Genomic DNA, 280,142 nt, shown 5'->3' on the forward strand with positions numbered 1-280,142 from the left:
ATAGGTTAGGTAGGTGACTGCACTATAGGTTAGGTAGGTAAGTGACTGCAGTATAGGTTAGGTAGGTAAGTGACTGCTGTATAGGTTAGGTAGGTAAGTGATTACAGTATAGCTTATTAGGAAGGTGACTGCAGTATAGCTTAGATAGGTAGGTGCCAGTATAGGTTATATAGGTAGATGCCTGCAGTATAGATTAGGTAGGTAGGTGCTGCAGTATACATTAGGTAGGTAGGTGCTGCAGTATAGGTTAGGTAGGTAGGTGCTGCAGTATAGGTTAGGTAGGTAGGTGCTGCAGTATAGATTAGGTAGGTGCTGCAGTATAGATTAGGTAGGTAGGTGCCTGCAGTATAGATTATGTAGGTAGGTAGGTGCTGCAGTATAAGTTAGGTAGGTAGGTGCTGCAGTATAGGTTAGGTAGGTAGGTGCTGCAGTATAGAGTAGGTAGGTAGGTGCTGCAGTATAGGTTAGGTAGGTAGGTGCTGCAGTACAGGTTAGGTAGGTAGGTACTGCAGTATAGGTTAGGTAGGTAGGTGCTGCAGTATAGATTAGGTAGGTAGGTGCTGCAGTATGGATTAGGTAGGTAGGAAGGTGCTGCAGTATAGCTTAGATAGGTAGGTGCTGCAGTGGTGGTGGGAGTGGGCATAATAGTAATAACTCACCTTTCTTCAGCAGAATAGCCGATCTCATGCTGCTTCAATGTACTTCCTTTCCCGGCATCTGTCTCAGTAACAGCGCCCCCGGTGTTGACATGCGGAACATCATCACATGGGGCGCTGTTACTGAGACAGATGCCGGGAAAGGAAGTACATTGAAGCAGCGTGGGATCAGCTTCCACTACCTCTGCACCCAGCTCCTGCCACAACAATCCAGCGCCCCGGGCGATTGCACGTATCGCACGCCCATAGAAACGGGGCTGAACCAGAATTTCAGTATACAGTATGTTAACCTCCCTGGCGTTCTGGGTAAGGTGTACATAAGTACGCATTACCCTTTTTGTTAAATATTTTTTTTTCCGTTTGCTGTAGCTAGCGTATTGCTAGCTACAGCAGTACGCCACGCCGTCCGCATCCACACTCCCAATCCCCGCCATCATGGGGAGCTCCGATCCTTCCCATTGCGCAGCCTGGTGGTGATTCGGCAGGCTGCACTAGGCGTTTCGGGGGAAAACACAGCCCCTTTAGCGGCGCATCGCGGCGGATAGGCGGGTAGCGACGGCGTTCGGACAGAACATGTAGCTTGCAAAGTGTAGCTACATGTTCTGAAAAAAAAAAAAGTAAAAAGACCCTCCAGGGGCTGAGCAATCCTCCTTGGCGTACATGGACAAGCTGAGCTCGTCCATACCGCCAAGGAATTTAATATCGATATATTCATTGATATAGGGCGATAATTATTGCATTCTGTTTTTCATTTTCCCTCTTTAGGAATTACCGTGATTGCAGCTGTATTAGACTGTTGGGAAAAAGTCTCTGCCCCAGAGGTATAATTACCCATCTCACAGAAACCTTCTGTTTTATAAAATTCAGCCGAAAACCTATCCGGGCCCAGACTTTCCCATTTGCCAAACCTCTTACTGAATTTATGAATTCCTGTTCTGATATTGGGCTTTCCAAAAGAGTTTTAATCTCATTATCAATCACAGGTACCGATATTTTCTCCAGGAATCTCAGCATAAGATCATCATTATTCTACACTACTAAACTTTCCCCATTATACAACTTATTGTAATATATTTGAAATGTTTTTATAATTTCCTGTGTAGAAGGTCAAATCAAAAGGTTTTTCATAATCTCTTCTATAAACAGATTTGGTTTCAGTTTTTTCAATAAATCTGCTAATACTTTTTACCTGACCGGCTGCCGGAGAGTTGCGTAGAGGGCGCACTTCTTTTGCGCAGACTGGCCGCGACTGGCTGAAGTTACGGGACCCAGTACCAAAGAGGGAGAAGACTGAGGAAGGCAGCATCAGAGCGATCCGTGTGCATGGGGCTGGAGGAAGCCCCAGGTATGTATAAAAATTTTGTTTTAGCTCAGCTCTGGTACACTTTAAGTAGTGATCCATAACAGATAAGACAGCGATAAAGTCAATAGTACAAATAGAAGCACACATAGAAATATTAAACAACGTGTGGCACAGGATACTGAAACACAAAAAGCAGCAGCTTGAACGCATTATTTTACACAAGATACTGGTGCTTTAATCCACCATCTAGGGCAGGGGTCTCAAACTCAATTTACCTGGGGGCCGCAGGAGGCAAAGTCAGGATGAGGCTGGGCCGCATAAGGGATTTCACAAAAAAAGTCAATCAGCAGCTCCCGCCCCTGAACCGCCCCTGAACCGCCCCTGAATCCCTCCCCAAACCCCCCCCTCCCCCCCCCCCGCGCAAATGACCCGCGGGCCGTGAGTTTGAGACCCCTGATCTAGGGGAAGCAATTTCCCATTGCTACAGTTGGGATGGGGTGGGGGGGAGGGTAGAGCCCCTATAGAGAGTTCAGACCCTACCACTTTGGATTACAGACTTCTTTTCCAACATGACGACTTGGGCAGGATCTCCACCCAGCCAAGGGTTACCAACAGTGGTGCCCTGTCGCCGATCCTGTTTTCCCTCTACACCAACAACTGTAGATCCTCAGCAAACTATAACAGCAAATGTACCCTTGACTGTAAGATATTTACTACAGTGACAGGAGATTGGCCATTCAATTTTACAGTTTTTGGTTGTTGTTGTGGAAGCTTAGAATGTCATTTGTAGCATCAAACTACACTTCTGCTGACCTAAAGACAGATTCCTCTTACCTACAAATGACTGCATGTTTCTTCCCCGTTGGCTGTTTGAAGTTGCCCAAACTCCATAAAAAGGATTTACTGACACCCTGTTATATAATATTGAACCTTTTCATTGGCTAGTTTTTAACCTTTTTTTATATGCCAATAATGTTCTTACGGCCTCATTTCTATACAGTTAGATTTTTTTTTCTCCATTTTTAATAGCGAAAGTAATTTTTTTCAAATGTATTTCTATTTCAGTTTCAGTTTTTCTTTTTGGCCACAAAATAGTGCTGTTCACTATCTTGGGTTAACAGGAAGTGCTTGATAATTTTTTTACACTACTTTCCATTTTTATTAATGAACGGAGCTCCTGATTGAAGTCATTTTCATTCATTCCCATGCACTTGGCTTGGCTCGGGAAAACACGTTCTCCTTCAACAATTCGAGTGCACGTCTGCCCTCAGTGCTGATTGGCAGGATATACCGGTTTGTGTTAGTGAGGCTCAAACTGGATGTGTCGGTATGTCCAAATTGAGGTTAACAGGTTAATATTCACTTGCAAGACAGAGCATAAATGTTATAAGCAGCCTCCCTAGCTTCATTTCCAGGTTTTACATGTGATGTTTTTGCCCATTAACGCTTCATAAATTAAAGTTTGCAGTCCCATTCTACAGATTTTATTCTAGGTCTATCACCATTTTGCAACAAATACATATACTAATATGTATAAGATAGGGTATGAGGATCAAAGAAAACACTGAGATTGAACAACAATCCCTAATAATCAGCCCTTCTTAATTGGTATTATAATACCTAAAACATAACTTTTATTGTAAATACAAGGTCACTTCCTGACTCGTGTCAGGGAGGGTATTAAAAAAATGTGCGGGCAGCTCTCAGTTTGATAGACCATACTGCTAGTTACATCAGGTGTCTGTATTGTCAGATTGATGAGCGATTTTATATGGGGTCTAGCCCGCACCTACTTGGACTGCATGATTACTGTCTACTGAGCATATGGGTGTATCGCAGTTATAATCTTACATCTAGATCAGCTCTACACCTACCAAGGACCTTTGCATATATATTAAGTGCAGGGTGCTGGTAGTTTTGTGCTTGCCTGTTGTATGCAGTGAATTGCATGTGATTATGTGCTATACTTAGTGAAATGCATGAGGATTACCTCATACTGTATTGCTGGATGTACTTCAACTACACGCATATATCCAGACCAACTCAATTTTCTAAGCACTACTGCATATATTTGATTGCAAAGTGTGTGCAGTTCAATAATCAAATGTGATGAGTATGTGTGTTTCATCCCCTTTTTTGGTAGTGGTTTTGACTTGTATTTACAATAAAAGTTATGTTTCGGTATTATAATACTAATTAAGAAGGGCAAATTAGGGATTGTTGTTCAATCTAAGTGTTTTCTTTCTTCAATCACCATTTTGCCAAGGGTTAGCTGCCCAATGAGTTATGGGAGAACTGTACATTAGGATTAGCAATTGTGATGATTTGCTCAGCTGCCTGTGCAGGCAGGCAGCTTTTTGACCATTGTTTAGATTTGCATGCTGCAGGACTCAGGAAAGAAGAGCTTCTGTCAGTTTTGCAGCTTGTGCTTGCAGAGGAATTTGCATACGTTGTCATGCAAATTGCCTGGCCACATTCATTGGAGGCGTGTACTATAAGTACTATGTCTTTCCCACAATGCTTGGCTGGTCATAAGGATTTCGTCCTATGTAACAGTCCTGGTGGGGTGTCAGCCTTAAGGGGCATACAGACATGCGACTAAAGTCGTTGGTAACGAACGACTAACGATCGTTTATAACGACAATCGTTACAAAATAACCGCTAACGATCGTTAAGGGTAACGATCACCGACCGAAGTCGTTGCAAACTGGAAATCCGTCCTGGCGGATTTTTTGTAACGACGATCGTTAGGAAAAGTACGTGTGTATGCTGATCGTTACAAAAACGATCGTTCGTTACGTACCGTACATGCGCAGACAGAGAGAGAGAGACAGAGAGATGTATATAGATATATGTATATAGATATATATATATGTATATATAGATGTAGATAGATGTATAGAGATATATATGTATATATATATATATATATATATATATATATATATATATGTATCTATAGATGTACATAGATGTGTATATATATATATATATATATATATATATATATATATATAGATAGATAGATAGATAGATAGATAGATAGATAGATGTAGATAGATGTATGTTGACATAGATAGAGATATATCTATCTATATCTCTCTCTCTCTGTGTATGTATATATATATATATATATATATATATATATATATATATATATATATATATATGTACATATATACGCAACTTCCTCTTTTCTACTGGCCATTAACAATGACGTTCGTTCCGGGTTCATTAATTTGAATAACGTTTAGCATAATAGATGCGCTGCATCATACGTTCGTCACTTCCGCATCGTTCGTTCGGAAACGATCTGATCGTTTGCCACTTTCAACACCTCTTTACTAACGACCTTTTCATTTCTCTCCTTAATTGATCGTTCGTCGTTGCTTACGAACGATCGTTATCGCATGTCTGTACGTAGCCTTACTCTCTGTTTGAAGATCAGCTTAGAGTAATTCCTGAATCTGCGCTAGGCAGGTTTTCCCTAGTGCAGTTAGGATTGTTTATCTGTTTGCTTGTTCTGTTGCCATTGTCCTGTCCCAACGGTGGTCGACAGGAAATGGTTCTGATCTCAGTTCTTGGAGTATAGCTGGTGCAGCGGTTGCTACCAGCTATCTCTTCTGATCTGTCTCTTTGGATCGCGCTAGCCACTTTTCGCTAGCGCTGTGGATCCTTCTGTTCTGTCTCCTGGGATCGCGCTAGCCACTTTTCGCTAGCGCTGTGGATCCTTCTGTTCTGTCTCCTTGGATCGCGCTAGCCACTTTCTGCTAGTGCTGTGGATCCTTCTGTTCTGTCTCCTGGGATCGCGCTAGCCACTTTCCGCTAGTGCTGTGGATCCTATCTCTCGCTTGTCCCTGTTTTCGTGTGTCTGTCCTGTCTGCTACGCTTGCTGGAGGCTCGGTGAGGTAACCGTTAAGCAAGCGCTCGCGTCCTCTGTTTCATGTTTGTCTGTTATGGTTAGTTAGGCGTGCTTGTCTCTATTGTGCTTATCACGTGGAGACCGCGCATAACCGCGTGCACTGTTGCGAATGAGTGCGGTGTTCGCGGTTAGCTAGCGTTTGTTATTTTCCGTATCTCCTCATTGTATTATTTGCTGTGCCTTTGCTAACCTCGTATTCTGTTCTGATCTGCCTTGTGTCACGTCTGGCGATCGCACCTCTCGCGATCGCGTTCCTGTTTCATATCTGCTGTTGTGTGTGCACTGTCGCGGGGTGGCGACTAGGTTTGCGCACACACATACAACCTGTCCCTTTGCTCGTTCTCATTCGCAATCGCGTCTCTTGCGATTGCGTTCTGCGCTTCGTACAAATTCCTGTCTGGCATTTGTGGAGGTACAGAGGATTGGTTCCTCTGCACTCCCCAGCGCCATCTGCCGACAGGAATTTTCCCTCTACAGGTGCGTAGCACCTTTTGCTGGGTGCCTGCAAATATACGCTTGTGGAGTATTTCCGCCGTATCAGCGCACACGTTGTGTGCTGATCACGGAGAAAGTTCCACAATCGTTACAGCAATGTTCGGTGAAGGAGTGTGCACTAACATCAGTTAAAAAATACTAACACTGCTATGGATAAAAGCAAACAATATGTATCCAACAATCAGGTAACTTACACTCCTATTCCATCTCGCACTAATAATGTATCGACTAGTTTCCTGAATGAATGATATGATTTTAACAAATAGTTAAGCAATCAGTGCAAATATGACAGGGACAGAAGGGTATAAGCCAATGGGACACTTTGTAAAACACAGTGTATGAGTACGGATAGTCAGGTACATTTTTATTTTTCTGTAATTCTTCTGAAATGGGTGTGGTCTGAAGTAATACAACACATTCTAGCTGTAAAGGTTAAACATTGAAAAGATTGCTCCTGGCAATTTTCTGGATTTAGAATATAAGAAAATACTTTTGCCATCTCTCAGTCAATGCATTAGCATAACATGCAAATTAATGGCAATTTATGACATTCTTCATAAATATTTTGTCTCGTGATGTATGTGTTTTGACTCTTTGAGCATGTATTTCATTAAGATGCTCATAAACAACTCTGGACAAGGTTCAAGAGTCTACTAAACATTTACGTTTAGTTAAACTGGTTTTGTTTTTTTAAGCCGCTAATTGCTTCTGCATCAATCTTCCTTAAAGAGAAACTCCAACCAAGAATTGAACTTTATCCCAATCAGTAGCTGATACCCCCTTTTACATGAGAATTATATTGCTCTTCACAAACAGACCATCAGGGGGCGCTGTGTGACTGATTTTGTGCTGAAACCCCTCCCACAAGAAGCTCTGAGTACCGTGGTACTTTTGGTAGTTTGTTACAATGTAACAAGGCTCACAGACAGGAATTAGCTGTTTACAGCTGTCTCTAACAGCCAATACAGCTAGCAGCAGCTACATAACCTGCCCACAGTAAAAATGTCACCATGTAATAAATGTCAGAATGTAAATCGGGGAGAGGAAAGATTTTACAATGGCCAAACACTGACTAAATCATTTATACATAATTATTGTAAAAATGAAGCACTTTTTTATTACATTATTTTTACTGGAGTTCCTCTTTAACCGCTTTTGGAGGGCGGTACCTTAAATCTACGCCCTGTTTGGAGGCTGATATTCCTGCCAGAGCACAGATTTCACTCACCGCCACCGCACACTCCCGCCGATTGCGTCACTCTCACTCACCCTGTTGTCAGTATGACAGCACAGCACTGTGAGCCATTCAGGAGCTGATTTTATTGGCTCCTGACCCTGTCATCAATGTGAGACAATTTCATTGGCTCACATTGATCACAGGGTCAAGAGCCAATGAAATCAGCTCCTGGCTGGCTCACAGAGCTCTGCCATCATAGAGATGGCAGAGTGGGTAGCCTGAGGCGAAAGGTGTGTGGTGTGAATGGTGGTAGAGGCGATTTGTTGGTATGTGCTGGTTTTTGGTATCAGCAGTCTCTGGTGTATAAGGAGGCAGAGGCCGCTGGTACTGAAGGGGTTAATCCGAGTAAGAGATCACAAATGTGGAAGGCTTTTTGAATGTTTGGTGCTCTACAAATGAGAAATGACCTTCCATGTCTAGATAGTTGTAATTCATCTGGGGTACAACAGGGTGACTGCACCAGGTCTTAACATGGGGCCCACACACCCGGGAGGCCCGTAATTTGGCTCAATAGGTAATGCCACAATTGAAATGTGCAGTACTGTGGCTGCTTGATTCTCAGCCCTACCCCCAGGCAGCTCGCTCATACCAGCCTGAGTCTCCTGGTTGTTACTACCTGTTGTTGTGAGGGTAATTAGCAGAGCTCCTCCTCCTCAGTTGTAGCTCACTGCTGTTAAAGAGGAACTGTCAGCCATACTATCTCAGAAAAAAAACATATATAAATACATAAATACTTGCTCACTTACATATGTATAGCACTGTCCACATTTTGATTTTAGTGATTTCTCTACAATAAAAAAAAAAGAGAAAATCCTTCTTAGCATTTCCCATTTTAAGTGTGGCTATTTTGAAGCCATTCCTGTTTGGTCATGCGCACTGCCGTCACACCAACTGCTCTGCTAGCGCTCCTGCCCTTGGTTCTAATGCAGGGATTTTTGGTGGCCAGTCACAAGAGAGGGTGTCTTCTTGTAACGATCGGTGTAACACAGAGAGGATCTGATTATCGGTGATCTGCAGTATCACCGAAATTACAGATATATACCCGATTATTGATGATCTGCAGTATCACCAATAATCAGATATATCTCTAACCTTTGGACACCTGAGTAAGATGAGTGTTTGGTGCAACTGTAATATTTTGAGGAGAGCACCCGTATCGAGGGTGCAAGGCAGTAAGAGATACTACCCAAGAACAAGCTCCTTCCAATGGCCTGAGGCTCCCCAAGGGGAGGAGTCAGACTGAGAGTGGGAAGGACCAGAGTGTGAGTGACACCAATGGTGGAGTGTCACTGACAGATCTGTGAACTATCTCTAAACAGAGGGGACAGTTCTCGAGGTCGGACAAGCCAGGTCGGCAACAGACAGACAGATAAGATACAGAGTAAGAGACAATACAGAGTCCTAAGGCAAGCAAGGTTTGGCAACGGAGTATCAGATATAGCGAAGTACCAAATCAGAGATCAGAAGAGAGGTCAGGAAAGCAGAAGGTCATAACAAATAATCAACAATGTCTAGTCTATAGGTGTGAGCTCCTTGATCATCAACACCCTGGAACTAGTCTGAAGAATAACAGGATGGTAATGCTAATTCCTAGTCTTGGGTGTGAGCTCCGTAGTCATTAACACCCTGGAACTAGTCTGAAGTATAACACAGAATGGTAACACAGATTCCTAATCTTGGGTGTGAGGTCCTTGATCATCAACACCCTGGAACTAGTCTGAAGTATAACACAGATAACTCAGATTCTGACAATAAGGTCTGAGTGCTACCACATAGTGATCGCAACGGCAGACAACCAGAGAATGACCAGCACCCAGTATATATAGCAAAGCGCTACCCAGCGCCTCCCCTAAGTGCTGGACCAAAGGGAAGTGGTACTGCCGTCAGCTGACCGGCTTGGTCAGCTGATTCCCTTCTGGCTGTCATATAAGTTCTGCCTCTCAGCGCGCGCGCGTCCTTCTGAACCTGTGTGGACTATCAGTCCCAGCCACACCAGACATGTGATGTAAAGCACCCGCCGCGCTGGACGCGGAAACCGCCGCACCGCTATCAAGGCATGCGGCGGTTTCTCCGCGTTCGGCCATACTACTAGATGTAGGCCTACGCGTGCCAACCGCCGCGTTGGACGCGGAATCAGCCGCCTTGTTCTGAGTACACGCGGCGGCTTTTCCGTGTTTTCTCACAGTACCCCACCCTGAGGAGTGGACTCCGGACAGCTCCTACCCGGCTTCTCAGGATGTAGGGTGTGGAATTCCTTCTTTAATTCATCCGCATGCATGCGGCAATCAGGTACCCATGTTCTTTCCTCTATGCCATAACCCTTCCAGTGAACCAAATACTGTACCGAGTTCTGTACTATACGTGAGTCTAAAATCTTTTCCACTTCATACTCAGGTTGGTCATCCACCATCACAGGAGGAGGAGGAGGAGTGGAACCTACATGTACTGCTGGCTTAAGCAGGGATACATGGAGCGATCTTACCCCACGCATGCTGGCAGGGAGATCAATGGCATAAGTAACATTGTTGATTTTCCTGGTTACTGGGAAAGGGCCCACAAATCTGGGTCCTAACTTGGGCGAAGGCTGTTTTAAAGTCAAATGACAAGTGGACACCCAGACCAAGTCTCCTGGCCGGAACTTCCACTCTATGGAACGTTTCTTGTCAGCTTGACCTTTCTGACTCTGAAAGGCCTTCTCTAGATTTTCTTTCACGATTCCCCAAATGTTCTTAAATGACTCTTGCCAAGCCTCCAAAGCTGGAAACGGAGTGGAAGCTACTGGCAGTGGGGAGAATTTAGGCAACTTTCCAGTTACCACCTGAAATGGAGAGAATCCAGAGGAAGAGCTTTTCAAATTATTGTGTGCAAATTCTGCAAACGGCAAGAACTTGACCCAATCATTTGGTCTGTGGGTGGTAGCCCGACGAAAACGACAGTTCCATGCCCAATTGATGACAAAATGCCCTCCAAAATTTAGAAACAAATTGGACTCCCCAATCTGACACTATATTTTCCGGGATGCCATGTAGCCGGAAAATGTGCATGATGAAAAGATCGGCCAACTCCTGGGCCGAGGGGAGTCCTTTCAGGGGCACGAAATGGGCAATTTTACTGAATCTGTCGACTACCACCCAAATCACCGACATGCCTTCAGACCTCGGGAGCTCACCCACAAAATCCATGGACATGTGGGTCCATGGTTCACTCGGGGTGGGCAAAGGGTGCAATGTTCCCACAGGTGCCAGACGGGAGGGTTTGCTTTTTGCACACACTGCACATTCTCTCACATACTCCTTCTTGCAGTCAGTTGCCAATGAAGGCCACCAAGCACACCTAGCAAAAAAAAAAAAAATTGCCCCCCCCCACCACCGTGGAGCCAGGTATAGGTGCCCACAGTATAGGTTAGCTACGTAGGTGCCACCAGTATGTGTTAATTAGCTAGGTGCCTTCAGTATAGGTTTGATAGGTAGATGCCCCCAGTATAGGTTAGATAGGTAGGTGTCTGCTGCATAGGTAAGTGACTGCAGTATAGGTTAGATAGGTAGGTGACTGCAGTATAAGTTAGATAGGTAGGTAACTGCAGTATAATTTAGGTAGGTAAGTGACTGCAGTATAGGTTAGATAGGTAGGTAACTGCAGTACAGCTTAGATAGGTAGGTGCCAGTATAGGTTAGGTAGGTGACTGCACTATAGGTTAGGTAGGTAAGTGATTGCAGTATAGCTTAGATAAGTAGGTGCCTGCTGTATAGGTTAGGTAGGTAAGTGACTGCAGTATAGGTTAGGTAGGTAAGTGACTGCTGTATAGGTTAGGTAGGTAAGTGATTGCAGTATAGCTTATTAGGAAGGTGACTGCAGTATAGCTTAGATAGGTAGGTGCCTGCAGTATAGATTAGGTAGGTAGGTGCTGCAGTATACATTAGGTAGGTAGGTGCTGCAGTATAGGTTAGGTAGGTAGGTGCTGCAGTATAGGTTAGGTAGGTAGGTGCTGCAGTATAGATTAGGTAGGTAGGTGCTGCAGTATAGATTAGGTAGGTAGGTGCTGCAGTATTAGGTAGGTAGGTGCCTGCAGTATAGATTATGTAGGTAGGTAGGTGCTGCAGTATAAGTTAGGTAGGTAGGTGCTGCAGTATAGGTTAGGTAGGTAGGTGCTGCAGTATAGAGTAAATAGGTAGGTGCTGCAGTATAGATTAGGTAGGTAGGTGCTGCAGTATAGGTTAGGTAGGTAGGTGTCTGCAGTATAGATTATGTAGGTAGATAGGTGCTGCAGTATAGGTTAGGTAGGTAGGTGCTGCAGTATAGGTTAGGTAGGTAGGTGCTGCAGTATAGATTAGGTAGGTAGGTGCTGCAGTATAGATTAGGTAGGTAGGAAGGTGCTGCAGTATAGATTAGGTAGGTAGGTAGGTGCGGCAGTATAGCTTAGATAGGTAGGTGCTGCAGTGGTGGTGGGAGTGGGCATAATAGTAATAACTCACCTTTCTTCAGCAGAATAGCCGATCTCATGTTGCTTCAATGTACTTTCTTTCCCGGCATCTGTCTCAGTAACAGCGCCCCCGGTGTTGACATGCGGAACATCATCACAGGGGGCGCTGTTACTGAGACAGATGCCGGGAAAGGAAGTGCATTGAAGCAGCGTGGGATCAGCTCCCACTACCTCTGCACCCAGCTCCTGCCACAACAATCCAGCACCCCGGGCGATTGCACGTATCGCACGCTCATAGAAATGGGGCTGAACCAGAATTTCAGTATACAGTATGTTAACCTCCCTGGCGTTCTGGGTAAGGTGTACATAAGTACGCATTACCCTTTTTGTTAAATATTTTTTTTTCCGTTTGCTGTAGCTAGCGTATTGCTAGCTACAGCAGTACGCCACGCCGTCCGCATCCACCCTCCCAATCCCCGCCGGACATACTTACGCGTCCGAGATCCCGCGAGAAGCGTGACTTCCTATCGTCGCTTCTCCCATCGCCATGGTGGTGATTGGACATGATGTCATCGACGTCATGACATCATGGGGAGCTCCGATCCTTCCCATTGCGCAGCCTGGTGGTGATTCGGCAGGCTGCACTAGGCGTTTCGGGGGGAAACACAGCCCCTTTAGCGGCGCATCGCGGCGGATAGGCGGGTAGCGGCGGCGTTCGGACAGAACATGTAGCTTGCAAAGTGTAGCTACATGTTCTGAAAAAAAAAAGTTAAAAGACCCTCCAGGGGCTGAGCAATCCTCCTTGGCGTACATGGACAAGCTGAGCTCGTCCATACCGCCAAGGAATTTAATATCGATATATTCATTGATATAGGGCGATAATTATTGCATTCTGTTTTTCATTTTCCCTCTTTAGGAATTACCGTGATTGCAGCTGTATTAGACTGTTGGGAAAAAGTCTCTGCCCCGGAGGTATAATTACCCATCTCACAGAAACCTTCTGTTTTATAAAATTCGGCCGAAAACCTATCCGGGCCCAGACTTTCCCATTTGCCAAACCTTTTACTGAATTTATGAATTCCTGTTCTGATATTGGGCTTTCCAAAAGAGTTTTAATCTCATTATCAATCACAGGTACCGATATTTTCTCCAGGAATCTCAGCATAAGATCATCATTATTCTACACTACTAAACTTTCCCCATTATACAACTTATTGTAATATATTTGAAATGTTTTTATAATTTCCTGTGTAGAAGGTCAAATCAAAAGGTTTTTCATAATCTTTTCTATAAACAGATTTGATTTCAGTTTTTTCAATAAATCTGCTAATACTTTTTACCTGACCGGCTGCCGGAGAGTTGCGTAGAGGGCGCACTTCTTTTGCGCAGACTGGCCGCGACTGGCTGAAGTTACGGGACCCAGTACCAAAGAGGGAGAAGACTGAGGAAGGCAGCATCAGAGCGATCCGTGTGCATGGGGCTGGAGGAAGCCCCAGGTATGTATAAAAATTTTGTTTTAGCGCAGCTCTGGTACACTTTAAGTAGTGATCCATAACAGATAAGACAGCGATAAAGTCAATAGTACAAATAGAAGTACACATAGAAATATTAAACAACGTGTGGCACAGGAGACTGAAACACAAAAAGCAGCAGCTTGAACGCATTATATTACACAAGATACTGGTGCTTTAATCCACCATCTAGGGCAGGGGTCTCAAACTCAATTTACCTGGGGGCCGCAGGAGGCAAAGTCAGGATGAGGCTGGGCCGCATAAGAGATTTCACAAAAAAGTCAATCAGCAGCTCCCGCCCCTGAACCGCCCCTGAATCCCCCCCTCTCTGTGAAGGAAGAGTGAGAGGGGCGGGCAGAGGCGGCGATGCGCCGCGATTGACGTCAGGAGGGGGAGAGCTGAAGCTGAAAGCTCTGCCCCTTCCAGGAAATGCCGGCGGATTGCCCCTCGGGCGATTTGGGGCTCTGCAGCCCTTGTTTAGTGGCGGAGATGCGGCGGATTACTTGGGAGCACTGAAGTGAACTGTAAGGAAGCTTTTGCCTGCATGGGCCACAAAATATTGTATCGAGGGCCGCAAATGGCCCGCGGGCCTCGAGTTTGAGACCCCTGATCTAGGGAAAGCAATTTCCCATTGCTACAGTTGGGATGGGGTGGGGGGGAGGGTAGAGCAGCTATTGAGAGTTCAGACCCTACCACTTTGGATTACAGACTTCTTTTCCAACTTGACGACTTGGGCAGGATCTCCTCCCAGCCAAGGGTTACCAACAGTGGTGCCCTGTCGCCGATCCTGTTTTCCCTCTACACCAACAACTGTAGATCCTCAGCAAACTATAACAGCAAATGTACCCTTGACTGTAAGATATTTACTACAGTGACAGGAGAATGGCCATTCAATTTTACAGTTTTTGGTTGTTGTTGTGGAAGCTTAGAATGTCATTTGTAGCATCAAACTACACTTCTGCTGACCTAAAGACAGATTCCTCTTACCTACAAATGACTGCATGTTTCTTCCCCGTTGGCTGTTTGAAGTTGCCCAAACTCCATAAAAAGGATTTACTGACACCCTGTTATATAATATTGAACCTTTTCATTGGCTAGTTTTTAACCTTTTTTTATATGCCAATAATGTTCTTACGGCCTCATTTCTATACAGTTAGATTTTTTTTCTCCATTTTTAATAGCGAAAGTAATTTTTTTCAAATGTATTTCTATTTCAGTTTCAGTTTTTCTTTTTGGCCACAAAATAGTGCTGTTCACTATCTTGGGTTAACAGGAAGTGCTTGATAATTTTTTTACACTACTTTACATTTTTATTAATGAACGGAGCTCCTGATTGAAGTCATTTTCATTCATTCCCATGCACTTGGCTTGGCTCGGGAAAACACGTTCTCCTTCAACAATTCGAGTGCACGTCTGCCCTCAGTGCTGATTGACAGGATATACCGGTTTGTGTTAGTGAGGCTCAAACTGGATGTGTCGGTATGTCCAAATTGAGGTTAACAGGTTAATATTCACTTGCAAGACAGAGCATAAATGTTATAAGCAGCCTCCCTAGCTTCATTTCCAGGTTTTACATGTGATGTTTTTGCCCATTAACGCTTCATAAATTAAAGTTTGCAGTCCCATTCTACAGATTTTATTCTAGGTCTATCACCATTTTGCAACAAATACATATACTAATATGTATAAGATAGGGTATGAGGATCAAAGAAAACACTGAGATTGAACAACAATCTCTAATAATCAGCCCTTCTTAATTGGTATTGTCACGGAAACCCTGGTGGCTGACCGCAATTGGCCTTCTAAAGGGTGCCAGCGCACAGATCGTGCGAACTCTGGTCGCAGTCAATGCGCAGGAACCGTTAAGAATTAGCCGCAGACAAACCAGAAGGGAGCCTGTGAGATACGGGTAATTACAACTTCACACACTGGTTCAGGGTAAACTGCCACCACCGCGGTTACCATGGGACCGAGGAGCCCACTGACTGACTAGTCCTGCGAATAAAACGGTTAAACACACGATATTCTGTCTAGCCAACAACAAACAAACAGTAGCGTATCTTCAGAGACCTGGGATCAGTTCTGTGTGTGCTGATAAGCAGGGTAGCGGACAGTGAATGACTTGGATAAAGTCGTTTATTCACAGCAATATAAATAATTAATATATACAGACAATTATTAAAATCAACAATTATTAAACCAGTAATAGCCAGTATAAAAAATAAAAGAAGGGAGAAAAATACTTAGGGTTTGTGGAAATATGTCCTTTCATGGGAAAATCATCAAGTTCAAGCAAAACGGTTTCAAGTTCTTAAAGCTCTTGGTTTCAATCAAAGTTCAGCAGAATTCTTTGTTCCAGGTTAAAGAAGATGGCCAATCAAGATGGCCGCAAGCACATGTGTCCTTTGTTTCAGAGCTTCATTCAAAGTTCAGCAAAATGGCCACCAGCCCTATGTCCTCTGGCTGGCAGCAGGATGTTCTCATATGGATGGAATGGGAGGACTCAAGCCCGCCTGCTGGCTCTGTGCTTTTAATGAAGCTGGTTTGGGGGTGTGGCAATGCCGGCCCCCTCTGAGCTACCAACAAATGACAGTTCATTCCCTCTGAGAGATTTTAGAGCTAAACTTATGAATTGCTGTAACTCCTGAACCGTACACATTATATTTAGGGGGGTAAGAGATTCATACTTGTTGGAAAATACAAATTAATATGACATTAGACATGGCTAAGCCAGCAGGTCAGGCTCCTGAGAAGATTCATATCTCAATACCCGGATGTGCCATCACAATGAATTTCATATCAACCCGATGGCCAGATGTTACCGAACAAGACTATATGAATATCATAGCTGTGCGATATACGGTTTTCGTATACCGACAGGAAATCCTACCACCCATGCTTTCTTATGGCCCGTGCTCGGTGCCGTTGAGTCTGGAGTGGGAGCAGGTTTTGAATAGCCCCCTGCTGGGATTAGCTTCCTGGCTCTCCAAGTTATGAAAGGCCCTGTTGGCTCCTTTAATTAACATCTGAATGTGAGATCAGCTTAGACAAACTATGAGCCAGTCTTCCTGCCAGCTGCTAACAGGGGAAAAAAAAACTGTCTATTTAAAAAAAACAGCAATGTCAGTCTCTAAATTGCTGGCCTGACTACAATCAAGGGCAATCGGCGCAATAAACCGATTGCGTTCTCGTTTCTTACGGCTGTTCCGTGACAGGTATTATAATACCTAAAACATAACTTTTATTGTAAATACAAGGTCACTTCCTGACTCGCGTCAGGGAGGGTATTAAAAAAAAAACGTTTTGGAAAAGCACTTAGAAAAGCGCTTTTAACAAAAACACCCACCCAAGCACCGGGAAATGCACAAAAAAAAACGCGTCCAAAAACACCCTAACGTGAATGCTAACGTGAATGGAACGCAATGTGAACAAGGCCTTAGTGACATAGTAGCAGCCGGCTCTGACTTGGGCAGTTACTATGTCACTTATACATTGCACTTTTTAGCACTGCACCTCATTTATTTTATTTTCCTGATGAAGCCTTAATCATTTAATAGGTGAAACATGTTGATTTGTATGAGTGATTGTGTGTTAGTTTGAGAATGAAATCCTTTATGCAGCTCTAAGTTTGATAGACCATACTGCTAGTTACATCAGGTGTCTGTATTGTCAGATTGATGAGCGATTTTATATGGGGTCTAGCCCGCACCTACTTGGACTGCATGATTACTGTCTACTGAGCATATGGGTGTATACCAGTTATAATCTTACATCTAGATCAGCTCTACACCTACCAAGGACCTTTGCATATATATTAAGTGCAGGGTGCTGGTAGTTTTGTGCTTGCCTGTTGTATGCAGTGAATTGCATGTGATTATGTGCTATACTTAGTGAAATGCATGAGGATTACCTCATACTGTATTGCTGGATGTACTTCAACTACACGCATATATCCAGACCAACTCTATTTTCTAAGCACTACTGCATATATTTGATTGCAAAGTGTGTGCAGTTCAATAATCAAATGTGATGAGCAGGTGTGTTTCATCCCCTTTTTTTGGTGGTGGTTTTGACTTGTATTTACAATAAAAGTTATGTTTCGGTATTATAATACTAATTAAGAAGGGCAAATTAGGGATTGTTGTTCAATCTAAGTGTTTTCTTTCTTCAATCACCATTTTGCCAAGGATTAGCTGCCCAATGAGTTATGGGAGAACTATACATTAGGATTAGCAATGTTCGGTGAAGGAGTGTGCACTAACATCAGTTAAAAAATACTAACACTGCTATGGATAAAAGCAAACAAGATGTATCCAACAATCAGGTAACTTACACTCCTATTCCATCTCGCACTCATAATGTATCGACTTGTTTCCTGAATGAATGATATGATTTTAACAAATAGTTAAGCAATCAGTGCAAATATGACAGGGACAGAAGGGTATAAGCCAATGGGACACTTTGTAAAACACAGTGTATGAGTACGGATAGTCAGGTACATTTTTATTTTTCTGTAATTCTACTGAAATGGGTGTGGTCTGAAGTAATACAACACATTCTAGCTGTAAAGGTTAAACATTGAAAAGATTGCTCCTGGCAATTTTCTGGATTTAGAATATAAGAAAATACTTTTGCCATCTCTCAGTCAATGCATTAGCATAACATGCAAAATCATGGCAATTTATGACATTCTTCATAAATATTTTGTCTCACGATTTATGTGTTTTGACTCTTAGAGCATGTATTTCATTAAGATGCTCATAAACAACTCTGGACAAGGTTCAAGAGTCTACTAAACATTTACGTTTAGTTAAACTGGTTTTGTTTTAAGCCGCTAATTCCTTCTGCATCAATCTTCCTTAAGGGTCCGTTTCCACTAGCGCGAATTCGCATGCAGACAACGCGGTACCTTAAATCTACGCCCTGTTTGGAGGCTGATATTCCTGCCAGAGCACAGATTTCACTCACCGCCACCGCACACTCCCACCGATTGCGTCACTCACTCACCCTGTTGTCAGTATGACAGCACAGCACTGGGAGCCAATCAGGAGCTGATTTTATTGGCTCCTGACCCTGTCATCAATGTAAGCCAATCTCATTGGCTCACATTGATCACAGGGTCAAGAGCCAATGAAATCAGCTCCTGGCTGGCTCACAGAGCTCTGCCATCATAGAGATGGCAGAGTGGGTAGCCTGAGGCGAAAGGTGTGTGGTGTGAATGGTGGTAGAGGCGATTCGTTGGTATGTGCTGGTTTTTGGTATCAGCAGTCTCTGGTGTATAAGGGGGCAGAGGCCGCTGGTACTGAAGGGTTAATCCGAGTAAGAGATCACAAATGTGGAAGGCTTTTTGAATGTTTGGTGCTATACAAATGAGAAATGACCTTCCATGTCTAGATAGTTGTAATTCATCTGGGGTACAACAGGGTGACTGCACCAGGTCTTAACATGGGGCACACACACCCGGGAGGCTCGTAATTTGGCTCAATAGGTAATGCCACAATTTAAATGTGCAGTACTGTGGCTGCTTGATTCTCAGCCCTACCCCCAGGCAGCTCGCTCATACCAGCCTGAGTCTCCTGGTTGTTACTACCTGTTGTTGTGAGGGTAATTAGCAGAGCTCCTCCTCCTCAGTTGTAGCTCACTGCTGTTAAAGAGGAGCTGTCAGCCATACTATCTCAGAAAAAAAAATATATAAATACATAAATACTTGCTCACTTACATATGTATAGCACTGTCCACATTTTGATTTTAGTGATTTCTCTACAATAAAAAAAGAGAAAATCCTTCTTAACATTTCCCATTTTTAGTGTGGCTATTTTGAAGCCATTCCTGTTTGGTCATGCGCACTGCCGTCACACCAACTGCTCTGCCAGCGCTCCTGCCCTTGGTTCTAATCCAGGGATTTTTGGTGGCCAGTCACAAGAGAGGATGTCTTCTACATTGTGGTCTCACCTGCTACAGGTATCATTGATAAAGGCTTTATCATTGGCAAAATACTGTAGCCACAAAATGCAGGAGGCAGCTTTAGTTCTCAGCACCCTGTGCAAACAGGTCTCAGCTCTAATAGACACTTTAGGCTGCTTACACACTAAGACGTTACAGGCGCACGTTAGTGCGCCTGTAACGCTCCCCCAACGCACAGCAATGTAACACAAGTGGGCTGTTCACACAGCCCACGTTGCGTTACATGTAACGCTGCACGTTCTCCGGAAAGTGCAGCATGCTACGGCGTTGGAGCGGCTATAGCCGCGTTAGACTGTTTGCACATGCGCAGTGGGGGCGGAGAGGAGGCGGGGAGAGCCAGCTACAGTAGCCGCGCACATGGCTACTTAATATTCACTGCACTGGCGGCCGCTGATTGGCCGGCGGGACCACGTGATGCGGAGTGTCTCGCTCCGCATCACGTGGTCCTGCTGGCCAATCAGCGCCACTCTGGGACACATAATAGGAATCGAGCCGCCTGACGCGGCTCACTCTACCGTCCTCACTTGCAGCGCCATACGTTGTGTTAGGTGCACGTTATGCGACCTTAACGTAGCACCTAACGCAACGTCTTGGTGTGCAAGTAGCCTTAAAGGACAACTGTAGTGAGAGGTATTTGGAGGCTGCCATATTTATTTCCTTTTAAACAATTGTAGCCTGTGTGTGTCACTGCTCAGACACACACACACAGGCAATTGTGCCTGGCCAAAAGCTGCAGCCTGGAAAATGCTGCTGGCAAGAGAGAGTGGACAGCCAGGATCCAAAATGGTCACCAGCTGCAGAAGAGGTGGAACCAGAGCTGTGAGGGGAAGAGAACCCGCCCCCAGGGGGAGGGCACAGAGAGCCTGTGGATGACTTGGCTTGTTTTTGAGCATGCTCAGTGAAGAGTGGCAGTTAAGGAAACTGGTCTGAGGCGGCTAGAGCTGTGGTGTCACAGTTTTTTTGATGGCTGTGAAGATGCTGAAGCTGTGAGGTATGAGGCACTGTGTGAGAAGCTGAGAGAAGATGGAAGCAGTGGCAGCTGACAGGAAAAGAAAGAGATAATGAGGCAGAAAGAAAAGTAAAGCAGTAAGGAAAGGAGAGAGAATACTGGAGATCACACAGTGATAGAGCTGACAGGAGCCTGGAGAAAGAGACAGGGAGAGACAGATAGCAAAGCTGAAGAGATGATGGACTGTGTACAGCAATACAGCATATATGAGAATGGAGCATACAGCAAAATATAAACCTGTCACTGAAGGAAACAATAGCAGATTTACACAAGAAGGCCGGTGAAATATGTCTGACAAATTGTGTATGAACTGTTCCTAAGTCAAGCCAACGCCACTGAGAGTTTGTATGTCCCTCTGAGTACAGAAGCTGGATAAAATGTAAATATGTGTATATGAGGCCTACCTACACTCATTCTGCCGGAGCTGTAGACTGTAGTACACGTTGTCAACAATTGATTGAATCTATAAAGGGATCAGCCAGCACAGAAAGTTATAAAGAAATTCAAAGATCGTCTATCTGAAAAGTAAATACATTAAACGGCTGACATAAGGCCATGTGAATCTGTGAGAGAATTAATAGAGACGAATGTTTACATGGAGTTCTTTTGGTTTGATACTGTCTTGTTGTGGATTACAATTTTTGATCGACTACAGGAAAACAGAGACTTTATTCCAGAAAGGATGGAGTGATGGGAGTTGTCTTTTGAGTTAAAGTGAAGAAAAATGAATACATCTGCTTTGATCTTACCACTTCAAGATATATCTAAAATAGAGCACTGAGATGAACTTAAGCATAGACTGAGACTGTATAGTGCGGAGAAGTGCTCAGTAAGGTGTTACCAGCAACATTTAGTTAGATAGAGAGGAATTTGTCTTTACTGAAAAAAGAAGCTTATTCATGTGCTTAGTTACTGAACATTATTCTTACTATTTAATACACATATTTATCAAAAGAACTTGATTGGTGTCCATAAGAGTTCTTTACAGTTCAAGCATTACAGAGGTGTTACACAATACCAGTTGCCTGGCTGCCCTGCTGATCTATTTGGCTGCAGTAGTGTCTGAATAACACCAGAAAAAAAACAAGCTGCTAATCTTGTCAGATCTGACAATAGTGTCAGAAACACATGATCTTCTGCATGCTTGTTCAGGCTCTATGGCTATAAGGAAAAGGGAATAATTATGGCATCCTCCATATCACTCTCCTTACAGTTGTCCTTTAAGGAGTTATAGTTCACCACCACCCACAGCTGCAGCCTCTGGTGACCAAGTAGAATCAATGCAGTTGGGAGTCATGTGGACAGCACTTACCTTTGAAGAAAGGTTAAGGAGAAGGAGAACCTGGGTCTACATTGTGGAGCTGAAGGCCACTTCTTCAGTACCTGTCTATTTCGACCTGCAGATAAGGGACTTGTTACTAGAGTTTTAGAGCCTCAAATGGTGATGGATCCAAGTAAACATTTGCTTGTGCCTGTGTCATTCTAGCTACCAGGAAGAACTATTAACACCACAGCCACTGTGAGCTCAGGAGCAAGCAGTTGCAGGGGCGTAGCTTGGGGTGGGGAAGGGGGGGGGTCATGTGCCCCCGGGTGCTGAGTCCCTAGGGGCGCCCAGCCGTGACAGTGAGGTTTTTTTTTGTATATTTATTTGCCAGCGGTAGGGGCAAGCGCGGAGAAGGGGGAGCGGTAGGCACTGCAGCGGGGAAGGGGGGACATCTCGCCCCCCTTCCCTCACCTTAGGGCTCCCCCTCCCTCCCCCCCCCTCCAGATATGAGCGGCGGGCGGCAGGCCGGCAGAACACTTACTTTATTTCCGGCGGAGTAGAGAAATCTGTGGGCTGCTACTCTGGTCTAGTCTAGAGCAGAGTAATGGCGCACAGATCTCTCTACAGCGTCGGGAATAGAGTAAGTGTTCTGCCGGCTCGCCAATCGTATCTGGTTGGGGAGCGAGGGAGGGGGAACTGTAATGTGAGGGAAGGGGGGGAAATCATCCCTCCTTCCCCGCTGCAGTGCCTACCGCTCCCCCTTATCTGCGCTTGCCCCTCCTGCTGGGTGGGGGGGAGACACCTGGCTACATATAATGGGGACAGCTATACCCCTGACTACACATACTGGGCACATATACCCCTGGCTACATATATTGGGGACATCTATACACCTGGCTACATATACTGGGCACACATACCCATGGCTACATATATTGGGGACACCTATACCCTCGCTACATATACTGGGCACATATACCCCTGACTACATATACTGGGCACCTATACACCTGGCTACATATACTGGGCACATATACCCCTGACTACATATACTGGGCACATATACACCTGGCTACATATACTGGACACCTATACCCCTGGCTACATATACGGGGCACCTATATCCCTGGCTACATATACTGGGGGACACCTATACCCCTGGCTACATATACTGGGCACATATACCCCTGGCTACATATTCTGGGGACACCTATACCCCGGCTACATATACCCCTGGTTACATATATTGGGGACAGCTATACACTTGGCTACATATACTGGACACCTACAGTGGTGTGAAAAACTATTTGCCCCCTTCCTGATTTCTAATTCTTTTGCATGTTTGTCACACTTAAATGTTTCTGCTCATCAAAAACCGTTAACTATTAGTCAAAGATAACATAATTGAACACAAAATGCAGTTTTAAATGATGGTTTTTATTATTTAGTGAGAAAAAAAAACTCAAAATCTACATGGCCCTGTGTGAAAAAGTGATTGCCCCCCTTGTTAAAAAATAAGTTAACTGTGGTTTATCACACCTGAGTTCAATTTCTGTAGTCACCCCCAGGCCTGATTACTGCCACACCTGTTTCAATCAAGAAATCACTTAAATAGGAGCTGACACAGAGAAGTAGACCAAAAGCACCTCAAAAGCTAGACATCATGCCAAGATCCAAAGAAATTCAGGAACAAATGAGAACAAAAGTACTGTAATTGAGATGTATCAGTCTGGTAAAGGTTATAAAGCCATTTCTAAAGCTTTGGGACTTCAGCGAACCACAGTGAGAGCCATTTTCCACAGATGGCAAAAACATGGAACAGTGATGAACCTTCCCAGGAGTGGCCGGCCGACCAAAATTACCCCAAGAGCACAGAGAAAACTCATCCGAGAGGCCACAAAAGACCCCAGGACAACATCTAAAGAACTGCAGGCCTCACTTGCCTCAATTAAGGTCAGTGTTCACGACTCCACCATAAGAAAGAGACTGGGCAAAAATGGCCTGCATGGCAGATATCCAAGGCACAAACCACTTTTAAGCAAAAAGAACATTAGCTCGTCTTAATTTTGCTAAAAAAACATCTCAATGATTGCCAAGACTTTTGGGAAAATACCTTGTGGACCGACGAGACAAAAGTTTAACTTTTTGGAAGGTGCGTGTCCCGTTACATCTGGCGTAGAAGTAACACAGCATTTCAGCAAAAGAACATCATACCAACAGTAAAATTTGGTGGTGGTAGTGTGATGGTCTGGGGATGTTTTGCTGCTTCAGGACCTGGAAGGCTTGCTGTGATAAACGGAACCATGAATTCTACTGTCTACCAAAAAATCCTGAAGGAGAATGTCCGGCCATCTGTTCGTCAACTCAAGCTGAAGCGATCTTAGGTGCTGCAGCAGCACAATGACCCAAATCACACCAGCAAATCCACCTCTGAATGGCTGAAGAAAAACAAAATGAAGACTTTGGAGTGGCCTAGTCAAAGTCCTGACCTGAATCCTATTGAAATGTTGTGGCATGACCTTAAAAAGGCGGTTCATGCTAGAAAACCCTCAAATAAAGCTATATTACAACAATTCTGCAAAGATGAGTGGGCCAAAATTCCTCCAGAAAAAGACTAGTTGCAAGTTATCGCAAACGCTTGATTGCAGTTATTGCTGCTAAGGGTGGCCCAACCAGTTATTAGGTTCAGGGGGCAATTTCTTTTTCACACAGGGCCATGTAGGTTTTGTATATCCCTGGCTACATATACTAGGGACACCTCTACCCCTGGCTACATATACTGGGGACACCTATACCCCTGGCTACATATACTGGGGACACCTATACCCCTGGCTACATATACTGGGGACACCTATACCCCTGGCTACATATACTGGGGACACCTATACCCCTGGCTACATATACTGGGGATGCCTATACCCCTGGCTACATATACTGGGCACATATACCCCTGGCTACATATACCCCTGGTTACATATATTGGGGCAGCTATACACCTGGCTACATATACTGGACACCTATACCCCTGGCTACATATACTAGGGACACCTATACCCCTGCCTACATATACTGGGGACATTATACCCCTGGCTACATATACTAGGGACATCTATACCTCTGGCTACCTATACTGGGGACATCAGTACCCCTGGCTACCTATACTGGGGACATCTATACCCCTGGCTACCTATACTGGGGACATCTATACCCCTGGCTACCTATACTGGGGACATCTATACCCTGGCTACCTATACTGGGGACATCTATACCCTGGCTACATATACTGGGGACATCTATACCCTGGCTACCTATACTGGGGACATCTATACCCTGGCTACCTATACTGGGAACATCTTTACCCCTGGCTACCTATACTGGGGACACCTATACCTCTGGCTACATATACTGGGGACACCTATAGCCCTGGCTACCTATACTGGGGACACCTATAGCCCTGGCTACCTATACTGGGGACACCTATAGCCCTGGCTACCTATACTGGGGACATGTATACCCCCGGCTACATATATTGGGGACATCTATACCCCGGCTACATATACTGGGGACATCTATACCCCGGCTACATATACTGGGGACATCTATACCCCGGCTACATATACTGGGGACATCTATACCCCTGGCTACATAAACTGGGGACATCTATACCCCTGGCTACATATACTGGGGACATCTATACCCCTGGCTACATATACTGGGAACATCTATACCCCTGGCTACCTATACTGGGGACATCTATACCCCTGGCTACCTATACTGGGGACTACTATAGACCTGCCTACTTATTTTGTGGAGACCTATACCCCTGGCTACATATACTGGGGACATATACAACTGGCTACATATACTGGGGACACATATACACCTGACTACCTATTCTGGGGACACATATACACCTGACTACCTATTCTGGGGACACCTATACCCATGGTTACTTCCACTGCGGACACCTATAGGCATGGTGCCAGACTGCTGCCAGATTAACTGTATTTTTAGGGAACCGCTGCTGCCAGATTAAGTGTATTTTGGGAAACAGCTTCCAGATTATATGTATGCTGGGGGAACTACTGATGCCAGATTATGTCTATTTTGGGGGAACCATTGCCATATTATCTGTATTTTGGAGGAACCTCTGCCAAATTACATGTATTTTTGGTGAAATGCTGTCAGATTACAGCAAAGAGACCTTTTACGTCACTGCTAAGGTCATGTATATTTGGCCCCACCCATTACCACACCCACATTCTGTTGCTTGGCCATGGCCCTTTTTTGGCGTGGTGCACTAAGCGCTGCAGGTCCCTCCATGGAGAGCGCATTAATAGTCTTTGTCCCCGGGCGCTGAAAGCTCTAGCTCCACCTCTGTACAGTTGTTTCCTAGATACTACATTTGCTGCTTACCACCAATTCCCAATGCAACATCGAAAAAAAGCCTATGCTTATCTGTCTGGCAGATGGATCTTCCATCCGCTCTTCCATCCGCCCAATGAATTTACCAGACACACACACACTTGTTTACAATGAGGTAATGAACTTTGTCCTGACCCTTCACAGCTCCATCCTATTTATTTATTTGAGATGTACACTGGCTGTTTGTGTGTTATTTATCCAGCTGGATTACATCTCATCCTGTTTTCAGAAGAAGTTGTTACTCTGGGTTTCTGGTAAAAGAAAAAACTTCAAAACTTTGCGCCAAGCACATTGACATCTTTATCCCACCACAACTATTTTCCCTTCTACCTCAACAAGTACATAACACTTATGAATACAATTATGAGACAGAGAAGGAATTAAATCACCAGCTGTAGTGCGAAAATAGGGAGGTGGAACTCACAGTGCTTGTAAATACCACCTCAAAGCAAGTGCTGCCACTGATGACACAGCGACATACTGAATGACTGTGCTACATTTATTTGGGGTACCCACTTCCAGGAGATGTATACAACCACACAAAGCAGACTCACCAGTTCAGTGGGTAACATTATTATTATTATTATTATTATTTCTATTTATATAGTGCTGACATCGCCTGCAGCACTTTACAGAGTATATAGTCTTGTCACTAAGTGGGGTTCACAATCTAATCCCTACCATGGTCCATCAGAATCTAGGGTAAGTTAGGGGGAAGCCAGTTAACATATCTCTAGGTTTTTGGGATGTGGAAGGAAACTGGAGTGCCACAGGGAGAACATACAAAGTTTGTGCTGATAGTGACTTGGCAGGGATTCTAAGTGGGGACCCAGCACTTCAAGGTGACAGTGCTATCTACTACCCCAGCGTGCCACCCAACATTGTCCAGCTCTACCAGCACCAAGGTAGCAGAAAGCAGACAGCAAAGTGCTTCAGAGCAAAGAGGTACCACTTCCACCTCAACCACCCAATCACAACATCTACTGAAAAAGGTTCCAATAAACAACCCAGGATATTCCATACCTGCAACAACAATCCAGCAGTAGTTGCTACTTATGTTGATCTTAGGTTGGGCTTGTCTTCATCTGAAGCAAGAGAGGACAGCAACAGACCTTGGCTGGCATCACTAGGTCAGGAGCATAGCAGCAGTGATGATAATTTGCAGTTAAATCACAGCAAGCAGTGCGGCTCCAAACTAGGTCAAGGGAGAAAAAAACCCCAGGCTGTGAGAGGCCCATTACAAAGTACAAATGGTAGACTAAGAAAGTAGTCGACAAATTCAAGAAATTGCAGCAAGCATCAGTAGGATAAGACCAGTGTCATGCACCTACCCAGTATGGCTTTTAAAATTTTCTCTCTGTCATGTTGAGAATCAAAACAGGTCCTGTTGACCCAGTCATAGGTGGTATTAATGTGCTCTCTCAAGGCATGGAGTCTAAGTTGCAATGAGTGTTTGCCAAATCACACCACAAGGGATTATGGGCTGCTACCCGTAGTGGGCAATGGACAATTTGGCTGCCTGGTGGTCATGACCCATCAGATCACAACCCCGTGGATTGGCCCACTGGTAGCCAAGGAGAACAGGAGCTGTTGCAATGTGGAGTAGTTCAGGTAGACACTGAAGTGAAGTCTGGAATGAAGCTGAGGTTCAGGGATGGCAGATAACTGAAAAACAGGCTGTCTTGGTGTTAAGCCAGGGGATCAGTAGATGGCCAAGCAGGAATCATTTGGGAACTTGTGGTCTTAAATCCCAAATTAAACAGTACCATAGCTTGCAGTGGGAGCACTGTTAATTTGCAAGTGAACGTTAGGGATAAGAGGTAAAAATTTAAAATTCAATCTTGCAGTGAATCAGGCTAATTTTGCTTACTTGACTTTTATGCATATTTGTCAGCCTATTTCCACAAGGTTTCCAGCAGATTTCTGACAAATTTTAGCAATATTGCCTTTGAAGGATATCACCCCATATTTCATCTTTAAGGCCTCTTTCACACTTGGACGTTACGTTTTAGGGGACGTTAAGGTCGCATAACGTGCCCCTAATGCAACGCATGGTGGTGTTGAAGTTGGACGTCAGATTGAGCCGCGTTATGCGGCTCTTGGTGCGCTGTTTTCGTTCTATCTATACCGATAGAACACCTGCACCAGGATAGTGATGGAAAAGTCCAGATCTTTTCAAGGATTCGGGTGATTCGAATTGGATCATTGAAAAGATCTGGGTCTTTGAACCGAATCATTTGAATCATTTTACTAGGGAAGCAAACTGGGGGTGAAATGACTAGCAGGACACGACTTTCCCTGCACTGTACATTCTGTATGTTCTTGTTTCTTCCACACAGACATCCACTGTGAACCAAATCATTTATTGTGATGATCCGGATGATTCGACCCACATATAAGATCCGGATCAAATGAACGATTCATTCATGATCTGGACAACACTACGAGTCCAGGTTACTTCACCACAGTGCAGTGAATATTAATTAGCCATGTGGCTAGTCACTGAGCATGTGCAAGCAGTCTAACGCAGCTAAAGCCCAGTATAACGCACAGCATGCTGCACTTTCTTTCTACGTGTAGCGTTACAATGTAACGCAACGTGGGCACTGTGAACAGCACATTGATTTTTCATTACTGTGAGCTGGGTTGCGTTAGAGGCTGCTGTAACGTGGGACTTTAACGTCCCACTGTGAAAGCAGCCTTAAGGATACCCGAAGTGACATGTGACATGATGAGATAGACATGTGTATGTACAGTGCCTAGCACACAAATAACTATGCTGTGTTCCTTTTTTTTTTACCCTCACTGATGAGAAATTCCCCTTTTTAAACTCTTTCTTGCTCTTAGAAACCATTTTCTGCTAGGAAAGTGTTTTATAGTTGGAATTTCTTATCAGTGAGGGTCACACTGTAGTCACTTCCTGTCTGAGTCAGGACTGAGTCAGCCAGTTACATACCTGATATTTAACTCTTTCAGGCAGAGAAAGAAAAAAAAGGAACACAGCATAGTTATTAGTGTGCCTGGCATTGTACATATACATGTCTATCTCATTATGTCACACGTCACTTTGGGTATCCTTTAATAGCAAAGCTGCCTTACATGCTTTAACCACTTGCCGACCGCACGCTTATACCGTGCGTCGGCAAAGTGGCAGCTGCAGGACCAGCGACGCAGTACTGCGTCGCCAGCTGCAGGCTGATTAATCAGGAAGCAGCCGCTCGTGCGAGCGGCTGCTTCCTGTCAAATCACGGCGGGGGGCTCCGTGAATAGCCTGCGGGCCGCCGATGGCGGCTCGCAAGCTAAATGTAAACACAAGCGGAAATAATCCGCTTTGTTTACATTTGTACGGCGCTGCTGCGCAGCAGCGCCGTAAGGCAGATCGGCGATCCCCGGCCAATCAGCGGCCGGGGATCGCCGCCATGTGACAGAAGACAGCCTGTCACTGGCTGCACAGGACGGATAGCGTCCTGTGCAGCCCAGATCTCCCGGGGGAGCAGGTAGGAGAGGGAGGGGGGAGAATGTCGCCGCGGGGGGGGGCTTTGAGGTGCCCCCCCCGCAAAATGCCTGCAAGTAGGAGCGATCAGACCCCCCCTGCACATCATCCCCATAGGGGGGAAAAAAGGGGGGCGATCTGATCGCTCTGTGTGGCCGCGGATCTGTGCTGGGGGCTGCAGAGCCCACCCAGCACAGATCCAAACAAACAGCGCTGGTCCTTAAGGGGGGGTAAAGGGTGGGTCCTCAAGTGGTTAAAGGACAACTGTAACGAGTGTTAAGGAGGCTGCCATATTTATTTCATTTTGAAGTGAACCCAAGGTGAGAGTGATAAGGAGGCTGACATTTATTTCCTTTTAATACCAGTTGCCTGGCTGTCCTGCTGACCCTCTACCTCTAATACTTTTAGCCATAAACCCTGAATAAGCATGCAGCAGATTACCGTATTTTTCAAGATATAAGACGCTCCGGGCTATAAGACGCACCTAGGTTTAAAGGGTAAAAATCAGGGGAAAAAACAAAAAACTAAAACCTGGTGAATCCAAGGTCCAGGAGCGTCTTATGGACATTTTTCCCCCTAACTGTCTCAAAGCTACACTAAACTTCTCCCTGCTGCCCACAGTTACACTACACTCAGGGAACCATTGCCCCTCCCCTAGTTTAGGTAGCATTAGCACCAGTATAGCTAGTCTTTCCCCTAGTATAGGTAGCCTTTGCCTATCCCCCACTGTATCCATAGCCTTTACCCCTCCCCCGCTGTATAGGTAGCTTTTGCCTTTCTCCATTGTATAGGTAGCCTTTACCCACCACACCTATAGGTAGCCTTTGCCCCTCACCCCACTTGTAGGTAGCCTTTGCCTTCCCCCCTCTATAGTTAATACCCCTCCCTTCACCAGCCGCCGCTCATTTACCATTTGCCCCGGGCGCTCTTCTCCTGCATGAAATCTGCTTCATCCAGGCAGCGCTCATTTGCCATCTGCCCTAGCGATCCCCTCCGGCATGAAGTTCGCCTCTTCCGGGCAGCGCTCGTTTGCCATCTGTTCCCCTCCTGCATGAAGCCAGCCCCCTCCAGGAACCAGACCCGGCGATCCTCTTCTGCATAAAGTCGGCTCCCTCTCGCAGTACTTCTCAGCGGCACAGTTCAAAGTGACCCGCGGTGATATCGACCAATTGCAGTGGCCACGGTATACAGGAAGTAACCAGTGATGTCACTTCCTGTATACGGCGTCCTCTGCTATTGGGCAATTCTCGCTATCACCGCAGGTCACTTTGAAGTATGCCGCAGAGAAGCGCAGCAAGAGTGAGCTGACTTTATGCAGAAGAGGATCGCTGGGTCAACTTCATGGAGGGGGCTGGCTTCATGCAGTAGGGGATCGCCGCGGCAGTTGCTTGGAGGGGGCTGACTTTATACAGAGGGGCATCGCCGGGGCAGATGGCAAACGAGAGCTGCCTGGAGGAAGCGGACTTCATGGAGGAGGGGATCGCCGGGGCAGTTGCCTGGAGGGGGCCGAAATTATACAGAAGGGGATCGCCGGGGCAGATGCCAAACGAGCGTTGCCTGGAGGAAGCGGACTTCATGCAGGAGGGAATCGCCAGAGCAGATGGTGAACTAGCGGCGGTTGGATGAGTAACTGCTTCCCTGTGCACTCTGCATTACTTTTTACCGTACATTTGGAATGTAAGACGCACTCACTTTTTCCCCCCAGTTTTGGGGAAGAAAAAGTGCGTCTTATATTCCGAAAAATACGGTAGGTGTTTCTGACATTGTCAGATCTGACAAGATTAGTTGCATGCTTGTTTCTTGTGTTATTCAGACACTACTGCAGCCAAATAGATCAGCAGGTCTGCCAGGCAACTGGTATTGTTTAAAGGGAAAAAAATATGTCAGCACTATATTGTTTTCACTTTTCACTTCAGTTGTCCTTTAGGCTACTTACACAGTAGGACGTTGTGTTTGATGCAACGTTAAGATCGCACAAGCGGCCCTAACGCAACGCATATACAGTTTCACAGTGCGACGTTAAAGTCGCACGTTAGAAAATGTATTTACTATGGAACGAAAACGGCGCATGCGGAACATTTACAAAAAGGAAAAAAAATATTACTGAGCATGCGCAACACAGTAATGCAGCAGATTCATTGCTAAACGCACAGCATGCAGCACTTTTTAATAACGCTACACGTTACACACAACGCAACGTGTGCACTGTGAATGTCGCACAGACTTTGCATTGCTATGCGTTACTCTGCGTTAAAGTATTTTATAACGTGCAACTTTAAAGTCGCACTGTGAAACAGCCCTTAATTACCAAATGTGCTAGGTATGTCAAGGAAGATAGTAGGAAGAACTTAAGAGTCTTAAGACACAATTAAAATTGTTCAAAAATAACTTTTTGAAAATCTTACAGTTATTCTAGGAATACTGATTGCTACATGCATTTAAATGACAGATTTCTGAAGTACCAAACACACAAAGGGAAATACTCACTCCCAGTTAGGAGAGGGGCAGATGAGAGGGAATATCCTGCACGCTGGTGCCCCCTGCTGGTCATATACCCATTGTCTATATGCAACTGAAGCCCTCTCCAACGACTGGCTGAATTGCTCAGCCTCTGCTTAATTGATCACTGCAGACTAGGTGTAACGTGTGTGTGAACTTCTTATTGGCTTATAAGCAGCCTGCAGGCTTTATAAAGCAGCAGAAAACTGTTTGGGAGTGAGTGTTTCCCTTTGTGTGTTTGGTAAGTTTCAGAGCAGTTGGGGACAGGCTCTTGGGGGTGGCAGCTCCAGGGCTTAACTGCGCTCACATATGGTGTTACATGCTGGTTCTGGGGCCCCGGGCAGTGAGAGTTCCCGGGGCCCCAGGCTGGCTTGTGCACCATTGTTTTTAGATTTCTGAAGTATGCATAATATTAACATGTTTTTGCAAGTTTTTCCCGCCTCCAAAGTTTCTTGTCACAGATTTAAGCTGGTATAGCCAGAAATTAGAGCCCGGAGTGAGTGGGGTTGGGCACCCTGATATTTATGAATCAATAATAAATATGGGGAGGGAGGTCTGGAAGAGAGGGAAAGTAAAGTCTCCGCCGTCTATACCATGAACAGGGGGTTCATCCCCACCTCTGGTACCCAGGAGAGGTGGGGTAACTACCCCCACACCTGTGGGTAGTGTCCCGAGGGGGGTGGATTATGGTTAAATCTGGTGGGTGGCCTTTAAAAAAAATAAAAAAAAGGGCCACCAGATGTACACCACCCAGGTGAAATGGGTATAGAGGTACTGAAAACTTTTTGCATTTTTTTTTTCAAGAAATTTCAATGGCTGACAACTTAAGAGGTTAATTGCAAAGTCACCATACATGCTAGAATCTCAAAATTTGCAGTGTATGTTAACCACTTGCCGACCAGGGGATTTTTCACTGATCGGTGCTGCGTGGGCTCTACAGCCCACAGCACCGATCAGGAGTGGGGATGTCCTGCTGGGGGGGGGGGGGGGGTCTGATCGCCGCCGGCTGCAGTTGCTTAGCGGGGGGGGCTCTTCAAAGCCCCCCTCCGCAGCGTTCTCCGCCGTCTCTCCCGCTCCCTCCCTCTCCCTCCCCCTGTGAGCTGCGCAGGACGGATTTCCGTCCTGCGCATTGAAGGATAGGCTTCAGCCTATCATATGCCGGCGATCCCCGGCCTGGCGATCAGAGGCCGGGGATCGCCGATCTGCCTTACGGCGCCGCTGCGCAGCAGCGCCGTATGATGTAAACAGCGGGGATTTCTTACCCGCCTGTTTACATTTTGCCGGCGAGCCGCGATCGGCGGCTCTTCGGCTGTTCACGGAGACACCCTCCGTGAACTGACATGGAAAGCCATGGTAACCCGCAGACGACCAGTTTACGCCAATCGGCATTAGCTGGTCGTCAAGAGGTTAAGAAGAATAGTGGCAATAGTGGAAAATTGATTTTAAAGCTACGATAGGAAAAAAGCATATTTAACACTCATGCCGTCTACGGCAGTATATCTATGCCATGCAAGACTTCAGCTCCTGCCCAGGGGCATATATATATATGTGACATTCACAGAGTGCTGTTAGATTTGCATTGTCACGTGTAGCATTATGGAAGCGCACTGCTGCAATGCATTACCTCTAAACGCACATGTAACCAGGCACAGTAAAGCATACTTTTCATTGATTGTATGCTTTCCTGTACTTGCTTAATGCAACAGTAACGTAGCGTTAAATCTGCATTACCACTTTTTTGTTGTGTTGCGTTGTAATATTGCATATCAACTTTACAACACAATGTCCTACTGCAAACCTAACCTCAACCTCTTAATGCCCAAATCATAGCTACATTTGCCAGGGATCTTATAATAACTTTTCTTGAAAGCTACAGGCCTGGTGCACACATGGCAGAAACACTAACGTAGCGGGAAATGCTGCGTTTTTGCCGCTAATAAAAGTCTATGGGCCGCAGGAAAAACACATGTAAAAACCGCATAATGGTTTTACAGTATGCGTTTTGCAAAACACTGGTTCTGTTGCATAATATGCAGGATGGCTGCCAAAACGCACATAATGAAAGTCAATGGGAATGCAATGGTATGAGTTTTCCATGCGTTTTCAGTGTTTTTATATGCGAGATTGCTGAAAAGAGTTTAGTGAGGCATTTTAGTTTTGCATATGCGTTTTTAATTAGCAAACCGCAAGCGCGTAAAAATGCTGCAAATTGCATCAAAAATGTTGTTACAACAAAAACGCAACGCACATGCCAAAAAACGCAACCTTTCATGCTATGTCATATGTGAACCCAGCCACAAGGTCTTTTTTTTCTCTTGTTGCTGCTGTTTTCCATAAAGAGGAGCTGTCAGCCATACTATTTCAGGAAAAAAAACAAAGTAGATAAATACTTGCTCTACATACATAACATATGTATTGCACTGTCCACGTTATGATTCCTGTGAATGTTATAAAGGAAAAGTAGAGAATCCTTTTCTAGACAGTTTTCCATATTTACTGTGGCTATTTTGAAGCCAATCGTGATGTAATATCCGCCCTTAGTCTCCTTTGCCTGATTTGCCCGCCCTTCACTATAGAAAGTGCATTATTTCAGCCTGAGAAATTTTGGCCAATCAGAGAGGAACAGAGGTGAGGGAGGGGAAAACCAGTGCTGGGCCGAAATTACGCATCGTATATCAATGTAAATTTACGCGTAAGCGCTACGCGTAAATTACGGTCTTACGCGTAATTATTTACGTGTAAGCAGTAGAGTGGTATCGTAATTACACTGTCTACCGTAATTGCTAGGTATGCGTAATTTTACGAACACTTACGCGTAATTTTACGCGTAATTACTAACGTAAAAACTCCCCTTTTCTAAGAGTAGCCAATCAGTCAACATCCTAAGCAACCAATAGTATCTTCTCCCGCCCTTCAGTATAAGCGTACGTTTTGACGCATACGAATGATATGTACGCAATAACTGTCACATTGACGGCTATTGCGTACATATCGTCCGTATGCGTAAAAAAATACGCATTAATGGGTATTACAGCACTATGCGTAACATCGTAGTGTAAGCGCCTACATTACAGTATCCTTACGCGTAACTGCGTAAGTTTACGCGTAATTACAGTGATGTACCGTAGATAATTTCCTATGCCGTAACCGTAATTGCGTAATGCGTAATAGCGTAAAATTACGCGTAATGATCCTTAAGCGTAGATTTTTTCATTACGACCAGCACTGGGGAAAACAGGAGGGAAAGAGGCTTCAGCCAATCAGGCTGCATTAGTTAAGTCTGAGGGGAAGTTATATATATATATATATATATATATTTTTCTCATTTCTCTTCACCAACTTACGGCTCATACACACATCAGACTATAGTCTTTGGAAACTGAAAGATCACAGACCAATCTTACCACCCTTCATGTAGTATGAGAGCCATACTCTACACAGTCTTTTCTATGGAGTTGAACTCCACATCAGAAAAAAATCTTTGCAAGATGCTGCGCACAAAGATGCTGTACAGACACAAAAGATCAGTATCTGCAAAAGATCTGTTCCTGCCAAAAATCCGTTCCTGCAAATTGCAATGATAGTCTATGAGATCTGCAGATCATCATACACACATGATTTAACTGACATTCATCTGCAGATCAGATCCACCAGGATGGATTTTCAGATCTGCAGATGATTGCTTGATCTGCAGATGAATGTCAGTTAAATTGTGTGTATGATGATCTGCAGATCTCATAGACTATCATTACAATTTGCAGAAACGGATTTTTGGCAGGAACAGATCTTTTGCAGATACTGATCTTTTGTGTCTGTACAGCATCTGTGTGTGCAGCATCTTGCAAAGATTTCTGTCTGATGGGGAGTTCAGCTCCATAGAAAAGACTGTGAAGGTATGGCTCTCATACTACATGAAGGGTGGTAAGATTGGTCTTTGATCTTTCAGTTTCCAAAGATTATAGTCTGATGTGTGTATGCACCTTTAGACTTTTGTGCAGATCCATCACATAAAATAAGAAAAACATTAAAAGGACAGGTTGGAATGTAGGTACAAAGCCAAGGAGGGTGAATACTTTTTCCAGCTCTGAATACTGGCTGTCTAAGTTACCGCATAGAGTAAGTCAGTTAATTGGCTGCTAAGAGCTGGAGAAAAATACTGAACACTTTTGTTTGATTTAACAAATGCATAAATCTTTGTGAATTGCAATTTCTTGACATTTCCTGGGCCATTTACCGCACAAGTCGATAATTTACCTCACTAGTCGGTAATTCTCATTTTCTGTGCGGTAATAGGTTTAGTGAAATGGAATTTTTGAAGGTGTTCGGTAAAATCAGCTGTTTTCTCCATTACTGAATGTGGTAATGATTAGTGAATTGTGAATTGAGGCCATGGCATGATGTAAAGCAAGATATTTCAAGCCTTTATTCAGGCATGTGCCTACAGGCGCCTGATGATGGAAAGGCGGCTCACTCCCCTACCGTAGTGCCTCCTTACCTCCTTCCCTTTGCAGAGTCCCGAGCAGAGCATAAATGAGAGGTACTCACCCAGCTCTCGGCATCCCACTGATGAGATCTCCCTCCAGTCGGGGGCACCACTAGATTCTTAATACTGAGGTTTCCTTAGGCTACCTTATACTAAGGGGTGTCTGTAGCTACCTATGACTAGTAGGGAAAGTAAGGGAGAAGTGGAAGCTAGGCCAGCCAGCACATCTGTGGTGCAGTTCAGCAGGTGTTTGTAGGTTTAGGAGGGCGAAGTCTAGGGTGCCAGGACATCTGTGCCTATAGGCTCCTGTGAGTTAAATCCGGGCCTCCCTTTATTTGTGATAATTTTGATGGTCATGGCTTACAGCTTATGAGAACCCTAAATCTCAGACCATTTGAATATTGTGAAAATGTTCAATTTTCTAGGCTCATCTGCTAATTACACACAAAAGAAATGCTCATTCCCTAATAGCACTCTGCTACTTATATATAGTCTGCAGACTGCCCGTCAGCCAATAAGAAGTGCAAATACATTACACCTAGTCTGCAGTACTTAATTAAGCAGAGGCTGAGCAATAGAGTTGGGCCGAACGGTTCGCCTGCGAACGGTTCCATGCGAACTTCCGTGGTTCGCGTCCCGCAGGCGAACGTTTGCGGAAGTTCGGTTCGCCCCATAATGCACCATGGAGGGTCAACTTTGACCCTCTACATCACAGTCAGCAGGCCCAGTGTAGCCAATTAGGCTACACTAGCCCCTGGAGCCCCACCCCCCTTATATAAGGCAGGCAGCGGCGGCCATTACGGTCACTCGTGTGCCTGCATTAGTGAGAGTAGGGCGAGCTGCTGCAGACTGTCTCTCATAGGGAAAGATTAGTTAGGCTTAGCTTGTTCCTGGCTGCATACCTGTTCTGTGAACCCACCACTGCATACCTGTTCAGTGAACCCAACACTGCATACCTGTTCTGTGAACCCACCACTGCATACCTGTTCAGTGAACCCACCACTGCATACCTGTTCAGTGAACCCACCACTGCATACCTGTTCAGTGAACCCACCACTGCATACCTGTTCTGTGAACCCACCACTGCATACCTGTACTGTGAACCCACCACTGCATACCTGTTCAGTGAACCCACCACTGCATACCTGTTGAGTGAACCCACCACTGCATACCTGTTGAGTGAACCCAACACTGCATACCTGTTCAGTGAACCCAACACTGCATACCTGTTCTGTGAACCCACCACTGCATACCTGTTCTGTGAACCCGCCACTGCATACCTGTTCAGTGAACCCGCCACTGCATACCTGTTCTGTTCAGTGAACCCGCCACTGCATACCTGTTCTGTTCAGTGAACCCGCCACTGCATACCTGTTCTGTTCAGTGAACCTGCCACTGTATACCTGTACTGTTCAGTGAACCCGCCTTTCACTTTAGGCCTGTCATTTAGCATTCAATGTGATTTCTGCCCTTAAAACGCTGCTTTGCGTCAAATCCAGATTTTTCCCGGGGACTTTTGGCGTGTATCCCACTCCGCCATGCCCCCCACCAGGTGTTAGACCCCTTGAAACATCTTTTCCATCACTTTTGTGGCCAGCAGAATTTTTTTTTTCCCCAAAGTTCGCCTCCCCATTGAAGTCTATTGCGGTTCGCGAACTTTTCCGCGAACCGAACGTTTCGCGGAAGTTCGCGAACCCGGTTCGCGAACCTAAAATCGGAGGTTCGGCCCAACTCTACTGAGCAATTCAGCCAATTGTTGGAGAGGGCTTCAGTTGCATATAGACAAAGGCTATATGGCCAGCAGGGGGCACCAACGTGCAGGAAGCTCCCTTTCACCCCCCCCCCCCTTCCTCCTAACTGAACTGCATAAGGAGCTGCAAATGAAGTTCATCCACCCCCAACCCCCCCCCCCCCCCCTCTACCTCACCTCACCTCAGGCTCTCCTCTCAGCGCTGCCCACTGAAGTCTATGCAGGTTCAGCAAACTTTTATGGAAGTTGGCAGGGGAGCCTCTAGGCATAGGCAGTACAGGCCATTGCCTGGAATGCCATTGGTCCTGGGGGGCGCCATGTTGCTGGATTAAGCCATGCCCCCTGGATGAAGCCACGCCCCTGACTAATCCCCGCCCCCACAGGTGTTCTATCACTTGCTTCTAATGCATCTGCTTAGCGTAAGTTGCAGGCAGCTGCCACTGTGTCCCTCTGTGCCTTGTACATCCCCCCCCCCCTGTGCCTCCTTGTGCCTCCTTGTGCCTCCTTCTGTCTCCTTGTGCTTCCTTCAGTCCCCTTTGCCATGTCTGACCCCCTGTTTGTCCTTCTGTCTCCCTTTATGCCTCCTGTCTCCTTTTGTGCCTCCTTCAGTCCTCCTGTGCCACCTCTGCCTCCTTCTGTCCCCCTATGCCTCCTTATGTCCCCTTGTGCCTTTCTTTGTCCCCATGTGCTACCTCTGCCCCCCTATTCCTCCTTCAGTTCCACTCTGCCTCATTCTGTCTCCCTGTGTGCCTCATTCTGTCTCCATGTGCCTCTTCAGTCCCCATGTGGCACCTCTGTCCCCTGCACCTTCCTCTGTCCCCCTGTGCCTCTTTCTGTGCCCCTTTGTGCCGTATTCTGTCTCCCTGTGGCTCTGTCTGTCCCCCTCTGCCTCCTTCTGTCTCCCTGTGCCTCCTTACACCCCCTGCCTTCTTCTGTCATCCTTTTGTTGCTCCTTCTGTCCCCCTTTGTGCATCCTTCTGTTCCCCTTTGTGCCTCCTACTGTCTACCTGTGCCTCCTTCTGGCCCCTTTGTGCTTTTTTTCTACCCCTCATTGTGCCTCCTCCTGTCTCCTGTGTGCCTCCTTCAGTCCCCCTGTGCCTCCTTATTTCCTCCTGTGCCTCCTTTTGTCCAGGAATGGTCGTAGTCAGTCAACTTCGCTACGCTGGAACTACGCGTTTTTTTACACAATTACGCTTCACCAAACTACGTCTTCTAAATAAAATATTTGCTTCGTATGCATTTCGTAGACTACGCGTTAAAATACGCAATTACGCGTAGTGCGAAGCGTAGTGTATGAAGATGCGTATTCCCGCATGCAGAAAATTTTACTCATTAATTCCTCTTTAAATGCTTATACCGGGAACTCTTCTATTCGTACATTCCCCTTTACAACGCGTGCATTTCTAAGCATGCAATCGCACGTGAAAAATTAGACGCGAGTAACGCATTTCACTACGCAATACACATGATAACTATGCATAGTGGGCGTAAGCTACGGGTAGCGGTACTTCGCTATGCGTAAATTCATAAGCGTAGTTTTGAAACTTCACCTACTAACTACGATGCGTAGATGCGAACTACGATGCGTAAATTCGTACTGGCATAGTTTCTGCTCATCCCTGCTTTTGTCCCCCACTGTGCCTCCTTCTGCCCCCCTTTGTGCCTCCTCCTGAAACACTGGGGCATTATGATTATTTTCATGGAGGGGGGGTGCCACGGTAGGGGGAGAGGGGGTCGGAGGCGCCACAGGTTTTCTCACCTGGAGTGACAAAATGGCTAGAGGCGCCCCTGAAGTTGGCATCCGCGGTCCCTGGACCCAAAATCTGAGGTTTGAACCATCTCTAGCTAGTGTTAATGCACATAATGTAGGCCATTGGCCACATGAAAAAACACATTTGTTTGCTTTCTAAATTGTGCGTTTTTGAAATGCAGAACTTGCTGCATATTTTTCCAAAACACATCTAAAATGCACATAATGTATGTCAATGGTGGCACAGAGGTGTGGGGTTTTATTGTTTTTTTTTTTTTATGGGTTTGTTTAAAAACCAAGTTTGATCTATTTCTGCTTCCTGTTGACTTCCTAGTGATGAGCCAGAGAGGACATCCAAAATGTGTGCTTATATGGGCCACATTCCCAAAAAAATGTCAAAATGCATATCAGAAACACACACAAAACCGCACTTGCGAATCATACATGCAAAATGCAAACACAGTAAAAGGCAAGCAAAATGCATGTGCGAAACGCAAACACACTCAAAACACATTTCTTTAGGTGGGAAAAAAAAATGCACAAACGCAAAAGCAGCAAAACGCAACCTTTCACGCACAGCCTATTGTGTTTCCAGCCTAAAGCAAACTCTTTGAGGCTTGCAACACACACACACACACACACACACACACACACACACACACACACACACACACACACACACACACACACACACACACACACACACACACACACACACACACACACACACACACACACACACACACACACACACACACACACACACACACACACACACACACACACACACACACACACACACACACACACACACACACACACACACACACACACACACACACACACACACACACACACACACACACACACACACACACACACACACACACACACACACACACACACACACACACACACACACACGTTAATACAAAGCCTGCATGCTGCAAGTTAAAATAAAGCAATCCTTTGCAATGCAAAAATGTGAACAAGCCCATACACTTGTATTGGCAGTAAGTAGATATGCAGAATTACTCTGCAACACATTGGGCTCTATTCTCAAAGACTTCCCGCATGCGGTGAAGTGCATGTGGGAAGTTACCGACCAAAACACCGCCACATTGAAATTCTCAATGTTCCGCATGTTTTTTCCGCATGCGGAAAAAGTGTGGTAAAAGTGCGGGATTAAAAGTCGGTATTTTCCGCAATAAAAGATCAATTCTCAAAAATGTTCAGGCGCATCATTTCGCCGTTAACCAATTTTTTTTTTTTTCTTTTTTTTTAAATCACCTACAAGTAGTAGGTGATATATTCTGCATCCCATTGACTTTGACTGGAGGCGCTGTGCTTGCTGGACTTAACTTTTTTTTTTTTTTAAACACTTTTTCATGCGACCTTTTTACGGCATGATTCCCGCATGAATAATGGCTGTTTCCGCATCTTTTTTTCCGCATGCGGAAAATGTTAGAGAATGCTGAAAAAAATGCGGAGTTTACCGCTGGCGGAAATATAGCGGTAAAATTTTGCGGAAAAGTTTGGTCTTTGAGAATAGAGCCCATTGGGCTCAATTCACAATTTTCCGCATGCGGTAAACTACTTGTGAGAAATTTGCAACCAGAATAAGACCATGTTGTCATTCACAAAATTTTAGATGGAACAACACAAAAAGGGGGCCAGCACCAGTATAAGAGTAATTAAGCTCATCAAGTCCTGTAATTAAACAGGTGTGTGCAGAAGAAGGATCCCCAGACACCTAGGCAATATCCAACAAAAGCAAGATCCCCATTATGGGCTGGTGCACACCGAGCGGCTTTTTGGGCGTTTTCAGATCCGCTTGCGGCTGCGGATCTGCTTGGTCAATGTATCTCAATGGGGTGGTGCACACCAGAGCGGCAGGCGTTTTGCAGAAACGAAAAATGCCTGGGTGAGGCATTTTTTTGGATTTCGGATGCGTTTCTGCCTCAATGTTAAGTATAGGAAAAACGCAAACCGCTCTGAAAAACGGCACTTCAGAGCGGTTTTGCAGGCGTTTTTGTTACAGAAGCTGTTCAGTAACAGCTTTACTGTAACAATATATGAAATCTACTATACTGAAAACCGCAGCAGCAATCCGCAAAACGCTAGCAAAACGCCTCATAAAAATAAAAAAAAGCGTTTAAAAATCTGCTAGCATTTTGCGGATCTGCTAGCGGGTTTTGGTGTGCACCAGCCCAAAGACTGCAACACACAAGGTATTACCAGAAAATATACAAATGAGCTTTATTGTCATAATCAGTTACACAAAAGTATAAAAATTTAATGCCAGTTTACAACTGTTACCACACTTTTTTTCCGCAATATACCCGCATCCGAAAAACATGCGAAAATGTTAGTGAATGTGGAAAAAATGCGGAGATTTCCGCTGGCGGTAATTTAGCGGTAATAAATCCTTGGTACTTATCCGTTAGCCGGGCGCATCCGGCAGGTGGCGACAAAACTCCACCAGAGTTACATATTTCCCTACTATCCATGTCGGCCTGGAGGGGAATAGCAATTAGCGCCACCTGCCGGATGCGCCCGGCTAACGGATAAGTACCAAATTCTTTAGGGTACCGTTTCCACTATAGCGTTGCGGAATCGCCGACGAATCACCGCAGGCAAATCGCGTGCGGGTGCGATTCCGCATGCGTTTTTGCCGCGATTTCGCATAGGTTAGGTTGATGCGATTTTAACCATGTCACTGCCTGTGTGAATTAACATGGGTACCTATGCGAAATCGCATGCGAATTCGCGGCAAAAAAACGCATGGGGAAACGCGATTTCCCTATTAAATACATTGCGTGCGATTCGCCTGCATTCCACACGCAGGCGAATTCTGAGGGCTGTGCCATGCAGAAAAATCCTGCACAGAAAAGCGCACAGCAAAACTGACAAGTGGAAACAGGCCCATCCACTTGTATTGGCTGTGCGAATCTGCATGCGGGCAACGCATGCGGATTCGCGATAGTGGAAACGGGCCCTTACCGCATGCCTGATTGTGAATAGAGCCCAATGATGCAGTGTGAAAGGACCTAATGGGCTCTATTCACAAAACCATGTGCGGTAACTTTTTTTAGGTGAAAATGTATCAACTCAGGCAGCACCGCTAGTTTAGTACGGGAATTCCCCGATCTTTTATCGCAAGTGTAAACTTTTTATGAATTAGCACACAAAAGTCTAAAATACCGATGCAGTGTTTTCCATCCAAGATTTTTTTTTTTTTTTTTTTTTTTTTTTTTTTTTTTCCCGCAAATGTTTTATGAATAGAGCCCAATTATCACACTTTTACAGCATGAGGCAATTTAGGGAGGAAAAAAATTGTGAATTTCAAAATTGAGATATTTTGGTCGGTCTTTATCACTACGTAAATTACCTCATGCAGTAACTCATTGTGAATAGAGCCCAATGTTTTACAGAAACACATTTGTGCCTCAGAAACAGCACAAGCATTACATAACAAGTATGGGGTTTCAACAACCCTATACGGCAATCAGGCGTACACACAGTAATTATATTAAAAACCAGAATTGCTGCTTTACCCTACCCTTTTTGTTTGTTGTTCTGTTGCACTCAAATGTGATTGGTTGTTGCAGGAAAACAAGGACTTGATGACAGGGTTCCCAGTTTTATCAATCATTGACAGAGGCTGGGAGTGACCATTCTACTGCTGCCTTGTATTTAAGCTGTGAAAGTATTTGGCATCTTCTCTACAAAAGACACTTCGTGTGGAAACTACACTATCAAAATGGGAACTGCAGGAAAAGTAAGATTATTTAAATCAATTGTTTTAAAATAATTGTGCATATTTACGCTGTCCTTAAAACAATGACTTTGCAGACAGCAGACTGTAGGGATAGAAGAGAGAAAGCATTATAACATAATTATTTACAACACAATAATTTGCAAAAGTCTGTTAGTTGAAAGCTGATGCCTAGTGAAGAATTATGAAAGCTTTTATTGATTTTAGAGAAAATATTTGATTGTTTATATCTCTCTCTGCTTTTAATACTACTGGCTGAGAACATGTAAACCAGTTCTGATAATGTCAATATAGTAAACGAGCTTGTGATATGTGCTTGTTGCAGCCATGTGACAGAGAAAAGCCTAATATCATACACCTCAGAAATCACAACTGTGTTCCTTCATTTTACTTCAGTAAGGCCTAGTGCACACCAGAGCGGTTCGGCAGCGTTTTCAGATCTGATGTGGAAACGCTAGGGTAATGTATTTCAATGGGGTGGTGCACACCAGAGCGGGAGGCGTTTTGCAGAAACGCATACTCCTGGGCTGCTGTAGATTTTGGATTGCGGAGGCGTTTCTGCCTCATTGTAAAGTATAGGAAAAACGCAAACCGCTCTGAAAAATGCTACATCAGAGCGGTTTGCCAGGCGTTTTTGTTACAGAAGCTGTTCAGCAACAGCTTTACTGTAACAATCTGTAATCTGCTGTACCAAAAACCGCAGCACAAAACCGTAAAACGATTCAAAATAAGAAAAACGCAGCTAAAAACGCTAGCGTTTTGCAGATCTGCTTGCGGTTTTTGGTGTGCACCAGGCCATAGTGACTATATTCAACACACACTGAAACAAATAATTTTAATAAAGTTAAATTGCAAAAAAAAACAACTCACAATTGATGGCAACTTTTAAGTCTAAGCTTTAAATCACACACTTAATTTTTAATAAATCTGCTTTATTTTTAGTGTTGACACTGTTTAGCTCAGGGGATCATTCAGAAACAGTGTTATCAGTCTACCGACAGACTGTATACACGCTCTACTATCGCTGGAACGCCCGCCCAGTGGGAGGGTCTGACGGACCCGTTGTTTCTTATAGTAGTGCGTGTGTACGCACCTTAAGGCCTCTTTTCCATGGATGTGTGCTCAGCAAGCAGTTTGAGAGGCTTTTCACTGCCTATCCACTGTTCTTGGAAAAGGGGCCTTAAAGAGGAACTCTGGCGAAAATGTAATAAATTAAAAAAAAAAAAAACAACCTTCATTTTTAGAAGAATTATGTATAAATGACAGTCAGTGTTTGCCTATTGTAAAATCTTTCCTTTCCCTGATTTACATTCTGACATTTATCACATGGTGACATTTTTACTGCTGGCAGGTGATGTCAGTGGAAGGAGCTGCTGCTTGCTTTTTGGCTGTTGGAAACAGCTGTAAACCGCTATTTCCCACAATACAAGGTTCACAGACAGGAAACTGCCAGGACCATGGTCCTGACATCACACTGTGGGAGAGGTTTCACAGCAATGTCAGCCATACAGAGCCCCGATGATCAGTTTGTGAAAAGGAATAGATTTCTCATGTAAAAGAGACCATCAGCTACTGATTGGGATGAAGTTCAGTTCTTGGTTACGGTTTCTCTTTAACCACTTACCGACCGCCCACAGCAATGCGCCCATCGGCGGCGGCGGGCGTGGTTATACGGCGATCGCGCCATTTGTGACGCGATCAGCCGCCGGCGACAGGCTTCCCCCCCCCCTGCGCAGTAACCCGCCGGCCGTTCGGAAGCGCCGGCGGGTTACTAGATGCCTGATCGCCGCTACAAAGTGTATAATACGCTTTGTACTGTATACAAAGCGTATTATACAGGCTGCCTCCTGCCCTGGTGGTCCCAGTGATCGAGGGACCACCAGGGCAGGCTGCAGTCACGCAGGTAAGCACCCAAGCACACTGATCTGCCCCCCCCCCCCCTCTGATCGCCCACAGCACCCCTCAGACCCCCCCCTGCCCACCCCTCAGACCCCTGTTTACACCCAATCACCCCCCTAATCACCCATCAATCACTCCCTGTCACTATCTGTCAGCGCTATTTTTTAAATTAGTCCCTAAACTGCTCCCTGGGGGCTCCTGATACCCCCCCCCCTCCACACCCTCGGATCCTCCCCAGACCCCCCCCCCCCCCCCCCCGTGTACTGTATACATCTATCCTCCCCTGTAATCACCTGTCAATCACCACCTGTCACTGCCACCTATCAGATCAGACCCTAACCTGCCTCTTACGGACATCTGATCACCCTCCCACACCATCAGATCGCCCGCAGACCTTCCCTCAGATCACCTCCAAAGTGCATTGTTTACATCTGTTCTGCCATCTAATCACCCACTGATCGCCCATCAATCACCACCTGTCACTGCAACCCATCAGATCAGAAAAAAATCTTTGCAAGATGCTGCACACACAGATGCTGTACAGACCCAAAAGATCAGTATCTGCAAAAGATCTGTTCCTGCCAAAAATCCATTCCTGCAAATTGCAATGATAGTCTATGAGATCTGCAGATCCTCATACACACATGATTTAACGGACATTCATCTGCAGATCAAATCCACCAGGATGGATTTTCAGATCTGCAGATGATTGCTTGATCTGCAGATGAATGTCCGTTAAATCATGTGTGTATGATGATCTGCAGATCTCATAGACTATCATTGCAATTTGCAGGAATGGATTTTTGGCAGGAACAGATCTTTTGCAGATACTGATCTTTTGGGTCTGTACAGCATCTGTGTGTGCAGCATCTTGCAAAGATTTTTTTCTGATGTGGAGTTCAGCTCCACAGAAAAGACTGTGTAGAGTATGGCTCTCATACTACATGAAGGGTGGTTGAATGGTCTGTGATCTTTCATTTTCCAAAGACTATAGTCTGATGTGTGTATGCACTCTTAAAGAGGAACTCCAGTGAAAATAATGTAATAAAAAAAAAGTGCTTCATTTTTACAATAATTATGTATAAATGATTTAGTCAGTGTTTGCTCATTGTAAAATCTTTCCTCTCCCCGATTTACATTCTGACATTTATTACATGGTGACATTTTTACTGTGGGCAGGTTATGTAGCTGCTTCTAGCTGTTTTGTCTGTTAGACAGCTGTAAACAGCTAATTCCTGTCTGTGAACATTGTTACATTGTGGCAGTTTGCCCAGAGTACCGCGGTACCAGAGTTTCTTGTGGGAGGGGTTTCATCACAAAATCAGTCATACAGCGCCCCCTGATGGTCTGTTTGTGAAATGCAATAGATTTGTCATGTAAAAGGGGGTATCAGCTACTGATTGGGATAAAGTTCAATTCTTGGTCGGAGTTTCTCTTTAAGGCTCATACACACATCAGACTATAGTCTTTGGAAAATGAAAGATCACAGACCAATCTTACCACCCTTCATGTAGTATGAGAGCCATACTCTACACAGTCTTTTCTATGGAGCTGAACTTCCCATTAGAAAAAAATCTTTGCAAGATGCTGCACACACAGACGCTGTTCAGACACAAGATCAGTATCTGCAAAAGATCTGTTCCTGCCAAAAATCCATTCCTGCAAATTGCAATGATAGTCTATGAGATCTGCAGATCATCATACACACATGATTTAACTGACATTCATCTGCAGATCAAGCAATCATCCGCAGATCTGAAAATCCATCCTGGTGGATCTGATCTGCAGATGAATGTCAGTTAAATCATGTGTGTATGATGATCTGCAGATCTCATAGACTATCATTGCAATTTGCAGGAATGGATTTTTGGTAGGAACAGATCTTTTGCAGATACTGATCTTTTGTGTCTGTACAGCACCTGTGTGTGCAGCGTCTTGCAAAGATTTTTTTTTATGATGTGGAGTTCAGCTCCATAGAAAAGACTGTGTAGAGGATGGCTCTCATACTACATGAAGGGTGTAAGATTGGTCTGTGATCTTTCATTTTCCAAAGACTATAGTCTGATGTGTGTATGCACCTTAAGTTTGGACAATTCAGTGGAATATGCCACATAGTGTCACATAGCGCAAGCGATACCCATATGATGCAGGGATATATGCAACTGCGAAAGATGGCAGCGCTATACAAATACTAAATAATAATAATTTGCCTCACCAGGATTGCACTTTTATTTAGCTTTTTTCTGACAAGAAGACACAGACACCCAGCACTAGGGGAAGAGGGAAACAAAGGTGAATGAGGGAGGGCTGGTGCACACCAAGAGGGCTTCTGAGCGCTTTTCAAATCGACAGTGATTTGAAAAGCGCTGGGCTAATGTTACCCTATGAGGGTGTTCCCACAGCAGCGTTGTGATTTTTTTTCAAAATCACAAGTATACTGCATGTAGCATTTTTTTTTTTTGAGCGATTCATTCAGAAATCACTCTGAAAATCGCACTCACTAATTACTAGCAATTGCTATTGTGATTTTTGACGTGCAGCACTAGCCCAGAGAGAGGAGTGGAGAGAAAATGAGAATAGCCTGAGGTGGAGTAGAGAGCTTATCTGTATCGCAGTCCCACATCACACAGAGGCTACTTGCCTGTAATAGGACTCATGTCCCGCTGGTCTCTCACACAAGTCAGAAAGCAGCCCTCCTTTAGTCTAGGGACCGCTAACTTGTGACAAACAAAAATTCTATGAACTCACCATACTCCTAACAGAATACCTTGGGGTACCTTCTTTCTAAAATGGGGTCACTTGTGGTGTTCCTATACTCCCCTGGCATTTTAAGGGCCCTAAACCGTGAGGAGTAGTCTTGAACCCAAATGTCTCAAAATGACCTGTGAAATCCTAAAGGTACTCATTGGACTTTGGGCCCCTTAGCGCAGTTAGGGTGCAAAAAAAGTGCCACACGTGGTATCGCTGTGCTCAGGAGAAGTAGTATATTGTGTTTTGGGGTGTATTTTTACACATACCCATGCTGGGTGGGAGAAATCTCTTAATGGACAATTGTGTGAAGAAAAAAAAATAAAAATCAAAACATTGTCATTTACAGAGATATTTCTCCCACCTAGCATGGGTAAGTGTAAAAACACACTCCAAAACACATTATACTACTTCTCCTGAGTGCGGCAATACCACATGTGTTGAACTTTTTTGCAGCCTAACTGTGCTAAGGGGCCCAAAGTCCAATGAGCACCTTTAGGCTTTACAGGGGTGCTTACAATTTAGCACCCCCAAAATGCCAGGACAGTAAACACACCCCACAAATGACCCTTCAAGATATTCAGAAAGGGGCATGGTAAGTCTGTGGCAGATTTCCTTTTTTTTTTTTTTTTTTTTTTTTTGTCACACGTTAGCAGATGGAAACTTTTTTTTTTTTTTGGTTTCCGTGTCATTTTCCGCTAACTTGTGACAAAAAATAAAATCTATGAACTCGCCATGCCTCTCAGTGAATACTTTGGGATGTCTTCTTTCCAAAATGGGGTCATTTGGGGGGTATTTATACTATCCTGGAATTTTAGCACCTCATGAAACCTGACAGGTTCTCAGAAAAGTCAGACATGCTTCAAAATGGGAAAATTCACTTTTGGCACCATAGTTTGTAAACGCTATGGGCTCGTTTCCACTATTGCGGTGCGGAATCGCCTGGATTCCACCGCTGATGAAATCGCATGCGGATGCGATTCCCCATGCGTTTTTTTTGCCGCGAATTCGCATAGGTGAGGGTATATGTGATTTTAACCATTTCACTGCCTGTGTGAATTTACATTGGTACCTACGCGAATTTGCATGCGAATTCGCGGCAAAAAAACGCATAGGGAAACCGCATGCGATTTCCCTATTAAATACATTGCATGAAATTCGCATGCATTCCACTCGCAGGCGAATTCTGCGGCTCTTTTGTGCGTTTTTTCACCGCTGAAAAAAATGCACCTCAACAACGCTACAGTGGAAACAGGCCCATCCACTTGCATTACATGTGCGAATCCGCATGTGTTGGACACAAGTGGATAGTGGAAACGAGCCCTATAACTTTTACCCAAACCAATAAATATACACTGAATGGGTTTTTTTTTTTTTTTTTTTTAATCAAAAACATGTAGCACAATAAATTTGGACAAAAATGTATACAGACATTTTTTACTTTTATTTGACAAATTTTATCACAGAAAGTAAACAAAATCATTTTTTTGACAAAATTCATGTCTTTTTTTTGAGGAATATAATAAAAACTAAAACTTGCAGCAACAATCCAATAGCACCAAAAGAAAGCTGTATTAGTGACAAGAAAAGGAGGTAAAATTCATTTAGATAGTAGGTTGTATGACCGAGCAATAAACCGTTAAATCTGCAGTGGTCTGAATGGGAAAAAAAGGCTCTGGTCCTTAAAGAAGAACTCCAGTGAAAATAATGTAGTAAAAAAAAGTGCTTCATTTTTTTACCATAATTATGTATAAATGATTTAGTCAGTGTTTGCTCATTGTTAAATCTTTCCTCTCCCTGATTTGCATTCTGACATTTATTACATGGTGACCTTTTTACTGTGGGTAGGTTATGTAGCTGCTGTTAGCTGTTTTGGCTGTTAGAGACAGCTGTAAGCAGCTATTCCCTGTCTGTGAACATTGTTACATTGTGGCAGTTTGCCCAGAGTACCGCGGTACTCAGAGCTTCTTGTGGGAGGGGTTTCAGCACAAAATCAGTCACACAGCACCCCCTGATGGTCTGTTTGTGAAAATCATTATATTTCTCATGTAAAAGGGGGTATCAGCTACTGATTGGGATAAAGTTCAATTCTAGGTTGGAGTTTCTCTTTAAAGGGAAGGTTCAGGGACAATAAAAAAAAAAAAATCCAAATCCACTTACCTGGGGCTTCCTCCAGCCCGTGACAGGCAGGAGGTGCCCTCGGCGCCACTCCGCAGGCTCCCAGTGGTCTCCGGTGGCCGACCTGGCCAGGCCGGCGGCCAGGTCAGGCTTCTTCTGCGCTCCATTATGTGTTTCACGCCAGCGCGCTGACGTCATCGGACTTCCTCCGGGCTGTACTGCGCAGGCTCAGAACTACTGAGCCTGCGCAGTACAGCCCGGAAGACGTCCGACGTCAGCGCGCCGGCGTGAAACGCAGAAGAAGCCCGACCTGGCCGGCGGCCAGGTCGGCCACCGGAGACCACCGGGAGCCTGCGGAGCGGCGCCGAGGGCACCTCCTGCCTGCCACGGGCTGGAGGAAGCGGGTCTACATGAAAAGGGCGCCTGGTGGAGCCCATATATATATACCAACTTCGGCTACAAAAAAGACGCTTGGTGTAGCCCATATAAAAACTTCGGCTACAAAAAAAAACAAGGCGCCTGGTGTAGCCCATATAAAAACTTCGGCTACAAAAAAACTCCGGGATGTGTTAATTACTATTTCCCCTCCAGGCCGCCATGGATAGTGGGGGAATGAAATAATTCGGCTTACAGTGCTTGTAGCCCATATAAAAACTTCGGCTACAAAAAAAAGTCAATAATATGGGCTACAGAGGGGCACCTTACTGTAGCCGAAAAAAATATGGGCTACAAAGGGGAGCCCACTTGTAGCCTATATCAAAACTCGGGCGCCCTTTTCTACACCTTGTAGCCCATATTTCCAGAAATAACATTGATGTCTATGGCGGCGCCCTTTTCATACAGGCAGCTCGGGCGCCCTTTTCAACCGATCCCGGAGGAAGCCCCAGGTAAGTGGATTTGGATTTTTATTTTTATTTTTTTTATTGTCCCTGAACCGTCCCTTTAAGGGGCGAAAAGACTGTGGTGTCACGGAACAGCCGTGAGAAACGTGGGCGAATTGGAAGGATCCGTGCAGTCCAATTTCTGATCGCTTTCTGGCTAAATTTGTGCAGCCATTACAGGAATCAGAACTGGGTTTTTTTTTTTTTTTTTCTCTTTCCCTCCTTCCACCAAAAGGGCACTAGCCTGCTCCGGAGTGTCCCTGGCTTCAAGCTGTGCTGATGGCCCATCCATCAGGTATAGTTGATAAGCAGGATGGCAGAAGCAATCTAGTTGGGGGGAAAAGTCAGACCCTCTGGCTCCCTCCCAGCAGGGGAGCTGACACGTAGCTGGCTGCCCCCAAACTTCAAAGAGCCTTTGCCTGGGAATGACCTGATATAAATCCCAGAGGTATCTCCTATTCCATAAACTGCTATATGTGTCATATTTTCTGTGTTGCCAGGCTGGCAGACCCTCCAAACAGAGCATGCTTGGCCCTATCTGGCGCTGGTTCTGAAGAAGTTTCAGAACATTCTGAGGTAAAGACTGCCAGTTAGGCAGTTTGAAAGTGCCCTGATGATACCACAGGGGTCCCACCCCTCATGTTTGGTATCAGGCTGCTGGGTAAATCGAGACAGACCTGAAAATGTTAGTAAATCTGCCCTGACCTGTACGGTTCTGTGAGATAGAGCCCATATATGGTTAGATATGATTTCTGGTCCCCAGGACAAGGGGAGGACTCATCTCATATTCTAAGGGGGTGTGTGGCTCCCGCCCTCACTCCCTTCTACTGGATCAGGGGCATAAGAATGGCAGAGGGACAAACTCAGTGTCCTCCACCCTGAAACCTCATCCTGATTTCATATGTGCCAGCTTGAGGATATGCTGGCATCCACCTGGTCTGAAATCTGAACTTTGATTGAAACCAAGAACTTTACAAGTTTTCCCACAAAAGGACATCTTTCCCGGAACTAAGTATTTTTTTTCTCCCCTTTATTTCCATACTGTTATCTCATGTCTCAATTGTTGATTTTAATAATTTTCTGTATATATTAATTATTTATATTGCCGTGAATAAAGACTTTACCCAAAGTCATTCACTGTCCCGCTACCCTATTATTCAGCATACACAGGAACTGAACTCAGACTTCTGAAGAGACGCTACTATTGTTGTTATTAGCCGGACAGAATAGTGTGTGTTAACCGTTTTTTATTTGCAGGTCGAGAAATAACCAGTTAGTGAGTTCCTCTGTCTCAGAAAACAGAGGTGGTGGCAGTTATACCCTGAAATAGTGTGTAAAGTTGTAATAACTGTACCTCACAGGCTCCCTTCTGGTCGGCTGCTGCCCAAATTTCTGTCTGTTTCTGCGCAAACATCGCGACCAAAGCTTGCATGGTCTGTGTGCTGAAACCGATTGGAAGGCAATTTGCGGTCTGACCACTAGGGCTCCTGTGACACGTGGTCCTTAAGTGGTTAAGCTAAGTACACACTTTCGATAATTGCCGCCTGTCTGAGATCCGGAAACGGTCCCTCAGGGGGCGATTCAGGGGACCAATGCTTCAGGCTAGCAATGCATTCTGTTGCTGTGTTGTGGATTCCTGTGGGTGGCAGTGGCAAAAATAAAATTGCACTCTGTCCTGGATCTTAATGACCCCTGATGCCCAAGCAGGATCGATCGACAGCCTCTGTACACACACTCGATTATCGGCTGTGATAAGGTAGCGATGATTTATCCTAACCCTAGCCATCTAATGAAACAAATAAGTTCATACCAATTCCTAACTAAAGTATAATTGTCTATTTCTTTATTTTCCTTATCTTTAAGGGAAACCCCACAGCTGAAATGGTCATTATTGCCCATCAAGTATTTCTGTCTCCATGTGTCCAATGCCTGTATAACATATTTCACTGTTCCACTGCCTCTCTGTTGGTATCATCTTGGCACTATCTTCAATTAGATGCTCATACTACACGTACTGACAAGTCCTAACCATATAAGTGTGTTCTGCTCCTTGCTAAATACAACTGTAATCATGCTCTTAAAGCAAACAAACTGAAAAAGTCAAAATAAACACACACACACACACACACACCATACTTACCTCCCATGTAGTCCACTCATCGATTACTTTTCCCAGAACGTCTCAGGACAGCAACCCTGAGACTTGTCTCCCTCCAGGACCCACTGGACAGGAAGCTAGATAAGAATTTGCATAAAAGATTAGATAGGGATTAGTCAGGTATATATCACACAGTTTCCGCTTACCCGATCAGTTGTTATCCTGTCCAGCAGGATGCTAGGTGTGGGATATGGCTGGCCACCCATGCGAGTTGCAGGAGCCACGGCTGGTGTGATCCCCATGGTCTGCGCAGGCTAGTTGTCCTAGTGCGGGATCACTCTGCACGCTGTAGCCTTCCCCAAAGATGCGTGAGCGGAAGATCGGCGGAGTCCGGAAGTCCCGTCCGCGGATCACGTGATCAGCACCCACGTGACCAGAAGCCGGAAGCAGGAAGTTTCCTGGCCCGGCATGTGCTCCAGAGAGGCGTTCAGCACGGATTTCGCTGTGCAGCTGAGGTGGAAGCTGGCGTGACCACCAGGATAACAGGAGGAGCACAAAACTGGTAGGCTGTTTTCTGGTAGAGCCAATAATTATACTGTGGGCGGGCCAGTAAAAAACTGTGGAAACTATTTAAACTTTACTTAGTCACTCAGCGGTGTTTGTGACTATGGAGGCTGCCGCTGGATCTTCCTCCCAGGGCTCTGTGGAGTCAAGCTCCGTACCATCTCTGGTATGCATCAGTTGTGGTTCTGTGATTCATATTGGCTTATGTTAGAGGGTTATCAGGCTGATTGGGATTTTTGTCTTTGTGTTTATTTTTTAGCCTAAAACTCGAAAGATGGATGGAAAAGCAGAGTCTAAGGCTGATAAGACAGATCTTCCTAGCAAAACTGATAAGACTGACAGTGATAAATCTAGAGGCTCTGAAGTTAAATCAACTCACAAGCCTTCTAAAAAATGTGCAGTTTGCAAGGGTCATTTGTCATCTTCTTAGTCTAAACTGTTATGTCAGTCTTGTACAGATAAAGTTGTCAGAGAAGAATCTCCCTCAATGTTTAAAGATTTGAAAGGTTATATTAGAGCCGAAATCTCCTCAGCAGTTGAAACTATGAAAAGCTCAGCTACTTCTCCGGTGAGGTCAGATATGGCAGTTATACCCGGTCCCTCGGGCTCCATTGCTATTAACCTCCTTGGCGGTAACCCCGTGTGTGACACTGGGTAAGCCGCCGGAGGGTGTCGCTCAGGCCCTGCTGGGCTGATTTACATAATTTTTTTTTTTTTCAAACACACAGCTAGCACTTTGCTAGCTGCGTGTTTGGTCTGATCGCCGCGGCCGATGCGCCACTACCCGCCGCGGAAACAGGCCCCCCCCGCATACCCCTTGCGCAGCCTGGCCAATCGTGGCCAGGCTGCTCTATGGGGTGGATCGGGATTCCCTGTGACGTCACTCCGTTCGTTGCCATGGCGACGGGGGAAGCCCTCAAGGAAATCCCGTTCAGAACGGGATTTCCTTATGGGCAAGCGGCGCCGGCGGCTATCGGTAGGTACGGGGGGACGCCGCAGGGAGGGGGGGGGAAGCATGTAGCTAGCGCTAGGCTAGCTACATGCTAAAAAAATTTTTTTGAAAAAAACCCTCCCGCGGCCGCGCAGCCGCATTTATCATACCGCCAGGGAGGTTAAGCAGCCGGATCCGGCTCCTGAGGGTAGTCCTCCTAGTAAGAAGAGGAAATTACATGTTGTTGTCTCAGAAGAGTCAGAAAAATCTGAGGGAAAATTGGAAATTTCCTCTTTTGATGAAATACCTTCTGAAACGGATAAGGCAGAGTAAAAGTCATAAATTTGCCTTCTCCACTGACTTTATGAAGGAACTGTTAGAAGCCATGCACAAGGCAATGGGGATTACGACAGAAAAGTAAACATTAACACCCCTAGACCAAATGTATGAAACCTTATCTGAACCTCAGGTGTCATTTATTCCTGTAGTTCTGCGCCTGCGCAGTAGAGCCCGGAGGACGTCCGATGACGTCAGCGCGCCGGCGTGGGACGCAGAAGTTCCGGGCCTTGGAGCACAGAAGAGCCCGACCTGGCAGCCGGCCTGGCCAGGTCGGGTCGGCCACCGGAGACCACCGGGAGCCTGCGGAGCGGCGGCGAGGGCACCTCCTGCCTGCCACGGGCTGGAGGAAGCGCCAGGTAAGTGGAAATTGATTTTCATTTTTTACCCACCCTCCCTGAACCTTCCCTTTAAGGACATCATTAAGAGGGAATGGGACAATCCTGAGAAGAGAGCCTTCTGGCCGAAATCTTTGGCCAAAAGATACTCATATAGTTGAGAGGATCAGAAGTTTTAAGGAACCTCACCTAAACTGGACCCTTCTCTATCTAAGGTGTCCAGGAGGGCGGATCTGCAATTTGAGGATTTCGGTTGCTTGAAAGATCCAATTGACAAGAAAATGGATAACCTCTTGAGAAGGGCATGGAAGGCGGCTTTGTTAAACTTCAAGCCTTCTGGAACATCTACTGCTGTGGCTAGGTCCCTAAAGTTATGGCTAATGAAAGTACAATCACAGATAGCGTCGGGTACCTAGAGAAGAAATATTGAATGCCTTTCCCAAAATTCTACATGCTACTAATTATCTGGCCGATGCTGCAGATGACTCGGTACGTCTAACTGCTAGAACAGCTCTAGTAAATTCTGCTAGAAGAGGAGTATGGGTAAAGACCTGGCAGGGAGATACCTCTTCCAAATCTAAGCTATGTGGTATTCCATGTGAAGGCAGACTCTTATTTGGAACAAAGCTTGAAGAAACTTTGGATAGATCTGCAGATAGAAAGAGAAATTTTCCAGTTAAGCGGAGGAGTTTTCGTTTCAATCGTTCCTTTCGTCCGTCAGGAAAACAAGAAACAGAGAATAAGAATACCCAAAAGAGAAGGTGGGTATCAAAGCACAGCGACCAAGAGGAAATCCTTCTTACACTAATACAAACCCTCCATCAAAGCAATGACGCCAGGATCCCGGTGGGCAGCAGACTAGCTCACTTCTTCGAGAAATGGCAGGAGACATTCCAGAACAATTGGCTATTGAACATAATCCTACAGGGATACAAGATAGAGTTTATCAGGCGCCCACCGACACAGTTCTTTGTGAATCCCTCTCCAAGCACTCCAGATCAGGCACAGGCACTACTAAACGAAGTAAACTCTCTACTGGAAAAAAAGAGTCAGACAAGTCCCAAGATGCCAGGAAGGTCTAGGATTTTACTCTCCAGTTTTACTCATAAAAAAACCTCAAGGGAACTACAGGCTTATCCCGAATCTGAAAAGATTGAACAAAGCAGTCCGTTACAGGAAATTCCGAATGGACAACATTCGCTCAGTGTTAAATCTGCTACAAGAAGGCTGTGTGTTAACCTCGCTAGATCTCAAAGACGCATAATTGCATCTGCCGATTCACCTAGAATCACAGCAGTTCCTGAGGTTCGCAGATCTTCTACATGGAGAGGTAAGACATTTTCAGTTTAGTGCTCTCCCCTTTGGTTTATCTTCAGCCCCATGGCTGTTTACCAAAGTCATGGCAGAAGTTTTAGCGGTTCTGAGATTAGACTCTATCCAGATTATGGCCTACCTGGATGACTTACTTATTTGGGGTCCTTCTGTCCATTCAGTAAGACTCCAAACGGAGTTTACACTTAAGTTTCTGCAGTCCCTTGGGTGGGTGATTAATTGGGAGAAATCTTCCTTACAACCACAACAAAATATGGAGTTTCTTGGCTTTGAAATCTGTACTGCCAATAAAAGACTTGCTTTGCCTCCCAGAAAATCTACTGTTTTACTGAATTCTGTTTTTTTTCAGAGCATGAAGATCATTTCTCTAAGAAAGGCTATGGCATTGCTGGGATTATTGACTGTGTCGTTCCCTGCAGTGCAGTGGGGTCCACTTCATTCGAGAGTACTTCAAAGCTGGATTTTGTCCAAATGGGACAAACATCTGTCTTCCCTAGACAAGAAGTTTCAGATTCCCTGGAGTGTCAAACACTCTTCTCCAGGGCTGGCCCTAGACTTTTTGCCGCCTGAGGCAAATTTTTTAAAAAATTGCCACCGCCGCCCCTCCTCCCCCTCGGGGGGGCGCTCTGGGGGGCCGCCGAGCTGGAGGGGTAGCCGGCAGGACGGGAGTATTGGGCCAGCGGCGGGGAGGGGGGGGGGGGGGTCGGACCCCCCCTCCCTCGCCTGGGTCCCCCGTCCTCTGCTCCCCTCCAGCCTAAATAGAAGCAGCCGTATGTGTAAGAGGCACGGGCGGGGAGGACACTCACCTCTTCCCAGCATGCGCTCCACTGACATCACTTCCTGCAGCGTTGCAGGAAGTCATGTCAGTGGAGCGCACGCTGGAGCGAGGAGGAGGTGAGTGTCTCCCCGCCCATGCCTCTTACACATACGGCTGCGTCTATTTAGGCTGGAGGGGAGCGGAGGACGGGGGACCCAGGCAAGGGAGGGGGGGGGGTCCGACCCCCCTCCCCGCCGCTGGCCCAATACCCCCGTCCTGCCAGCTACCCCTCCAGATCGGCGGGCCGGCTCCCCGCACCCACGGGCGGGTGCCGCCCCTGGAAATTTGCCGCCTGAGGCAAAAGTTTCACCCCGCCTCATGAGCGGGCCGGCCCTGCTCTTCTCTGGTGGCTGGAGGCAAATCACCTCTCCAGAGGAAATCTGTGGGACTTTCCAACCCAGACTGTAATAACAGATGCAAGCTCCTGGGGTTGGGGAGCACATTTGAATACTCTTCTTGCACAAGGTCAGTGGTCTGCTCATCTTCACAGACGATCTTCAAACAGCAGGGAGTTGCAAACTGTATGGGAAGCTCTTCAGTCATTCCAGACTCAGGTTCACCAATCCCATGTGACTATTCGTACGGACAACAGTACAGTAGTGGCCTACCTGAACCGCCAGGGGGGCACCAGGAGCAGTGTTTTAAGGTCCCAGGCCCCAAAGATTCTTCATTGGGCAGAAAGGAATCTGCTTTCCCTAAAAGCGGTACATCTGAAAGGGACTCTGAACTATCTGGCAGATTATTTAAAGGGGAACTTCAGCCTAAACAAACATACTGTTATTAAGTTACATTAGTTATGTTAATTAGAATAGATAGGTAATATAATCTTTTACCCACCCTGTTTTAAAAGAACAGGAAAAGGTTTGTGATTCATGGGGGCTGCCATCTTTGTCATGGGGGCAGCCATCTTTTTGGTTGAAAGGAGGTGACAGGGAGCATGAGACACAGTTCCAACTGTCCTGTGTCCTGATAACCCCTCCCAGCTGCACATATTAGACTTCAAATGTCAAATTCAAAATTTAAAAAAAAAAAAAAAAATTGCACCAAAACAGCAGAATGAGAACAACATCAGAAATCCCATCATGCTTTGCACAGTATAAGGGGAAAACCGCCCGGGCAGTTTTCTTCTGTGCAGCTAAAAATGAGGCTTGTATAAGAGAAACAAAGTTCTGATGCTGTGAAACTGTTAGAGACTCTGTAACATTAAAAAACGCCCCTGGGGGGTACTCACCTCGGGTGGGGGAAGCCTCGGGATCCTAATGAGGCTTCCCACGCCGTCCTCTGTCCCACGGGGGTCTCGCTGCAGCCCTCCGAACAGCCGGCGACAGACCCGACTGTAATTTCAATATTTACCTTTGCAGGCTCCAGCGGGGGCGCTGTGGCTGCTGTCGGCTCCGAAGTAGACGGAAATACCCGATCTCCGTCGGGTCCGCTCTACTGCGCAGGCGCCGGAGACTTGCGCCTGCGCAGTAGAGCGGACCCGACGGCGATCGGGTATTTCCGCCTACTTCAGAGCCGACAGCCGTCAGAGCGCCTGCGCTGGAGCCGGGAAGGTAAATAATGACGTCACCGCTGTCCGGAGGGCTGCAGCGAGACCCCCGAGGGATGTAGGACGGCGTGGGAAACCTCATTAGGATCCTGAGGCTTCCCCCACCCGAGGTGAGTACCCCCCAGGGGACGTTTTCACGTTACAGTTCCTCTTTAAAGAAACACCAGGCCTTTTCAGTGCTGCTGAGTCGATTTTTAGTCTGGAGGTTCACTTTAAGCAGACAGAACCTCTCTCAGGACGAATGGAGTCTGAAGATCAAATATTTCAGAAAATATCGAATCTCTGGGGGGCCCCGCAGGTAGATCTATTTGTGAGACGAATCAATGCAAAGTTCCCTCTGTTTTGTTCCCTGTGCCCACAGGACAATCCATGGGAAGTGGATGCATTCTCAATCAGCTGGAGTCATCACAGGATGTATGCCTTTCCTCCCCTACATCTCATTGCAAAGGTGTTGAACAAGATATGTCGAGATCAAGCACAAATCATTCTGATTGTTCCTTTCTGGCCCAAGAGACCTTGGTTTGCTCTACTACAGCGTTTAGCTACAGACCATCTGATCCTTCCATCTCGTCAAGATCTACTGAGCCAGGGCCCAGCGTTTCATCCCATGCTGAGTCTTCTTCGGCTTTCTGCATGGAGCCTGAGTGGAAAATATTAAAGGGCAAAGGTTTCTCTAATAAATTATCAGACTCTAATTCAGAGCAGGAAAAAGGTTACACGCCAGATATATCATAAGGCATGGAAAACATATGCTGCCTGGTGTTTGAAGAATGATATGAATACAGCACACTCAAATTCTGTACTGGAATTTTTACAATGCGGTTTTCAGAAAGGTCTTAGCATCAGCACTTTAAAGGTACAGGTATCTGCTTTAAGTGTTTACCTAGAGAGATTAGCAGAAGAGTATGTGATCAGATTTTTTTTAGAGCAACAAAGTGACTTCGACCAATTGTCCAGTCAAAGATTCCATCATGGGACTTAAACACGGTTTTGCAAGCCCTATGTGAACCACCTTTTGAGCCTATTTCTAATATATCTGATAAGCTGTTGACACTAAAGACTGCCTTTTTGCTGGCAATAACTGCCAGAAGAATAGAACTTCAGGCTCTTTCAATAAATGAACCTTATTGTGTTATCAGTGACGACAGGATTACACTACGGCTAGACGTATCCTTTCTTCCGAAGGTATCCTCCAAGTTCCACAGGTCCCAGGAGATTTTTCTACCATCTTTCTGTAACAACCCATCCATTTAGAAAGAGGGTAAATTACATTGTTTAGATGTTAGAAGATGTGTGATCGAATATCTTCAGCGGTCCAAATCATGGAGAAAATCTAATGCTTTACTGGTACTGTTTGCGGGTAAATTCAGAGGCAAACAAGCTTCTAGGCCAACAATTGCCAGATGGATTAAACAGGCAATTACTTTATCCTACTTTCATCAGGGGAAGCAGCTTGTATCTACAATCAAGGCACACTCGACTAGAGCAGTCTCTACCTCATGGGCAGAGAGGGCAGGAGCTACTATTGAGCAAATATGTAAGGCAGCCACCTGGTCGAATCACAATACATTTGTCAAACATTATAAACTGGATGTATTGTCAAATTCTGATTTATGTTTTGGCAGGAAAGTGTTGCAAGCTGTAGTCCCCCCGCCCCCCCCCTCCCTAGTTTGTTCTTGTATATCATCTCAGGGTTGCTGTCCTGAGACGTTCTGGGAAAGACAAAAATTACTTACGGTAATGTATTTTCCAGAAGTCGAAAGGACAGCACCCTTACTACCCACCCGGATGTTTTCTTATTAAAATTTTGAAGCATCATTCTGTGTGGAGTCTTTTTTTTTTTTTTTTCTTTTATTTTGGAACTGGCCATTACCCCATAACAGCTTCCTGGTTAGCACATAGTCAAACTGTAATATCGCCCCCGTGAGCCATTGGGAAACATGGACATTTCCTTGAACAGCAGTTGTGCTTTCAGTTGTAACTGATATATCATTTCTAACAAAATCTCGTCAGAACTAGAAGGAATAGTAAGAAGAAACTGCTAAGCTTCAGAGAGGAACTGATGGTGAGGTAAGTATGTAATAGTCATTTGCAGGTACATCATGTGTTTAAATAATTTTACTCTGTTCAGGTTCACTTTAACTAATTAAAATATTACCTAGAGATGGCAGTTTGAAAGGTCAAACAATTTTGTGATGTGCCCATCCAGCCCGCCAATCCCGTATTTTTTTTTTTTTTCATGGTCCGATGATAGTGACATTGGTGCAGCTCTGAAAAGGTGATGGTGGGTCAGCTGAAACTCTCTAGGATGTGGGGAAGGGGTGGGGGGACAGTGTGGTTTGGTGGGTGAACCCTTATTGGTGTCCAGATTCTTGATCCCTCTGAGGAAGCGGGTAAAAGCCAGTGAAGCGGCTGTCAGACTTTCGATCACTACCCATTGATGCCTGTAATGTTCGTGATGGACCTGTTGGATTAAATCTAAAGCATTCAGCTTCTACTATTGCAAGGTGAATCTTCTTACTGTGAGCACCGAGGTAATCTTTAGAACCAGGGTACCGTGCATCAGCCCACTGAGTGCTGGCCTTCTTTGGGTCTTTCTCTCCTCTACATGTAAGTTTTGCATTGACACTTCCCCACCACCCCGACAAGCACTCTATACATAACAATTAGTGGTGCTCATCACAACCTCATGATCACAGCATAGCCATGATTCACAAGCATTTTTTCACTACCCGACATCATGATTGACATCAGTGATCGTTCTGCGATTATGGGTTTCAGTCACGGATTCGGCCATTGTTAAGCGGATTTCGCCGTGATCACGACGTCTAATCCATTACTGGGGGAAATGACATCACTGGGCCAATCAGAGGCCCCCAGCATACGCCCTAGCGAACCAAAGTGTTTAACTTTAAATTGATTTTCAAAAAAAAAAAATTTCTAATTTGAAAGTCCGTTTCAAATCCAGATCACGATCACGGCGTATCCGGATTTCGATAGTGCCGTGGCCGGATTTACTCGAATCCGTGATCAGGGGTATCCGAGAATCACTGATGGCTATGGCGCACCAAAACCTGACAAACAACCACAGCATCAGTGGTACAAGAAGGGGATGGGGAACAGTTTAATGCTTACTACTATTCAATGCATCTATAAAAGTACCAGCACAGGATGAATAAAAAGCTAACACTGCGGTTGAAGGAGGGCTACTTGGGGCCCCTCTAGCCCAAGTGCCCTGGTGCGGTTGCAACCTCTGCACCCCCTATTGATACGCCACTGCCAGGGGTGTAAATATGCATACGCTTTTGTTAACCTCATTGTTCCTGATTGCGGAACCGTTTGTTTCCCGCCATTCCGTGATTACTGAATGGGAACAGCTTTTTCCCAAACCTGATCACAGTGCCTGTGATGGATGAGAGCCTGCACCAGCGAGATGCAGGCTTTTTATCACAGAACCGAAAGTAATCAGTACTTCTGTGTATGGTTTACAGTACTCAAAAATTAAGTGTAGTGCCATCTTGTGGCCAAAAAGTAAAAATGCGCGTGCGCACACACACAAAGAAAAATGCATACCTACACATCCTTATTTCGCTTTCACCCCTACCCTATAGTTACCCCCCCCCCCCACCCCCCCAAAAAAGTAATTACTACTTCCGGGTCGCAATGTCCCACAATAGTACTCCTGCCCTGGCCCAGACATGTTCATTAGTATGCATGCCCTGGCTGGGTGGTGTGTGTCCTTGATTGCGCGCCTGTGGCCAGGCATGCTTTGGGATGTTACACTTTTATGCTCAAAGCGTGCTCAGCCACAGACACGCAATCAAGGACGCGCACCGCCGGACCAGGGCATGCTTACTAATGAAAGGCGTCTGGGCCAGGGAATGCGTACTACTGTGGAATATTGCGACCCGGAAGTAGTGCAGGGCCAGGCTACCCATAGCTATTCGTGGTGAGCATTTCGTCTATGCAGTTGAGCTACTCGCATACATCACTATTAAAAACTAAAAATCTGTGGAGTTGGAGCAGAATTTTGTAAATACAATATTGAATATACATACCTTGTATGCTGATATAAGATTATGAGCAAATGTCCCACAATGGTTAAAGGATTATATCAATCTCCAAATCCTAACTAGATAATCTGCCTCAGCATAGTAAAAAACCTGCATCCAGCATGTGGACTTATTCCAAAAATTATTGATAAAATGAAAAAAAAACATCACCTTGGACTAAAGTGTGACCGCTCCATCGTCAGGTCAGGTCTTCCCCCCACGCCCTGTGCTCATTCATGTGTTCTGCAACTCCCCGCTGCTCCAGAGGTATGTATTGACTGGGTGGTATACATTTAAATAGAGCCTGCAATCACTTTCTAATTAGGTCCCATGTGTGGCCACAACACTCACCTTTTCAAAAAATCGCTTGAGGTAATCTCACATGTTTAGCACTCTTTATAGCGATTTGCAGTAGTGATTCTGGGCATGTGCCTAGCCTAGCGCTTTTCTATGTATGCCTTTTGGGGTGTTTGGTTGTAGTGATTTTGTAGTTCTTGCAAACTTTGATCTGGAAGTGAACAGCTTTGGGCAAAAAACGCTTTGAAAAGAATCGCCCTGTTTAGCATTTTGTAGAGTCATTTTCCACTTTTCCAATACCTTACATTGAGGCATAATCTCCTCCAAAGTGCTGCAGGACCCGCATTTGCGTTTAGGAAAAAAATCACATTGCTTTGATGTGAACATGCCCATACAAACGCATTAGCCAATTGCTTTTCGAAAACTCTAGCAATTTTAAAAGCGCTCAGAAGCACTCTTGGGGCTCTATTCATAAAACATTTGCGGTAAAAAAAATCTTGGAGGGAAAACACTGCATCTGTATTTTACACTTTTGTGTGCTAATTCATATAAATGTTTACACTTGCGATAATAGGTCGGGGAATTCCGCACTAAACTGGCGGTGCTGCTGAGTTGTTACATTTGCTGGCTGAGTTGATACATTTTCTCCTGCAGAGACAGCGTTGGTATAAGGAGGCAGCCCCAGCATCCCTTTACATGTGCATTTTCTGCCTCTCCTCCTGAATCTGCACTGAATCTGTCTATTAGTCTTCCTAAACAATCTATTTAATTGCTGCAGCTTAGAAGAAGTTCCAGAAATGTTACACATGCAGGCTTTCTGATGTGAAATTTATCTGAAAACAGGTACCCAAGGGGTTAAAAAATCACAGCCTTGATATTCCGGAATGCCTTGTCTGCTCTCCTTTCACTGCAGCTGCCTGGGAGGTCTTTCTCATTCACTTGCTGTTATCTTGACTGTGTTACCAGTGGCTTATCGCCTTATCTAAACAGTCATTTGCCTGCTCTAATCTTTATGAATTAACCTTCAGTGACGTGTTGTGATAATCTCCGCACAAGGCGGTAATTTCCCGCACTGCTTGGGAATGTCAGATTTTCATGCGGAAACAGCCTTTATGAATGCCCACTTTGCTAAATGGTTGGAAAAGTCAGCTGTTTTGAGCTGAAAACTTGCGGTAAAGTTTTATGAATAGAGCCCAAGGTGTGCACCAACCCCTTACATACAAGAGGATGAGAGAAAACTCTACATTCTACTAGGAGAAGACAATTGCCGCACACTGTCTCAGCATGCCACAGGCTGAGAAAAGTTTTAAAAATGAACAGTAAACCTAAAACGGTCAACAAACTGCTAGCCCACTGTACCCCTCTTGTAGTGTGAATTAGCCCTAAGGGGGCAGCCATTGTGACCACAGGGTGGCCCAGAGCTGCGTAGATCTCCCAAAGTCTAACCATACCCCCCCCCCCCCCTCCCCTCTACCTATACCCGCGACCATAATACAGGACTATCCCTCCCTTGTAATGGGTATTAAAATGATGGCTACACAGGATATTTCATGGATTTTTTTTTCTTGCCTACCTACATGCTGGAAATATACCATGTGGTTGCTGCTGCATTTGACACTAACAATCATGTTCACATTTTACAGGTTATTAAATGCAAGGCTGCAGTGCTGTGGGAACCAAAAAATCCTATGACCATTGAAGAAATTGAAGTTGCTCCACCAAAGGCTCATGAAGTCCGCATAAAGGTTAGATACAGTCCCTAATCTAACATGAGCATATGCCTACGTTACCGTGCGACTGCTGCGGGGACCTGCATCAACGTGCGGCAGACCGGAAGTCATGGAAGCCTTTTGGCAAGCCTTATTTTTTTTTTTTTTTTATGACTGCAGAAAGTTTTAGGCGTCACACATACACGGAAGCGTATTTTAGCAATACACTTCTGCGCACGTCATCGATTCAGCCAAAGGAAATGAGCACTAGAGAGCCTCACGTCCTGCATGGCCTGCTGCTGGACAGGGATTACCGCGTATTAAATTGGTAATCCCCGAAAGCCTGTTTTTGGCAGTGCGGTTCCCAGACCGTACCGCTATCACCAATATGCAGTGTGAAACAGACCTTAGGGTTTTAAACAGCTAGTTAGCAAAGAAACAATTTATCAAATTTGGTGCATCTCTCGTAGATGTATATTCCTTATTCACCAGTAACATTTACATGATTACATGCACAGGCAGTGCATGTAAAGTTTACCAGGCTTTATGCAAACCATTTAGAGAACAGTCCTCCATTTCTTTACTCAAATGAAAACGTTTCTTCTTATTTGGAGAACTAAAGCTGTTTAGGCACTCCAGCCATAATTAACGAAAGCCAGCACTCTTCCTGCCAGCAAGTGCTTTAAAAATGTTGATAAAAGTAAAAGGAAACATGAAATGAACTTCCCCTTGTCTCATTTCTTCCATGTTCGGCATTGTTTTACTAATGCCAGCTCCACATGCTGGCCATAGCTCAGTCTGCATCATGGGGGATGCCATATTGCTTTTTTTGCAGATTCTTATTATTACATTCCCTGATTTTGACTCTCCATGTTCTGACTGGAGACAGTCTGCTTTTAGGCCCAGTGCACACCAAGCGGTTTTAGCAGCGATCCAACAACCGCATCCGCCTGTGAAAACGCTTGGCTAATGTATCTCAATGGGATGGAGCACACCAGCGGTTTGAGGTTTTTGCCCGGCTGCAAACGTGCCTCCTGCTGTACGTTTGCGGTTTGCAGAAGCGTTTCTGCCTCAATGTAAAGTATAGGAAAAACTCAAACCGCTCTGGAAAACGCTAGATCATTCAGAGCTGTTTTGCAGGAGTTTTTGTTACAGAAGCTGTTCAGTAACGGCTTTACTGTAACAATATATGAAATCTGCTACACAACAACTCTCCCAAAAACGCTAGGCATGTTTAGAAACCGTCTCTAAACATGCCTAGAATCGCTCTGAAATCTGCTTCAAAAACCGCTAGCGTTTTGAGGATCTGCTAGCGGTTTTGGTGTGCACTGGGCCTATAACAAGATCAGTTTTGGCGCAATTGTGTTTTGGGTTTTTTTAACATTGCAATGCAATCCCCTCCAAAACTGCTGCATGCATCATATTTGCGATTTCAGAAAATCGTTAACAATTTGCATTGCCATAGCGTAATTTACAGACAAACTGAAATTGCTAGTAAAACGCTCCAGTGTGAATGAGGCCTAACTGTGCAGTTAAACTGTCAACTGGCTGCAGTTTTAGTGCATAATTACATCCTTTGTTTAGACCAGCCTATTTTGGATTGTAATAAAAAAAATTAAAAAAAAAAATGAGCTGGCACTAAGGCCTCATTCGCCTTGCGTTCCCTTTGCTTTAATGTTCGTTTGGTGATTTTTGAGGGTTTTTTTTATCTCCTCCCGTCGCTTAGGTGGGCGCTGCGGTTTTTGTAAAGCACTTTTTCAGAGTGATTGCGTTTTTTTACTCCCTGATGCAAAGTGGGAAGTGGACTTTTTGATCCAGAAAATAATAAATACAATGTATTTATTCTTAAAATCTCTAATGCAATCACTGCACAAAGCAATTTTGTGAGCGGTTTTTCCTATACCTTTCATTGAGGTGGAATCGCCCCCAAAAATGGTCCGCACCGCGAACGACCCACGCTGATATGAACCTTCTTATAGACCTACATTGCACAAGCATTTGGGGGGCGATTTTAAAAATCGCATGTGGGTGAAAAAAGTCCGAAAACGCCTGCAGTGTGAATGAGCCCTAACTGCATACATCAAGTGCAGGTGTAGAAAGGAGACTACATACATCAGAATGATAAACAGATGATAGATATTATTGCAGGTGACATACAGGGGCATAGCATCAGCGGCCCAGGCCCCCATCAAAATGACTGTGGTGCCCCCAACTTTGGCAAACATTCTATTCTCCATAGTGGCCAGCTGTTCTCTCCCCCCCCCCCCCCCACCTTGTGCAGAGTAAGCGCAGGGAGCACTTATTTTATTTATCAAGTTCACACTGCATCTGGTGCCCTCTTCCTCCATGGAGCTGCATGCTCTATGCTGCCACCCTGAGGCTCCTGATGACTTGATGAAATGTATGATGAGCTTAAAGTGTAACTGAGATCTTGTAACTGGCTTTATTTATACTTACCTGGGGCTTCCTCCAGCCCCATGAGGACCATGGGCTCCCTCGTCGTCCTATCTGTTCTTGCGCTATGCCTCCCTGTAATCTGGCCAGCCGCTGCCAGTTGTGCGCTACTGGGCATGCATGGCTCGGCCATGTGCCCTCGCTGCGCTCCCGTGTTCGAGAGCATCCTGATCAGTCATATATGCTACTTTGGTGTTTGGGTAAAAAAAAAAAAAAAGCACCTTTTATTGTTGCTAGAAGTCTTTCCGTTCTGCTCTTAGGGTGCATACACACATCAGACCATAGTCTTTGGAAAATGAAAGATTACAGACCAATTTTACCCCATTCCATGTAGTATGAGAGCCATACTCTACACAGTCTGTTCTATTGAGCTGAACTCCCCATCAGATAGAAATCTTTGCAAGATGCTGCACACAAAGATTCTGTACACATTCAAAAGATCAGTATCTGCAAAAGAGCTGTTCCTGCAAAAGATCCATTCCTGCAAAATGCACTCATAGTCTATATCTGCAGATCCTCATACACACCTTGTTTAACAGACCTTCATCTGCAGATCAGATCCACCAGGATGGATTTTCAGATCTGCAGATGATTGTCTGATCTGCAGATGAATGTCTGTTAAACAAGGTGTGTATGAGGATCTGCAGATATCATAGACTATGAATGCATTTTGGAGGAACTGATCTTTTGCAGGAACAGATCTTTTGCAGATACCGATCTTTTGAATGTGTACAGAATCTTTGTGTGCAGCATCTTGCAAAGATTTCTATCTGATGGTGCGTTCAGCTCAATAGAATAGACTGTGTAGAGTATGGCTCTCATACTACATGGAAGAGGGTAAAATTGGTCTGTGATCTTTCATTTTCCAAAGACTATGGTCTGATGTGTGTATGCACCCTTAGGCCACATACACACATCAGACTATAGTCCTACCAAAAAAAACGAGATGAACTCACCTGGGGCTTCCCTCAGCCCCCTGCAGACGATCGGTGCCCTCGCAGCTCCGTTCCGATGCCTCTGCACCCGCCGGCGAACACTTCGGGTTTGGCCGTCACCTGCCGACAGGCATGGGAACGCAAGTGATTGTTCATGTTCCCAGCCTGTATATCGCCCCCTTTAGGTTCACTTTAGGCTTTAGGTTCACTTTTTTAAGTATTATTCTTCATCTTCTTATTCACTTTCTTTATCTTCTTCATCTTCTTCTGGTCTTTACCATTACATTGTCTGTTTTTTATTTCCTTGCACTGTTGGTTCAGATTATAAGCTTCCTTATCTCTGAGTGAAATTCTCTGGGACTCTGCATTCATTCTAGGCAAATTTTTTTTTTTTTTTTTTGGTTCTCTGTTGGCTTTTTCTATCTTTCGGAGGAAGATTACTAGACTTCTACGGACATCTGATGAATGTCCTGTTTGCAATGCAGCATCTGAGTGCCATCTTGAAGTTGGATTAACACTAGCCATATTGATATACCCACCATGTACATTTCTGTAAGTTATATGATGTAATTTTGCAGGACAGCGCTGCCTGAATGTTACTTATAATTCATATTTCCATTTATATAGATGGTTACTACAGGCATCTGTCGGTCTGATGATCATGTCATAGAAGGAACCTTCACAGGAATGAAAATGCCCATCATTCTAGGCCACGAAGGTGCCGGAATAGTTGAAAGTGTTGGTGAAGGAGTGACTTCAGTTAAACCAGGTAAGCTAAGCACAGCCGCTTTTAAAGGGCAGTATCACTTGCATCACAGGCCTAGGCAACAGGTCACACAGGAAAGAACAATGTTCAGTTTGCCTTGGCTTCCAGCAAAATGACTAATAGTTTGGCTGAAACCATTTTAGCAGCAACAGAAAAGCTGCATCTTCTTTAATGAGAGCTTGTGAACACCTAGTTGGCAACAGGTACAAAAGAAATTATAGTAGCTTTATCCACTATAATAAAATGGAGATTAGTGATTATTGGCTTACGGATTAGTATTGGTAATCATTACATGTAAATAATTTATTTTCTAAAACATCCACTGTTCTTTGGTGGTGGTTTTTTTTTTTTTTTTTTTTTTGTGTAATAAAAAAAAAACGCGGCCCATGTTTTTATATAAATGTTGATTGAAATATATCCTAATTTGCAATGCTCAAAAAATGTGTATTGCAGAAAAAAAAAATCTGTCTTATTGTTTTTATATATTTATTTTATTACACAAATTATGTGTTTAACTACTTGGTGTGAAAACGGCGGCATCCCCAGGACGGCTTCCATTTTGTTCAAGAAGCAGGGTTAATCGATTATTAGGTTAGGCTAAGTATTAATAAAAATGTGCTTTATTGCTCAATGATGAGTTTAGACTGTAAACTAAATATGTTGCTAAATAAATGTGAATGCCGGGTGTAGGGATAAGTAAAAGGTGGATTGTTAGTTTCCCTCACCAGTTTTCTCCCTTTCTGGCACCAATCACGTCTTTTTTTCCATCTTTCTTTCAGGCTGGAGGCATGGATTGAATGCAGGCAGGGTTTTTTTCATTATTGGGTTGGAAACCTGTGTAGTTAGTATTTTGGCTACAAGATGGCCACAGCGCGCACAGAGCCGAGGCTGAAACACGCAGAGTGGTTACTTTGTAACCACCATAGCGTGTTTGAAGGCCCGGATGACGTCGGCGGAAGAAAGGGCGTGACTGAGTGACGGCGGTGCGCCTAAATAGGCGGAGGACGCCGTCTCTCGCACACTAGAAGCCAACGACGCGCTCCACGCGGACGGACCCACGCGGCAACCATCACAGGGACCCAAGGCGTGCTATCTTGCCCCATCTGAGGCCCCCAGCATCTATGGGCGAAACTGCTGTTAGGGCAGCAAACCTGGAACATCCCTAAGCGCACCCACGCTTTCATTCACATCCATGCCTGCCACCAACATGTCTCCACTCACGCAAGTATAGCCTGCATTGCTTACCTGTCTTGCTCCTCGCATGCTTTCTGGCTTGGCTCTGAGCTTGCAAGCTTCATGATGTGCTGATGGACTGTTTTGCACGTTTGCTTTATGCATAGAAGTGCTGTTGTCTGGATGTTTGCAGCTATCAGATGTGTGCAGTAAAGGACAATAAATGGTGTCAGTTTTATCCTGTCAGGCCTGGTGCACACCAAAAACCGCTAGCAGATCCGCAAAATGCTAGCAGATTTTGAAACGCTTTTTTCTTCTTTTTCTGCAGCGTTTCAGCTAGCGTTTTGCGGTTTTGTGTAGCGTTTTTGGTGTAGTAGATTTCATGTATTGTTACAGTAAAGCTGTTACTGAACAGCTACTGTAACAAAAAACGCCTTGCAAACCGCTCTGAAGTGCCGTTTTTCAGAACGGTTTGCGGTTTTCCTATACTTAACATTGAGGCAGAAACGCCTCCGCAATCCAAAATCTGCAGCAGCCCGGGAGTATGCGTTTCTGCAAAACGCCTCCCGCTCTGGTGTGCACCAGCCCATTGAAATACATTACCCAAGCGTATCCGCACCCGCAAGCAGGGCCGGTTCTAGACAGGCACATATAAGGGGGCAGCCAGAAATTTGCAGGGGGCCTAAAAAACCCCTGCGCCGCGCTATGCGCGGCGCGCCAAAAAATGGGCGTGGTCATGCAGCAGACCGTGGGTGTGGTCATGGGTGGGGCCAAATATACATGACTTTAGCAGTGGTGTTAAAGGTCTGCTGGGATAGTTTGAGCTCTGCTGTAGTGCATCCCCCAAAAATATATGTGATCTGACAGCATTTCACCAAAAATACACTGCCAAGTTGCTGATGTATGGCACCCTTAAAGGAAACCAAAGATGATTGATACTGTTTTATACATACCCAGGTCTTCCTCCAGCCCCATGCACACAGATCGCTCCCACGCCGCCGTCCTCTGCTGCCTGCTGCTGCGGTATTGGGTCCCGTTAGTTCAGCCAGTCTGCGCAAGAGGAACTGCGCTCTTTACGTATCTCTCCAGCGACCACCGAAGAGATACGTAGAGGGCGCACTTCCCTTGGGTAGACTGGCAGAACTAACGGGACCCAATACCGCAGCAGCAGGCAGCAAAGGACGGCGTCGTGGGAGTGATCTGTGCGCATGGGGCTGGAGGAAGCCCCAGGTATGTATACAACACTGTCAATCATCTCTGGTACACTTTAAGACATTCTTAATAGGAGACCAGCAGCAGCTACAAATGATTAAATTAGGATACACAAAGCTTAAGAAGCTAGGACAGGCAGTGAAAGGGTTAAAAGAAAATGCAGGCTGAAGTGAGCAGAGCAGATAGAAGAGCAGAGGGCAGGTCAGTCAGTGAGACTGAATAGTGAAAAGAAGGGGGGTGAGCCATTACACAGAGTATATCTGACCTCTGTGCAGATTGTTCCTGCTCCCTGAGCTGCAGATAGGAATCAGTTATTAATAAGAGTATCCCCCTGCCCACCAATCATCACAGTGATGTGGGCACAGGGTCCTCAGGTCAGTGTGGGAGGTCAGGGGACTCGTACATTATACACAACATAGCGCCGTCCATCAGCAGCACACAGGCAGTCTGACAGGCTGTGTCCTGTGTATGCAGAGAGCTGGGCGGCTGGGACTGGAGACATAAATCACTTGCCTTTTCCTCTCATGTCTCCCCAGCGCGCCCATCCTTCTCATTCAGATACAGAGATACTTGTGGCTGGCTGGCCGAGATCACATGGGGCGGGCAGCCAGTGAGAGAGCAGAGTGTCTCACTCCTCTCTCACTGGCTGCCTGGCCCCATGTGATACCCGACCAGGCTACTGAGTGTCTCTATCTCCGCCCTCTACACACAGCACAGCGGAGATAGAGGAAATGTGTCTGCGTTCCATGGACCAGGAAGCAGCAGCATATTTGAGGGGGCAAGAAGTCTATTTGAGGGGGCTCTGCCCCCTCTTGCCCCCCCCTAAAGCCGGCCCTGCCCGCAAGCGGATCGCAAACCGCACCAGAACCGCTCTGGTGTGCACTAGGCCTCAGTGCCTGCCAGCCCTTTTTTTTTTGTGAAAAAAGTATTTTTGTTCTTATATATTTTGTTACACAAATTATGTGCTTAACTACTTGGTGTGAACACGGCGGCATCCCTAGGACGGCTTCCTATAGGGTTGTTGTTATTGTTATTATTATTTAGTATTTATATAGCACCGACATCTTACGCAGCGCTGTACAGAGAATATAGTCTTGTCACGAACTGTCCCTCAGAGGAGCTCACAATCTAATCCCTACCATAGTCCTATGTCGTGTAGTGTATGTAGCACAGTCTAGGGCCAGGAAGCACACACAGACACGGGGAGAACATACAAACTCCTTGCAGATGTTGACCTGGTCGGATTGGAACCGGGGACCCAGTGCTGCAAGGCGAGAGCGCTAACCACTACGCCACCGTGCTGCAGGAGATCGCGTATGCCGATGCAAACGCATCTCCGCTTGAAAGGTGGAGCTCCACTCTGCCTTCAGTTTCAGCTGTACAGCACTGTGATCTAAGGCAGCGCTGTACTGGGGATTCGAACTGGGGAATCAGCACTGAAAGGTGAGCGTGCTAACCACTGTGCCACCATGCTGCCCAAGCATACCTGAATTGGAACGAAACAATCTTTACTAACCTGGTGTTACTTCCAGTCTCCTGTAGCCTTGTAGGTTTCATATTTGTGTTCCACTTTGGTAGTGTTTTTAACCTTTCAGTAGCCACATAATGTAAAACGTTATGTGGCTGCAGGACCAATTTTTTATTTTTTTTCTGCCGCGGGTGTGCAGGCTGGGAAGGGACACTTGGGAATAGGAAGAAAAAGCGCATATGGCTAATGGACTGAAAGGGCACGCCATAGGCTCAAATGCAAAATATTGGCTATTGGAAGCTAAAGAAGAAATTAGGTCACCCGTTAAATAGCAGTTGCCGGGACTGTGTAATCAATTTTTCGTTTACAAAATAAGTGTTGTAACAAATATCGTTTAGAAATTCATTTTGACTATCGGTTTAACTTATTTAAAATTATTTTTTTTAGGAGTACAATACATAAATACATGTTTTGAAGCTTATTAGCTTACAAATATATTGCTTTTTGAATTAGCCTAGTTTTTTGAATTACAATGTGTAAACTAGTTTTCACGTTACAAAATTGTTTTTTACATTACCGTTGTTTTAAGATTTTCTTTTTTTGATGGGTACGTTATCGTAATGCTTTTTTATACTATTAGAAATATATATCTTTTTATATTCCTGTTATTTGCCGCAAAGTATGTAGATTTTTAGGGTTAAGCACCAGCAGGGAGGGGGGGGGGGGCTTAGGGTTAGGCACTAGCAGGGGGGACTTAGGGTTAGGCACCACCAGGGGGTCTTAGCCTTGGTCACCACTGGGGGAAGTCTTAGGGTTAGGCACCACTGGGGGGGGGGGGCTCAGGGTTAGGCACAAACAGGGGGCTCTTGGGGTTAGCCAACACCCCAAGGTGTCTAAGGGTTAGGAATAGGTACAGGGAGGCGTGCATGAAAAAGGGCACCAGGAAAAAAAGGCCTGGCTGGATAAACGAAATGGCGTCGGTGGATAACGAAATCTTAACTATAAACATTGTTGTAAAACTTGGTTTACAATAAAAGCAGTTTTAAAAACAGTCGGGAAATAATAACGAAGGGATATTAATGTTAAAAATAGTTATGTAATTTAACAATACAGCATAACCCAACCCTACTCTCACACAGAACCCTGCCCTGGTGGTGCCTAACCATAACCACCCCCCCCCCCCCACACTGGTGTTGCCTAAAACTAACCGCCGCAAGGGTGGTGCCTAACCCTAACCACCCCCTTGTTGGTACCTAACCCTAACCAACCCCCCCACTGGTGTTACCTGAAACTAACCGCCGCAAGGGTGGTGCCTAACGCTAACCACTCCCCTGGTGGTGCCTAACCCATACCACTCCCTCTCTGCAGAAACACCCTTTTACACATAGAAACGATAATCTTTAACCTAAAATATGTACATACAAGCGAAACAATATGACAAACACTATAATGTTGCAAGCTTCTAAATGATTACATACTACTTTAATGTTCTAATGTGGTTAACAATATTTATCGGGAGCCCTTTTTCTGTTTTTTTTTTTTTTTTCCGCCGTATTAACGATAATTGCATGAGTCTATGGTGGCGCCCTTTTCGTCCACTAACCGCCGGCGCCCTTTTTTTCCTTCCACTACAGGGAGGGTTCTGTGTGAGTACGGTTAGGTTTAGCTGTAGTAAAATGACAGTAATATTTACTATTTTTTTACTATAGCTATTATGAATGTGCTTTTTTTCCCATTGTTTTAAACAATATTTTCAGATTTTATTACATGAAGAAATGCTAAAGGTTATAGACAATATTATACAGTTATTACGATTATACATATAATATTGTTTTCAGTGTTATAAACAATAATACTTGTTTGACGTATGCGGCACACTTACCCAGCAGAGTGGCACAGGCAGGTGTTCTAGTTACCTGTTCTTGATACTGGACCAGCTTCCTCTCTTCCTCCACCCACAGCATTAACTCTTCCATTACCCCTCTTCCACCATCAGCTGGTGCTGCATCGCTGACACTATCTGAGCACCAATTGCATAAAATAACGTTATCAGAAGTCAGAAGAGGATGCTGCGAGTGCAGCGCTGTGCATGGATGAAAAGGGTAAGCTGGTCCAGTGTCCGAAACAGGCAACTATAAAAAAAATTCAGTGTGCGCCATGCTGCATAAACTCGTTGGGCAGAACGAGTTCTGCTGGCTGAGGTAAGTGCGCTTCTTCAAGCTAAATAATTTGTTTGAAGATGCTAACAGGTTAAATAACTGTCTGTGTTATGCATACATATATTTTACTAACAGACAGTGCAAAATAAACTTTTTAGTGGCAATAAATAACCGAAAATCTCATAGAACTCTTTAATGGTTCAATAAAACTATTTTTTTTTTTGATTTGAATATTGATTTAGTGAGGTAGAGCTTTAAATCACCGGTTTGCTGAACTGAATATTTGAGGTTTGTACAGTCCTGAGTATTCTTGTAGGTGATATGTTTTTCACCAGCAGAAAGCCAGAGAATAAAAACTAGTATTACTAACTAGTACTTTTCACATAATTTTCAGTACTTGTTCAGTTGCAAACTGCAAAAAAATGTTGTTTTATCGAGGAGATAAAAATGATCAACTAGGAGAAAGTGACTTGAGTTGGGGCCTTTGGGAGAGAACGGTCTTTCCCAAAGTAGCTGATCTTAGCTGCGCGGATCGTTTTGTCGCCCATGCAGCATCGCCGATTTGGGCGTCTTTAGGCTTCATCCTGCACCGAAGTTGCACTCGCCCATAAATAATGTACCTGTCTTTCTTACAGATGTAAACCAGTGTTTATTTTTTGTTTAATCTTTTCTGTATAGGTGACAAAGTTATACCTTTATTCAATCCTCAGTGTGGAGACTGCAGTAGCTGCAAAGATCCAAATTCCAACTTGTGCCTGAAGTCTGAGTAAGAGTTTTTTCTTTTTTCTTTTCTTTCTTTTTTTTAATATAGATTCATGTATAGATTGCAGACTGTACTTTGTGGCATCTCAACTCATAGGATATGTATGCAAAAAGAATAATGCTGTATTGCAGTGCATAAAATATTGTACCATCTTGCAAATCAATGATATACAGTAGCACCCTGACATTGAACTAGATGTACGAACGGTAGACTATACAATTTTATGAAGACTAGGAATATAAGAGCAGAAGCACTATAAAGTTGCTGCTGTGCGGGGGGGGGGGGGGGGAGCGGATGGCTCCTTTTATGCTTCTTACACAGTGACAAGGTAGTGCAACAATGTGAGCATTGTTAGAGTAACACATGATACACAAGTAGTGTAACTTGCGTTGTCCTAGCAACACTTGTTGATCCATGCCACTGTGATGGTAAACTTACTGTTTAGTCCCTGTGGAAAGCAACTTTACTGTACTTTTGCGCATATGCCTCATTGTAACAGGGCAGGGCAGTCAGTAAGACTGGGAAGGTGAGATAAGCAAGTTGCTGGTATGCAGTCACTGGAGATATTGTTGTTCTATAAGGAGAAAGGGAGCACAGTGGGACTGAGCAGCAGGTGATCTTCTTGAGAGTGAATCAGACCCTGCAGATGGGTATTCAGGGGTTGCTCCTGCCAGGACACATGTGACCACACTTGTGGCAGGTTACTCAACAAAGTGGGAGGTGGCAAGGTTGCCAAACCATGCCTTAAAATACTGCCAGATTTTGGTCTAGTCCATCTCCACATGGGTGATTCTCAGCATTTCTTTCTTCACAAATCCATTCTATGGAATGGATCTAAACAATGACGCAGGACAGTCTCCCTACTCTACATGTTTGTACACTATTTTGACAGTTATACTAAGCCACTGCCATTCAATAAGTGCTTTTTAAAATGAGAAATAACCTAAGAATCCGCTGTGAGGAGATGGACTAGTCCAAAACCTGTCAGATTTTTACAAACTACTGGAAGTGACAATAAATTATTGAAAAAATAATTTGTGATTTACTCTGGGACAAATGTACATTTTTATAAGTATGCATACACAATACAGGTTTTACTTTTTTTGTGATAGTGGTCCTTTTAACTTAATGAAGGGCTAGTACTGTACAATATTTCACTCTACATCACCAGTTGATTGTGGCCACATGTGCGTAACAAGTGGGCATATGGCTGTAGGCACAATGGAAAAGACCAACTGGACAACGAGGGACCTCAAAGATTATGGAAGGCTGGATGAAGTCCCAGGTAAATAAAAGTCTACTGTTTTTGCTGCAATTCAGGTGTGTTTTAAAGTGATGGTTGCTTCCATTCTTCTCCTTGCCAAAATTCCATTGTCAGATAATATTCTCTAATCAATACTTTTAACTGATTTGGTAAATCAAGCCCTCAGCAGAACATAAAATAAATACTATGACAGCTTGTCATCAGGGCTGCTACTGAGTAAAGTATCCCCTATTACACTTGGTATCGTCCATCTAACAAGGCTCCTAACAGCCAGAATATTTCAATATCTCACAGGGCAGCATTTGTGTGACAAAAAGTGTTTATGCTGGTTTTTGATATGTTCATACCAAATATTGAGCCTGAAGAAATTTGGCAAAATTTAATTGGATCACAAATGAATTATCTAAAACAACCCCATATTAGAAAGTTTGCAGAAATCTACTGATCTGTTTCAATAATATGTGTTTTTGTAGCAGTTTTCTTTCATGTTTACTACTTGTTTGAATTTTATAAGTTAGCAGCATTGTATTTTTTATTTAATGCAATAAATAATTGTAAAGCATTATATTTGCAGCATTGGAGGTAAAACTTGCTTGATGTCTGAGTAAAGTATCCCCTATTACACTTGGTATCGTCCATCTAACAAGGCTCCTAACAGCCAGAATATTTCAATATCTCACAGGGCAGCATTTGTGTGACAAAAAGTGTTTATGCTGGTTTTTGATATGTTCATACCAAATATTGAGCCTGAAGAAATTTGGCAAAATTTAATTGGATCACAAATGAATTATCTAAAACAACCCCATATTAGAAAGTTTGCAGAAATCTACTGATCTGTTTCAATAATATGTGTTTTTGTAGCAGTTTTCTTTCATGTTTACTACTTGTTTGAATTTTATAAGTTAGCAGCATTGTATTTTTTATTTAATGCAATAAATAATTGTAAAGCATTATATTTGCAGCATTGGAGGTAAAACTTGCTTGATGTCTGACAACACCAGCAGATTCTCCTGCAAGGGTCAAGTGATTTACCATTTTGCTTGCACAAGCACCTTCTCGGAATACACTGTGGTGGAAGACGCATGCGTGGTTAAGATAGATGATGATGCACCAATGGATAAAGTGTGTGTAATTGGTTGTGGATTCACCACAGGTTATGGCTCTGCTGTTCATGTGGCCAAAGTAAGTAATTACAGATAGTCCCCAGTTAACCAAGGAGATGGGGATTGTTGTAGGTTTGTTTTTAACCTGAATCTATTACTAAGTCGAAACATTGTACCTCTTCTATGCCTCCTGTGCCTCCAGTATACCCCTTGTGTCGCCTCTGTTCCCCTGTGCTTGCAGTGTCCCTCTCTGTGCCACAACTACCCACCCACTGTCACCTCTGTCCCTGTTTCCTCAGCAAAATGTAATTTTACCAAGCTTTTTTTTTTTTTTTTTTTTTTTTTTTTCAGAGTTCTTTAAAATTGTTTTTCAAACTACAAGGTCTTTTTGACAAAACCTTTTTTCACTTGTTCCCACAAAAACAAATTTAATATTTTTGGGCTGTTCGTATTGGTGGGTTCATTTTTTTAATTGAGGTGTTTATTTATAAGTCAGGGACTTTCACATTCTATCGCTTCTCATAGTACTAGTGCAGCAAATATTCCTTCTTCTCCCATGACTGGTGCCTTTTGAATGCAAAATTAACTGAAACAGTAGCAGGAAAAAAGGGCGCTGGCGGCTAGTGAACGAAAAGACTCTAATGCAATTATCATTAATACGGCAAAAAAAAAGGGCACCACAATAAATATTGTTTACATTAGATCATTAAAGTTTTTGAAGTATGTTATCATTTTAGAAGCTTGCAACATTATAGTTTTTATCATATTTTGTTTTGTATGTACAGATTTTATGCAGGGATGAGTAGAAACTACGCCAGTGCGAATTTACGCATTGCAGTTCGCATCTACGCATCGTAGTTTGTAGGTGAAGTTTCAAAACTACGCTTACGAATTTACGTGTGTACTAGGTGTAGTCAACGTGTATTGCGTAGTGAACTATGAATGCGTTACTCGCATCTAATTTTCCACGTGCGATTGTATGCTTACAAATGTACGCATTGTAAAGGGGAATGTACGCATAGACTTCCCTGTATAAGCATTTAAAAGGGAATTGATGCATAAAATTTTCTGCATGCGGGCATAAGCATGCACTACGCGTAATTGCGTATTTTAACGCGTAGTCTACGAAATGCATACAAGGCGAATATTAGATTTTGAAGCCGTAGTTTGGCGAAGCGTAATTGCGTAAAACTACGCGTATTTCCAGCGTAGCAAAGTTGGCTGACTACGACCATCCCTAATTTTCATGTTCTCAAAGATATTATCATTACTATGTGTAAAAGGGTGTTTCTGCAAAAGGAGTGGTTAGGGTTAGGCACCACCTGGGCAGCGGTTAGTTTTAGGCAACACTAGGGGGGCGGTTGGGGTTAGGCACCACCGGGGGGTGGTTGGGGTTAGGCGACACCAGGGGAGTGGTTAATTTTAGGCACCACCAGGGGTGGGCTCTGTGTGAGAGTAGGGTTAGGTTAAGCTGTATTGTTGAATCACATAATGATTTTTAACGTTAATGTATTTTCTTTATTATTCCCCATCTGTTTTTACAATGGTATTTATTGTTAACTAAGTTTGACAACTGTGTTTATCGTTATCAGATTTTGTTATCCACCAGCACCATTTCATTATCCAGCCCGGTCCTTTTTTCTCGGCGCCCTTTGTTCATGCACGCCCATGCAGGTTGTGCAGGGAAGCACTGGCAAAAGTTCTATATTTAGCTGTAGTTTGGTGCAGCAAGCCACTCCTCACATTTTTCTCTTCTTTTACTCAAATCCATACAGCCTTGTTCTAATGCTGGTGAAGTGTTCTTGTGATGTCAGGAGAAGGTTGTAAGGACACGGGGAGAGTGTGAGGTGGTAGTGAGGACACATTTATGTCTGCTTTGTCATTATGGTCTTGCGTATGCAATTCTATTTTAACTCTCAATTTTTGGTTACAGGTCACACCTGGATCCACATGTGCTGTGTTTGGCTTAGGTGGCATAGGCTTGTCTGTAATAATCGGATGCAGAGTTGCTGGTGCAGCACGAATTTTTGCAATTGATGTGAATACTGATAAATTTTCTAAAGCCAAAGAATTAGGTGCTACTGAGTGTATCAACCCAAAGGACTGTAAAGAGCCCATCCATGAAGTGATAGCAAAGATGACTGGTGGAGGAGTTAACTATTCTTTTGAATGCATTGGAAACACTGATGTCATGGTCAGTACCTCAGCAAATTAAAACTTGCATATTGACTTGGGTAAAGGGTACATACTGTATGTCTCCCTATACTCCTTCTTCTCATGGGAGAATAGCAGATATCGGGTGTGTTCACTAAGGCATACACTGAAAAAGGCATATGGTAATTTGCGCACCTGGCTAAGCCACTAACAGAATATCAGTATTACCAATATTTCGGTGTTCGGTGCTGGCTAATGCCAATAGTTAGAATATCAATGATTTTACAGATAATCTACTATCACTTTATCTAACCCTCCCTCTTCCAACTCCTAACGCTACCTTACTGACTACCTACTCCTAACACTAGAAGCAGAAATGAGTGGAAACCCCAGGAGCGCGACAGGGCGTGGGCGGCCTTGCCCAACTCCCAAAGTTACTTGGAGCCATAGTGGAAGATCCAGAAGGTGGAGGTAAACGTTGAGGGACCAATCAGGCCGAGGGGGCTGGAGGAAGCTCCAGGAATATATGAATTTTTACTTTTGATTAATGCCCGGTTTACCTTAAGTCCTGAATAACAAAAATACTCATTACGGGTGAATATACTGGATATACTAAGATGGTACTAGCAGAAGTGACAATTTGCTAGCCCCTTAGCAGCCCTTGCTAACTGTACCTGATATCAATCAAAATTTAGAAGATGGGTCATACCTGGGCTTCATTTAATGTCCCCATAAACTGTGGCCTTTCGGTTTTGCCGGCCTCCCCACTTTCTTGGAGATATACCTCCCTGTTGACTGCTGAAGGGGCATGCTCTGTCAATTCTGACTGCCTTCTTATGGGTGCTGCTCTTCGGCTGTGTGCAGGGGCCATGAACACCATCATCCTTGGCCTACATGGTTACGAATGTTTCTGCTCTTCAAATGCCCAGAATGCTCTTGGACCCAGCTGCCGTTCAAGCACTTTGATATGGTGATGGGATAGGGCGCATAGAATGGACAAAGCATGTGCCTCATGCTTTTACTGGGTGCAGTCAGAGCTTTAAACAGCAGGCATAGATGCAACACTGAAGAAAAGCCCCAGGTATGGCCACCACGTACATTTTTAACTGAGTTCTGGTACTGAGTTTTGGCACTTAAGAAAACTAAAAACCTTTTTTTTCAGGCCCCTTGTACACTTACCGCATTGCGCCATTTCCACCTAGTGCACTTCATCGCTCTGGCCATTAAATATAATGGAACATGACACACTTCCTGTGATGCGAAGGAAGTGTTCCAGCTGGTACAGAAACTGCAGTGCATTATGGAGCGCACGCCGTGGACCACTTAAAGCAATAAAAGACAATAGTAACGTGAACATGTCAAATTCTTGTCGTGTTTGCGGTGCGCATACGCAGGTGCAGATTTTCAGGTTGCCTCCAATTTTCCTGTCAATGCAGTCTGCCCCAAATACTAAAGTGTGTGTAATGGTGCAGTGCAATAGCCATTTTGCCAAACACAATTCACATCACACCAAGTGTAAAAGTATTCTCAATGATCTCCACCCTAGGAGAGTCTTATTAAATGAAAACCTCAGCTGTACTTGTGAACCTAAGACAATGGCATTTCTAGGCAGAATACAATGCAATAAGTATTTTACAGAATAAACCTTCAGCATACGTTTTCCAATATTTTCATTTAATCCCCACAGGTTTCAGCATTTGTGTCCTCCAATTTGGGCTCAGGCACTACAGTTATTATTGGGATAGCTCCTTCGGGTTCCAAAATCGCATTTGATCCGATGCTGCTTCTAACTGGACGCACCTTGAAAGGGGCTCTCTTTGGAGGTAGGCCAAGATTAAATTGTGTCCATAGTAAGAAACCCATGCAAAGATTTGTATTCATTTATTTATTTGTTCTCAAAGATAAAGAACTGTTCTCACAAAACATTACTTAAGAACCTTAGAAATTTGAGCTAGACCAAGGCCTCAACTCACTAGGGGCAGTTCAATAAAATAATTTAGGTCCGTAAAATGCCACATTCAGTATATTACATGGTTTTTTTTTCCAAATACACATATTTTCTGCATGCGGTAGAAGTTCAGTAATATGCCCAAAAAATCATGCTTGAATTCACTAAGCCCTGCTCAGTAAGTCTTACCAGCTGTGGAGCAGATCAGGCAGAAAGGTGATGCATGATCTTTGGGCAATACATTTGGTCAATCGCTAAGTCACTTACCTTATACGGTAGGAAGCCATATACCCTAACGCTACCTAAAAGGACTGTATGTATGGCCAGCAGGGCCATTTCTGATGTAGTTGGTGTCCCAGCCTCCAGGAACAAGAACCTGTGACACCCCACACACACACACCCCACACACACACACACCCACACACACACACACACACACACACACACACACACACCCCACACCCCACACACACCCACACCCACACCCACACACACACCCACACACACACACCCCACACACACACACCCCACACACACACACCCCACACACACCACACACACACACACCACACACACACACACACACACACACACACACACACACACACACACACACACACACACACACACACACACACACACACACACACACACACACACCCCACACACACACACACACACACACCACACACACACACACACCACACACACACACACCCCACACACACACACACACCACACACACACACTTTCTGGAGAGGGAAGAGAATACATGCGATAGCAGCAGCCATGGATGACAATGGAAAGCTGCAAGTCATAACAGAGGCATTGCCAAACCTGGAATATATTGTGCTGTGATTGCCATTAAACAGAAATAAATTCATGCAGAGGGTACAGTATTGCACACTGTACACCCTGTGACATCCAGCCCCATGATCCCGTCTAGCTTACACCAGTACCATCGGTATTAATTGTCTATAGGCAGCACTGAAGGCACACTGGCTCACCCACTAATCCTTGTGTTTCCTTCCCTTGTGTTTCCTCCCCACTACCCTCTAGATTGTAAGCCCGCAAGGGCAGGGACCTCCTCCTAGTGTTTCTCATACTGCTTTTATTTGAACATATGTACATGTACCAACTACATATCAACTATGTATGTATCTGTATTTATTCTATTCAATGTCATGACTGTATAGTGTCTTGTATTTCTTATGTATATTTGTTCCCCATTATTTTTGTGCTATGTACAGTGCTACGGAAGATGTTGGCACTATATAAATAAAAAATAATAATGATAATGGCTTGTAAGACTGTGAGCGAGCTGACGTTAAAAGACCGGTTTCTGGGTCGTCAGGTAATAATTCGACAACGTGTGCCAATCCTGTCTAATTTTGCACTATTACCATTTGGGAAATAGTCGCATCCGATGGTTTGAAATACGGTGAACAAACTGACGCAAAAGATTGGTCGCACCGACGACAATGTGACTTATGCGCTGTCACCCTCCAATTCTTGTTCCATTTGCCGCAGCTTATCATTCAGCCTCAGACCCAGAGGGAATCCTGAAGGCATTCAGTACTGCAAGCAAAGTACTTTTTGGATTGGTGGGTGAGTCCACACACAGTCCAATTTCAATTGTATATACAATTGATATAATCTGTGATCTCGTATAGAGACCAGGTCGCTGCCACCAATCCAGTCTAACTCTAGCTAAATCCTGTAGGAAAAATGGTTAATACACAACATTACTAGAGATAGCAAAAATAACAATATTAATATCAAAACGATTATGGTAACTTCACCCAGGAAATGTGAACCTTTTGCAGAGATTTTCCGAACAGCACTTAGACAAACAATTTTTAATCGTTTATTTAAAGAAATAATGCAGAACTAAATATAGAAATATATAAAAACAAATTGATACAGTAATAATAAGAATTCAATGTGAAAATAAATGCTTATAGTCTGAGCAGTTACCGTATGTCCCCTTCGATAATAACTCCAACCAAATATATATATATATATATATATATATATATATATATATATAATTTTTTATTTTTTTTATTTTTTTTTATATTATGTTGTATGGATGGCTGGGAGAGAGCCCAGCCATCCATACAACATCTAGGATTGGCTTTATCCATGGACTTTTAATTGGAATATATATTCCAATTAAAAGTCCATGGATAAAGCCAATCCTAGATGTTGTATGGATGGCTGGGCTCTCTCCCAGCTTGAGTGTCCAGCCAGTTTTTTTAACCCTTTCTCTGCTAGAGGGTGTGTATGATAACAAGAGATGTTTCCCCACCCTCAGCAATCTGACCTCAGGCTGAAGGCTGGCCCCTTATTATGTGAGGGACCAAATTGGGTAGTTGCTCCAATTCTGTCATAACTCGGTGGATATCTGACATATGATATAAAAACCCACATTTTCTATTCTGTCATCATGCTCTAAACCAATCGATATCAAACTCGCTTGAGGTGACACCTTCTCTGTCTAGGGAATCGATATCTCAGGCTGTGGAGCAGCTATTCGATCGATTAACATCTCAGGTGTGCTGCGCTTGTCATATTACACACAGTGAATAGTGGACGACTGCGCCCCAGCGGTTCCGCAATATCCATCGAATTATGGAATCATTTTGCATTATATATCAAAGTTTAACTAAGGGTCATTAATTGCTTCTAGCGTACAGGTCTGTCGAATGTCTCTCCTGACTTTTTTATAGATTTATGACCAAATGGTGTTTTGGCTTAGCTGATATCTGCTTTGAAGTAGGAACCAGTGACTCTGTCATCATGGTTTATACACCCCCTCGCTAGGACAGAATAAACACCACACCATTTCCTCTGTGTGGATGGCTTGGACATGCAGACCATTTTCTTATCCATATCTTATTAAAACCTTTTGTAGTAGGTTTTTGAGCCATGCGCATGGCTCTGGTTTAGCTGTTTGTAGTTCTACTAAGTGGGGACAAAGAATGTGGAGTGGATATGTCTTTTGTGGGTTTATGGCTTCTCTCAGGAAGCACAAACACATCCCCCAGGGCAGAGGTCTGGGCTGAAATGAGCACTGTTTTCTAAAAGCTCAGGCTAATGGATTAAAGAGGCTCTCAAGTTCATATATTGTGCATATTTTTGTATGATTGTGCAGATAGCACATTTCTGCCAGTGAACCAGATCGTCACACACCCCAGGTCTTTACCTGGACAGCCTGTTTAAGACCCTGACTGGCATGTGAGAGAGCAGGGCCTGGGCAGGTGAGATGGAAGTGAGCGGGGGGGGGGGGGGGGATTTGCCTCTGTGCAAATACCTCCAGTGAATTGATGGTGATCTATGGTGTTACATTTGGTGGCATGCAGTTGAGTTCTCCCTGAGAAGGCAGCTTCATCTTGGGGATGGTTTTAGTGGCTGCATTCCAATATGGTTTTAAGCCTCCGGATCTCTTACCCAATAATGTTATCTGTATTTGTTTTATATGGTTAAGATTATGTTGTAAGCTATTTTGATAAAGAATGGCTGCTTTGGCCTTAATATTTCCAAACTGGGCAGAAAGTACTTCACTGGGATTCCCATAGTTACACACATGCACATGATGCACCATGTCTTGAAGTCTATTTTAATAGCCCTGCTTTTGAGAATTTACTTGGATTTTATGGCATCATAGTTCTCTGTATCCCTGCCAAGGGTGAGTGCTTCGTCAAGATGGCTCATTTTATCTTACAGAAATCCAATGGCACTTTATGATAAGCTGCACCCAATTAAGCTCCACCCATTCAACCATATCTACTTTATAACTATGAAAAGTAGAGCATTTTCTTAAAGCAAACCTGAACTGAACATAAACTTATGAGATACTTGTATGTGTAGTAGTAAGGCTAAATCTATCTTTCTAGTCTCACATTCTTAGTTTGAATTTAAAAGCTGCAACAATAATGTGACGTGTGAGCAGCAACCATGTCAGTGTGGCCTAAAATCTGGTACATTCAGCTTCCACAGACAGAAATGACTTTTGAATTTTTCTGCACTATCCTGTGTGAGGAATTTTTTTTTTTTTTTAGCATGATACAATGTTTAGCTTATGTTTACTTTTCAGAAGGGCTGCTGCTACACTCAGTAGTTAGTCCCACTGTCACATACATATAGATAAATCACTGATCTAATAACCGTTGCAATGGAGGGAAAAAAAAAAGTAACACAGACAAGTTTTAAATGGGATCAGTCTTAAAAAATAACAATAAGGTTCCCATATTAATATCATCATGTTAAATTCTAGTTCAGTCATGCTTTAATAATACAATGAAATTTAAAGAGGCACCCAAAATTTAATAAAAGAAAAGAAAAGAAAATAGAGGTGGCTTACCTTTCAGACAACACAATCAAACATTGATCTCTTTTTTCATAACTTGTCATCTCCTATTTTTCCGAATATTTTTTTTTTAACTCTGTTTTATCCAATCTTGGGCACCTCTTCAAAGTTTGTTGTGCTTGCCCCACCTCCTCCTCTCTTCAGAAAGGGGAGGAAGGTATAGTCTGCCAGTGGGACTTCCCCACTGGTAGAACTTTTTTTTCCTTTTCTTCCAAGAGTTTGACCACCCTACATCTTATACCTGGAAGTATGCGAGTGGAGATGGGCTGATATTCTCCACCTGCTCTGAGGTTGGTTGCCCCCTCATGCAACCCACCTTTGTGAGTATATGTTCTGCAGAAAGCTTATTCTTCTATCAAATTTAGTGACATATTGCACTATTGGGCTCTCGCTGTCTCTGCGGTTTTTTTTTATTTTTTTTTTTGTTTTGTTTTTTTTCCCCAGGGTGTTTTCCACCCACTCCCATTTCTGTTTTAATACAACCTTGCTAAACTATTACAGAAGGTACGTTTTAGTCATGTATGCAGGCTATGTTCAACAGCATTGATACATGATAAAGGGCAAGGCAAATTTCTGTTATTTACTGTTTTTGGGCAATTAATTTACCCAGGTAATACTGCTGGTTTTAATTAAATGTAATGTAATTAAATGCTTTACCCAGGTAATATTGTTGTTTTTGACTTTAGGTTTTAAGAGCAAGGATAACATCCCTCACCTGGTTTCAGATTTAATGTCAGAAAAATTCAAAGTGGACGCATTATTGACTCACAGATTGTCTATTGAGCAAATAAATGAAGGATTTGATCTTCTGCACAAAGGTGAAAGGTATGCCTCCAACTTTGTTGTTAAAGATCCTAACGTGTAGAAGGAAGTTTACTGTATAAAGAGCACACCATGACATTTAGGCTGCTTACACACCAAGACGTTACAGGCGCACGTTAGTGCGCCTGTAACGCTCCCCCAACGCACAGCAATGTAACACAAGTGGGCTGTTCACACAGCCCACGTTGCGTTACATGTAACGCTGCACGTTCTGTGCAAAGTGCAGCATGCTACGGCGTTGGAGCGGCTATAGCCGCGTTAGACTGTTTGCACATGCGCAGTGGGGGGCGGAGGAGGCGGGGAGAGCCAGCTACAGTAGCCGCGCACATGGCTACTTAAAGAGAAACTCCGACCAAGAATTGAACTTTATCCCAATCAGTAGCTGATACCCACTTTTACATGAGAAATATAATGATTTTCACAAACAGACCATCAGGGGGCGATGTGTGACTAATTTTGTGCTGAAACCCCTCCCACAAGAGGCTCTGGTACCGTACGGTACTCTGGGCAAACTGCCACAATGTAACAATGTTCACAGACAGGAAATGGCTGTTTAGAGCTGTCTGTTAAAGCCAGAACAGCTAGAAACAGCTACATAATCTGCCCACAGTAACAATGTCACCATGTAATACATGTCAGAATGTGAATCTGGGAGAGGAAAGATTTTACAATGAGCAAACACTGACTAAATCATGTATACATAATTATTGTAAAAATGAAGCACTTTTTTTTATTACATTATTTTCACTGGAGTTCCTCTTTAATATTCACTGCACTGGCGGGCGCTGATTGGCCGGCGGGACCACGTGATGCGGAGTGTCTCGTTCCGCATCACGTGGTCCCGCTGGCCAATCAGCGCCACTCTGGGAGACATTATAGGACTCGAGCCGCCTAACGCGGCTCACTCTACCATCGGCTCTTGCAGCACCATACGTTGTGTTAGGTGCACGTTATGCGACCTTAACGTGCCACCTAATGCAACGTCTTGGTGTGCAAGAAGCCTAAAGCACAATTCCTTTACTCATCAATGCAGAAAGGACAGATGTGAACATTGAAATGTGTAGGAGTTGATGCACAGAAACTCTTATTTATTATATTTATAGTTGCAACAATTTAGAGCAGCATACAGAAATTGGTTGGTTACAAATTCAAGCAGGGCATTAGCTTTTGCAATGCAAGAAATCAGTTCTACAGTAGATGTGTACATGTATTGATACCTTTATTAACATAGGAAATTAACCTACCTAGTCTGAAAGCAGTACTTTTTTTTTTTTTTTTTTCCAAGAATTTTAGGCCTCTAATTCTAAAGTCATAACTCGCCAAAATATATCAGAATAAAAGCCTGGTAGACATTCTGCATATAAATAAAAGACAAACACAAATTTGAATTAAAATGTATGATTAAACTGAAAAAATTGTCAAACTGTACATATAAGTCAGGCAGAGAGTAGTCAAAATCCATGCAAAAATCGGTAACAGTAATGCAGAAGCACAAAGCCAGGCAGAGGCAGAGGCGAGAGAGGCTCCAGCCTCAGGGCGCAGTGTAGGAGGGGGCGCACAACTCTCAGCTATTGTGTTTGAAGTAGAGAGAATCAAGAAAAGAGGATACATGGCAGTGACTGCAAGCTGGATAACTAGAGATTAAGGTGTTGGGGGCCCTGGGGCACCTCTTAGTCTAATAGCAATCAGTGTGTGACGGCTGGGGTGGGAGGGATGGAGGGGCGCACTTTGGTGTCTCAGCCTTGGGTGCAGGAGGACCTCGTCCCGGCTCTGCAGAAGCACTTAGCTCAAAAGCAGTTAGGAACCAAATGGATATATTAACATCTTGTGCTATCAAATGAGCTTATCTGCCATGGTAGTCAGGTGACACAGTAGAGAGCTCAAATTACAACTGGTGATTAGAGACAAATGAGGAGGAATTAGACAGGCTAAACGCTCTCGATAGATAGATGGATTAGATGTTTTCATTTTGCCCGTTTCAAAAGTTTGGGTCCACTTAAATTATTTCCCTGCCCCCCGATTACGTCACGCCGCACCGACTGCTGCTCGAACGTCCTCATTGGCCGTAAAAAATGAAGGTAAGGGGATCCCAGCAGCCGTGGGGGGGAACCTGGAAAAAGGGAGTGCATGGTGGTTTTGGGCCAACCCGAACTGTGCTCTGGCTTACCGCTCCTAGCACAAATACCTCAGCCCGAGCTAATTTCGGGATTACCGCCGGAGGGTTAATATTAAACACAAATGAACAACACGCTAAGCAAATGGCAAACATGCACATTCTGCCATCAACTCACGTTTTCATTTTCACAAATGCATGTTGGAGCATGAACCCCGATAGAAACACATTTGCATATGCTTTCATTGGAGTGAACTCTATACCTATTGGCCATTCCATCGCAGCTCCCCTTAGCTGAAGGGTCTTGCTGGTTATTAAAGGACACCTAAAGTGAGAAATGTATGAAAGCTGCCATATTAATTTCCTTTTAAGCAATGCCAGTTGCCTGGCAGTCCTGCAGATCTATTTGGCTGCAGTACTGTCTGAATGACACCAGAAACAAGCATATAGTTAAATCTTGTGAGATCTGACAATGTCAGCAATGCCTTATCTGCTGCATGCTTGTCCAGGGTCTATGGCTAAATGTATTAGAGGCAGAGCATTCAGCAGGACAGCAAGGCAACTGGCAAGGCAAGGCAGCTTCCATATACCTCTCACTTCAGTTGTCCTTTAATGGAAAAAGTTTGCTGCTGACAAGAACCGATGTTCAATGCCTTCCAATAAATTGTGGCCATAGATCCACCATCCCTCCTCCCCTGCCCCCGTTACACAGAGATTTCCCATCATGTCTGATCACCAGTGATGCTCGGATACCCCCAATCATGGATTCGAGGAAATCCAAGCACAGCAGTATCAAAATCCGGATAGGCCGTGATTGTCGTCCAGATTTGAAATTGACTTACGAATTTGACTCGGATTTTATCCGTGATTGCCTGTCAACGGATTAGACGTTAATGTTTATAGCAAAGCCCCCATACATGCTACAATCACCAAAATTGCATGGGTTATAAAGGTGAGATGTGGCTAAAACTTAAAAGAAAAATCAAAAAGAACATTTAGTTTTTGAGAATATCGATTTTAAAATTTCAAACGGAATAATTATTTGTGATTAAAAACCCGCCGACTTTAGTGGTAAATAGCAAAGCCCCCTTTTTATATAGTATAAACACCAGGGGCCTGATTCACAAAGCGGTGCTAACAGTTAGCACGCTGGTGAAAAGCCCTTTATCACGCCTAAACTCAGTTTAGGCATGATAAGTTTAGGCATGATAAGTTTAGGTGTGATAAGTTTAGGCATGATAAGTTGAAGCACCAACTGCATTAGCACCGCAGTGCGCAGCTGATCAACAGTTTTGCGCTAGCAAAGTCTGGAGCACTTCGCATAGAGTTTAATGGCGCTGCTTTGCGTGCGGGACTTTGCACGCTGTCTACACTTATCAAAACTTAGCATGCCTAAACTTATCACACCTAAACTTATCACACCTAAACTTATCACGCCTAAACTGGCTTTTCACCAGCGTGGTGCAATGGTTATCACGCCTAAAGTCTCTAACTGGGTTAGCACCGCTTTGTGAATCGAGCCCTAGATATGCTAAGAATAATAGTGGGAACAGGATTTTTTTTTTTTTTTTTTCAAAAGACCTTATAGTTTTTGAGAAAATCGATTTTTAAAGTTTTTAAAAGGAAAAAAGTTGCATTTAAATGAGTTAATTAAGCAAAACTTGCCGTCTTTAGTAGTTAATAGCAAAGCCCCCTTACATGCTAGAAAGACCAAATTTGCAGGATATGTTCAAAAGAATAGTGGGAAAAAAATAATCTTTTCTTATTATTATTATTATTATTATTATTTTTTTTTATGTTCAGAAGGTAGGAAATTTAGAAACAAAAAAAAGATGTGGGGTCCCCCCTTCCCAGCATATTTAACCCCTTGTCCCCATGCAGGCTGGGATAGCCAGAATGTGGAGCCCCGGCTGACTGGGGCTTCACCTCACCCCCGGAGCCCTTCACCCACACACCGCCGCGACGCACGCTGCTCCCCGCGCACTGCTCTCAGCTATACTAAGTATAGCTGAGAGCAAAAGCATCTTTAAATTTCCCTCCAAGGCTCCCCATTGGTTCCTTAACAGACCAATGGGGATCAGGGACTCCTTTCCCCCACCTCCTCCTGGGACACCGGAGGTGGGGAAGAGCCCCTTGTCCATGGATTAGACAATGGCTCCGGGGGCGAGGGGAAGGCTTGGTCGCCCCTCTCCCCCCTCTCCCCCCCATACCATGGACCATGCGGGCTGGTATAGCTCAGGGTGTGAAGCCCCAGTCAGCCGGGACTCCACATTCTGGCTATCCCAGCCTGCATGGGGGACAAGGGGTTAAATTATGCTTCTGAACATAAAAAACAAAAACAAAAAAAAACAATTAAAAATAGAAAATTATTTTTTCCCACAATTTTTTTAACATATATCCTGCAAATTTGGTCTTTCTAGCATGTAAGGGGACTTTGCTATTAACTGCTAACCCCTACCCTGCGGTCTCTGGAATGCCAGATCTGTCCGCAACAAACTTACAGCAGCCCACGACCTCTTCCTCTCCAAATACCTCACCATCCTCGCACTCACTGAGACATGGCTCACCCCCTCTGACTCTGCCCCAGAGGCTGCCCTCTCCTACGGGGGGCTTCACCTCAGTCACACCCCAGACCAGACAACAGGACCGGGGGAGGGGTGGGTCTGCTCCTCTCCCCAGCCTGCACCTTCCGTATCCTCACCCCACCTACCTCTCTACAATTCACATCATTTGAGGCCCACACCATCCGCCTCTACCACCCCCTCCCTGCCATTGTTGCGGTCTTATACCGCCCTCCGGGCTCCACCCCACAATTTCTCGATGACCTTGCCTCCTGGCTACCTCACATCCTCTCCTCTGACCTCCCCACCATTATCCTTGGGGATTTCAATTGTGACCCGGCTACTCACCATTGCCATCTCACTTGGACTAGTACAACACGCCAACACCCCCACTCACACTGCAGGTCACACTCTCGACCTTATATTCACTAAATCCAACACCATTGCAGACCTTGACATCGCACCCTTTCCACCCTCAGACCATTACCTTCTCACCTTCAACCTCCTCTCGAAGGCACCTCCAAATTAGCCACCCACCCACCTGGTCGATGGCAGCGAGACCTACGCAAGCTCAACCCTAGCGTCCTTGCTGACCCCCTCCATGCCCTCTCCTCCATTCTCCCCACCCTAACCTGTCCAAATCTTGCTGCAGCTCAGTATCACCAAACTCTCTCATCAGCCCTAAAGAAAGCTGCTCCACCAATATTTCGCCGCAACCGACCCCCTAACCTCCAGCCCTGGCGCACTACCCATACTCGCATCCTCCAGAGGAAAACACGCGCCACTGAACAGAAATGGAGAAAAACTAGACTTAACCAGGATTTCCTACAGTACAAGACCAACCTGCTGCAGTTCCACACTGCCCTTGCTCATGCGAAGCAGGAATACTTTACCAAGCTCATCAGAGCACAAGCTTCTAACCCGCGGCGTCTTTTTGCCACCTTCAACTCCCTGCTTAAACCCACCCCCCCTCCCTCCGTTTCCTCCCTCTCTGCCACAGATTTAGCCACCCACTTCACCAACAAAATTGTTTCCATCCGCCAGGAAATATCCAATCTCCAATCTTTACCTCCCACCCCCTCCCAACCAGCTCCTCCTCCACCCTAACCTCCCCTCACATCCTTCACTCCTACTACCACCGAGGAAGTCAACCACCTACTGCAGACTTCCCATACCACTACTTCCCCCCCTTGACCCCATCCCTTCTGATTTACTCCAGCCTCACTTCACGGAATTGGCCCCAGTCCTCACTACCCTGTTCAACCTCTCCCTATCCACAGGCACCTTCCCCTCAGACTTCAAGCAGGCCTCTGTACTACCCCTGCTCAAGAAACCCTCACTCGACCCCTCGCTACCCTCCAACTACCGTCCTATCTCCCTCCTCCCCTTTGCCTCAAAACTCCTTGAGCGTCTGGTTCACAAACGCCTGACCCAGTACCTCAATGCCAACTCACTGCTAGACTCACTGCAATCTGGATTTCGGCCTGCCCACTCAACCGAAACTGCTCTCACCAAAGTGGTCAACGACCTTGCCTTAGCTAAAGCTGAAGGTAAATACTACATTCTCCTCCTCCTTGACCTGTCAGCAGCTTTTGACACAGTAGATCATCCCCTACTCCTCCAGTCCCTCCAGTCCTTGGGCATTCACGATCTTGCCCTGTCCTGGCTTTCATCCTACCTCTCCAACCGCTCCTTCACGACCGCCTTCAATGAGTCCTCGTCCACCCCCAACCACCTCTCGGTGGGAGTCCCCCAAGGTTCGGTCCTTGGCCCCCTACTGTTCACCCTATACACATCCTCCATTGGCAAGGTTATCTCCTCCATAGGTTTTAACTATCATCTGTATACAGATGACACCCAGATCTACCTCCACACCCCTGACATATCCACCACGACCATGGACAAGGTCTCCTCCTGCCTATCAGCCATCTCCTCCTGGATGTCCGCTAGGTTCCTGAAACTAAATCTAGACAAAACGGAATTTATGATCTTCCCACCCCGGCCATCCACGAACCTCCCAGATGTGCATGTCACTGTTAACCACACTACCATTCGCCCTACCTCTCAAGCCCGCTGTCTGGGTGTCACCCTGGACTCCGCACTCTCCTTCACTTCCCACATCCAAAACCTCACAAAGTCCTGCAACTTCCACCTTCGTAACATCTGCAAGATTCGCCCTTTCCTGACCTCTGCCACCACCAAACTCCTCATCCATGCCCTCATAATTTCCTGCCTTGACTACTGCAATGCCCTGCTGTCTGGTCTCCCTATGACCCGAACAGCACCACTGCAGTCCATCATGAATGCGGCAGCCAGAATTATCCACTGCTCCCATCGCTCCACCACGGCAGATCCCCTCCTAGAATTCCTCCACTGGCTTCCTATCCAGTCCAGAATCAGATTCAAGATACTGTGTCTGACCTACAAATCTGTCCACAAAACCTGTCCAACCTACATTTCCGATCTTACTCAGAGGTACACACCTAGCCGCTCACTCCGCTCATCCAGTGAACTTCGCCTAACCGCCCCCCGCATCACCCAGTCCCATGCACGCCTCCAGGACTTCTCAAGAGCTGCTCCAACACTATGGAACTCCCTACCTCCACCCATTAGGGCAGCCCCCTCCTTCAACATCTTCAAGAAAGCCCTCAAAACTCACCTTTTCACTCTGGCCTACTACCCCTCACAAGTGCTCTAAACCTACAGCTGAACTCTGTTCCCCTACCATTCGTGTCCTTACCTCTCCCTCTAGATTGTAAGCCTTTGGGCAGGGTCCCTCCTCCTTTTGTGTCCTACCTGATCTTGCACCTCCATTACTGTGAACCCATGCTATGCATCTGAGTGAACCTAACTTGCCTAATCTCCATGCTCCATCCAGTGACTGACTAAGCATTACCTGGTACTCATACTATGGTGTGTGATCTGGTTTTCTTGTATTCCTGTATTGTCATATTGCTGTATGTCACCCCAAAATATTGTCTGTAACCTAAATTAATGTTCAGCGCTGCGTAATATGTTGGCGCTTTATAAATAGAATAAATAAATAAATTAGGCGGGTTTTGCTTCATTAACTGTCATTTACCGTATTTAAATGTAACTTTTTTTCCTTTAAAATTTTAAAATCAATTTTCTCAAACTATAAGGTCTATTTCAAAAAAACATCCTCTTGTTCCCACTGATATTCTTAACACACATCTTGCAAATTTGGTGTTTATACCATATAAGGGAGCTTTGCTATTAAAGCGGTATCGTCACCATAAAAATCAAATTTCAACAGCAACTGGTCTGAGTGTATTAAGTGATAAAGATGCTAATCCTGCATTCAAAACTTTCAAAACTTTTTCTGCTGTTATGATTTTGAGTTATCACATACTTAAGGAGCACTGGCCCTTTAGTAGTCGGTGCCAAAGAATTGCATGCTGGGGGTTCTTTTTATCTATAATGTATTCCTCCTCTTTCCTTTATTTCCCTGCCAGCTGCTTATCTGAAACCTAATCCCCTACTCACTTGTGTTTACAAGCAAGGCTGAGGCGACTCAGCGATTGGAGAAGACAAGAAAAAAAGTAAAGGGCAGAAATGACATCATGAGTTGGCCTTAACTGTGGGCAAAATACGTGGTTCCCACCACTAACAGAATTCTCGTCATTTACTATATAACATTTACTGAAATCAAAACGTGGACAGTATAATACATGTTATGTAAGTAGATCAAGTAGTTATCTACTTATATATGTGTTTTTTTTCCCTGGCATAGTATGGCTGATCCTACTGCTTTAACAGCTAATGTCGGAAGGTTTTGGCAGTTTAATCACGTGCCCGGCTCTGATCACGGCTAAACCCGTGATCATGACCCGGATTCGGACCACGATCACAAGTGCATTCAGAACTGAATCCGTGATCGAGAGGCGATCACAGATTCGGATCACGATGTCGGATAGTGGAAAAATGCTCGTGAATCACGGCTATGCCGTGATCACGAGGTCGTGATGAGTGCCACTGTGCTGATCACACTGTTGATCAAAAAATTGTCCAAAGGTGTTCAAAACTGGATTGATCAGGTATGATGGTTTGATAAAGGTTCAGCAGATTTTTTTTTTTTCTTTGGCTTAACATGCCAGCTTTATTGAAGTCAAGATAACAGATGTAAAAAGATCATAGGTTGCAAGATAGTATAAAAAAATTGCAGGAATGATTCTTACAGTAGCAATAAACATGACAGTTAAAAAATCCAGAGAAATCTGCTACTTCAAGCAGTATTGGAATGAGTGGAGAAACCTGAGTAGTACTAGCTGAAAAGTAAAGAATATCAATAAGCGGCATGCCAACAATGTCACATACAGCAGGATATTAGTTGTTTCCAGACAGCCAGGGAGGGTACTGTGGGTTGCATCCATGTGCCATGTTTAGCAGATTTGATCAAATTGTCTGGGGGAAAAAAATACATTTATCACCTGTTTACCTCACACATTTATTGTATTGATGTTTGGCAATTTACACTTTTGTTCTGTTCTCTTACAGCGTGCGCTCGGTCATCCACTTCTGATTTGCTGTGGCTGCAAACTGAACCTCTTCTTCTGAAGCCCATGAGAATTTCAAGATCTTCTTTTATGATGTTTCAATTTCCAACCTGTTAAATTGAGGATCTACTCTTTTGAAAATGCTAGTTCTTTGCCTATCTTGCTTAAAGGATACCACAACTGAAATGTGACATAATGAGATAGACATGTTTATGTACAGTGCCTAGCACACAAATAACTATGCTGTGTTCCTTTTTTTCTTTCTCTGCCTGAAAGAGTTAAATATCAGGTATGTAAGTGGCTGACTCAGTCCTGACTCAGACAGGAAGTGACTACAGTGTGACCCTCACTGATAAGAAATTCCAACTATAAAACACTTTCCTACCAGAAAATGGCTTCTGAGAGCAAGAAAGAGGTAAAAAAGGGGAATTTCTTATCAGTGAGGGTCACACTGTAGTCACTTCCTGTCTGAGTCAGGACTGAGTCAGCCACTTACATACCTGATATTTAACTCTTTCAGGCAGAGAAAGAAAAAAAGGAACACAGCATAGTTATCTGTGTGCTAGGCACTGTACATACACATGTCTATCTCATTATGTCACATTTCAGTTGTGATATCCTTTAAAGAGACTCTAAAGCCTAATAAAAAAAAGGGTTTTTACTTTAACAACCTGTTTAACATAATTTTCCCACCTGAAACGCTGCATCCCCGCGGCTGAAAACTCCATTTATCACCCCAAACTCAGTGGGCAAAAATCCACGACTTTCCTGCTCGTGGATTTTGCTGCCCACAGTGCCCAGGGGAGGCAGAGCTTTGGGCTGTAACTCTGCCTCCATGTGTATCAATTCACACATATCTCCGCTTCTCCCCTGCCCCTCTCAGTGAAGGAAGACTGAGAGGGGCGGGCGGAGGCGACAATCAGCGCTGATTGACACTAGTAGAGGCAAAGCTACAGCCCAAAGCTCTGCCCCTACTAGGAAGCGATCCCTGCAATGTGCCCCAGGGAGTTTGGGGTGATTTATGGAGTTTTCAGCCACGGGGATGTGGCGTTTTAGGTGGGGCAATTAGGTTAACCAGCTTAGCGGTATGGACGAGCTCAGCTCTGGCCCTAGTGGGCTAATTTTCATTTTTTTTATAAAACATGCACTTTGCTAGCTGCGTGTTGGGGATGATCGCCGCCGATGCGCTGCTACCCGCCGCGTATCAGGCCCCCCCCCGAGACCCCGTGCGCAGCCTGGCCAATCAGTGCCAGGCAGCGCTGAGGGGTGGATCGGGACTCCCTCTGACGTCACAACAACAATGACATCATCACGATCGTTGCCATGGCGACAGGGGAAGCCAAACAGGAAATCCCGTTCTGAGCGGAATTTCCTGTTTGCTCTGAATGCCGGAGGCGATCGAAAGGGGTAGGGGGATGCTGCTGCTCAGCGGCTATCATGTAGCTAGCGCTAGGCTAGCTGCATGATTTAAAAAAAAAAATGTAAATAGTGCTGCACAGCCACCCTGGCGCAATCAGTAGAAAGCCAGGGTGGTTAAACAGGTTTTTTAAGTAAAACCCTGTTTTTTTTGTTAGGCTTCAGAGTCTCTTTAAGCCCTCACATTTATTTTCTCATGCGAATGACTTGCTACTGATACATGGAGAAATGCTGTGAAGAGGAATTATCTTTCCCTGTGCCCACTTTAAGTGTCCAATCAGATGCACAGAAACTAGAACACTGATTGTACTTCTAGTTAGTAGTGCTGCCCGTTTGCCGGTTCCTTAAAGTACAGTATCCGCGGATATTGACCTATGAAATTCATTTTTGCTTCGAAAATGTCATTTTTTGATTTTGAGAACGTTTTCTCGAAATTGGCTTGCATTTTTGCATTTTCGTGCTTTTTGCAATGATGAAAAAAATCAATATATTTTTTCCCCACAAAAACTCACGCAAAAGCATAAAGATGCAAAAAAATATATTTTTACCGCAAAAGAACCAAAACCAACAGAACTTATTTTTGATGGCATTTTCGCTCAAAAATTGAATTTTACATTATTTTTACAAAAATTGATCTGAAAAGAATATTGCCCTTTTCGCTCATCACTTACTAAAGGTTGACCTGGATGCAGTGGCTGTCTCCATTTCTCGCCCTCAGCATTATATGTTGCCACTTCTTTCTTTCACCAGACCACCTGCTTGTGGTGAGGAGAAAGGACCCAGGGGTGGTGTGGCAAGGAGTGGCATATCTATGTGGACAGGGGTGGAGGCAGCCACAACATAACAATATGGGAAATAGACCACAGAATACTTCTAAAATGCATGGAGAATCTAACTGTGCATACAAATGAAAAGCTGAAGGTGTTTAGTGTTCCTGGTAGAAGCTGGAAAATGGAGACTTTCCTGTAAAATTGACTATTTAAGCAACAACATTTTTAGACAGCTTAGATCTCATTATTATGCATGGCCTAACTTGAAGCATTATGTTGAATACACACTTTCAGTAATGGAACACCAGAATGACCATTCTTGATCACTTTTTGCAGCCTGTTAACCTACAGACAGATTGTTTTTGTTATCCCCTAAGCAGCGTATTCTGCTTCATGGAGAAAAGAGTTTAGTCACGGTTAGTCACAGCAAGCTGTTAGCAGCTGAGGCACAAAATAACAGCAGCGATTGGGCATATTCCTGCATGTCTGCTCATGAAACAAGTGTAGAAAGAGGTGGATGACAGTTTTATGAAACTTAAATTAAAAGTGTGTACAAGCCATTGCTCAGCTTAGTTACATTTTCTTGATAGTTCTGCATTTAGTTCTGACAAGCAAGTGTGTGTGTGTATATGTATATATACTGTATGTCAAACTTGCAGACAACTATGAAAGAACCATGCATTGCTGAATTATCTCATGACTGTTCCTGGCTTGTGTATCCTTATATTTTATGCGTTTACCAATAAAATGTAACACCCAAAGACTATAAAATAAAAATTATTTGCCATGCTCTATGGCTTACTGTACTTTCAGTATTAGTGTTGGCTCAAAATATTAAAGCAATGACTGTTTTACCCTGGGAGAACCGCAATTATGGACATGTCCCCTCAAACACATCCTACGTCACTTGCCTGCCTGAAATGTATTGATCAAATATTTCCACTGTACTCCAAACTCTCTGAAGAGTCCTGTGGCTTCTTTGACATGGAGTGGAAAGGCTTACTTGTATGTAGGGCTAATAAATAGTGATTCAAATATTTCCAAGTTCATGCAGGATTATGTAAATTTGTATGTAAATGTAGCCAGCTTGAAAATGGACCAATCAATTAAAACCTGGGTGGGACTTGATTTGTCCATTTTCAAGTTGCATAAAATTGCATACACATTTACATTTAGAGATGTCCCGAACGGTTCGCCGGCGAACGGTTCCCGGCGAACTTCGGTGGTTCGCATTCGCCTGCCAAAGGCGAACTTTCCCGTAAGTTCAATTCGCCTCATAATGCTCTATTGAGCAAAACTTTGACCCTCTACATCAGTCAGCAGGCACATTGTTTCCAATCAGACTGCACTCACTGCTGCAGCCCCCCCCCCCCCCCCCCCCAGCACTGTACCACCAACACTACATGCTGAAGCCAGCCTAGCATGTACCATTTATGCTCAATCCATTTATGCTCAAAAATACAATTCCGCGGAAAGCGGTGACCATCCCTACGAGAGAGAGAGATGGATGAGTCTACCTGGCTATCTGGGGTTCTCTTTGGACAACTGTTGAACACAAAAGGCAAGGCCATGCCTGGCTGCAAATCCTTAAGCAGTGGCTGGATGGTATAATGGTTAAGGGATCTGCCTCTGACACAGGAGACCAGGGTTTGAATCTCGGCTCTGTCTGTTCAGTAAGCCAGCACCTATTCAGTAGGAGACCTTAGGCAAATCTTCCTAACGCTGCTACTGCCTATAGAGCGTGCCCTAGTGGCTGCAGCTCTGGTGCGTTGAGTCTGCCAGGAGAAAAATGTGATATAAATGTTATTTGTCTTGTCTAATTTTTCTCTTGGATTGAGCATAGGTCCATTTTCAGTTTCAGCTAGTAGTGTTGGTGGTATAATGGATATGTTAGTTACCCACCATACACTGAGACCTGGGTTCAATTCCCAACCATGGTATGTAAGCTGGCTTTTGAAATACCATAATTCCCTGGCAGATGAGACCCTCCTCCCTCCGGTAGGAGGGAATAGGTAGAAGGGTGGAGGGAGGTCCTTCAGGTATTCAATCTCTTGAAATATGTTTTACATCATTTTTCCAGCCAGTAGAAATTTTTCTAAATTTTCAAGTTTGCCTCCCCATTGAAGTCTATTGCGGTTCGCAAACTTTTTTGCGAACCGAACTTTCCGCGGAGGTTCGCAAACCGAAAATCGGAGATTCGCAACATCACTATTTACATTATCCTGTATGAATTCAGAAATATTTGCATCTCATTGATCATCCCTACTTGTATGCTTCCTGTGCCTCAGCATACAGAGCCAGTAACACTCAAAAACATCTGACAAAGAATGAGCTATACACATGTTCTGAACATGTCATCCTAGAAGTATCTGATGCCACTGTGAGGCTTCACATATCCTCTCAGTTAACCATTTGCGGACCGAGGTGATAGAGATCTACGCCCTGTTTTGATGGGCTCCTGGCTGGCAGGGCGTAGATCTCTATCACCGGCGCCGCCGCTCCCCGCCGCGATCGTGCGCACCGAACCGGCTGCACTTAGCTGTCTTATGACAGCTAAGGCTTCCGGGTATTGGCAGGAGCCGTCACTGATTGGCTCCCTGCCGTGTGATCGCTGTGAGCCAATCACAGCGATCACCCTCCGAAAGGCAACATAGTTGCCGTTCCGCCTCTCTTTCCCTGTCACTGTGTGGATCTTGTGTGACAGGGAGAGATGCACAGCCTGCAGCCGTGACAGGCTGTGCGATTTTAGAATAAAAAAAAAAAACACTTTTTTATCCCGATCTTCCCCCCCCCCCCCCCCCCCCCATGTATCTCCTGATCCCCTCCCAACCACCTATATATAGATCTAAAATATATAGAGATATAAAATAGATATATAGATATAGAGATATATATCTATCTGGATTGTGATTTTAACCACTTGCCGACCGCCCCTACCTAGGGGCGGCGGCAAAGTGGAGCCCGCAACGACCGCAATACGCCGATCGGCGGCGGCTTGTTGCGGACTAGCTGGCCGGGGATCGCACGCTGGATGTGCCCACACGCGACGTCAACCCGCCAGCCAATTAGCAGCGCCGGCGGGTTGTTAACCCCCGATCTGCCGCATGTAAAGCGGATAATACGCTTTGTAATGTATACAAAGCGTATTATACAGGCTGCCTCCTGCCCTGGTGGTCCCAGTGATCATCAAAATTTGCAGATGCTTATACCCCTGAACAGTCATTTTGAGGCATTTGGTTTCCAGACTACTCCTCATGGTTTTGGGCCCCTAAAATGCCAGGGCAATATAGGAACCCCACAAGTGACCTCATTTTAGAAAGAAGACACCCCAAGGTATTCCGTTAGGTGTATGACGAGTTCATAGAATTTTATTTTTTGTCAAAAGTTAGCGGAAATTGATTTTTATTGGTTTTTTTTCACAAAGTGTCATTTTCCACTAACTTGTGACAAAAAATAAATTCTTCTATGAACTCACCATACACCTAATGGAATACCTTGGGGTGTCTTCTTTCTAAAATGGGGTCACTTGTGGGGTTTCTATACTGCCCTGGCATTTTAGGGGCCCTAAACCGTGAGGAGTAGTCTAGAAACCAAATGCCTCAAAATGACCTGTGAATAGGACGTTGCGCCCCTTAGCGCACCTAGGCTGCAAAAAAGTGTCACACATGTGATATCGCCGTACTCAGGAGAAGTAGTATGTGTTTTGGGGTGTATTTTTACACATACCCATGCTGGGTGGGAGAAATCTCTCTGTAAATGGACAATTGTGTGTAAAAAAAAAAATAAAAAAAAAAAAAATTGTAATTTACAGAGATATTTCTCCCACCCAGCATGGGTATGTGTAAAAATACACCCCAAAACACATTATACTACTTCTCCTGAGTACGGCGATACCACGTGTGACACTTTTTTGCAGCCTAGGTGTGCTAAGAGGCCCAACGTCCTAAGAGTACCTTTAGAATTTCACAGGTCATTTTGAGGCATTTGGTTTCTAGACTACTCCTCACGGTTTAGGGCCCCTAAAATGCCAGGGCATTATAGGAACCCCCCAAGTGACCCCATTTTAGAAAGAAGACACCCCAAGGTATTCAATTAGGTGTATGGGGAATTCATAGAAGATTTTATTTTTTGTCACAAGTTAGTGGAAAATGACACTTTGTGAAAAAAACAATAAAAATCAATTTCCGCTAACTTGTGACAAAAAATGAAATCTTCTATGAACTCCCCCATACTACTAACAGGATACCTTGGGGTGTCTTCTTTCTAAAATGGGGTCACTTGTAGGGTTCCTATACTGTCCTGGCATTTTAGGGGCCCTAAACCGTGAGGAGTAGTCTAAAAAATAAATGCCTCAAAATGACCTGTGAAATCCTAAAGGTACTCATAGGACTTTGGGCCCCTTAGCGCAGTTAGGGTGCAAAAAAGTGTCACACATGTGGTATCGCCGTACTCAGGAGAAGTAGTATAATGTGTTTTGGAGTGTATTTTTACACATACCCATGCTGGGTGGGAGAAATATCTCTGTAAATTACAATTTTTTTTTTTTTTTTTTTACACACAATTGTCCATTTACAGAGAGATTTCTCCCACCCAGCATGGGCATGTGTAAAAATACACCCCAAAACACATTATACTATTTCTCCTGAGTAAGGCGATACCACATGTGTGACACTTTTTTTTGCAGCCTAGGTGCGCTAAGGGGGCCAAAGTCCTATGAGCACCTTTAGGCTTTACAGGGGTGCTTACAATTTAGCACCCCCCAAAATGCCAGGACAGTAAACACACCCCACAAATGACCCCATTTTGATAACTAGACACTTCAAGGTATTCAGAGAGGGGCATGGTGAGTCCATGGCAGATTTCATTTTTTTTTTTTTTTTCTTTTTTTGGTCACAAAGTGTCATTTTCCGCTAACTTGTGACAAAAAATAAAATCTTCTATGAACTCACCATGCCTCTAAGTGAATACTTTGGGGTGTCTTCTTTCCAAAATGGAGTCATTTGGGGGGTATTTATACTATCCTGGAATTCTAGCACCTCAGGAAACCTGACAGGTGCTCAGAAATGAGAGATGCTTCAAAATGGGAAAATTCACTTTTTGCACCATAGTTTGTAAACGCTATAACTTTTACCCAAACCAATAAATATAAACTGAATGGTTTTTTGTTTTTTTTTATCAAAGACATGTAGCACAATAAATGTGGACAAAAATGTATACAGAAATGTTACTTTATTTGACAAATTTTATCACAGGAAGTTAAAAAAAATCATTTTTTGACAAAAGTCATGTCTTTTTTGATGAATATAATACAAACTAAAAATCACAGCAGCAATCAAATAGCACCAAAAGAAAGCTGTATTAGTGACAAGAAAAGGAGGTAAAATTCATTTAGATGGTAGCTTGTATGACTGAGCAATAAACCATTAAAGTTGCAGTGGTCTGAATGGAAAAAGGCTCTGGTCCTTAAGGGGTGAAAAGACTGCGGTCCTTAAGTGGTTAAGGTAAACATTGACTTTTTAATCATTTTTATGTGGCCTTCAGACTGCAGCAGTATTGGTACTCACAGCTCCTCACTGCTTTGAGTTGGATAGCCAATTCTGGTTATGTAGTATTGCATGTTGATAAATGCTGTGCTGCACAACCTGATGTTCTGTAGAAGAGACCAGGTATACGCAGAAGAATCTCTGCTGATGCTGCAGTAAAGACCTGAACTTCTTCATACATAGGTTTTATTTTTCAGCCACTTCTGTACACCAATGCTTTAGAAGCTTAGTAGAGATGAGTGAAATTGAAGAAATCCAGTTTTGGATTCCATTCTAGCTTTCTGAGCCTAATCCCAAATTTAATTTCAACTTTCAGATTTTTTGCTTCAAATGCAAAGAAGTCTAGGATGCTGACTGTGACCGATATTCACCTGAATACAGCACAAAATCTGCACCAGAAACCGAAAAAGTCCCCCTTAAAGGTGGTGAGGTTGTTTGTTTTTTTTAAAGACCAAGAGTTTATTTCAGAAACCACATTAGAGATCTCTTCCTGTGGAAGTGGGGTAAGCATTGTTTACAAAGGCTTGTTTGCTAGAGGTGCCATAAAACCAGAGAAACTCCCTCAACTCCAGATCCCCCTGGAAGTTAGCCAACCCTCTAATATCTCTGCAAACCTAAAAATGTCCACGAACTGCTAACCCACTGCACCCCTACCACAACCCCTTTCATCTCCCCCATTCCCCCCAGCTTTGGCAATGCCTGTATGAATCTTGGTCATGCCAATAAAGCTATCTTTGATTTGACATCAGAAAGAAACTAATAAGGCAGAGCAGTGCTTGGGTCGTAAATATCTCCCTCTGACAGCATGAATAGAAGGACGGTGTAACATCCGCAGTAATGGCGGCAGGGTGTCTCCGCAGCCGCCTTGCCTTCCTGTTCAGGGACTTCGCCCATGCCTCTGGCGTCTAGTACGCCGAGGACGGGTTTGTCTTTTGCACATAGGGTGCCGTATCGCGCGGGTGCGCACGGAGACAGGACCTTTTATGCAGGGAGGAGGCGCGTCAGCTGACCAGCCGGTCGGCTGACGTCAGAGGAGACTCCCGGCGCTCCGGATTGGTTGATTGTTGTGGGTGCGGCTGTGGGGTCTCCTCTGCTTCATAAGCCTTCAATGTTCACTCGCACCTTGTCTGCTGTTGCGAATACTTATGTGCTAGCGCTCAGACCTTAGATAGTATCCGGTGTGCTTTGATCTGGGAGGAAACCAGGGATTTCACACAAGACTAGGATTATTGTATTACTGTTTATTGATATTCTGTGTATGACTCTAGCTACCCTCTGACTCTGCTCTTGCTTATCGTTTCTGTACTTCTGCCCATCTGACTTTGTTGCTGAACCCTGCCTGATATCTTACTACTCTCTTGCCTACCGATTCTGTACTGTACCTGCCCGCTAGTTACTGATCCAAGCCTGTCTGACCTTTCTACTCACCAGTGAGCCCTTGTCACTGGTGAGGTGCTCTTCTGATAGTACCCACCAGCTCCGCTGGTGAGGTTAAGCCAAACTATCAGCTACTGTGTTCTAATAGTACCCACCAGCTCCTCTGGTGAGGTCTAGCTAAACTATTCTGTTACTGTTGCACCAAGCACTACATACTTTGTATTCTGCCAGCTATACTTGCATTATTGGTGATACTGCAGATCACCACATAATCAGGTATAACGTCTGTATTATTGGTGATTCTGCAGATCACACATAATCAGACATCTGTGTTGCTACACCAATCGTTACAGACGGATGTCAGTGGAGATATTTGCTGTTCGGTTACCAAAAGTGCAGGGTGAGATTGACTGCAGACTCGCAAAGAAATAATTAATGTAAATATTTTGTCATATTTCCATAAATGCCAGCATTATGCAAAGAAGGGGGATTGTTACCTAAAGGAATATGAAGGTATAAAAAGATGATTCAAGATTGTATCATAAACCAAACCATAGATATCAATCTCTCAGATATGAAGAATAGTTTATGAATTTAGATCATACTGGAACCAAAGCTGATCTCAGAATTTTTGTTTTCTGTGTTGCCACAGAGATATGATATTTTCATGTACTGTATTTCATATCCATTGCTTCCTATTATGAGGGGAGTGGATTTAGACCAGATTGCAGAGTCCACCCCAGTTCTCATAACAAACTCCTTCCCAACAGCGGATGGGATAAGTCCAAATTTTGGGATTCATTAATACTTTTTGCTCAAGGGCCTTTTAGGCCACCATGAAAATTATAACTTGGAATTTTAAAGGTCTTAATACACCTGAAAAGCGTACTTAGACATTTGGACAAAATGAAGGTTGACATAGCCATACTGCAAGAATATCCCCTCAGACAGAAAGATCTTGGTTTAATGCAGAAATTCTGGGTGGGCCAGGTAATAGGCGCACCTTCAGAGATTAGAAGAACTGGTATAATAGCTTTAATCAGTAGAAAATTTGTGGGTACAGTTTCTCTTTGTGATTTTGATGCTTTAGAAGGTAGATGGATAAAGTTGAAAGTTCAGATAGATAACACATCATACATGGTTTGGTTCTCCATTTTTTTTCAGAAGCTGGCACGTGATTTAGCTAAAGCCCCAGACTCTACCAGAATAATTGTGATAGGTGATTTTAATGCAGTCCCGAATTCACAAATCGATAGGCAAACTCCAGGTTCAATGTCCCACATCACTCGGCAGCAGGACCATCCCTTGCAAATTTTTATGGAGACCTCAGGATTGATCGATGTCTGGCGCCATCTCCACCCGTTTGATTGGGATTACTCTTACTACTTCCAGGTTCATGCCTCTAGCTCACACATTGATATTTTTTTGGTTTCTAAAAATGTACTCACCTCCTTTCATTCAATTAATATCAAGGCCCTAGTGATCTCAGATCATGCTCCTATTCTGGCCACTTGCTATAAAACTTACAAACCGAAAACTGGGGAATAGCATTTTCCAACTTTTTTGTACACAGATGAGCAGTTTGCAGCTGACATAATCTTGTGGTGGAGAGAATACTGCTCTAACAATAAACAACATTGGAAACAGCCAGTCCTATTTTGGGAAACTGCTAAAGCTGTTCTGAGGGGTCATATTATTTCATATGCTAGCTCTTATAGGAAAAAAAAACAATGGAGAACTATCAGAGAATATGTAATGGGGCCCGTCAGTCTTACACTGCTTATTTGACTGATCCTACATCTTCTCTCAGAGATAAATGGATCGCTACTAAGGAGGCTGACGCATGGCTAGAGCGTTATGACAAGACATTTGGATCTTATAGAGCAGCACATTTTTTCAAATTGGCAAATGAGGCAGGAAGGATGTTGGCTAATCTAACCAAACCTAGATGGACTAAGTCAGTGATCTCAAAGATCAGGAATAATCAGGGCAGGATCTGCACAAATCAAGAGGAGGTCCTTGATGTCTTCCATACTTATTACTCACAGTTGTATGAATTTAAGACCTCATCAGAAGTAGACCAGAAACAGTTTAATTCGGTGAAATTGCCAAAATTATTAGACCCAGATCTACAATATTTGAATTTTCCTATAACGCCACAAGAAGTTTTGCAGGTAATTAAAAAGTCAGGATTGGGGAAGGCTCCGGTGCCTGACTGCCTTTCTATTGAATTTTTTTCAACTTTTAAAAAACAATGCAGTAAATACAATGGCGGCTCTGTATAACCATATTCTTAAAGACAAACAATTTCTCCCCACAGCCAATGATGCTAGAATTAAATTTAATTGTAAAACCAGGTAAGGACCCTTTGGAGCCTTTCTCGTTCAGACCAATTTCTCTCTTGAACCTGGATTTCAAGATTGTGTCTAAGGTGATGGCTGATAGATTAGCTGAAGTCCTTTCTAGCCTTATACTAGATAAACAAATGGGCTTTGTGAGAGGCAGAAGTGCTCTGTGATAAATATAAGGAAGACATTGGCGACTATATTGGTATATGGCAGGTTGCATGGGGGATGGAGGGGATCGGTGGCCTTCTTGGCCTTAGATGCTGAGATGGCCTTTGATAGTATCGAATGGTCTTGGTTGTTTACAGTTCTCGAATCCTATGGATTTCAGGGGCACTTTCTTACCTATATTAGGCTAATATACACAAGCCCAAAGGTTAAGGTGGCTATTCCAGGAGCTCTGAGTCCCACTATTTCCCTGGGCAGAGCACGAGACAGGCCTGTCCATTATTTCCGTTGTTGTTTAATTTAGCTTTGGAGCCCCTATCTCGTGCCCTTGCTGTAATGATCTGCACTGCTGTCTGCACAGGCAGACAGCTGTTTGACCATTTTTTAGGTCTGAGTGCTGCAGGTCTCTGGAAAAGAGACCTGTCTTCACTCTGCAAGTTTCAGAGTTGCTGTTCTGGTGAGGAATTTGCATCCACTTGTCATGCAAATTGCTTAGCTGCTTCCTTTGATGGCTTGCAGTATAAATACCATTTCCTCCCAGAATTCCCTGCTGGTCAGGAAGGTTTGTTCCTGCTAACTTACCTGGAGTCTCAGCCCTCTGCTCATTGTAGGCTATTATTGCTAGCTTAGAGTAGTTATCATAGTTATCCTTTGGGAGTGCTCCTTGCATTCCTATTTAGTGCAGTCAGGTTTGTGTTATAATTTGTACTGCCTATTCTGTCTTGTCTTGTCCTTGCGATTGCACTGCCGTTAGCGGTAGTGAATCGTTCTGTCTGTTTGGATCGCACTTGCCCTAGCGTTAGAGGCAGTGGATCTCTCTGTATTCTGTCTTGGAGTTTAACCTAGGCTGCGGTTGCTGCTGGTTACTCCTTCTGTCTCTCTTGTACGGATCGCATTCGCTCTTGCAGAAGAGCAGTGGATTCTTGCAGTCCTGTTCCCGTGTATGGATCGCACTCGCTCTTGCGGAATAGCAGTGGATTCTTTCAGTCCTGTTCCTGTGTACAGATCACACTCGCTCTTGCGGAAGAGCAGTGGATCCTATCTGACTTGTTCCTGTTCTCTGTTTGTCCGGAGCAAACGCTTGCTGTTACCTGAGGTAAGGCAACCGATTAGCAAGCGTTTCTGTTATTTGTTTGTTTGTGTTTCTGGGTTTATTTGTTAGTTAGGGTTGGCGTGTTTTGTCGCTGTTCCGCTTCCCGTGCGGCGATCGCGTTTAGTGCGTTTGTTATTTTCTTTGGCGTTCTGATCATTATTGTTTGCTGTGTCTTTCTTACGACGTCTATGCTCTGTCTTTACTCGGTCTTGTGTCGCTGTTAGCAATCGCCATTTCTTGCGATTGCTTTCCCACTTGGTCTTCGCTGTTGTGTGTTCACCGTCGGCAGGTGGCGACTAGATTGGTGGACATACATACATTCTGTCTCTGTGCTCACTCTCTTTCACTAGGGGCTATCTTGCCCTGTATTGCTTCCCCTCGTACAATTCCTATCCTGGCATCTGTGGCAGTACAGAGGGTTTATTCCTCTGAACTCCACAGCTCCATCTGCCGGTGGGAATTTTCCCTCTACAGGTGCATTGCACCACAGCTGGGTTCTGTTATTCAAGCGTTTGTGGAGGATTTCCGCAGTGTCAGCGCACATCTTGTGCGCTGACCACGGAGATAATTCCACAATCGTAACACTTGCCCTATCAAGTGTTTTTCGAGGGAATCTGAGTGGGTCCACAGACCTTATATACGTCCTTGTTTGCAGATGACATATTACTCTATATGGCCAACCCTAATAGGGACCTGGTTAAGGTTATTAATTTTAATAATGCATTTGGTAAAGTCTCTGGTCTATCTATTAACTACCACAAGAGCAAACTCTTAGGCAGGGAACACACTTGTCTTTCAGTTTTCCGCGCGCGTTTTCCTGCATATTTTTTCTGCACACCAAGTGTGTCTCTATGCAGGAAAACGCGTGCGTTTTTTCATAGCAGCTGATGTAATTGATACAAAAAACTGACAAAATGTGCAGAGTCATGATGCAGAATGTCAGTTTTTTTTCTGCGCGTGAACAAAATACTAAGTGTGTACTACCCCATTGATTAACATGAGTTCTCAGTTTTTCTGTGCAGAAAATGCGTACGAAAACAGTCAAGTGTGTTCCCTGCCTTATTTCTTAATGGGAAAAACTCATTGGGCTTGATTTACTTAGAGGTGCTAACCTACTTAGCACGTCTAAAGTCTTTAGGCGTGCTAACCAGGGTGCTAAGTAGGTTTGCACCGGTTTTCTCAATCAGATCGTGCGCTAAGTACCGCGCGCAAAGTTTTGCGCACGCAAAGTCCTACGCGCGCTAAGTCCCATAGGCTTTAGTGGGCACTTCGCGCGGAGCGCCCTGCGCGTGGTACTTTGCGCGTGGTACTTTGCGCACGATCACTACTTTTCACATTTCAACTAAGTTTAGACGTGCTAAGGGCCAGTGCTAAAGTTAGCACCATTTTGTAAATCAAGCCCATTATGTCCTTTACTAAATGTCCAACTTAGACAAGCCACATCTTCTATAACATACCTAGGTATTAATATTCCAAGGGACACAGCCCAGCTCTATGGGTAAAATTTCTCTCCAGTCATTGCAAAAATTTTAAAAGAAGTACAAAGTTGGGAGCATCTGCCAATCTCTTTAGCAGGAAGAGTACAATTAATAAAAATGATGAGTTTTGCTAGGTTATTATACCCTATTCAAACCTTACCTGTACTTACAAAGCATAAAGATATTAAGCGTATAAATTGGGACTGGCGGGCCACATCTCCCCTTAGCTCCCCTTTGTTGATAATCCTGCATTTACACCAGGGCTGTTGCATCCTGTTTATACCCAATGGGCAAAACTGGGACTAACTCATCTTAAAGAGGAACTGTGTTGACAAAACGTCCCCTGGGGGGGTACTCACCTCGGGTGGGGGAAGCCTTCGGATCCTAATGAGGCTTCCCACGTTGTCCTCCATCCCTCAGGGGTCTCGCTGCAGCCCTCCGTGCAGCGGTGACGTCAATATTTACCTTCCCGGCTCCTGCGCAGGCGCTCTGACCGCTGTTGGCTCCGAAGTAGGCGGAAATACCCGATCGCCGTCGGGTCTGCTCTACTGCGCAGGCGCAAGTTTCCGGCGCCTGCGCAGTAGAGCGGACCCGACGGAGATCGGGTATTTCCGTCTATTTCCGTGCCGGAAGCAGCCACAGCGCCCCCGCTGGAGCCAGCAAAGGTAAATATTGAATCTACAGTCGGGTCTGTCGCTGGCTGTTCGGAGGGCTGCAGCGAGACCCCCGTGGGACAGAGGACGGCGTGGGAAGCCTCATTAGGATCCGGAGGCTTCCCCCACCCGAGGTGATTACCCCCCAGGGGAGGTTTTTGATGTTACAGAGTCTCTTTAAGGATATTTTACGGAAGGATCTATCACTCATCTCCTTTGAAGAGGTGGTTTCCAGGTTTCCCAAGTTAGCATCCCATTACATCACCCCAGTACTGCAAACTCTTTACTGGTTGCCAGTAAAATGGAGAATCAATTTTAAGATCTGCCTGCTGACATTCAAGGCTCTACACCACATGGGACCCAAATACATAGCAGGTCTATTGGAACTTTATGCCCCTCCACGCACCCTCCGCTCTGCCAACAAGATGAAGCTGATTATTCCCAGGATACACTTAACATTTGGTGCTCGGGCCTTTTCCTACGCAGCCCCTACTCTATGGAACTCACTTCCACAATCAGTACGAGAGGCTCCTTCTCTGGACAGCTTTAAAAAAAGGCTAAAAAAACTCACCTCTTTTCCCTAGCCTTCGAGACTGCATAATGCAGGGTCACAGCGCTTTGAGTCCCCAGGGAGAAAAGTGCTATATAAATATTATTGTTATTGTTATTATTTCTATTATAAACAGGTTGATAGCTTCTTTTCTAGTATAATAGGCAGACGAGGGAAATTGAAAACCCATAAAACATTTAAAGACATTCTGGCTACTCCAAAGGAGCAGAGGTCGCTCTCCTGGATTTATACACTTATTAGGGAGACTACCCCAGTTATTAGAAAACATACCTTACATTTACGAAAGTTGGCTGAACTATTATCAATTGAAATAGTGTAGTGCACTGAAATAATACAAACCAGTCGGATGGCAGTCAGGAAATAGGGATGTGGCAAACGGTTCGCCGGCAAACGGTTCCAGGTGAACTTCGGTGGTTCACGTTCGCCAAGAGCAGGCGAACTTTTTCGGAAGTTTGATTCGCCCCATAATGCTCTATTGAGCAGAACTTTGACCCTCTACATAACAGTCAGCAGGCACATTGTTGCCAATCAGACTACACTCACTCCTGGAGCCCCACCCCCCTTATAAAAGGCAAGGTCCTTGTGCCGTTTTACTCACTAGTCTGCCTACACTAATTAGTTAACCTCCTTGCCGGTCTAAAAAATCCGGCAAGGAGGCAGCGCCGCACTTTTTTTTTTTTTTTTTTTTTTAAATCATGTAGCGAGCCAAGGGCTCGCTACATGATAGCCGCTGAGCGGCGGCATCCCCCTACCTACTCCGATCGCCTTCGGCGATCAGAGTATGCAAGAAATCCCGTTGAGAATGGGATTTCTTGCAGGGCTTCCCCGGTCGCCATGGCGACCGGGCGGGATGACGTCACCGACGTCATGGACGTCGTGACGTCAGAGGGAACCCCGATCTGCCCCTTAGCGCTGCCTGGCACTGATTGGCCAGGCTGCGCAGGGGTCTGGGGCGGGGGGGGGCGGCTCGGCGCGGCGGGTAGCGGCGAATCGGCGGCAAGCGGCGGCGATCGCAAGTTACAAGCAGCTAGCAAAGTGCTAGCTGCTTGTAACAAAAAAAAATTTATGCAAATCGGCCCAGCGGGGCCTGAGAAATCCTCCTGCGCAGGTTACCCCGAACTGTGTTCGGGATAACCGGCAAGGAGGTTAAGGGACATCTGCTGACAGACTCTGCTAGGGAGAGTTTAATTAGGCTCTTATAGGCTTGTTCCTAGCTAATTGTAATTACTTTACTCCCTCACTCCCTCCGGGAGAAGGGAGAAGGGTCTCATCTTCTAGGGAATTGTAGAATTTCAAAAGCCAGCTTATATACCTTGGCCAGGAATTGAACCCAGGTCTGAGTGCTTGGTAGTCAGCTCTCTTAACCGCTATACCACCACCAGCACTACATGCTGAAGGCAGCCTAGCATGTACCATTATGATCTATCCTAGAGAAAAATGAGCTTGCTTAAGGATGTGTAGTATGTCAAAAGCCAACTCACATTGGCCAGGAGTAGAACACAGTTTCTGTGACACAATTGGTTAGCGTGTTTGGCTGTTAACTAAAAGGTTGGTGGTTCAACCCCACCCAGGCATGACCTTGCCTTTTGTGTTCAACAGTTGTCCGAAGAGAACCTCAGATAGCCATGTAGATTCATCTCTCTCTCTCTCTAGTAGGGATGGTCACCGCTTTCAGCGGAATTGTATTTTCCGCAATTTTGGGCGGAAATTGGTCATCCCATTCCGTTTGGTCGGAACGGAATTGCTTTTTCAATCCTGCAGAATTCCGAAATTGCCTGTGAAATTCTGCTGGTATCCGTTGATGCCATTGAAGTGAATTTTCAGCTTAAAACCATCAAGTCCTAGAGAGAGAGAAAGAGAGAGAGCTGATTTTTCTCTTGGGTATATCACAATGGTACATGCTAGGCTGGCTTCAGCATTTAGTGTTGGTGGTGGAACAGCGGTTAAGAGAGCTGACTACCAAGCACTCAGACCTGGGTTCAATTCCCGGCCAAGGTATGTAAGCTGGCTTTTTAAAGCCTACAAATCTTTAAGCAAGCTCATTTTTTTCTAGGATATATCATAATGGCACATGCTAGGCTGCCTTCAGCATGTAGTGTTGGTGGTGGACCAGCAGTTAAGAGAGGGCTGGTAGGTTCTGACAGCACAAATGACTGAATAGTTTAACTAGACCTTGCCAGAGGAGCTGACAAGATTCTACCAGTCACTGGAGCTATATAAGTAATTCTGAACCTCACCAGAGGGGCTGGTAGATTCTAACAATTAGAGCACCTCATCAGTGGCTAGGGCCCACTGTTGAGTAGAGTAGTTAGACAGGCAAGGTTCGATAACAGGCAGGCAGAGACAGTACAAAATCGGCAGGCAAGAGAGTAGTAAATATCAGGCAGAGGTTCAGCAACTAAAGTCAGAAAGGTAAAGGTACAGAATAGTTTAGCAATAGCAAGGTCAGAGAGTAGCCAGAATCATACACAGGTTATCAGAAAACAATGTAATAATTACTAACTATAGATAGATGTATATCGCAAACACTGCATATACATCTATCATCAACAGGAACCTCAATAGGTCTGAGCGCTTAACACGAGTGTATTCGCAACAGCAGACAAGTTGCCAATGATCTGTGAAGGCTTAAGAAGCCGAGGAGAGCCCAGCGCCACGCCCCCAAGCAATCAGCCAATCCAAGCGGCGCGAGTCACTCCTGACGTCAGCCGACCGGCAGGTCAGCTGACACACCTTCTTCCAGCATAAAGGTCCTGTCTCCGCGCGCACCCGCACGGTACAGAGACTCTATGAGCAAGAGACAATGCCGTTCCCAGCGTGCTGGACGCCGCCGGAACAGATAAGGCCTGTGAACAGGGAACAAAGGCGGCTGCGGTTATAGCCTGCGTATCCGCAGCCGCCATAGTTTCAGATGCTACAGTACCCCCCCTCTAGGCGTGGACTCCGAACACTATCCACCTGGCCTATCAGAATGCAATCTATGGAACTCCTCCCTGAGTTCTTCTGCATGCATGCAAGAAAGTGGTACCCAAGATCTCTCCTCTGCACCATACCCTCTCCAGTGAATTAGGTACTGTATGGAGTTACGAACCACCCGAGAATCCAAGATCTGCTCTATCTCGTACTCTGTTTCTCCATCAATCACCACAGGGGGGGAGGAGAGGAATCCACATGCACAGCAGGTTTCAAGAGGGATACATGAAACGTTCTACCACCCCTGAAGCTGGGTGGGAGCGAGACAACATAGGTAACATTGTTGACCCTTTTGGACACAGGGTATGGCCCTATGAATTTGGGACCTAATTTAGAAGAGAAAAAAATATATTAAAAAAAAATACATATATCCAGGCCAGGGCCAGAGTTAGGACACCTATGTTTACCTGGGTACTTCTGCGCAGTATAGGTGACTAAGCATAAGAATGCATTCTTCTGTGAACTAAAACCCCAGCTTTTAACTTAGCTGTAGGGATAACAGTTGTGCCTGGATGAGTGAATCTGTGAATGCATTTGTTTGAACATTTGCATGCGAGAGTGCGAAGGGTTAATAGATTTTTGCTAATTTAGAAGAGGGTTGCTTTAGGGCCAAGTGTTGAGTAGAAACCCACACTAAATCTCCTGGGAGAAAATTCCACTCCACAGAACGTTTCCTATCCGCCTGTTTCTTCTGGGTAGAAAAAGCCTTTTTCAAATTCTCTTTGACTTTTCCCCAGATCTCCTTTAATGTCCCTTGCCACTCCTCTAAGGCCAGGAAAGGTGATTACACCACTGGCAGAGGAGAGAACTTCGGTGATCTCCCCGTTACTACTTGAAAAGGGGAGAATCCCGAGGAAGCACATTTCAAATTATTATGGGCAAATTCTGCAAAAGGCAAGAATTTGACCCAATCCACCTGAGCATCAGCCACCTAACATCTAAGGAACTGCTCTAAAGATTGGTTGACCCTTTCGGTCTGCCCGTTAGTCTGTGGGTGGTAGCCGGAGGAAAACAATAAATTAATTCCCATATGATGACAGAAGGCCTTCCAAAACCTGGACACAAACTGGACTCCCCTATCTGACACCACATTTTCCGAAATTCCATGCAGTCTGAAAATGTGACGGATGAAGACCCCTGCCAACTCTTGTGCAGTGGGGAGTCCGTCCAAGGGACAGGGCCGGATTTGTATCTCTTAGTGCCCTAGGCCAACGGTCAATAACCGCCCCCCCCCCCCCCCTTAAACACAATTGTATATGCATGCAAAATATGAGCGGACAGTCAGTGACATGACTATGTACTCTGTAATGTGCTGCAGAAGATGTCACTGCTATATAAATACATAATAATAATATGGTAGGACATTAGACTATGACTATGGTAGGATTAGATTGTGTGCTCCTCCAAATACAGTCAGTGACATGGCTATGTACTCTGTACAGTGCTGCAGAAGATGTCAGTGCTATATAAATACATAATAATAATATGGTAGGACATTACACTATGACTATGGTAGGATTAGAGTGTGAGCTCCTCTGAGGACAGTCAGTGACATGTCTATGTACTCTGTAAAGTGCTACAGGAGATGTCAGTGCTATATAAATACATAATAATAATCATATGGTAGGACATTACACTATGACTGTGGTAGGATTAGAGTGTGAGCTCCTCTGAGGACAGTCAGTGACATGACTATGTACTCTGTAATGTGCTGCAGAAGATGTCACTGCTATATAAATACATAATAATAATATGGTAGGACATTAGACTATGACTATGGTAGGATAAGATTGTGAGCTCCTCTGAGGACAGTCAGTGACATGACTATGTACTCTGTAATGTGCTGCAGAAGCTGTCAGTGCTATATAAATACATAATAATAATAATCATATGGTAGGACATTACACTATGACTGTGGTAGGATTAGAGTGTGAGCTCCTCTGAGGACAGTCAGTGACATGACTATGTACTCTGTAATGTGCTGCAGAAGATGTCACTGCTATATAAATACATAATAATAATAATATGGTAGGACATTAGACTATGATTATGGTAGGATTAGATTGTGAGCTCCTCTGAGGACAGTCAGTGACATGACTATGTACTCTGTAATGTGCTGCAGAAGATGTCAGTGCTATATAAATACAAAATAATATTAATAATATGGTAGGACGTTACACTAGGACTACGGTAGGATTAGGTTGTGAGCTCCTCTGAGGACAATCAATACCATGACTCTGCAAAGGGCTACATAAGAGGTCAACACTATATTACAAGTCATCTGTACATACGAGAGAGAGAGAGAGAGAGAGAGAGAGAGAGAGAGAGAGAGAGAGAGAGAGAGAGAGAGAGAGAGAGAGAGAGAGAAGAAAAAGTGGGGGACAGGAGACTTTTCACATGGAGACAAAAAAAAGGCAATAAATCAGCCCTGCTGAGACAAAGCACTGCAGCTGCCAGGTCAGCTACGGACAGTATATTGCAGCTGTTTATTTACTTATTGTCCCAGCCTGGCCATCTAAAAGTGTGAAACCTCCATCCAGCTCTGTCCCTATAGCTCCCTAGACACTGATCCCTGGGTGGGCGTCCATGTCCTCCTAATCAATCTTGTTAAATGCTTACCAGCATTGATTGCTGACAAGCTGCTTCGTGCCTGAGACTGGCTGTCCGTGCACAGTATCCTCAGCCTCTGCTGCCGGTGCCGGGATCTTTCATTGTAAACCAAATCAGTCCTCCTTGCCGCCACAAGTGACTTCTGGCCAATTCAAATCATAGAGCTGACCAAGCCACTCCCCCCAAGCCGCGCTATTGGTCGCCTCTCATCATTGGAGCGCAGTGATTGGCTGCTGTGCTCCGATCCTTGCAATGCTGGAGGAGAGGGGAGATCAGACAGCTGCAAGTCTCGGAGGGACTCCGATTCATCTAGGCAGGACAGGTGCACGTGAGTCCAGCCTGTCCGCGGCCACCCACTACCAGCCAATACATGTTGCAAACTTTTTAATACAGGGCGGCCGCGGACAGAACAGACTCTGCTGCGAGGATGTGTTTGAGGAATGGGATAGTGACTCAGCGAGCACACAGAGGAGGAGGGGAGAGACACTGCAGGCTGAAACTGGCGGCCGGGAGAGCCGCCGGCTGGCATGAATGCGTAGCGATCCGTTGTTATCACTCTCTGCCTGCCTGCACTTACTTTTCTGACCCTCAGCCGCCCCAAGTAGAGCTTAATTTCTGGCGCCCTAGGCCAAGGCCTCTGTGGCCTTGCCAGAAATCCGGCCCTGCCAAGGGAATAAAGTGGGCCATCTTACTGAACCTATCGACTACCACCCATATTACTGTTTTACCTTCTGATCTAGGCAAATCGCCCACAAAGTCCATGGACACATGGGTCCAGGGCTGCTCAGGCACTGGAAGTGACTGTATGGTACCCACAGGAGCCCGTCTAGACGACTTACTCCTAGCACAAACAGAGCAATTACTGACAAATTCCTTACAATCTGACACTAGCGAAGGCCACCAGACGCAACGGTCTAACAACTCCTGTGTGCGAGCAATCCCTGGATGACCAGCATTTTTATGGGTATGGAATGCATGAAGAATTTTAAATCTGAACTGCAATGGAACAAATAGAACTCCATCTGGTTTCCCTTCAGGGATGTCCTGTTGGAATGGGCTTAACGTAGGTACCCAATCCACCCAGGAATCTGTCTCAGGGGGTTCAGAGGACGACTCAGAAGTCCCCTCCACTTGAATTTCAGTAGCGGCTAAGGTAACATTCTCCAGACAATGATGATGACAATAAGGAGACCAGCTTAACAACTGTCTGGAACTCCAGTCAATCTGAGGAGAATGTTTTTTAAGCCACGGCATACCCAGAATGACGGTGGAGGTGGACATTTTAAGTACCAGAAACTGTATTTGTTCCTTATGCAAGACTCCTAACTGACACAACAACACAGGAGTCTGGGTGACGGAGTGTTTAATTGGTAATGGGGAGTCATTCACTGCGGTAATCTGTACCTGACGTCCCACAGGAGTTAAAAGAAAACCAAATTTGATAGCAAAATCATAAGCCATGACATTCACAGCCGAACCCGAGTCTTTAAACGCCTGAGTGGAGTGAACCTGCTCCCTCCAGGTGATAGAACACGGGAGTAATAAACGTTTATTGCTTAGAGGTAAGACTGGATCGCCTAGGGTAGTACCTCCAGCTACTCCTAGGCGATAGAGTTTTCCGCCTTCTTGGGACAAGCAGCCACTATATGCCCTTTCTCAGCGCAATAAAGACATAATTTTTCATTGCGTCTCCTGTTTTTCTCGACCTCTGTGAGCTTGGTTTGCCCAATCTGCATTGGCTCATCACGAGGTGGAGAGGAAGACACTGAAGCAGAAAAGGTACCAGAAGCATACCTCCCTGGTACTTTACTTCGAGCTTGCCTCTGATAGCGAACTCGCCGATCAATTTTGACAGCCAGTGAGATGGCTTCGTCCAATGATTTTGGTTCGGGTGTCCCAACATCAAGTCGGCAACTGCATCAGATAACCCCGGCAAAAAACAATCTAAGAGTGCGTACTTCCCCCATCTGGCTGAGGCTGCCCATCTCCTAAATTCAGCTGCATAAGTTTCAACAGGATTATGCCCCTGCCTGAGTGTCTTCAATTTTCCTTTCTGAAGTTATGGCTAAATCGGGATCATCGTATATAACTGCCTTTGCCTTGAAAAAAGCATCAACTGAGGCCAGAGCCTCATTCTCCTGAGGGAGACTATAGGCCCAGGACTATGAATCACCAGATAATAACGTCTTAATGAATGTAATTCTCTGGCGGTCTGTACCTGACGATACTGGCCGTAGTTCGAAATAAGATAAACACCTGTGCTTAAAATTTCGAAAATCAGAGGGATGCCCCTAGAATTTTTCAGGAGGAGGCACCCTGGGTTCTATGACATGAGGGGAGGGCACTTGTGCATTAGGGTCTTTCAAACGGTTAACTGTTTGAATCAGTTGGTCGATCTGGGTCTGCTGCGTGTTAACCGTATTAATGAGTTCATTAACATTGGTAGTCAGCAGATCTACCCGATTGCACAGTGTCTCCATATTATTCCTGGTCTGCTGTTCTGTAACGATTGGGTGCTGCAACTCAGACGTCTGATTATTTGTGATCTGCAGAATCACCAATAATACAGACGCTATACCTGATTATGTGGTGATCTGCAGTATCACCAATAATACCAGTATAGCTATCAGAGAGTAAGTTGTGGTGTTTGGTGCAACAGTATAGACTTCTCCAGAGGAGCTGGAGGGTCTACCAACACAAATAGCAAAAGGTCTTTACCAGAGGAGCTGGCAAAGTACTTTAACAATGAGAGAATAAGAAGTTTGGCTAAACCTTACCAGAGGAGCTGGTAAGGTACTGACAGCACAAATGACTGAATAGTAACTAGACCTTGCCAGAGGAGCTGACAAGATACTATCAGTCACTGGAGCTATACACGGGGTGCAGAATTATTAGGCAAGTTGTATTTTTGAGGAATAATTTTATTATTGAACAACAACCATGTTCTCAATGAACCCAAAAAACTCATTAATATCAAAGCTGAATATTTTTGAAAGTAGTTTTTAATTTGTTTTTAGTTTTAGCTATTTTAGGGTGATATCTGTGTGTGTAGGTGACTATTACTGTGCATGATTATTAGGCAACTTAACAAAAAACAAATATATACCCATTTCAATTATTTATTTTTACCAGTGAAACCAATATAACATCTCAACATTCACAAATATACATTTCTGACATTCAAAAACAAAACAAAAACAAATCAGTGACCAATATAGCCACCTTTCTTTGCAAGGACACTCAAAAGCCTGCCATCCATGGATTCTGTCAGTGTTTTGATCTGTTCACCATCAACATTGCGTGCAGCAGCAACCACAGCCTCCCAGACACTGTTCAGAGAGGTGTACTGTTTTCCCTCCTTGTAAATCTCACATTTTATGATGGACCACAGGTTCTCAATGGGGTTCAGATCTGGTGAACAAGGAGGCCATGTCATTAGTTTTTTTTCTTTTATACCCTTTCTTGCCAGCCACGCTGTGGAGTACTTGGATGCGTGTGATGGAGCATTGTCCTGCATGAAAATCATGTTTTTCTTGAAGGATGCAGACTTCTTCCTGTACCACTGCATGAAGAAGGTGTCTTCCAGAAACTGGCAGTAGGACTGGGAGTTGAGCTTGACTCCATCCTCAACCCGAAAAGGCCCCACACGCTCATCTTTGATGATACCAGCCCAAACCAGTACTCCACCTCCACCTTGCTGGCGTCTGAGTCGGACTGGAGCTCTCTGCCCTTTACCAATCCAGCCATGGGCCCATCCATCTGGCCCATCAAAACTCACTCTCATTTCATCAGTCCATAAAACCTTAGAAAAATCAGTCTTGAGATATTTCTTGGCCCAGTCTTGATGTTTCAGCTTGTGTGTCTTGTTCAGTGGTGGTCATCTTTCAGCCTTTATTACCTTGGCCATGTCTCTGAGTATTGCACACCTTGTGCTTTTGGGCACTCCAGTGATGTTGCAGCTCTGAAATATGGCCAAACTGGTGGCAAGTGGCATCTTGGCAACTGCACGCTTCACTTTTCTCAGTTCATGGGCAGTTATTTTGCGCCTTGGTTTTTCCACGCGCTTCTTGCGACCCTGTTGACTTTGAATGAAACGCTTGATTGTTCGATGATCACGCTTCAGAAGCTTTGCAATTTTAAGAGTGCTGCATCCCTCTGCAAGATATCTCACTATTTTTGACTTTTGTGAGCCTGTCAAGTCCTTCTTTTGACCCATTTTGCCAAAGGAAAGGAAGTTGCCTAATAATTATGCACACCTGATATAGGGTGTTGATGTCATTAGACCGCACCCCTTCTCATTACAGAGATGCACATCACCTAATATGCTTAATTGGTAGTAGGCTTTCGAGCCTATACAGCTTGGAGTAAGACAACATGCATAAAGAGGATGATGTGGTCAAAATACTCATTTGCCTAATAATTCTGCACTCCCTGTATAAGTAATTCTGAACCTCACCAGAGGGGCTGGTAGGTTCTAACAATTAAAGCACCTTACCAGTGGCTAGGGCCCACTGGTGAGTAGAGTAGTCAGACAGGCAAGGTTCGATAACAGGCAGGCAGAGATAGTACAAAATCGGCAGGCAAGAGAGTAGTAAATAACAGGCAGAGGTTCAGCAACTAAAGTCAGAAAGGTAAAGGTACAGAATCGTTTAGCAATAGCAAGGTCAGAGAGTAGCCAGAATCATACACAGGTTATCAGAAAACAATGTAATAATTACTAACTATAGATAGATGTATTCGCAACAGCACACAAGTTGCCAATGATCTGTGAAGGCTTAAGAAGCCGAGGAGAGCCCAGCGCCACGCCCCCAAGCAATCAGCCAATCCGAGCGGCGCGAGTCACCGGCAGGTCAGCTGACGAACCTTCTTCCAGCATAAAGGTCCAGTCTCCACGCGCGCCCGCGCGATACAGAGACTCTATGAGCAAGAGACAATGCAGTTCCCAGCGTGCCGCCAGAACGGATAAGGCCTGTGGAAAGGGAACAAAGGCGGAAGCGGTTATAGCCTGCGTATCCACAGCCGCCATAGTTTCAGATGTTACAAAGACGCAATCTTCTCTAAGGAACCTACCCCCATCCCTTTTATTGCCTATAATAGTTGAAAGGTATTCTATGACAATACCCTAACTGGTGTTAGGTGCAGTAGAGATCAAAGTCTCATGGTCCCTACCCTGCTGAATTGTCAGCTAAAACCCCCTCCCCGGGAACCATTTCATCCCACCAATCTAGTATATGTTGGCTCAACCCACCCAATGCTAAATGAACAAGTGAAGAATCTTCCAAGAAAAAAAAAACAATCTTCTCTAAGGAACCTACCTCCCACCAGTTTTATTGCCTATAATAGTTGAAAGATCTACAATCACAATACCCTAACTAGTTGAATGGAGTACAAACACCAGGAAACCACACACTCTTGCCACGTTGTAATCCCCAATGGGCCTCTTGCCAAGTTAGTCCCTCGATGTGTCTCTTGCAGTGTTAATCCCCAGATGGGCCTCTTGCCAAGTTAGTCCCCCAATGGTTCTTTTGCCGTGTTTGTCCTCCGATAAGCCTCTTGCCGTTGTAGTCCCTCGATGGTCATTTTGCCGTTGCACTCCCCCAAAGGTCATCTTGCCGTTGTAGTCCCCCGATGGTCGTCTTGGCATTGTAGTCCCTCAGTGGGCTTCTTGCCGTTGTTGTCTTCCGATAAGCCTCTTACCGTTGTAGTCTCTCGATGGTCATCTTGCCGTTGTAGTCCACCGATGGTCATCTTGCCGTTGTAGTCCCCCGATGGTCATCTTTTTGTTGTAGTCCCCCGATGGTCATCTTGCCATTTTAGTCCCTCGATGGGCCTCTTGCTGTTGTAGTCCCCCCGATGGTCATCTTGCTGTTGTAGTCCCCCGGTGGTCATCTTGCCGTTGTAGTCCCCCGACGGGCCTCTTGCCGTTGTAGTCCCCCAGTGGTCATCGTGCCATTGTAGTCCCCCGACGGGCCTCTCACCGTTGTAGTCTCCCAATAAGCCTCTTGCCGTTGTAGTCCCTCGATGGTCATCTTGCTGTTGTAGTCCCCCGATGGTCATCTTGCTGTTGTAGTCCCCCGATGGTCATCTTGCCATGTAGTCCTCCGATGGTCATCTTGCCATTGTAGTCCCCTGAGGGGCCGCTTGACGTTGTAGTCCCACGATGTTCATCTTGACGTTGTAGTCCCGTAATGGTCATCTTGCTGTTGTAGTCCCCCGATGGTCATCTTGCCATTGTAGTCCCTCAATGGTCATCTTACCGTTGTAGTCCGCCCCTGCTGAATTGTCAGCTAAACCCTCCCCCCTTCCTGGGAACTAGTTCATCCCACCAACCTAGTATATGTTGGCACAACCCACCCCATGCTAACTGAACAAGAGATGAATCTTCCAATGTAAAACACAATCTTCTCTAAGGAACCTACCCCCACCCCTTTTATTGCCTATAATAGTTGAAAGGTCTTCTATGACAATACCCTAACTAGTTGAAAGGCATACAAACTGAAGGAAAAATCCACCCTCCTAAGGGAAACCTCCCACCCCACCAGTATGCTCTAGATGTTGTCTCAATTTCACTTCTGACTTGGACCCACACAACGCCTTCTACTTCCCCTGACAAACATACCAATTAGAGTATCACTTCTGGCTGCAGATATATTTTAATTGATTTGTGGGACAAGTACAGTAGAGATCAAAGTCTCTGCTTCTGTTAAGACCCCAGAAATAGCATAGATGCATGGTCCCTTCCCTGCTGAATTGTCAGCTAAACCCCCCCTTCCCCGGGAATCATTTCATCCCACCAATCTAGTATATGTTGGCACAACCCACCCTATGCTAACTGAACAAGTGAAGAATCTTCCAATAAAAAACCCAATCTTTAAGGAACCTACCCCCACCCGTTTTATTGCCTATAATAGTTGAAAGATCTACAATCACAATACCCTAACTAGTTGAATGGAGTACAAACACCAGGAAACCACACACTCTTGCCACGTTGTAATCCCCAATGGGCCTCTTGCCAAGTTAGTCCCTCGATGTGTCTCTTGCAGTGTTAATCCCCAGATGGGCCTCTTGCCAAGTTAGTCCCCCAATGGTTCTTTTGCCGTGTTTGTCCTCCGATAAGCCTCTTGCCGTTGTAGTCCCTCGATGGTCATTTTGCCGTTGCACTCCCCCAAAGGTCATCTTGCCGTTGTAGTCCCCCGATGGTCGTCTTGGCATTGTAGTCCCTCGGTGGGCTTCTTGCCGTTGTTGTCTTCCGATAAGCCTCTTACCGTTGTAGTCTCTCGATGGTCATCTTGCCGTTGTAGTCCACCGATGGTCATCTTGCCGTTGTAGTCCCCCGATGGTCATCTTTTTGTTGTAGTCCCCCGATGGTCATCTTGCCATTTTAGTCCCTCGATGGGCCTCTTGCTGTTGTAGTCCCCCCGATGGTCATCTTGCTGTTGTAGTCCCCCGGTGGTCATCTTGCCGTTGTAGTCCCCCGACAGGCCTCTTGCCGTTGTAGTCCCCCAGTGGTCATCGTGCCATTGTAGTCCCCCGACGGGCCTCTCACCGTTGTAGTCTCCCAATAAGCCTCTTGCCGTTGTAGTCCCTCGATGGTCATCTTGCTGTTGTAGTCCCCCGATGGTCATCTTGCTGTTGTAGTCCCCCGATGGTCATCTTGCCATGTAGTCCTCCGATGGTCATCTTGCCATTGTAGTCCCCTGAGGGGCCGCTTGACGTTGTAGTCCCACGATGTTCATCTTGACGTTGTAGTCCCCCAATGGTCATCTTGCTGTTGTAGTCCCCCGATGGTCATCTTGCCATTGTAGTCCCTCAATGGTCATCTTACCGTTGTAGTCCGCCCCTGCTGAATTGTCAGCTAAACCCTCCCCCCTTCCTGGGAACTAGTTCATCCCACCAACCTAGTATATGTTGGCACAACCCACCCCATGCTAACTGAACAAGAGATGAATCTTCCAATGTAAAACACAATCTTCTCTAAGGAACCTACCCCCACCCCTTTTATTGCCTATAATAGTTGAAAGGTCTTCTATGACAATACCCTAACTAGTTGAAAGGCATACAAACTGAAGGAAAAATCCACCCTCCTAAGGGAAACCTCCCACCCCACCAGTATGCTCTAGATGTTGTCTCAATTTCACTTCTGACTTGGACCCACACAACACCTTCTACTTCCCCTGACAAACATACCAATTAGAGTATCACTTCTGGCTGCAGATATATTTTAATTGATTTGTGGGACAAGTACAGTAGAGATCAAAGTCTCTGCTTCTGTTAAGACCCCAGAAATAGCATAGATGCATGGTCCCTTCCCTGCTGAATTGTCAGCTAAACCCCCCCTTCCCCGGGAATCATTTCATCCCACCAATCTAGTATATGTTGGCACAACCCACCCTATGCTAACTGAACAAGTGAAGAATCTTCCAATAAAAAACCCAATCTTTAAGGAACCTACCCCCACCCGTTTTATTGCCTATAATAGTTGAAAGATCTACAATCACAATACCCTAACTAGTTGAATAGAGTACAAACACCAGGAAACCACACACTCTTGCCATATTAGTCCCCAAATAGGCCTCTTACCATTGTAGTCCCTCCATGGGCCTCCTGCCATTGTAGTCCATCGATGGGCCTCTTGACGTTGTAGTCCCCCAATGGGCCTCTTGCCAAGTTAGTCCCTCGATGTGTCTCTTGCAGTGTTAATCCCCCGATGGGCCTCTTGCCAAGTTAGTCCCCCAATAGTTCTTTTGCTGTGTTTGTCCTCCAATGGGCCTCTTGCCGTTGTAGTCTCCCGATAAGCCTCTTGCCGTTGTAGTCCCTCGATGGTCATCTTGCCGCTGATGTCCCCCAAAGGTCATCTTGCTAGTGTAGTCCCCGGTGGTCATCTTGCCGTTGTAGCCCCTTGATGAGCCTCTTAACATTGTAGTCTTCTGATAAGCCTCTTGCCGTTGTAGTCCCTCGATGGTCCTCTTGCCGTTGTAGTCCCCCGATGGTCATCTTGCCGTTGTAGTCCCCCGATGGTCATCTTGGCATTGTAGTCCCTCGGTGGGGCTCTTGCCGTTGTAGTCCCTCGAAAATCATCTTGCAGTTGTAGTCCCCCCGATGGTCATCTTGCCGTTGTCATCCCCCGATGGTCATCTTACCGTTGTAGTCCGCTCTGCTGAATTGTCAGCTAAACCCTCCCCCCTACTGGGAACCACTTCATCCCACCAACCTAGTATATGTTGGCACAACCCACTCTATGCTAACTGAACAAGAAAAGAATCTTCCAATGTAAAACACAATCTTCTCTAAGGAACCTACCCCCACCCCTTTTATTGCCTATAATAGTTGAAAGGTCTTCAGTGACAATACCCTAACTAGTTGAAAGGCATACAAACTGAAGGAAAAATCCGCCCTCCTAAGGGAAACCTCCCACCCCACCAGTATGCTATAGATGTGATCTCAATTTCCCTTCTGACTTGGATCCACACAACGACTTCTACTTCCCCTGACAAACATACCAAGAAGAGTACCAATTCTGGATGCAGATATATTGTAATTGATTTGTGGGACAAATGACAGGTGCAGTAGAGATCAAAGTCTCTGCTTCTGTTAAGACCTCAGAAATAGCATAGATGCATGGTCCCTACCCTGCTGAATTGTCAGCTAAACCCCCCCTCCCCGGGAATAATTTCATCCCACCAATCTAGTATATGTTGGCACAACCCACCCCATGCTAATTGAACAAGTGAAGAATCTTCCAATAAAAAAAAACAATCTTCTCTAAGGAACCTACCCCCCACCCATTTTATTGCCTATAATAGTTGAAAGATCTACAATCACAATACTCTAACTAGTTGAATGGAGTACAAACACCAGGAAACCACACACTCTTGCCATGGTAGTCCTCAAATGGGCCTCTTACCATTGTAGTCCCACCTTGGGCCTCCTGCCATTGTAGTCCATCGATGGGCCTCTTGATGTTGTAGTTCCCCAATGGGCCTCTTGTCAAGTTAGTCCCTCGATGTGTCTCTTGCAGTGTTAATCCCCCGATGGGCCTCTTGCCAAGTTAGTTCCCCAATGGTTCTTTAGCCGTGTTTGTCCTCCGATGGGCCTCTAGCCGTTGTAGTCTCCCGATAAGCCTCTTGCCGTTGTAGTCCCTCGATAATCATCTTGCCATTGCAGTCCCCAAAGGTCATCTTGCCGTTGTAGTCCCCGGTGGTCATCTTGCCGTTGTAGTCCCTCAATGAGCCTCTTGCCGTTGTAGTCTCCCGATAAGCCTCTTGCCGTTGTAGTCCCTCGATGATCATCTTGCCGTTTCAGTCCCCCAAAGGTCATCTTGCTGTTGTAGTCCCCGGTGGTCATCTTGCCGTTGTAGTCCCTCGATGGGCCTCTTGCCATTGTAGACTTCCGATAAGCCTTTTGCCGTTGTAGTCCCTCGATGGTCATCTTGCCGTTGTAGTCCCCCGATGGTCATCTTGCCGTTGTAGTCCCCCGATGGTCATCTTGCCATTGTAGTCCCTCGATGGGCCTCTTGCTGTTGTAGTTCCTCGATGGTCATCTTGCCATTGTAGTCCCCCCGAGGGTCATCTTGCCGTTGTAGTCCCCCGGTGGTCATCTTGCCATTTTAGTCCACCGACGGGCCTCTCACCGTTGTAGTCTCCCAATAAGCCTTTTGCCGTTGTAGTCCCTCGATGGTCATCTTGCCGTTGCAGTCCCCCAAAGGTCATCTTGCCGTTGTAGTCCCCCGATGGTCATCTTGCCGTTGTAGTCCCCCGATGGTCATCTTGGCATTGTAGTCCCTCAGTGGGCTTCTTACCGTTGTAGTCTTCCGATAAGCCTCTTACCGTTGTAGTCCCTCGATAATCATCTTGCCGTTGTAGTCCCCCTTAGTTCTCTAAGGAACCTACCCCCCACCCGTTTTGTTGCCTATAATAGTTGAAAGATCTACAATCACAATACCCTAACTAGTTGAATGGAGTACAAACACCAGGAAACCACACACTCTTGCCATGTTAGTCCCCAAATGGGCCTCTTACCATTGTAGTCCCTCCATGGGCCTCCTGCCATTGTAGTCCATCGATGGGCCTCTTGACGTTGTAGTCCCCCAATGGGCCTCTTGCCAAGTTAGTCCCTCAATGTGTCTCTTGCAGTGTTAATCCCCCGGTGGGCCTCTTGCCAAGTTAGTTCCCCAATGGTTCTTTAGCCGTGTTTGTCCTCCGATGGGCCTCTTGCCGTTGTAGTCTCCCGATAAGCCTCTTGCCGTTGTAGTCCCTCGATAATCATCTTGCCGTTGCAGTCCCCCAAAGGTCATCTTGCCGTTGTAGTCCCCGGTGGTCATCTTGCCGTTGTAGTCCCTCAATGGGCCTCTTGCCGTTGTAGTCTCCGGATAAGCCTCTTGCCGTTGTAGTCCCTCGATGATCATATTGCTGTTGCAGTCCCCCAAAGTTCATCTTGCTGTTGTAGTCCCCGGTGGTCATCTTGCCGTTGTAGTCCCCCGATGGTCATCTTGGCATTGTAGTCCCTCGGTGGGGCTCTTGCCGTTGTAGTCCCTCGAAAATCATCTTGCAGTTGTAGTCCCCCCGATGGTCATCTTGCCGTTGTCATCCCCCGATGCTCATCTTACCGTTGTAGTCCACTCTGCAGAATTGTCAGCTAAACCCTCCCCCCTTACTGGGAACCACTTCATCCCACCAACCTAGTATATGTTGGCACAACCTACCCTATGCTAACTGAACAAGAAAAGAATCTTCCAATGTAAAACACAATCTTCTCTAAGGAACCTACCCCCACCCCTTTTATTGCCTATAATAGTTGAAAGGTCTTCAGTGACAATACCCTAACTAGTTGAAAGGCATACAAACTGAAGGAAAAATCCGCCCTCCTAAGGGAAACCTCCCACCCCACCAGTATGCTATAGATGTGATCTCAATTTCCCTTCTGACTTGGACCCACACAACGACTTCTACTTCCCCTGACAAACATACCAAGAAGAGTACCAATTCTGGATGCAGATATATTGTAATTGATTTGTGGGACAAATGACAGGTGCAGTAGAGATCAAAGTCTCTGCTTCTGTTAAGACCTCAGAAATAGCATAGATGCATGGTCCCTACCCTGCTGAATTGTCAGCTAAACCCCCCCCTCCCCGGGAATAATTTCATCCCACCAATCTAGTATATGTTGGCACAACCCACCCCATGCTCAATGAACAAGTGAAGAATCTTCCAATAAAAAAAAAACAATCTTCTCTAAGGAACCTACCCCCCACCCATGTTATTGCCTATAATAGTTGAAAGATCTACAATCACAATACCCTAACTAGTTGAATGGAGTACAAACACCAGGAAACCACACACTCTTGCCATGTTAGTCCCCAAATGGGCCTCTTACCATTGTAGCCCCTCCATGGGCCTCCTGCTATTGTAGTCCATCGATGGGCCTCTTGACGTTGTAGTCCCCAAATGGGCCTCTTGCCAAGTTAGTCTCTCGATGTGTCTCTTGCAGTGTTAATCCCCCGATGGGCCTCTTGCCAAGTTAGTCCCCTAATGGTTCTTTTGCCGTGTTTATCCTCCGATGGGCCTCTTGCCGTTGTAGTCTCCCGATAAGCCTCTTGCCGTTGTAGTCCCTCGATGGTCATCTTGCCACTGACGTCCCCATTTCATCCCACCAATCTAGTATATGTTGGCACAACCCACCCCATGCTAATTGAACAAGTGAAGAATCTTCCAATAAAAAAAACCAATCTTCTCTAAGGAACCTACCCCCCACCCGTTTTATTGCCTATAATAATTGAAAGATCTACAATCACAATACCCTAACTAGTTGAATGGAGTACAAACACCAGGAAACCACACACTCTTGCCATGTTAGTCCCCAAATGGGCCTCTTGCCATTGTAGCCCCTCCATGGGCCTCCTGCCATTGTAGTCCATTGATGGGCCTCTTGACGTTGTAGTCCCCAAATGGGCCTCTTGCCAAGTTAGTCCCTCGATGTGTCTCTTGCAGTGTTAATCCCCCGATGGGCCTCTTGCCAAGTTAGTCCCTCGATGTGTCTCTTGCAGTGTTAATCCCCCGATGGGCCTCTTCCCAAGTTAGTTCCCCAATGGTTCTTTAGCCGTGTTTGTCCTCCGATGGGCCTCTTGCCGTTGTAGTCTCCCGATAAGCCTCTTGCCGTTGTAGTCCCTTGATAATCATCTTGCCGTTGCAGTCCCCCAAAGGTCATCTTGCCGTTGTAGTCCCCGGTGGTCATCTTGCCGTTGTAGTCCCTAAATGGGCCTCTTGCCATTGTAGTCTCCCGATAAGCCTCTTGCCGTTGTAGTCCCTCGATGATCATCTTGCCGTTGCAGTCCCCCAAAGGTCATCTTGCTGTTGTAGTCCCCGGTGGTCATCTTGCCGTTGTAGTCCCTCGATGGGCCTCTTGCCATTGTAGACTTCCGATAAGCCTCTTGCCGTTGTAGTCCCTCGATGGTCATCTTGCCGTTGTAGTCCCCCGATGGTCATCTTGCCATTGTAGTCCCTCGATAGGCCTCTTGCTGTTGTAGTTCCTCGATGGTCATCTTGCCATTGTAGTCCCCCCGAGGGTCATCTTGCTGTTGTAATCCCCCGGTGGTCATCTTGCCATTGTAGTCCACCGACGGGCCTCTCACCGTTGTAGTCTCCCAATAAGCCTTTTGCCGTTGTAGTCCCTCGATGGTCATCTTGCCGTTGCAGTCCCCCAAAGGTCATCTTGCCGTTGTAGTCCCCGGTGGCCATCTTGCCATTGTAGTCCCTCGATGGGCCTCTTGCCATTGTAGACTTCCGATAAGCCTCTTGCCGTTGTAGTCCCTCGATGGTCATCTTGCCGCTGTAGTCCCCCGATGGTCATCTTGCCGTTGTAGTCCCCCGATGGTCATCTTGGCATTGTAGTCCCTCAGTGGACTTCTTGCCGTTGTAGTCTTCCGATAAGCCTCTTACCGTTGTAGTCCCTCGATAATCATCTTGCCGTTGTAGTCCCCCTTAGTTCTCTAAGGAACCTACCCCCCACCCGTTTTGTTGCCTATAATAGTTGAAAGATCTACAATCACAATACCCTAACTAGTTGAATGGAGTACAAACACCAGGAAACCACACACTCTTGCCATGTTAGTCCCCAAATGGGCCTCTTACCATTGTAGTCCCTCCATGGGCCTCCTGCCATTATAGTCCATCGATGGGCCTCTTGACGTTGTAGTCCCCCAATGGGCCTCTTGCCAAGTTAGTCCCTCAATGTGTCTCTTGCAGTGTTAATCCCCCGATGGGCCTCTTGCCAAGTTACTTCCCCAATGGTTCTTTAGCCGTGTTTGTCCTCCGATGGGCCTCTTGCCATTGTAGTCCCTCGATGGTCATCTTGCCGTTTCAGTCCCCCAAAGGTCATCTTGCCGTTGTAGTCCCCGGTGGTCATCTTGCCATTGTAGTCCCTCGATGGGCCTCATGCCATTGTAGTCTTCCGCGAAGCCTCTTGCTGTTGTAGTCCCACGATTCTCATCTTGCCATTGTAGTCCCTCTATGGGCCTCTTGCCATTTTAGTCCCTCGATGGTCATCTTGCCGTTGTAGTCCCCCGATGGTCATCTTGCCGTTGCAGTCCCCCGATGGTCATGTTGCCATGTAGTCACCCAATGGTCATCTTGCCATTGTAGTCCCACGATGGTCATCTTGACGTTGTAGTCCCCCAATGGTCATCTTGCTGTTGTAGTCCCCCGATGGTCATCTTGCTGTTGTAGTCTCCCAATAGGCCTCTTGCCGTTGTAGTCCCTCGATGGTCATCTTACCGTTGTAGTCTGCCCCTGCTGAATTGTCAGCTAAACCCTCCCACCTTCCTGGGAACCAGTTCATCTACCAACCTAGTATATGTTGGCACAACCCACCCCTTTTATTGCCTATAATAGTTGACAGGTCTTCTGTGACAATACCCTAACTAGTTTAAAGGCATACAAACTGAAGGAAAAATCCGCCCTCCTAAGGGAAACCTCCCACCCCATCAGTATGCTATAGATGTGATCTCAATTTCACTTCTGACTTGGACTCACACAACGCCTTCTACTTCCCCTGACAAACATACCAAGAAGAGTACCACTTCTGGCTGCAGATATATTGTAATTGATTTGTGGGACAAATGAAAGGTACAGTAGAGATCAAAGTCTCTGCTTCTATTAAGACCCCAGAAATAGCATAGATGCATGGTCCCTACCCTGCTGAATTGTCAGCTAAAACCCCCCTCCCCGGGAACCATTTCATCCCACCAATCTAGTATATGTTGGCACAACCCACCCCATGCTAAATGAACAAGTGAAGAATCTTCCAATAAAAAAAACAATCTTCTCTAAGGAAATTACCCCCCACCCGTTTTATTGCCTATAATAGTTGAAAGATCTACAATCACAATACCCTAACTAGTCGAATGGAGTACAGACACCAGGAAACCACACACTCTTGCCATGTTAGTCCCCAAATGGGCCTCTTACCATTGTAGTCCCTCCATGGGCCTCCTGCCATTGTAGTCCATCGATGGGCCTCTTGACGTTGTAGTTCCCCAATGGGCCTCTTGTCAAGTTAGTCCCTCGATGTGTCTCTTGCAGTGTTAATCCCCCAATAGGCCTCTTGCCAAGTTTGTCCCCCAATGGTTCTTTTGCCGTGTTTGTCCTCCGATGGGCCTCTTGCCGTTGTAGTCTCCCGATAAGCCTCTTGCCGTTGTAGTCCCTCGATGGTCATCTTGCCGTTGCAGTCCCCGGTGGTCATCTTGCCGTTGTAGTCCCCCGATGGTCATCTTACTGTTGTAGTCCGCCATGCTAAATTGTCAGCTAAACCCTCCCCCCTTCCTGGGAACCAGTTCATCCCACCAACCTAGTATATGTTAGCACAACCCACCCCATGCTAACTGAACAAGAGAAGAATCTTCCAATGTAAAACACAATCTTCTCTAAGGAACCTACCCCCACCCCTTTTATTTCCTATAATAGTTGAAAGGTCTTCTATGACAATACCCTAACTAGTTGAAAGGCATACAAACTGAAGGTAAAATCCGCCCTCCTAAGGGAAACCTGCCACCCCACCAGTATGCTATAGATGTGATCTCAATTTCACTGCTGACTTGGACCCACACAACGACTTCTACTTACTCTTACATAGTTACATAGTTATTTTGGTTGAAAAAAGACATACGTCCATCGAGTTCAACCAGTATAAAGTACAACACCAGCCTGCTCCCTCACATATCCCTGTTGATCCAGAGGAAGGCGAAAAAACCCTTACAAGGCATGGTCCAATTAGCCCCTAAAGGGAAAAATTCCTTCCCGACTCCAGATGGCAATCAGATAAAATCCCTGGATCAACATCATTAGGCATTACCTAGTAATTGTAGCCATGGATGTCTTTCAACGCAAGGAAAGCATCTAAGCCCCCTTTAAATGCAGGTATAGAGTTTGCCATAACGACTTCCTGTGGCAATGCATTCCGCATCTTAATCACTCTTACTGTAAAGAACCCTTTCCTAAATAAATGGTTAAAACGTTTTTCCTCCATGCGCAGATCATGTCCTCTAGTCCTTTGAGAAGGCCTAGGGACAAAAAGCTCATCCGCCAAGGTATTATATTGCCCTCTGATGTATTTATACATGTTAATTAGATCCCCTCTAAGGCGTCTTTTCTCTAGACTAAATAAACCCAGTTTATCTAACCTTTCTCGATAAGTGAGACCTTCCATCCCACGCATCAATTTTGTTGCTCGTCTCTGCACCTGCTCTAAAACTGCAATATCTTTTTTGTAATGTGGTGCTCAGAACTGAATTCCATATTCCAGATGTGGCCTTACTAGAGAGTTAAACAGGGGCAATATTATGCTAGCATCTCGAGTTTTTATTTCCCTTTTAATGCATCCCAAAATTTTGTTAGCTTTAGCTGCAGCTGCTTGGCATTGAGTACGATTATTTAACTTGTTGTCAATGAGTACTCCTAAGTCCTTCTCCAAGTTTGATGTCCCCAACTGTATCCCATTTATTTTGTATGGTGCTAGACCATTAGTACGTCCAAAATGCATGACCTTACATTTGTCAACATTGAATTTCATCTGCCATGTATGTGCCCATATAGCCATCCTATCCAGATCCTGTTGCAATATGACACTATCTTCCTGAGAGTTGATGATTCTGCACAATTTTGTATCATCTGCAAAAATAGCAACATTGCTCACTACTGCATCCACTAGGTCATTAATAAATAAATTGAAGAGCACTGGACCCAGAACAGACCCCTGTGGGACCCCACTGCTAACAGTCTCCCATTTTGAGTACGATCCATTGACCACAACTCTTTGTTTTCTGTCCATTAGCCAGTTCCCTATCCATGAACACAGACTCTTCCCTAGTCCTTGCATCCTCAACTTTTGCACCAGACTTTTGTGGGGAACAGTGTCGAAGGCCTTTGCAAAGTCCAAGTATATCACATCTACAGCATTCCCAATATCCATATTAGCATTCACTACCTCATAAAAGCTGAGCATGTTAGTCAAACAGGACCTGTCTTTAGTAAACCCATGTTGATGCTGAGAAATAAGATTATTTTCTACTATGAAGTCATGTATAGTATCTCTTAGTAACCCCTCAAATAGTTTGCATACAACTGATGTTAAACTTACAGGTCTATAATTTCCTGGATCAGATTTTTTGCCCTTCTTAAATAATGGGAAAACGTGGGCTGTACGCCAATCCACTGGGACTCTGCTAGTGTTGGGCGAACATCTAGATGTTCGGGTTCGGGCCGAACAGGCCGAACATGGCCGCGATGTTCGGGTGTTCGACCCGAACTCCGAACATAATGGAAGTCAATGGGGACCCGAACTTTTGTGGTTTGTAAAGCCTCCTTACATGCTACATACCCCAAATTTGCAGGGTATGTGCACCTTGGGAGTGGGTACAAGAGGAAAAAAAAATTAGCAAAAAGAGCTTATAGTTTTTGAGAAAATCGATTTTAAAGTTTCAAAGGGAAAACTGTCTTTTAAATGCGGGAAATGTCTGTTTTCTTTGCACAGGTAACATGTTTTTTGTCGGCATGCAGTCATAAATGTAATACATATAAGAGGTTCCAGGAAAAGGGACCGGTAACGCTAACCCAGCAGCAGCACACGTGATGGAACAGGAGGAGGGTGGCGCAGGAGGAGAAGAAGGCCACGCTTTGTGAGACACAACAACCCCGGCCTTGCATGAGGGCAAGAAGCGTGCGGATAGCAGGCTTTGTACCGCCATGCAGTCATAAATGTAATAAAGATAAGTGGTTCAATAAACAGGGACCACGCGGCAACGCTAACCCAGCAGCAGCAGACGTGATGGAACAGGAGCAGGCGCAGGAGGAGAAGGCCACGCTTTGTGAGACACAACAACCCAGGCCTTGCATGAGGGCAAGAAGCGTGCGGATAGCAGGCTTTGTACCGCCATGCAGTCATAAATGTAATAAAGATAAGTGGTTCAATAAACAGGGACCACGCGGCAACGCTAACCCAGCAGCAGCAGACGTGATGGAACAGGAGCAGGCGCAGGAGGAGAAGGCCACGCTTTGTGAGACACAACAACCCAGGCCTTGCATGAGGGCAAGAAGCGTGCGGATAGCAGGCTTTGTACGGCCATGCAGTCATAAATGTAATAAAGATAAGTGGTTCAATAAACAGGGACCACGCGGCAACGCTAACCCAGCAGCAGCAGACGTGATGGAACAGGAGGAGGCGCAGGAGGAGAAGGCCACGCTTTGTGAGACACAACAACCCAGGCCTTGCATGAGGGCAAGAAGCGTGCGGATAGCATGCTTTGTACCGCCATGCAGTCATAAATGTAATAAAGATAAGTGGTTCAATAAACAGGGACCACGCGGCAACGCTAACCCAGCAGCAGCAGACGTGATGGAACAGGAGCAGGCGCAGGAGGAGAAGGCCACGCTTTGTGAGACACAACAACCCAGGCCTTGCATGTGGACAAAAAGCGTGCGGATATAGCAGCAATGCTTTTTGCCGCCATGCAGTCATAAATGTAATACAGATGAGAGGTTCAATAAACAGGGCCCGGAAACGCAACACCATCCCAGATGTTCATTGGTCATGTTACTTGGTTGGGGTCCTGGAGTGTTGCGTAGTCATTTCCAATCCAGGATTGATTCATTTTAATTTGAGTCAGACGGTCTGCATTGTCTGTAGAGAGGCGGATACGCCGATCTGTGACGATGCCTCCGGCAGCACTGAAACAGCGTTCCGACATAACGCTGGCTGCCGGGCAAGCCAGCACCTCTATTGCGTACATTGCCAGTTCGTGCCAGGTGTCTAGCTTCGATACCCAATAGTTGAAGGGTGCAGATGGATGGTTCGACACAGCTACGCCATCTGACATGTAGTCCTTGACCATCTTCTCCAGGCGATCGGTGTTGGAGGTGGATCTGCACGCTTGCTGTTCAGTGGGCTGCGGCTGCATGGGTGTCAGAAAATTTTCCCACTCCAAGGACACTGCCGATACCATTCCCTTTTGGGTACTAGCTGCGGCTTGCGTTGTTTGCTGCCCTCCTGGTCGTCCTGGGTTTGCGGAAGTCAGTCTGTCTGCGTACAACTGGCTAGAGGAGGGGGAGGATGTCAATCTCCTCTCTAAAGTCTCCACAAGGGCCTGCTGGTATTCTTCCATTTTGACCTGTCTGACTCTTTCTTCAAGCAGTTTTGGAACATTGTGTTTGTACCGTGGATCCAGAAGGGTATAAACCCAGTAATTGGTGTTGTCCAGAATGCGCACAATGCGTGGGTCACGTTCAATGCAGTCTAGCATGAATTGAGCCATGTGTGCCAGAGTCCTACCAGAATCCTCATCATCCTCTTGTGAGCGTTGTGATAGTTGTTGTGATGCATCATAGTCGTCACCTTCCTCCTGGTCTGCTTCTGCTGACCATTCGCGTTGAATTGTGGAAGTCCAACGTGCACCGCTCTGGCCCTCGTCAGTGGTGGCATGAAATTCCTGCTCCAACTCCAGCTGTTCCTCCTCCTCTTCTTCGTCATAGCTGCTGGGGCCAGCGTTCCCTGAGGCGGATGGCCTGATGTTGGTACCATCACGCTGATCGTTTTCTCCTTCAGATTCCCCCAGTTGCATCATGACAGCTGTTTCCTTGATTTTTAACATCGACCTCTTCAGTAAACACAGCAGTGGTATGGTAATGCTGACTGAAGAGTTGTCACTGCTCACAAGCAACGTGGATTGCTCAAAATTTTGGAGGACTTGGCAGAGGTCCAACATGTTGGCCCAATCGGATCCACAGAAGCTTGGCAGCTGGCCGGATGCGCCTCGGTACTGCGCCGTCATGTACTGGACCACTGCACTCTTCTGCTCGCAAAAGCGGGCTAGCATGTGCAGCGTAGAATTCCAGCGCGTAGGGACATCACACAGCAAGCGATGGTGGGGGAGATTGAAGCGCTCCTGCATCTTGGCGAGTGCCCCCGAAGCAGTACTGGAATTTCTACAATGTTTGGACACTCGACGCACCTTCAACAGCAGATCGGGCACGCCTGGGTATGTCCTCAGGAACCGCTGAACTACTAGGTTCATCACGTGCGCCAGGCAAGGGATGTGTGTCAGCTTAGCCAACCTTAAAGCGCGAATGAGATTACTCCCATTATCACACACAACCATGCCCGGTTTCAGGTCCAGCGGTGCCAGCCACAAATCCGTCTGTTCCTTTATTCCCCTCCAAATTTCCTCCCCTGTGTGCTGCTTATCCCCAAGGCAGATTAGCTTCAGCAACGCTTGCTGACGCATGCCAACAGCTGTGCTGCACTGCTTCCACGATCCTACTGCTGCTGGGTTAGCGTTTCCGGATGAGGTACAGCTTTGAGATGCGTTGGAGGAGAAGGAGTCAGAGAGGTAGGTGCTGCTGTTATCCAGTGGGAGGGACGGCGGTGCAGCTGTTTGTGGCGTGGGCAACACCCGTGCCGTAGCAGGTGAGGAATCGCTGCCAGGCTCCACAAGGTTCACCCAGTGCGCGGTAAGGGAGATGTATCGACCCTGGCCGAACGCACTCGTCCAGGTGTCAGTGGTGAGGTGAACCTTGCAGGCAACGGCATTCTTCAAGCTTCGGGTTATTTTGCTGACCACGTGCTCATGCAACTCAGGCACTGCAGAGCGTGCAAAGTGGTAGCGGCTGGGAACCACGTAACGTGGGATGGCCACTGACATCATGCCCTTGAAGCTGTTTGTCTCCACCAATCGATATGGCAGCATTTCGCAGGCCAGAAGCTTGGCTATGCTGGCTGTTACTGCCACGGCCCGGGGGTCATTTGCTGGCAATTTCCTCTTGCGCTCAAACATCTCCGACACAGACAACTGAACCGTAGCGCTGCACACGGAAGGGCTGTTGGTTGTTGTGTTTGATGAACACTGGGAGACCTCAAGAGCACTACTCCGGAAAGTGACAGTGTCAGCGTCGTCTGATGTTTGTGAATGTTGTGAACCACGCAATGGCTGGGCTACTGCTGCTGCTGAGGCGGGTCTGGTGAACCCAAGGGAGGCAGTGTTGTTTCTGGTACCCTGTCCTGACGCGTTTGCCCAAAGAGTGGGATGTTTGGATAGCATGTGACGGCTCATGCTGGTGGTGGAGAGGTTGTTAATATTTTTCCCCCTGCTCAGGCGGGTCTTGCACACCTTGCAAATCGCCATGGTAACATCCTCAGTGCAGTCTTCAAAGAAAGCCCAGACTTTGGAGCACCTGCCTCCTTGCTGGCGATTTCTGTTTGCTCCTCTTTTGCCTCTCACTTGAACTTCCACGCTTGTGGTGCCTGAAATTGCGCGCCGCCTACCTTGTGGCACAAGGCGAACTCGTGCAGCAGTGTGTTCTTCAACAGACTCATCTGTGCTGCTGCTACGACGGCGATGTTCTCGTTCACAAACAAAATCTGGGTCTCTGTCCACATTGTCCATACCCTCCTCTTCCATCTCCTCAAACTCGTCATATGTCATTGTGGGCCACCGCCGTGGAGTAGAGCTCCCCACAACAACCTCTGCGCAGCACACTCCAACGTCGTCTTCCAGATCTTGTCGGCCGACCTCCTGCAATTGCAACCCCTCCTGCCCAAATTGCTCTGGGATTTGGGTTTCCGAGTCCTCTTCGGACTCGCCTCGTATTTCAGTGCGCGGTGCATTTCCCACAGTTAACGGTTGTGAATCCAGGCACAACATTTCTGGCTGTTCCTCCATTGACCTTTGAAAGGTGGAAGTTTGTTGGGCTGGGAATAGCTCCTGCGAATACCCCATTGTGTCCTGAGGTAATTCATCGGACTGGTTATCTGGCAGTTGTGTGCGTGGTGTCGCTGCCGGTTGTGTCAGCTTTGTGCCCACTGGCTCCTTGTAACTGGCTGAGGACTCGGACCTCGTGCGTGATGTGCTGGTGCTGCTTAACCCACTGCTGGACGCTTGAGAGGTCATCCAAGTAATTATCTGGTCCTGTTCTTTTGGATTTGTGAGGGTTGTTGTCCTGGACAACATGGGCGGTATTGAGTGGGTTTTCTTGGGTGCTCCCCTGTGGCCTGTACGTGAACCGTCAGGGGAAACACCTCTTCCCTTGCCCCTCCCTCTTTCACCGGATTTCTTCCTCATTTCACTTATCCTTACAGTACACGCTGACTGGCAGCAGTACAGTGGCAGTACAGAAATGCTATACAGTACCACTATTCCCAGCAGCGACACAGAGCACAATGCTATACAGTGACGGGTGAGCGGTGTACCACTATTCCCAGCAGACACAGAACAGTACACAGAATGCTATATAGTGTGGCTGAACGAGCGGTGTACCACTGTTCCCAGCAGACACAGAACAGTACACAGAATGCTATATAGTGTGGCTGAACGAGCGGTGTACCACTGTTCCCAGCAGACACAGAACAGTACACAGAATGCTATATAGTGTGGCTGAACGAGCGGTGTACTACTGTTCCCAGCAGACACAGAACAGTACACAGAATGCTATATAGTGTGGCTGAACGAGCGGTGTACTACTGTTCCCAGCAGACACAGAACAGTACACAGAATGCTATATAGTGTGGCTGAACGAGCGGTGTACTACTGTTCCCAGCAGACACAGAACAGTACACAGAATGCTATATAGTGTGGCTGAACGAGCGGTGTACTACTGTTCCCAGCAGACACAGAACAGTACACAGAATGCTATATAGTGTGGCTGAACGAGCGGTGTACTACTGTTCCCAGCAGACACAGAACAGTACACAGAATGCTATATAGTGTGGCTGAACGAGCGGTGTACTACTGTTCCCAGCAGACACAGAACAGTACACAGAATGCTATATAGTGTGGCTGAACGAGCGGTGTACTACTGTTCCCAGCAGACACAGAACAGTACACAGAATGCTATATAGTGTGGCTGAACGAGCGGTGTACTACTGTTCCCAGCAGACACAGAACAGTACACAGAATGCTATATAGTGTGGCTGAACGAGCGGTGTACTACTGTTCCCAGCAGACACAGAACAGTACACAGAATGCTATATAGTGTGGCTGAACGAGCGGTGTACTACTGTTCCCAGCAGACACAGAACAGTGAACAGAATGCTATATAGTGTGGCTGAGCGAGCGGTGTACCACTATTCCCAGCAGACACAGAACAGTGAACAGAATGCTATATAGTGTGGCTGAGCGAGCGGTGTACCACTATTCCCAGCAGACACAGAACAGTGAACAGAATGCTATATAGTGTGGCTGAGCGAGCGGTGTACCACTATTCCCAGCAGACACAGAACAGTGAACAGAATGCTATATAGTGTGGATGAGCGAGCGGTGTACCACTATTCCCAGCAGACACAGAACAGTAAACAGAATGCTATATAGTGTGGCTGAGCGAGCGGTGTACCACTATTCCCAGCAGACACAGAACAGTGAACAGAATGCTATATAGTGTGGCTGAGCGAGCGGTGTACCACTATTCCCAGCAGACACAGAACAGTGAACAGAATGCTATATAGTGTGGCTGAGCGAGCGGTGTACTACTGTTCCCAGCAGACACAGAACAGTACACAGAATGCTATATAGTGTGGCTGAACGAGCGGTGTACTACTGTTCCCAGCAGACACAGAACAGTACACAGAATGCTATATAGTGTGGCTGAACGAGCGGTGTACCACTATTCCAAGCAGACACAGAACAGTGAACAGAATGCTATATAGTGTGGCTGAGCGAGCGGTGTACCACTATTCCCAGCAGACACAGAGTGGCAGTAAACAGAATGCTATATAGTGTGGCTGAGCGAGGTACACAGAGTGGCAGTAAACAGAATGCTATATAGTGTGGCTGAGCAAGCGGTGTACTACTATTCCCAGCAGACACAGAGTGGCAGTAAACAGAATGCTATATAGTGTGGCTGAGCGAGGTACACAGAGTGGCAGTAAACAGAATGCTGAGCGAGCGGTGTACTACTATTCCCAGCAGCGACACACAATGACTGGGGGGGACCCTGGCTAGCGTGGCTGGAGCGCGAACTACCCTGCCTGCCTACCCAAAGCTAAACCCACAGACAAATGGCGGAGATATGACGTGGTTCGGGTATTTATTTACCCGAACCACGTGACAGTTCGGCCAATCAGAGCGCGTTCGGGTCCGAACCACGTGACCCGTTCGGCCAATCACAGCGCTAGCCGAACGTTCGGGGAACGTTCGGCCATGCGCTCTTAGTTCGGCCATATGGCCGAACGGTTTGGCCGAGCACCGTCAGGTGTTCGGCCGAACTCGAACATCACCCGAACAGGGTGATGTTCTGCAGAACCCGAACAGTGGCGAACACTGTTCGCCCAACACTAGACTCTGCCAGTTGCAAGAGAGTCACAAAAGATAAGATAAAGGGGTTTATCTATAACTGAACTTAATTCCCTTAGGACCCGAGGATGCATGCCATCCGGGCCAGGTGCCTTGTCTATTTTTAATTTATTTAGTCTTGCCTTCACTTCTTCCTGCGTTAAGTATGTAATATTACAGTTAGAAGATTGAGACTCTTCTGCCTCTGTAGTTTGCAACAGTGCTGTTTCTTTTGTGAAGACAGAAGCAAAGAAAGCATTTAATAACTCTGCCTTACCTTGGTCATCCACCATTGAGTTCCCATCCTCATCCTTTAGGAGTCCTATACAGTCAACCTTTCTTTTTTTAAAGTTAATGTACTTGTAAAACTTTTTTGGGTTAGATTTGATATCCTTAGCGATTTGTTTTTCAGCTTCAATCTTTGCCTGCCTAATTTCTTTTTTACAATTTTTATTGCACTCCTTATAATTGCTTAGTGCAGCCTCGGTCCCCTCCTGTTTTAAGACCTTATAGGCATTCTTTTTCCTCTTCATTTTATCTTTAACCTTTCTGTTCATCCATAGAGGCCTTTTTTTATTCCTAGACATTTTGTTTCCATATGGGATATACATACTACAGTATTGATTGAGTATAAGTTTAAAAGCTTGCCATTTCCCTTCAGTGTCTTCCCCTTGTAGTACATTATCCCAGTTCACCAAACTTAGTGCCTGCCTAATTTGAGTGAACTTTGCTTTTCTAAAATTCATAGTTTTAGTGGTCCCGCTGCCCCGTGGCCTATCAGTCACCAGATCAAACGTTATCATGTTGTGATCACTATTTCCCAAATGTTCTTGAACCTGCACATTTGATACATTATCTGGTCTATTAGAAATGATCAGATCCAGTAACGCATGCCCCCTAGTTGGTTCAGTTACCATTTGAGTCAAGTAATTGTCCTGTAGTGCTGCCAGAAATCTGCTGCTTTTACCAGAATGGGTAGCCTCAATACTCCAGTCAATGTCTGGAAAGTTGAAGTCGCCCATAATTATGACCTCATTTTTACCTGCAGCTTTTTCAATCTGCTGTAGTAATCGCAGTTCTGGAGCTTCATTAATAAGAGGTGGCCTGTAGCATACCCCAATAAGCAATTGGCAACTTTTATTTCCACCATGAATATTTACCCAAACGGACTCCACATCTTCGCAATCTTCCTCCATCTCATCGTTGAGGACAGCTGTAAGAGAATTCTTAACAAAGAGACAAACCCCTCCACCTTTTTTCCCTGTTCTATCCCTCCTAAACACATTGTATCCTTTTAAATTAGCTATCCAGTCATGGCTTTCATCCATCCATGTCTCGGTTATTCCCACAATGTCATAGCCTTTGTCATTCAGAATAAACTCTAGTTCGTCTATTTTATTTGCAAGGCTCCGAGCATTGGTTACCATGCACTTATTTATATTTTTACCACCACATTTACCAATTTTGTTTACATGAAATTGGCTACTTGAATTTTTACCAACCTCCTTAATCTTTACACTGTCCCCACCCCCCTCTCCACCCTCCATAATGATAGGTTCCCACTCTCTTTTTACCTCATCTTGTCTACGTATTGAGACTTTATCCTCCCGCCTCCCCCCAGATCCTAGTTTAAAATCTCCTCCAACCGTTTAGCCATCTTCTCCCCCAATGCAGCTGCACCCTCCCCATTAAGGTGCAGCCCATCCCTGCTGTAGAACCTGTAGCCGACTGCAAAGTCTGCCCAGTTCTCCAGGAACCCAAACCCTTCCTTCCTACACCAATTTCTCAGCCACTTATTTAACTCCCTAAGCTTCCTCTGTCTCTCAGATGTAGCACGTGGCACTGGCAGTATTTCAGAAAACACCACCTTGGAGGTCCTTGCTTTAAGTTTATCTCCAAGTACCTGAAAATCCTTTTTGAGGACCTTCCATCTCCCACTAACTTTGTCATTGGTGCCAATGTGTACCATGACAGCCGGGTCTTCCCCAGCCCCACCCAGTAATCTGTCAATTCTTTCCGCTGCATGCCGAACCCGAGCACCTGGGAGGCAACAGACTGTACGGCATTCGCGGTTTCTTCGACAGATTACCCTATCTGTGCGCCTAATAATTGAATCCCCTACCACCAGTACCTGTCTAGCCTTAGCTGCACTCCTATTCTGACAAACATACCAAGAAAAGTACCACTTCTGGCTGCAGATATATTGAAATTGATATAATCACAATACCCTAACTAGTTGAATAGAGTACAAACACAAGGAAACCACACAATCTTGCCATGTTAGTCCCCAAATGGGCCTCTTGACGTTGTAGTCCCCCAATGGGCCTCTTGCCAAGTTAGTCCCTCGATGTAACTCTTGCAGTGTTAATCCCCCGATGGGCCTCTTGCCAAGTTAGTCCCCCAAAGGTTATTTTGCCTTTGCAGTCTTTCGATGGGCCTCTTGCCATTGTAGTCTTCCGATATGCCTCTTGCCGTTGTAGTCCCCTCGATTGTCATCTTGCCATTGTAGTCCCCTCGATGGTCATCTTGCTATTGTAGTCCCTCGATGGTCATCTCGCTGTTGTAGTCCCCCAGTGGTTATCTTGCCGTTGTAGTCCCCCAATGGGCCTCTTGCCATTGTAGTCCCTCGACGGGCCTCTCGCCGTCTCCCAATAAGCTTCTTGCCGTTGTAGTCCCCAGATGGTCAACTTGCCATTGTCCCTCAATGGGCCGCTACATACATACATACATACATATATATATATATATATATATATATATATATATATATAAATATATATATATATATGTGTGTGTGTGCCTATATATATATATATGTATGTATATATATATGTATATGTATGTATGTATGTATGTATGTATGTATGTATGTATGTATGCATATATCTATCTCTATATATCTACACACACACACACACACACACACACACTCTATCTGGACGAGCTTCCTCATCCAGATAGGCACTGCTGCTGCCCCCGCATGGTGCGCGCGCTCCCCCGCGGGCTCCCGCTGCCCACCGCTAGCGGGATCAGTGAATGGGAATATAATTCCCATTCACCCATCTACCTTTCCCGCAGAAATACCAACGCTTTCTATCCAGAGAGCGCGGTATTTCTGCCCCCAGAAAACTTCTCCTCTGCTTTTTAGTTCCTGGATGCGAGATCGTTCGCATCCAGGACTTTTTTGACTGTGGCCATCTTGTGGCCAAATAGTAAACTGCACCTACATACAATTTTCAATAAACAATTGTCTTCTTTTACATTTAAAATTGGCTGTTTCCCTCCCACACCAAAAATTACCCACATACATTTTTTGTTAAGGAAAAAAAAATACAATAAAAAAAACAAAACAAAAACAACATAAATAGTTACCCAAGGGTCTGAACTTTTTAAATATGCATGTCAAGAGAGTATGCTATTATATTATTTTAAATTATAAGCTTATAAGTAGTGATGGACGCAAATTGAAAAAAATGCACCCTAATTTCTAAATAAAATATCGGCGCCATAAATTGTGATAGAGACATCATTTAAACAGTGTATTAACCGATGGGCAAATAAAATACATCAGATTTAATTACGGTAGCATATATTAATTTCAAACTATAATGGCCAAAACCTGAGAAATAATGATTTTTTCTTAATCGTCCTGTTAAAATGGATTTAGAAAAAAAAAATTCTTAGCAAAATGTACTACCCAAAGAAAGCCTAATTAGTGGCGGAAAAAACAAGATATAGATCAATTCATTGTAATAAGTAGCAATAAAGTTATTGGCGAATGAATGGGAGGTGAACGTTGCTCGGATGCATGAGGTTTTCGGCACTGCGGTGCTGAACCGGTTTTATATATATATATATATATATACAGTGGAGGAAATAATTATTTGACCCCTCACTGATTTTGTAAGTTTGTCTAATGACAAAGAAATGAAAAGTCTCAGAACAGTATCATTTCAATGGTAGGTTTATTTTAACAGTGGCAGATAGCACATCAAAAGGAAAATCGAAAAAATAACCTTATATAAAAGATAGCAACTGATTTGCATTTCATTGAGTGAAATAAGTTTTTGAACCCTCTAACAATAAAAGACTTACTACTTAGTGGAAAAACCCTTGTTTGCAAGCACAGAGGTCAAACGTTTCTTGTAATTGATGACCAAGTTTGCACACATTTTAGAAGGAATGTTGGTCCACTCCTCTTTGCAAATCATCTCTAAATCCCTAAGGTTTCGAGGCTGTCTATGTGCAACTCTGAGCTTGAGCTCCCTCCATAGGTTTTCTATTGGATTAAGGTCCGGAGACTGACTAGGCCGCTCCATGACCTTAATGTGCTTCTTCTTGAGCCACTCCTTTGTTGCCTTTGCTGTATGTTTTGGGTCATTGTCGTGCTGGAACACCCATCCACGACCCATTTTCAGTTTCCTGGCAGAGGGAAGGAGGTTGTCGTTCAGGATTTCACGATACATGGCTCCGTCCATTTTCCCGTTAATGCGATTAAGTTGTCCTGTGCCCTTAGCAGAAAAACACCCCCAAAGCAAAATGTTTCCACCCCCATGCTTGACGGTGGGGACGGTGTTTTGGGGGTCATAGGCAGCATTTTTCTTCCTCCAAACACAGCGAGTTGAGTTAATGCCAAAGAGCTCTATTTTGGTCTCATCAGACCACAGCACCTTCTCCCAGTCACTCACAGAATCATTCAGGTGTTCATTGGCAAACTTCAGACGGGCCTGCACATGTGCCTTCTTGGGCAGGGGGACCTCGCGAGCCCTGCAGGATTTTAATCCATTGCGGTGTAATGTGTTTCCAATGGTTTTCTTGGTGACTGTGGTCCCTGCTAATTTGAGGTCATTCACTAACTCCTCCCATGTAGTTCTAGGATGCTTTTTCACCTTTCTCAGAACCATTGACACCCCATGAGGTGAGATCTTGCGTGGAGCCCCAGAGCGAGGTCGATTGATGGTCATTTTGTGCTCCTTCCATTTTCGAACAATCGCACCAACAGTTGTCACCTTCTCTCCCAGCTTCTTGCTAATGGTTTTGTAGCCCATTCCAGCCTTGTGCAGGTCTACAATTTTGTCTCTGACATCCTTGGACAGCTCTTTGGTCTTTCCCATGTTGGAGAGTTTGGAGTCTGCTTCATTGATTGATTCTGTGGACAGGTGTCTTTTATACAGGTGACTAGTTAAGACAGGTGTCCTTAATGAGGGTGACTAATTGAGTAGAAGTGTCTAACCACTCTGTGGGAGCCAGAACTCTTAATGGTTGGTAGGGGTTCAAAAACTTATTTTACTCAATGAAATGCAAATCAGTTGCTATCTTTTATTTAAGGTTATTTTTTCGATTTTCCTTTTGATGTGCTATCTGCCACTGTTAAAATAAACCTACCATTGAAATGATACTGTGCTGAGACTTTTCATTTCTTTGTCATTGGACAAACTTACAAAATCAGTGAGGGGTCAAATAATTATTTCCTCCACTGTATATATATATATATATATATATATATATAGCCTTTTTTCAGCTGCATGATGACAAGTATAAAATATTTTACATTTATTGGAGAAACCCCTCCCTTCCTTCCAAATTGCCGGGACAGGATCCAGCAAACTGGTGAAATAGAAGGTGTCCAGCAAAGGAGGAATTGCTAATGGCTGCCACCTGTGTAACCCTAGTTATGAAAAGAGAAAGGTGAAAAGCAGTCACTGAAATGCTCATAGGCTTGAAGGAGAGATTATTTATCTTTGTATGTGTCAGAGTGGTTCAACTAATTATTTTGAATTAAATAAATAAAAAAATGTGTGGTTTGGGTCCGCTTTAATATGTCTGCTTCCATGAAAGCAGGAAGTAGATACATTGCAGATTTATAGCAGGATTTGTATCAGCTGTAACAAAGAAATGTTTTTCTTTAAAGATTATTATGCTGTTGCGTAACTTTTAGAGCAGAGAGGAAGTTCTGAGTTCAGGTCTACTTTAAAAATTCAGAGACAACTTCCACTTCATGTTTTAAAAATGACGCTAAAGGGCTCAGACACACTATAAGCGCTTTTCTGAGCGCTTGCAATTTATAAGCGTTTTCTTAGCGCTAAAAAAAAAAAAAAAAAAAAATCACTCCTATTCACTTGCATTAAAATCACAGTAAAAAAATCACTGTGATCGCGTATGAGTAAAAACGCACACGATCTCAACAATTTTTACCGCGATTTTAATGCAAGTGAATGGGAGCGATTTTTAAAAAGCGCTTACAAAGCGCTAATCAATCGCAAGCGATCAGAAAAGCGCTTATAGTGTGTCTGGGCCCTTAGGCCTCTTTTCCACAGGCTGTTAATAGGCAGTGAAATGCCTCTCAAACTCGCACAACTGCTCACTGAGCACACAGTTAAACTGCCCGAGGAATTGAGCCACAAAACAAAAAGTCATAAAACTAGACTCAAAAGGGGCGTGCCCAAGAAATTCCATTAAGCAAAACAACGTGCATGAAGTTTTGCTGCAGGATCAGAAGAGCAGAATGCATTACATTACATGCAATGCATTAGTCTCTTCTCCTCATGAATAAAACCTTATGCATGGAATTCTGTTTACCGCAGTTTATTGCATACACCCCAAAGTCACATGGTGTATGGGGGGATGCATATAATGTACATCTGTTACTAAAATAAAGTGCCTACATCATGGATCTGAGTAGTGACAGGTTAATTAATACTAGAGGTGGCCACTAACAATACAATTCTCAGAACAATTCTTCATGTGAACAATTGGAAATGATAGTTTGCAACCACTAATAGACAAAAATCTAACTAATCTGATCAGATTGATGGGATTGATCCAAAAATTGGATCGGTTTCATTAATGTGATCGGTTAGGAGATTATTTTCCATTAGTAGTTACAAACAATCATTTCCAATCGTTCATATGAGGAATCGTTTATAAACTGTTGATCATGACCACTAGTGGAAAAAAATCTCTTCACCAATCTGATCAGATTTCATTAACCTGATTAGATTAATGAAATCTGATCAGATTGGTTAGGAGATTTTTGTCCACTGGTGGTTCCAAATGATCATTTCAGATCGTTCTTATGAAGAATTATTTGTAAACGATCACTCAGCAAATTGTATTAGTGGCTGCCTTAAAGGGAACCTAAACTGAGAGGGCTATGGATTTTTCCTTTTAAAAAATACCAGTTTCATGGCAGCCCTGCTGATCTCTTTAGGTGCAGTAGAGCTGAATCACACACCTGAAACAAGCATGCAGTTAATCCAGTCTGACTTCAGTGAGAGCACCTGATCGGCATGGTTGTTGAGGGGCTGTGGCTGAAAGTATTACAGACACAGGATCAGCAGGAGAGTCCGGCAACTGGTATTATTTTATAAGGAAAAATTCACATCCTTCTCAGCTTAGGTTCCCTTTAAAGTGAACCCGAGGTAAGAGTGATATGGAGGCTGCCATATAGATTTCCTTTAAAACAATACTAGTTGCCCGGCAGCCCTGCTGATCTATTTAGCTGCAGTAGTGTCTGAACAACACCAGAAACAAGAATGTAGCAAATCTTCTCAGATCTGACAATAATGTCAGAAACACCTGATCTGCTGCATGCTTGTTCAGGGTTAATGGCTAAATGTATTAAGAGGCAGAGGATCAGGGAAATAAATATGGTAGCCTCCATATTGCTCTCACCTCTGGTTCACTTTAAGACCTCTTCTCCAGAGCTTCTGACAGGTGGTGAATTCACCGCCTGTCAGCTGCTACTGTCCACCAGCCGGGTGCATACTAATGCTCGGCATAGGCAGCAGACAGCCCCAAATGGCAGTCCTGGGTGGTAGACAGGACGCTGAAGTGCCTGACAAACGAGCAGTTCAGCTGTCTGTGGAAAATAGCCCTGTACTGGAAGCAAGTCACAAAAGCAGGCACTTTGGGCACCTGCATGGTGATGAGACCGTGATCGCAAGCGGAAGCGCACACACGCAGTGGCCAGAGCGGAGCTGCAGCAAGGGACACACAGGCTTCAGGGGGCTGGAGGAAGCCCCAGGTAAGTAGATCTGTCTTTTTCTTTTACTATTGCCTGATGTTTCCTTTAAGTAACCCTTTAGGGTCCGTTTCCTGCATGCGGATTCGCATAGCCAATACAAGTGGATAGGCCTGTTTCCACTTGTCAGTTTTCCTGTGCAGGATTTTTCTGCACGGCAGAGCCATCAGAATTCGCTTGCGTGTGGCGATTTCGCGTGCGATTATGCATATAAACGAATGTAAATGCACACAGGCAGTGACATGGTTAAAATCACATTTACCCTACCCTGTGCAAAATCGCATGCGAAACCGCGGCAAAAAACGCATGCAGAATCGCACCTGCATGCGATTTCATCAGCGGTGATTATGCGGCGATTTCGCACCGCAATATTGGAAACGGGCCCTTAAAGAAGTACTGTAAGGGTAACAAAAAAAAAAAAAAAAAAAAACTTACTTGGGGCTGCTACTCCTACCCCCCCACCCCCATGTCCTGTTGCCGCGCCAGGACAAAACGATCGTCTGGTCTCCCGCTGCACTCACTTCTGGATTTTGCGACATTAATGTCGCAAATTACTGGTGTTTGCGTGGCCCTGGCCGTGGGTATCCTCACTCCTGCTTAGCCCCAGGTAAGTTTTTTTTCCCTTACAGTACTAGTTTAAGCCCAAGGCCTTCTTATGAGAGGCTGACCCATCTACCCTTCAGCATAATGGGAGGAAAGGTGCCTCTCAGGCATCGCCCCACTAGTGTTTTCATTCAAGCATTCATCAAGATGGGCTTTACTGTCAGCAGATTTTCTGTCCACAGATGGGACATAACACTGTGCTCTCCAGGGTACCACTGTCACATGTCCTACAGCCACCACCTTGTTCCATTTTTTGGGGGCTGTACAAACTAGAAATTCTTAACTTTAAAACTGTGTGCTGCAAATAAAATAAGCTACTGTAAATGCAACAAAATAAGGCAGTTTATAATTTAATTGTAAAATGCTGCTGCAGCACAAAGCAGAAGCACGTGATTAGACTGATGAACACATTCACTGTAAACACTATAAAAAATATACACAATTTATAGGACCGAGAGGAAAGGATAATCATTAGGGCACTTTTGCACTACTGCATTTATAAGGTGGGGAAATGACTACATCTAGTTTCCTGTACTGGGAGGGGGGGGGGGGGGGCAATACAGCCACAAGGGGGAGCTCCAGGTGTGATTACAGTTGGGACAGCCGCTTTCTCTTACTTCTAGTGACAGTCTGTAGAGGGAGTGGATGTGTGGGGCTAGGTAGCTGCCATCTATCCATTCTGCAGCTGCCGCTCAAGCTGCTATGATCCTCGGGGAGGCTATATTGCGGAGAAACTATAAGACGTCATATCCTGGGCGTGTCACCGCTGAGCATATGGCATGTGCAGTGACAGATGACCACGCACATGCACACACATTCAGCTAAAAAAAAAAAAAAAACACTACTAAATATATATAATGCATAGGACACTGGAGAAAGGATAATAATTAGGACACTTTTGCGCTTCGGCATTTACAAGGTGTAGCGGGAGATCAGCTCTGGCTGCCTATAGCGCGCAGGGGTCACGTGGTAACAGGGTCGGACTAGGATACTGGGGGCCCACCAAAGAAATTTCAACCTGGGGCCCACACATCCCATGATTGCGGTGAAAAAAGGGCGTGACCATGCACCGGAAGGTGGGCGTGGTCATGATGTATTATGGACAGGGCCAAATGTACATGATCTTAGCAGCATTGTAATTCAGAGACACTGCTGCCCAGCAAAACTTTGCATAGAGTCTCCTCCTTTAATATAAAGTAATGACCTACTTTGCAGAGGTTGCGACCGCAGAGGTTGCGACCGCATCGGGGCCCTTGGGCCAAAGGGGCCCCGAAGGGCCCTCCCTCAACTACAGTATTACCTCTCTATTGGTCCTGTGCTCCTAATAATCACTTATATAGATACTTTAAACAGTGGTGTGAAGAAACGCGGAAAAGCCGCCGCATGGACGCAAGATGAGGCGGCTGTTTCCGCGGCTGGCATAGCGGAACGCGGAGAAACTGCTGACACGGCGGTTTGTACGCATAGGCCTGCTTCTCTCAGTAAGTCGGAATGCGGAGGAAACGCCGCACGCTCAGACAGCGTGGCGGCGGATTCCGTATCTCATACAGCAACAACATTACAACACATGACTGGTGTGGCTGGGACTGATAGTCCACACTGGTTTAGGAGGACGCGTGCGCGCGCAGAGAGGCAGGGCCTTTATGGCAGTCAGAGGAGGGTCAGCTGACCAGGCCGGTCAGCTGACAATTGCAGCAACTTTCATTGGTCCAGCACTTAAAGGAGGTGCTGGAGAGCACTGGTGTATATATACTGGGTGCTGGTCATTCCTCTGGTGTCTTGCGTTGCGATCACTACGTGGTAGCACTCAGGCCTTGTCTGTATCTGTGTTCTAGCATAGTTTCCAAAGGTGTTGACGATCACGAACCTCACACTTTAGGCCCGGTTCACATTAGCGGTGGCCGTCCAGAATCGCCGTGCCGGAGCCGGACCGCTTGCAGAACGGACGGAACGGACGCACGGCAATAGCAATGAAAGCCTATGCGTCCGTTCACATGCGTCCGTTCTGCCGGACCGGAGCCGGACCGGATCCGGACCGGATCCGGACTCCGGCGTCCGTTCCAACATGCGCTATTTTTTTGGTCCGGCTCCTCCGGCAGCCGTATCCGGAGCGGAGCCGGACTGCACCATCCGGCCAATACAAAGCAATGAGAGCCGGAGAGCGCACAACACACTGGCTACAAAAACCGGACGTTCTACCCCACTTCCTATGCATTTTGGATGGGGACCACATGGGCCAAGCGTTCAAAGAGTGGGGCAGCAGCGATTTCATGCTGGAGCTCGTTTTGGCAGCAACATGTCTGATGTCTGATAACGAGGAGGCGAACAACAGGAAGGAGAGAATTCCCAGGTTTACGAGTAAAAAATGCCTGGATCCATGGTCCCAACTGCAGTCTCTGTATCCACGGATGGTCTCCACACGTCCACCTGTCTCCAACAATGACCCCAGACCCTTCTGCTGACCTCCCAGACCCCAGGTATTTACAGGATGGTATCTCCTTAAGAAACCGGATCCGGACCGCAACCGTGTTCACACCGCACGGAAACCGGATGCAAACAGACCGGATCCGGACCGGATCCGGATAGGAACCGTACGGATCAGGTCCGGTCCGGCTCCGGTGCGGTCCGGACATCCGGTGCGGTTTTGACAAAACCGCAAGTGTGAATGGGGCCTTAGCTTTAGGAATATTGAACTGTATTATTTGTTATGACCTTCTGCTTGCCTGACTATTCCTCTGAACTCTGATTCTGTACCTTGCTATTTCTGATATCCTGTTGCCAAACTCTGCTCGTTCCTGGACTCTGTATTTGCATCCTGATTCTGTACCTTGCTATTCTGATACTCCGTTGCCAAACCCTGCCTGTTCATTGGATTCCGTATCTGTCTCCTGAATCTGTACCTTATCTGTCTGTGTGTTAACGACCTGGCTTGCCCGACCTCGAGAACTGACCTTACTGTTAGAGGCAGTTCCCAGACCTGTTAGTGACACCCTCTCCCTGGTATCACTCACACTCTGTCCTTCCTACTCTCAGCCTAGCTCCTCCCCCGGGAGAGTCTAGGCCAACGGAAGGAATATACTACTGTGCAGTACTCTTCGTAGTGCTGTTGCACTTAACACTCACTTGTTATCTTAGGTGTCCAGAGGTTAGTAGATATATCTGATTATGGGCGATACTGCAGATCATCAATAATCGGGTATATTCTGTATTCTCGGTGATATTGCAGTTCACCGGTAATCAGACCCTCTCTGTGTTACACCGATCGTTACAGAAGGCCAGACCAAGATACAAATGGACGCACACTCTGACCGTCTGGGCGCACTTGCCACTTCGGTGGACAACATCAATCAAGTGCTGGGTAGTCACAAGACTATGATTGAAGCCTTGTCAGGTTCTTTACAAACCCTCCAGACAGCAGTAGATGAGGTGCGATCCCCTCCTAGTTCTGATATACGCTTACCTGTACCTGAGAAATTTTCTGGTCACAGATCTGACTTCCGAAATTTTAAAAGTAGAGTGTTTTCTTATTTTGAGTTGAGACCCCGAACTTCTGGAACTATGGCCCAAAGGGTCACATTTATTAAGACGTTGTTATCTGGCGATTCTCAGACGTGGGCGTACAGTTTGCCCACCGGAGACTCAGCCCTCACTTCAGTGGACGAATTTTTTAAAGCTATGGCAGTAATTAACGACGACCCAGATCTTGCTGCGACTTCTGAGCGGAAGCTCAAGCTTTTGCGTCAAGGCAAGGGTCCGGTCGAGGATTACGCAGCGGAATTTAGGAGGTGGTCAGTTTCAGCCAGGTGGGACACTTATGCCCTCTTAGATTGCTTTTTATCGGGACTGTCGGATGAGGTCTCAAATCTCATGCTAAGTCTGCCTGAACCTAAGACAGTCGATGAGGCCATTTCATCGGCCATTCGAGTCGACCGCAGGCTGCGCTATCAGAAACAGACCCGGGGTAGTAGTCAGGTAAAAATGGTGTCCTACGCTGTGCCTCCAGTAACTCCACCTCCTCCTGTCTCGCCTCCACCCGAACCTATGCAAATTGGTCGGTCAAAATTATCTCAAGTGGAGCGACGACGTAGGATGTCTGAGCAGCTGTGCCTTTACTGCGCAGAGGGGGGTCATAGAGTACGTAATTGTCCCAATAAGTCGGGAAACGCTACCGCCTAGGAGTTGTAGGGGGTAACACCCTAGGCGCGCGTCTCTTACCCCTAGAAGATAAACGGTTACTTCTTCCTTGTACTGTTACATGGGAAGATAAAACCGAGGTTTCCGAGGCCTTTGTTGATTCAGGCTCTGCAGCAAATTTTATGGATTTTGAATTTGCAAAGAAATTAGGTATTCCGCTCACCCCGGTAAAACCACCCATTCAGGTTACGGCAGTAGATGATTCCCCCCTGCAAGGTAATCATCCACTGTCTCAGACACCAGAGGTGGAAGTCATTATAAGGGTACTACACACAGAAAAATTACAGTTTTTTGTATTGCACATGTCTACCTCCACAGTCATCCTTGGCATGCCATGGCTACACCTTCACTCCCCTCAGTTTGATTGGGCCACGGGCCAGCTAATTAGCTGGTCAGCCCATTGTTTCAACCATTGTTTAGGGAAGGTGACCTTGGGTCAGACCGGGATTCGGGTGGAGGGAGTACCAGAACAATATTCTGAGTTTTCAGATGTATTTTGTCCCAAAGCTGCTGATAAGTTACCTCCACATCGCCCTTTTGATTGTCCCATTGATCTCCGATCGGCTTGTATGCCCCCTAGAGGCCATCTATACAATTTGTCTGGGCCGGAAAAAGTGGCCATGCAGGAATACATCCGTGAAAACTTAGCCAAAGGGTTCATTCGCCCGTCCCGGTCGCCTGCTGGAGCAGGTTTCTTTTTTGTTAAGAAAAAAGACGGAGGCCTGCGGCCATGCATTGATTACCGGGGGCTGAATAAGATTACAGTAAAAAATCGCTATCCGTTACCCTTGATAGACGATTTATTCACGCAGGTCACCAACGCTAAGATCTTCTCGAAATTGGATTTACGGGGTGCACACAACCTGGTGCGAATCAGAAAGGGCGATGAATGGAAGACGGCCTTTAACACACCCGACGGGCATTATGAATACCTGGTGATGCCCTTCGGGTTGTGTAACGCCCCGGCCGTCTTTCAAGAACTAATCAATGAGGTATTCAGGGAGGTGTTGGGCAAATTCGTGTTAGTATACCTTGACGATATACTTATTTTTTTAAACACTCTCCCTGAGCACAGGACACACGTCCGATTAGTATTGGACAAACTAAGGCAGAACATGCTTTACGCTAAATTGGAAAAATGCATCTTCGAGGTAACATACGTCACTTTTCTGGGGTACATAATTTCCACCTCGGGCCTTTCTATGGACCCTGCCAAGGTCTCTGCTGTGTTGGAGTGGCCTCAACCCGTGGGGTTAAAGTCTCTGCAGAGATTCTTGGGCTATGCCAATTACTATAGAAGGTTCATAAAAGGGTACTCCACTGTCATTGCACCCCTCACTAGTCTCACCAAAAAAGGGGCAGATACTACCCATTGGTCTCCAGAAGCTCTGCAAGCGTTCTCCACGTTAAAAGATTTGTTTTGCTCTGCACCCATCCTACGGCACGTTGACACTTGCTACCCCTTTATTGTTGAGGTGGACGCCTCGGAGGTTGGGGTAGGGGCTGTGCTGTCTCAGCGATCAGGGTTGCAGGGTAGATTACACCCATGCGCCTATTTTTCTCGTAGGTTCTCTCCGGCAGAGAGAAACTACGACATAGGCAACAGGTAGCTCCTGGCCATTAAGTTAGCCTTTGAGGAATGGCGTCATTGGTTGGAAGGAGCAGAACATATGATCACAGTTTTCACTGATCACAAAAATTTGGAATACATTGAGGGAGCTAAAAGATTAAGCCCCCGTCAGGCTCGATGGTCTTTGTTTTTCTCGAGGTTCAGATTCATAATTACGTACACTCCAGGTAGCAAGAACATTAAGGCAGATGCCCCGTCCAGATGTTTTGAGCCAGAGACAGCACAGCCCTCTACCCCAAAGACCATTGTTCCGCAGAAACTGATACTAGCAACAACTGAGACATGGAAAGACTGGAGGGAGACCTTAGGGCCCTTTCAGCAGGACACCCCGGAGGGGAAGCCTGAAGGGGTTATGTTTATACCACTGCCATTCGGTCTCCAGATCTTACAAATGTTCCATTCCCACAAAAATGCGGGACACCCTGGGGCCTCCAGAACACAGGATCTGGTTGCCAGGTGCGCTTGGTGGCCTTCTCTGGCAGCGGATTGCAAGGAATTTGTTAGAGAGTGTCCAGTGTGTGCAAAAAGTAAGCCCTCCCGGCTGGCACCTGTGGGAACGTTGCAGCCCTTACCCACCCCAAGTGAGCCGTGGACCCACCTGTCCATGGATTTTGTGGGTGAACTTCCCAGGTCTGAGGGCATGTCGGTCATTTGGGTGGTAGTCGACCGTTTTAGTAAAATGGCCCATTTTGTGCCCTTAAAAGGACTCCCCTCGGCCCAGGAGTTGGCCGATTTATTCATCATCCATGTTTTCCGTTTGCATGGCATTCCGGAAAACATTGTGTCAGATCGGGGAGTCCAATTTGTTTCGAGATTTTGGAGGGCATTCTGTCACCAAATGGGCATGGAACTGTCATTTTCGTTGGGCTACCACCCACAGACCAATGGTCAGACTGAGAGGGTCAACCTATCGTTAGAACAATTTTTGAGGTGTTACGTTGCAGAAGCGCAAAACGATTGGGTGAAGTTTTTGCCCTTCGCAGAATTTGCGCACAATAATTTGAAAAGTTCGTCCACGAGATTCTGTCCATTTCAGATAGTTACTGGGAAGCTGCCAAAATTTTCCCCATTGCCAATCGCTTCCACTCCGTTCCCAGCTCTGGAGGCCTGGCAAAAGTCATTTAAGGACGTGTGGGGGATCGTGGAAAATAATTTGGGGAAGGCGTTTCAAAGTCAGAAAGGTCAAGCTGACAAAAAACGTTCTTTAGAGTGGAAATTTCAACCAGGAGACTTAGTCTGGGTATCCACACGTCACTTAAACTTAAAACAGCCTTCAGCCAAGTTGGGGCCCAGGTTTGTGGGTCCATTTCCAGTAACTAGAAAGATCAACAATGTTACTTATGCCATTGATCTTCCTGCCAGTATGCGTGGCGTAAGATCCTTTCACGTGTCTCTGCTTAAGCCAGCAGTCCATGTGGGTCCCACTCCTCCTCCTCCTGTGATGATAGATGACCAACCTGAGTACGAAGTAGAGAAGATTTTAGACTCACGCATAGTTCAGAACTCAGTACAATATCTGGTTCATTGGAAAGGGTATGGTATTGAGGAGAGATCATGGGTACCTGAAGGTCGCATGCATGCTGACAAACTGAAAAGTGAATTCCCCGCTTTACATCCTGAAAAGCCTGGAAGGAGCTGTCCGGAGTCCACTCCTCAGGGGGGGGGGGGGGTACTGTGAAGAAACGCGGAAAAGCCGCCGCATGGACGCAAGATGAGGCGGCTGTTTCCGCGGCTGGCATAGTGGAACGCGGAGAAACCGCCGCGTCTGACACGGCGGTTTGTACGCATAGGCCTGCTTCTCTCAGTAAGGCGGAATGCGGAGGAAACGCCGCACGCTCAGACAGCGTGGCGGCGGATTTCGCATCCCATACAGCAACAACATTACAACACATGACTGGTGTGGCTGGAACTGATAATCCACACTGGTTTAGAAGGACGCGTGCGCGCGCAGAGAGGCAGGGCCTTTATGGCAGTCAGAGGAGGGTCAGCTGACCAGGCCGGTCAGCTGACAATTGCAGCAACTTTCATTGGTCCAGCACTTAAGGGAGGTGCTGGAGAGCACTGGTGTATATATACTGGGTGCTGGTCATTACTCTGGTGTCTGGCGTTGCGATCACTACGTGGTAGCACTCAGGCCTTGTCTGTATCTGTGTTCTAGCATAGTTTCCAAAGGTGTTGACGATCACGAACCTCACACTTTAGCTTTAGGAATATTGAACTGTATTATTTGTTATGACCTTCTGCCTGCCTGACTATTCCTCTGAACTCTGATTCTGTACCTTGCTATTTCTGATATTCTGTTGCCAAACTCTGCTCGTTCCTGGACTCTGTATTTGCATCCTGATTCTGTACCTTGCTATTCTGATACTCCGTTGCCAAACCCTGCCTGTTCATTGGATTCCGTATCTGTCTCCTGAATCTGTACCTTATCTGTCTGTGTGTTAACAACCTGGCTTGCCCGACCTCGAGAACTGACCTTACTGTTAGAGGCAGTTCCCAGACCTGTTAGTGACACCCTCTCCCTGGTATCACTCACACTCTGTCCTTCCTACTCTCAGCCTAGCTCCTCCCCCGGGAGAGTCTAGGCCAACGGAAGGAATATACTACTGTGCAGTACTCTTCGTAGTGCTGTTGCACTTAACACTCACTTGTTATCTTAGGTGTCCAGAGGTTAGTAGATATATCTGATTATCGGCGATACTGCAGATCATCAATAATCGAGTATATTCTGTATTCTCGGTGATACTGCAGTTCACCGGTAATCAGACCCTCTCTGTGTTACACCGATCGTTACAAGTGGTAGTCATTAACAAGCTATTCCCCATACCCTTCTTGCACCTCTGACACTGTAGTTGCCATTGGCAGGTTTCGGTGCGTGGTATCAATTGTTATGTATAGAGTGCTTGGGGGACCCTATTGTAAAATTTGCATCGAGGCCTATAGCACCTTAGCTACGCCACTGCTCTTAGCATGAGGGATTACAGCACTGAGAAGAGAATTTTTGTGCTGCAGGCAGCAATTGGAGCTCTGTCAGACAAGGAGGGGGGGCCCACCAGAGACCTGGAGGGGGGGGCCCACCGAGGGAAAAAACTGTACTACTGTGGCCCAGTCCGACCCTGCGTGGTAACCTATACTGAAGGGGGAGGGGTACTGCATCCCACTGCCTATACTGCGAGGGCGAGGTTCGGGACCCGGGAGAAATATAACCTAGAGTAGAGACTGCCCCGGTCAGGTCTGTTATGGTAAATTTTACTCACAGTAATACTTCCATCCTGTGCCTCCATCCTACCATTCCCGCTGCCAGCCACCAGGGGGAGCTCCGGGTGCGATTACTGGTGGACCAGCCGCTCTGTCTCATGTCTAACTTGTGGAAGGAGCAATGTACGGGGCTGGGGTCGCTGCTGTCCACAAACACGTCCGTCCCTCTCTGCTGCCGCCACCGCCAAATCTGCGAGGAGCGGATCGTCAGAGAGCCTGTGATGTCTGATGTCATGTGCTGCGCGGTTTCACCGCTGAGGATGGCGCACACAGTGACAGGTGACCACAGCTCGATTACCTTCCCATTCAGGTATATATTTCAATACAAGCCCAGCAGGTGCAGAAACTGCGCGCGCTACAAATGAACTCAGCTACTTCCAAATGCACAAAAATGTCAATGTAATTGTAAAATGATCAACACATTCACTGCAGATAACTATAAAATATATATATATATATATATATATATATATATATATATATATATATATATATATATATATATATATATATCGAGAAAAGGATAATTAGGCATTTACAAGGTGGGGAAGCTCTGGCTGCCTATAGCGTAGTTTTGTCCGGATCATGAACGATTCGGATCTTTGATCCTAATCTATTTTGTGAGTCGAATCATCCGAATCATCAAAATGAGTGATTCGGATCGCAAAAGGGGTGGGGCCATGAGCGACACGCCCCCTCTCAGCAGGCAGCAGGGTCCTGGAAGCAGAGCTGAGATGGATCACTCTGTTGGAGGGGAGACAGCCTTGCTGCAGGGACAGGTAGATGAGAGAGAGGGGACATCGGTGCCACTGCCAGATGTGTGTAGAGCACACATACTGGCTATAACGTGCTTCTCATTATAGGCTGACTGTTCTGTAGTTGGTGCACAGTGAACACATTGGAAGCTTTTGGCTCAGCTCAGCACAGCTCAGTAACTTTGCAGACACTGTGATTGCAGGGCAATATGATCCTCCTGCACTCGGCACTAAACAGCTGCACTTCACTTCTGGGAATGCTTTGGGGAATGCTTTCTTTCACTGTGCGACACAGATTATTATTTTTATTATTTAGTATTTATATAGCGCCGACATATTACGCAGCGCTGTACAGTGTATATATATATATATATCTTGTCACTAACTGTCCCTCAAAGGAGCTCACAATCTAATCCCTACCATTGCCATATGTCTATATTATGTAGTGTAAGTACTGTAGTCTAGGGCCAATTTTTAGGGGGAGCCAATTAACTTATCCGTATGTTTTTGGAATGTGGGAGGAAACCGGAGTGCCCGGAGGAAACCCACGCAGACACGGAGAGAACATACAAACTCTTTGCAGATAGTGCCCTGGCTGGGATTCGAACCAGGGACCCAGCGCTGCAAGGCGAGAGAGCTAACCACTACGCCACCGTGCTGCCCTATGATGAACATATAGGTGAAATATATGTAAAGCATATGATTGCAGCATGTGGGTATTGTGTGCAAGCAAACAGGGACGGATCTAGACCAAGTTGCGTCTGGGGCAAGGTCAGGTTTTGGCGCCTAAACTGCCATTCCCCATCCAAATTTTGCCGCCTTTTTAAGAATTTAACAAACTGCGCCTGATGCAAAAGACCCGCTTGCCCCCCCCTAGATGCGTCCCTGCAAGCAAACATTTCTGCTCTCTGCTCGTCCCTCCTCCCATCTCTGTCCACTCCCTGCCCTCTGTCCATCTTCTCCCCTTCTCTGTGTGTCCACCCCCTCCCCTTCTCCTATCCACAGACCTGTCCTGCTGTTCATTTCACCCCCGAATGCTTCGGTAGTAAAATGATCCGAGATTCGGATCAAAGATCCGGATCTTTTCAATGACCCGATTCGAATCATCCGGATCATTGAAAAGATCCGAACTTCCCATCTCTACTATAGCGTGCAGGGGTCACGTGGTAACCTATGGGGGGGGGGGGGGGGAGCGGTGGAGGTACTACATCCCGCTGTCTATACTGGGAGGGGGAGATTTGGGACTTGGGTGAGATATAACCTAGCTCTAAGCAGCTCTAAGCAGCTCTAAGCATGAGCTCCTGAAAACCCACCTAATTTTACCTTGCAATGAGCAACTAAAGGGAAATAATCTGAAAAATGAAGCAACCTATGGAAGACTAAAGCTTATAATGCAAACAATCTGAATGAAATCTGAATGAAAAGAAGGGAAAACAATAAAAAGACACCAAAAAGGATTATCAAGCTGGACCACTCAGAGGAAAAGCAGAGAAGATCAAAGGAAAGCAAGCAGCAGCAGCAAACCAAATCCTGTCAACCAACAGATCCTAACAGCAGAAACCATCTCCAGAATCGGCCAAGTCTGCAGAACTGAGTCCTTTGAGGTAAGGGCATTCTGCTAAATATTACATTCTCTATAGAAATAAGAACAGTTTACTTAGCCATTTTACAATGGAAAGCTTAAAACCAGCAGAACAAAAGACTAGCCATGTTACAGATGAGCCCAGCACAGCCAGCAGGGGGTCTCTGTCTGACACCCTGGAGATTGTTTACACACCCAAGAGCAAAAGCAAGAAAGCTAAGAAAGCTCAAAAACAGAAAATAATTCAAGAAAACCCAGAGACTCTTTATGCAGACTTCTCATCTAAACCCAGAATAAAAACAGATCTGTTATTCCACACAGAGGAAACCGAGGCCTGGCATAATGCTATCTGCCACCAATTCAAGAACACTGAATTAGGAAGTATACCAAAAGGGAAACAAATAAGAATTATGGATCAGGAGGACTCAGAGACTGTTTTGCTGACTGTTAGCGTGTACCACACTGGCACAATCCTGATACAAGGTGTACAACACTACCTGGAGGAGTTTGAAAAGCTGTATCCTCACATGCAAAATCAAGTAATAAGTCAAATAGAAAACCAGCCAGATCCTGATGCCATTAACAGTGGACATATACCTACCAAACCATCCTCCAGATGAAGGCTGCATCTGGTGTGAAAACATCACATCCCACACAAGACACCCTCAAGGACAGTTTATCTGAATTGGAAAGAGACTTTCACCTTTTCAGAGAGCAGATTGCAAAAAACAAAAATGACAATGAGATTACAATTAACCAACTAAAAACGGATTTGAAGTCACTCAAAGATGCAACTGAAATACTGCAAGCTGAAAACAACCAGCTTAAACAAGAGATTGCAAGCCTTAAACAAATAAACATCCAGCCCAGGGAAACGGCTCCACAAACACACCCCAGAGAAACAAATCAAGAGATCTACATTTCAAGTTCACAGGACCATGAAACAAAGCAAACGGAAAACACATCTCAAAGTTCAAAGAACAGCAATAACACCTCTGCAGAGAGACTCCAGCCAAAGAGACCAAGCTTTGACATAGCACTGATAATTGATTCTAATGGAAAATACATCAATACAAGACGTCTTTTTCCTGGGAAACATGTTAAAACAATACCCTGCCCAACAATTGAAAAAGCAGCAGAGGTCATAAACAAGCCAAACTTCACTGCCCCTAAGCATATAATCATACATACAGGGACAAACAACCTGGACAATAGACAAGACCTCATTGCAGACAAACTGTGCTCCTTAATAATGGCCACAGAAAAACAATTCCCTAGCTCCAAAATCATTTTGTCTAAATTGCTACCAAGAAAAGACATCTCTCCACAGACAATCCAGGATATAAATAAGCAGCTGACTACCAAAATCAGCCCATCAGCAAACCTACAACTGGCAGAACATTTCTCTATATCAGATCAGCATCTGTATGACAATAAATACCTCAATAAGCGAGGAGTGAGCCTGCTGGCAAAAGAGTTTAAAGACCTGGTGCTTAAGAGGCCCCTGACACCCAGACCGCAGACAGCGGCAGCACCAGCCGATCCAAGCCAGACTACCCCCAAAAGGCATAACCTAAATCGCTCTGTAAACCAAAATGTGAATCCCCTGAGATGGCAACAGAGGAGGAACCCAGCCACCACAAGACCTACAACTGAGATAACACCACAGAGCACTGACATTGCAGAAGAACTAAGGAAACTGCTTCTTGCCACACACAATATGCTGAAGGATGGACTGTGGAAAACTGACTGCCCTATAAACAGCTCATTACAAGGTAAACAAAACCAAACACAATATGAAACCCCTCATAATTAGCAGCTGGAATATTCAAGGCTTGAATGCTTCAGCTTTTGGAACCAAAATAAACGACCCAGACTTTGAAGAAAGACTAAGAAAGGTGGACATACAGATCCTCTTAGAGACATGGACCCAGACAGAGGATGAGTCATCAGTACCCATTGGTTATCGGGAATTCACTGTCGCAGCCCAGAAACACAAACATATCAAGCAGGGCCGCTGCTCAGGAGGGATTATAATCTGGTATAAGGAGGAGCTCCAAGAATACATCAAACCAGTGAAGAGAGGAAAGAGCCACATCTGGTTAAAGTTAAGCAGCCCCATCATCTCTTCTCAGACTGACATTTACCTCTGTGCAGCATATATTGCACCAGCAGAATCACCATACTCTAATCCAGAGAGCTACCAAGTCCTACAAAGGGAAGCTGCTCACTTCCAAACCTTGGGGAAAATACTCATCTATGGTGACCTAAATGCCAGAACAGGAACAGAAAAAGACTACCTCACCTCAGAAGGCAATTTCCATATATTTGGACCTGAGACCCAGTACCCTGAAACCACACAGAAAGATAGAAACAGCTATGACAGCACAGTCAATAAGTATGGGAAACAACTGCTGCACCTCTGCAAAGGTCTAGGACTTCACATCCTTAACGGCCGAACCAAGGGGGACTCTCTAGGGAGATATACACTAAATTCCCATGTAGGTAGCAGTGTGGTGGACTATGCCATCAGTGACATGGACCCTGCAAGCATCCGCGCTCTCATAGTCACCCCACAATCACACCTGTCAGACCACAACCAAATCCTACTATACATCAATTCCCCAAGCAAACCCTCTGTACAACAACATCCAGGAAGCCTGTGTAACCTACCACCCACTTTTAAATGGTCCAGAGAATCAACCATAAAGTACAAGGAGACTCTCAACAGACCAGAAGCAATACAGCTACTTCTGGACTACCAAACGTATACCTACAACCCTGATCAACAAGGTGTGCAGCAAGCAGCAAAGTACTTCAACCAGATATTACACACCATTGCAGAAATGGCCAACATAAGAAGGACTGCCCAAAAGAGACCATCAAAGAAAAACTCAAACAAATGGTTCGACAGTGAATGCAAGTCACTAAGAAACAACCTACGAGCCATATCAAACAAAAAACACAGACATCCAAACACCATGGAATTGAGGACAGCACATGACGCCGCACAACGTCAATATAAAGCGACCATTAAAAAGAAAAAACAAAATCACATCCAAAATCGACTCGAACGGCTTGAAGAATCCCTGCAAGACAACTCCTTTTGGGAGACCTGGAAACAAATTGGCAAAAAACCCAAACAAAATAATCAGCATATCCAAAATGGCCAAGTCTGGCTACAATACTTCAAAGACCTATACAGAGACATTCCTATAAAAGAACTCAGCCCAGAACAAGAACAAATATTCAGCAAATTAAAGAACCTGGAGGAGAAGGTGAAAGATTTTCAAAACCCACTTGACACACCTTTCACACTGGAGGAAATAAAAGAGAAGATACAATCCATGAAAGGCAAAAAAGCTAGTGGCACAGATGGAATCCTATCAGAAATGATCAGATCTGGCACCACAGAAATCCATGCTGCAATATGGAAACTATTCAACCTGGTCCTGTACGCCGGTTACTTCCCTGAGGTCTGGAATGAAGGACTTATAACTCCCATTTACAAGAGTGGAGATCGCTATGACCCAGCCAACTACAGAGGCATCTGTGTGAGCAGCACACTGGGAAAACTGTTCAACAGCATCCTGAATAAGAGAATCCTCACCTTTCTCACACAGCACAATGTTATCAGTAAGAGCCAAGCAGGTTTTATGCCAAACCATCGCACCACCGACCACATCTACACCCTGCACACCCTTATCAAGCACCATGTACACAGACGAAGAAAGGGAAAAATATTTGCCTGCTTTGTGGACTTTAAAAAGGCTTTTGACTCAGTGTGGCATCCAGGTTTGTTCCTGAGACTCCTAGAGAGCGGAATAGGAGGGAAAACATATGATGTCATAAAGAGCTCATACACTGGGAACAAGTGCAGTGTGAAAGTAAATGGGAAAAGAACACCTTTTTTCCTCCAGGGTCGGGGGGTAAGACAGTTGCAGCCTGAGTCCAACACTTTTCAACATATACATCAATAAATTAGCCTCAGCCCTAGAGGCTTCATCAGCACCAGGACTCACCCTGCACGACACAACAGTGAAATTCTTACTGTATGCAGATGACCTCTTACTGCTATCACCAACTAAAGAAGGCCTACAAGACAGCCTAGAAACCCTGGAGAAATTTAGCACAACATGGGCACTCCCCATTAATCTAAAGAAAACCAAAACCATGGTGTTCCAGAGGAAAAACAGGTCAGCCCAGAGCCCATCCTTTATACTCAATGACTGTGAAATCAGCAGAACCGATAAATATACCTACCTTGGTCTGGAAATCAACCAATCAGGAAGCCTTAAGTCAGCCATGGAGGCCCTAAAAGCCAAAGCATGCCGAACGTTCTATGCCATCAGGAAAGAACTGTACCACCTCAAACCACCAGTAAAGGTCTGGCTGAAGGTTTTTGACAGTGTCATCACCCCAATCCTACTGTATGGAAGTGAAGTATGGGGCCCCACCACCTACCCAGACCAATCAAAATGGGAATCCAGCCCAACAGAAATATTCCACCTTGAGTTCTGCAAACACCTTCTCCATGTCCATCGGAGTACCTCAAACAATGCCTGCCGAGCTGAGCTGGGGAGATTCCCATTACTGCTTGAGGTACAGAAGAGAGTGTTGTCCTTCTGGGCCCACCTACAGAGCAGCAGCCCCGACTCACCCCACTACAAAGCCATGCTGCACAATGAAGACCAAGAAAAGCCGTGTGCACTGAAAGTCGTGGTCAGCTCTATACTCCCTCCAACCCCCGACCCACAGGTCATAACAAAAGTCCAGATAAAACACACCACAGCTAAGAGCAAAGAAAACTATGTGGAAAAATGGAGGAGTGAAATAAAACAGTCACAAAAGCTAGCCATATACCAGTCTCTACAAAGAGAATATAAAATGGCCCCATACCTGGAAAAGCTGCAAAACTCTCAAGAGAGGAAAATCCTGAGTGTATACAGATTGAGTGCTCACAACCTCGAAATAGAGTCTGGGAGACACAGACAGACGTACAAACCCAGGGAAGAGAGACTATGCAAACACTGTGAGCAGAAGACCCTTGAGGATGAAAGCCACTTCCTGCTGCACTGCCCCAAATATACTGCAACCAGGGACACTTACTTTAAGAAATTGTCGGAACTATTCCCAGACTTTCTCACACTAGAAGATGAGAGAAAAACATATATCCTACTAGGAGAAGAGGAATCCACAGTGACAATCGCTGCACACTATGTCACAGCATGCCACAGACTGAGAGGAGCATAACAGAACTGTAAACCTAAAAATGTCCACTGACTGCTTAGCCATTGTCCCCCTACCCCACCCCCTCCCATGTCCCCTATTTCCCCTTGCTTTGGCAATACCTGTAATGAATCTTGGTCATGCCAATAAAGCTATCTTTGATTTGATTTGATTTGATTTGAGTGGAGACTGCCCCGGTCAGGTCTGTTATGGTAATTTTTACTCACAGTAATACTTCCATCTTGCCATTCCCGCCACCAGGGGGAGCTCCGGGTGTAGTTACTGTTGGGTCAGCCGCTCGGTCTCTCATGTCTAGTTGGAATGAGCCAATGTGCGGGGCTGGGGAAGCTGCCGTCCACAAACACGTCCGTCCCTCTCTGCTGCCGCCACCGCTGAGTCTGCGAGGAGCGGATCGTCGGAGAGCCCGTGATGTCTGTGACGTCATGTGCTGCGCGGTTTCACCGCTGAGGATGGTGCACGCAGTGACAGGTGACCGCATGCAACCACACGTGACCACAGCTCGATTACCTTCCCATGCAGGTATATAGCTTCGGCCTATCATTAGTGCCCGAGTAGCTGCTCTGCATTTCATTATCACCGGGGAACACACAGCATGGTGGAGGATGAAGGAGAGACTATAGATGAAGGAAGAAGGAACCTGTGTGGTGCTGTACATAGAGTATGTAGTAATGTCTGCCTGTGTACAGCTCAAATGCAAGGAGGCAGAGCACTGTAATTGTATACAGTACATGCATAATATGATTAGTGAGGTATTAATATTTCTGGGGGTTTGGTGTGTGTGGAGGTGAAGCAGACTGTAGGTGGCTGTACATCTGTCAACTTGAGTGACTATCCAATTTGTTAATTATGTTTGAATTGGGCAACACTGGTGCCGCCAAGTGCATGCCCTATCAAAAGTAAGACCAAATTGAGGCTGAAATTGGTGGAATGTATTGATTAGGCATGCTGGGAAATCTCGGGTCAGCGTGGTTGATGCAGTGCGTGGCGGTAACAGCGTTCAATAAACATGAATGATGAAAGCAACGGAGACCCCCTACCGCTGTCCTTCCAAAAGTTGTATGTGCCCCCTGGTGCCCATTCTTTACCTGTCCCCTCAGTGTCCGCACTGTATTTCCACACATGTGCCCCACGTAACTACCGGCATATAGACATGGGGCGTGTGTTTTGCACACGTGCTATACGCCAATTCAGAAATTCAGTGCTGGCACTCTGGGAACCGTGGATCGGTAAAGTATAAATTCATGGGCACGGGGCTACAAGCTTGTCTCTCCATTAGTCATTCCTCTTCCAGTCCTCCCCAGCTCTCTTCCCACTAGTGAAGAGAAATCTCGATCCTCACAGTCTACACAGAATGCATCCCTCTGCCTGCAGTGGTGTGGTCTGCCCAAATGGAGAGGTTTGGCCGGGTCTCCTGAGCTACCAGCGAGTGGAGTGAATATTTCATTAGGGATGACAGTGACCTCACCCTTCAATCCAGCTGCTTTTACTTTATGTGGAAAACAAACTGCTTTCATCTGCCCAAATACTCACAGTTTTCACAGACTGTTGTCCACAGCTTACTGTCTCTGCAGTATGGAATTCTTCCCTGCACAGTCATCATATTCCAGAGGACTTAAAGGACCACTGTCACAAAAAGTTGAAATCTACATATACACATACTTTTAAAAATACATTTCTCCCAGAGTAAAATGCACTATGAATTACTTTTCTCTCCATGACACTGTCACATTCAGTATGAAGTAAAAATCTGACAGGTTTTACACTAGTCCATCTTGTCACAGTATATTATCACTTTCTTCTTTATTCTTTGCAAAAGCAATCCTTAAGCGTCTACACACGTCCACAAAGCACATGACCAACCGCACGACCTGACCAACCGCACAACCTGACTATGACCAACTGCACTACCTGTATGTCCACATGACTAAACAACCAACTCATTTACACATTGCACACGCAAGTAGAATGATGGACTGCACAATACTGCCGCATTCAAAACAAGTACAAGTCATTTCAACGAGTTGTACAGACGTGACCAACTACACGATATCAACCCAACAGTCGTGTGAATAGACCCAGCGGTTAGATTAGGCAAACTGTCTGTGAACATTTGCTCGTCTAGTCATTTGTGCGCATACACATGCCTGATTATCGTCCAACTGACTAATCAGGCAGTCAGACAATAATCAGGCAGTTGGTTGGTCCGTGTGTACGAGTCTTTAGAATGGATATATACTGTACAAACATGTCAGCCAACCTATCTATTCATTTTATACTCTTTTGGCATTTGGACTGAGCAACTGTCGATCAGTAAATATTTTTGGATATAAAGACCCTGAGACTCTCCCATTACAAGATGGACTAGTCGAAAACCAGTCAGATCTGTAAAATTTATGTACTTTTATGTTACCAACATTATTTTGATCCAATCTGTCATAATTATGGCCACTCACATTGGGACCCTACATTCATTCTGCACAGGGGCCTACTGTTGGCTTTGTCTGCCACTGAGTTGGTCCAATCCCAATAACTGACTCATGTAATCATGGGTGGAAGCCCTATGTTAGGGTTGACAATCTCAGTACATCGTTCTTATTTTCAGGTCAGGCCTCCACTAAAATCACCTCCTCACATTTGGTTAACTAGACTCAAGAGCCTATCCCCTTCCAAATCACATTCATTGTTATTCTACCCCTTGAGCCTTCAAACACACCATTAATACTCAGCTATCTATACAAGCATACAATCTAACCTAGGCCATTCCCTACAGCCTCTAATCAAGTTCTGCTTCTTGCAGAGTAATGCTGGGAATACACGGTTCGTTTTTAAGCTGATAAGATGGTTCGATAGATAATGTCCGACATTAATTATAATGTCCGATCTCACTTTTGATTCTTTGGCTGCTCGTTTTTTGATAAGTGAATGGAAAAAGATAGGAAAAACGAGAGGAAGATAAGAATCGAGAGCTGAATCGAGTGGCAAAAAACGATCGAGAGCAGAAATGCACGGCAGAAACGACCCGTGTATTCCCAGCATACGATTTAAAATGATCCATCTGTGGAGCATGGGGAAGTTTGACTGCAGCTTCGCAACAGCAGAAGTGCCACGTCCAATTTGGAAACAGACCCAGCACCCAGTGGAATAAGGTCCATAAAGCCACCAGCAACCAATTAAACACTCAGAAAAATATTGACAGGACTTTTTTGCCTACTTTTTGGTACTTTTTCAATTGCAGTATGCTAAAAAGTTGTCTTAACCTCCTCAGCGGTAAGCCCGAGCTGAGCTCAGGCTTAGCCGCCACGGAGAATTTTTCAGCCCCTTGAGGGGCAATTTGCACGCTTTTTGCTTTGTTACACGCAGCTAGCACTTTGCTAGCTGAGTGTACAAGCTACCCGCCGCGTTAGAGGCCCCCCCCCCCTGCGCTAAGGGGTGGATCGGGACTCCCCCAGACGCCATGACATGGATGACGCTGGTTGTCCAGGGTCCCATCCGGCGATGTCCACTGCGCCTGCACGAGCGGCTCTCAGAGTCACGCTGACGTTATCCCGACTGTACTGCACAGGCGCAGTACTGCCTGGATGACGCCAGTGTGACTCAGTGAGCTGCATGCTGGAATGCAGGGGAGCGCAGGATGATGCCAACCCGGTGAGGTCGGCATCTGCACCAGAGGAGACCGGGAGCCACCGGAGCTGCGGCAAGGGCACAGAACAGCTGCCAGGGGCTGCAGGAAGCCCGAGGTATGTGGATTTTTTAATTTCAGGTTGCTCGGACCTTCCCTTTAAGATCTTCATTTATTAGATTGCATTAGACTATCACAGTTGCTCTTTAGAATCCACACTCAGATCCATTCCTAAAAAATAGCATTGCATTAAAATAAAGCCTCTCTCTGATCACTTTTTGCTAGTGTGACTGGCTTCAGTCTCTCATCTGGCTGTGGGAGAGAGTTCCAAAGAAGAGGTGACACTTGTGAGAAGTCCTGTGCAGTCCGGGAACGCATGCTGCACAAATTTTTTGCAAAAACGCGTGGCTATCCCATTCACTTTTCAGTGATGTGATCAGCCACGCAACGCATACAAAACGCGGATGGCGGGCGTTCGCATGCGCTGCGTTCCGCACGCATGGCCGTCCGCGTTTGTAATGGGAACGGGGCCTTCGAGATGATTCTGGAAGCCCAAAAAGCATATTAATTGTTCCAGGCCATAAGTGTAGATAGAAAGAGAAGAGGTACAAAAACAGTCTTGTGGTACACCATCAGACAGTGGGCCTGATTCACAAAGCGGTGATAACTCAGTTATCACGCCTAAAAGACTTTAGGCGCGATAACCTTTGCAGTTAGCACCGCTTTGTGCTGGTTATCGCGCGCAATTCCGCACGCAGCGCCCATAGGGTTTAATGAGTACATCACGCGCACTGCACCGTGCGATTGCGCGCCAGTTTCATTTTATCACGCCTAAACTGAGTTTAGGCATGATAAAGGGCTTTTTACAGGTGTGCAAACACTTTGCACCGCTTTGTGAATCAGGCCCAGTGTGTGTGCAAATCTTTTGATATACTGTAAAACCTTGGATTGAGAGTAAATTAGTTTCAGAGTTCTTTCCAGTACAAGCAAAAATTTCGTGAAGTTTTGACTTGATATACAAGCAAAAAAAAGTATACATACGTCATATCATTACAAATGAGCTAATAGTTCTTCTACCTTTTGCACTGCAGGATTGTGCTTAATTGTACATAATCTATTAGTGTAAAGACCATGCAAAGTCACAATTCCATAAAGGCCTCGATTCATAAACAGCAGTGCGTTAAAAAAAAATCTTGCCGGGAAACTACCGCACTCGGTATTTTCCCGGTCTGTGTGCTAATTCATAAAGATTTCCCCAGCTGCCCTTGGAGGTCGGTAAATTACTGCAGCCCATTGAGCGGTAGAGTAGAGCAGTGTCTCAATTCTCTCTTTGCCCTGCAGAAATGACTCACACAGACGGCTCTCTGGCTCTCTCCACTGATGACTCAGACAGATGAGTCACACAGTCTTTCCCTGCCTGCTCAAATGATTCACAGAGGGCTCTCCCCACTGATGACTCAAACAGACTTCGGCTCTCTGCACTTTTGCATTCATCAGAGCTGTCGGTAACTTGTTATCGCCTCACTAGAGGTGTCGGTAACTACCGCCAGGCTTACCGCTTGTTGAAGGCTTTATGAATTGACATTTGCTGACAATTTACTGACGTGTTGTCGGTAACTACAGCCAAGTCGGTAATTTATCTCCCTGGTCGGTAATGTCAGCTTTTCATGCGGTAACAGCCTTCATGAATTGACATTTTGCTAAGTGGTCGGTAAAGTCTGCTGTTTTCAGCATTAACGCATGAGGTAATGCTTTATGAATCGAGGCCAAAATCTCAAGAGTAGGCAAAAGCAACTGTCAGTGGATACGTTTCTTGTTCAAGCCACACAAAAAAAAAAAAGGTTGGGGTGAGCCAACAGATGGCAATGATTCTGTTAGTTATTGTAAAAGTCTTGTTTACATTTCTTATTTTATATTTTACCATAATTGTGGAATGAATGACCTGGGTTTCCATTAATTCTTACGGGGAAATGCTCACAAACAAAGGTTCCACTGTATATGTAACAGGCAGGGCTGTGGAGTCGGAGTCGAGGAGTCGGAGCAATTTTGGGTACCCGGAGTCGGAGGTGGAGTCGAAGTCGGTGATTTTATAACTGAGGAGTCAGAAGATTTTTGTACCGACTCCACAGCCCTGGTGACAGGTACATTTCAATAAGAAAAGCTAGCAGATTTGCTTGATAAATGAAGCATTTGAAATATATGTGAATTCAATCCATTAAAGATACTGTATATTCTGGCGTATGACTACTTTTTAACCCTTGAAAATCTTCTGAAAAATCAGGGGTTGTCTTATACGCCGGGTGTCATTGATGCCGGGTGATACGCCCTATCCTGTTGCAGCCTCTCAGACCTCGCTGCTGAGGACTGTAGTGAAGCGGCGCAGGCGCACATGTGCGAGCTCTGAGAGGCAGAGAAGGAGGTAAATAGGATACAAGGGCGGTCCAGAAGGGTGAAAGAGGCGTGTTTTATGGGCACTGCGCAATCTATTCTTCCATACCTCTCTGATAAATAGGGAGACAGGGAGAGCTGACCAGTCCAACCAAACAATCACGTATATACGGTTATATACTGGGAACCACATAGAGTACAGCACCAGTATCTGTTTATACATAGCACCAGTATATGTTTTTAAATTTTTATTTGGTGCGCATTGGAAGAGGGGTAGTCTTATATGGCGAGTTTATCCCAAACTCTATATTTTAACTGGAAAATTTGGGGGGTCATCTTATACGCCGGTATATACGGTAATTGTAATGTTAAAAATTATATGAGATCAGGAATCAAATCACTATGGAGTATTCTTTAATTGGACACTGATGAAGAGTAACAATTGTAATTTATCAAGTGCAAATGTTTTAACACTCTTAAAACTCTCTCTGTAACCTGCTGCCGAACTCATGCTTTCTGAATTAGCAAGATAAGTAAAGAAGCAGACCTTTTGGTCAACAGTTCCAAAGGAAACAGTGCTATCTTTAAAGGCAATAGAATGGCTGAGTTCCGAAAGTCCATTTAAGCTCAAAGCCAGGCCATAGGAGCTAAAAACATGTTTCCAGCAATCTTTAAATGAATAGAAAATGTATATATAAAAAACTTTTTTCCAATAACTGATTTCTACATTATTATTCATAGCCCTGGCAAATTTTGACTTAAAGTTACTTTTATTCAACCAGCAAGTATTTTTTTTACAGGAAATTACATAGGTGTCTCCCAAAAGATAATAAGATAATGTACAAGAGGCATTATTGTGGGGGAAAAAATTATCAGCTTTTATTTACATTTGCGCAAAAAGTGTCCAGTCCAAAATTATTCATACCCTTCACAAACTGTCACAGTCTATGGGAAAATCCAAAGTTTTATACCATTCCAAATAGTCCAAGCTGTTCTGAAGCATCCTAATTACCCTGATTAATTGGGAACAGCTGCTTTAATCAACTTAACATGTGGAAAGCAGCAGCTCTCTGCAGTTGGTTTGTGGACAGTCATGGCTAAGACAAAGGCGCTCAGTGAGGACCCGTGGCTGCGCATTGTGGCTGTTCACAAGTCAGGAAAGGACTACAAGGACATTTCTAAATGATTTCAAGTTCCAGTGGCTATAGTGCAAAGTATTATTAAAAAATACAAGATGTTCCGCACTGTGGAAAATCTCAGAGGATGTGGTCGGAAGCCAAAAGTGACATCTGTGCTAGCCAGGAGGATAGTGAGAGAGGTGAAAAATAATCCAAGGATCACCACCAAAGCCATCCTGATAAATCTGGGCTCTGCTGGTGGCAATGTCTCAAGGCAGACAATCCCACGGACACTGCACACTAGTGGGTTCTATGGATGCAGATCAAGGAGGACGCCAGGCAGTCTGCAGAGAAACTTGGCCTTGGCCACCAGTGGACATTTTAGCATGCCAATGACCCAAAATACACAGCAAAAATTGTGAAGAAATGGTTAGCAGACAACATTAACGTTTTGGAGTGGCCTGGCCAGAGCCCTGACTTGAATCCAATTGAGAATCTGTGGAGGGAGCTAAAGATCAGGGTGATGGCAAGAAGACCCTCCAACTAAAGATTTGGAGCTTATTGCTGAAAATGAATGGGCAAAAATTCCTTTGGTGACATGCAAAAAGCTGGTTTGCAATTATAGGAAAAGTTTGATTGCTGTAATAGCCAATAAAGGCTTTTTTAAATTATTGAGAAGGGTATGAACAATTTTGTACTGGACACTTTTTGCTCAAATGTAAATAAAAGCTTTTTTTTTCCCACAATAATGCCTTTTGTACATGGTCTTATCTTTTGGGAGACACCACATGTCACTTCCCGTCAAAAAAAATACTTGCTGGTTGAATAAAGGTAGCTTTAAAGAGAATCTGTATTGTTAAAATCGCACAAAAGTAAACATACCAGTGCGTTAGGGGACATCTCCTATTCCCCTCTGTCACAATTTCGCCGCTCCTCGCCGCATTAAAAGTGGTTAAAAACAGTTTTTTAAAAAGTTTGTTTATAAACAAACAAAATGGCCACCAAAACAGGAAGTAGGTTGATGTACAGTATGTCCACACATAGAAAATACATTCATACACAAGCAGGCTGTATACAGCCTTCCTTTTTAATCTCAAGAGATCATTTGTGTGTTTAATTCCCCCTGCTATCTTCCACTGAAGTGTCAGGCTTTTTCTTCCTGCAGAGTGCAGACAGCTCTTCCTGTATGTAATTCCTCAGTATGTGAAAGCCCAGCCAGCTCAGAGGAGGATTTATCCAGCTTGTAAAAGATAATAGAGCAGAGAGAACCTGCCATAATCTAAATAACACACAGGCAGTGTGCAGAGAGGGGCCTGGAGGGGGGAGATGCATCACAGAACCACAACACTGAAGAACTTGGCAGCCTTCCAGACACAGGCTGACAAGTCTGACAAGAGAGAGATAAGTTGATTTATTACAGAGATGGTGATAGTAGAACGTGCTGCAGAAAGCCAGAACACATTAAAATAGCTTTTGGAACTTGTAGGATGATAAAAAACAGGATGCAATTTTTGTTACGGAGTCTCTTTAAGTAAAAATTTGTTAGTGGTATGAATAATTATGGGCAGCACTGTAAGTAAGGGTATTATTTAACCACTTCACTACTGACAAGTTTTTCAGAGCAAGTTTCACCTTTCAGCGATCCTCCCATTCATTTGCCAATAACTTTATCACTTTTTATCACAACAAAATGATCTATATCTTATTTTTCGCCACTAATTAAGCTTTCTTTTTTTTGGTGTGCTTTACTTTGTCTTTTGTCAATGACCACAGCATTGTACTGATGCCGTGATAACTGATCACAGGTACTTAGATGGATGAATGGGAACTGTCCACGTGTTTGTACTTGCACACGTTCTGAAGAGGCCTATTGTGGTGGTGGCCAACACAATGCTGAGGGATTCTGGGGGAGAAGGTAACCATCACTTCTGCATTTTTCCTTCATCTCAACTGTAACCATAGTATTTTGTTTTACTTATTGCTGTATTTAAGCTGTGTTTATTGCTTTTGCATTGACAATGTTTGCTTTATAGACGCTAAATGCCTACATAAGAAAATCAAAAAGAGGAAAAATAGAACTTAAAAATAGCTGGGATCTGATGATCTAGAAAGGCCGACTAAAAACATTTATATAGGTCAGCATCACAAATTGAGACAATGCTTTGTTGGTGAATAGGGGTGATCGATGAGATGCAAATATTTCCAAGTTCATGCTGAATTATGTACATTTTTATGAGAATATATGCAGTTTGAAAATGGACCAATCAAAATAAACCTGGGTGGGACTTGATTGGTCCATTTTCATTCTCCATATATTTGCATAAAAATGTACATAATTCTGCATGAACTCTGAAACATTTGCCTCTCATTGTTAATCCCTATTGGTGAATATGCAGTTGCTCTAGAAACTGGTAGGATGTCTAGAATATCACCAACCCCTGCAAGGCCTGTTAAAGGAGAACGGTATAGAGGTAAGAGAGAGGTGAGAGGTATATGGAGGCTGCCATATTGATTTCCTTTTAAGCAATACCAGTTGCCTGGAAGCCTTGCTGAGTTTTTTGCCTGCAGTAGTGTGAATCACCAGAAACAAGCATGCAGCTAATCTTTATCAGATCTGACAAAAATGTCAAACACCTGATCTGCTGCATGCTTGTTCAGGGTTTGTGGCTAATAGTATTAGAGACAGAGGATCAGCAGAACAGCCAGGCAACTGGTATTGCTTAAAAGGAAATTAATATGGCAGCCTCCATATACCTCTCATTACAGTTCTCCTTTAAAGAAAAAAAAAAGATTCACTTAGTAAAAACAGCTTGGTAGGATAGAAGGTAACTAGGGGTATGTAAACGCATGACCATTTACTTGATTTGGAGGTGAGTCCACTAGTTATCTATAGCCACAACCTTATCAATGTGATAGGCTAAAAGGTTTTATCAGCAGAACGATCGTTTGTACACACGTCTGACTTGACGTCCAAATGACCGGTCGTTTGAAAAAATCAGCCGTGTGTATGTACCTTAACCCTCTGGGCGATACAATTGCATCGCCCAGGAGGGGGCGCAGCACTTTTTTTAAAATGTTTTCTTTTTTAAATCATGTAGCGAGCCCTGGGCTCGCTACATGATAGCCGCTGCGCAGCGGCATCCCCCCACCCACTCTGATCGCCTTCGGCGATCAGAGTAAGCAGGAAAACCCGTTCAGAACGGGATTTCCTGCTGGGCTTCCCCGGTCGCCATGGCGACGGTGCGGGATGACGTCACCGACGTCATGGACGTCGTGACGTCAGAGGGAGTCACGATCCACCCCTCAGCGCTGCCTGGCACTGATTGGCCAGGCTGCGCAAGGGGTCTGGGGGGGGTGCTGTGCGGCACGGCGGGTAGCGGCGGATCCGCGGTGAGCGGAAGTTACACGCAGCTAGCAAAGTGCTAGCTGCGTGTAACAAAAAAAAATTATGCAAATCGGCCCACCAGGGCCTGAGGAATCCTCCTGCGCGATATACCCTGAGCTCAGCTCGGGATTATCGCCCAGGAGGTTAAAGCTAATGTAACCCCATGTAAAAAAAAAAAGTCAGATACTCCCCTAAGGAGAGGGAAGGCTCTGAGTCCTAATTAGCCTACCCTCTCTTCTCCCGGTGCCCGGTGAATCCTCCGTGCAAATCCGCCGCCGCGGGGACTTCGGAAGTCTTAGGCAGCACTCGGGCTCCCGAAGGCCGGCGGCTCCATACTGCGCACGCGCGAGTGCGTCATAGAGGGCACTCGCGCATGCGCAGTATGCAGCGGGCCAGTCTTCGGGAGCCCAAGTGCTTCCAAAGACCACCAAAACTTCCCTTCGTCGGTGGCAGTATTTGACCGAAACGGTCGACTACTGCTACAGGGGATCCTGCGCGGGACCGGGCACCAGGAGAGGAGAGGGAAGGCTCATTAGGACCGAGCCTTCCCTCTCCTTAGGTGAGTATCTGACTTTATATATATATATATATATATATATATATATATATATATATATATATATATATATATATATATATATATATATATATATATATATATATATATCGGGTTCCCATTCGCTTTAACCACTTGAGGACTGCAGGGCTAAACCCCCCTAGTGACCAGGCAATTTTTAGCTAAATTGGCCACTGCAGCTTTAAGGCCAAGCTGCAGGGCCGCACAACTCAGCACACAAGTGATCCCCCCCCCCTTTTCTCCCCACCAACAGAGCTCTCTGTTGGTGGGGTCTGATCGCTCCCCCCATGTTTATTTTTTTTTTAATAAATATTATTGTTTTTATTTGTTTTAAAAAAAAAAACTGTTACTTTAAATTTCTACCCTCCCTCCCTCCCTCCCTCCCTCCCCACAGCCAGCCAATTATGGCGATCGGCTGTCATAGGCTTCTGCCTATGAGAGCCGATCGCTCTCTTGTCCCCCATGGGGACAGCCGTGTCACACGGCTGTCCCCAGTGCAGCTGCTCATCGCAGCGCTGCACCAAGTAAATAGACGGCGTGATCGCCGTCTAACAGTCTCCCGAGCGGCAATAGCCGCTCGGAGACTGAAGGCGGGGCGGTGCTCCGCCCTCCGAGCATGAGATGCGCGCGCACCATGCGCGCGATCTCATGCAAAACAGAGCCCCAGGACTTTACGCCAATTGGCGTTAGGCGGTCCTGGGGCTGCCGCCGCGGCCACGCCTACTGGCGTGACGCGGGCGGCAGAAGGTTAAGACCCATTCTTAACAGAGGCGGTGCTGGCCACCACAAAATTCTTATCCCCGCCACTGGCCAGACAATCGGCTTGATTCACTAAGACAAATAGCATGCCTCATCAAAGTTAACATGCCTTATCAGAGTAGCATAGCGAGCGCTACGAGCTTGCAGGGGCTCAGGGCAGGACGAGTGGAGCTCTAGTCCTTGCCAATTAGCAGGCATAAGTTCGCTATGCTACTCTGAGAAGGCAAGTTAACTTTGACAAGGCGTGTTATCTCTGATAAGGCATGCTATTTGTCTTAGTAAATCAAGCACAATATGTTTAGAATCGGTTCACAGCAGGACACTGCCAGCACATTATTAAGAAAGGTCAGTCATCAGCATCTTGTTCGCTCTGGCAGTAGGGAAGGGCAGTGTCAAGCAGTTGTTTGTCATGTCAGCGAGCCCTTATTGTGGACTCCTATTTTATTTATGATTGGATGCTGGCACTTGTAACGTAATAAAGCAATTGCATCTATCTAAAGTCAAACAGACACGTTTAGAGTAGGCAATTAATTGTGGTCATTCTAGTTTTGCTTGGTTCAAGTTCTCTGGTTTTATGGACAAGCCCTACTGCTTTACTCTACATTGATATGCAAGCTTCTCCAGCACTTCAAGTATTCTGAGGTGGTTCTACTCACTTATCATTCTTAAGTTTTCCAGGCTTGCCCACACCCTGCTTTTTAAAGATTGTACTAATTACACTTGTTTATCCTGTCCTATAAGCTGGTTGTCCTGCTTGCCTTGCCATGTCCTGAGGCCTGTGACATTCCTAAGATATGTGTCTAATGTTTTCTAGTACTGTAAAATATCCATTCCAGATGTAAACCAGTCTAAATTCAGAGTAACTTGCTTTACATTTTAGGTGAATCAAATGTAAGAAGTCTCACTGAGGACAGGATATGTGATCTTCACAGAATATGAAATCTGTCCAGACCTACAAATCACAGGGAATGAGGACTCCTGGACGAGACAACTCAAAACGGTGCAGGGAAATGTGGGTGCTCCATGCGCCTCCATAGGAAAAAGAGGGGAAACGCCAAGAGCCCAATATAGTGTAGTATGTAAAGTAAATGGGTAAATGAGAAGTATATAATTAATACACTCACCAAGTTAGGGTTACCATATAAGCAACCACTGTGCAGGCAGGTGAGGAGATTAGACCTGTCCTCACTCAGGATTAAGATGTCGCTCTCTGTAGATCAGAAGAAGAATAGGGGAATCAACCCCTCCACCAGGGGTGGATACTGGTATTGTACAATAAAACAGAGGCGCCAAAAGGATAAAAGGTAATTAAGAACTTTACAATTCTTCGGAAGGTAGTGGTGGACTCGCCTCCCCTGAAGCAGACACAAAACTGTTGATTTTCACACAGAAACATTTTATTTGTATACTCCAACATACAATGCAACGCGTTTTTGCAGGTATATTCCTGCCTCCTCAGGCAATAACAGAGAGGAGTACACCACAGTATAGTAAAGAGCCGCTATACTGTGGTGTACTCCTCTCTGTTATTGCCTGAGGAGGCAGGAATATACCTGTGAAACGCGTTGCATTGTATGTTGGAGTATATAAATAAAATGTTTCTGTGTGAAAATCGACAGTTTCTTGTCTGCTTCGGGGAGGTGAATCCACCACTACCTCCCAAAGAATTTTAAAGTTTTTAATTACCTTTTTATCCTTTTGGCGCCTCTGTTCTCTTGTACAAATCCATGCGCCTCCATATGCCGTAATATGAATTATTGCTATAGCAGCGCTTAGACAGTAATTTGGGTGCCATCAAAAACTGAGCCCAATTTACTATAAAAACAGCGTAATTCGTCTGCCAGCTGAATTAAGTCTTTCCCCCAGGGTCCATGGCTGCCTGGAGGAGGAATAGAGATTAACACTGCTATGACGTTTTTCAGCTTTGCCCTGCGCCCAAATTTCCCATCTCCATTTTTGCATGTATGCCTCCTGGACACTTAGAATAAGGCCTCTAGAACACTTAGAATGAGAACTCCAAGAATGAGACATACAAATCCCAGGGGATGAGGCCTCCTACACACCTACAATGATGTTTACAAATTATAGGGGGTGAGAGTTTGAGCAGTGTATCGAACTCCTAGACTAATGGGAAAAAGGCAGAGAATGAGAAGAGCGTTGTTTCTGCTCACATATAGACAGGCCAGTAGGAAGATGGCCACACACTCAAAGACTTCTACAATACTCTAGGGCAGGGGTGCCCACACTTTTTCAGCTCGCGAGCTACTTTAAATTTCGCAGAGGCCAGGAGATCTACCAACGTTTTAAATGCAGAAAAGTAGTTAGGTATAGGTCCTTTCAGTATAAGTTAGCTGGGTGTATGTGCCTTAAGTATAGGTTAGCTGGGTATATGTGCCTCAGTATAGGTAAGCAGGGTGTATATGTGCCTCAGTATAGGTAATCTGGGTATATGTGCCCTTAGTATAGGTTAGCTTGGTATATGTGCCCTTAGTATAGGTTAGCTGGGTATATGTGCCTTTAGTATAGGTTAGCTGGGCATATGTGCCTCAGTATAGGTAAGCAGGGTGTATATGTGCCTCAGTATAGGTAATCTGGGTATATGTGCCTTTAGTACAGGTTAGCTTGGTATATGTGCCCTTAGTATAGGTTAACTGGGTATATGTGCCCTTAGTATAGGTTAGCTTGGTATATGTGCCCTTAGTATAGGTTAGCTGGGTATATGTGCCTTTAGTATAGGTTAGCTGGGCATATGTGCCTCAGTATAGGTAAGCAGGGTGTATATGTGCCTCAGTATAGGTAATCTGGGTATATGTGCCTTTAGTACAGGTAAGCTTGGTATATGTGCCCTTAGTATAGGTTAGCTGGGTATATGTGCCTTTAGTATAGGTTAGCTGGGTATATGTGCCTCAGTATAGGTAAGCAGGGTGTATATGTGCCTCAGTATAGGTAATCTGGGTATATGTGCCTTTAGTACAGGTTAGCTTGGTATATGTGCCCTTAGTATAGGTTAGCTGGGTATATGTGCCCTTAGTATAGGTTAGCTTGGTATATGTGCCCTTAGTATAGGTTAGCTAGGTATATGTGCCTTTAGTATAGGTTAGCTGGGCATATGTGCCTCAGTATAGGTAAGCAGGGTGTATATGTGCCTCAGTATAGGTAATCTGGGTATATGTGCCTTTAGTACAGGTTAGCTTGGTATATGTGCCCTTAGTATAGGTTAGCTGGGTATATGTGCCTTTAGTATAGGTTAGCTGGGGATATGTGCCTCAGTATAGGTAAGCAGGGTGTATATGTGCCTCAGTATAGGTAATCTGGGTATATGTGCCTTTAGTACAGGTTAGCTTGGTATATGTGCCCTTAGTATAGGCTAGCTGGGTATATGTGCCTTTAGTATAGGTTAGCTGGGCATATGTGCCTCAGTATAGGTAAGCAGGGTGTATATGTGCCTCAGTATAGGTAATCTGGGTATATGTGCCTTTAGTACAGGTTAGCTTGGTATATGTGCCCTTAGTATAGGTTAGCTGGGGATATGTGCCTCAGTATAGGTAAGCAGGGTGTATATGTGCCTCAGTATAGGTAATCTGGATATATGTGCCTTTAGTACAGGTTAGCTTGGTATATGTGCCCTTAGTATAGGTTAGCTGGGTATATGTGCCTTTAGTATAGGTTAGCTGGGCATATGTGCCTCAGTATAGGTAAGCAGGGTGTATATGTGCCTCAGTATAGGTAATCTGGGTATATGTGCCTTTAGTACAGGTTAGCTAGGTATATGTGCCCTTAGTATAGGTTAGCTGGGTATATGTGCCTTTAGTATAGGTTAGCTGGGGATATGTGCCTCAGTGTAGGTAAGCAGGGTGTATATGTGCCTCAGTATAGGTAATCTGGGTATATGTGCCTTTAGTACAGGTTAGCTTGGTATATGTGCCCTTAGTATAGGTTAGCTGGGTATATGTGCCTTTAGTATAGGTTAGCTGGGCATATGTGCCTCAGTATAGGTAAGCAGGGTGTATATGTGCCTCAGTATAGGTAATCTGGGTATATGTGCCTTTAGTACAGGTTAGCTTGGTATATGTGCCCTTAGTATAGGTTAGCTGGGTATATGTGCCTTTAGTATAGGTTAGCTGGGGATATGTGCCTCAGTATAGGTAAGCAGGGTGTATATGTGCCTCAGTATAGGTAATCTGGGTATATGTGCCTTTAGTACAGGTTAGCTTGGTATATGTGCCCTTAGTATAGGTTAGCTGGGTATATGTGCCTTTAGTATAGGTTAGCTGGGGATATGTGCCTCAGTATAGGTAAGCAGGGTGTATAGGTAATCTGGGTATATGTGCCTTTAGTACAGGTTAGCTTGGTATATGTGCCCTTAGTATAGGTTAGCTGGGTATATGTGCCTTTAGTATAGGTTAGCTGGGCATATGTGCCTCAGTATAGGTAAGCAGGGTGTATATGTGCCTCAGTATAGGTAATCTGGGTATATGTGCCTTTAGTACAGGTTAGCTTGGTATATGTGCCCTTAGTATAGGTTAGCTGGGCAGTGGTGCTCAGCAGAGCTCGAATATTCGAGTAGCTCGAATATTCGAGCTCTTTTTCAGCTATCCGAGCTCGGTATTCGAGCTCCGAATAGCTGTAGCTATTCGAATGGGCTATCCGAGTACACTCGAATAGCCCATTCACTATTCGAGCTATTCGAGCAAACGGCGCTATTCGAGCTCGGTACCGAGCTCGAATAGCGTCATAGCCCAGATTGATGTCCTTAGAGCCAATCAGAGGGCTCCCAGGCCCTCTGACGGCAGCCAATCACAGAGGGGGACCCTGGCCAGCCCCTACCCTATAAATAGCGGCCGCCATGTTCCGTTTCTCCATGCTTGCCTGAGACTTGTACAGAGAGAGAGTTGCTCCTTTGTGCTTTGGCTTAGCAAGTGCTCTATTGTGATCATTTACCTAGCGTTTTTGCTCACCTACACCTGCCATATACACCTATATTGTTGTTAGTTAGATAGACATTGTATTTTAGTTAGTAGCTTGTGTGTTACATTAGAGACAGGCAGCTGCTGCAAGCTTACAGGTTTAGGCCTCAGGGGGGCCTTGCCTCTGTGGGCAGCTGTCCTCTGTTTATTTCTCTCATCTATACCAGTATTTCTGCTGTCCTTTACTAATAGTATTGTAGTTATACTGTACTAGGAGTAGGACACTCACTGACTGTCACTGTTTATAGGCTACTAGCTAGCTCCTGCGTGTGTGCACTCACTCACTGTCTGTGTGTACACACACTCTATTTCCTTCTGATTACTGATAGATTATTGTTAGTTAGTTGTACTTACTTACTCTTACTGTACCCGTAGGGACACTCACTGTCACTGTTCATATAGGCTACTAGCTCCTGCGTGTGCGCACTGCACTCACTGTCTGAGTGTACACACACAACACACACTCTATTTCCTTCTGATTGATTATCGTAATTAGTTAGTTCTACTTACTGTTACTACTTACTCTTACTGTACTAGGAGTCTAGGACACTCAGTCACTGTGTTCATAGGCTACTAGCTCCTGCGTGCGGTCACTCACTGTCTGAGTGTACACACACCACCCACACTCCATTTCCTTCTGATCGCTGATTGATTATTAGTTAGTTCTACTTACTGTTACTACTTACTCTTACTGTACTAGGAGTCTAGGACACTCAGTTACTGTGTTCATAGGCTACTAGCTCCTGCGTGCGGTCACTCACTGTCTGAGTGTACACACACTAAATTTACTTGTGATTACTACTGATTATTGTAACTGCTAGTTGTACTTCCTGACTGTTACTACTTACTTACTGTACTAGGGGACACTCACTCAGTCACCTCACCAACCAACCCACTCCATTAAAGTACCCCACTTTTCACCCGCCCTTTTAAAAAACTTTTGTCTATACGCCCAAAACATTGAAGATGTCTGGAAGTGGCAGCCAGCGCGGTTTGGGCAAGGGGAAGGGCAGCAAGGGAATCAGGAGGAGAGGGAGCAGCATTGTGGCAAGCCGCGGCCGCGGGCGCGCCACCATGCACAGTTCCGCAGCAGCAGCAGCAGCGTCAGTGGCTAACATTCCTCCCATAGCCACTGGCCGTGGACGCCTTGGGCGCCGCCCAGCAGGAGCATCTGCAACTCACGCTGCAGAGACACAGCAGCAGCAGCATGTAGCACCTGCTCCCATTTTCCTCCAGCCGGGTCGGAAACGTCCCATTGAGGAAAAGGATGCAGACACTGTGGTGCAACTCATGACGGAGGATGAGCAGCCCGCCATCAGCTCTGCATCCGAGGCCTCCACCCTCACCACCACCACCACCCCTGTTCGCAGCAGCCGCCCAGCAGGGTCTGGGGAGGAGGCCAGTTCACCGTCACTCGCCGACCTGTCATTCAGCAGTCTTTTGACCCCAGGCATCATGAGTAAATTGTCTGCTGTTGTTGGCGATCTTGAGGAGGAGATGCTGATGGGCACTTTGGGGGATGAGGGATTGGACAGCAAGACTGTGGCGACAGTCAAGCAGCCCATCCATGCATCAGGAGAGGAGTTTGGGGGGTCCTCATCCCAGCAGGACATGTTTCAGGAGGGGGAGGATGATGATGACCCGGTGACAGACAGAGACTGGGTGCCACCACCTCCAGGGGATGTCGTCCTCAGCAGCTCTGAGGAGGAGGAGGAGGATGCGCTTGTGGGCCTTGCAAGGAGGCGCATCATTGCAAGCATTGGCAGCGTCCCACACCCTGCTGGTGTCTCAGGCTCAGCAGCAGCAGCAGCAGCATCAGCCAGTACCACCACCAGCCGCACCCAAGCCCCCCCCCCAACCACCACAGGGAGACAGGCAGCAGCGCTTCCATGCCGTAGGGGGATGTTTCTGTCACCAATCTGGCGCTTTTTCACCATGCCCACTGTGTACAGCAAGTACGCCACTTGCAACCACTGTCAGCGGAAGTTGAGCAGAGGTGCAGACCCCTTAAAGTTCAGCACCAGCTCGCTCATCAACCACCTTGCGGCTAAACATTTCCACCAGCATGAGGAGTTCCAGAGGCTGAAGGCATCTGGTGCTGGCAGTGGCACCACACCCATCACTGCACAGCCTTCAGCAGCAGCAGCAGCAACAGCAGCCACCCGCCCTCCTGCTCCTCCAGCAGCACCAGCAGGAGTGCGGAAACGCACTGCTCCTCCCCCCTCTGCAACTCCTGCCGCCGAAACTGAGGCCTGTTCTGGCAGCCAGTCCTCAGTGGCCTCCTCTGCTGTGTCTGCTGATTCCCGTGTCAGCAAAAGGCCACGCCAGAGCCTTTTGAGCGAGTCCTTCCAGGGGGTGGTTAGGGCTCTGCCTCCCAGCAGCCGTCGCGTGCGGCAGCTGAACGGCTTGCTGGCACGGGCCATGTGCTCCCAACTCCTGCCGTACACGCTCGTGCAGGAGGGGAGCGACATTCGTGCGCTGCTTGCTTGCGCAGCCCCAGACTGGCAGCTCCCCAGCAGACACTTTTTCTCCCGCAAGGCCATTCCTGCACTGCACCGCTTTGTGATGGCCAATGTGGAGCGAGGGCTGGAGCACGCGGTTGGTGAAAGGGTCCACGTCACCATGGACTCCTGGAGCAGCCGCTTCGGGACAGGCCGCTACCTGTCCTTCACTGTCCACTGGGTCAGCTTGGTGGAAGGGGGTGAGGATGGGAGAGCAGCAGCGGGCACAGCAGCAGCAGCAACACAGTGGGTGGTGCCACCCCGCAGGGTCAGGGGAACTGCAGCAGGTTCCTCCGATCCTCTGCCATCCTCCGGCACACCTGGCCAAACCCCCCGCCTCAGCAGCAGCGTGAAGGCCCGCCACTGCCAAGCGCTGCTGCACTTGGTCAGCCTTGGGAAGACCAAGCTGACGGCAACCCATGTGTTGGCCAAACTCCAGGAGCAGGAGAGGATTTGGCTGACCCCCAGAGGCCTCAGAGTCGGAGAGGTGGTGGCCGACAATGGGGCCAATCTGGTTGCCGCAATACACAGGGGAAACCTGACCCACATCCCCTGTCTTGCCCACGTGCTGAACCTGGTGGTGCAGAAGTTCCTGCGCACCTACCAGGGGATGGGCGAACTGCTGGAAACGGCAAGGAATGTTGTGCGTCACTTCCGGCGCTCGGCTGCAGCCTGTGCGAGCCTGGAAGACGTGCAAAAGGAGCTGGATCTGCCACGCCATCGGCTGATCCTTGACGTTCCGACTCGCTGGAACTCCACCCTGGCGATGTTGGAGCGTCTGGTTGAACAGAGGCGCGCTGTCAACCAGTACCTTGCCCTGGCCAATGTTTCCGCAGCTCAGAGAAGGGACAAGACCAGCAACATCCCGTCCATCGTCCCCGATGATGACTGGAGGCACATGCAGCAGGTGTGCTTAGTGCTGGCTCCCTTCCTGCAGGCCACAAACATGGTGAGCAGGGACCATGCTATGGTCTGCGAGTGGGTGCCCCTGGTTTCTCTGCTGAACAGGGCCCTCGATGCTTTGCTGGAACAGGGAGCGGCAGCCTTGGACCAGCAGGAGCGGCAACCAGCTGCGCAGTCCACCTCTGAGGGGGAGGAGGAGGAGGACTTGGTGGAGGTCCCTGACCTGGCAGCTGATGAGGGGGATCAGCACAGCGCAGCTGAGTTGGTGCGGGGGTGGAGAGAGGATGAGGCGGCAGAGGAGGAGGATGAGGACAGCACTGACGTCGATGTGCCAGCAGACGTGGCCCGCCTCTTCCCAATGGCAGCGCACATGCTGACGTGCCTGCGCAGGGACCCCAGGGTGATCCAGATGAAGCAGAGGGAGGACATCTGGATCAGCATGATGTTGGACCCACGCCTCAAGGGGAAGTTGAGCCAGTTCCTGCCGCCTGCAGGAGGAGACCCAGCGCAACAAATAAGGAGCTTGCAGCAGGCCCTTGTTGAGCGCTTGGAGGAAGCCTTCCCCCAGCCTTCCACCCCCACTGTCCAGCAGCCAGCACAGAGGCAGCAGCAGGTGCCTGCATCCAGCAGCAGCAAGCGCCCCACAGACCTGCTATCTCTCAGCCACGAGCTCTACAGGACTGTAGAGGCTCCGGCAGCAGTGACTAGAGAGGAGATGCATGCAGCAGCATCCTCCTCCGGTCACAGCCAGCGCCTGACCCGCATGGTGGCTGACTACATGGGGTCGTACAGCGGGCTTGACAGCGATGCCCCTGTTGATCCCATGGAGTATTGGGTCAAGCGCATGGAGATCTGGAGCGAGCTGGCGCAGTACGCCCTGGAAGTGCTGTCCTGCCCCCCTTCCAGCGTGCTGTCCGAGCGCTGCTTCAGTGCAGCTGGTGGCGTGGTCACCGAGAAACGCTCACGTCTGTCTCACAAGTCTGTGGACAGACTGACGTTTCTCAAGATGAACCAGGCGTGGGTGGAAGGCGAGTTCCTGGCCCCTGTTGTCGGCGAGAGGGGGACATGAACTGGCTGCCGGAACCATCGTTAATGTGCCTTACCACCCTTTACCACCTCCTGGCTCCTGCTCACTAAGCCAGCCTGGTTCACTTTGACTATTACGTCACCTGCAGCCACACATTTTACACCTACAGTGGGCTGCTGTGTACTGCCCTTCTGCTGTCTGTCTGTGTTTCCCACTGCCAGGGTACACAGATGATTAACCTTCTGCTGCCACTCTGCCACCAGCTATTACGTCAAACAATAGCTATATTGGTTGCAAAACCAAAACCAAACAAACCATTAAAAAAAAAAAAAAGTTTAATTTTTCTGAGGTGCCCGGGTTGAAAACTGTGTTGTCCCAGTTGTGTATTGGACACAATGTGGGCTGCACGACCGCTGTCTGGGACCTCCTGTTGTGTTTATTTACAGCCCTGGTATCACCGCTAGGTACCAGGGCTATTATGTCACGCTGCCTACCTGCTGCCACACTCACACTGCTCCTCCATACCTCCTCCTGCTGCTGCTGCTGCTGTCTGTCTGTGTTTCCCACTGCCAGGGTACACAGATGATTTACCTTCTGCTGCCACTCTGCCACCAGCTATTACGTCAAACAATAGCTATATTGGTTGCAAAACCAAAACCAAACAAACCATTAAAAAAAAAAAAAAAGGTTTAATTTTTCTGAGGTGCCCGGGTTGAAAACTGTGTTGTCCCAGTTGTGTATTGGACACAATGTGGGCTGCACGACCGCTGTCTGGGACCTCCTGTTGTGTTTATTTACAGCCCTGGTATCACCGCTAGGTACCAGGGCTATTATGTCACGCTGCCTACCTGCTGCCACACTCACACTGCTCCTCCATACCTCCTCCTGCTGCTGCTGCTGTCTGTCTGTGTTTCCCACTGCCAGGGTACACAGATGATTTACCTTCTGCTGCCACTCTGCCACCAGCTATTACCTCAAACAATAGCTATATTGGTTGCAAAACCAAAACCAAACAAACCATTAAAAAAAAAAAAAGGTTTAATTTTTCTGAGGTGCCCGGGTTGAAAACTGTGTTGTCCCAGTTGTGTATTGGACACAATGTGGGCTGCACGACCGCTGTCTGGGACCTCCTGTTGTGTTTATTTACAGCCCTGGTATCACCGCTAGGTACCAGGGCTATTATGTCACGCTGCCTACCTGCTGCCACACTCACACTGCTCCTCCATACCTCCTCCTGCTGCTGCTGCTGCTGTCTGTCTGTGTTTCCCACTGCCAGGGTACACAGATGATTTACCTTCTGCTGCCACTCTGCCACCAGCTATTACGTCAAACAATAGCTGCTCGCCTACTCCTCCATTCCTCCTCCTGCTGCTGCTGTCTGTCTGTGTTTCCCACTGCCAGGGTACACAGATGATTTACCTTCTGCTGCCACTCTGCCACCAGCTATTACGTCAAACAATAGCTATATTGGTTGCAAAACCAAAACCAAACAAACCATTAAAAAAAAAAAAAGGTTTAATTTTTCTGAGGTGCCCGGGTTGAAAACTGTGTTGTCCCAGTTGTGTATTGGACACAATGTGGGCTGCACGACCGCTGTCTGGGACCTCCTGTTGTGTTTATTTACAGCCCTGGTATCACCGCTAGGCACCAGGGCTATTATGTCACGGCGAGCTGCCTGCCTCATTGACTGCCTGCTGCCACACACTCATCCTCCTCCTCCTGCTGATGAATTTACCTCCTGCTGTCTTTGTGTTTCCACTGCCAGGGAGCACATACAATGGCGCTTCCAACATGCGTGCGCCCACCAGCTATTTGTTACGCTCAAAAATAGCTGCATTTCTTTAAAAAAAAATTGAAAAGAGAAATACGTGAAGAAGAAGAAGACGATATTGAAAAGGAAGGAGAAGAAGAAGAAGAAGAAGAAGAAGAAGAAGAAGAAGAAGAAGAAGAAGAAGAAGAAGAAGAAGAAGAAGAAGAAGAAGAAGAAGAAGAAGAAGAAGAAGAAGAAGAAGAAGAAGTATATACAGTAACACTACTGAACAAAATTAAGGACACAACTTCTCTTTCCACATTTTTTTTTAAAGGAACATCCCCACATAATCACTTGCTGTTGTTACTTGGAAAAAAAGAGGTTTCTTGCATCATTCACCCTCAAAACAAGTGTTGGAAGCTATTTAAGGCCAATTCGAATAGTCAGCTCGAATAGTTAGCTCGAATACCGACTCGAATAGTGAGCTCGAAGTCCGAGGTCGAATCGAATAGTAAAAATTATTCGACTCGAATATTCGAATGACCTCGAATAATTTACTATTCGAATTCGACCAAACTCGAATTTTAAAAAGGGGTATTTGAGCACCACTATAGCTGGGTATATGTGCCTTTAGTATAGGTTAGCTGGGGATATGTGCCTCAGTATAGGTAAGCAGGGTGTATATGTGCCTCAGTATAGGTAATCTGGGTATATGTGCCTTTAGTACAGGTTAGCTTGGTATATGTGCCCTTAGTATAGGTTAGCTGGGTATATGTGCCCTTAGTATAGGTTAGCTGGGTATGTGTGCCCTTAGTGTAGGTTAGCTGGGTATATGTGCCCTTAGTATAGAGGTTAGCTGGGTATGTGTGCCCTTAGTATAGGTTAGCTGTGTATATGTGCTCTTAGTATAGGTTAGCTGGGTATATGTGCCTTGAGTATAGGGCAGGAATGCTTACCTCCCTCCAGCAGTGGCGTCTTGGTCTTCACCCCCTCAGCCGCGGCTGCCTGGAGGGCAGATATATTCGGCGGCTGAGGGAGGCTCCGGCGGGCAGCGTGAGTGGAGGCGGAAGTTTTGCTTCCAGAGCCACGCCCCCAGCCATGACACTGCGTCATGGCAGAGCCGCCCCTGGCCTCTCAGCCACGCCTCTCTCCTCCCCTGATTGGCCACGCTATGCTATCAGTCAGCCACAAAATTCAGTGGGACACGGCCATAAGGCCGCGATCTACCAATCAGGCGGTCGCGATCTACCGGTAGATCACGATCGACCTATTGGGTAGCCCTGCTCTAGGGGAGCAGTAACAATCAAAATTTTCAAGCACATTGATCTCCACTCCTAAAATAAGTTGGCAGGGGGTTGTCTATTTGATTTAATCACCCAGGTACCATAATCTCTGGATACATTTGGTCAATTATGCACTGATTTATATGTGTGCCCAATTTTATTTCCCTGCTTTGTTTTTCTTTATCCTTTTTCCTATGGCTGTTTTTCCTTACTGATGTACTGGGGATTGGAGGTTTCTTGCTGCCACTGGTTGGATTGTACATTTGCAGTAAAATGGCCTTTCTGTAATTGCAGCATTTGCCCCTATACCATTTGGAGGCATCTATCTTCCTCTGGAGGTCCCACCTAACAAGTGCCACAGCTCCCCGCTTGCGCTGGCCTATGACCAAGCCTACTTCTCTGCCCTTGTCTCTATGGAACAGAGTGAGCAAAGCAAGGAGCAAGGTAAAGTATTAAAAAAAATACACTACTGATTACCTGGTGGAAGTAAAAAAATTAAAAGTGACACAAAACTGTATTATTTCCTCTTCTTTTATTAGCTTGCTTTTGACTTATATCTTATGCAAATTGATGTCCCTTGGTCTATATTCAAGTGGGATACATTTACATCAGCTTGGCATTTCATTGACCATGGCATTTCCTGAACATATACATTTTACTTCAGTTGCTGCCCTTTGAGAGACGCACCTTATCTGGGGCTCCTTCCTTGATCTGCTGTGCGACCCGGTCTTTTACTTGGCTAAGTTGCGCATGCTCTGACTTGATTGCACGCCTCCTTGTGCATGCGCAGTTCACTAAGACTTGGAACTGTGCATGTGCAGAACCCTCCCGGCCACAGTGTGCAATCAAGGAGGCACACTGCAGGTTCAGAACATGCATATCAGCACTATGCTTAGCTAAGTCAAAAACTACCGGGCCGCACAGTGGATCAAGGAAGGGGACCGGGAGGACAGTAAGGGACCTACAAGACTGCAGGGGCTTGAAAAAGTCCTAGGTAAGTAAAAGGGGACGCATTCATTATGGCTCTGGCATCCTTTATGGTCCATATATATAATTCTTAGATGAGGTAACATATATGCTTGAAAATCCACACTTCATGTACACATTTCTCTTGCTTGAACTCAATGGTTTCCAATTACATTTGACTAAACATACTCACTTATAGACTATGTGTAAGAAAGAAATCTTCTAATGCTGTTTTGTGTTTTCTCTGTACTGCCCCTTTCATCCCTCTTATGGACTCTGAGCACAAGTTACTCCTGGTGCACTTTGCAGTTGATCCTGGCAAGGACTGGGAATGGGGCAAGAATGGCTCCGATAATGTCCGACTAGCAAGGTACAATTACAGATACCTGTGTAATGTCATGTTACCTGCTTGGCTTTTCTGCACGTCCTACTCTGCCACTTTTGCCAACCCTCTTTCTGTAGAGCCAAGGGATCTCTGCAGGTTCCACCACTGCTGGCTGGAGAACCTAGATGTAACAAGTAAGCTACGTGTTTAAAGTTAAATCTGACCTATGCTTAAAGCCCCATACACATGTACAAGTAGAGCTGCCAGCCTTGGCTGACTGTGTGGGGCTGACACTTTACAGATGCATCATTAGCCTGCAGGCTAGCAATGTGTTATGTTGCTATGCGAGGAGGGGGGGTTGTGGGGGGACAACTGAGCAGTGCGTGAGTGACATCACATGGCAACAGAGTGAGTGGAGAGAACAGCGAACGGCAAACTTAAACCGCCTTTGCAAGCCGCTGTACACGTGCTCGATTCTGGGCGGAGGTGATCCTTAGCAACCGCAGAGTTTCATCTAGCGTGTGTACAGGGCTGAAGGGTGTCTGGATGCACAAGTTGGCCTCGAGTTTAGTGGAAAGTCTTGCATGACTGCTTTCTATTCTGAAATAAGGCATCTGTGTCTTGTGCGGGTAGTGTTGGGCGAACACCTGGATGTTCGGGAAAGTTCGCCGAACATGGCCGCAATGTTCGGGCCGAACCCGAACTCCCCGAACATCCCGCTTTTGGGGGCCCTATGGGGTCGCAGGCATAAGGGGGGAGCATGCCCCGATCGCGGGGGGGGGTTGGAAATTCCCCCCAACCCCTCCGCTAGCGCTCCCCCCTCTGCCCGCTTCCCCATACAAAAGTTTCAGGAAGTACCGGTCCGGTGGTAGTGGGTGGCTGGCAGTGGGCGGCACTGTGAAGTGAGTGACTGAGGAGGAGGAGTCCGGAGAGTGACGCGTTAAGGGAGGCCAGGCAGCGGGCGGTTCAGCAGTAGTACGGTACTACTGCTGAACCGCCCGCTGCCCGGCCTCCCTCAAAGCGTCACTCTCCGGACTCCTCCTCCTCAGTAACTCACTTCACAGTGCCGCCCACTGCCAGCCACCCACTACCACCGGACCGGTACTTCCTGAAATTTTTGTATGGGGAAGCGGGCAGAGGGGGGAGCGCTAGCGGAGGGGGTGGGGGGAATTTGTCAGCAACCGATTTCAGAGGAGTTGAAAGGAATCTGACTGATTTCTCTGTGTTGCGTCTGCTAGGATCATAAAAGCTTGAATCTGATTGATTGGCTCCTTGGCGGTATGCAATCTGGGGTTGCGGGGACAGGCAAGAAGCTTATTTTCATTTAACAATATTGACATATATGCAAGACTATACAAGATTCCTTAGCCTATTATGATATGTTCTTTAGAAGGTTTTTAAAGTAACCTTGATGTCCCTTTTACACATGTGCGTTGTTAGTTTCACCGCAGGGTACCGCAATGACAATTCAAGGCAATAGGGCCTAGCACACTTACTGCGTCGCACCAGAAGTTCCAGATTGTGCAACCCACCACAAAGTCAACAGCGTGTTGACGTGGCGAATGTGTAAGTCCATTAGCAACACAGGGCTTTTAATATGTTGGTGTCGGCTGTGCGGCACGCATGTGTGGAATGATGGAAATACGACCAGAAACCTGGGAATCCCAGTAATGTATTTCCTGCCCAGCATGGAGTATGTCACACGCGGCGGCGGGGGTGGGGGGCACGAGCTATGCATATGACCCTGCCTGCGCACTCTGAAGTTTTTTGCAGTATGATGAGATGTGGGCGGAGCATCACAATGCAATTGCCAGGTCTATTACCAGCCTAAAGGACACTTGAACCGAGAAAAAGAGTAAGATACTTGCCTAAAACAGCCTACCCAGTCCTCTCTCTGTTCCCTTGTTCCACTGCCGGGCCCTCTGTTGGAATATGCCTTCAGCATTCCTCTGAGGGCTTTGGAAGAACTTATGTTCTCGAGTGCTTCTGAAGACGAGCATGCGCAAGTGTGGGCTTACACATGCACAGTATGGCTGCACCAGTCTTTGGGAGCATTCGGGGATGAGCAGGCCTGGATTTACCTTACAGGAGCCTATAGGTACAGATATCCTGGCAACTTAGACTTCGCCCTCCCAAACCGTACGCAAGTTTATTGGCTGCCCCAGCTGTCACTACTTCCTTTGCCCATGAAAGGTAGCTACAGGTGCCCCTTAGAATTAGGTAGCCATAAGTACCCTCAATATTAAGTAGCTAGAGGTGCCCCCAAGTAGGTAGCTAGAGTAACCTCAGTATTAGGTAGCAACAACAAGTGCCCCTGACTGAAGGGAGATCTCATCAGTGGAATCCCGAGAGCTCCTCCTGAGAGGGAGGGGAGTGAGCCGCCTTTCCATCATCAGGCACCTGTAGGCACATGCGTAAATCCGGCCCTGGGGATGAGGGTGCTTTCGAAAATCTTCAGAGTCAGGAAGGCACAAAACTTGAAAGGGGAACAGCGCTAGAACGAGAGAGGACCTGAAAGGCTCTATAGCAGTGATGGCTAACCTTGGCACTCCGGCTGTGACAAAACTACAAATCCCATCCTGCCTCTGCCTCCCCGAGTTATGCTTAGAGCTGTCAGAGTATTGCAATGACTTATGGGACTTGTAGTTCCACCACAGTTGAAGTGCCAAGGTTAGCCAGGAAGTACATCCCAGGTCGCGGCTTAGCTTCCAATTGGAGGAAGCTCACGGAGGCGGACAGCGAGCGGGGCAGAGGTGGCAGAGCACAGAATGACTTGCAGGCTGCAGGTAAATAGGCTATCTACAAGCAGTCGCTAGCCTGGCGCTTTTTTCAGGGGGGCACAGCAGGCCCCAGGGGAGACTAGAGGCGGCAATAGAGAGACACAGAGGCATGTGATTATGCACAGAAAATGCCTCTGTGTCCTCTTAAGATTTCAAATACCCGCCTTGGGTTCTCTTTAGTTCTAGAGAATGGTGCACACGTAAACTGGATAACGAAACAGACTTTATCCAGCTGTAAATGAAAAGTGATAGTGACCCTTTCATACTATGTGCTGTTCAGTCTCCAGTGGTTAGACTCCCTCACCCTGTAATTGCTCAGTTAGATGTTCGTTCCATATTATGAAGAGGCGACACAAATATTTGGCTTTGTATCGGCTGCTGCAGTTAGACAGAACTTGGCATTCTTTAGCAGACGTCTCATCAGTGGAGTCACTGAGGTGTGCTAGCTTCCAGCATGTTCAGCAGTTGTGGGTGGCAAGGGTTTTGTAGGAATCCTTATTACATGGTGTATATGTACTGACATCTGTGTCCCTTCTGTTTTCAGTGTCACATTATCTCTGGAAGCCAAGTTAAACCTATTGCATAGTTACATGACGGTCACCTGGCTTTCTCTGCCATGTGAGACACAGGTATGTATGGGGGTGGAATTGGTTAAACCCATGTATGTGGCTAAAATTATATGAAGTGAATGTGTAATTTCTTTCATACCAAAAAACACTGCTGGAGGCACCCTTGATGATATGATACTGCTAAATGTTATATTTGTGAGAAGCGTAATTGCTTACCGTCTCACAAGGACAAATCGTTATTTAATGGAAAAGTAATGTTTATTCATGCACAGTAGAAAACGAGTTTCACTGGTCTTGGCCCGCTTCCTCAGGCCAATACAAGTGCCTGTAGAACTTTTGATCACCAACGTGCGCACTCAAGTTAATGGGGCACATACATTTCTAGTACTGAATAAGTCTGTCCTATTCTGCCTTTGAATTGCTTTGCTGACTGTATAAGCAAATAAAATGATATTCTAACACAATTGCACCTTTACGCAGGCCTGTATGGTTTTTGCATCTGCATGTGTATAAGGTCTTTGTGATACCAGTGCTGTGGAGTTGGAGTCTGAGCAATTTTGGGTATCCGGAGACGGAGTTGGAGTCAGAGATTTCATAAACTGAAGAGTCGGAGTCGGGAGTAGGAGTCAGATGATTTTTGTACAAAATCCACAGCCCTGGTATGTATAAGACTAAGGAGTCGGAGTCAAGGAGTCTGAGCTGTTTTGGGTACCTGGAGTCTGAGTTGGAGTCTGAGGTTTTATAAACTGAGGAGTTGGAGTCGGAAGATTTTTGTACCGACTCCACAGACCTGTGTGATACAGACTGGTTATGATTCCTTTTTATGTGTGTATAGGTTTCATATCAAACATTTTTCTGTCTATGAAAATGCTTTATGTCCGAAAAAACGAATAGGGAAGTACTTGTGCATTTTCTGCACATTCATGTGTGAGTCTTGCCACAGTGATGCAAGCAGTGTCTTGGGGGCGGGGCTGTGATCCTTTGTTTCAGTCACGCCTCCTTAATGACAGACAGTCAGCAGGATGCAAAAAACAAAGTTGAACTAGTGCTTTACACTTTGTATGTACAGCTACAAGCACAGCTAGCTGAAATCTGTGTTTACATTGGCTTTCCAAATCAGACAGTGGAAGATGATACAGTTTAAGCCAGCCAGAGTGTATTGCATAATCTTGTTAATTTAACATGTTTTACGGCACTATGACCTGCCTGACAGCTTACTAAAGGAGAGGAGCACAGAACAGACCTCACCCTGGTGATGCTCATACATGTTGAAGGTGGGGTGGAAGGGGGGAGGGGGGCTGATAGCCAAGGTTGTCAAGCTGTGGCCTCTTTTCCATGAGCAGCTGTAGGCAGAGAATTTACCGCCTGTTAGCTCCTCCTGTCCACCGGCCGGGAACTTTCAGGCACGTACATACAATGTGTGCACCTGTCGTTTTTGGTGCAGGGTGAGCCGATGAACCACTCACCCTGCTGCAGCACAAATTCCAGGTGCTAATTACTATTCCTCCTCCGAGTTGTTATAATTTAAGTAGGCCTCAGTTATTTGGACTGAGTTAGTCAAAAAGGCTTGGGGTGCAGACCTGCCCTTTAAGGGGATTTTCTCTTCGAGAGAAAATCTACAGTTCTGTCAGCAGAACTAGGACATACCAAGAAGCTGTTCTATGGACAAGGCCACAGGTCTCACTGACCTCAACATGTACACCACAAGAACAGTAAACATAGGCCATATTTACAAAGTACCAAATTCCTGTATGTAAGTGAGAAGTGACATTAAATATTAATCGAGTAGGTGTGTATTATGACACCACGAGGAGTCTAAGCCAATAGTCGGGTCTGGGGGATGGCTAAGATGAGGTCACATTTACCTCTTTCCTGGTCAGTATTAAAGGGCCGGGTGGGCGAACGGAGCTCACTCTGCTTCCTGCTTTCCTGCTATCTAGATGCTGACTGGAACCTCTAAGTATTTCCATTCTATATGTAATCTGATATGATGTATGTTGTACATAGGTAGTCTAGAAGATGTAACGTAGTCTAGAAAGAAGGTAACTGACTAACATTCAGGAGGAACGTTAGTCAAGAGCTGTAACGCCAAGACCTTAAACAGAAGAAGTTGCTTTGCTAGGATATGATGAACTATATCTGTATTTCTGCTTCCTGAATAAATAACTCGTACATTGAAGAAGCCTGAGAATGGTCTATCTCCAATAATGCTTGCTGTGTTGAGAGTCAAGGTATCTCACAGTCTGTGAAGCGCAACTATAAGAAGTTGCTGGCGTCGAAGCAAAAAGGTGATTTATATCACGAGTCATAGCAACTCAGAGGGAGAAGTAATTCAGGGTCCAGCAATTGCCAGTTCCCCGAATTACCTGTATGCAGGGCACGGACTATAACATTGCTGCTATAACTACGCCAAACTCATGCGCTACATGGTGAGAAGCCCTACCTTGCTTTCAGGCTGCCCCTCCAAGTAGTTGCATCTGATGCAACATGAGACATTTTTCCACCGCCTGATAATCCTGCTGAGTGTCAAAAGTGACATTCGCAGTGTTACCGAACACTGCCATTCGGTTGCATGTAATTGCAGCCGAATGGCGATTGAAGCCAGGCGGCTCAGCTGCTCGACAAACAAGCAGTTCAGCCGTTTATAGGAAAGAGGCCTAAAACACCCGAGGTTAGTGCAAAGAAGTAAAATTATTTTAGACTTCTGAGTATTTTAAAAGAATCTTGCGAGGAGCGCATGCGCGCGCAGGTTACATAGTTACATAGTTATTTTGGTTGAAAAAAGACATACGTCCATCGAGTTCAACCAGTACAAAGTACAACTCCAGCCCGTCCCCCACATACCCCTGTTGATCCAGAGGAAGGCGGAAAACTCCCCACAAGGCATGGTCCAATTAGCCCCAAAAGGGAAAAATTCCTTCTTGACTCCAGATGGCAATAAGATAAAATCCCTGGATCAACATCATTAGGCATAACCTAGTAATTGTAGCCATGGATGTCTTTCAACGCAAGGAAAGCATCTAAGCCCCCTTTAAATGCAGGTATAGAGTTTGCCATAACGACTTCCTGTGGCAATGCATTCCACATCTTAATCACTCTTACTGTAAAGAACCCTTTCCTAAATAAATGGCTAAAACGTTTTTCCTCCATGCGCAGATCATGTCCTCTAGTCCTTTGAGAAGGCCTAGGGACAAAAAGCTCATCCGCCAAGCTATTATATTGCCCTCTGATGTATTTATAAATGTTAATTAGATTTCCTCTAAGGCGTCTTTTCTCTAGACTAAATAAACCCAGTTTATCTAACCTTTCCTGGTAAGCGAGACCTTCCATCCCACGTATCAATTTTGTAGCTCGTTTCTGCACCTGCTCTAAAACTGCAAAATCTTTTTTGTAATGTGGTGCCCAGAACTGAATTCCATATTCCAGATGTGGCCTTACTAGAGAGTTAAACAGGGGCAATATAATGCTAGCATCTCGAGTTTTTATTTCCCTTTTAATGCATCCTAAAATTTTGTTCGCATTAGCTGCAGCGGCTTGGCATTGAGTACGATTATTTAACTTGTTGTCGATGAGTACTCCTAAGTCCTTCTCAAAGTTTGATGTCCCCAACTGTATCCCATTTATTTTGTATATATTAGCATTCACTACCTCATAAAAGCTGAGCATGTTAGTCAAACAGGACCTGTCTTTAGTAAACCCATGTTGATGCTGAGAAATAAGATTATTTTCTACTATGAAGTCATGTATAGTATCTCTTAGTAACCCCTCAAATAGTTTGCATACAAATGATGTTAAGCTTACAGGTCTATAATTTCCTGGATCTGATTTTTTGCCCTTGTTAAATAATGGGAAAATGTGGGCTGTACACCAATCCACTGGGACTCTGCCAGTTGAAAGAGAGTCACAAAAGATAAGATAAAGGGGCTTAGCTATAACTGAACTTAATTCTCTTAGGACCCAAGGATGCATGCCATCCGGGCCAGGTACCTTATCTATTTTTAATTTATTTAGTCTTGCCTTTACTTCTTCCTGCGTTAAGTATTTAACCACTTTCCGACCGCCTAACGCACAGGGGCGGCCGGGAAGTGGAGCCCGCAAGGACCAGCTCACCCACAGAGGCGGCGGTCCTTGTAAGGGCATGGGCGGAGCGATCGCGTCATCCGTGACGCGATCCTCCGCCCGGGATCGATAACCCGACATTTTTGTCTCCGCTCGCCGGCCACTTAGCAGCGCCGGCGAGCGGAGGAATCCGCACAATTAGCCAATCAGGTAGTATAAGGCACTTTGTTAGGTAAACAAAGTGCCTTATATGTGCTTCCTCCTCACCTCGTGGTCTCATTTTTGCAGAGACCACCAGCGAGGAGGAAGCACTTTGTAAGTTTCAACGCACACTGCCTTTTTTTGTACCTAGCCCCCCTGATCTCCCACCCCAGGCCTCATACCCCCCCTGATCACCCCAGCAGACCCCTGCCCAGCACCCTTCCACCCCTTTAAAATCCCCCCCCCCCACCTATCACTAACTAGCGACGCTATCCCCTGCGTTAGGTCCCTAACTGCCTCCTAGTCACCCCTGATCCCCCCCCCTACCTTTAGATCACCCCCACACCCCATCCCAGACTACCCCCCTGTATACTGTATACATCTGTATACAGCTACCTTACCCCCTGATCCCCCTCTGATCACCTGTCTATCACCTGTCCATCACCCCTCAGCACCCCCACCCATCAGAGCAGACCCTAACTGCCCCGCGGGGGTAACCGATCACCTGCCCAGGCCCTCGATTGCCCTCATACCCCCCTTCTGATTACATCCCCTGCTCTTTGTTTACATCTGTCCTCCCCAGCAATCACTAACTGATCTTTGATCAGTAACCCCCTGTGTCTGCCTCTCATCAGATCAGGACTCAGTCTGCCCCGTGCGGGCTCCTGATCAACCCCCCACCCCCTCAAATCGCCCTCCGACCCCCCCCCCCCCCCTAATCACCATCCAAGTGCATTGTATTTGACTGTGCTGTGATTGTATCGATTGTGCTGCGCTTGTATTCGGTTGTGCTGCGATTCTATTTGATTGTCCCGTGATTGGCTTCAATTGCCCCGTGATTGTTTGATTGCCTGAGACCCCACTTCCCACCACACCCAACCCCACCCTCCCCCCATCACCTTCCGAGTGCATCAGATTTGATTGTGCTGTGATTGGATTCGATTGTGCTGTAATTGTATTTGATTGTCCCGTGATCGGCTTTGATTGCCCCGTGATTGTTTGATTGCCTGAGACCCCACTTCCCACCACACCCAACACCACCCTCCCCCCCACCACGCCCAACCACCACCTTCCGAGTGCATCAGATTTGCTTGTGCTGTGATTGGAGTCGATTGTGCTGTAATTGTATTTGATTGTCCCGTGATTGTTTGATTGCCTCTGAGACCCCACTTCCCACCAACCCCAATACCTCTCAAATACTCCCTTTTTGCTAGGTAGGTGCTCTTTTTTTCTGGGTAGTGTCGGAGGAAAACCCCATAAATTTAGCAGTCCACAATGGCAAGAAGGGGGCTTTCCGATGACGAGGTATACAGGTATATGGACCAGTCGGATGAGTTCTTTTGGGAAGAATCATCCGTCGAATCATCCGGGTCCGAATTTGAACCTGTGGAAAGCAGTGGTTCCCTGACCGAAAGTGATGACGAGGCTTTGGTCCCGGCTAGAGCCAGGCGTACCAGACCCCATGTCGTTAGACCGCAGGTGGCGCAGGATCCGCCTCAAGGGCAGCAGGGTGGTGCTAGCGCTGATGATAGTTTTCTTGGTGAGACAGGCACCAGCAGCGCAGCATCTCCTGGACTTGGTACCAGTACTTCTGTAGACCCTGGTGAAGTGGTGAGCACCAGCATGGAAGTTGAAACTGGTACGGTGGCAAGTGCAGTAGTACCCCCGTCGCAGCCACCAAGAAGAAGACGGGCCCGTAGTACCCATAGACTCCCAGAGGTGCTGGCACATCCAGATTGGCAATCCCCTGATTCCGCCGCACCCGTAGTGCCCCTTTTCACCGCCCAGTCTGGAGTCCAGGTGGCGACAGCTCATCTAGGAACGGCCCTAGACTTTTTGCAGCTGTTCATCACCCAGGTTCTCTTGGACTTAATTGTGGTTGAGACCAACCGTAAAGCCACACAATTCATCACCGAGCACCCGGAGAGCATCTATGCCCAGCCTTTCCGGTGGAAACCAGTCCAAGTTTCCGACATTAAAATCTTTTTGGCCCTTATCCTTCACTTGGGACTAATGAAACAGAATGTATTGCGGTCGTATTGGTCTACGAACCCAGTACATAATGTTCCCTTGTACCCTGCTGCTATGTCCAGGACACGATTTGAGTCCATCCTGCGCTTCCTGCACTTTAACGATGACGAAACCTGTCATGAAAAGGGCCACCCTGCTTATGACCGGCTCCACAAAATTCGGCCCCTCATAGACCACCTGTCATCAACATTTGCAGATGCTTATATCCCTGAACAGCACATCTGCGTAGACGAGTCCCTCTTACGCTTTACCAGGCGCCTTGGCATCAAACAGTACATCCCAAGCAAGCGCGCCCGGTATGGGGTGAAACTGTATAAGCTCTGTGAAAGGGCCACAGGCTATACATGTCGTTTTAGGGTCTATGAGCGAAAAGACTCAAAATTGGAGCCGGTTGGATGCCCTGACTACCTGGGGAGCAGTGGAAAGGTTGTGTGGGACTTGGTGTCACCATTGTTCCAGAAGGGGTACCATCTTTTTGTGGACAATTATTACACAAGTGTGGCCCTCTTTCAGCACTTAAAGTTAGAAGGAATCCGATGCTGTGGCACTGCGCGGCCTAGTCGCCAGTGCTTCCCCCAACGGCTCGTTACCACCAGACTTGAACGGGGGCAGAGGGCCACCTTGCGTACTGAAGACCTGCTCGCGGTGAAATGGAGGGACAAGAGGGACGTTTACTTTCTGTCCACCATTCACACAGACACGACAGTCCAAATTCAACGGGCAACTAAGGTAATTTAAAAGCCCCTTGTCGTCCACGAATATAATGTCAACATGGGAGGGGTGGACTTCAATGACCAGAGGTTAGCGCCCTATTTAATTACCCGGAAAACAAGACGCTGGTATAAGAAAGTGTCTTTTTATCTGATTCAATTGGCAGTTTATAACAGCTTTGTTCTCTACAGTAAGGCTGGGAGAACTGGATCTTTCCTCCAATTTCAGGAACAGATCATTCTGGACATCCTTTATCCAGGAGGTGCCCCCCCCCCTCCCCCCCCAGATGCAACTAGCCGACTGCATGGAAGGCATTATGCCTATCAGCTTCCGTGTGCCCCAGGTCAACGCATCCGAAGAAAACGTTGCCGTGTCTGCAGCAGGGCTGGAACAAGGACTGACACCGTTTATTATTGTCCCTGCTGTCCTGACCAGCCTGGCCTATGCGTAGGGCAGTGTTTTGAGAGGTACCACGAGCAGGTACACTATTAGAACCTAGGGAACTCCAGACACAGGAGTAGGCACACACTCAGTAGTCTTTCACACATTGTCGCAGGGAGAGGAGAGGTAAGCTTGAAAACCAAACGGGTAAGCATAAAAGTTGGAAGAAGGATCGGTTTCGATGCTCGATATTGCTGATCTGTCCTGGGTTGGCGATATAAGACGGCATGTTTGAATTTCCCTTGAGTGTGGACACCCCCGGTTTATATGTGATTTGGGCCTATGATGATGCTTTAATGCCACACAGAGTCATCTCTATTGGCAGGCATATTGCTGTATCCTACAGGCATAATGCTGTATACTAAAGTTCTGAGGCCCAGTCACATAAGTTGGTGGCTCACCCTGAGTGCAGGGTGGCACGGGGTGTCTCTCTCCTGAGGTTATCACTGCCATTGATGTGGAGCAAGGTATGTTTGCCGTTCATTTTTCCTTTCAGCCCAGAGTGCATTACCCGTATACCCAATATAAGGAGTATAGCAGAAACTCCTAATACTGGCCATACATGTAATGATTGCAGAGACCCTAAAATGCCAGGACAGACTTCACAAATGACCCTATTTTGGAAAGAGGACACCCTAAAGTATTATGTGAGGTGCACGGTGAGTTCATAAAAGATTTTAGTTTTTGTCACAAGTTAGCAGAATTTTTTTTTAAAATTTTTTTTTTAACAAAGTGTCATTTTCCGTTTACTTGTGACAAAAAATAAAATTTTCAATGACCTCACCATTACCCTCATGGAATACCTTGTTGTGTATTCTTTCCAAAATGGGGTCATTTGTGGGGTTTGTTAACTGTCCTGGCAAGTGGGCGGGGTGCTAAATTTTGAGCACCCCTGTAAAGCCTAAAGGTACTCATTGGACTTTGGGCCCCTTAGCGTACTTGGGGTGTAAAAATGTGCCACACATGTGGTATCGCCGTACTCGGGAGAAGTAGTATAATGTGTTTTGGGGTGTATTTTTACACATACCCATGCTGGGTGGGAGAAATACCTCTGTAAATGACAATCTTTTGATTTTTTTACACACAATTGTCCATTTACAGAGTTATTTCTCCCACCCAGCATGGGTATGTGTAAAAATACACCCCAAAACACATTGTACTACTTCTCCCGAGTACGGCGATACCACATGTGTGGCACTTTTTTGAACCCTAACTGCGCTAAAGGGCCCAAAGTCCAATGAGTACCTTTAGGATTTCACAGGTCATTTTGCGGAAGTTGATTTCCAGACTACTCCTCACGGTTTAGGGCCCCTAAAATGCCAGGGCAGTATAGGAACCCCACAAATGACCCCATTTTAGAAAGAAGACACCCCAAGGTATTCAGTTAGGAGTATGGTGAGTTCATAGAAGATTTTATTATTTTGTCACAAGTTAGCGGAAATTGATTTTAATTGTTTTTTTCACAAAGTGTCATGTTCCGCTAACTTGTGACAAAAATAAAATCTTCTATGAACTCACCATACTCCTAACGGAATACCTTTGGGTGTCTTTTTTTGGGGTGTATTTTTACACATACCCATGCTGGGTGGGAGAAATAACTCTGTAAATGGACAATTGTGTGTAAAAAAATCTAAAGATTGTCATTTAGAGGTATTTCTCCCACCCAGCATGGGTATGTGTAAAAATACACCCCAAAACACATTATACTACTTCTCCCGAGTACGGCAATACCACATGTGTGGCACTTTTTTGCACCCTAACTGCGCTAAAGGGCCCAAAGTCCAATCAGTACCTTTAGGATTTCACAGGTCATTTTGCGGAATTTGATTTCCAGACTACTCCTCACGGTTTAGGGCCCCTAAAATGCCAGGGCAGTATAGGAACCCCACAAATGACCCCATTTTAGAAAGAAGACACCCCAAGGTATTCAGTTAGGAGTATGGTGAGTTCATAGAAGATTTTATTATTTTGTCACAAGTTAGCGGAAATTGATTTTAATTGTTTTTTTCACAAAGTGTCATGTTCCGCTAACTTGTGACAAAAATAAAATCTTCTATGAACTCACCATACTCCTAACGGAATACCTTGGGGTGTCTTCTTTCTAAAATTTGGTCATTTGTGGGGTTCCTATACTGCCCTGGCATTTTAGGGGCCCTAAACCGTGAGGAGTAGTCTTAAAACCAAATGTCGCAAAATGACCTGTGAAATCCTAAAGGTACTCCTTGGACTTTGGGCCCCTTAGCGTACTTGGGGTGTAAAAAAGTGCCACACATGTGGTACCGCCGTACTCGGGAGAAGTAGTATAATGTGTTTTGGGGTGTATTTTTACACATACCCATGCTGGGTGGGAGAAATAACTCTGTAAATGGACAATTGTGTGTAAAAAAAATTAACAAATTGTCATTTACAGAGATATTTCTCCCACCCAGCATGGGTATGTGTAAAAATACACCCCAACACACATTATACTACTTCTACTGAGTACGGCAATACCACATGTGTGGCACTTTTTTGCAGCCTAGGTGCGCTAAGGGGTCCAAAGTCCAATTAGCACCGTTAGGCTTTACAGGGGTGCTTACAATTTAGCACCCCCCAAAATGTCAGGACAGTAAACACCCCACAAATGACCCCATTTTGGAAAGTAGACACTTCAAGGTATTCAGAGAGGGGCATGGTGAGTCCGTGGCAGATTTCATTTTTTTTTTTTGTCGCAAGTTAGAAGAAATGGAAACTTATTTTTTTGTCACAAAGTGTCATTTTCCGCTTACTTGTGACAAAAAATAATATTTTCTATGAACTCACTATGCCTCTCAGTGAATACTTTGGGGTGTCTTCTTTCCAAAATGGGGTCATTTGGGGGGTATTTATACTATCCTGGAATTCTAGCCCCTCATGAAACATGACAGGGGGTCAGAAAAGTCATAGATGCTTGAAAATGGGAAAATTCACTTTTTGCACCATAGTTTGTAAACGCTATAACTTTTACCCAAACCAATAAATATACACTGAATGGGGTTTTTTTTTATCAAAAACATGTTTGTCCACATTTTTCGCGCTGCATGTATACAGAAATGTTACTTTATTTGAAAAATGTCAGCACAGAAAGTTAAAAAAATCATTTTTGCCAAAATTCATGTCTTTTTTGATGAATATAATAAAAAGTAAAAATCGCAGAAGCAATCAAATAGCACCAAAAGAAAGCTTTATTAGTGACAAGAAAAGGAGCCAAAATTCCTTTAGGTGGTAGGTTGTATGAGCGAGCAATAAACCGTGAAAGCTGCAGTGGTCTGAATGGAAAAAAAGTGGCTGGTCCTTAAAGGGATCCAAGCAGCTCTTGGCTTCAAATAGCTGCAAGGGCTGACATTGTTCAGAAGCTCAACCCCTGCTGTTTTACAAGTGCTGTTATCCAGGCTAGGTGTGACATTCTTCAACTGTAGCTGATGTTTTCTGTTTGAAGTACAATGGGGGTTTGTTTGTGGTCAATTAAGTCTACAGAGGTAATTTCTTATCTGTTTTCACCATCTCCTGCTCAGGGACCGCAGGTCCTTTGCGGTCGGACAAAGTAGGTAAATTAAATCTTAGATGTAAAAAAAATGAGGTAAAATAAAAGTTTTTTTTTTTTAATAAACCACGTTTTTAGAATGCATTTTTATTTGCTATAGAGCTGCCCTGGGTGTTAAAAATGATGCTCGGTTCACTTTAAGGGGTGTGAAGCCCACGGTCCTCAAGTGGTTAATATTACAGTTAGAAGATTGAGACTCTTCCGCCTCTGTAATTTGCAACAGTGCTGTTTCCTTTGTGAAGACAGAAGCAAAGAAAGCATTTAATAACTCTGCCTTACCTTGGTCATCCACCATTGAGTTCCCACCCTCATCCTTTAGGATTCCTATACAGTCATCCTTTCTTTTTTTAGAGTTGATGTACTTGTAAAACTTTTTTGGATTAGATTTTATATCCCTAGCGATTTGATTTTCAGCTTCGATCTTTGCCAGCCTAATTTCTTTTTTACAATTTTTATTGCACTCCTTATAATTGCTTAGTGCAGCCTCGGTCCCCTCCTGTTTTAGGACCTGATAGGCATTCCTTTTCCTCTTCATTTTATCCCTAACCTTTCTATTAATCCATAGAGGCCGTTTTTTATTCCTAGACATTTTGTTTCCATATGGGATATACATACTACAATATTGATTGAGAATAAGTTTAAAAGCTTGCCATTTCCCTTCAGTGTCCTCCCCTTGTAGTACATTATCCCAGTTCACCAAACTTAGTGCCTGCCTAATTTGATTGAACTTTGCTTTTCTAAAATTCATAGTTTTAGTGGTCCCGCTGCCCCGTGGCCTATCAGTCACCAGATCAAACGTTAGCATGTTGTGATCACTATTTCCCAAATGTTCTTGAACCTGCACATTTGATACATTATCTGGTCTATTAGAAATGATCAGATCCAGTAACGCATTCCCCCTAGTTGGTTCCGTTACCATTTGAGTCAAGTAATTGTCCTGTAGTGCTGCCAGAAATCTAGAGATGGCCGCTTAAACTAACCTCTGCGCGGATCACGGAGCATCTTTGCAATATATACCCGGTCACAGCACTCCATTCCTCTCATCTTCTGCAAACATAGCAGTGTGAACTATAGAGGATAATCCTGATCACAATGTCCAGCGGCAATAGGACCCGATCGAGCCAAAAGAAGAACAATAACCCTGCGGGCTCCGGCAAAGCACGTGGCTCACAACAACTCACGGACTTCATGGCCGACCCAGGCATGGAGGAATACGGGTTGGATGAAAGCAGAGACTACTCTGATGTGGAAAGATCCCCTCCACGTTCTAAGCAAGATCTGCTCATCAAAGTGCGAGAAGCAGCCCGCAAATAAATAACGATTGCTAATAAACAGCTTACCAGTGATCTTTTGAAGGAGATGAGAATCCTCTCCCAGCGCACCGCCGCCTTAGAAGATCGCATGGATAATGCTACCACCGTCCTAGAAGGCCACGAGGAAGAAGTCCTTAAATTACACAGCAAAATAGATCTTCTGAAGTGCCAAGCTGAAGATAGTGAAAATCACTCCAGGAGGGGTAACCTCCAAATTCGAAGGCATTCCAAAATCTGTCACGGATCTACCTGGCACTGTGACGGCCTGGCTTCAGGAGCTGGTCCCTGACATCCCACTTGAACGACTAGAACTGGATCGAGTCCATAGAGCGCTTACCAGGCGTACTGAAAATGGCCCTCCCAGAGATATCATCATGAAATTTCTCTATTATAAGACCAAAGAAGCGGTATTGGCAGCTTCCCGCGCTACTTCTCCACTCGTTTTCCAAGAACATACCTACCAGGTCTTTGGAGATCTCTCGCAAGCAACACTTCTGGGGAGGAAAGAGATGAAACCCTACCTGCAAGTCCTTCAGGATCGGCAAATCAAGTATTGTTGGGGTCTCCCTTGCTCTGGTTTTTTCCATCAACACCAAGCAATTCTCAGCCTCGTCCATAAGTGAGCTGCAAGACCACTTTTAAGCGCTGGATTTCCCACTTCCAGCCGCACCACCGCCACTCCAGAATTCGTCTTCTACCCCTTCTTCCCAGTGAAGCAACCAAAGTGGTTATCTCCTTTTGCCTGACAGCCCTAAAGAACAACAATCGAGAAAGAATAGGTCTGTTGCCCTCCGGGAGCTCTCTTCCCAGGTCTTCCGCACTTCATCACAGAAATATAAGTGACAGCTTATTGCTTTAATCTTACACATGATTTTTCCACCTTGACAAAGGAACCTTATCTGCGGTGTTGCCCGGCTCAGCCCCCACCGGCTGGCAATAATACTCGCATATACCAGTCTACTCCACCAATGTTTTTTTTTTCCCTGACTTTTTAGGTTTACTGTTAAGACTTTGAGTTCACCGAAATGGCCGCGCTTTTGTGGACACTTCCCTGCTAGTACTCTTCCCGCCTTATCTCCTCGTCGTCATGAACGACGGGGACAGTTTAAACTTCCCGCCTAATGCCCTTTCATTCTCCTGATGGTCCCGCTGCCTACCGTACAATGGCTGTTTATTAACTTTATGGAGTTAATGTTATAACCCTGCTACATTTCTGTTACGTTAACTTTTCATTAATTTTTACTCCCTGACATTTAATGCAAGAGGTTTTGAATCAGGATGATACCATTTATTGGCTAACTTAGAGATGGATAAACAGTGACCTTTAGACTTATAAAAAGCCTTCGTCGGACTGGTTCCTGACCAAAACTGAAAAACACAGCTCATATACACTGACATACAGAGGAGAAACATTCTTTAGCAAACATAAATGTAATTAGATGCCTTAACTGTTACTGAGGAGGCTTTCCCAGGCATCCTATCTAAATTGATAAGATCAATAGAATCCTCAACATGACATTAAGCAGACTCTGTTGATAGGGAGACATCCTAAATTCCGAATTCAAATGGTAACTGGCCTGGTTACATGCACCATTCATTCTAAGCTTAAGAGAATTGTGGCATTTAAAGCCAGCACTTGAAAAGCAAATAAAATGAATAGTGACTGTGAATTCCATCTTACACAGCATAAGGCACAAAAATGAATGAAAAGATAGAAAAATTTAAATTTAAAAGAATTGTGGCATTTAAAACCCATCGTACCAGCACAAGAAGTTAGAGTCCTTGTTTAAACCATCTTCTACAGTTTTGAAGCAATGTATAAACTTACAGACTCTTCTCCTGAAGATTACCATACCTCTTGTTACATCTTTTTTTGGCCCTGTCCTGCTGTTCTTTACATCTAATGAACAAACAACTACACTGCAAGATCTTCATTTTCTTAAATCTGGAGTTGTGCCTTTCCTTACCCCCTCTGGATATAAATCCTCTTCACCGGCAATTCATTTTTACTGCAGTTGTCGCATGTCACGTTCATAACATTCATTGGTATATAGCCCGTTTGCTGCTTGTAATCCAGTATATGATGGCATAAGATGACCTTGCTTGTTTACCTGTTTAATCACCTCCTGATCTCACAATCTACATATGTTTGTTAGATAATGTTACATATAGCTTTTGCTGCATAATGCTATGATTAGTACATGTATATAGATAAGTCTATATTGTAATCCCCGTTGCAGGTGTGGTACTGAGCAACATACCCCTACATTTATTTTCATTTTTCTCTCATACAACCACATTTATCATAATTAATATACATACTTTAGTCGGAGGTCCTCGGGCAGTCCTGCACATGCATATCTCTCCTGATGTTGCTACATAATCGTTACCTATATGATTTTGAATTATTCTGTTTGGCCCAACATTTAACAGTCTCACCGCTCGCAGCTTTGATTAGATAAGTTAACACGCAAGCTTATAATTATCTCTGTGTCACTACCTCCCGACTTGCCATCTGAATGATACATTACCCATGACCATGTAATCCTGTCACTTGCAGGAATCTTCTTCCCTTAACCTCCTCCCCTAGCCCCTAGCCTATCCATACGCCTATACCCCGGTCTCCCTCGTGGAGACTCCATCACTGGGTCCCTTTCTCCCTCCCTCCTTACCCTCGTTCACCCTTTCAACCCTCACCTGACTCGAGATTAACAGAACTCCTGCTATATATTCTATAACTAGTAGGACTCATTACAGCTAGCACTTAGAAGCTTCTGAGCCTCCAACAAATAACTCCCAATGACTTACATATATCTGACAAAAACCTGTAGTATCGCTATATGACAGCTTAATATATCCCTCTGCTACTATACTCACTGGTAGCTCAGCACATACACTGGTAATGCCACATTTTATTAGCCTCTCTGCTTCTGTGTATACAGGGCCGGCCTTAGGTTTCACAGCGCCCTGAGCGTAACCAGATTTTGGTGCCCCCCCCAATTCATCCTCTTCACGTGTCAGCGCACCACACACATACACTAATGGGGGTCTGCTGCCTAAATACACTAAAAGGGGATCTGCGACTGTAAGACTAGTAGCCTAAGCCTATATACACTAAAGGGGGATCTGCCTACAGTATAGGTTAGATAGGTAGCTGCCCCCAGTATAGATTAGATAGGTAGCTGCCCCCAGTATAGATTAGATAGGTAGCTGTCCACAGTATAGATTAGATAGGTAGCTGCCCCCAGTATAGATTAGATAGGTAGCTGCCCCCAGTATAGATTAGATAGGTAGCTGCCCCCCAGTATAGATTAGATAGGTAGCTGCCCCCCCAGTATAGGTTAGATAGGTAGGTGCCCCCAGTATAGATTAGATAGGTAGCTGCCCCCCAGTATAGATTAGATAGGTAGCTGCCCCCCCAGTATAGATTAGGTAGGTAGGTGCCCCCCCTCCCCTCATACTGGAGGGGGAGCCGCGGGGAGGGCAGCCCGACCTCTCCCTCCCTTCCTCTCCGGGCCACCCTCCGTGCTCCCCCCTCCGCCCTGGTTCCGATCGCCGGCGCCTCTCACTTGCCGCTGGTCTCCTCTTGTACATAGTTACTGATGCACACTAAACTTCCTGTTAAGCAGGAAGTTTAGTGTGTATCAGTGACAATGTACAAGAGGAGACCAGCGGCAAGTGAGAGGCGCCGGCGATCGGAACCAGGGAGGTGAGTTGTTCTCTCTGCTGCAGTCTGCAGACCCCCAGCAGCGGCGCCGGGGGGGGGAGACGGAGACAGCCGGGGCGCAGCTTGCCAGCTTCCAAATGAAAACACATGCGACCAGGCGGCAGGAGCGCCCCCCTGGAAGCCGGCGCCCTGAGCGATCGCACCGGTCGCTCAGGTCAAAGGCCGGCCCTGTGTGTATATCCCTTAGTGACTTCATAAGTTCTCGATTATATTACATTAATGCATTATACTTAAATGTTTCAATATGCCTCATTCTCTCTGAACATTTAGCCTGCATATAGAGTTTATTTAGTATTGTCTCTATACATAAGTGCCTGCCCCACGGAGCAACGGAGCAATGAGTCCATCTGTATACAAGTTATACTCCCCCAATACAATTAAACCACAGTCTTTTTAAATTCTATCAACCCCCCCTCTACCAATCTCATCATTTTTTTTCTGGTCTCACCATGAGCCTTTCTAACTACTGGTACAATTACGGGCGTTCTCATTCTCCTTTGTTCCACTAGAGGGCACCAAAGTACTATTTCCACTAATTCTCATTGAAACTTATCTGTTTCCACTGTAGCCTTGTGGTTTTTATGCTGTTTAGACGGGCCTCTACACACTATGAGCTTCTTTTAAATCTTGATCCAAGTTATTACATGCTAAATCCTGACCTCCCTCACCTTATGCCTCCTCCCTCCCTTCCCTGACCCATTCACTTATCTATACCCCGGTCTCCTATACAGAGACCCCATCACTGGACTCCTCCTTCCTTCCTCTCTTCCTCCCCTCACCTTCCCCACTAATTTCATCCTTACCATGAATAACTTGGATCAACATCTTTCATTAACACTAGTTAATAATATTTTCTCTCATACTTTTGACCCCACATAGCTTCCCCTCTATAACGGGACTGCTCCGTGTCCCCATCATGCCTCCCTTTTATTCCTTTCTAGGGATTTTGATCCTACAAAAGGAATTCTACACCTAGATACCTTCTGGCATCTATGTACCTCCTCTAAGGGTAGCTCTCTAGGGAGTTTTTATACCCTATGCAGCCTTATACCAACTACTTACCCTTCTCTTATTTTCTATTCTATTTCTCTTTCACTCTCTCCTTTTTTCTTTGGCTCCATGGGACGAGGAGCCTTACCTCACGACTCCTTCCCAAACCACCATGACTGAACAATTCAAGCTAGCCTCTATTAACGCACAAAGACTCAACTCTCCCCTGAAGAGAACCAAAGTGTGAGAAAACGCGGAAAAGCCGCCACGTGTGTTCAGAACAAGGCGGCTGATTCCACGTCCAACGCGGCGGTTTGCACGCGTAGGCCTACATCTACCATTATGGCGGAACGCGGAGAAACCGCCGCATGCCCTGATAGCGGTGCGGCTGGTTCCGCGTCCAGCGCGGCGGGTGGTATACAACACATGGCTGGTGTGGCTGGGACTGATAGTCCACACAGGTTCAGAAGGACGTGCGCGCGCTGAGAGGCAGAACTTTTATGACAGCCAGAAGGGAGTCAGCTGACCAAGCTGGTCAGCTGACGATTCAACCAGTTCCCATTGGTCCAGCACTTAGGGGAGGCGCTGGAGAGCTCTGTGCTATATATACTGGGTGCTGGTCATTCACTGGTTGTCTGCCGTTGCGATCACTACATGGAAGCACTCAGACCTTTTGTTAGATTCTGTGTTACCAATTGTTATATCCAGACTAGTTCCAGGGTGTTGATGATCAGGGACCTCACACCCAGATTATGGACTTGTATTACCATTCTGTTATACTTCAGACTAGTTCCAGGATGTTGATGATCAAGGACCTCACACCCAGATTAGGGACTTGTATTACCATTCTGTTATACTTCAGATTAGTTCCAGGGTGTTGATGATCACGGACCTCACACCCAGACTAGGGAATTGTATTATCATTCTGTTATACTTCAGACTAGTTCCAGGGTGTTGATGATCACGGAGCTCACACCAAGACTAGGCATTGTTTATTATCTGTTATGACCTTCTGCTTTCCTGACCACTCTTCTGATTACTGATTTGGTACTTCGCTACATCTGATATTCTGTTGCCAAACTCTGCATGTCTTAGGATTACTGAATCTGTCTCCTGTCTTTGTACCTATCTGTCCGTGTGTTGCCGACCTGGCTTGCCCGACCTCGAGAGCTATCTCCCTACCTTAGAGATAGTTCACAGATCATTAGTGACACTCTCCTATTGGTGTCACTAACGCTCTGGTCCTTCCATCTCCTGGTCTGGCTCCTCCCTTCGGGAGATTCTCAGGTTACTGGAAGGCACTTGTTCTCTTTTGCAGAATAGCCTACTGCTCTGATACCTGTTCTCCAGGTATTGCTCTCAAAGTATTTACTGTTGCACCAAAACACTCATATCTCTCCGGTGTCCAGAGGTTAGCGATATATCTGATTATCGGTGATACTGCAGATCATCAATGATCGGGTATATATCTGTATTCTTGGTGATACTGCAGATCACCAATAATCAGACCCTCTCTGTGTTACACCGATCGTTACACAAAGCCTTTCAACATTTCAAGAGGCTAACTATTGATATCATATGCGCGCAAGAAACCCACTTTATAACCTCTAAAGAACCAAAGTTCCTCCATAAAGATTACAGACAAGTTTACTTTGCAAGCGCGCAAGTTAAAAAGTGGGGGGGGTTTATTGCCTTCACAAACTCTATGCATTTCACTCTCAGTAAATCTATCGCAGATCCTGAAGGCAGATATGTCCTACTAATTGGCAATATCCAGGATGAACCTGTTTCCATTATGTCATACTATGCACCGAATGACAAACAAGCTCCATTTATATCCCATCTTCTACGGGTTCTCTCCACTCACAGTAAAGGCACGATAATCCTTGCTGGAGACACTAATCACTACCTTAACCCATTCTGGGACAGACATCGGTCACTTAAACTCTCGCAGAGCGATACACATAAACAATCAAATGTAATTAAATCTGCATTTCTGTCCCATGGTTTAATTGATATGAGTCCAGGCTAGCACACCATACAAGCTGCAATAGTCTTCTTTTATTGCTACATCAGCACATTAAAGTGACAATTGTTTCGGGGCCAATGACAGGTCCCCTTCATCAGACAGTGCAGACAAACGAAGGGGACCTGTCATTGGCCCCGAAACAATTATCACTTTAATGTGCTCATGTAGCAATAAAAGAAGACTATTGCAACGTGTATGGTGTGCTAGCCTGGACTCATATTTGGCTAGTGTGATTTGGTGCGTGGGCTCAGCACCGACAGGCTGTGCACCCACCTTACGGGTAAGGTGTACCGCCACCACTTTCCTTTTGCTATGGTTTAATTGATGTCTGGAGAGAGCTTAACCCTCTCAAAAAAGGATATACCTTTTACTCCAATCCTCATGCCTCTCTTTCCCGAATCGAATTGACCACTGTTGGGTCTCTGCAACTACATTGCCCATAATCAAAGCTGCGGTTATTCAACCCACTCCCTGGTCAGACCACGATATGAATGTTGTCACTTTTCTCCTCCTTAATCCAACGCCTATCCGAATTTCGCTGGGTTCTTAATCAATATTTACTGACAGATGAGAATGTAATACAACAGATCAAATCTAAATTAATAGAGTATTTATTTCTCCCTGAACACACCTAATGACCATATTACAGACCTTACGGTTTGGGAGGCGCATAAGGTAGTAATACGAGGAGACCTGATCCAACTAGCGTCCAAATGCAAAAAAGAGAAACGACAAATACTTTGCAAATTCGATCTTGACTACCAGGCAAAATATGAACGATTTCAAAACAACCCCTCTCCTGATACCAAAAAAGACTTACTAGGTGCTGAAACTGCCCTCAACTTAAGCCTAACAGACTCTGCTGAAAAACACATCGCCAATACTAAACTCAAATTTTATTTGAAAGGCAACAAACCGGACACACTCTTAGCCAAACGACTCAGACAACCTGACCCTTCCCATAAACTTATCACACTACAAATAAGACAAAATCACCTATCTTCCAATCCAAGTACAATAGTGGAAACCTTTTGCCGCAATCAAGAAAAGCTATACAATTCACCTGACTCTATCCCTCCCGATCAAGTAACCGACTACCTATCCTCCATACCCTTCCCAGATCTTCCTGCTGGCATTAAAGAATTGGCTGATAAGGAAATCTCAATAGAGGAAGTCAAATTGGCAATTAAGCAGCTTAAATTAAATAAGCAACTGGGCCCTGATGGCTCTAAAGCCATCTACTATAAGAAATTAAGCGACGTTCTTGCCCCCAAATTGACTTCCGCCTTACAATATACTGAAAGGCGCCACATTTCATTCAGACTCAATCACAGCAACTGTTAGCATGCTACCCAAACCTAACACTACCCATTTACTTTGGTCTAATTACCGACCCATTTCACTCTTAAATATTGACGTCAAACTATGAATCTTGGCGACCCGTCTCAACAACGAAATTTCCTCACTTATTCATAACGATCAAGTTGCTTTATGCCTCATAGACAAGCAGGTGACAGCGTCCGCCAACTTATACACCTTATCCATCATGCCCGCTCCTCCCAGATACCCTCTATGCTACTCTCCTTAGATATTACAAAAGCTTTTGACTCGGTTTCCTGGCGTTTCCTGATGGCTACACTACAGAAATGGGGCTTTGGGGATCATTTTATAACCTGGATTAGAGCCCTCTACTCTACCCCTTTAGCTTTTGTGAGATAAAACGGATTTAGATCCCCCTCTTTCAAGATTACTAGAGGCACCCGCCAGGGCTGCCCTCTTCCCACTCCTATTCGCTTTAGCTATAGAACCTCTGGCCATCCAAATTAGAAATTCCCCTGACATCCATGGTATACCACTGGGAGGTAAAATGTATAAAATCAGTCTTTTTGCTGATGATCTTATTCTTTGTATCTCCTGTCCCACAGGTTCCCTTCTTGCTCTCAATAAACTCTAGAATCTTTTGGACTTCTATCGGGCCTTCAGGTCAACCCGAATAAATCTAGAGCATTAAATATTTCCCTGCCCCATAGGTTAATGCAAGCTCTCCAAGATCCTTTTAAATTCCTACTGGACCAACATAATATTCCTCACTAACTCATACGATACTCTCTCCCACCATAACTACCCAACTCTATCTAAAGACCTGCTCCAGCTATTGGAATGCTGGAAAAAATACTCAATCTCTTGGCTGGGCAGGATTGCTGCTATCAAGATGACCTTTCTCCCAAAACTCCTGTATGCATTTAGGCTTCTCCCTATTCCGCTGCCCTCCCCTTTTCTAAATACCATTCAGACATAAGTGAACAAATTTATCTGGCACTCTGAAAAAAACCTAGGTTCTGCAGCCTTTATTTATATCGCTGTGTCAAGATGGCGGCCTTGGGGTGCCCAACTTAAAGTACTACTTTAAAGCGGCTCAAATAGCTCCTCTGACCCTTTGGCATCTTGTTTCCAGCAGACCTTCCTGGGTAGACATTGAAGAATCCATCGTTCACCCAATCCACCCCTCTAATCTTCTATGGATCTCTCCAATAGCTAGGAACACAATTAATAACCCTATAATAAAACATTCACTCGCAATATAGGACAGTTGTAAGTATTCTGGGAACCTAATCTCCCCACACAGGCCTTTATCTTCCTTTCTGGGAAACCCTTCGTTTCCAGCAGAACTGGATTCACAGGCTAGTTATCATTGGTGGTCCCGCTCCAACCTTACACAAGTGTTTGACTTATCATCTTATCCTGGGGTGAAATCCCTTTCTTATTTGCGTGAGCATAAACACCTCCCCGCCTCTGAGACCTTCCGTTATTTACTAATATCCCACTTCATAAAAGCGCATCGTGCCTATACTGAATCCCCATTAACTAGAACCCCATTTTAACACATATGCTCTTCCGACCCTCTTTCCCCTGGCATCATCTCACTAATATATAAAGCACTCTCCCATGAACTCTCTAAACATAAACCTAAATATATTACTGAATGGGAAAGAGACTTGGGAATCAATTTAGAATCGAATGATCTCTCTGACATCTGGACAAGTATGCCCAAAACTTCTATCAATGCAGATCTTATTGAAGTTAATTCTAAACTCTTATTTCGTTGGTCTATGGTTCCCCTCCGTATGGCTAAATTTAACAAAGATCTCTCCAAATTGCTTTAGAGGATGTAGCACGCTAGGAACCCATGCCCATATCTCCAGGAAATGTTCCAAGGTGCGCCGTCTTTGGCTGAGAGTGTGTACCTGGGCCTCCTCCCTCATTAACAAACCTGTCCCCAGGAAACCAGCTCACACGTTACTGAGCCTCCCCTACTCCAACTTAACCAAAGCGCAGAATTCGCTTATACGACACATCTTCACCGCTACTAAACTCACTATAGCAGCTGCCTGGCGCTCAAATAATTTATCCTTTGATCTAGTCAGGAACAGACTGAGTCATGTCCTCTTCTTTGAAAAACAACGAGCTTGGCTGGAAGACAATATAATAAAATATAGGTAGAAGGCTGCGCATCCCTGACCCAATAATGTACAATTAAATGGTTAATCGCTGTGGCGCACACCGCCCCCCCTGGACTAAAATGTACGCCCGCATCCAAACAATGCAAACTGGTTTATGGAGAAATTTTAGCTTCCATCATAGTTTTGCATGCAAAAATATAATATACTGGACATCTGCACCAACGTTGAGGTAAATCTCCAGAGCAGATGTCCTAACACTAAACTGACCTAAGTTAAAAGCAAATGTCTTTACCCTGGCAGCAGCTATGCTAAAATGTGTAACTTACATTCAATACAGACAGCAGAAAACAAAGCAAGCGCTCACCAATATGGGCTGCAACTGAATGACTCATCACCTCATATGCACCGCTTAAATAGCTCAAATACACACTCAGCAATCAGACAGATGCAAAACATATGCAAAACTAAACTAAATACTTACCATGCAAAACAGGATAGCACAATGGGTGCTGCTAGCCTGGTAGTTACAGAACTGTGGAAACAAAATATAGGTAGAAGGCTGCGCATCCCTGACCCAATAATGTACAATTGAATGGTTAATCGCTGTGGCGCACACCGCCCCCCCTGGACTAAAATGTACGCCCACATCCAAACAATGCAAAACTGGTGTCTGCTGTTTCTGCTGTCTGGAAGACAATATAACTAAGTTCAATAAAGTCTGGGTGTCTTTTATAGATTACCTTTTGGGCTCCGAACGTAGCTCCTGGGTGAGTAACCTTTAAATCCTCTTGAGTCCTTGGCCTCTCTTTGTACTACTTACAGAGCCGTGTGTTCTCCTCGTCCCATACTTTTCTCTCTATTGCTTACTTCCCTTCCTCTACTTTTTTGTTCTTCCCCTTGCTACTTTCCTTTCGACCTCAGCTACAGGATTAAACATTTATCATTGTAAATTCACCCTCTATATACACAAGATATACCCGCAAATATCCCTTCCCTGCCTTCACTGGAAGACAGGCTCCACTAGCGTTCTTACTCTACAGTATGGGGTACGACCCTGCCCAGCCAGTTCTGGTCCATTGAATGGGCAGAGGTTGTATTCCTGGTCTTTTGCAATTTCATTCTATTTGTCCCTTAAAGGGATACTGTAGGGGGGTCGGGGGAAAATGAGTTGAACTTACCCGGGCTTCTAATGGTCCCCCGCAGGCATCCTGTGCCGCGCAGCCGCTCACCGATGCTCCGGCCCCGCCTCCGGTTCACTTCTGTAATTCCTGACTTTAAAGTCAGAAAACCCCTGCGCCTGCGTTGCCGTGTCCTCGCTTCCCCTGATGTCACCAGGAGCGTACTGCGCAGGCACAGACCATACTGGGGTTGTGCTATACACTCCTGGTGACATCAGTGGGAACGAGGACACGGCAACGCAGTCGCAAGGGGTTTTCTGACTTTAAAGACGGAAATTCCAGAAGTGAGCCAGAGGCGGGGCCGGAGCATCGGTAAGTGGCTGCGCGGGCACAGGATGTCTGCGGGGGACCATTACAAGCCACGGGTAAGTTCAACTCATTTTCCCCCGACCCCTCCCCCCCTACAGTATTCCTTTAAGATAATGTGCAAACTGTTACCTTAAATGATTTGAAACTTATGCCCTATTGGTCAGAGTTTGCTGCTATGTCATACTGACAATTGGATCACCCTATGTGTTCTATGAGTATATTCACTAGAGGGGTGCGATCCGCACCCCCTTGACACTATAAGAGGGGTGACAGGCATGGCAACCTGTCTATACTGCCTCCTTGCAGACAGTAATGGCATGAAGCCGCAATTTGCAAGAGCGCATCGCTCTGTGCTACAGGGTACAGGCGGGGATCTCAGGCCACAGCAGTATGTAGCATTTCCCCTTCTCTTCCCGCCCTCCAATCATTAAAGCCCTTCACTATGCTGGTGCCTCTCTCCATCCAATGAAACAGAGGCAGCCAGCTGAAAGCCCGCCCACACAATCCCCGGGAGACCAGCAAAAGCTGCAGGAGGAGAAGAAAGCAGCGTGTCTGTGAGAGAAACAATCCTCCTTAGATTCCTGTGCACTTCTGCAGCCAGCCAGGTTCATATACAGGATCTTCTCAAAAATTAGCATACTGTGATAAAGTTCATTATTTTCTGTAATGTACTGATAAACATTAGACTTTCATATATTTTAGATTCATTACACACAACTGAAGTAGTTCAAGCCTTTTATTGTTTTAATATTGATGATTTTGGCATACAGCTCATGAAAACCCCAAATTCCTATCTCAAAAAATTAGCATATTTCATCCGACCAATGAAAGAAAAGTGTTTTTAAAACAAAAAAAGTCAACCTTCAAATAATTATGTTCAGTTATGCACTCAATACTTGGTCGGGAATCCTTTTGCAGAAATGACTGGGGAGAGGGAAATGCCAAATGCCTGAAGTCCAGTGTCAAGTACCCACAGTCAGTGATGGTCTCTATGGTGCCATGTCAGCTGCTGGTGTTGGTCCACTGTGTTTAATCAAGGGCAGGGTCAATGCAGCTAGCTATCAGGAGATTTTGGAGCACTTCATGCTTCCATCTGCTGAAAAGCTTTATGGAGATGAAGATTTCATTTTTCAGCACGACCTGGCACCTGCTCACAGTGCCAAAACCACTGGTAAATGGTTTACTGACCATGGTATTACTGTGCTCAATTGGCCTGCCAACTCTCCTGACCTGAACCCCATAGAGAACCTGTGGGATATTGTGAAGAGAAAGTTGAGAGACGCAAGACCCAACACTCTGGATGAGCTTAAGGCCGCTATCAAAGTATCCTGGGCCTCCATAACACCTGAGCAGTGCCACAGGCTGATTGCCTCCATGCCACGCCACATTGAAGCAGTCATTTCTGCAAAAGGATTCCCGACCAAGTATTGAGTGCATAACTGAACATAATTATTTGAAGGTTGACTTTTTTTGTTTTAAAAACACTTTTCTTTTATTGGTCGGATGAAATATGCTAATTTTTTGAGATAGGAATTTTGGGTTTTCATGAGCTGTATGCCAAAATCATCAATATTAAAACAATAAAAGGCTTGAACTACTTCAGTTGTGTGTATTTGAATCTAAAATATATGAAAGTCTAATGTTTATCAGTACATTACAGAAAATAATGAACTTTATCACAGTATGCTAATTTTTTGAGAAGATCCTGTAAGCTGTCCTGTCCTGTTGTGATCTTATCTTTATTATGGTTCCACTCTCTGCACTTTCTAGCCGCTGTCTGCCTCCCTACCCTTGTTATCTACACTTTTTCTTAGCAGGCACTTCTCTTTCTCAATGGGACACCTTATTTGTTTTTAATTTCAACATCAATGATTCTTTTTGGATACAGTGCATTATATATTTGCTGTGCTGGTCATATTACTGCAAGCTGCAATACATTAACTGTTAGGGGGCCATACATCAGGAGACTTGGCAGCCGATCAACCGTCCGATTATAATCAAAAGCGGATGAAAATCTGCCAAGTGCATGCCCGATGAACAATGCAACCAATTTCGAGCCAAAATGGGTTGCATTAGTTAATCAGACATGCTACAAGATGTAGGGCCGACTTGCTTGACAGGGTGTGCGGCAGTAACGGCGAACGATATCGGGATGGTTGACGAAACCCCTGATGCTGTTCTTGCAATATGTGTGTGTATATGTAATGTGTAAATTTGATGTAATGTGTGTTTATACATTACCTGTCCTGTGTCGCAGTGGCCATCTGGCCACCTCTTCAATTATCCACATACATGCTGCTGTTGCAAAATACGCCGGCGCATGACGTCACACATGCAACGCCGGCAACGTTTATGCGATTAATTGAAGAGAGACGGAAGATAGACGGCCACCGTGAAACAAGACAGGTAATCTATAAATGCACATTACAGCACATATTACACACATATGCGACGGGCTCCCAAGAGATTTCATGCTGAAATTGATTGGGAAGCGACCAGCGGTGTATGGACAGCTGACAGTTCTTTCTCTTATCAGATTCGATTAGAGAGAGATTTGTCTCTTGGTTGAATCTGCCCATCATTGCTAGATGTATGGCTACCTTTAAGGTGGAGACAGATCTCCCTCTGATCAAATCTGATCAGAGAGATCTTTTGGCCACCCATACACAGCAGACTGATTCCCAAGCAATTTCAGCTTGATATCTCTTGGGAATCTGCTGCCTCAATTGCTGCTCCTCTAATGTAAATGCGCCCCCCTGCACGTGCATTTATACTGTCCACTGTGCCTGCCACAGTGCCCATCCATCTTCTGCAATGCCACCCTATATGGCTATTGGCATATAGCACTAGGGGGCGTGTGTGTGATGTCATGTGCTATACCCCAGCAACCTGCCACAGTGCCCATCCATCTTCTGCAATGTCACCCTATATGGCTATTGGCATATAGCACTAGGGGGCGTGTGTGTGTGTGTGATGTCATGTGCTATACCCCAGCTGCGAGTGAGGCAGGAAAGCGGAAGATGGATGGGCACCACAACGGGCAATCGCGGACAGGTCAAATATAACTGCACGGGGGCACATTTGCATTAGGGTTGACAGCACCAGGGGTTCCTTCTCGCTTATCACAATATCCCGTGTCATTACTGCCAAGGACCCAAAATTACCACGACAGCCCGAGATTTCCAAGCATGTCCGATTGATACATTTTACCAATTTTGGGCTGAAATTAGTTGAATCATCAATCGGGCATGCTTGTGGTGGCACCGATTTGCATCAGATTTGATAATTATTGAATTGGATCGTTGATGGGCCGCTGAATCGTCTGATGTATGGCCCCATTTACTTTTTTTAACTTTATTATTAATATAGCGCTGACATCTTCCGCAGCACTGTAAAGAGTATAAATAATGTCACTAACTGTCCCTTAGAGGAGCTCACAATCTAATCCCTACCATAGTCATATGTCTATAATATAGTGTATATGTCTATAATGAAGTGTATGTATTGTAGTCTAGGGGCCAATTTATGAGGAAGCCAATTACCTTATCTGTAGGTTTTGGGGATGTGGGAGGAAAACGGAGTGACCACTTTTTGCCTTCAGAATTACCTTAATGACCTGAAAAAGAATGTCTGAGGAGGTATAAAAAAAATCTACTTACCCATGGCTTCCTCCAGTCCCTAGCAGCCCTCCTGTGCCCTTTCCGCAGCTCCGCTTCCCGCCGGTGTCCCGGGGTCCTCTCTGGTGCAAGATGCCGACCTCAGAAGGTCGGCATCTACTGCGCCTGCGCAGTACACTCCAGATGATGTCAGAGCGACTGTGAGCTACTGAGCGGCTCTTGTGCAGGCTCAGTAGATGCCAACCTGACGAGGTCGGCATCATGCACCGGAAGGGGATCCCAGGTCAGTAACGGGGAGCAGAGCTGCGGTGAGGGCACAAAGCGGCTACCAGGGTCTGGGGGAGGCCCCAGGTAAGTAGATTTTTATATCTCCTCAGACATTCCTTTTAAGGGTCACTTTGCTAGCTGTGTTTTAGGAGGAAATGCAGACCCACTGCCTTTGAGTTACACTGCAATATTACAGTTGGCTCAGCACATACCCATTTTTGTTGTGGTGTGCCCTGCATGCTGCATTCACTCCTTTTCCCCAAACATCGACTGCAACACCGCATGCCACCACCTCCACCACACACACCACCAAAAATTGCTTGGGGCGGGGGGAGGGGGGTGTCTGTGAATAGTCCGCACCGGGTGTCAAATACCCTAGCTACGCCACTGAGTATATTTCTTTTGTGTTCCCTTGCTGTGAATCCTGTTCATGAATGATTCATTGTAACTCTTGTTTACGGTCTGTTATGATTGCACAATGTTTTTGTTATACAAAGTTTTTAATACAAATGTTATTGAAAAAAAAAAAAATCTTGCAAAGGTCTTAAAGGGGTTCTGTGGGGGAACCTGAGGATAAAAACCGCCACTTACCTGGGGCTTCTATCTGCCCCATGTAGCAGTAATGTCCCACGCCGTCCTTCTCCGATCCGCTGTTCCCCGCCGCCGGCACTGGGCATTATTCGTCTGACATAGCAGAATAATGCGCGCTGCCATTCGCTTCTTCGGAAGTTTACTGCGCAGGTGCAGTAGTAGTAAGCTTACGATGACGCAGGCAGGAGCAAGCAGGCCGCGCAGCCGCAGTTGGACGGCGTGACGCGCTAGACCGGGGCCGGCAGCGGGGAACGGCGGATCAGAGGACGACGACGTGGGACATTACTGCTACATGGGGCAGATAGAAGCCCCAGGTAAGTGGCGGTTTTTATCCTCAGGTTCCCCCACAGGACCCCTTTAAAGGACAACAGAGGTGACAAGTGACATGAGTTAGACATGTGTATGTACAGTGCCTAGCACAAAAATAACTAGGCTGTGTTCCTTTTTCTCTTTTTCTGCCTGAAAAAGTTAAACATCAGGTATGCAAATGACAGTTTCTGCTCGGGTCAGGATTGGGTTAGACTGGGTCAGACTATAGTCTAACCCTCACCGTTAAAGATCCGAGATGAAAAATTGACTATAACAAGTAACTTGCCTATATATCTTATCTAAAGTTTAGATAGTTTACACAGCATATCTAGCTGCAAACAGCTTTAAAAGAAAATGATTATTTCTTCCTGTGATGCAATGACAGCAGCCATGTTGTTTGAAAACATTACACAGAGGCAGGCTTATCTGCATCTTGACCAAAAAACCCTAATCCCCCCTCCTCCTCCCCTCTGCCTCTGAAATCTCTGGCTAGTAAAACCTCCTCCTTCCTCGTGCCCAGACTGGGCTCCCATGAGCCCTTGCTACTGTCTGAAAGTGCCTTGGTTCTCTGAAAACCCGTGGGCGTGGCTTGTTCAGTTTATAGGAATTTAGAGTATTAAAACAAAAAACAAAAAGTATTTGGCTTGAGAAATGCCCTATAAACAATAGGAAAGGAACACAATTATGCAATGTGTAAAAGTTCATCTCGGATCCACAGTAATTACATCGATAAAACCCTTTCCTTTCGTCGTCTGGGAAAGAGATAAAAAGGGTCAACAATTCATAAATTTGCACTCTGACATACTTCAATGAAGGTGTCATTGAGCAGAGACAATGAAACAGTAAACACTTAAAAACTAGATTTAAATATTAAAACTGTGGGATATCTAAAAAAGTCATTTTTAGGAGACTGAGGATAAATACAATTGTTTTTCTCATCAGTTTATTTTCACCTCGGATGTCCTTTAAAGACTCTTTAAAAGCCCAGTTGGACTTTACTATAACTAGATATGGGGTCACCCACTGGTTGGCAGTCTTGCATGAGTTTTTGAGTCACAAGCCTGGTTAAAGAAGGCATTTGTTCAAATCTAGTTTCATGTTTCACTTATGAATCTTGCTGCTTGCATGGGACTTTTGAAACCTTGCCAAATTCAGGACCAAGCCAGTCTAACCCAGTTGGCAACACATTTCCTGATAGCCAAAATACGATGCTGATTTTTTTCTTTTTTTTTTTTTTTCTAGGCTCCTCTCGCCCAGCCAGAGTCACCAACAGCTTCTGCTGGGGATGATGCACGGTCTGCTGCTGAGTCTGGAGAATCGGACAAAGAGTCTGTTTGCAGTAGCTCAGGAAGTAATGGAGGAAGCAAGACTGGTAAAAGAGAAAGACAAAGAGAAAGACAAAACTAAAAAAGAGAAGGACAACGAGAAAGACAAAACTAAAAAAAGAGGACAAGGATAAAGAAGAGAGCAGACTCTGTGGCCAACAAGTTGGGCAGCTTTGGCAAGAGCCTGGGGAGTAAGCTTAAAAAGAACATGGGAGGACTAATGCACAGCAAAGGTGGAAAGTCAGGAATGAGCAATGGGCAAGCGGACACCTTGGAAAAAAAGAAGAAAGGGTCCCTAAAGGGCAGGAAAGGGAGCAAGGAAGACTCTTCACAAGGAGACGTATCTACATCATCGGAGAAGGCTTCTGACAAATCCACGACTAATAAAAGCCAGGGTGGTCCTTACAAGTACAGCAATACCAAAAGCAAATGATCCAGCGATACTTGGCTGATGCCCAGGAGGGGTTTGTAGCCGAACAGAAGCAGAGAGAGGCAGAGAAAAAGACTCTGATGAACTGTAGTGCAGCCAAGCGAATGGAGCAGGACATGTTGCAGGCTAAAGGAGATCTGCTTCCTTTGCCCATCTATGCCCAAGCAACTAATAATTATGGAATGGGGGGCATGGAATATAATGTGGGTATGAAAGGAGCACTACCTTCTAGTTATTCTGGAGGCTTTACTATCCCAAGACCTTCCATAGTGAACACAGATGGTGCCCATGGCTACCAGGACAATAGGAGACAAGTAGCAGGTGGGTCTTTTAATAGCCTACCTTACTACGCCAATCTCCCCCGGCAACCCATGCAAGTTCGGCCTACCCATTATCAGGCCAGCCCACGAAAGCGGGTGGACTTTCCCCCTCAGAGACAGAGCTTCCCCCCCCCATCTACCCCACGGACATTGAACAGACTGTCTGCATCACGCACAGCAACGGCTACCGAGAGTACACAGAGCCCGCCTCCCTGCCCAGAGTTCCTGACAGCAAAAGCCAGACACTATAATGTCCAACAGACCAAGTGTAAGCAGACGCACTGCACTTTTTACAGACACCCGGAAACCGGGAACTACTGTTCATGCTGTTACAAGGAGGAACTCAGGCGGAAAGAGAGAGAGAGAGAGAGAGAGAGAGAAGCTTTAATACACCGGTTCTGAGGTGTGACTAACCGAACCTGGTGTGTTTGACTTGTATTCCGCAAAGTGTTCCAGCAGGGGAGGGCAGCAAAGGGGAGGATGCAATATCATTCAGACGACTTCTTATTGCATCATGTGGGTGCTCTGACCGTCGCAGGGCATGTTCAAACCAGCCGTTAAGACTTTGGAAGCGTTCAATGGCTCACGTCCATTGGTTCCTAGGAGTAATAGAATTTCAGGACGCGATTTTGGTATTTTATGTGATGACCTAATTTTTTGACTGCCTCTTTTAGCACTTTAGGTAAAATTATAAATATACTGATCTTTTTTTTTTTGTTCTTAATTTATAACCACACTTCTCATGCTTAAGCCTGACTTTACAAGACTTAAAGCGGAGTTAAACTCAAAGGACCATGTGTATGTATAGAGTGTCTGTCTGGGTCAAGGAATGGAGGCTCACCAAGAAATTTCTTTAGGGGAAAAGATTATAGAGAAAATGAACCTAAACCAAAGTCCTTTGGATCCTGCTTGGCTGTGTTTTTACTAGTGTTGGGCGAACACCTAGATGTTCGGGTTCGCGAACGTTCGCCGAACATCGCCGCGATGTTCGGGTGTTCGCGCCGAACTCCGAACATAATGGAAGTCAATGGGGACCCGAACTTTCGTGCTTTGTAAAGCTTCCTTACATGCTACATACCCCAAATTTGCAGGGTATGTGCACCTTGGGAGTGGGTACAAGATGAAAAATTTTTTTTGAAAAAGAGCTTATAGTTTTTGAGAAAATTGATTGTAAAGTTTCAAAGGAAAAACTGTCTTTTAAATGCGGAAAATGTCATGTTTCTTTGCACAGGTAACATGCTTTTTGTCGCCATGCAGTCATAAATGTAATACAGAGAACAGGTTCCAGGAAAAGGGACCGGTAACGCGAACCCAGCAGCAGCAGCACACGTGATGGAACAGGAGGAGGCGCAGGAGGAGAAGGCCACGCTTTTTGAGACACAGCATCCCAGGCCTTGCATGAGGACAAATAGCGTGCGGATATAGCAATGCTTTTTGCCGCCATGCAGTCATAAATGTAATAAAGATGAGAGGTTCAATAAACAGGGACCGGAAACGCTAACCCAGCAGCAGCAGCACACGTGATGGAACAGGAGGAGGCGCAGGAGGAGAAGGCCACGCTTTTTGAGACACCGCATCCCAGGCCTTGCATGAGGACAAATAGCGTGCGGATATAGCAATGCTTTTTGCCGCCATGCAGTCATAAATGTAATAAAAATGAGAGGTTCAATAAACAGGGACCGGAAACGCTAACCCAGCAGCAGCAGCACACGTGATGGAACAGGAGGAGGCGCAGGAGGAGAAGGCCACGCTTTTTGAGACACAGCATCCCAGGCCTTGCATGAGGACAAATAGCGTGCGGATATAGCAATGCTTTTTGCCGCCATGCAGTCATAAATGTAATAGAGATGAGAGGTTCAATAAATAGGGACCGGAAACGCTAACCCAGCAGCAGCAGCACACGTGATGGAACAGGAGGAGGCGCAGGAGGAGAAGGCCACGCTTTTTGAGACACAGCATCCCAGGCCTTGCATGAGGACAAATAGCGTGCGGATATAGCAATGCTTTTTGCCGCCATGCAGTCATAAATGTAATACAGATGAGAGGTTCAATAAACAGGGACCGGAAACGCTAACCCATCACAGATGGTCATTGTTCATGTTACTTGGTTGGGGTCCAGGAGTGTTGCGTAGTCGTTTCCAATCCAGGATTGATTCATTTTAATTTGAGTCAGACGGTCTGCATTTTCTGTGGAGAGGCGGATATGCCGATCTGTGACGATGCCTCCGGCAGCACTGAAACAGCGTTCCGACATAACGCTGGCTGCCGGGCAAGCCAGCACCTCTATTGCGTACATTGCCAGTTCGTGCCAGGTGTCTAGCTTCGATACCCAATAGTTGAAGGGTGCAGATGGATTGTTCAACACAGCTACGCCATCTGACATGTAGTCCTTGACCATCTTCTCCAGGCGATCGGTGTTGGAGGTGGATCTGCACGCTTGCTGTTCTGTGGGCTGCTGCTGCATGGGTGTCAGAAAATTTTCCCACTCCAAGGACACTGCCGATACCATTCCCTTTTGGGCACTAGCTGCGGCTTGTGTTGTTTGTTGCCCTCCTGGTCGTCCTGGGTTTGCGGAAGTCAGTCTGTCGGCGTACAACTGGCTAGAGGAGGGGGAGGATGTCAATCTCCTCTCTAAAGTCTCCACAAGGGCCTGCTGGTATTCTTCCATTTTGACCTGTCTGACTCTTTCTTCAAGCAGTTTTGGAACATTGTGTTTGTACCATGGATCCAGAAGGGTATAAACCCAGTAATTGGTGTTGTCCAGAATGCGCACAATGCGTGGGTCGCGTTCAATGCAGTCTAGCATGAATTGAGCCATGTGTGCCAGAGTCCTGCCAGAATCCTCATCATCCTCTTGTGAGCGTTGTGATAGTTGTTGTGATGCATCATAGTCGTCACCTTCTTCCTGGTCTGCTTCTGCTGACCATTCGCGCTGAATTGTGGAAGTCCAACGTGCACCGCTCTGGCCCTCGTCAGTGGTGGCAGGAAATTCCTGCTCCAACTCCAGCTGTTCCTCCTCCTCTTCTTCGTCATAGCTGCTGGGGCCAGCGTTTCCTGAGGCGGATGGCCTGATGTTGGTACCATCACGCTGATCGTTTTCTCCTTCAGATTCCCCCAGTTGCATCATGACAGCTGTTTCCTTGATTTTCAACATTGACCTTTTCAGTAAACACAGCAGTGGTATGGTAATGCTGACTGAAGAGTTGTCACTGCTCACAAGCAACGTGGATTGCTCAAAATTTTGGAGGACTTGGCAGAGGTCCAACATGTTGGCCCAATCGGATCCACAGAAGCTTGGCAGCTGTCCGGATGCGCCTCGGTACTGCGCCGTCATGTACTGGACCACTGCACTCTTCTGCTCGCAAAAGCGGGCTAGCATGTGCAGCGTAGAATTCCAGCGCGAAGGGACATCACACAGCAAGCGATGGTGGGGGAGATTGAAGCGCTCCTGCATCTTGGCGAGTGCCCCCGAAGCAGTACTGGAATTTCTGCAATGTTTGGCCACTCGTCGCACCTTCAACAGAAGATCGGCCACGCCTGGGTATGTCCTCAGGAACCGCTGAACTACTAGGTTCATCACGTGCGCCAGGCAAGGGATGTGTGTCAGCTTAGCCAACCTTAAAGCGCGAATGAGATTACTCCCATTATCACACACAACCATGCCCGGTTTCAGGTCCAGCGGTGCCAGCCACAAATCCGTCTGTTCCTTTATTCCCCTCCAAATTTCCTCCCCTGTGTGCTGCTTATCCCCAAGGCAGATCAGCTTCAGCAACGCTTGCTGACGCATGCCAACAGCTGTGCTGCACTGCTTCCACGATCCTACTGCTGCTGGGTTAGCGTTTCCGGATGAGGTACAGCTTTGAGATGCGTTGGAGGAGAAGGAGTCAGAGAGGTAGGTGCTGCTGTTGTTATCTAGTGGGAGGGACGGCGGTGCAGCTGTTTGCGGCGTGGGCAACACCCGCGCCGTAGCAGGTGAGGAATCGCTGCCAGGCTCCACAAGGTTCACCCAGTGCGCGGTAAGGGAGATGTATCGACCCTGGCCGAACGCACTCGTCTAGGTGTCAGTGGTGAGGTGAACCTTGCAGGCAACGGCATTCTTCAAGCTTCGGGTTATTTTGCTGACCACGTGCTCATGCAACTCGTAACGTGGGATGGCCACTGACATCATGCCCTTGAAGCTGTTTGTCTCCACCACTCGATATGGCAGCATTTCGCAGGCCAGAAGCTTGGCTATGCTGGCTGTTACAGCCACGGCCCGGGGGTCATTTGCTGGCAATTTCCTCTTGCGATCAAACATCTCCGAGACAGACAACTGAATCGTAGGGCTGCACACTGAAGGGCTGTTGGTTGTTGTGTTTGATGAACACTGGGAGACCTCAAGAGCACTACTCCGGAAAGTGACAGTGTCAGCGTCTGATGTTTGTGAATGTTGTGAACCACGCAATGGCTGGGCTACTGCTGCTGCTGAGGCGGGTCTGGTGGTGAGTCTGGTGACCCCAAGGGAGGCAGTGTTGCTGGTACCCTGTCCTGCCGCGTTTGCCCACAGAGTGGGATGTTTGGATAGCATGTGGCGGCTCATGCTGGTGGTGGAGAGGTTGTTAATACTTTTCCCCCTCCTCAGGCGGGTCTTGCACACCTTGCAAATCGCCATAGTACCATCCTCAGTGCAGTCTTCAAAGAAAGCCCAGACTTTGGAGCACCTGCCTTGCTGGCGATTTCTGTTTGCGCCTCTTTTGCCTCTCACTTGAACTTCCACGCTTGTGGTGCCTGAAATTGCGCGCCGCCTACCTTGTGGCACAAGGCGAACTCGTGCAGCAGTGGGTTCTTCAACAGACTCATCTGTGCTGCTGCTACGACGGCGATGTTCTCGTTCACAAACAAAATCTGGGTCTATGTCCACATTGTCCATACCCTCCTCTTCCATCTCCTGAAACTCGTCATATGTCATTGTGGGGGGGCGCCGCCGTGGAGTAGAGCTCCCCAGAACAACCTCTGCGCAGCTCACTCCAACGTCGTCTTCCAGATCTTGTCGGCCGACCTCCTGCAATTGCAACCCCTCCTGCCCAACTTGCTCTGGGATTTGGGTTTCCGAGTCCTCCTCGGACTCGCCTTGTATTTCAGTGCGCCGTGCATTTCCCACAGTTAATGGTTGTGAATCCGGGCACAACATTTCTGGCTGTTCCTCCATTGACCTTTGAAAGGTGGAAATTTGTTGGGCTGGGAATAGCTCCTGCGAATACCCCATTGTGTCCTGAGGTAATTCATCTGACTGGTTATCTGGCAGTTGTGTGCGTGGTGTCGCTGCCGGTTGTGTCAGCTTTGTGCCCACTGGCTCCTTGTAACTGGCTGAGGACTCGAACCTCGTGCGTGATGTGCTGGTGCTGCTTAACCCACTGCTGGACGCTTGAGAGGTCATCCAAGTAATTATCTGGTCCTGTTCTTTTGGATTTGTGAGGGTTGTTGTCCTGGACAACATGGGCGGTATTGAGTGGGTTTTCTTGGGTGCTCCCCTGTGGCCTGTACGTGAACCGTCAGGGGAAACACCTCTTCCCTTGCCCCTCCCTCTTTCACCGGATTTCTTCCTCATTTCACTTATCCTTAAAGTACACGCTGACTGGCAGCAGTACAGTGGCAGTACAGAAATGCTATACAGTGGTGGGTGAGCGGTGTACCACTATTCCCAGCAGCGACACAGACCACAATGCTATACAGTGGCGGGTGAGCGGTGTACCACTATTCCCAGCAGCGACACAGAGCACAATGCTATACAGTGGCGGGTGAGCGGTGTACTACTATTCCCAGCAGACACAGAGTGGCAGTAAACAGAATGCTATATAGTGTGGCTGAGCGAGCGGTGTACTACTATTCCCAGCAGACACAGAGTGGCAGTAAACAGAATGCTATATAGTGTGGCTGAGCGAGGTACACAGAGTGGCAGTAAACACAATGCTATATAGTGTGGCTGAGCAAGGTACACAGAGTGGCAGTAAACACAATGCTATATAGTGTGGCTGAGCGAGCGGTGTACTACTATTCCCAGCAGACACAAAGTGGCAGTAAACACAATGCTATATACTGTGGCTGAGCGAGGTACACAGAGTGGCAGTAAACAGAATGCTATATAGTGTGGCTGAGCGAGCGGTGTACTACTATTCCCAGCAGACACAGAGTGGCAGTAAACAGAATGCTATATAGTGTGGCTGAGCGAGCGGTGTACTACTATTCCCAGCAGACACAGAGTGGCAGTAAACAGAATGCTATATAGTGTGGCTGAGCGAGGTACACAGAGTGGCAGTAAACACAATGCTATATAGTGTCCCTGAGCGAGCGGTGTACTACTATTCCCAGCAGACACAGAACAGTAAACAGAATGCTATATAGTGTGGCTGAGCGAGGTACACAAAGTGGCAGTAAACAGAATGCTATATAGTGTGGCTGAGCGAGCGGTGTACTACTATTCCCAGCAGCGACACAATGACTGGGGGGACCCTGGCTAGCGTGGCTGGAGCGCGAACTACCCTGCCTGCCTACCCAAAGCTAAACCCACAGACAAATGGCGGAGATATGACGTGGTTCGGGTATTTATTTACCCGAACCACGTGACAGTTCGGCCAATCAGAGCGCGTTCGGGTCCGAACCACGTGACCCGTTCGGCCAATCACAGCGCTAGCCGAACGTTCGGGGAACGTTCGGCCATGCGCTCTTAGTTCGGCCATGTGGCTGAACGGTTTGGCCGAACACCATCAGGTGTTCGGCCGAACTCGAACATCACCCGAACAGGGTGATGTTCTGCAGAACCCGAACAGTGGCGAACACTGTTCGCCCAACACTAGTTTTTACACATAGACAAAGTAGGCAGGAGAGACGGCCAACCAAGACTTTGATGAAAATGAGTATTCCATTAGGTCTGCCTTTCCTGATCCAGACACTTTTTTTTTTCTACAGTATTCATACTCTTTTGAGTTTAACTCTGCTTTAATTTTTGACTGAACTGAAAACATGTCTAAGTTTTGTGGAACTAGACGTCTTTCTGCAAACACAAGACCTGCGTACACAATAAATTCATTTGTAGTTAAACCATCTCCATTGCTGTAATGCATGCTTCACTCACAGCCTGAGTGCTCTCCTCACACCAAGGTTATAGCTTGTTCTTAAGGCTCATACACACATCAGACCATGGTCTTTGGAAAATGAAAGATCACAGACCAGTTTTACCCCCTTCCATGTAGTATGAGAGCCATAGTCTACACAGTCTATTCTATGGAGCTGAACTCCCCATCAGAAAAAAAACTTTGCAAGATGCTGGACACACAGATGCTGTACACACACAAAAGATCAGTAGCTGCAAAAGATCTGTTCCTGCCAAAAATCCAACCCTGCAAATTGCAATGATAGTCTATGAGATCTGCAGATCATCATACACACATGATTTAACTGACAGATCTGCAGATCTGAAAATCCAACCTGGTGGATCGGATCTGCAGATGATCTGCAGATGAATGTCAGTTAAATCATGTGTGTACGATGATCTGCAGTTCTCATAGACTATCGTTGCAATTTGCAGGGTTGGATTTTTGGCAGGAACAGATCTTTTGCAGCTACTGATCTTTTGTGTGTGTACAGCATCTGTGTGTGCAGCATCTTGCAAAGTTTTTTTCTGATGGGGAGTTCAGCTCCATAGAAAAGACTGTGAAGGTATGGCTCTCATACTACATGGAAGGGGGTAAAACAGATCTGAGATCTTTCATTTTCAAAAGACTATGGTCTGATGTGTGTATGAGGGGTTATAGTGATCACGTAGCAAAAAGGATATGGATTCTGCCATATTTATTTCCTTTTAAAGTGGACTCCTGCACAGGACTAGGGATGATCAAATAGATGCAAATTCTTCCGAGTTGATGAAAATATATGCAGTTTGAAAATGGACCAATCAATTTAAACCCAGGTTTAAATTGGTTGGTCCTTTTTCAAGCTGCATATATTTGCATACATTTGCATCAACTCGGAAGAATTTGCATCTATTTGAACATCCCTACACAGGACACAAGGAAAGATGAGCGAAATGCACCCTATGGGCTGGAACCCACAAGAGCTTTTTTTTGAGCATTTTGGCAGCGCTGCGATACGCTAGCGTTTTGCCAAAACGCTCAGCTGATGTTAATGGATGGGGCAACTTCCACAGGAGCGTTTGCGTTTCCCAGAAACGCAAACGCAGGACCTGCAGCATTTTGAGAGCGTTAGCGCTTCAATGTAAAGTATTGAAACGCTAGCAGAAACGCTCAGCAAAACCTAAACTGAGCGGTTTTGCTAGCGTTTTGCGGTTCAGCACACTGTAACAAAATTAAAAATATTTCACAGGACCAATCAGGATAAAAACGTGAAACGCAAAACGCTACACAACCGCTGAGGAAAAAAATACACTGTTGCAAAACGCGACCGAAAACTCGCATGAATCCGCTTGCAAACCGCTCAGGCAAAACGCTAGCGGTTGCGTTTTGCGTTTGCGGATTTCATTGGGTTTCAGGCCTATGTGTTTTTAGAGAGACGAGCCTATCTAATTCTCCCTCATCTGTAAGTAATCACAAGTGTCATATTATCTCTCAGCTGTGTCAGCACTGAAATTCAGCAGTCTCGGCAGACACAGCTAATCTATAAACACAGGATGTTAATCCTTCGACTGCTTTCATGAAAGCAGAAAGTAGACACACAGCAGATTTATTGCAGGAATTCTGTGAGCTGTAACAAAGACCTGTTTTTTTTCTAAAGGTTTATGTAAAGGTTAATATGCTGTTGCTTATATTTTAGTGGAGAGAAAGTTGAGTTCAGGGCCACTTTAAACCATGACAGATTCCTTGCTATACTAAACATTCTGGCGCCATTCGTGTCTGAATCACACCGCTGAAGCATGCTTGTGGTGAGCGCGGTCATACTTCAGTCGCAGCACCTGATATGCATGCTCGTTCTGGGTCTGTGGTTTAAAGTGTTGGCAGCAAAACAGCCAAGCTGTTGGCATTTTAAAGGAAACAAATACGGCATCCTCCAGATCCCTCTCACTGCAGGGTTACTCTAAAGGCCCATACACACGGGCTACAACTGTTGCTGGAAACACATGGCGCGCGCATGTTGCGGCAACAGGTCCTTCATGTGTATGAGGCGCGCGCAAGCAACTGTTGCTAGTCAGAGCTGTCTCCAGGCGATTGACTTGTTCAATCCCCGGCAACAGCTGTTGCAGCAACCGTCCCTAGTCTCAAGTCGGTGCGGTCATGTGTATGCTAGTCTCTAGCAACTCCTGTGAGTCCGACAGTTCATTAAACCTGCGACAGAAGTTGCTGAGCAACAGTTTCCGCTATGTTGCAGACAGGTTGTTGCCACGTGTATACAATCGTTGCTTGTATACAACTGTCGTTGCTGGAGATTTTCAACTGTTGCTTGTCTCCATGCAACTGCAGACATCCGTGCCTCGTGTGTATGTAGCTTAAGGACAAAGGATCGATACTTCCTAATCAGAATGCTGGATGCAGAATGGTGGTTCAGGCACCACACTGCACCTTTCAAGTCTGAAAATATTTCAGCGCAAGTCTGGTCTGAATTAATTGAACTGGCTCTCTGTGTGGTAGTAGACTGCTCAATGTTATGCAAAGCTTTACAGTTTCTCCTTTGTGTCCGAGGTGTTTAAAGGACAACTGAAGTGAGAAGAATATAGTGTCTGCCATATTTATTTCCTTTTAAACAATACCAATTGCCTGGCAGCCCTGCTGGTCTATTTGGCCTCAGTAGTGTCGGAATAACACCAGAAACAAGCATGCGGCTAACCGTGTCAGATCTGATAATAATGTCAGAAACGCCTGATATGCTGCATGCTTGTTCAGGGTCTGGCTGAAAGTATTAGAGGCAGTGGATCAGCAGGACAGCCAGGCAACTGGTGCAGTAGAATCTTATTATAGTAAACTTTGATATAGTAAAACTCTGGATCTAGTAAACGCAATCCTCAGGTCCCAGCAAATATGTCTGTATAAATATATAATGTATGACCAATTCTGATATAGTAAACTACTTTTCCTGGTACCATGGAGTTTACTATAAAGGGATTCTACTGTATTGTTTAACAGGAAATAAATATGGCAGCCTCCATATCCCTCTCGTTACAGTTGTCCTTAAAGCATACACTAAACAGTGTTTTATATATATATATATATATATATATATATTAGGCACTAGATATGAAATTGATATTGAATCTAAAGGCTTGTACACACGCATGATCAAAGTTGTCTGAGGTGCCTCAGCTGATGGTCATGTGTGTACGGCGACTTCAACATGCATGGGGCGACGGCCAACTCCATTGTCCTTGCGTTCCCCCTGCTAGCCGCATGACATCATGTACGCACCGCTCCATTGTCCCTCCGTCCCCTGCATAACAACAGAGCGCATCCTCCGCTACACAGCTGACTTTGCGTCTGTCAGTGTTGGCACAGGGGGGTTGACAAAACTATTGCAAACAATTATTCCAGGCAGCCTAAGTAATAAGTGCTTACAGTCCTTATCAGGGCCACATGCAGGCTAAAAAGCACCAGCACGTGCTGGCCCATCTACTATCCTAGTTTTTTCCATATAAGGGCTCAGATTTCACGCAATCCTAGTTTCCTTTAGCTCTGTACACATGCTTGACCGTGGTTTTTGGAAACAAACAATAAATGACTAGTTGGGCAAGAATTGTCAAATAAGTGTTCCAACGATGGTAAAAGACAGCGACTATCGTCCGTGTAGAGCAATCTGTCCTGGTGCATGTCCTTGTGTTAATCGTTCGCACTGTACAATGGCAAACAGCCGATACGTTCAAAATACTTGTTGAGAATTTTGCACTGCAAGGTCCTCAGTTTTCATGCTAATGATCCAATCAGAAGACCTTCTTTAAATTCAAATGTGCACTAACGATGTTCACTCATCGCTAGCCATCGGGGACTGCTCGTTTTTCCGCAATCTAGCGTGTGTGTATAGCTTAAAGCCAAAAATTGAAGCAAATCGGTTGTGACCCAAAATAGTGACCATTCCCTGGCTACTGTGCTGCACAGTACATCCTGTATAGTGACGAGGAATCTACCTGACTTACCAGAGCTACACGGCAGGTTCTCTTCATTATGATAAAGGCTTTTACATTGAACAGTCTCCTGTGAGATTTGGTGAGCATTTCAGTTTGTTTGTTTTTTTGTATAATGAACCCTACCAACCTCTTGTTACCATGGCATCCCTGACAGACTAGGCAGACTGCAAATTGGTTGTGACTGGCATTGCTGTTATTCCTGAGGAGCAGTAAATATGCTGGAGAGGGAGCTGAAAAATGATAGCTTAAAGTGGACCCAAATTAAAAATACAAGATTTCAAAAATAAAATCTATTTTCTAACTTATAATAATAAATAGCAGCCTTTTTTCAGCTGCATGACGACAAATATACAATATTTTACATTTATTAGAGGAACCCCTCCCTTCCTTTCAAATTGCCGGGACAAAATCCGGCAAACTGATGAAGTAGGTGGTGTCTGGCAATGGAGGAATTGCTAATGGCTGCCCCCAGTATAACCCTAGTTATGAAAAGAGAAGGGTGAAAAGCATGCACTGAAATGATCATAGGTTTGAAGGAGTGTTTATTTATCTTTGTATGTGTCAGAGTGGTGCAACTAAATATTTTTAATTTAAAAAATGTTTGGTTTGGGTCCGCTTTAATGTAAAATGTCACCTTGTTTCCCCTCTACCCGCCTAATGCTCAGGACAAGGGCAGCAAAACTTGGAGACATTACAAACAAGTGGCACTCATATAGAGAGCCTGAGGAGAGGAATCTGAGGAAAACGTAACACCATATCTGGCTTTTTTTTTCCCTGCTGCCCCTTCTTTGGCTTTTAGGTTCTCAGTAGTACCCTAGTGGCAGTCTCGTGTAATGCGTCCAACACTTTCTGCTGCTATCACAGTAAATGCGCACTAAATGGAGAATGGGATGAAAAGCACAGTCTAGTGCAGGCATGGGCAAACTCGGCCCTCCAGCTCTTACAGAACTACAAGTCCCACAATGCATTTGCCTTTATGAGTCATGACTGTGGCTGTCAGACTTCTGCAATGCATTGTGGGACTTGTAGTTCCGTAACAGCTGGAGGGCCGAGTTTGCCCATGCCTGGTCTAGTGTCAGTGCAGCCATACTTCAAGTGGACCTGAACTCAGAACTTCATCTCTGCTCTGAAAGATAAGCAACAACATAATAACCTTTAAAAAAACATTTCTTTGTTACATCTGATACCAATCCTGCAATACATCTGCAGCGTGTCTACTTCCTGCTTTCATGGAAGCAGACATAAACTCTCTAAATACAAACAGGGTACATTTCTCTCTTGATTTCCTTCTGTCCTGTGCGAGAGTTCAGGTTCACTTTAATTCTTGTTAAAATGTCTTATAATAGGGCCCTGGTCACTACTGCATACTGTATACCTGTGTTAATGATTTTATCCCAATTTTTAGGTACTGGAATGTTACCCATCCTTATAAAGTCTATAACGCTGTGCCTATACTGATAGTAAAGTAGCTACAACCTGTGAGGAGTTATGCTTTACATTCGTGTATTTAAATGTACCCTTCCCCCTTCCCAGGTGTTAAAGCTGGCCGTCCACTATTTCTTTTTCCCCCATTTAGACATTCAATCAGACAAAAACGTGTAATTGGGCAAAAATTGTGTTTTCCATTGGCACCTCAAATGACTTACGCGTTCTTGTTGATTGTAATGTGGATTTCATGTCGATTGCAGCGCCATTCAAAAACAATCTCATAGTACATGTTTGGCTGGATACTATATTTCATGTGTTTTTAGTGTACTTATGTTAACATTATTATGCAAATTTTTACATGCATCTTGCGTAATTGACAATCATTACATGGGAAACTGGAATCCAGCCCATACACGTGCATTGCTGTGAGTTTTTCTGAGGCAGAAATGTGCAAGGATTCGCATGTTGTGAAAATGCAGCCTCTGCACTCCTTTTTTCTGCTCTGCTCAGTATCAGCGCTTCACCACACACTGCGGCTAGCTAATACAGAGTCATTTTTTTAGCTGTACACCATGGGATTGAAACACTGCATTTTTAAAGTGGATCCGAGACCAAGTTAGGATGTCCGCATTTTTGTGCTGGTGGACATATTTTGGGGGCATTAAACCCTTTAAATAGCTCTTTTTAAATATATTTCCCAATAAAAACTTCATAAAAATAATAAGCCACGCCCCTCCAGTGCATTTAAAGGAATACTTAAGTCACGTAAACAAAATGACTTTTACTCACCTGGGGCTCCCCTCTGCCCCCTGCAGCTGAACAGTGCCCTCGCCGTGTCCCTCCGATGCGCCTGGTCTCGCCGGCGGCCACTTCCGGATTGGCCGTCACCAGCCAACAGGCTTGGAACGCGGCTGATTATCCGCGTCCCAGGCCGCAATAGCGCCCTCTATAATGCTATTGCGTCCGGGGACGCGGATAATAAGCCGCGTTAACAGCCAGTCGGCTGGTGACGGCCAAACCGGAAGTGGCCGCCGGCGAGTCCTGGTGCATCGTAGGGACACGGCGAGGGCACCGTTCAGCTGCAGGGGGCTGAGGGGAGCCCCAGGTGAGTAAAAGTCCTTTTTTTTACGTGACTTAAGTATTCCTTTAACGCCGCGGCGTTCGGTCCTGGGGTGCAAAGGGTCATGGGACCTAATTATAGGCAGGAGGAGGCAGAGGCGGCGATTCAAGTCTGGAGCTGCTGAACTCACGCGATACTAGCGTGAGCAGCACTAGGGGGAGTGACACCAGGGACTAGAGATGGGAAGTTCGGATCTTTTCAATGATCCGGATGATTCGAATCGGATCATTGAAGAGATCCGGATCTTTGATCCGAATCTCGGATCATTTTACTACCGAAGCATTTGGGGGTGAAATTAATAGCAGGACAGGTCTGTGGACAGGAGAAGGGGAGGGGGGTGGGCACACAGAGAAGGGGAGAAGATGGACAGAGGGCAGGGAGTGGACAGAGATGGGAGGAGGACGAGCAGAGAGCAGAAATGTTTGCACACAATACCCACATGCTGCTCATTATGCCTTACATATATTTCACCTATATGTTTATCTGTATACTTTGAAAGCAAAACGTCGCAGTGAAAGAAAGCATTCCCCAAAAGTTACTGAGCTGTGCTGAGCTGAGCCAAAAGTTTCCAATGTGATCACTGTGCACAACTGCGGAACAGACAGCCTGTAATGAGCAGCACGTTATAGCCAGTATGTGTGCTCTACACATATCTGGCAGTGGCACCCATGTCCCCTCTCTCTCATCTACTTTTGGCTGCAAGGCTGGCTCCCCTCCAACTCAGCGATCCATCCCTGCTCTGCTTCCAGGACCCCGCTGCCCGCTGAGAGGGGGGCGTGTCGCTCCTGGCCCCGCCCCTTTTTCGATCCGAATCACTCATTTTGATGATTCGGATGATTCGACTCACAAAATAGATTCGGATCAAAGATCCGAATCGTTCATGATCCGGACAACACTACCAGGGACACAGTGTAGTGAGGATGCAGGGAGGGGGGTCCGAAACTCACTCTTCCATCGTTCACCATGGATGGACCCCTCTCGTGTTAGAGCTCAGCGTGTAGTCTCCATCAGCTCTGCTCCCATCCCTCCCTCACCATGGCCCCCCTTTTCGGCCTGTGTGTGTATCAGAGCGCAGCGTCTCTCACCAGCGCTGCTCCTGGACCTTCCCTCTGTGTTGAATCCGTGCAGGCAGAAATGATGGTACACCGTCCAGCCAGCAGCTGGCAGCTCTCTGCCTTCTCTCCCTGCATGTCTGTGTAAACACGCGACATACAGAGAATAGGAAGTGGTGAGAGCTGCCAGCTGCTGGCTGGACGGTGTACCATCATTTCTGCCTGCACGGATTCAACACAGAGGGAACGTCCAGGAGCAGCACTGGTAAGAGACGTTGCGCTCTGATACACACACATGCAGAGGAGGGGGGCCACGGTGAGGGAGGGATGGGAAGAATTTCTATAGCAGCCTCACTGCACAGAGCTGGAGGATCGGATGTCAGGTAGTACTTTAGCTGCATTCTCATGAGGTGTGGAGATGCATAGCTAATTACCTGTGTAATGATTACAAGCCTAATGCTGCATACACACTTGAGATAAAAGTCTTTGGAAAAGGCAACATCACAGACCAATTATACCCCATTCCATGTAGTATGAGAGCCATACTCTACACAGTCTATTCTAAGGAGCTGCACTCCCCATCAGATAAAATCTTTGCAAGATGCTGCGCACAAAGATGCCCGTACACATTTAAAAGATCATTATCTGCAAAAGATCTCTTCTTGCAATAGATCCATTCCTGCAAAATGCATTCATAGTCTATGAGATCTGCAGATCCTCATACACACCTTGTTTAACAGACTTCATCTGCATATCTGGCAATCATCTGCATATCTGAAAATCCATCCTGGTGGATCTGATCTGCAGATGATTGCCTGTTAAACAAGGTGTGTATGATGATCTGCAGATCTCATAGACTATGAATGCATTTTGCAGGAATGGATCTATTGCAGGAAGAGATCTTTTGCAGATAATGATCTTTTGAATGTGTACGGGCATCTGTGTGTGCAGCATCTTGCAAAGATTTTATCTGATGGGGAGTGTAGCTCCATAGAATAGACTGTGTAGTGTATGGCTCTTATACTACATAGAATGGGGTAAAATTGGTCTGTGATCTTGCCTTTTCCAAAGACTTTTATCTCAAGTGTGTATGCAGCATAACATGGCAGCTCTCGTTGTGTCACAGGAAGAAATGTTCATATATTGTTTAAGTTGTATGCAGCCAGATTTACAGTGTAAACCATCTAAACTTTAGATAAGATACAAAGACAGGTTACTTGTTATAGTTAGTTTTTCACCTCGGATCCGCTTTAAAATGGGGATAAAATAAATAACACAGGCATATTGCATTGGTGACTAGAGTGTAATGTTATGGCGATTAACCACATTTACATATAGCATAGATACACTAACACTTTAAAAAGAGGATCTGCTAACTCTGAAAAACATATCCTATAACAGGTGTAAGTTTACATTTTCTAATATATTTTGCTTCAGAAAAACATAAATTATAGTTGTTTTCCACAGAAAGAGATGACCTGTGTGCTAAGCCTAGCTTGAAGTCTCTATTGTACATAGGAGTAAGGCCTTGTTCACGGTGCTCAGTTGCCCTACAGAATGATTCTGCATGTCAGCTCACTGCCCATACAGTCCTATGGGTCTGTTCACAGTACTGTTGTAACTGATCACTTTTATTCTAACTCGCTGCATTCAGGCTTTGTATTATAGTCTATGTCCGCTCTTCATTGCAGTTCACACTCGTTATAATGCTTGCAGTATCCAGCGGACCATTGTGACTCCAGCCTAAAAGCAGTTTTGGAGCTGAGGAAATTGTATATGCTTATATGGAGCAATCCTAAGACAGAAACCTGTATAACGTATTTACGGGTTTGCTTTACTTCAACAGACTTTCAACACATGGTCACTCTAACCCAAGGACTTCTCTGACTGTATTTACACAGTCGCCTTGTGAGTGTGACACAGCAGGAGTATTGCGTCCTACCGCGACTCTCATTGTGCCACTCATGTAAAAACACATGTCCTCAATTCACTAAGCTTTATTAAACACTTTATCGAATGTTTGATAATTTACCTCATGAGTAAAATCTAATTTTGAATTCACTAAGGTGTTATAGATTTATCGAATGTTTTATTGATAAAATGTTCAATAAATCTATAACACCTTAGTGAATTCAAAATTACTGTATATACTCGTGTATAAGCCGAGTTTTTGAGGCCAAAAACATGCCACAAAAGTGGGGGTCTCATACACCTATATACCTTATACACGAGTCAAGTGTAACTTGTGCCCCCTTCCGTGCACCATAAAGTGCTTTAAAGAAGTCCATGCGGCCGCGTAAGCTCCACCCCCGCCCCTCTTGCCATGTGCATGGTATTTTAAAATGCAAATGATACCTGTTGTCCAGTCTGCCTGCACTCCATCCCCCCCCTGTACGCCGCTAGATGGGCATTTGTTCTGCACACATAGCTCTAACGTGGCCTCTCTGTCTCCCCTGTGTCCCCGTTGGGATAAGCAGAGCGGGGATGTGCACCGTGTTTCACATACTGGTCCGCGTGCACATTGATTCCTCTGCTCAGTCTGCTGTCCTGTCACAGGCTCCTTGTTATGACGCACTCTAGCGACGTCATAATAAGGAGCCTACGACAGGACAGCAGACTGAGCAGAGGAATCAGTGTGCGCACGGACCGGTATGTGAAACACGGCGCTCATCCCCGCTCTGCTTATCTCAACGAGGATATGGGGAGACAGAAAGGCCACGTTAGAGCTATGTGTGCAGAACAAATGCTCATCTGGCGGCGCCCGGCAGATGCAGGCAGACCGGACAACAAGTACCAATTATACGCAATTTAACCAGTTCACCCCCAAGGGTTTTTATCCTAACGGACCAGAGCAATTTTCAGTTGTCAGTGCTCCTCCCTTTTATTCCCTAATAACTTTATTACTACTTATAACAAGAAAATGATCTATACCTCGTTTTTTTCGCCACCAATTAGGCTTTCTGTGGATAGTACATTTTGCTAAGAATTTTTTTATTCTAAATGCGTTTTAATGAGAAAAACAGAAAAAAAAAAGAAGAAAAATCATTATTTCTCAGTTTTCAACCATTATAGTTTTAAAATTAAACATTCTCCTGTGGATAAAACAAACACGTTTTATTTGCCCAGTCGTCCCGATTATTAAACAGTTTAAATTATGTCCCTATCACAATGTATGGCGACAGTATATTATTTTGAAATATAAGTGTTATTTTTCTGTTCTGTTTTTTTTTTTATTCTGGCCATAATTACAAGCCCCTATGTAATAAATTAAAATTAATTTCCCCCCATAAAATATAAATTAACAAAGCTTAGTCCCTAAGGCAACTATTTATTTATGTTTTTTTTTTTTGGGGGGGGGGGGAGTGTTGGAAGTGTAATTTTATTAAAGGGAAGGTTCAGGGAGGGTGGGTAAAAAATAAAAATCAAATTCCACTTACCCGGGGCTTCCTCCAGCCCGTGGCAGGCAGGAGGTGCCCTCGCCGCCGCTCCGCAGGCTCCCGGTGGTCTCCGGTGGCCGACCCGACCTGGCCAGGCCGGCTGCCAGGTCGGGCTCTTCTGCGCTCCAAGGCCCGGAACTTCTGCGTCCCACGCCGGCGCTCTGACGTCATCGGACGTCCTCCGGGCTCTACTGCGCAGAAGTACTGCGCATGCGCAGTAGAGCCCGGAGGACGTCCGATGACGTCAGCGCGCCGGCGTGGGACGCAGAAGTTCCGGGCCTTGGAGCGCAGAAGAGCCCGACCTGACAGCCGGCCTGGCCAGGTCGGGTCGGCCACCGGGAGCCTGCGGAGCGGCGGCGAAGGCACCTCCTGCCTGCCACGGGCTGGAGGAAGCCCCGGGTAAGTGGAATTTGATTTTTATTTTTTACCCACCCTCCCTGAACCTTTCCTTTAAGATCTGTATGTACTTGAAAATGAATGTATTTTGTAGGTGTAATATACTTTTTGGCCACAAGATGGCGCTAGTGAACACTCATAGGAAATGTTCACTTTTTTTTTTTTTTCTTCACTTTATTTAATTGTTACATTTCCTGTTATTGTGAATGGACGTAGCCGCTGTTCGCGGTCACGTCCATTCACTCCAGGCACTGCGATTGGGTAGAGGACCGTTCGGTCCTCTTCCCCAATCACCCAGCACGGAAGCCCGACGGTAATGGCGGCGGTAGCGGCGCACACACGGCGGTAGCAGCGGCGGGAACGCGGGACGTATTAAAACGTCATGTTGCTGTTAATAGCGGTAAGCATGACGTTTTAATACGTTAGAATGTCAGTAAATGGTTAACAAACTATGCACATGGCGATGGGGGCAGAGCTTACACCACAGCACTGGCTTGCTTTGGCTGCAGCTTAAATGCCCATCTGGGGCCTGCGCGGTGGTAGTGGGGGGCTGGGGTGAGCTGGTGGTATTGGATAACACTTATACCCACTTTTAAACGCTCAGCACATGGTGATGGCAGTGGGAGACGGGGTTTACGTGGTCGCTCTGGACCTGTTAGAAGTGGACCTGAACTCTTGCACAGGACAAAAGGAAAACAGAGAAAGGCACCCTGAAAGTATTTAGAGATTTTAGCCTGTCTAATTCCCCCTCATCTGTGACTAATCACAAGTTTGATTTGATTTCTCCCCATCACCTGTCTGCCACAGCAGATAACATAATGTGCTTACAAATGAAGCTAACAATATGTCTGCTTCTCTGAAAGGTGGAAGCCGATAAACTGCAGATGTATTGCAAGATTTTTATTATGCTGTAGCTTATCTTTTAAAGCAAAGAGGAAATTAGCTACATTAGGTACCTGTTGTATATCCCAATGGGCCACTCTGGGGCACACAGAGCATTATGTGACAGCAACACTGTACACATGGCAGGGGGAGGGGGACACAGCTGTGAGAGAGCAGAGGACACTTCAAGGGTCACTTCTCCACTATTCTCTATCCTTAGAACTTTATGGTATGTTCTACTACTAGGTAATCCTACTGACAGATGCAGCATGTTTCTGGACAGTACCTGTCTTTATACCAACCTGCTGTCACCTACACATACTGCTCCACTGACCATTTTCATTGCATATGCCCCTTATGTGATTTGCAATGTGGAAATAGTTTATACATTTTAATGGTTGGAACAGGAAGGAGGTAACAGGTTAGTAGATATGTGCTTTGTGATACATTTACGTACCAGTATGTAGGACAGGGGTTACAGAATTAAACCCAGCCCAGCAATTCACACCCCTTACATCTGTGGAAAACAATGACCCTGAAGAAAGCTACATTTGTGCAAATGTGTATTAGAAGATGTAACAACTTGCTTCAAATGCAATAGGGTAGTAGAGTTTCACATTTTGCCATCTTATTAGAAAAATGCCTATAAAATAGGGGAGGTCTATTTTCTGCCAGGCTGTCATGAAGCTGTGGCAGCCCGCATGTACCCTGAGCAGTGGTTTCCTAAGACGGTAGCAAAGCTCAATGAGGAGACAGGAAAGGGTTGAGTTTTTTTTCTTTGGGGGGGGGGGGGGGGGGGGGGTTGTATTTTTAAAATGCCTTATACTCAGGGATGGCTTCCTCCTTTCCTCTAGAATAATGAACTAACATTTATTTTCCTATATTAAAAGGATAGATGATTAAAAAAAAAATAACGCCCATCACGGTACTTTATTCCCTTTTTTTTTGCCAGAGTTGTCCATATCTTGGACATTATTTAAGTTTTTAGAGACGGCAGCAGATGGAGGCACTGCATGCAGCTCAGATAGGATTTTAGGTCAAGCAGCCATCATTTTATACACATGCACATTTAGGACCCGTTCACACTGAAGCGTTTTACTATCGATTTCAGTGCGAACGACAGTCGCTAGCATTTTTGCAAAGTGCTACCGTAATGTAGTGTGTGTCAGTGCTTACACAGGCTAGCTAACTATAACACAATATATCAATATTGTAGTGAAGGTGTTTCCACTCAAAAAATGCTTGGTTTAACAGTGTGATAAGTCACTTGCTTAGCCAAACAGCACTGGAGATGTCTCTCAGTGAGAAGTCTCAAGCAAGGACGATTTTCTCATCATGGCGCCCCTCCTTATATACAGGGGGGCTGGCCAGGGTTTCCCCCCTGTGATTGGTTGCTTGGGCTTAGGCTGGGAGCCCTCTGATTGGCTCAATGACGTCATGGACGTCATCTCCATGGTTACAGTATCCGGATTTGGATATCCGACGGATATCTGACCAGATACCCGGATTGCGGATAAATATTTAGGGGTTACATACAGGAATACATGCAAATCAGATCACGCAGCACATTATGAGTACAAGGTAATGCTTAGTCAGTCACTGGATGGGAACATGGAGATTAGGCAAGTTGAGTTCACTCAAATGCATAGCATGGGTGCACAGTAATGGAGATGCATGATCAGGTAGGACACAAAAGGAGGACCCTGCCCGAAAGCTTACACTCTAATTTAATGACAGTGTAACTCCACTCCCTTTCATATCTCTGTTCCCAAGTGCAGGGGATGAGTGCCTGTTACAGCCACACCTCCTTGGATAGCACAAAAAAATTTAAAGGAAATGGGGTACATGGTATATGTACCATGCCCCATACCAGTAAGGACTAATGGAAGCCAGGCTGCTGCTATTATATGCTGGCCTCTACAAGAGAGCAGGACATTGGCCAGAAGCCACATGTGACATCACTCCTAGATCTTCAGGGAGTTTTCATGTGTATTGAATGGGTAGGTGAGGGGCTCTTCTTAGCTTATTATTATATGGCGTGGAAAAGTAAACATTGGTGGGCATGTGTTTTGGAATATTTGAGAAAAAACTGGAAAAAAAATTATCCAAAAGACCAGAAAATGGGGCACAGGCACTATTCACTGCCAGCAATCATTTATTGAAGTGACATGCAGATGAATAACAATCCGGAGAACTTGCAATTACTGTAAATTGCATGCATGCTCCAAGTCAAGTGGTAAATGTGGGAGATGAGGTGGGTGCGGGGGCACTAATCAGACAAAGAAACGGCCATTGCCCGTCTCCAAAATATTCTTAGTCACGTTGGCGTTATCTGGCTTGTTATTGGTCTGCACATCACTTCAATAAATGATTGCTGGCAGTGAATACAGGGCCAATGCTCACATGTAGAAAGGTCAAACATGTGCTTCAGGTGCAAAGATGGCAAGGGTGGTATGTTTGTACTGTGTGTTTACATACACACACACACAGCATGCTGCAGTCAGGGTAAAGAACAGGGCCACCTTTAGGCATAGGTAGTACAAGCCATTGCCTGGAGTGCCATTGGTCCTGGTGGCGCCATGTTGCTGGATTAAGCCGTGCTCCCCAAATTAAACCCTGCCCCTGGACTAAGCTCTGCCCCCGTAGGTGTTCTATTACTTGCTTCTGCTGCATCTTCTTAGCGTCTTAGTCTGTGGGTTCTGGTAGGCAGTGCAGGGCTACAGGAAAATTTATGTCTGAACCCAGTGCAGGGCTTAGTGCACAATTTTCCAGTAGCCCTGCTCTGCCTCTCAGTGCGGGAGTTTCGCAGCCAGTGCTGCAGCACGAAGAACATCGTGGGAGCTGCTGCGCGCTGGAGGGAGGCCAGGAGAGAAGTCTTCTGCAGGTGAGTAAATTTTTTTTTTGTTTTTTTTTCTTATAGATGCATGTAGGTTTCAGGGCTATTGGGGGGGGGGGGAGAAATGGGAAGGAGGATAGGAGCCCTGCCTATGTGTATTTTCTGGTGAAACGCTGCCCAATTACTTGTATTTTCTGGTGAAACGCTGCCCAATTACATGTATTTTCTGGTGAAACGCTGCTGCATTACGATTATTTTCTGGTGAAAGATTGCCGCATTATGATTATTTTCTAGTTAAACACTGCTGCATTATGATTATTTTCATGGGGCGGGGGGGGGGCGCCATGGGCCCGGGACGTGCCACAGGTTTTCTCGCCTGGAATGACAGAATGGCTAGAGGCGCCCCTGGTAGAGAAGCAAAGGAGGGCGAGCAAGGTGCAGAGGTTATCACTGGGTCAGGGCAGCTTGCTATTGTGCTGTTTGAGGAGTCTGATGGTAAGTGAGGAGGGGGGAGGCAGGAGAGCAGCAGTGTCTCATTTGACTTGCACAGCAGAAGGGAGGAGGTAGCACTGCTGGCCTGATAGAGTTGGAATAAGGGATGGCCAACTGACTGAGAATGAACAGTTTGTTTGTCTCAGACTCCAGCCAGCCAGTGTGTTATTGTGTTGAGCTGCAGGATGTCATGTCTCAGGTTGTTGCATATGCTCTCTTGCTGACTGAGAACAATAATTAAAGCAGAAATATAACTCTTGTGATTATAATGAAACCATATTCTTATGTTTGATTTAGGCATCAGGTGGTGATTACACAGGCATCATATGATACAGCAGTCTACAGATCTTTCTAAAGGCATTGCTGCTTTATGGATGTTCCCTGCTGAGCTGTGCCCTAATCACTGTGGCTGAGTTTTTTTATCTGCAGGTCGGTTACTGGAATGCTTATTATTACTCTTATGTTACCTTTCAGTAGCTCACACTATACTGTATATGGGAATTGTGTTGTATCCGTGAATTCCACATTAACCCTTGGGTTATCCATCACATTGACAGGAGGTCCAACAGTCCCGATTTTTGTAGAATTATACAGTTTTGGTCGGTCTGGTCCAACATCCCTCATTGCCCTCTCTTTATCCCGACTTTATCTTTTCATCTCCCCCCTGCTCGGCAGAGTATGGCGCAACGGAAGTTTTACATCTCTCACCCCGCAATTCATTGCAGGGAATTCTTCAGTCACTGCTTCCCCTAGTGGCTGGCATCATCTCCTCCACGTGGTGATGTGAGTAGATGGAGATTAACGGCAGAGGTAAGAGATACAAGTCTTCTTCTCCTGCAGGATAGTCTGCCATTATACGTAGTGTGGTTGCTCACCTACTCCTCCTCTCCATAGAGCAGTACATGGGGGATGTATTTACTGGTGGAACAATCCATGCAGTCAATGGGGGACCCCAAGTACTCACATTTCCTCCAATAAAGGTACTCCTTCCAGATGTAATTCCCTCTCATCTGTGACTAATCCATAGCTCCCCACTGTCCTTTCCCCCTTTTGGAGGGACCAGTCCCTCTTTGGGGACCCAATCCCTCTGTCCCTCTTTCATCCTCATTTGTCCCTCTTTCAGGACTGGTGTACAGATCTATGTAAATATATGTATTTGTCTACTGAAAAATGTTCTTAATTGACTTCAAACTTTATTCCTATCCTTTAACCACTTCAGGACCATATGCTTATACCCAGAGCAGGAACAAGGTCCTCCAGCACCCAAGGCTGAGACACCAAAGTGCGCCCCTCCCTCCCTCCCACCCCAGCTGTCACACACTGATTGCTATTAGGCTAAGAGGGTCACAGGGCCCACAACCTCCCCAACACCTTAATATCTAGTTATCTGGCTTGCAGTCACTGCTATGTATCCCCTTTTCGTATTTCTTTCTGCTTCATACACAATTAGGAATGACAGCTGAATGAATTGTGTGCCCCCTCCTACACTGCGCCCTGAGGCTGGAGCCTCTCCAGCCTATGCCTCGGCCCGGCCCTGCTTACACCCCCCTAGTGACCATGCTATTTTTTACAATTTAGTGGTCTGCAGCTTTAATAGCTTGCTGCAGAGCCATATCACTTAGCATGCAAGTGAACCTCCCTCCCCTTTTCTGCCCACCAACAGAGCTTTCTGTTGGTGGGCTCTAATTGCTGGTGTCATGTTTGTTTATTTTTTTTATTTGTTTTTTTTTTAAATAAATGTCTCTATTTTTGTATTTTTTTACTACCCTCCCCCCGCCAGCCAATCACTGCATCAGCCTATGAGAGGGGATCACGATCAGAGCCTCTCATGGGGACAGATTGCAGTGCTGTACAATGTTGCCATCTAACAGTCTGCTGGCTGCTGGTAGACTGATGACGGAGTGGAACTCTGTCACTCAAGCGGGGATGTGCGCACAATTCCCTGTAAACTCCCACCCTAGGACTTGACTCCTTTCGGCGTTAGGCGGTTCTGGGGCTGCCACCTTCCTGACACCTATCAGCGTTAGGTGGTTGGGAAGGGTTAAATTGATATATTTCTTACTTACAAATGTTATTATGCAGAAAAATCAACCAGGATTGAAAGGACCAGTGTGGTTTGAACTATAAAACAACATTTTCCTCTAAAATCTTTGATTTGCATGAGTAGGGGTGTGCTGAGGGTGTTAGAGGTATGGTATGGGTGTTGATTGATAGATATGGGGGGAGGGGGTCATCTCATTAGCAGATTAGTAGTCCTATTTTTATGGGAGCACTGTTAGGCTGATAACAGGATACTTATTCATGATAAATATATTTGTGTCAGGATATTCAATAAAGTTAGTGCAAACTATGATGCAAATTACTCACAACATTAGGAAGGTCCTGATGAAGCTTAACTTGCATTTGGGACTTGGCTATTAAAGGGGCAGTATGGTGAAAAATTCTAAAATTTAAAATATGTGCAAACATAGACAAATAAGAAGTACATTTTTTCCAGAATAAAATGAGCCATAAATTACCCTTTTCCCATGATGCTGTCACTTACAGTAGGTAATAGAAATCTGAAAGAAGCAACAGGTTTTGGACTAGTCCATCTCCTCATAGGGGATTTTCAACGAGGCTTTTATTCTGTATAAAGATATTCTCTAAAAAGGTTTTAAACAATGATGCTGGCCAGCTTCCCTGCTCACTACACAGTTTTTTGGCAGTTGGAAAGAGCAACTGCCATTTACTACGCGCTTTTGAAAATAAATAAATCCCTGAGAATCCCCCATGAAAAGAACTAGTCCAAAACCTGTAGTTTCTGTCAGATTTCTACTACCTACTGTAAGTGACAACAGCATAGGAGAAAAGAAATGTATTTCTCATTTTACGTTGGAAAAACGTACTTCTTATTTGGATATGTTTGCACATATTTTACATTTTATAACTTTTCGCCATAGTGCCCCTTTAAGGCTGCTGAATGTTTGCAAAAAAAAAGAGGTATGGCAGGAGTGTGGCCAGTGGTCCTGTCCTAGGAAAAGAGGTGATTGGACCCCATGACGGGTAGCCAGGTGTATAGATGTCCCCAGAATAGGTAGCCAGATCTTTTGGTGTCCCCAGAATAGGTAGCCAGGTGTACAGATGTCCCCAGAATAGGTAGCCAGATCAGAGGTGGCCTTAGAGTACGCGGGGCCTGGGGCGAGTGTCATATGCAGGGCCTAGAGACGTGCTGTGGGACACACACACACACACACACACACACACACACACACACACACACACACACACACACACACACACACACACACACACACACTGTATAGGTTAGATAGGTAGGTGCCCCGCAGTATAGATTAGATAGGTAGGTAGGTTCCCCGCAGTATAGATTAGATAGGTAGGTAGGTAGGTAGGTGCCCTGCAGTTTAGATTAGATAGGTGCCTGCAGTATAGGTTAGATAGGTAGGTGCCCTGCAGTTCAGATTAGATAGGTAGGTAGGTGCCCTGCACTATAGATTAGATAGGTGCCTGCAGTATAGATTAGATAGGTGCCTGCAGTATAGATTAGATAGGTAGGTGCCCTGCAGTATAGGTTAGATAGGTAGGTAGGTGCCCTGCAGTATAGGTTAGACAGGTAGGTAGGTGCCCTGCAGTACAGATTAGATAGGTAAGTAGGTATCCTGCAGTATAGATTAGATAGGTGCTTGCAGTATAGATTAGTTAGGTAGGTACCCCGCAGTACAGGGAGTGCAGAATTATTAGGCTAATGAGTATTTTGACCACATCATCCTCTTTATGCATGTTGTCTTACTCCAAGCTGTATAGGCTCGAAAGCCTACCACCAATTAAGCATATTAGGTGATGTGCATCTCTGTAATGAGAAGGGGTGTGGTCTAATGACATCAACACCCTATATCAGGTGTGCATAATTATTAGGCAACTTCCTATCCTTTGGCAAAATGGGTCAAAAGAAGGACTTGACAGGCTCAGAAAAGTCAAAAATAGTGAGATATCTTGCAGAGGGATGCAGCACTCTTAAAATTGCAAAGCTTCTGAAGCGTGATCATCGAACAATCAATCGTTTCATTCAAAATAGTCAACAGGGTCGCAAGAAGCGTGTGGAAAACCAAGGCGCAAAATAACTGCCCTTGAACTGAGAAAAGTCAAGCGTGCAGCTGCCAAGATGCCACTTGCCACCAGTTTGGCCATATTTCAGAGCTGCACCATCACTGGAGTGCCCAAAAGCACAAGGTATGCAATACTCAGAGACATGGCCAAGGTAAGAAAGGCTGAAAGATGACCACCACTGAACAAGACACACAAGCTGAAACGTCAAGACTGGGCCAAGAAATATCTCAAGACTGATTTTTCTAAGGTTTTATGGACTGATGAAATGAGTGAGTCTTGATGGGCCAGATGGATGGGCCCATGGCTGGATTGGTAAAGGGCAGAGAGCTCCAGTCCGACTCAGACGCCAGCAGGGTGGAGGTGGAGTATTGGTTTGGGCTGGTATCATCAAAGATGAGTGTCACAGGAGCCCTAGTGGTCAGACCGCGAATTGCCTTCCAATCGGTTTCAGCACACCAATCGTGCAAGCTGTGGTCGCGATCAGTGGGCAGAAACCGACAGAATTTGGGCAGCAGCCCGACCAGAAGGGAGCCTGTGAGGTACGGAAATTACAACTTACACACTATTTCAGGGTATCTGCTACCACCTCTGTTTTCTGAGACAGAGGAACTCACTAACTGGCTATTTCTCAACCTGCAAATAAAACGGTTAAAACACGCTGTATTCTGTCTAGATATCAACAATAGTAGCGTCTCTTCAGAGACCTGAGTTCAGTTTCTGTGTATGCTGAATAATAGGGTGGCGGAACAGTAAATTACTTTGATTAAAGTATTTTATTCACTGGCAATATAAATAATTAATATATACAGAAAATTATTAAAATCAACAATTATTAAAACAGTAATAGCCAGTATGAAAAATAAAAGCAAGGGAAAAAAATACTTAGTTTCATGGAAAGATGTCCTTTTTGTGGGAAGAATCATAAAGTCCTTGGTAAAATCCTTTGTTTCAGATCAAAGTTCAGTAAGATGGCCGCCAACCATGTGTCCTCTGGCTGGCAGCAGATCGTTCTCATACAGATGGAATGTGGAGGACTGAGTTGCCCGGGCAGCTCATTTCTTTTAATTGAGCTGAGTTCAGAGGCGGACTTCCAGAGTCAGCCCCTGGGCCGGATTATGGTAATCACATCTGGGCAGGGGCTTTCACCAGCCCCATAACCCTGACATTCTCTCTAGGCTGACCTACGTGGCCAGCACACAAATAATTACATATTATCGATCCCCAGAACCTACCGATTAATATGATACCTTGGATGCGGGTGCTAGGGCTTATGGTTACCGAGGGGCCCATAACTCTTTAACCGAAGGAGGTATGATTATGATTTGTATACCGAGACGTTGGTCCAATTTCAACGGATCCGAATACACTCCTCCCACCTCTGGGTGATACTCGGTTTTCCTTTAATAAGCAGAAATCATAATTCACATGCTTCATCATTTTAACTCCTGGAGACAGTTTGTCTGGTGAGCAGGAGGAAGCCCCATTTTCTAGTCAATTCACATTGAGGTGTGAGCTGTGGGCTCATCCTGTCTCCCCCACAGGCAGGACACTGGCCTTGTGGTTCTTAATTAGCATCTGATTGAGATCAGCTTGGTCAAACTGAGTTTTACACCTCTGGCTAAATTAGCAAGTCACAGGGCAAGTTTCCATGAAAAGACTCTGCTAACGATCTCCTATGAAGACAGCAGAGACCCCCCAGGCTGGACTGCCTGGTATCCACAGACATGAGATTCTGATTTGGCAGCGCAACGACAATTGAGGCAGGAAACCGGTTGCGCTTTCGTTTCTCAAGGCTGTTCCGTGACAATGAGCTTGTGGGGCCTTTTCGGGTTAAGGATGGAGTCCAGCTCAACTCCCAGTCCTACTGCCAGTTTCTGGAAGACCCCTTCTTCAAGCAGTGGTGCAGGAAGAAGTCTGCATCCTTCAAGAAAAACATGATTTTCATGCAGGACAATGCTCCATCACACGCGTCCAAGTACTCCACAGCGTGGCTGGCAAGAAAGGGTATAAAAGAAGAAAAACTAAGGACATGGCCTCCTTGTTCACTTGATCTGAACCCTATTGAGAACCTGTGGTCCATCACAAAATGTGAGATTTACAAGGAGGGAAAACAGTACACCTCTCTGAACAGTGTCTGGGAGGCTGTGGTTGCTGCTGCACACAATGTTGATGGTGAACAGATCAAAACACTGACAGAATCCATGGATAGCAGGCTTTTGAGTGTCCTTGCAAAGAAAGGTGGCTATATTGGTCACTGATTTGTTTTTGTTTTTTAATGTCAGAAATGTTTATTTGTGAATGTTGAGATGTTGGTTTCACTGGTAAAAATAAATAATCAAAATGAGTATATATTTGTTTTTTTGTTAAGTTGCCTAATAATTATGCACAGTAATAATCACCTGCACACACAGATATCCCCCTAAAATAGCACAAACTAAAAACTACTTTCAAAAATATTCAGCTTTGATATTAATGAGTTTTTTGGGTTCATTGAGAACATGGTTGTTGTTCAATAATAAAATGATTCCTCAAAAATACAACTTGCCTAATAATTCTGCACTCCCTGTATATATTAGATAGGTGCCTGCAGTATAGATTAGATAGGTAGGTGCCAGAGCTGGGACAAGGTCCTTCAGCACCCAAGGCTGAGACACCAAAGTGCGCCCCTCCATCCCTCCGCCCCAGCCGTCACACACTGATTGCTACTAGACTAAGAGGCGCCACAGGGCCCCCAACCTCCCCAACACCTTAATCTCTAGTTATCTGACTTGCAGTCACTGCCATGTATCCCCTTTTCCTATTTATTCCTGCTTCAAACACAATTGGGAATGACAACTGAATGAATTGTGTGCCCCCTCCTACACTGCGCCCTGAGGCTGGAGCCTCTCCAGCCCCTGCCTCGGCCCGGCCCTGGTAGGTGCCCTGCAGTACAGATTAGATAGGTGCCAGCCTGCAGTATAGATTAGATAGGAAGGTGCCTGCAGTATAGATTAGATTGGTAGGTGCCCTGCAGTACAGATTAGATAGGTGCCAGCCTGCAGTATAAATTAGATAGGTGCCTGCAGTATAGATTAGATAGGAAGGTGGCTGCAGTATAGATTAGATAGGTAGGTGCCTGCAGTATAGATTAGATAGGTGCCTGCAGTATAAATTAGATAGATAGGTGCCAGCCTGCAGTATAGATTAGATAGGTGCCTGCAGTATAGATTAGATAGGAAGGTGCCTGCAGTATAGATTAGATAGGTAGGTGCCCCGCAGTACAGGTTAGATATGAAGGTGGCTGCAGCGGTGGGGAGAGCGGGCATAGTAGTTAAAACTCACGTGTCTTCATCCGATGCTCACAGCTACCATCTATTTCCTCTCCCAGCATCTGTGTATTGGTAACAGCTCCCCCGGTGGTGACATACGGTCACATCATCATAGGGGGCGCTGTTACCAATACACAGATGCTGGGAGAGGAAATAGATGGTAGCTCTGAGGATCGGAGGAAGACACGTGAGTTTTAACTACCATGTCCGCTCCCCCACCGCTGCAGAGGCCTGGGGTGATTGCCCCACTTGCCACCCCCAAAGGCAGACTCTGAGCCAGATCTATTGATGTCCCCAGAATAGGTAGCCAGGTGTATAGATGTCCCCAGAATAGATGACCAGATCTACTGGTGTCCCCAGAATCGGTAGCCAGGACTTTATGTGTTTCTCAGCAAGAGGGAAGGCAGAACAGTGAGGGGGGAGCAGCGGGCACAGCGGTGGGGAAGTGGGGCCGTCTCCCCCCTCACCACAGCTGGCAGCAGGTAGGGACTTACCTTTGTCTTCTTCCAGGCAGGAGAGGGAGTGCTGTGTGCTGCTGGTCTTGTCTGGTGTAGATCAGAGCAGTGGCATGTAGAGCTCTCTCCCATGCTTGGAAAAAGGAGGCAAGTCCCCACCCGCTGCCAGCCGCGCACAAAGTTTAATTCTGGAGAGGGGAACAACCAAGGGGTAGCCCCAAGGTGAGGAGGGGGAGATGGAGCCCGTGCCCGCTGCTCCGGTGCTCCCTCTTCACTGTGCTGCCTCCCCTCCACATGCTAGAAAAAAAGTAGGTGGACGTTGTTCACATGCATTCACGCAGGACTCTATCACTGGGTGTGGCATAAGCATCCCTCTTTTTCATCTCAAAACGTTGGGAGGCATATATTGATGTCTGTCACTGCCTCATGTTAAGGGTTTGATGTCTCATAATGAGTCCAAGATCCTATTACAGTATCAATCAGTGACATTCTCATTGTTTTGCCTAAGGAAGAGTGAGTCCTATATCTTATGTTACAGCATTTCATCATTGTTCCTCCATATAGAGCAGAGTTCCCCAACCCTGCCATCAAGGCCCACCAACCGTGCATGTTCTGCAGGAGACCACATACAATCACAGGTGGAGTAATTAGTGTCTCAGTCAGGGGCGTAACTTAGACCCACCAGCCCCCCTGCAGAAATTCTAAGCGGGGCCCCCCCCCTGGTGCCCGCTCGGCCGTTTTGGGGGCTGGAGGGGTCACAGCATGAGGGGACAGCTATGGCCACACTCGGCCGGGAGGGGGGGACGGTCCACCCCCTCCCTCACCTTGGACTCTGCGCTCCCCTCCATCTTCAATAACCATATGTGTGCAGCGGCAGCTACATACCTTCCGTGCACTCCAGCGTGGACGCTTCTCTCTCTAGTGTCTGATGCGACTTCCTGTTTATACAGGAAGTCGTGTCAGAGGCTAGAGAGAGAAGCGTCCACGCTGGAGCGCACGGAAGGTGTGTAGCTACCGCTGCCCGCCGCTGCACATATATAGTTATTGAAGCTGGAGGGGAGCAGAGAGGGGAGAGCCCGAGGTGAGGGGGGGGGGGTAGGACTGTCCCCCCCTCCCCGCCAAGTCTGGCCATAGCTTTCCCCTCATGCTGCGACCCCTCCAGCCCCCCTGAATGCCCCCCCCCCGCGCGGGCGCATGGGCTGCAGACCCTATTGTTACGCCCATGGTCTTAGTAGAGCTGATTAACTACCTCTGGATTTATCCAAAAACCGGCACTGTTGGTGGGCCTTGAAAACAGGGTTGGAGAACGCTGAATAGAAGTTGTACTCATGAAGTAAAATAATGTCCATGTGTGTATGTGATTTTGTTGTGGATAGCTGATTGCAGTAGGTTAACCCCTGATCCGTGTAATTTTTACATGCAATTGTGTGGTGCAATGATTTATTAGTTTTTGCATTTCTCAGTAGGTTTTTACTACTAATTTTGCACCAATCGTGGCCTAGAGAGGAAGTGTGCGCGTGCGTGTGCGCAGTGGCGTCACTAGGGGGGTGCTGTAGGTGTGGATCACACCAGATGTCACCAGCAGAGGGGGTGACACCAAGCTCCAGGGTAAGGGAGAGTGGAATAGGCTATGTAAATATAGACCAGACTAGTGCTTGATGTACTTGTCCCTCCTGCTTTTCTCCCTACTTACTGCTCTGTGTTGAGCTGATAACAGTGCTCAGAGGCCACCTGAGCCACGTGATGATCACCTTGACATCCCCCTATTCACCCCTTAGCAAAGATGTCCCATCCAACCACTCACCCTCAATATCAAGTGTGTCCAGCACGGTATGCCTCCCCCACCCCATGCCCTATATCAAAGTGTGAGCAGTATAACAATCCCCAACTCCTCTCTATTCCTATAGCAAATCGGTTCAGTAAAACCCCTTCCCAACTACATTCTCAACAAATGTCAGTAACAAGCAATGTTACTACATAACAAAATTTTGCTTTTGTTTAGTAACAGTGTAAACGTTTTTTGTATTTTTTATAAATAAGATTTGTCTCCAATCAGGCCACACCCCTCCTTCATTCTATCTCACAGTTTTTCTACTTGCTTTTGTTTAGCCTGCTGAGGTTGGAGGTTGATGGGGTAAAAGAATGGTGACACAATGAGTTTCTGCACCGGGTGACACCAACTCTAGTGACGCCTCTACTGTGCAGGCCCCCAAAGGAATGCCACTACACACTATTACTGACCCACTGCCAAACTGGTCATGCTGGAGGTTGTTGCAGTCAGCAGAACGTTCTTCATGGCATCTCCAGACTCTGTCACATCTGTCGTGCTCAGTGTGAACCTTCTTTCATCTGTGAAAAGCACAGGGCACCAGTGGCAAATTTGTCAAACTTGGTGTTCTCTGGCAAATGCCAAACATCCTGCACGGTTTTGGGCTGTAAGCACAATCCCAACCTGTGGACCTCAGGCTCTCATACCACCTTCATGGAGTCTGTTTCTCACCGTTTGAGCAGACACATGTACATTTGTGACCCACTGGAGGTCATTTTGCAGGGCTCTGGATTTGATCCTCCTGTTCTTCTTTTCACAAAGGCAAAAGTAGCGGTCCTGCTGCTGAGTTGTTAGCCTCCTCCACCTCTCCTGATGTACTGGCCTGTCTCCTGGTAATGCCTCCATGCTTCCGACACTATGCTGACAGACACCACAAACTTTCTTGCCACAGCTCGCATTGATGTGCCATCCTGGATGAGCTGCACTACATGAGCCCCTTGTGTGGCTTGTAAACTCCGTCTCATGCTACCACTGGAGTAAAAGCACCACCAGCGTCCAAAACATCAGCCAGAAAGCACAGGAACTGAGAAGTGGTCTGTGGTCACCACCTGAAGAACCACTTCTTTATTGGGGATAGCCATTTGCACAACAGCATGTGAAATTGATTGTCAATCAGTGTTGCTACCTAGGTGAACAGTTTGATTTCACAGAAGTGTGATTGATTTGGAGTTACATTGTGTTAAGTGTTCCCTTTATTTTTTTGAGCAGTGTATGCCTTCCCATCATTTATACCTCATATGATATATAATCTCTTTATAAACCCAATCACCTGCAAGAGATCACCATGGCCAGTCAGAGGGGAAGCTGTGGCACACGGCCAATCAGTCGGGGATGCTGGCATCAGACTGGGAAATCACAGCCGCCTGCTGCTCCTTTTGTTAACTGGTGCTCATGGTCTCGCCGGCGGGACCAAGGCAACGTCATTGAGCCAATTACAGCACTTGATCAGTAGTAGTGAGCTATCAGATGTCACTGCTACTGATCGAGTGCAGTGATTAGCCCAATGATTGGAAATGATCGGTCCCGCCCATTAATGCCCACATTCCCACTAACCAATTTGATTGGATTAATTGAATTAACCTGTATTATATCGATTCCGTCAATCCTATTATTATTAATGTATTATTATTATTATTATTAATTTATAAAGTGCCAACATATTCCGTGGTGCTGTACAAAGTAGGAAAACAAGGGGTACATAATGATATACATTAAATATGGACACTTGTACAAAATACAGAACTGGTCGTTACAATGACAGACGTAGCATGATGAATAAAATGAACAACAAAATCCAAGACACATGAGGGTTAGAAAGACCTGCCCTTGCAAGCTTACAATCTAAAGGAATGAGGAGGAAACGAGAGGTGCGGAGGAATGCAGTATACATCAAAGCACAGTGCCTGTTAAGGTTAGCTAGTAAGGAGTAAAACTTGAGTGGTTGGAGGGGATGGCCTAATTTAGAGCATTTGCTTGTTGGAAAAAGTGAGTATTGAGGGAGCGTTTATTGATTTCAAAAGTTGGAGAGTGACGGATGTGTTTGGAAGGGCATTCCAGAGGAGAGGTGAGGAGCTTGAGAAGTCTTGTATACGCGAATCCTATCATATTGGTTAGCGGTAATTCTGACATTAATGTGCATGACCGATTGTTTCCAACTGATTACCACTGTGATAGGAAGCGGTTAATCAACCACAGGATTGTATCGTTAAGGGGCACCTTAATTGCAGCATGTATGTAAACTTGGTTCGGCTTGAAATCTAGGCAATAAAATGAACACCCTTGATTAGCACACCTCCAGGCTGTGTACAATTTGCATGTAAGCTGGAAATATTAGCATCTCGCTGACTACCTAGGGCCTGAGGAGAGTCTGGGGCCTGCCCACACCACGAAGTGTGTCAGCCAGCCCTGCACTGCTAGAGGGCTTCTGTACCCCGGCTGCTTTTTGTAATACAGCCCTGTCTAACAAAAAGCAGCCCCAGTACAGAAGCCCTCCAGCAGTGCACAGCACTGTGCTGCTACTTCCCTTGATTGTGCAGCCTGGGTCTGCCTCTCCCAATTTAGTATCCACTTGTACTTCCCACTGCTGAGCCACAAACCTAAAGAAGAACTGTAACCAAGCATCAAACTTCATCCCAATCAGTAGCGGATACCCCCTTTCCATAAGAAATCTTTTCCTTTTCGCAAAGGGATCATCAGGGGGCTCTGTATTGCTGATAATGGGCCTGATTCACAAAGCGGTGCTAACAGTTAGCACCCTGGTGAAAAGCCCTTTATCACGCCTAAACTCTGTTTAGGCATGATAAGTTTAGGCATGATAAGTTTAGGTGTGATAAGTTTTTAGGCGTGATAAGTTTAAGCACCAACTGGGTTAGCACCGCAGTGCACAGCTGATCAAAAGTTTTGCGCTAGCAAAGTCTGGTGCACTTTGCATAGAGTTTAATGGCGCTGCTTTGCGTGCGGGACTTTGCATGCGATCTAAACTTATCTAAACTTAGCATGCCTAAACTTATCATGCCTAAACTGAGTTTAGGCATGATAAAAATGGTTATCACGCCTAAAGTCTCTAACTGGGTTAGCACCGCTTTGTGAATCGAGCCCATTGTGTTGAAACCCCTCCCACAGTGTGATGTCAGCACATGACATAACACTGTGGTAGCCTTGTTGCATTGTGGGTAATAACAGCTGTTTCCAACTGCCAAAAAAGCAGCATCTCCTTCCACAGACATCACCTGACAGCAGTAAAGATGGCACCATGTGATAAATGTCAGAATGTAAATCAGGGGAAGGAAAGATTTTACAACGGGCAAAGACTACGGTAACTAAAACAATTATAAATAACTATTGTGAAATTTAAGCACTTTTTTCAACACTTTATTTTCACTGCAGTTTCTCTTTAACAAAATAATTGACCGAAGAGGGCTGTTTTCAGATTGGAGAGCATAAGGGACTGGCAGTGAAAGAAATCGTGTTACCGGCAAGTATATGTGTGAAGTCCTGGATGCAATAAAGATAAACTCCCTCTGCCTACCTCTGTGATTACTTGGCTATTCTATGTCTTTTTCCACTCCACCTCTGTCCCTCATTGACCTTTGTTCTCCCTTCCCCTAGTACATTTGAGAAACAGGATAGCTAAAAAAGTGCAATCTTAGTGAGGCAAATATCTTGTTACCTCTCTTCCTGCTTTTCTACCCTCTCTCTTCACTGCCTCTGCCCTTTCATCTCCACTTTGCAACCCCCTCCCCAGACCTGACAGTAAATTTTAGTTGATCAGACACAGCAGGGGAGTGGCGATAGATTTGCACACCTTGGGGCCAGCAAACAGAGGGAACCGTGTGCCCAAATGTCTTATGGGCTGGACTGTTCTTGCTGTTTGTCGGCCCCAAGGTAATCAAATTGTTACTCAGATACAAGGATGCATTTATAGATTTTCTATATCCATGAAACAATGTGTATAGTGGCGGCCCCCAAGAAACATTGGGCATCAGCACGTCATTTTTTTCCAGAAGTGCATATATATTATGCGGATGAGGTACACTCCTCATGCCGCAAATTAATGTATATACAGAATCATCATCTCTGAATCTTCTAGTCAGAAACCAGTGTTTAATAATTGCTCCACAGTGGCAGTGTGTGTGGGGGGGGGCTGTAGGTTTGTCGAGTATGGAGCCCAGAAATTTCTGATGGTGGTTCTGGGCAGGCATGAGCACTGGGGTGGGCTCTGGTAGGTCTAGTGTGCTCTTTTTTTTTTCTGCGCCAACATATGGACCCTTTTCTTCTGAGATTGAATCCACCTCTCCTCACTGGGGTGCTATCACAATTTATGGAGAGTGGTAGTTTAGAGAAGTTATCCAAGCTCCAAAGTGTAAAACAAAGCCGGAAAGCTTGCCCTCTCCATGACTGCCAGAGTGTATGGAGAAGGGGCTCTCTGTTCACACAAACTGCTGGACTGGAGGAGGGAGAGTGCAGCCGCCGGTGAAAGGTGACTACACCACATGCTCAGGAGACCAGGCTGTGTCCTCTGTGTCATGAGGGATGGTCCATGCGTGCTGCTCTGTCTGGGAGCTGAAGCAGGGAGGAGCCTCCCGTTGTTGCTGTGAGGAGGGAGTGTAGGGATAGGGGGGATGTTAAAGAGACTCTGAAGCAAGAATAAATCTCGCTTCAGAGCTCATAGTTAGCAGGGGCATGTGTGCCCCTGCTAAACCGCCGCTGTCGCGTTGCTAAACGGGGGTCCCTTCACCCCCAAACCCACCCCCGCAAACGTTAGTCGTGGAATTGGTCGTTCCTGGAGGCAGGGCTAACGGCTGCAGCCCTGCCTCCAGTCGTGTCTATCAGCGGCGCATCGCCGCCTCTCCCCCGCCCCTCTCAGTGAAGGAAGACTGAGAGGGGCGGGGGAGAGGCGGAGATACGCGCTGACAGACGCGCGTGGGGCAGGGCTGCGGTGGTTAGCCCCGCCCCAACCAGGAAGTGCTCCCCCGCTGCACCGAGGGGATTTGGGGATGAAGGGCCCCCGTTAAGCCGCGGGATAGCGGCGTTTTAGCAGGGGCACGCATTCCCCTGCTATCTATGAGGTCTGAAGCGAGATTTATTCTCGCTTCAGACTCTCTTTAAAGCAGGTAGAGTCTCCTATTGCAGCGGGGTGTGTGGGTTCAAAGCAGGGAAAGGTCATCCGTTGCTGCTGTGGGGGAGGGAGCAGGGAGAGGCCATAATTGCTCCTGGTGGGGTTGCAGGGAGAGTCAACTTAGGCCTGGTGCACACCAGAGGAGTTTTTCTGAGCGTTTTGAGTTTTTAAATCTGCTGCTAATGTTATCCTATGTGTCTGTGCACACTGGAGCAATGAGGTTTTGTAAAAAAAAAAACATAGCATTACATTGGGAAGAGCTTTTGAAACCTCTAAAAGCTCTTCCCAATGTAATGCTATGGTTTTTTTTTACAAAACCTCATTGCTCCAGTGTGCACAGACACATAGGATAACATTAGCAGCAGATTTAAAAACTCAAAACGCTCAGAAAAACTCCTCTGGTGTGCACCAGGCCTTAGGCCCAGTGCACACCAAAACCGCTAGCAGATCCGCAATACGCTAGCGGTTTTGGGAGCTGATTTCAGAGCGATTCTAGGTATGTTTAGAGAGGTTTTCTAAACATACCTAGCGGTTTTGCGTGCGTTTTTGTGTAGCAGATTACACATATTGTTACAGTAAAAGCTGTTACAGAACAGCTACTGTAACAAAAATGCCTGGCAAACCGCTCTGAACTAGCGTTTTTCAGAGCGGTTTGCGGTTTTCCTATACTTTACATTGAGGACGAAACGCTTCCGAAAACCGCAAATGCGCAGCAGGAGGCGCGTTTGCGGCTTGGCAAAAAACGCAAACCGCCGGTGTGCACCATCCCATTGCAATACATTAGACAAGCGTTTTTAGAGGCGGATGCGGCCGGCGGATCGCTCCAAAAACCGCTCGGTGTGCACTGGGCCTTATTGCTGTTGGGAGGCCCTTTTTTAAAAATTTAGACAAGGATCCTCTGCACGGCCCTGGCATTGTGTATATACAGTATATAATGAAAAGCAGAAATTCTGTTTTACTGATCATTTTTTAATGTTTTTCTGTTGCATTTAATAAGGACTTGATGAAAGGGTTTACAGTTTATCAATTATTTACAGATACTGGGAGGGACTATTCTATCTCCTGCTGTCTTGTTCTGTCTTGTACACTGGCATCAAAAGGCATAACTTGTGGAAAACGTTTCTATCAAAATGGACACAGCTGGAAAAGTAAGATTTAAATTGCTTGTTTTAAAACAATTGTGCATATTTAAACTGTGATTGAAACAATGGCTTTGCTGTAGGGATAGAAGAGAGAAAGTATTATAACGTAATTATTTACAACACAATCATTTGCAAAAGTCTGTAAGCTAAAAGCAGACTCCTAGTGAAGGAATGTGAAAGCTGTTACTGATCTTACAGAAAATAATAGTTGACTGGCTATACACTTCTTTTTTTTTAATACTCCTGACTGAGAATATGTAGATCATGTGTTCTGATCCTGTTGATAGATTAAACATGCTTGTGAAGCTTGGATACAGAAAGCCTGATTTAATATGCCTCAGGCTGAGAGAACACTAGGCAGTGCTGAAATAACTTTTTTTTAGCATTGTGCGCGGCTGCTTTTTTCCTTGCGTTTTTGTTTGCGTTTGCATGTTTTCAATAGTCTGCCTTTTTCAATGGAGTAAAATGCAGTATCATATTTATTTATCATATTTATTTAACCACTCTGTGACCGCCTAATGCAGGATGGCGGCTGCAGAGCAGCTCTCTCGTTCCTCAGTCATGCCATACTGCGTCATCTCGCGAGGAGCATGAGCACGAGTTCCCATCTGTAAACACCAGTGATCAGCCTGCTATCCCGCGATTTGAGCTAGCATGCTGTTTTTTTTAATCAAGTGGGTAAAATAATTTATATAGCGCTGCGATCTTGCGCAGCGCTGTACAGATGACAGCCTTGTCACTTAACTGTCCCACGGAATGGCTTACAATTTAATCCCTGCCATAGACATATGCATATGTATGTTTAGTCACAGTGTATTTAACGTAGTCTAGGGCAAACTTAAAGGAATTATCAGGCAAAAAAAGTTGCACCGCTAACGCTAAAATTTGTTAGCGTTGCACCGCTAACGCGAAAAAATGTAGGCGTTAATGTTCCTGCATCAGTGGGAATGCTAAAAAATGTACACAATGCAGCCTGCTGACCCCGAGGTCGGCAAAAACGAAACTATCTGGTGGTAGGGGAATGGAGCAGCAGTGAGCGACTACGAGGGCACAGGATGGCTGCATGGGGCTGGTAGAAGCCCCAGGTAAGTAAAACTCATTTTTTTTTTTTTTTTGCCTGACAATTCCTTTAAGGGGGAAGGAGGGATTACAATAAAAGTTTTTTTTCTCATATTGAGAAAAACAAAACCAAAAAGTACCACCAGCAGCCAATCAAATAGCACCAAAAGAAAGCTCTATTTGTGAGAAGACAAGAAGGTAAAATTTGTGTGGGTGCTAAGTTGTATGACCGAGCAATAAACCGTTAAATGGATCCTGAGCACTCACTAAAAATGAAATGGTGACTTACCTGGGGCTTCCTCCAGCCCACCATAGGCCGCAAGGTTTCCTGGTGTCCTCTTGGCTCCTCTCCCGGTCCCAGCTGGCGGCTCCATTATGGGACGACTTCTGTATGAAGTCTTCAGGGCTGCTTCCCGCTTCCTCAATTCACAACATCACACCGGCCTGCTACATGTCATCACGCCGGCCAGCGTGGGAGTCCTGCGCTTGCGCGGTGCAATATTAGAGAACCGCGCATGCACAGTGTTCTCACGCCGGCCGGCGTGGGAGTCCTGCGCATTCACAGGGAGAAAGCCCCATGAGAGGGGCTGGAGGAAGCCCCAGGTAAGTCCTGATTTTGTTTATTTTCACTGCTCAGGGTCCCTTTAAAGTTGTGAAGTGCTAAATTGTAAAAATTGACGCATGAAAAAAAATGTGGAAACAAATTTCTCTGTGTCTCCATTGAAATAAATAATGTGTGTTTTACATCCGTTTTTGAGAAGTATGCAGCAAGTTGTGCATTTTGAAAGCACTTATTTGCATTTTTTTTTCATGCGACCCATAGACTTATGGGCAAAAATGCTCTTGTTTTCCGCAACGCTAGCGTTTCTGCCTAGTGTGGTCTTAGCCAAAGAAATCTCCAGTGTGGTCCTTTATTTTACTTCAGCAAGTGACTACAGAATAAATGACAATAATTATACAAGGCTAAGTTCTAACGATGAGCACAAATTTTGCATAATTATTATTTTGCATCATATTCTGTAATTACGATGCAAACTTGTGATGCAAAATTCTGGGAAAATAAAATCCTAATTCATTTTGTATGTAACCATAATTACGTGTAAGTTTATGCCAACTTCAGTGGTTAATAGCAAAGCCTCCATACATGCTAACGTTATCAAAATTGCTACGCATATTAACCCCTTCAGCCAGCAGGTGTTTCCACCTTCAGGGCGGAAGCAATTTTCCCCTGTTAGTGCTCTTAGTGTTGGGCGAACACCTAGATGTTCGGGTTCGCGAACGTTCGCCGAACATCGCCGCGATGTTCGGGTGTTCGCGCCGAACTCCGAACATAATGGAAGTCAATGGGGACCCGAACTTTCATGCTTTGTAAAGCTTCCTTACATGCTACATACCCCAAATTTGCAGGGTATGTGCACCTTGGGCGTTGGTACAAGAGGAAAAAAAATATTTGAAAAAGAGCTTATAGTTTTTGAGAAAATTGATTGTAAAGTTTCAAAGGAAAAACTGTCTTTTAAATGCGGAAAATGTCATGTTTCTTTGCACAGGTAACATGCTTTTTGTCGCCATGCAGTCATAAATGTAATACAGAGAAGAGGTTCCAGGAAAAGGGACCGGTAACGCTAACCCAGCAGCAGCACACGTGATGGAACAGGAGGAGGGCGGCGCAGGAGGAGAAGGCCACGCTTTGAGACACAACCCAGGCCTTGCATGAGGACAAGAAGCGTGCGGATATAGCGATGCTTTTTGCGGCCATGCAGTCATAAATGTAATAAAGATGAGAGGTTCAATAAACAGGGACCGGAAACGCTAACCCAGCAGCAGCAGCAGCACACGTGAGGGAACAGGAGGAGCCGCAGGAGGAGAAGGCCACGCTTTTTGAGACACAACATCCCAGGCCTTGCATGAGGACAAATAGCGTGCGGATATAGCAATGCTTTTTGCCGCCATGCAGTCATAAATGTAATAAAGATGAGAGGTTCAATAAACAGGGACCGGAAACGCTAACCCATCACAGATGGTCATTGTTCATGTTACTTGGTTGGGGTCCAGGAGTGTTGCGTAGTCGTTTCCAATCCAGGATTGATTCATTTTAATTTGAGTCAGACGGTCTGCATTTTCTGTGGAGAGGCGGATACGCCGATCTGTGACGATGCCTCCGGCAGCACTGAAACAGCGTTCCGACATAACGCTGGCTGCCGGGCAAGCCAGCACCTCTATTGCGTACATTGCCAGTTCGTGCCAGGTGTCTAGCTTCGATACCCAATAGTTGAAGGGTGCAGATGGATTGTTCAACACAGCTGCGCCATCTGACATGTAGTTCTTGACCATCTTCTCCAGGCGATCGGTGTTGGAGGTGGATCTGCACGCTTGCTGTTCTGTGGGCTGCTGCTGCATGGGTGTCATAAAATTTTCCCACTCCAAGGACACTGCCGATACCATTCCCTTTTGGGCACTAGCTGTGGCTTGTGTTGTTTGCTGCCCTCCTGGTCGTCCTGGGTTTGCGGAAGTCAGTCTGTCGGCGTACAACTGGCTAGAGGAGGGGGAGGATGTCAATCTCCTCTCTAAAGTCTCCACAAGGGCCTGCTGGTATTCTTCCATTTTGACCTGTCTGACTCTTTCTTCAAGCAGTTTTGGAACATTGTGTTTGTACCGTGGATCCAGAAGGGTATAAACACAGTAATTGGTGTTGTCCAGAATGCGCACAATGCGTGGGTCGCGTTCAATGCAGTCTAGCATGAATTGAGCCATGTGTGCCAGAGTCCTGCCAGAATCCTCATCATCCTCTTGTGAGCGTTGTGATAGTTGTTGTGATGCATCATAGTCGTCACCTTCTTCCTGGTCTGCTTCTGCTGACCATTCCCGCTGAATTGTGGAAGTCCAACGTGCACCGCTCTGGCCCTCGTCAGTGGTGGCAGGAAATTCCTGCTCCAACTCCAGCTGTTCCTCCTCCTCTTCTTCGTCATAGCTGCTGGGGCCAGCGTTTCCTGATGCGGATGGCCTGATGTTGGTACCATCACGCTGATCGTTTTCTCCTTCAGATTCCCCCAGTTGCATCATGACAGCTGTTTCCTTGATTTTCAACATTGACCTCTTCAGTAAACACAACAGTGGTATGGTAATGCTGACTGAAGAGTTGTCACTGCTCACAAGCAACGTGGATTGCTCAAAATTTTGGAGGACTTGGCAGAGGTCCAACATGTTGGCCCAATCGGATCCACAGAAGCTTGGCAGCTGTCCGGATGCGCCTCGGTACTGCGCCGTCATGTACTGGACCACTGCACTCTTCTGCTCGCAAAAGCGGGCTAGCATGTGCAGCGTAGAATTCCAGCGCGTAGGGACATCACACAGCAAGCGATGGTGGGGGAGATTGAAGCGATCCTGCATCTTGGCGAGTGCCCCCGAAGCAGTACTGGAATTTTTGCAATGTTTGGCCACTCGTCGCACTTTCAACAGGAGATCGGCCACGCCTGGGTATGTCCTCAGGAACCGCTGAACTACTAGGTTCATCACGTGCGCCAGGCAAGGGATGTGTGTCAGCTTAGCCAACCTTAAAGTGCGAATGAGATTACTCCCATTATCACACACAACCATGCCCGGTTTCAGGTCCAGCGGTGCCAGCCACAAATCCGTCTGTTCCTTTATTCCCCTCCAAATTTCCTCCCCTGTGTGCTGCTTATCCCCAAGGCAGATCAGCTTCAGCAACGCTTGCTGACGCATGCCAACAGCTGTGCTGCACTGCTTCCACGATCCTACTGCTGCTGGGTTAGCGTTTCCGGATGAGGTACAGCTTTGAGATGCGTTGGAGGAGAAGAAGTCAGAGAGGTAGGTGCTGCTGTTGTTATCCAGTGGGAGGGACGGCGGTGCAGCTGTTTGCGGCGTGGGCAACACCCGCGCCGTAGCAGGTGAGGAATCGCTGCCAGGCTCCACAAGGTTCACCCAGTGCGCGGTAAGGGAGATGTATCGACCCTGGCCGAACGCACTCGTCCAGGTGTCAGTGGTGAGGTGAACCTTGCAGGCAACGGCATTCTTCAAGCTTCGGGTTATTTTGCTGACCACGTGCTCATGCAACTCAGGCACTGCAGAGCGCACAAAGTGGTAGCGGCTGGGAACCACGTAACGTGGGATGGCCACTGACATCATGCCCTTGAAGCTGTTTGTCTCCACCACTCGATATGGCAGCATTTCGCAGGCCAGAAGCTTGGCTATGCTGGCTGTTACTGTCACGGCCCGGGGGTCATTTGCTGGCAATTTCCTCTTGCGATCAAACATCTCCGAGACAGACAACTGAATCGTAGGGCTGCACACTGAAGGGCTGTTGGTTGTTGTGTTTGATGAACACTGGGAGACCTTAAGAGCACTACTCCGGAAAGTGACAGTGTCAGCGTCTGATGTTTGTGAATGTTGTGAACCACGCAATGGCTGGGCTACTGCTGCTGCTGAGGCGGGTCTGGTGGTGAGTCTGGTGACCCCAAGGGAGGCAGTGTTGCTGGTACCCTGTCCTGCCGCGTTTGCCCACATAGTGGGATGTTTGGATAGCATGTGGCGGCTCATGCTGGTGCTGGAGAGGTTGTTAATACTTTTCCCCTGCTCAGGCGGGTCTTGCACACCTTGCAAATCGCCATAGTACCATCCTCAGTGCAGTCTTCAAAGAAAGCCCAGACTTTGGAGCACCTGCCTTGCTGGCGATTTCTGTTTGCGCCTCTTTTGCCTCTCACTTGAACTTCCACGCTTGTGGTGCCTGAAATTGCGCGATGCCTACCTTGTGGCACAAGGCAAACTCGTGCAGCAGTGGGTTCTTCAACAGACTCATCTGTGCTGCTACTACGACGGCGATGTTCTCGTTCACAAACAAAATCTGGGTCTATGTCCACATTGTCCATACCCTCCTCTTCCATCTCCTGAAACTCGTCATATGTCATTGTGGGGGGCCGCCGCCGTGGAGTAGAGCTCCCCAGAACAACCTCTGCGCAGCTCACTCCAACGTCGTCTTCCAGATCTTGTCGGCCGACCTCCTGCAATTGCAACCCCTCCTGCCCAACTTGCTCTGGGATTTGGGTTTCCGAGTCCTCCTCGGACTCGCCTTGTATTTCAGTGCGCGGTGCATTTCCCACAGTTAATGGTTGTGAATCCGGGCACAACATTTCTGGCTGTTCCTCCATTGACCTTTGAAAGGTGGAAGTTTGTTGGGCTGGGAATAGCTCCTGCGAATACCCCATTGTGTCCTGAGGTAATTCATCGGACTGGTTATCTGGCAGTTGTGTGCGTGGCGTCGCTGCCGGTTGTGTCAGCTTTGTGCCCACTGGCTCCTTGTAACTGGCTGAGGACTCGGACCTTGTGCGTGATGTGCTGGTGCTGCTTAACCCACTGCTGGACGCTTGAGAGGTCATCCAAGTAATTATCTGGTCCTGTTCTTTTGGATTTGTGAGGGTTGTTGTCCTGGACAACATGGGCGGTATTGAGTGGGTTTTCTTGGGTGCTCCCCTGTGGCCTGTACGTGAACCGTCAGGGGAAACACCTCTTCCCTTGCCCCTCCCTCTTTCACCGGATTTCTTCCTCATTTCACTTATCCTTAAAGTACACGCTGACTGGCAGCAGTACAGTGGCAGTACAGAAATGCTATACAGTGGTGGGTGAGCGGTGTACCACTATTCCCAGCAGCGACACAGAGCACAATGCTATACAGTGGCGGGTGAGCGGTGTACCACTATTCCCAGCAGCGACACAGAGCACAATGCTATACAGTGGCGGGTGAGCGGTGTACTACTGTTCCCAGCAGACACAGAGTGGCAGTAAACAGAATGCTATATAGTGTGGCTGAGCAAGGTACACAGAGTGGCAGTAAACACAATGCTATATAGTGTGACTGAGCGAGCGGTGTACTACTATTTCCAGCAGACACAGAGTGGCAGTAAACAGAATGCTATATAGTGTGGCTGAGCGAGGTACACAGAGTGGCAGTAAACAGAATGCTATATAGTGTGGCTGAGCGAGCGGTGTACTACTATTCCCAGCAGACACAGAACAGTAAACAGAATGCTATATAGTGTGGCTGAGCGGTGTACCACTATCAGCAGTTGGCTGATGGTGTAATGGTTAAGGGCTCTGCCTCTGACACAGGAGACCAGGGTTCGAATCTCGGCTCTGCCTGTTCAGTAAGCCAGCACTAATTCAGTAGGAGACCTTTGGCAAGTCTCCCTTACACTGCTACTGCCAATAGAGCGCGCCCTAGTGGCTGCTGCTCTGCTCTGGCACTTTGAGTCCGCAAGGAGAAAAGCGCAATATAAATGGTATTTGTCTTGTCTTGTCTATTCCCAGCAGCGACACAGAGCACAATGCTATACAGTGGCGGTTGAGCGGTGTACTACTATTCCCAGCAGACACAGAGTGGCAGTAAACAGAATGCTATATAGTGTGGCTGAGCGAGGTACACAGAGTGGCAGTAAACAGAATGCTATATAGTGTGGCTGAGCGAGCGGTGTACTACTATTCCCAGCAGACACAGAACAGTAAACAGAATGCTATATAGTGTGGCTGAGCGGTGTACCACTATTCCCAGCAGCGACACAGAGCACAATGCTATACAGTGGCGGGTGAGCGGTGTACCACTATTCCCAGCAGCGACACAGAGCACAATGCTATACAGTGGCGGGTGAGCGGTGTACCACTATTCCCAGCAGCGACACAGAGCACAATGCTATACAGTGGCGGGTGAGCGGTGTACTACTATTCCCAGCAGACACAGAGTGGCAGTAAACAGAATGCTATATAGTGTGGCTGAGCGAGGTACACAGAGTGGCAGTAAACAGAATGCTATATAGTGTGGCTAAGCGAGCGGTGTACTACTATTCCCAGCAGACACAGAGTGGCAGTAAACAGAATGCTATATAGTGTGGCTGAGCGAGGTACACAGAGTGGCAGTAAACAGAATGCTATATAGTGTGGCTAAGCGAGCGGTGTACTACTATTCCCAGCAGCGACACAATGACTGGGGGGACCCTGGCTAGCGTGGCTGGAGCGCGAACTACCCTGCTTGCCTACCCAAAGCTAAACCCACAGACAAATGGCAGAGATATGACGTGGTTCGGGTATTTATTTACCCGAACCACGTGACAGTTCGGCCAATCAGAGCGCGTTCGGGTCCGAACCACGTGACCCGTTCGGCCAATCACATGCGCTCTTAGTTCGGCCATGTGGCCGAACGGTTTGGCCGAACACCATCAGGTGTTCGGCCGAACTCGAACATCACCCGAACAGGGTGATGTTCTGCAGAACCCGAACAGTGGCGAACACTGTTCGCCCAACACTACTCCCGTTCATTCGCCAATAACTTTATCACAACTCCTCACACGCAAATGATCTATATCTTTTTTTCGCCACAAATTAAGCTTTTCGAGAGCAATACTTGTTTTCACTAATTACTTTATTTTCTATGCATTTTATAGGCAAATACAAAAAAGAAAAAATACACAATTTTTTTCAATCCCACCCCCTATAGTTTTAAAATAAGCAATGCTACTATAAATAAAACTTGCCCATTTTATTTGCCCATTAGTCCCGGCTATCACAACATTTAAATTATGTTTCAAGTACAATCATGTATGGTGTCAATATATTATGTGGAAATAAAGGTGTATTTTTTTCTGTTTCAGGGTTTTTATTTTGTGTCCCATCAATTGTAAGCCCTTATGTACTAAAATAACTGTAATATAGCCTTATGACATACATATTATTTTAAAAAAAACGGAGTCCCTAAGGCAACTATTTATGGGTTTTTTTCTGATTGCTGATAACTGGGGTGAGGGGTGGGAAGCTTTGAATTAATTATATTAATTTTTTTAATAAAAAATCTGTGGTGTGTGCAATTTAACTTTTTGCCTCTAGATCAAGCTAAAAACACTTCCTGTTTACCAGGAAGTGTTTCATTTTTTTTATTTTTTTTCGTTCATTCTTATGAATGGACATGGCCCCTGATCGGTGTCATGTCCATTCATTACAGGCACAGCGATTGGTTCAGGGAAGCCTTGCTTCCCTTCTCCAACTGCTGACACGGAAATACCGCCACTCAGTGGTGACCATGCACACATGCACGTGTTTCAGCAGCTTAAACACTGGAAGAGTTGAATACTTGTCCAGTTAGCCTTGAGCGGAGAATACTCATCCAGATAGACTTAAAGAGACTCTGAAATGAGTTTAAAATCTTTTTACTTTTTATTTATGTTAAGCATTATGGAAAGTGCTAAAACACTGCATCCCCGCGGAAGAAAGAGGGTTTTATACCCTCCATATCCCAGGGCAAAAATCCACGACTTTCAAAGTCGTGTATGTTGCTGCCCGGGGAGGCAGAGCTTAGTGCTGTAGCTCTGCCTCCAATACAGTCAATCCCAGCTGATCACCGCCTCTCCCCCACCCCTCTCAGTGAAAGAAGACTGAGAGGAGCGGGGAGAGGCGGGGTGATAAGCAGGGATTGATGCGAGTAGAGGCAGAGCTACAGCCCAAAGCTCTGCCTCTATCAGGAATCGCTCCCTGATGTAGCCCAGGGGATTTGGGGGTATAAAACTCTCATTTTGCCGCGGGGATGCAGCGTTTTAGTACTAGCCATAATGTTTAACATAAATAAAAGGTAAAAACAAGAATTTAAATTCACTACAGACTCTCTTTAACTGGTTAAGGGGAATAGTGGAAACAAGCCAAAAAAAAAACTTGTCGTTTTTGAGAAAATCGAGTTTTAAAATTCAAAGAAAAAAATGTTTTTAAAGTGGGCCTTATACTGGCAAACCTACTGAGCCCCCTTAACTACCCTCTTTTCCCACACCCCAGATCCCAGTATGCTAAAGATAAAGCTCTTTGGGGAAAAAGCAGTGTTTTATACTGTCACATACGGTATAAAGTACACACACTATAGAGCACGCTGCCTACCACGTACAGCATAAACTACACACACTATAGAGTGCACTGCCTGCCAAATACAGTACAAAATATACACACACAAATGGGAGCACACTTGACACACACACATGCACACACACAAACGGGAACACACTGCCTGACACATTTAGTACACACACAAAACACTTATTCACTTATATACTACAGATTGTCTGCTGAGCACTCACTTAGTAGAAAATGCTGACCTTATCTGAAGTGCAGCTCCCACATGGGGCTCGATTCACAAAGCAGTGCTAACTGTTAGCACTGGCCCTTATCACTTCTAAACTGAGTTTAAATGTGAGAAGTAGTGATCGCGCGCAAAGTACAGCGCGCGCCCTGCACAGAGCACAGGGCGCTCCTCGCGAAGTGCCCACTAAAGCCTATAGGACTTAGCGCGCATAGGACTTTGCGTGCGATCTGATTGAGAAAACCGGTGCTAACCTACTTAGCACCCTGGTTAGCACGCCTAAAGACCTTAGACGTGCTAAGTAGGTTAACACCACATAGTGAATCAAGCCCATGGTCTGCTCAATGAGTAGGCGGGTCCACCGGCTGACATAGTAGTAGGGAGAGCTGAAAAAAAGCTAGCATGAGGCCCCCTTGGTCATGTGACAGTGGCGGATCTACAGGGGTGCAGGCATGGCTCATGCCATAGACTCCACAGCACCATAGGCACCTGCACCCCTAAAAAAATCTTCACTTTTGACACACGTGGTGCCGGCGCCCATTGCCTTGGCACCGGCACCTCTCTTCTCAGCCTGCCCACCCTCCCTTTCAGACCTGCACATCAGCATGGGACCCGAGCGGCAATCCGTACCAACGGACTTCAGATGCAGAAGTGATGTCACTTGTCACTTCCTGCATTTGAATCAATTTGCGTGGCTGAAGTGGGTCACTTGGATCCAGGGCCGGATCATCCCACTAATCATTCCAAGCACCTGATTGGGGCCCCAGTAGTGTCTAAGGGGCCCCATTAGCATGTAATCTATCCCTGGTATCCTAGCTGCTGGCTCCTAATACCAGCAAGGCTCCTGTGGTCCTGCTGCAGAGGGAGGGGGGCCGCTCGAGAACAGAGCTGCTTCCTTTTTTAACTGCTAAAGTTATGCTCCCCCCTTCAGTTAATAGTTTAGCCCTTAGACGCTGCTGACTTGTGTTTAGGTGTTGCCAGGCAACAGCGGGAAGCTGTGTTCTGCTCTAACGGAAGCAGCCCTGGCTTCCTGCAGCATTGAATTGCCTGTGTCTGCTTTGGCTGTTTCCCCTGAACTGTATGCCCTCTCCTCCTATCCCAGCAGGATTATAGGCTTCAGCATGAAGAATGAGGAGAGGAGAGCAGGCATTTCCAGAGCAGGCTTTTCCAGCATCTTTTCAAAGGGCCGTCTGACACCCTCTCATGTTACTCCTCCCTGCATGATCCGCCTCCTCCCTCCATCTCCAGTCCCAGGCAGCTAGCTGGCAGGGATCTCCCACAGCTCCCAATCATCAGACATCTGCAAGGTAAAGATGGTAAGAAGGACAGCAGGCAGGGGTAGAGAAATTATGACTTTTAGTTTCAGAGGACTGAAAATATGATTGGATTATTTCACAATTTTTTCTTGACTTAACCAGTTCACCCCCAAGAGTTTTTATCCCAACGGACCAGAGCAATTTTCGGCGCTAGTCTACTTTAGGGGACCCACCTTAACTCGCCATAGAGAATTTCAGCGGTGCTGAAAACAGAAAGAATTTCCGCTTTCAGGTCGTTGAAAACCCCACAAGTCATATATCTATGGATAGCTGAGAATCTACTCTAACGAATGATGCCACTTTCGGTAAGCAATAGCTGAAACTCACCGTGTACGAGGTGCCGAACGGCCGCAATCGCGGCTCCATCGGCCATCTTACTTCTGTGCTGCTCATATTTTTCTCCCTCCTCATTGTAGGGATTGTTAGCTGGGGGCATGCCACACATTCTGCACACTTAACCACACACTTTGCACATGCACATTACACATGCACTCTACACACACAACAGTGCACTTGCCTATGCACTACACACCCTTCACATTATACATTTATATGCTGCACACACCCATGCTCAGGGGCGTAGGGGCCACAGTCGCAGCAGTCGCCTGTGCAACCAGGCCCAGGGCCCCCGAGGGGCCTGCTCGTCTTCCCTACATTCTGCCGCCGAGGGACCATCAAATACTCCGCCATGATCCAAGTGCTGCATTTACAAACTACTTTCTGTCCTGCGTTCCAGCTCACAGTAAGAGGGCCCCTAGGGGGCGCTCTTATTGTGAGGTGGAATGCAAAAACAGGAATAAGTAAGTAGATGCAGCGCTTGGATCATGGCAAAGTGAGTATTTGATAACTGCTCAGCCGCTGCTGTTCCGTGGCGCTGCGTCCCCCCTCTATACTGAGGTACCCATTCCTCACTATCTATACTGAGGCATCTAATCCTGGCTATCTATACTGAGGTACCTATTCCTGACTATCTATACTAAGGCGCCTATTCCTAGCTATCTATACAGAGGCACCTATCCCTGGAAGCAGCAGATTTGAGCGCATGAGACTAGTGGACAAAAAGGGCGCCCCATTCACTCCCATTATAAATATCGTTTAATGGGCGCCGAACAGGGAAAAAAAGGCGCTGGAGATTATTAACGTTTTAACAAACGGTGCCCGGAGATTTTTAAGGATTTATAACTATGTTTGTGATGATGTAACTTTACAAAATGAGCCCGTGACGAATAATGTTTATAAAGATACTAAATCACTATTTCTAAAACATTTCTAAAACATTATTATCCACCCAAAAAAATTATTTACATTTTTTTATTTACATTTTTTATTTATTAATGTCTGTAAAACATTATTATCCATAGGGGGTCTTAGGTTTAGGCACCAACAGGGGGGTCTTAGGTTTAGGCACCAACAGGGGGGTCTTAGGTTTAGGCACCAACAGGGGGGTCTTAGGTTTAGGCACCAACAGGGGGGGTCTTATGTTTAGGCACCAACAGGGGGGTCTTAGGTTTAGGCACCAACAGGGGGGTCTAGGGGTTAGGGGTAGGTACAGGGAGGGTTACTTAGGCACCAACAGGGGGGGTCTTAGGTTTAGGCACCAACTGGGGGGTCTTAGGTTTAGGCACCAACTGGGGGGGTCTTAGGTTTAG

At 45.7% G+C, this 280,142-nt stretch overlaps 2 protein-coding genes and 1 pseudogene across 3 annotated transcripts in view; all 3 read left to right on the plus strand.

Annotated features, from left to right (window-relative positions):
- Positions 1 to 43,883: 43,883 nt before the first annotated feature.
- LOC137504061 (alcohol dehydrogenase 1-like) lies at positions 43,884 to 97,612 on the plus strand. The gene is made up of 9 exons (XM_068231995.1): positions 43,884 to 43,962; positions 65,563 to 65,664; positions 69,645 to 69,786; positions 76,474 to 76,561; positions 78,785 to 79,004; positions 80,859 to 81,119; positions 82,767 to 82,902; positions 88,086 to 88,224; positions 97,414 to 97,612. Exons 1-9 carry the CDS (start codon positions 43,945 to 43,947, stop codon positions 97,436 to 97,438), a joined length of 1,131 nt encoding a protein of 376 aa, XP_068088096.1. The 5' UTR covers positions 43,884 to 43,944; the 3' UTR covers positions 97,439 to 97,612.
- Positions 97,613 to 105,563: 7,951 nt separating this feature from the next.
- On the plus strand, positions 105,564 to 228,861 carry LOC137547341 (OTU domain-containing protein 7B-like; annotated as a pseudogene).
- Positions 228,862 to 266,895: 38,034 nt separating this feature from the next.
- Positions 266,896 to 280,142, plus strand: part of LOC137504065 (alcohol dehydrogenase 1-like) — a 90,841-nt gene continuing 77,594 nt past the window's right edge. The window contains exon 1 of one of the 2 annotated variants that reach the window (XM_068232008.1): positions 266,896 to 267,006. In XM_068232008.1, coding sequence (XP_068088109.1) covers positions 266,989 to 267,006 — 18 coding nt within the window. In that variant the 5' untranslated portion in view covers positions 266,896 to 266,988. Of the gene's footprint in view, positions 267,007 to 278,227; positions 278,494 to 280,142 lie in introns of those variants that run through there. The other variant, XM_068232019.1, reaches the window with a different exon arrangement.

Source organism: Hyperolius riggenbachi, chromosome 1, assembly GCF_040937935.1.
Source record: "Hyperolius riggenbachi isolate aHypRig1 chromosome 1, aHypRig1.pri, whole genome shotgun sequence".
Lineage (NCBI taxonomy): Eukaryota > Metazoa > Chordata > Amphibia > Anura > Hyperoliidae > Hyperolius > Hyperolius riggenbachi.

Excerpts from the sequence above, each read along its gene's own strand:
- LOC137504061 (XM_068231995.1), top strand. Across the intron at positions 76,562-78,784 it reads AACTTGTGCCTGAAGTCTGA|CATTGGAGGTAAAACTTGCT; the intron begins GTAAGAGTTTTT and ends TTATATTTGCAG. Across the intron at positions 88,225-97,413 it reads CTTCTGCACAAAGGTGAAAG|CGTGCGCTCGGTCATCCACT; the intron begins GTATGCCTCCAA and ends GTTCTCTTACAG.